This window comes from Aythya ferina, assembly GCF_964211825.1.
Source record: "Aythya ferina genome assembly, chromosome: 3".
NCBI lineage: Eukaryota > Metazoa > Chordata > Aves > Anseriformes > Anatidae > Aythya > Aythya ferina.
Window position 1 is genome coordinate 104,817,172 of NC_140298.1, and position 219,372 is coordinate 105,036,543.

Genomic DNA, 219,372 nt, shown 5'->3' on the forward strand with positions numbered 1-219,372 from the left:
TTCTTAAAGTACCTACAAGTCAACTGAGTTACATATTTTAACTGGCTGAGCTGTCTTTTACATTCAGTTTTAGTTTCACTATACATACAATGTAAGAAATCTCACATTTTCAGCTCACACAGTTGGGCTCTTTAGTATTGATGAAGTCCTGAGAAATATGCACAGGCCATAAATAGTGTGTGAAAGCTGTCTAGAAGGATATACAGGTAGAATATAGGACTGTTATAATCAAGAGACACCTGGGCTCTCAGTCTGAAAGCAGAGGTCTGTCCAAAATAAAGGTTTAAAATGTGCACATCAAAGCATTAGTTCTGCACCATGAAAATGCTATCTTCTGCATTTCACTAGACCTATTTGCAGTTGCTCTAAGATGCTGTTTCTTTCAGATAAGAGCAATGCAGTAAATGTCAAGGTCAGAGTGCTGGGGGATGCTGTGCTGTAATCTATAGAGCTCCACATTTTTTCTCCATACAGATTTCTAAACCTGTCCTACTTGAGGGAATCTATGTAATTTAGAACGAGAACCCCACAGGGCACTATTCAGTCAATACAAAATGCCATCAGATCACTTGGGGTAAAATCTTTTGTTGACTTTCCTGACATCTGGCTTTATTCAGTATTTATTTATTTATTTATTTTTGGATAAGTACAGATGAGGCAAGTTTACTTAAATATATTTTCTGGAAGTGCTGCTTTTCCCACAGAGGTAACATCATTTCATAAAGATTGGCCTTTGTGCTGTGAAGTCTGTTTATAGCTGCAGAGAGCCTGCAACCGGTATATAAACCAGATCTCCCTATGCTAGCTATTTAGTTCCAGTAAATAACAGGGAAAAGCAATACTGCTCACCAATTAAAAATTTGGTCAATAGACCAAATACAAGACCAAAATGTGTATTTTCAGTTATGTGACTGAAGTGATAATGGGTCATAGGAATTTGTGATGTGATTATCACCATCAGCCTCCCATTTGGCTTGCACCTAACTCATAGTGCCTGGGTTTACCACCACACTTTGGCAGCAGTGAGATAGGGCTTCCTGGGTTATTTATGCTGTCCCTTGGCTAAACCCTCGCCCCAGGACACTCATTTAGATTCTGGTTTTACCAGGGAACAGCCCTGTTGGTGTGGACTTAAGTGTGCTCACTGGCCACTACCCTGCAGGTCTCGCCTTGCCCTGGGTGCACAGCTCCCCTTCCCTGCAGAGCAGCTGCTCCCTGACAGCCAGAAACTGCAAAGAGAAAAATGCCACCTCCTGAAATCAATTTAGCATGCTTATTTACTGTGTGCTTCTCCTCCCTCTTCTCCTGTTCTCCTTAGATGTGCTTTTGAAGTCCATCAATCCAATAGCCACAGGCGGGTTAGTGCCTCACACTTTTTCTCCATTAAAACTGGAGAGATTTTCCTTCAAGCATAGTTAAAGTGAGTACAGGTGACACCATCCCTGGCCTTTGCAAGCCCAGGCACAGGGCTGAGCCAATTAAAATGGAAATTTGTGAAGAATGGAAATAGGTCAGACTAAACCAAAGCAGCTGCCTGCAAGGCCACAGAGCCACCATGGCAGTCTGCAGAGCAATCCAGGTAGCTTCACCTTAGTAGTGAACACCTCAAGTCTTAGGAACTAAAGGTTTTTGCTATACAGAACAATGTCTGTTTATATATTGCTCAGGAGTCATCTGGGGATTTTGAAGAAGTCTGCAGCTGCTAATGAAGCAAGTGATGATAAACAGTAATAATCCACTTATGATGATCTGATTTGAACAGACAGTATCAATTTGGCTTTTTAAAACAGAAATAAACACACATTGACATACAGTATTGGTCCTCGAAGTCTGACAACCTTTGTGGACTCTCCTATCTTTTAAGTTCTCTTCTATCTTACACTGTTTTGCAGACATCTCTTGATTTTTCCCTTTTCCCATGCATGCATTCCTCTGCATCCCATCATGACACAGCAACATGGACATAAGCTGGGGGGGGGCTTATCCTTCAGAGTTGCACCCCAAAGCCTACCTTCCAGTGGGTTCCCACTGAGGGTAGATCTCCATCCAGCTGCACGCTGCTGACCATCACACAGCTGTGTGGCATTTTCTTCATTCAGACCACAACACAGATGCTGGGGTGCAGCACTACAAACTGGCGACAGCACAAGCCAATTGTGTGAACCTCTCCCCAGCACAAGGGGCTCCATCAATCAGTGATGTGTAAATACAGAATGAGAGGACAGGCTCTCCTTTATTCATGTATTTATTTCACAAACTCTGAGCTCCTCAGGGCAGAAACCAATTTGCCACTTTTTGGATACACATCTGACTATTAGCATCACAGGAGCCTGAAGCTCCAAGCGGGACCCCTGGACCACACTGCAAACAGCAAATAATAATAAACAGCCCCCACCTGCTTATATTTGATTTCTCTGAATCATATGTAAAAAATATCTTCAAGTAAATGAAATAATGAACTGACCACAGCATTGCAATGACTGTGTACTGACTTTTAATATTACAAAGCCAAAAAAAAAAAAAGTTTACTCCTTGTCTTTTTTCACTTACAGTGGACAAAAGTGTTACTTATATCATTTGTGGGTGACGTATTTTAAAAAGGAGTAATAATTTTGCAGAGTATATTGGTGATTACGTTTATCTGTCTTTATGTTTCAGCTCATTTTGTGTTCCAACCTCTTTCCCTGCCAGCTCTGCTGTCTTCTTGCAGAACCACAGTGCTTCCAGCTGGGAAGGACTGAGATGGGCCAATGCAGGTTTTTACTCTAACGTTTACTAATAAAAGACACAAAAAGGGAGTTTTTAAACAGCCAGCTTCCTGAAGGATAAGCTAACACAGAAAGAGAATTGAAGGACTTCTGATGCATTTAATTACTTTCTGGATTACATTAGACACTGGCACCATATGGGGGACATCAGAAAATAATTAACTTCAGCCAAAAAGGCAAGTAAATTAGAGCAAACTACAGTGTTTCAAACTATAGTCTGAACAGTCGCTGAATGCTCTGAACTCACCTCAATACTGAAAAGCCACTGAATCCTTCCAATTTCTCAATAAAGACCCACAGCCCAGCAGGTCCAGCCTGCAGAATGGTTTGCAGCCTTGGAGAAACATGGGAAGCCAAGGCCACCCAGTGCAGCTCCACATCCCTTGCACAGCCAAGGCTGCACCCACAGCCTTGGTCACACAGCGAGGACCAAGATGTCAGCTCAGTGGAGGATGCTCACCCTCTGCTGCCTGCATTGCTCAAAGGGGCATGGGGATGTAGGTTTCCCCCAAGCAGCATGCAAGCCCAACCATTTGTTGACTCATAAAACTCCCCTCACCTTGGCCCACAGAGAATGACCTTTCAGGAGAAAGTACAAATCATGTGTGATAGATCTGCCAACCCCAAAAAGCACCTGGGCCAGTTGGGGTCTCTCATTCCTGCAGGGAAAACTTAAACTGCCATGACTGAGGAGTTATTAGCCTTTTTGCAGACCCTGTTTTGTCTCACAAAGCCATTTTAAGACATTGCTCTGGTTTCAGCTGCTCCCCAGGGTGGATTTGTCTGGCTCTGAAGGCTCAGCACAGAAATAAGAAGGATTTGGTGGCATTTCCAAGTTGAGATGAGTTCAGAGTATCTGGAGGCTGCTTATTCCCATAGTTTGAATTTATGATCCCTTCTCCCTTTGCCTGCTCCTTTGCTTCCTTGCTATCTGTTCTGCCTGTTCCAGGTACATCCCCTTCTGGTGAGAAATAAGAGGCACAGACTTTCATCCTGCCACCCTCCACAGCATCAGCTGCCTAATCCCTTTTCTGTTCTTCTCCCAAAAGAAAGCACTACCACTTTGTCTATGCCAGAAGCTTCCTCTTCCATCCAGAAGATAGAGGGCTGCCCAAATGAGAAAAATGGCCAGTCCAAAGCACTACAGTATGACCCAAAGTCTCGTATCAGGGAAAGACTCATTAATCTGCAGCTCCTCAAGGACCACCCCACCAGGTCTCCAGCAGCTCCTCTCCCTGGTGCCCAGTTCCCTGGCTTCACTTCACTTCTGTATTGCCTCTGGCATATAAGATTTGGATATTTTGGAAAACTTTACCTCAAGGCCTTTTCCTACACCCTTTGCCTGTTTCTTAAAAGTCTGAATAAGGAAGCAAACCTATAACAAAGCATCTTAGCTGAGCACATCCTGCAGAGAGAGTAGGAAGGTAGAGTATGGGCATCCAGGCACTCCTAGCTGATGCGCACACTTATACCACAGTCCCCATTGTGATGGCTCCTCCTTAATGCCTGCTGTGAGAGAACAAGACTGCCAGCTAATAATCAAAATGCTCCTGAAAGATAGATACCTGCAAGGCCTGGTCAGACAGTGACAACAGCCCACAAATGCTGGTGGGAGAAAGCAATCAGGTGGGCTTTGCCTTCTCAATGTTGGGAGGGGATAGATTGACCTTTTTCCCCCAAATTAAACCGCTACTTTGAAGCTTGATGTAATTGAAAATGACCTTTTTTTTCAGCAGATCTTCAAGTGCTCTGAAGGAGCCAGATGCTCCCCTTGCTGAGTGCTGCTACCTGGGGGTTTGGCTATGCAATAAATGGTGACGGAAATGTGGCTTATTAAATCCAGCCTTCATTAAAGAAGCCTGGATGAAGAGCACTGTTAATGAAACACATCCTTGTGTGGATAAATGACTAGTAAGGAAAGAGGTGAATGTGTGTTATAAAAATCCCCTCTCTAAATGCTCCTTGCCCAGCACAACTCAGTGTGGAGCTGACATTTTGACTGCCAGTGCCTAACGCTGGGTCTGGCTTAGAGCTTGTAAACAAGCCTGGTGCATAGCAAGCTGTTGGACAGTTGGCTTTCACCCCTTTCTGGAGTAATTTCAGTCAGAGCCCACAGCTGTCATCATTCGTGTCCCCATCCCCACCACCATCCCTGTCCCCCTCAAGAGGCTGCAGTGCTGGGGAGGAGGACCATCATGGGACACCACAGTCCATGAGAAGATTGTTGCTTGCTGTCCCCAAGGCCAGACACTTAGGGCTGAACAGTAAAATCCTTGAAGAAATGGAGTGTCTCCTTTTTGGTTCTCATTCCCTTCTGCTGCCCACTAAAGCCAGGATCTAGTCTAGCATCTAACACTGGGCACTTCTGTTTTACCTGGCTTCAAAACTGGAAGGATGTCTTCAGTCAGCAGGGAAGGAAACGCAGAGTGAATTTGCAGATATTAATTCCATTATTATTTGGTATTATTTCATTTTTCATTATATTTGGCTATGCATGAGTGTAACTATGTATGCATAAGACAGATAGCAATATGATAATTTTGTAATAGCCTAATCATGCATTATTTATAGCTATGAATGCACTTAATTATACCTGCCTGCTTATTTTATATCATCTAGGTTTTCTTTTCACATAAGGGCTTTTCTAATTTACAAAGTCTCATCCATATGCTTTCCATGAACTCATTGACTTCCATGAAAGAAAATGGTCTGGCATGCAGAACCCTTTGCTCGTAATACAGCTCAGTGCATGAATATTTACTGATTGTGTCATTTCCAAATCAAAAACAATTGAAGTGAAAGAAGCTTCACATCAGTTCATTGTTATTAGCAATGCTGATGTTGTTTGCCAAATGATGCAGCACATCTGTGAGCGTTAGCAGCCCAGAAGGCCAACTGCATCCTGGGCTGCATCAAAAGAAGTGACCAATAGGTGGATGGGGGTGATTGTCCCCCTCTGCTCTGCCCTAGTGAGGCCCCACCTGGAGTGCTGCATCCAGGTGTGGGGCCCCCAGCACAAGAAGGATGTGGGGCTGTTAGAGCAAGTCCAGAGGGGGACCACAAAGATGATCAAGGGGCTGGAGCACCTCTCCTATGAAGGAAGTCTGAGGGAGTTGGGGCTGTTCAGCCTGGAGAAGAGAAGGCTCTGGGGAGACCTCATTGTAACCTTTCAGTACTTGAAGGGGACATAAAAAGATGGAGAAGGACCCTTTACTCGGGTAGATTATGATAGGACAAGGGTAGATGATGATAGGAAAAGTCTTAAAGTAAAAGACAATAGATTTAAACTAGACATTAGAAGGAAATTCTTCACTGTAAGGGCGGTTAGGCACTGGACCAGATTGCCCAGAGAAGCTGTGGATGCCCCATCCGCAGAGGTGTTCAAGCTCAGGCTGTATGGGGCCTTGGCCAACCTGATCTAGTGGGTGTCTATGGTAGGGGATTGGAGTTGGATGATCTTTAAGGTCCCTTCCAACCCAAACCATTTTGTGATTCTATGATCTGCCCTGGGCAACTAGGCAGATGTGGAGGGATGCATTGCTGCTGATTTTCCCCAGCCCACTCTCTGGTTAAGTTGGGGGTGCTCTCACCACAGGCAGATGCTCTCAGCCTGCGTAACAGAGTATAGACATACTGGTTGAAGACAAGTTTTCTCTGTGTGAGTAGGCATGAGAATCTGTGGAAGCATGTAATTACATTAAAAAAAAAGTTGGCATACACCGTGAGAAACCATTCTTATGACATATTTGCAAGACTGGCAATTAGAGGACATACAGATGTCTAATTGCATTTAAATCTTGGTCTTTGGGTTATATCTTCTGAATTTTTATAATAGACCACTGCTCTATTAATTTTGAAACATCTTTTCCTTGTTGTCTGGTGAAGCAGGATATGAGTTTGATGGTTTCTAAGGTTTTAATTTCCATGTGTTTTAAAACTATTAAATTACAGTTAACCAGAACTTACTGGAAGTCTCTGATTTCAGAAGTCAGAGACTTAAGGGCAGCATTTGCAAGCCTAGACATGCTGGCTGCTAGAGTAGTTTAATTCTTAATGCAGAAGGTCTAAAAAGAAATATTTTCAACTCTGCGAGGTAAAGAACAAAAATTAATTTGTTAATATAATGAAGTTTATTGTCTTTGTATGAGATTCCTGTGGATATGAACCACATACTAAAACATAATTTATAATGGCTGGTGACAACAGGCTTAGTATATGTTAGTGTGACTGCATCTTATTAATACACCAAGCTTGTTTTATCTTTATTGAACTAACTAAAAAGTCTTCTGTTGCAAAGAGACAGTATAATGATATCTCCCTTCTGAAGCAGTGCTGCTGAGCACAAGAAGATCAGTAATGTTTGCTGGGCTTTAGGACTTATCAAGCTTTAAAGAAAGATCATTTATTTTATTTTTTTATCTGCCTGGAGAAAAACTCGTTTCTGCATTTAGCTGATCAGTGGTCACAAAGTGGAACACATGGATTATTACATTTTGGAGCAGGGCGGACACTTGTTTTAAATCTAGTCATGCAGTGATAAGCGACAAGTTAATTTGACCCTCAGTTTGCTTGCTTTTTTTAAATTAACAGCATAGATAACTCAGGAGAAGCAACTTAATGTATTATTTGTCCATTATGCTGAAGCTTCATAAAGGGAAAGCCTGTGTCTTCAACAAGTTTACTCTCTGTAGTCACTCTTTCATCTATGAAGAGAAAATAAGCAAAATATCATGGGAAAGGAAAAACATTGAATTGGTAGTTTAGTTCTTCTATTACATTTCTGATATTAGCCACATCTAAAGTAGAACAATTATTCAAGATTGCTGCCTGCTGAGATTATAGTCAAATGCATTCACATTAAATATTTAAAGTCAGTATTTCTATACAGACGTTTTGGAGAACACACATAAAAGTACACATGCTTATGATATGAAAAAATAATAATAATAATATCATACAGTTTGTGAAGGTAATATGATTTGCCTTCTGGGCAAAGTGAATGTCATATTTATAGATAAACATGGAGAAACAAGGATACAAAATACAGTCTTCTGAGCTGAGCATAACCACTGAGGAGGGAGGCCCTGTGAAATGACAGCTATTTTCTTCAAACCATCAGCACAGTATTTAGTAGAAGTCAAAAAAGCAAAGAAAATGCAAGGAAATACTAGGTAAGCAATGGTGCCATGAGGAGAATGGAGAAGTCCATAAAAGAAAGACCCCTTGGAGGTTACTAAATAGACAAATCAGGACAGGCACAGGACATCCTTCAAGCTGAAATCGGTAGCAGTGGGGTACGACAGCAGGAAGAAGTATTACACAGACTTTTCCTGTTTTATCTCTTCCCCAGGTGTCTGCTTATGAGCAGTTTGAGTATAGATGGATATTTGCTCTGAACCAGTGTGACCATTTTCATGGTTCCCAGGAAGGCTGCTTTAAATTTCAGCTCATTCACAGAGACCAAGCATGTTCTTTGCCTGGTAAATTTATCTAAACCTGGAATAAACTTTCCCAGACACCCAAGGGAATGTAAAGTTTGTGTCCTTTCACAAGGAGGTTTATGCACCTATGAAAATTATTCCCACTGACTTCCAGTGAACTTCACAGAAGTAGGAACTTCATGAGGTTTTTAAACCAGGAGTCCTGGTCCTTTCATTTAGGTTGGGCAGCAGCCAGAACACCTGTGGCTACTAGAAAACAATTATAATAGCAATTATTTGAGTTTGAGCATCAAAATTATTAGCCTTACTGTGAAAATTCAATCTAGTTTAAAATTGGTTTCTGTTCCTGCAAAGTCTGAATTGCTCTGCCTTTCCTTAAACCCTACCCAACAGGCAGCACGCTTTATAAAGGTTACTCAGCAGGGTACAATGCAGTTTGATTCCAAACGCATGTAATGAGAGGGTGCCAGGGAAATGGTTGAGTCAGACACAGCTTGCCATTTGTCACTGCCTACATGGGATTAAGCAAGTGACCTTATAATGAAAGCCCAATATTAGTGGATTACTTATGAGGACTTTTTGATATTGGAATAGCACTCAACAAAAAATGAACACTTTAACTGTTGTGATATAAAGATGTCTGAATCTGAAAAACTGAAATGTATTTGTTTTTCTTTTCTTGACTGATAAAAATCCTATTGCTCCAACACTTGACTATCTCCATTTCAGCTCTCAGTCCCTGATGGAGCAACGTTGTAGGTGCACCAGTATGGATGGCTTCAGAGCCAGCTTCTTCCCTGTCCCTATTTCCTCTCACTTTTGGCTGGAATGCTTGGATGTATCCTGGTCCTGATTCATTGCTTGCTGAGCTGGGGGTTGTTGGACCCTGATATCAGCCCCTTTGGATGAGGGTAAGGTTTGCACAGGGTCATGTTGGGCTCCCTGCTCATCCCTCCCCATGGGACAACCAGCCCTCACTATCAGTACTCCTGTAATAACGTGTGATGCTGGCATTGTCACATCAACAGCCCTGAGAGGTCTACCTGAGTGTTCCTTGAGTGAATCTTAAGCTTGAATGAGTCTTTAATTAGACAATAGCCCTCTGTGATTGTTAACTAGGCCAGAATGGTCCTAGATGATAATAGACCTTTACCCAATAATTTCTTCACTAATTCATACTTCTCATTGCTTTAGAGTATATGCGTAAGAAGGATGTTCTTCTGTATTGAAGACAAGAGTCAGGAGAAATTCACTTTCTCTTCTGATAGTTTACAGTGGGTACTTCTCAAGCTAAAAATAATCCTCATTATTAAAAGAAGTTAATGTTTTTATTACTTTTCTTCATAACATCTAAAGGCTACATACTTCTCAAATGACATGGTATTTATGACATATGAGAGCTTCTTTAGCATCTTCATACTTTTAACAATAAAGTTATGTTAGGAAAACGTGTTTGTATTGCTAGAGAGATGTATTTTATGGATTCTTAGAAAGAAAGGACGGATGGGCTTTTTGAATTGTGGCTCATGTACTGTTTTTACCTTTCTGTGATTTGGCCTTGTGCTTTAGGATTTAGTCTCATTTGGGGTATACCCTAGAGACTGGTTATCCTGGGCTACCTGTTTCAAGATTTCTTATATCTACCATTAGATATAAAGGAAAGAAACAGAGAGGGAGAAAGTAACATAGAAAGCAGTCTAAGTGTCAAATTTATAGTGTTATTACATCACACGGTATTTCTAAAAAGAGTGTATAATGGACTAGGAAATATGAGCTTGGCAAGACATATGTATAATTAATATTTTATATAGTGAACACTGCTTTCAGTACATAATTCAGGTAGTCAAGAAGACTTGCAACTGTTGTTGCACCTCCAGATAAACCAAGAATGCTTCATTTATAGCACCCAACAGGCTATTGCTTCAGACCATTAAGACTTTTTAAAAGGAGATAAGAAAATTCCAGTGCAAACAACCAGGGAGAAAGGAAGAAATCTGATTCAGAGTCTTTTAGGCATGGACAAGTGTAAATGATCACAACTGGAAAAGAGCTCTCCCTTCAGAAGAATGGCTTCTACTGGAGGAGAGTCAGGAGGGCATGGTGAGGCAATTGCAGCAGAACAGAAGCACAGACAGGTAACTAAAAACTCACTAGGGATTTGAAGCCTAGGAGTGTGAAGGTTGTCACCTGTTCCCAACTGTCTGTAACACTCAAAAAGCAAATCAAAAATACATTGTATTTTGTTATTTTTCTTTAGGAATTTTGTTTAGGGTTGTGTTCATCGGGAATAGCCCTTTGCAAATATACAATAACATTTTTTGTATCAATTAAAGCCAGCTGATTAACCTTAGTGAAATTTGATGATCTAAGAAACCATGCCAACAGCAAGTTATATGTTTGCCAGACGTATCCTTTGTGTATCTATAATTCCCCTGAAGAATTCAGAGACTGGAGTGTGTTTTTCATCAATGAACAAGGATTGTCTCAGAGGTTAGTAATACTGGCTGCCAGCACAGACAGAAATTTATCTGTGGCTTAATATATCTACGGGGTTAGAGACAATCCACAGGACAGGCTAATCCTATACTGGGGAAACATGAACCTTGCTGTGTTGGTGGAAAATGGGAAATCCTTTCCTCTAGAGAACAGAAAGAGATTATATGGACTGCAGAAGGATGTATAGTTGCAGCAGCCTTGGGAATTGAATGTTATGCTTTGAACAAAGGCCTAGGATCCCATATTACAGATTTCCAGATTAATTTAAACTCTGAATGAGAAGTATAATTACTAAAACTTATTAAAAAAAAAAAAAAAAAAAAAAAAAAAGAACCCATAAAATTACTCTTTTATATTATACATTGTAGAGATCTATAGAAAAGAAGGTCTTATGAGGAAGATAGTAATCATATTTTCCAATCACTGCACAAAATATTTCACGGTAACTGTCTATAGGCAACTCAAAACTAGTCAGAGTACACCCTTTTGAATATTTTTTTAATATGGTCAATGGCATGAGGCAGTACCAACTCGCCAGCAGGCAGGGTCTTGCAAAAGAGAACTTTCCTTGTGCCACTGATCCACTGCTAGCATCCCCACAGGCTGACTGCCTCTGGGACAATTCCATTTTGGAGGAATATTTAGTGAATATTAACAGTAAGTTCCTGCAGGATAAAGAAAATTAATAGATGACAAAGAAGGAACGTTTGTGGGTTGGGAAATTAGTGAATGTTTTGATCTTAGGAAGAAAAAGTTTAAAGAGATTTATTTCAAACACGCCTTGTACAACAGCAACAACTCCTCTTTGGCTGTCAGAGCCACCCAGCCTAGTGGAAACCAGGCAGTTGTGTGCACACAAGGAGAAGGCAGGATGAGCTGGGGCTCTGATGCTCAAATATCAGCCTCTGCCAGTTTTGCCTTCAAAATCCCTAGCACCACCCTGCAGTCTGTGCTCACTCTTGGTGACATCTGTGGCAGAACCCCATTTGATCTCAGAGTTTGCAAGAACAGCTATTTTCTTTGGTACATAAGGCTTCCAAATACTGGGAAAGAGACGTCCTCTGTAGGTCAAGTCATTACTAAATCTTTCATACCAAACAATAAAAAAATGGCTACTTTCTAATCACAGTTTTACCATATAGGCGATCCCAAAACACACCAACAAATGCATCTTCACATTTAACCACCATATTCTTTTCTGACGAAATGTATGTTCATAACATACACTGTACAAGAGAAACAGTATTTGCTGAGGGCCTGTTAAAAGTTTGTTATGTTGCCTTGTAGCACATGACAACTGTAAAGAGTAGACTGTCCTAAAAATCATTTATATTTTATTATTGCAGAACATTGAGTGTACACATTAACAGGAATGGGGACCTGGATGTAAACTAAGATGTATCACAATTTCTGCTTCCAGTCCAAACAGCTTTCAAATCGATGAAAAAGTTTGATCAAAATTTCACAAGGATCTTCAATAATTATGCTGCAGCTCAAGTACAGCATGTAAAAAATATCTGGCAATTACTTGCAATACATTTATGAGAGTCACAATCTGTTTTGACAATCTGACAACAGCGAATGGAAAAAAATCATCAAACAAGGAGCAACATTCATAAATACATGGAAGGGAAGTGAGAGAGAGAGATCATTAGTGTGCAGATAGTCTAGCAGGCACATACCTGGAAATTTGGCTTCGTTCTCCATTCAGCATTTCTCTTTGATGACTGAGGGCTATGAATTGGTGAGGACCAAGCTACAACCAGGAAAAGGAGAATCACTGGTGGGGTTTGTTCATGATCAGTGAGGCACTGGTACCCAAATCTCAAGGAAATAACCCCCAGAGACTTTCACATTGCTGCCTTTACCAAAGTTTTGGGTAAGACATAGGTGATTCAGGCATCATTTGACATCAGTGGCAGAAGGAGAAACTCCCTGATAATTCAGAGAAAGCTGATGAGGAGCCCTTAGGAAGAAACCTGCCTGCTGCAGGCAGCTGCTGGACCTGAGCCTGCCAGCACCCACAGATGCTGCATCCTCTGTGCATTCCTTCTCTACAAACAGCTTTTAAGATTCACCTGCAAGTAAAAGGTTCTTCTAGCATGCTTCTCATGCACCTAAACAGGGAATATGCTTTGGGCCACAGAAAGATTGAACATCACCCTTTTAGATGCTCTGGTATTATGCCATATAGATCTGCTTCATTTTTAGAGCTGAGTTGCAGTGAAATTGTAGTAAAACTGTCTCAGCTCCACAACACAGCTAGACCTCATGTCTGAGGTCACTTAGCATCCCCATCTACCCATCTCTGACATGTGTCCCTCTGTCGGCAAAGCAAGGCTTTGTATCCCTCCTCCTGCTTGCCTCACAGAGACAATGTGGGCCAAGGCTGTGCAATCAGCTGGGCACTGTTCCCCATTCCCCTTGCCCCTAAATTAAAATCCCTGCTTGCAAAGTCTCTTAAATGAATTCTCCATGCCCCCTCAAGCCCAGAACAAGCTAAAATGCTTCAAAACTACAGTGGGGCCACTGAAGCATTTTGCATCCTCCTGCTGCCTCCTAAGGCAGTAGCAAAGAAGTGCTGCAAATCTTTGGATATTCCATAAGTCGGTCAAAAAACAGAGGTGGAGAAGCTGGTTTTGGGGTGGGTGTACAACCCAAGGAAGGATGTGTTTGACTAAAATGTGCACCTCGGTGTACAGAGCTCAGACAAACTTTTGTTTTGTGCTCAGGTCACTGATGTACATTGCTTTGAGTTCATGAGTACAAACCTTTTGCCAGTGAAAATTCCCTTGCCATTGAAAATTCACCATCCTCCCTGGTTCCCAAAGAGGTTACAGTGCCAATATCAATCACAAAATACTGAGGTCAAACCACATAACTGGAAAGAAATGGAGAACTGCCTGCTGAAGCAATAATAACAATGAAACAAATAAAAAAGGCTTAATCCCAGATGTCATGATCAAGCAGCATCCGTTCTCCCATAGCTTCTTTCTCTGATCTTCAACAAGGACTGAAAAAGATTTCCACAGTTATTTACTCTGGATATTGTGATAGCGTGCTGGCCGTGCTGAGTGCTGTCAGCCCACGTTTCAGAAACCTGACAGCAGAAACAGTGACTCACGGATTCTGTAGCCAGACTTGTTTTACATGAATATGACTGCATGGGGACTCAAGCTGAACTTGGTGTTTTTATTGAGGCATGAGATTGTTTTATACACCAATATTTCCATCTAGCTAATGTGTTTCTTTGTCCTGATTCCTTTTTTTTTTTTTCCCCCAAGAAACATGTCTGTTAAAACAAACAAGCACACACACACACACACACAAAATAATTAATAATTTGTAAATCACGACCTACAGCATCATCTTTAAAACGTGGTGTAAGTCTATCTGACTGAAAATTGGAAGAATGAAGCCATTAATGGAATTTTTACCCCTCTGAAATCAGACTTGTATTTAAGTACCTCTTGTCCTTACTTTTACAGCTTTTCCAAGCATGAATCTCATACAGTAGAAACCTCATATGTTACTTCCCTGAATTCAGAAATAAGAAGACTTTTTTTTGACATTCAGAGAATTAGGCTTTGACTTTCATTGTTTGTGGTTTTTCCCAGAAACCCCTCTGGAGAGTTTAACCTGTTTAATTCTGGCAAGGTGAGAGCCAAATGTAGTGCTAGAGATGTTATAGCAAATTCTGCTGGAGGCAGAGATCTTCTGAGCATCCCCCCCCAAAAAAGCTTCAGGCTGACCCCTCTGCTAGGACACTAGGGGCTGCCTGAAGGTCACTTGTCCCCTGCCAGGTGTGTCCATTGTCATTTTAGAAATCTGCACCCCCAGGGATGTGAAGGGTGGAAATACACATAACCGGCTTTGCTGTGACAAACCTATGTCCCTCTAGCAGAACTTCAGAGCTATTCTTTACAGAAAAGAGTAATAAAACAAAAGGAGCCTGAGCTCCAAAATCATTCAAAGCTCCAAAATCATTGAAAGCTATAAAATACGATTTAAAATTTGAAGATCAATAATAATAATAATAATTTTAAAAGCTTTAATTCAAATAAAAACCAAACACTTAAAAATACTGTGTGTGAAAGCTTGTCCATATTTCATGAGAGTGGTTATTTTACAGTGTTTATCCCTCATACTTCTGACACTCCGGCAGTATATATTCCACCAGTTAAAGGGTAATGCTCCAAAAGGCAGCTTAACCATAGCTCCTCCTGCACTATACCTAAAAGCCACCAAGGCCAGGGAAATCCCACCTACCTTTGCTGGCTCCTGGCCCCAAAACCAGAGACTTGTCACCTTTTGTAGTCAATGGAGAGACAAAAGTATCTCTGAGGGTCTGTCCCATGCTTGTTGGCACTGCGTCTTTCAGATTTGCATTAGCAAAACCAGATGCTAACCATTTTGTTGTAGCTTTTGCTGTCAAGGAGTGTGACTGGGACAGGAGCAGGTGATGAGTGCCAGGTGCCAAGGTCTGTGGCAGCACAGCCATGGGTCCCCAGACCTGTCACACCACGCTGCAGCGCGACACAGCACAGGCCGTGACTATTTCAACGAGCTTGTTTACACAGTGAGCTGGTACGAAGGCATTTCTGAGAGGATAATTGCAGCTTTCTGGCTTTGTGTCATTCTTGCACCCATTCATGACAGTTAATTGCTGGCCCAGAACCATCAGAGGCATTTCGAGTGCTGCTGCAAAGGATTTCCCCTCCATGACACAACCTGCTCTATTGGCATCTCTCCTGCTAGTCTCTGGTGTACCAAAGGGGCAGATATTTGACATGAGCTTTATGCTGCTCAGAAAAATGATGAACTCTGTCCTTTGAGACATTTGGTCTGTTTATCAACATTCCTAGAAAATATACAAAATACAGAAAAATACAGAAAGCCATTGGCCTGACTACAAGAGTTGAAGCTGCTTTGAATCCCCCTCCACAGAAAGAAATTGTAAAGGCAGCAAATAAGTGGTTAAAGTGAGCTCTTCAAAAAGCTTTTGGAAACATTGAACAAAAAGAGAAAGCTATTCAGCAAAGAAGCTAGTTCACCCAAAGAATGCTCTTTCTTCTAGTTTACTTATTTTTTTCTTCAGACTTCACAGGATGAATTAGAGATGTTTTTTCTTCAAAAATAACATTTCTGTAAACCCACGTGCTTTGTCCCGGTAAGATAGTGCACAGACGAGATATTTTTAAATGAATATTTCAAAGGTAAACTTCACAAGGGTGACACACCTGCAGGCATTTGTATTGCATGAGTAATATTGAAAAAGACCTAGGGGTTGTTATAGCAACAAACGCCAAGCAATGACTTCACGAAGGGAACCAAGTGACATCAGAATGGCACCTTGAAAGCAGCTGCTTTTGTTGAGTTTCACTCTGCAGGACAGATTGAATGTATTTCTGTTCTCCCATCCCTTCAAAGATTGTCTGAGTGCAGGGGAAACCTGAGCTGCTGTCCCAGCCTCATGGCAGAGATGCGGACAAGCGGCTGGATGGGTAAGATGCGGGCACGGTGGGTTTATTGGATGCTCTTTTATTTATCTCAGAGCTTACTGAGCACTTTCAAGAAGGAAATTTGCCCAAAGCCCACTTGCTGCTGCTCCTCCAGATTTCTCCCCAGGTGTCAGACCAGTTTCTTGGCTCAAACTTCCCATGTCCCTCAAGCACGGTTTCACACTAAACCCCCAAGGAGGTCTGGGAAAGGCAGAAAATAGTCTTACAGGTCTCTTCTCTTGTTCATTTTAGCAGAGAGTTTCAAGAGTTACTGGAGTTTTTAGAAATTCACCGTTCTTTTTCAAACACTCTTCAATGCATTTTTTCACCCTGGAAGTGAAAATCTTTAAGGCACGGAGTTTTCTCATCCCTGTTATTTCTTGGGAATTTCTTGGGAATATAATGGCCAGTCTGGATGAAGGCTACCTTGTTTATCTCTCTTTCTCTGAATAGAATTAACATTCAAGAACTTTTTAGATGGGTACAGAAATGATGGGTCTCCAAATTTCCTCTACAGCCCCCTTAATTACCCCAGATTTCTCTCTTCAACAGTTTTAATTTCTCTGTGGTTTTAGTGCCTCTTGTTGACTACCTGCCTGCCTATAGGCAAAGGGAAGGTGAGAGTTTGTCACTCCAGATGGCAGCAAAACATAGTTGTAAAGAAAAAAAAAAAAATATATATATATATATAAAAAGCTGTATTTCTTTCCTAATACCTTTGCTAATACCAAAGAAATGGTGTTTTAGACACCCGCATGCTACTTACAAAAGCCAAAGAATATTTTTGCAATAGCAATTTCCTTCTCTGAAGAACCTGATTTGTAGAAATGAAGTAAAATGAAGTTAAAAACTCAACTGATAATATTTAGGACAGTAAACAAAATGGCCACAAACTCTCCAGATATCAAAGATACTGCATGAGTCATTAGATGAATGCTGTAAAGGAATATTTATCTGTGACAGGATCAGAAAGTTACATCCCACGACACTGTACTCAGGCTTTTTTTTCTTAATGACTCAGTCTGCTCTAACCTGGGAAACCATGGTGCTGAATCTCAATTTATGAACCAGCAATGGTTAATGAACCTCAGCAAAGGAGACTAATTGTTCACACATTTGGACACCTGAGAAAAAAATAGGAAGAATGGGAACATCTTAAAAAGAACATCTTAAAAAAAAAAAAAAAAAAAAAAAAAAAGACTTATTAGCATGCCAAGACATTTAATTTAATTGCTTGGGTGACAGAGTTCTCTTTAGAGAAAATAAATACCTAGTCTGCCTTCCTTTCTCCCCACATCTTTGATCAAAATAGCCTGAGAAGACAGAGACATGTTGCATCCTCAGTCACCTGCCCTTTACCTGTAGACATGATATATATGCCAAGAAAAATGCAAACAGTGGATCTTCAAATATGTGTTGACTTGTAAACAGCTAACGTCCGAAATCTAGCACCAATCATAAAAGTCTGAAAACAATTCAAAAGAAGATATATCAGCCCATAGGGTTTCAGATCTTGTCTAAGATGAGCACAGAAAGCAAAACTGGTCTTTGATTTCAAAGCTCACTTTAAGGCATGTACTCTTGGTAGAACGTACCAGCTCAAAAACATACTGGTATATTTCTGAACGAAGCTCCTTTCTAAATCTAAGAAGAAAAAAAAAAAAAAAATCAAGTGCTTGATTCAGCTTGATTTTCCTGAGCCTGAGAGGCTTTTTCTTCTGCCCTTGGAAGCCTTGAGTAAAACTCAAACTCTACTAGTCAGCACAGTCACAGCTTCCTTGCTTTTCCTTCCTCCTGGCCCTGAGACTGGGGGGATTTCTGATCTTTCACAATGACATATGAAAGTAGAGCATTTAATCTCACCAAGGAAAGGATGGATTTCAGCCTGATAATATAGTTGAATAGGAAAAGGAAGCAAAATCTGGGAGATGGCCAAGGAATTATTATTACATGCAATAGCATATGCATATCTATGTGTAGGTGTATACGACACATTGTCAATACAAAGGTGGACTCAAAACCAAGTGTCTATGATTTAGTAGTATGCTCTCCCTGTATAGTCACTGGAGATAAACTTGTTTTTAGGGTGTGGTTTATCCCATTCTCAAGTAAATGTCCACAACAGCGTAATTGAACTGCATCTTCAGGAAAGCTGGGGAGGGTCTCCTTATCAGGGAGTGAAGTGATAGGACAAAGAGTAATGGATTTAAACTAAAAGAAGGCCAGTATAAATTAGATATAATATAGCCAGATCTACATCTGGCACCTCAATGGGGGGAGCTGGGATGAACTCCACTTTATATTGCATGGCAGGAGGATGAGATTTCATTACAGCCTCCCTGTTGGCAGAAAGCTGGGTCTGTCCCTGGGGAAGGAATCCTGCAAAATCCCCAGAAAAGGCTGCATACAAGAAGAATGCAAAAAATTATCTGAAATTCAGCCCTTCCGCCTGGCATATGCCATGAGGAAATGCAGTGATATTGTGTCTCCACTTGGTCTGCAAAGGGAAAGAGAGGGTCCTTGCCTTTGTTGTATGCTTCCTGGCCAGCCCTAGGAGAGGTGGGCAGCCTGGCGTGTTCTCCACCGACCTGTACATCCAAATTGAGCCCAAACCCCCACCTGCTGCAGAACAAAACACTCAGGCTGTGGGCACCCAACATCCTCACGTGAGTGCAAGGACAGGCTGGATCCACGCAGAGACTGCAGTTTAGGCACCATATGTTGCTGGCCTGATACATTGTGTTTCAATGCACCTGGCCTCAGAAATGCCTTTGAATACTTCCCAGCCACAGCCAGGGATGATTAGATGCTGCAGCTGGCAGAACTTCAGCTGAGGGAAAAATAACTCACTTGATTGCAGATCTGAGTCACATTACCTGTAAATCTGTCTTCAATGAGTCACACATACACATTTGCCTTCATGAATAGGAAATCACATCTGCTTCTTATTGCATCTGCAAGACCTTCTGCTCTTCTCACTGCTTCTTTCTGTTCTTGCTAAAGGTCCTTCCCTTTTTCCATCATCATCTTCCCTGGCCTTACTCCACGCAGTTTTTCCCAGCTGTTCACTTCACTGACATCGTCTTGATCTCCCACTCTTTTCCTCATCTGGCATTTTCTAGCTCTGCCTTTGTCCTCTTTTTTTTTTTTTTTTTTCCATATCTCCCTCCCACACCTTATATTTGCATCTGAGCAGTCTTCTGTCCAATAACTTACATTTTTTTAACAAGCATTGGTGGCAGCCATTTTTATATGGACAAATGTGACCAAAATTAATTCTGTGAGAAGAAAAAGAGTGAGGGAGAGAGAGAGAGAGAAAATAAAACCAAACTAATGCCAATGGCTGTCACTCCATTTGATTCATATAGTGCTTCACCAGACCTGCTGTAGACCAGGGAAATTGCACCTGATACAGTCAGTGAATTTTCCTGCAATGGCTCTTCCAGAGCCCAAGATATAATTGTGCTGCCACAGGGCTTTGACCGTGGAAACATCCATCAATTGGCATGAAAAGGGGGCCTGATTATTAGGCAAGAGGTGTTCATGACAAATACAGGGAGATGAGGTGTTGAGAGAGAGCTGGTGATGAATCATGGAAAGGTTGAGTTAAACCCAGGACCGAAGACCTTCAAGTTCAAAGTACCACGGTGTCAGCCTACAGAAAGGGACTGACTCACTTCCCTGTCTGTAACATCTCCAGCACATGTTAGCCCTGCAAGGTAGGGACCCAGAGCTACATGGGACAACAAATAAAGGAACTTCTTGCTGAATTAATAATATAAGACAACTCAGTGCTAATTCCCATGGAGTAAATTCCAAAAGATTGAAGAGCTATTCATAAGAGAAACTGCAAACTGATATTGTACTTCACAATATTTTTTTTTTACCAGCTCTGAACACCACAAAGATTTCCTCCAGATTAGCTTTCTGTCTAAAATGCCCAGATCTGTGCCCATTAAAGTAATATCCATATAGTTATAATCTTGTTATGCTTGCTGAATAAAACTTAATTTTGCACAGACTTCCTTGCCATTGGGTATGCAGAGTTCACTTATTAAAATGTACTTTCAGCTTGGGAAAATGTTGTCAGCAATGGGTCTGTGGCTTTGTGCATTGACAAATATAATTCAGAATAGTATCCCTAAAAAATTAATTGGCTCCTAAAATGAGAAACAGAGGGATTATTTTGAAAAAAAAATCTGTAAACACATCGACCTGAGGAAAGAGGGAATCGAGTGTTTTAAAACAATCCTTAAAAATTATAAATTATATTCATTTTTTGCTTCTTTATTTTAATCTCTCCATGTATAAGCTTCTGGCTCTAATTAAAATCTTCATGTCGTTCAACTAACATCCGCTACTACAAAGTGATAACAAACTTAAACTGCAACATAGGTCTTTTGAAAAAGAGGAATTCTGGTCTTGGAGATAATCAGGTTTATAGGTTTTAATCGATTATGTGCCTTAACTGATTATAAACACAAGATCTTTCTGTAACATCTTTGTCATTATTTATTTATTTATTGTCCTAAAGCGAGACGCCAAGCACTGCTTAATCACTTTGTCCAAAATAACAACGGTATTTTAAGCAGAGTTTTAATTGGATTAAGGGCACTGTCAACCTTGGCCTTTCATAACTAAATGCTTAATTTCTGAGCCCTACTGTGAATGCCATGAAAAGTCTGCTTTTTTTTCTTTTCTTTTTTTTTTCTTACAGATAGGACTCTCACCAGTGCTTTGTCTCACAAATGGACTGCAGTCCTCAAACATAGGAACGAGCAGATGGGAAAGCGGGAGGTGTCCCATTTGGGTCTCGAAGGACCCAGGCTACATTACTTGGCATTGAAAGTAGAGTAAAAATACCCTCCTCTGAAGAGCATTAATGATTGGCAAGGTGACAGGATGCTGAGCAGTCTGAACACTGTCTTTGATTAACACTGATATATTAATGGAAGGAAAATGAACGCTGGCATGTGCCTGAGTAAAGAAAGACAGCACATCCTGTAAAATTAATTCTGATTGAATAAAGGCTAAATGCCAAACATAGGATGCTTAAATTTAACCAGCTACATGTAGCTGAGTCTCTGTCTCTGTTCTGCGCAATGAACTGGTCCTCAGCATGTCGGAAGGGCAGGTCATGCTTACTCATGCAGCCACATACAGAGCCAGCTCCTAATATTAAATGATGAAATTTAAGATTTGGGAAAAAGCTATTTGGTGGCAACAAAGAAGTCAGATCAGAGACAATAAACCATATTCTACATTTCCTACAACCTAGTATAGTTCATGCAGCTCAATGGGTGGAAATGGTAATTTAACTGTTGCCTCTTTACTGTTTTTTAAATTACCCTCCCACATCTTTCATTGTTTCTTCACATACAACTGAGAATTTCCATGTACAAATAGAAAAAATATTTTTGAATACAACACTTCACATCTTTTGTGTCTTTTCTGTATAAAACCACTGAGTGCTTACAAGGTCTTTGACATTCTCCTTATTAGTTAGCAAACAGTGCTAGAGAAAGACTCCCATACAGGATTATTACTTACATACAGGAAAATTACCTGCTTTTTTCTTTCATTCGTATTTATTTTATTTCTAAATACCTATTTTTCAAAAAGTACAATTGCTTCTAATGCTCTGCATTGAATATTTCATCTCATTTTCTTTCTGTATTTATTATTTATCATTTTCTCATCAGGTATGAAAAACACACTCTTGACACACTTTAAGATGTTTTAAAATTTTGGTAAATTAAGTTCAATCACTTTTTATAAATTGAAAATGTCAAAAACAAATACAAAAGCAAAAAACACATGGAGACCAGAAATTTCATTAGTAAAAAGAATGAAATAAACAGCTCAGCTCTCCAAAATTTTAATTTGTTCAAATGTCATTTTATGCCACTCTCCTTGGAGCAAATGTTATTAACCAGTGAAAGTAGCCAATGGACTTCCTGGGTACGGAGAGAAAGGGCTTCTCCCTGAATCACCATCAAACACAAAACTGAGGTCAAAGGGAAGAAATTTTGGTGGCTGGAAGGGTAGCGCGTAAAGGGCTCCAGCCGTCCAGGTGTGGCTGGCACAAGGATGTGGATGGGCATGGGGACAAGAAACTGAGTCAGATGCAGCCCCACTGAGGCCAGGGCAAACTCAGGCATTTAATTAACGTCTCTTAAATCCAGGCTCAACATCTTCTCTATTAGATCAGAGCAACTAATGGTCAAAAAAAAAAAAAAGTAATTTTTTTTTTATTTTCAGCATTGCAGCTGCAAATGAAAATGGAGGATACATCTGTGTCTGGCCTGGATAACAGTAAGCTAGAGGCTATTGCACATGAGATCTACACGGAGCTGGTGGAGGATGCCTGCCTGCAGCTCTGCTTTGAGGTGCACCATGGCACCAAGTGCAGCAACTTCTACCTGGATGACAAAACACATGCAGCACAGGACACACAGACCTCATGGCTGTGTGGGATGCACCACACTTGCAAAAATGAAAAGCACTCCTAAATCACAGTGGCAATGGGTGAAATGATGAATCTACTCTCATAAGGGGCTTCCAGGCTCTTTTCCTAGTAAGGTTTTGTTTAAAGTTCTTTCTAAGGTGTTTTTGTCTTTTTATGATTTTAAGGTAGATGCAGACCTGACTGGGACACAGGAGACTTACCCAATGAGAGGATATTTGCTCATGTTTTACATGGTAACACTTTTTCCTCATACATTTGGTGCAGTGTTTGGTATAGATTAATCCATGAATTGGTTCCTCTGAACAGTTCTGGAGATTTGGAGTGTCTGGACTTCAGTTTCCTTATGTCCTTTTCCACAATTTGGCTGGATAAATCTCTATCCCTCCACATACCCGCCTGCTCCTCCTCACCCTCCAGCACTGAGTTAATATGCAGTGGGTTCACTTACTGGCCCATCATTGCTGGCTAAGTCACACGTGCTAAAATTGACTGTCTGACAGCTTTTCCCCTCCACTCCACTCTCACAGACGTGCCTTCGTGCAGAAATATTAGTGACTGCAAGTGCATTAGTGACATGAGCTGATGCTTCCAACATCTTCATAACTCCTAGAGGAACAAAGTAAGGCTTTTATGAATGCAGTGGCCAAGCAAAGCCTGACAGAAGCAAAGAAAAACATACTCTTTTAATAAATTTCTTTGCTGTTCCATACAGTTCCATAGCTGAATCCTGGAGGGTTATTAAAATCTATAGGAATCTATAGACATTTTATTTTCTGTTAAATTCTATAAGCCTGACTGCAATCTCTGTTAATTCCACAGAAGAAAGTGTATTAATTGACAAATTCTTGCTCGCAGAGCAGGACCACAGTGAGTCCCCTATGGTGCTGGTTCTGCTTTGCTGCACAGAGACCCCAGGCACCAAACTGGCACCGCTGCACACCCCCATCCACTCAGCAGCCCCAAATCACCAGCAAAAGCCAAGGAAGGTGCTTGAACACTTGCAGTATCAGTACAGGCAACTGAAGCATCACACAAATAAAGTATGGATGAGAAGGAGGGAGCAGTGGTCTAATTATTTCCTGTCGTGTAATTACAGTAAAAATGGCTAATCCTGAAAAAAAAAAAAAAAAAAAAAAGAGTGATTGCCTTCTTTGTTGTATCTATGGCAACAGAAAAGGATAGTGACTGTCTGACCATCTGCAAGTTGTCAAGGCTTCCTTCTTCACCTCCTAAGGCAGCTGAGGCTGCCCAGATGCTCCAGCAGGCCCAAGAGCACAGGCTCAGCTGCTGGTGCTGGGGTGGGCTCCCAGCGCCAGAGAAACACACACCCAGGTTCAGGAGGGTCTGTAACAGCTCTTTATGCTTTCAGAGAACCCTGGGCTGCTCCCCTGGGCCTTCCCCATGGGACTCAGTCTGTGCCTCACTGCACTCAGCCCCTACTGGCTTTTCTTTGCCCATTGATCTCCAAGGCTGATAATGATGAGTAAGGGGGTAGTCAAGCATCCAAATATACAGCCAGATGTATCTGTGTATCTGGATGTTGTTTGAACATAAAGACTCAAGAGGGGCAGTGAACTAGAGAGACAGTTTATGGGGAATTGGGAATGAGGAGAGGAGCAGCCACACTGTGCATCAACCAGCAGACAAAACGCAAGAGCTGATAGGAAGTACTTGAAAGAAACACATATTTCATCTGAACATCAGGTAACACCAGGAACCCTCCTTTGTTGTGTGAGAACTGGCACTGGCCTAGGCTGCCCAGCGAGGCGGTGGGGTCTCCTCCTTGGGGACCTTCAGCAGCCGCCTGGTGCTGGGCACCCTGCTCTGGGTGGCCCTGCTGGAGCAGGGGCTGGGCCGGGGCCTCCTCAGGTCCCTGCACACCTCAAATGCTCCATGTTTCTGTCATATCACCTCAGGATCTGCCCTCCCTTTCTTCTCACTCTCTTACTGATTTTTTAAGTTTACTAAATTTGATATCTGATCTACCTATCTTTGATTAGCAGCTAAAATAATGATTCCATTTGATCCTGCAATCACTGACACTCCGCTAAACCCCTATTAGTGTAACAGAAACATAACAGAAGCTTGATTTAGCTGGATCAATCACAAACCTGTAGCTTTCTGATGGTTTAAAAATGTGAAAAACGAGCTTTTATGAAATATATATGAAATAGTTCACACTTTTTGTGTTTTCTGTGCTTAAATTTAAAATTTAGCTTCATATGTTGGGAGAAGAGGGCAGAGGGGAGAAATCATTCAGTGGCTCTTTGGGTTGGCATATACAGTGGCACTCAGGGGGTGCCACCAAGCCCACCTTTATGCTGACAGCAGTTCTGCATGATTTTTGCTGTTTGCAATTTTTTTGGCATTTTTAAGTGAATACAATTCCTCTGTGAGTCCTCATAAATATGACCAGATACCAGTGAGCAGCAGTCCAGTGCTAGTATACGCATTTCACAAACGAGTGTGTCAAAAATACATCACTGTATTGATGAGCCCATGAGATCGTCTACAAAAATAGTAATAACCACATGCATACAGAAGCATAATTTTAATTCCCAGTTGGGAAAAAATAAACCTTTCTTTCAAGTTTTGTTTTCTTGTCTAATTTTTACCTACATGTGGCTTGAATTACAAGAGATTAGGGCTGGGATACAAACTGCAGATGCTATGCCTAGGTGAAGGTATGTTGTGTCCCAATCATATCTCTGTTTACTTGATGTTTATTTTCATGTTCTCATTTCCTGCTTATAATTAATTGATAGTCATGAAATTTCTCCTGGTGAAATGGATAACAAATCTGATTATAATAATCAGTTTTCATTTTATATCAATGTTCCATAAAGTACAATGAATTGCACTGCATTTTCAATGGGAAATCATATAATACAAAAACTTATAACGTGTTCAGCTGGCAATGGAGCATCAGAAGCAGATAAAGTTCTTGCAAGTCTATGTATGAAGATGTAGCTTTTGTAATAAAAATGGTGGGGAAAAAAAAAAAAAAAAAGTAACTTAACTGTACCATGAACATTGTGACAATTGGGAACACCAATTGGGAACACTTTGCTGCTGGGAAAAATAAAAAACACTTGACCGTACTTTTTAGGTCACAAGAAAGATTGAATGAATAGTTCCAGCTTCTTTTAAAAAGCTAAGCTCATGTAGAAAATCATATAAACTCTTGAGGAATAATAAAGTGCACAAAGTAATGCTTACGTGCTACTGGTTATGGTATACAATAGTTTTCAAAGAATTTTTTTTTTATTTTTTTTCTTCTGAGGAAGGGATTTGACTGAGAAGCCGTCTCTATTGGATGACATTTCATTAGGGGATTTTTACTAATGACAAGAAATGAAGGAAATGAAGGATGAAGGGAAAAAAAAATAGGTAAGATTTTCAACAGGGTGAAAACTATAGAAAATGACCAAAAAGAACTAGTCTCATTTTTATGTTGCAGTTAAATTAGTATTTCATAGCATAGCTTATGATAGGCAGCAAAGACCCCTTCTGTAAACAGAGCTAGCCTTCCCACTGCTCTCCTGATGTACAGAAATACTAGCCAAATGTCTTTTGGCCCCAGTATACCACATGCATATTAGCAAGTCACCCATTCCACACCCAGAACATGTTGTAGTTCATGGCACGGCTTGGCTGGCCCCAGCCCTGAGCACCTGAAACCCAGGTGCCATGCCCAGGACTGTGCCAGGATGTGCCATAGGGACTGATGGGGAAGGGCTGTTGGCTGATGCCTACTCCAAAAAAAACCTGCCTCTGGGTCCCAAGGACACCTGCATGACAGACGTGCTGTTTTCCTTGTTGTCTTTCACATTTATCAACAGCAGCCTGCACCATCTCTACAGCCCCCTGCTAAACCTGTCACTGCGTTCATCTCCTGCTTCTCCAGACTCTGCCATGGCTCCACTCCCTTCTTTTTAAACACTTTTTAGCCCTACTGCTTGTCTCCTTTGCCATTTATTCTCTTTTTCCTCTGCCAAAACCAAGCACATCCTTGTTAGTACTTTGAGTAGCATCAGGTTCAAAGGCCACTTTGACAGCAGACCCTGGGTGTAGTTTTTGCTGGGCCACCTACCACCACCTGAAGGATCTCCTAGTAAGGGCTGGGGGTGATCTCCAGCAGGTGATTTCAGCACAGCCTCCCTGTTTTGAAGCCTAGGAGAGCACAGCATTACTGACACAGCTTGGCCAGGCTGTGCTGCCACACTCTGCTGCTCCAGGATCTCCCTCTCCCATAGCACAGGGCCAACCACGCCAGCTTTGCACGGGGAGTTGATCCTGGCAGCATTTAGCTTCTCGGATATGAGTTCATAAACATGTAGCCAATGTGACCTCAGCATAATGGCAGCTATGGAACAGAGACTGCATTTAACTCCTTGCTACTTATTGGGATGGAAGGAAGATGCTTTCCTTAACAGCACAGTGGGTATGACGGAGGAACACCCTGAATATGTAACCAAGATCTGAGATGGACGATGCCAGTGAAGACACCATCACCTCTACAACAGCAGCCACACCATGCCGTGATGGATTCCATGGCCCTGTAGCTCTATGTCCTCCACTGTTGTAGCTGTGCCAATGGCAATGTCTACGGCCCACCTCTCCAAAAGCAGCCCTATGCTCACTGGAGAGCCATTCTTTCTCCTAGCTCCATCAAAATGCATGTTACAGACAGCACAAAAGAAAAAGTACTGGGTTTTGCCTACAGAAAGAATGGTGACAGAAGTAAATATTTTCCCATTATCGTCAAATATTTTCTTTGACATCCTTTAATTTTTCTTTTGAAACAACAAGAAAAACAGGAAAAAAAAATGCTCAAGAACATTTTCTGAAATTTCCTCTAATGTGTTTTCGTTAATAAAAAGTTGTTTTTATCACCATTTTCCCTGGACAGCTTAAAACATATTGCTACAGGAAGAAAAAAAAAAAAAAAGTGTTAATATTCTTGTTCTTCCTGCTACAACAGCAAAGGATTGTGCTTTAGTGATATAACAAGGGATGCAGGAGAGCTTTGCATCCACAGCCTTGTGGTGGGGCTGCATGAGGTTTAGCCTTGATTTTGGAAGATGACTTGCCCCGCATGGTGCAAGTGAGAGGGGGTACAGAATTCGGATGATCCTCCTGGAAGCCACCTCAGCAGGCTGAGGGTTGGTAGCCACAGGTGGTTTGTGATGCACTCACCATTTTTACACAGCAAGGCTTTGTCAAGTCCCATTTGCAAGGACAGTTCATTTTCATGGTCTCTTTTTTTTTTTTTTTTTTTTTTTTTTTTTTTTTCAGAATGATGCCACGTGTTTCCTGGTTGAAAGCTGTCCTTCTTCTGCCTAGGCTTGCTAGTGCTAAGACCCTCTCCTCCTGGCACAGCATTTGGGGAGACAACTGGACAGGAGATGAACAACTGGACAGGAGATGAAGCAAAGCTGCTAGTGCTTTAAGAGACCTGGAGCTGGAGTCAAAATTGTAAATGAAATGAAGTGTTTCAGCATTTTGTCCTCAGGAAAGAGACTCCATTTGGGGGCCGGGGAAGCACAATAATGGGGTTGTTTATAAGACCTCACAAGCCTTCTGCATAAAATAAAATTACATCATTAATTCCTCATAGAAATGTTATTGAATACATTAAAAAAAAATGTTTTCCAGGACTACATAAAAGGGTTAGTAATGTTATACATCTGAATAAGTATTAATTTCCTTAAAAATGCTTTTGTTAGAATATGATTATTATTTTTTTTTAGTGGTTATAAGAGTAACTATCCCTGTCCACATGAACATTATTACTGTAGCTGAACAAATGACTGCAAGGCATAATTTATGTTGCATATATATTTATTTCCATTTGTGAATCATCTAGCCATAATTTTTGCTGTTTGCTTTCTGCAATTGTTTTAGCATTTTTAAGTTATTATATTTCACCTCATGGATGAATAAACAGGTGCTCGTGGTAAGAACTGAATCGTGAATTCAGTGAGTAGGCACCTAAGTCACCCAGTATCAGTTTTGCTCCCAGACTTGTAAATCTAACTTGCAATAGGTCTTGAGCTGTATGGACTCAAGGCTTGCAAGCCCAAAGCTGTGAGCCCTAACTAGCTGATGGCTAAACCAAAAAAATCTCAAATACATGAGTAGAGTCAGGGGCACTGCAGGATGAAGGGATTCAACCACAGACGCGGTGAGCTAGTAGCAGATGTAAACAGAGTCCAGGTCTCACATATGTAACCTTCATGGACCATGACATGTTGCCTTTTAGGAGCTGAAAGTAGCCAGTTGTGGCACTTCAAGTTATATTTTTTTCTGGCAGAAAGGCTGGAAAGAACTCATCTGGAAGTAATGATGTGGGCACAACAGTAATATATCTCATCACCACCACCGCCTGTAGAATTATACGCATCTCAAAGGGGTCTTCTCAGGATTAGCCCATCCACATAATTTCTGTACAATTTCTTTGTACTTCTTTGGGATGGCTGTCAAGACAGAGCTTCTCAAAAATCTCTCTCTCTACCTAGAAGTCTGATCTTTTCTTTTCAGTCTCTCCACACACACTGCTTGCATGCACTAAGCACCACTCAGGGCGAGAGCAGACCCCGTCAAAAGTGTGGGATCCTTGCAGCCTTTCCTCTCTGAAACCATTTCCTCTAATAAAAATAGAAGGGGTCCAGGCTTCAAAGGCTGCTTTCAAGCCTCCAGTTAGCTACAGATTTGATGTTGTAGTGTGGTAACTATTCAGGCAGCCCAGTGCCATGGGGAAATGTATGGGAAGAGCTTTGTACTGCCTGAGCTTGCAGACTGAGTGATGTACAGCCCTGGGAGAAGATGAATCTATTTCTACAATAGCTCTGACTGCACCACTCTCCAGAGGCTTTTTCTCCTTTTGTTTTCCTGCTTCAGACTTTTTCTCAGCCAGTGCTTGCTCCGTGTCCTTGGTCTTTTCTAGTGGTCAGGGACCACATTCTGGACAAATTGTCAAGGTTTCCTCTGGGACCCCCTCTTTGTAATCTTTCTTTTGCTCTTCCAAACCATGGCAGCCATGCCAGACCCCAGAGACTGTCCACACGATACTAAGGATTCTCCCTTTAATCACAGCTTCAAAAAAATAGGCTTTTTTTTTTTTTTACCTAATACTCTTCTGTACAGAAATGATAAACCTTCATAAATCCTTTGCCTGGCTTACAAACCCACCAACAATGCCTGTGCTGTTATTCTCTAAAGTCTCTCTGGAGCCTTTCCCTTCTGTACTTGCCACCCTCTCAGATGCACCTCTTGCTCTCTGGAAATGGCTGTGTTTGGGGAAGGGCCTGTCTCCCACCCCACACCTCTCTGGGACCCAGTGGAGATGCCAAAGGTAAAGAGACATGTGAGATGCTCCCCCAGCCCTCACAGGCAGCTCAGAAAATTTACTGCAGCCTCTGGGCAACAGCTTCAATGGGGAGTTGATTGGGAACTTGGAGCTTAGATACCTTGCTCTGTCTGTAGATACACGAGCTTACACAGAAAAGCTTCAATTCGTGTGATTTACTGAGCACTGGCCCAGGCTGCCCAGCGAGGCGGTGGGGTCTCCTCCTTGGGGACCTTCAGCAGCCACCTGGCCGTGGTACTGGGCACCCTGCTCTTTGTGGCCCTGCTGGAGCAGGGACTGAGCCGGGGCCTCCTCAGGTTCCTGCACACCTCAGCCACACTGTGATTCTGTGAAGCTTTTAAAAGCTTTTATAAGCCTTTAAAAGGTGTTGGTGAATAACACTGTACACATGAATTCTGGTTTCATAAAATATCCACTCAGCCTCGGCAGCAGCAGGAGGAGAACTGGTTCTCATTATTAGGGAAATTAGACATGAATGTATTCTTTAATGTTGCTCATAATTGTACTAGCTGTAAAGTGACAGGACTCCTGTGAGCCTGTGCTGGTGGAGGACTCTACTAATTATCACAGTGGAAGGAGGAACAATTTGCCTTTGCCACAAAAACAAACCTCTGTGCTTGTTAACTCAGCAAAAGGAAAAGTACTGAGAAGTGTTAATTTGTCGTGTTGGAATGAATCTGGAAGGTCAGAAAGATGTTTTGATTTTTAAGAAATGAGAAAGATTAGATTGTTTGTGAGATTAGATTGGCCTGACACCAAGGACTTTGATATTAATATGAGTCACTGTAGCACTAGGGAAATGTGTTAGAGACCATCCAGAATGGTCTGAATACTTTACAGAATCACTCTTTTAAAAAAATCCATGTTAATGGCACACAGAAAAATTTTAAAGGTTTATGCATTATTTTAACATTTCACATTTAGACTTGTTCTTCTTTAGGTCACAAAGCACAGAAAATAATGGGAGCCAGGACCATTTTGTGGTTGTCTCTGAGTGGCCAAGCCTGTTTCAGGATGCTTCTGGTCATCCGTGAACTGTCTACATCCCAATTCCCTCTTCTGGGCAATACAATTTGAAGGAAAATGTTTAAAAACAACAGGAGGAGCACTTGCAATCAGCCCCATCCTCTGTGTAGATTGCTGGCTTGATTATGGTATTTAAGGACTTCCCTGGGCAAAAAGTTGCAGGTACTAAAGGCTGAGCACACCTGAGTAGACCAATCTGTTCGTACACCATCACCCATCAGGACACCATGAATGTTGCTCAGAAGTGCTGCTCTGAACTGCACTGAATCATACATGAAAAAAAAATAAAATCAGAAAACACAAGAAAATGGAAAAAAAAAATGCCAGCTGAAAACAAATTAAAATTCTGAAGGGAACCTTCCTGCTCTCCCACCATCCTTCCAAATTACTCTCAATACTGCAGAATAAACAAGATAAGCAATAAAATTCGGATTGTACCTCTCCATATGCTGAACTTCAGGAAGGAAAATCCCTGTTCAACCAGCTGTGGGGGTAGGTGATTTGTGCTTGAGATTTCTGGGAGGGCTTGTTTTCTCTGCCTGTGCCTGGATTGGCAATTAACTAGAGATTTGGAGGCTGAGTTTTTATTTAACACTCCTTTGGAAATCAAGTGGTTGAGGTGTTTTGGCAAGATCTCAAATTACCTGAGGCTGAACCAGGACAAACATCACCTGAGACTTTCATCCAAATGCTGCTGTTGTCACTGGGAGCATTTGGGAGTTGTGTGGTTAGGAGACAAGCATTTTTAGCAAAGTTTTCCATTATTTCTGCAGGTTTCAAAGCTTTCATATATAGCAGAATTCACAATGAAGATAAAAACCTGTTTCTACAGACTTCTGCACGGGATGGTGGCCAGTATCATGAGGCTGGGAGCATCCAGTCATTACAAAATGAGTCCATCTACCCTCTTCCTAATGAGTAACATGTATCAATAAAGACATTTTTCTGGTTTGATGTATAGAGTTTTTGTATGATTTTTGTTAAAAAACAGCTTAATTCACTTTTTGTCAGCAAATTGCTTACAAGTCCATTCAGAGAAACTGTCACAGATAGAAACTTACGTGGGACAAAGAGCATAGGGTTGAAGTAGAGCAGAGGTCAGACAAAGACTTGGTGGGTTCATGAAACACACTAGCTCCACAATGAAAAATGTGACTCTTATACGATGGAAGAAAAATTACTATAGATAAATTCTTAGCTCCAAAACATAGCCATGTGCTGAGATCTCTGGGTTTTCAATACAGCAAAATTAAATTTGTGTAATCTTCAGTAGCTTTAGGAGGGCTGACTCCCCAAAATATAAGCAAAAGAAAATGTGATTTAAATGAAATGGGACTCATTGCAGAACGGAGTGCTTGGCGGTCTGGGGTTACATTATAAGGATGTACCAAGCTGAATCAAAATCCTATTGGACTGTTAACTTTAACTGCACCTACATGCCCAATAAAATTTTAGTGCTTCTTTAATTCGGAGAAACACTCTGAGCCCTTCATCTCATTAATTTGCACTTACTTTAAATTGCATGACTTACTTTCCATAATGAAAGAGTCTTATAAGATAGAGGTCTGTAAATATTTGAACTCCCGGCATGAAGGAAAGACATTGAATCAATAAACAGTTGTCTTTTAACCTGATATCGGTATTCAGGGGAAAGCAACTCTTTCCCATATAGCTGGTCCAGAGTGATGGAATGGGGATAATTTCAAATATTCCTGCACTAATGAGTCAGTCCAGATGCTAGAATAATATCCAAGATTATTGTTAGAAGGCTGGCAGCAGAGACATGGCCAAATATTCTTCAGAGAATGTATTACAGCTACAATACAAAAAAAAAAAAAAAAAAGCACCACATGTAAAGACGTGAAGAGCATGAGGAAGAAGCCTGGTTCATAAAGGACTTGGCTCCGGAAATGCAGTTTTACAGGGGTACTGGTGCAGATCTAGATTAGCTACAGTGGAAAATGTGCGAGAAATCTCAGTACATCTTTGCAAATCAATGGGTGTACAGCACAGGAGACTCAAGGTCAAGGCAGAAGGTATCCGACTGAGCAAAGGTATTCCTCCCCAGCAAAGGCCTGGCTCCTTTTCTGCTGCCTGTAATAAACACATCTGTGAAATTCAAAGGGTGGAGGTGGAAATTCAGGGAACACCGGGGGGTGTTTGTGTGGCTATCCACCTACTAGAACGAAAAAAAATCCTCGGTCATTTGCATGATTGTGACCAGGATGATGAAATATAAGTGAGGTTACAGCTGTGCAATGGCTTGCTCTGCATCTCAGGCTAAGCCTGGCCCTCTTTAGGTCCGTGAGCACTCAGGCCTGTTGGGCAGAGCTCATAAGAACAATTTCCTTCTGCTGTTGAAAGGTTTTTGTTTTACAGAAATCCCAGTTTGCTCTTTTCATGTTCCACAGTGGCATTCTCTCAGTCCTTGCTCAGCCACCTGCCTGCCCTGCAGGTGATGAAGCATCTCACAGAAATATCTCTGAGCAGTGAAGAGCAGCCCAAAGAAGGCTTAGAAGTGCATCCAGAGGCTCATGCCCAGTCAGGTCTACAAAATCCTGCAGAAGGCCTGAAGATTTATTTTCCCCATTGTTCCCAGTATTTCCTGGCTTTTTTTTTTTTAGCCAAAAATGCTCAGAGTGGATGAATCCATCTTGTATAATTTTAATAATCTTTAGAGATGAAAGTTCAAATGTCAAAATTTGACCTAATGCTGACTTTGGTTTAAACACTTGTAGCAGCTAAACATTCAAGTACAATTTTTTATTCTGTTAAGACTTTTTTTTTTTTTTTTTGGATCAAGTAGAGGGAGGCACTGGGGAAACCACAGCACTTTGGCTCCTAACAGCCTATAATTTAATTTTCTCAACCCAGCCAGATGATTATGCTTTTGTACTTCATTTAATTGTGGCCCACCAAAGGCACTTGCAAGGCTTATTCAACCCTCAGAGAAAGGCTTTTTAACCGGCCTTAAGGCATTTGCCCTTTACAAACCATCTGCAGTGGATGGAGAGAGGAGCTCAGATTCCTTCCCAGAAGGATGGATACGAGCAGGTAACATTTCTATATATGTTTGTGTGTGTTCAGCTGCAAATCCTGGGCAAAACTCCACCCAGGAGCAAGGAAAAGGTGTGGGAAGTGAAAGCTGATATTTGGCAGCTGAAATTCAGTATTCACTTATTTGCACCCAACAATGTGGCACTCTTGAGCAGCCCATTCAGACCCAAATCTCTGGCCTCTTTTCTCACACCTGGCTTCTGCAGGAGGACCAAGAGGAAGCCGTGATGTGGATGGCAGTGGTCACCCTGCTCCCTCTGGCTGGAGAATCACTGCTTCATCTTTCTCTTCACATCGATGACTACAGTATTTTAAGAAGAATCATACCCACTCCTTTTGATATCATTTCCTACATCCTCCAGAGAAACAGTTTCTCCATATGCTTTCTAGACAGACCTGTTTCCTTCAAAGCCCATGGATACTCCAGGACAATATTTTTATTTTTTTTTAAGCTATAAATATAGTGTTTAGTAGGAGCACCGTATCAAATCCCAGAAAGTATATGCCAGTCCTAAAAAAATTATGATAACAGTGAGAAATATAACACAAATGGAACACAGCCTTCCTGAGTCTGCTAGGTAATTCAGTGAAGTTGGTTGCTTGTTCTCATAAAGCAAGCATTGGGCTCCAGGAATTGCATTTACCTGGGTCTGAGCAGAGGCTGTGCATGCAATGCTCTTGCATGCCATAAGATACATGCTTAGTACTTCTCTCATCTCCATTACACCTGTAATGAACTTTGTAGAGAAAGAGAATCAATATACTTCAAGTAGGTAACACAGAAGCTTACTGATAGAACAGGAATTTAGGCAATGCAGACATGGATGTGACCACGTTAAGGTCAGAAGAAATGTTGCCCTTCATCTTTGTTTTAATTTTTCATTTTGCCTTGCATAGATGCTAAGACCTGGTGTGTATACAAGCCTAAGCTCTCTGTGCAATTATTATTTTTTAATTATATGTAATGTAAAAGATGTAATCATATCTACATCAAAATGTTGTGCTAACAGCATGTATAGAAAATAGAAAAACCTTAATCAGACGAGGCTGAGAGAATGAAGAGAAGAAGATAACAAAGACTGGACGACCTCAAAAGTCCTTCTCCAACCTGAATGATCTTGTGACTCCTAAAAGTCAATCCACCTTCACTTAATAGAAGTTGAGCTGAGGAATAGACATGCTGTGAAAAATCATTGCCCTCTGGTGTTGCAGCAGCACCAAAAACCTGCACTGCTTTGAGCTCATCTTTCTCCTGCTCGGCAGTCACTGCTCATCCTTCTGCCTCTTGCTTGGCCATCTGTCTCCTTCCAGCCTTCCACTCTCCACCTCCAGCACCATCAAACACCGTGCTCACCAGCTTTTGTGTACCAGCCCCTTCTCCCACATCACCTCTTTGACCTCAACAAGTTATTTTGAGAAAGTGCCACCACAAAAAGTGCACCTGCCCTTCATCCTTTGGTGTTGCACGTCGAAGTTCTCATCAGATGGAGACCTCTCCATCAATCCCACCCATACTACTGGAGCTTTTCCTCTGCTCACACTGGGTAAGGAGAGGAGGTTGTGGGCAGAGCAGGGACCTTCTGCTACCCCTCAGATCTAGTGGGTGACTTCAGGTGCTGTGCTGGCTAAATCTGCTGTTGAAACAATCCAGACACTGTGTCACCCAGCGGAAGGAACAGTGAGAGCCATCACAGAAGCAAGGGACAGAAACAGCCCACTAAATGATGTTTTCCAGTCCATTTGTGCCTGGTCCTTTGTGGCTGATGATAAAAAGAGACACTTGGAATATTCCAGCAGAATAAAATTAGCAGGGATGTGAGTATCAGACGTGCAGCTTGCTCTCAAGATCTTGTCTGCAGTGTTGGTTCGTTAACCTGCTGTTCTATTAAGGACTCATTTTAAGGCTGTGAGACAGACTTCTTGTTAACTCGCACACAATGACACTGCAGCTGGCCCCAAGTTTTCCTGTTTACACCATTCTGACATTTCAATGTCAGAAATACATTTCAGCTAGTCCTGGGCTTCAAGTATCCACAGGGAAACTGTGTGTTTTCTGTGTTTCTGTGCTCATCACTGGCCCTCAGCAAAGTGAGCACATTTGTTGCTGCAGATATTTCTCCCTATACTTTAGGACTATTTGGTCTTCAGCTGATTTGTTTCAATACATCATTTATTTTCTTCATTACTCAGGAGGTCTCAAAAATATGAAAAAGAGAGCAGGGCTATGCCCTTTGGTTTTATGTCACGTCTTCTCTAGCATTAAGTGTTTGGGGCATGAATGTGCACTGCTCAGTATTTGGGAGCATTTATGTGTATTTATGTCCTCAACAAATAACCTTTACATTTCTTAGTTTATTAGAAAGCCCACTTCCAGCATCTCCACAACATGGTAGGAAACTAAAAATGTAGGTTTCCTTCTCCTGGCTGGCACCAGGACACCGTGGGGCTCCAGCCAGGGCTATCAAAGGCCAACAATTTTGCACTGAAATGCAACAGGGACAGACTGCTCTCATAAAAATGTGGAAAGGGGTCTGAGGCACATTAACAGAAAACCTCTGGTGAGGCTATGCTGCCTGTGTTCAGGATACCTTGACCTCCTCATTAAAAATACCAAGTTTCCTGTGATTGAAAGTTGTTAAAAAGTTAATCATTATGCCTGGAATTGCCCCTGTCAGATCTCCTCTTCAGGCTTTTTAGCTTTCTACTGAAACAGCTCAGTAATTCCTGAAAATTAATTTAGGAAACAGAGGATATTTTTTTTCTCCTTCATATCATATGCTCGTTGATGTTTATTTATTTATTTCCGTCAGCAACTTGAAATTTGGCAGGCTTTGTTTTGGGACTGCTTTACAGCACTGACTGAAAAGAATACATATATGTTATAAACCTCAGGACCAAAAAACAGCTGCCTGCCCATGGACAGCAGGGGACTAGGAGTTTGGCAGCAAGCCTACACAGAGCCTGCTTGTTTTTTTAGCCCTTCTGTGAGGTTGCTCATCCACCACTCTGTCAAAATCCTGCCAAAAGGAGGTAGCAAACCCTGTCCTATCCACTAGAGCAGAGCAAAGGAACTGATGGGAGAATAACTGGCGGGCACTGAGAACAGGGCATCCCCTCCAAACCCTAGTTGCATCCTTATGCAACAACTACAAATCAAGCATGCTTTTCCTTTACATTAGCTGGTGAGGAGATTGCTTTGCTCTAATAATGGGAATTTTGCTACTGACTTAAAGGCTTTTTAATAAGGAAAGTGCTTAAAACTCACTGGGTAGGCAGGGCATTTTTTTTCTAAGCACAAGAGGTCTGGTTTGAGTCAATTCTGATACCACGGAATTGAAGAAGTCTCGTTTACCTGGCTCAATGCCAAAAGGAAAGCCGCTTACCATTATTTATATTATTGCTCTTATTTGTATTAAATTACGTATGCCCAGAATAATAGACTCTTAAAACACAGGGTGTAAGTGTCTACCAGAGACATACACATGGTCCTGGAGCCTCCTTAGGTTTTGGTCAAAAAATGGTTTGTTTCAACATTTTTTGTGTAGCGTGGGAGCATTCAGGCATAACGCATGCATCTAGATGGGTCCAGAGGACATGTATGTGTTCAATTGCACATATTGAATAAACGTGACATTAAAAATTCCTTAGGGTTTTGTCAGTAGCAATACACATATGCTGCTATCTATATATATATGCAGAGCTCTCAGGCAATAGCGGGCCTGAAATTAATATATAATTTCACCTCTCATGCAAGTTGCTCTCAGATGTTGTCTTTCTCTCTCAAGGGAGATTTAGTATATGAAAATTGGAAAGAAATTTAATATCACTGTTACACAAAATGAGCCAGCACTATGTGCAGGAAAAAAGAAAGAAAAGAAAAGTATTACAAAATGCTGGGGGGGAAGATGTTTAGGTAAAGTTTTCATTTAAATGATCATGTTTATATAAATTCATAACTAAGCTTGAAACCAAGCAGGGCCACGAAAGCACAGGGAAATGCAGCAATAAGCAGCTAGCCATTCTGCAGTCAGTGTCAGTCATGAAATTACAGAAGTGTTTCCAATTACAGGCAAAACACACGGCACGGCCGTAACTAGCAGCGCCACTGATCAGCCTGATGCTACATTTCAACAGAGGCACTTTGCATACCAATCAGAAAATAATGGGAAAATGGAGAATACACGTGGAGAATATTTTCTATACTGCAATGGTTTCCATAATGACAGATCCCGCAGTAATTTAGGATCCAATTTCACCAGCCACTGACCGCGGTCTCGGGGCAGTGATTCACTCGCCGTGTTACATTATGGTAAGTCCATTTGCAGTAAGCACGCCATGCTGTTCCCTTGCCAGCTCTCCAAAAAGGGCTGCCTTTAGGGGGGACCTAAAACAGAGAGAAATAACCCCAAACCCTCTATCCATGCAGCTACAAGAGTACAGCTCCCCTCCACACTTCCCAGGGGCTGTCTGGTTGAATTTCCAAAGACCCGAGTCACTCGATGCCCCAAATGTTGCTCTGCACACATACGCTTAAAAATAGGGCTGCAATAATTTTACTTAAGTTATATCTTGCACTCTCCCTCACTGGGAAGGAGAATAATTGAAATGATATTAGGAAAAACTCATTACAAGTTAGCTGTGGGCTGCCAGTCAGGCAGGGAGGTGTTATCTTTTCTTCTTCACATCCTGCTAAACTTACTGGAGAAAATTCTTCCAAAAATGAGGGAAAAAATCTTGCATTTTTCACTAACATTAAGAAAGGGCAGACAAACACATGCACATGACCCCAATTTTAATGTTTCTTCTTGCACCTCACAGCTGTCCCCAAAGGCCTTGCTTTGCACTCACAGAATGACAGGATTGTAGGTGTTGGAAGGGACCTCCAGAGACCATCAGGTCCAACCCCCCTGCCAAAGCAGTTCCCTAGAGCAGGCTGCCCAGGCAGGCATCCAGATGGGCCTTGAATATCTCCAGAGAAGGAGACCCCACAGCCTCCCTGGGCAGCCTGTCCCAGTGCTCCGTCACTCTCACCGTGAAGAAGTTCTTCCGCATGTTGGTGCAGAACTGCCTGGGCTCCATTTTGTGGCCATTGCCCCTTGTCCTGTCCCCACAAACCACTGAGAAGAGGTTGGTCAAGTCCCTCTGTCTCCCACACTTCAGGTATTTATAAACATTGATAAGATCCCCTCTCAGCCTTCTAAACACAGACTTCTTCACATTTCCCTCTAGCATGCACACTGCTGGCTATCAACGAGACGTCCATCACCCTCTCACTCACCTTCACATTGACAGAGCAATTTTCCTGGACTTTGCAGCTCATTTTTTTTCTAATTTCTCTCTGCATAAATAAAGCTTTTAGAGTAAATACGAAGTAAAGCATTCATATGCATGACCGCTTCAATTTAATGTGCTTGCTCTATCTCCTTAAGCTCAGATTATTTATTTATTTATTTATTTATTTATTTATTTATTTATTTATAGTTTTATGCCTGTCTTTCTGCACCAGTACTTGGCTGGTCCTGACAGCTATGTGTGTGACTTCAGACATCAGTTCAGTGAGAAGAAAATAATTATAACACCTGATGCTGTTTGCAAGAGTTTGTTAAGAAGATCAATAAGGACAGGAGCACTTTGACTTTTTTTCATATGGTTTCTCTGGCAACCAGAGCAAATAACATAGGTAAAATTATAGTCCCATCACGCTCCGTGTGCTGACAGTACATAATATATAATTGCATGCTTCCCACCAGAAAGCTTACTTAGTATAATCCTATACAATCTTTTCTCTCACACTGTTTTAGGTGTTTCATCATTTCTCCAGCTTGCAAAGCCCTGAAAAATTAAAGAAAATAAAACCCCTTGAGTTAGTCTTGCTACTGCCTGGGTTTGGGAACATATGACAGGACGAACGTAGTTCATCTACCAGCAATAATACGAGATTATTCAAAACTAAGAAAAAGTGGGTGAATAAACCTTGTAGTTCACCTGAATCCTCATCCCACCGGGGGATGGATGATTACTGAAGGATGAAATAACCAAGCCAGTCCCGCCCCGGGAGTGAATTTTGTATCTCACGCTCTCTCCCCAGGTAGCACTCGAAAGGAGATATGCTGGGGGGAGGAAGTGGGAAGCTGCAGAGGTGGGGTCCCGGTCTCTTTCCTCCCTCCTGCTGCTGCTGAGCACAGCAGTTGCCCCATGCCCTGCCTCGTCTCTGCCCCTGGCCCGCAGGATGAGGGGGATCCTCGGGGACAGCTGCTTTGGAAGCCAAAATAAGGCCAGCTCCTGCTAACAGGTATCTGTCTAAATAAGCATCCTATTTTCTTAGACTTTTTGCACATTAAACACATCAGACTAATGAAACTGCCATTTCAGGGCTGTAGAAATCAACTGCACACTCTTATTTCTAAAGGCAGGACACCAAGAGCTAAACTTCAGGTAGGTACCTCTAGGTATGAGCTTAGGACATCTGAAGAAGTGAGGAGCAAAATGAAGACCAACTTGCTGTGAGTGAAATATTATAAAAGGGAAAGGTACTCTGCATCTAAAAGTGTCTCCTTGGGATGGAAGATGGTGGCAACTGGAGCAATTAACAGCTTGGAGCACCACAGAACACTTGTAGAAACATTTAGGGACTCCCCCAACCCCTCTACCCCCAGTGCCAAAGGGTGCCCAACTAATTACTTAACCTTGAGAATGTTAAGTAATAATAATTACTTAACACTCAGTCATTACTTAACACTCAGTGATGAACTAACCCTCATAATTGAAAAGAGAGCTTTATTTTGTACCGTGTCTTTCATACAGGTTTTTGTTCTCCTCAGAGTTTTTAATTGCAAATCGGTTCCTCAGATAAATCCCTGTGAAATAATTGTCTCAGATGCAATATCCAGAATTTGGATTTTAATAATGCAGCTTCCTTCTTCATCTAGAGATCTTGAAGCCTCCAAAGAAGAAATCATATTTATTGGTTTAATCCACTTCATGAATCCAATCTCCATTTCACTTTCAGCAGACAGCACTTCGCAATGTCTTTGGGATGTTCTACATTTGTTTTTTTTCCCTTCTTGTTCTGTATGTTTTCTAGTGACAGAAATGAGAATTATAAGCATTAGCAGGATTGCTCCATTGATCCTGAGGATCAATACCAGATTGCTTTTCTCTGCTCATAGCTGACAGCTCCATTTCCCTATGGCTTCAGAAATATTCATCAGAGTTACAGTCGTTTTAGAGGCTTCTTATCCTAACGCTATCATGAATGGCTTAGTAGGCATAATGCTTTTCATATATCTCCTTTAACGCTGGCTTTTCTTTCCCACTGAAGAGAAACAGAGATGGCTGATAGTGACCTTCGGGGGGAAACTACAGCCGTAATTCAGCCCAACGGAGGCTTAACGTGGTCTGCAAGTTGTGACAGACACAAAATAGCAGATAAATCTGTATACTACAAAGCTATGGATTTATTTTCCAGCGTAAACAACCCCTCGCTGAGCCCGAGGTTTCGTTAGCCTTTTGTGATCTAAAATGCTGCAGGCTGACAGCCACGGCTATGGCAGCTCCTACCCTGGAGCTGCTGCTGGCAGCGCCTCCATCGCGGGACACGCCGTTACAGAGCCAGTGGTTTCTATAGCAGCAAGCGCTATATAAAAACCTGACTTTTCCCTCACCTAGGTAATGTTGACATGGTGTAAGGAAGTGGGGAGAGAAGAGGCACAAATCTGGATCCGTGCATGCTGCAGGCGGGATCTAAACAAGCATCACGCTGGAGCATCTGAGAGGATCAGTTCCCTCTGGATTTCACAATTCAATTTCCAGTGATAGTCTGTGGCAATTTTTTAAAAATATATGTTATTATTTTTATAGGGGGAGGAGGTACCCTCTTATGGCCACACACATCCCCCAAATCCTAACCCGCACCGAGCATGCTGCTACACTACCCCAACACCTCTGTACCTGCCTCCCCCAGGCCTCCCACAGCCTGCCCCATATCCTGCCCCATGAGCTTCCCACCTCACCAGCACAGAGAAGGATTGGGCCCAGAAACCCTACCCAAGTGATCCCCCTCTACTGAGCAGCTTTATCCCATATGTGGTGATCCCCAGTTCCTATATACATAGACCTTCATATGCTGTCCAGCATGAGTTCAAGGGTGGCTGCTACCTACAAATCTTCACCCTTCACAGAAGAGCTAAGATAATGTTCTATGAGAGACATTTCATCTGATTCATTTCAGGACCATATATGTCAGGTTTGCTACTTCAATGGTATTTTAAACTTCCCACCATGTAATGCCACGTTGCTGCATATAGCACGTTGTGTAAGAATACACTGATCGGCTTCTTACCACCCTCTCCAGTCACTCTCCATGCCAAAAACAGTGAGAGTCTCACCATACACAACAACTTCCAAATCGGTGGCTCCATCCCAGGCTGACCCATCACAGAATCTCAGGATGGTTTGGGTTGGAAGGGGCCTTTCTGCACCACTGGCCAAGTATAATGAAAAGTCAGCTGAAGGACTGACATGTATGGGGGAAATCTATCAGGAATGATTACATTTAGGAATAAAAAGCTTAGCCATTTGCACATTAAAACATTAAAAGTTTTACTTTTTAAAACATTAAAACAAGCTTTTTAGAACATTAGAAAGTAAAACTGCTAGCAATGATGTCTTAGTATCAGTTGCAGAAAGGAAAAAAAAAAAGTCATTTCCTGGCATAACCTTTAAAGGCCAAAACCTCCTGCAGCTGGGATTTTCAGAGCAGCGCATCAGTTATTCCACTAGCTTTTCTCCAGTAAAAAATGTTCAACAGTCAATATAAGTTTTGCTTAAATAAGAGCTATTTCTTTTTAACCAAAAGGTGTGAAAATTATAAACTGACAAGCTCGAGTTTTCAAAACATGCAAAGAGGTTCTCCCATTAAAGAAACAAAGTTTTAATATGGATTTTAATGGGACAACCCATATTCTGCTGAGTGCTTTCATGAATCTCCCTCAGAACTGTTGTGCACTTTCTACTATGATAAATAAGTCAAAAAATACTGTGTGGCTGTGATGTGTTATTTACTGACAGCTTTCAAATAATGAAATGATTCACCATTTAAATATTGAGGGCACATTTGTCTTCAACTTATCTGCATTAATCCTTTTGTTAATAAACCAATTAGCATACCAGCTTAGAAAATTCCTCCGAACATAAATTTCTATGGCACAGACGTTTATTTGAACTGTAAACAGAAGCCGAGGGTTGCTATGGTGTGATCTTTTGCTCGAAGTCTATTTACTTCTCCAGGCTAACAACAGCACCAATAGCAGAGTCCATAAAACAAAGTATAAAGTACACACCATGGCGCTGAGAAGTCCTTATTCTAAAGTGAACTTGAACACTCACCATAAACAAAGGTAGGTAGAAAAGCAAGTTAAACTCTTGTTTTTTTAGGTTAGAAATGGTATTTTAATCTGTCTTCTGTGAGAAAAGCTTTAGAAGGAAGAAAGACCTTGCAAAGTCTGCTTTGCTATTGTCATTTCTAGTACTCTTGCAAAGTTGTAGGTCTGTGTGGGTTGAGCTGTGCAGCCCAGGTGGACATCCACGTTCTGCCAAGCTGATCAGACTCTGGAGGAATGGAAAAAAGCAGAGACCAAAGAGATACAGCAATCTGCAGCAGTCTCCACCCTTTAACATGGCTCTGAGTACCTGATGCCAGTTACATTAAGCTTGGGATTGCAGCTCAGCTCTCCTAAACCTGGATGTGTGTCACAGCCCCAGAGTGCTTCAGCCCAGAAAGGCCCCACAACAGAACAGCTAGCAGAGACGCTTGTTGAGAAATCCCCATATTGGCCTTTTGCAACAGTATGGTACCACTGTAACTACAGAGCTAGAGCAGGATACTTCCAGAAATTATATTCTCATTAACTAGGAAAAACGTTCAGCTCACATAAACTGCTCTCCTACTGCAAGTGCAAGAGTATGGCTGCTTTTCATTTGACACTAATGGCATAGGTGTTTTGTTGTTGTTTTTTTTTTTTTTTTTTTTTTAAATAATCTGATTTAAGAAAAGGCAGTTGAGAAACAACCTTAATCCTCCGACTGATGGATTCAAGTATATGAACAAAACTCTTACGAAAGAAAAATGGCTAGGATTAAGAATATAAACTGTAGCAATTAGAGGATAAAAAGCACATACTTTCCTCCAGCATAGGATTGGAAATTTAAATGATTTCTTTTACAAAGAGCCACCCAACTTCTCCCTTTACTTATGAGTAAGTCCTCTTTTAAATGACAAATCAATAACAGAAAATAATGTGCAGTAGAATAAGATTATTTGAGCTGGCTTTACTCTGTCTCTGTCCTGGTGCTCCAGATCCTGTAAGCATTTTGGAAACCCTGCTTCTCGTTCATCCAAGATTCACTGAGCTCATTATATTTCAGATGAAATATTTCAGGTTGAACAGGTCAACAGTCTTTGAGAAATCACTGTTTTGCTGAAAGGTTTCCAGGATGTCTACCTGGAAAAGGCTGAGATGCACTTAGGTCAGTGCTGTGATCAAAGCTGGATTTTCAGAGAAGCGTACAATCCTCTTACTGCACATGTGCAGGTTATGGGGATAACTCACACAAAAAAAAGTAGTAGGAGAAGGTCTTGATGTTTTCCCATTAACTGGTCGAGTTGTAAGAAAGTAGGATTTTATCGTAACTCTGCAACTGTGTTGTCGATTGCCTAGCAGTCTGCTCCTGCTTTGGAAGCTCATTTTAAGCATTCAGGAGGCCAGTTCATTCATATCTTGTTTCAGTAATCTTAGGAAAAGGATTCCTAAACACAGGGGCCTATCCTGAAAACCAGAACACAACCCATCCTTAACAGCCAGGCTCCCATTCTTCTCCATAAAACCGTAAAAAGATCTTTAATGAGGCACCCGTTACAACAGAAGTCCCACCTGAGTAGCTGTTCCAACTCCATTTGGTTGCTCTGGCCATAAGGTCCCGAGACACAGCTTTTTTCCTTTTGGTTTTGCCTTACTGTTTAAGTATGGGCACACAAACTATTACCCAATCGAACCAAAAATATGAAGCTCCAAACACATCCTGGAAGATTTCACACTGTTTTGGCTGCCCATTTCTTTAGGGAACAAAAGTTTCCAGCATCATAACAAAACAAAGAAACTCTCTTCAGGCCTAGAAGGAATGAGGCTGAACTGAACAACAAACCAGCACAGGTGATCCAAGAAAAACAGGGCAAAACTGACTGTGCTTTCCCTGTACACTGTCACTTGCCTTTCTAGGTCCCCCAGATTGTCTTTCTTACTGGGCATGAGCAGCAAGATGTGGTCAAGTCAGGCAGGGACAGAAAAGGGAGGCTACTGAAAGGACAGAGCCAGGCTACTTACAGCAAGACATGGTGGGAGAATGAAAAACAACAGGTACAAGCTGAAACAAGAATGCTTCTGACTACACATAAGGTAAAATTTCACCATGAGGACAGTCAAACAGTAAAGCACGTTTATGCACCACAGTTGTGCAGTCTCCATCCTTGGAGGCTTTCAAGACCAACTGCATAAAGCCCTGAGCTGGTCTCATCTCGTAGTTCTGATACAGACCTCCTGAGGTCACCTGAATCCTCCTGTGATCTCAGGAAACTTGTCACCAGGTCCTAGGGAATCAAATCAAAAGATACAAAAAAAAAAAACACTATACCCAGTTATGCAAATATCCTGCCTCTAGGAAGAACCTCCTCTTAATCCCTAATGGAAAGAGTTGGCCACACATGAGCCTAACGTGTGGCTTAACATTAGCTGGTACTTGCAAGAAGGAAATCTACATTAATAGAAACCTGCTGTGAAGATGGTAAAAGCTCTGCTGAAAAACAGATAAAGTGTGTGATTGACATTTTCAGACAAGGTTTCCCAGTTTTAGGCTCTGGCACTTACCTTGAATAAACAAAAGGGAAGTAGTGCAATTTTCAGCCAACGGAACTTATAAATATTAGGAAAAATCAGGAGCCTTTCATTTAATATCTGGAGTCAAAATGCAAAACAAATTTCAGGCATCCAGATTTGAAAACTGCCTAACTTGCAGAGAATTTGTGTATTTTGTAGAAGAGAATTTTTGGTATCTTATATCAAAACAGAAAGTCAACATCCCTTTGAATGAATATGGTAAGCAGATATAAATGAAACAGTGTATTAAAGTGTAGACTAGTAAATATACTCTTAGCTACTGGAGGATACAGCCAGGGTCCAGAGAAGAATCAAAATAAGAACTGAAAAGCATCTTGAACATTATTTTAATGTCATACACATCTGGAACATTATAATTCACTATAAAATACTTCTGTAAGTCCTACAGTGCACCAGGTAACAGAGAGAGAAGACTCAGTCTCTGTAGTATTTGCAAAGCAGCTTCTCCTCACTGTTATGAACTGACCTGGAAACTGGGATTAACTGTTCCTAGATGCGTTCCACAGAGCACAGGGTTGGAGAAAAGTAGAGCTCTGCCAGACTCCTGAGGTCAAGATTGTTGCCTCAGGTTCTAAAGCAATATGAAGTGCCGGCTTTTCAGGAGTACTTAATCACTTTGTATGTATAAAATACATTTATATATATATACATGTGTATTCTATGTATATATACATTAGAACTGTTAATGAACTGTGCAAAAAAAAAAAAAAAAAAAAAAAGAATAAACAGAATAAAGCCAAGTTCTACTGCACAATTACAAGAGCTCCCTGCTGTGGTGAGAATGTGACTTGAACAATTCAAACTGAATTCTGAAGATAATTTTGGCCATCCAGGGCAATTTTGTGCTTCTTCACAAGATCTACCCTCCAAGGCTGAAATCACGTGAAATATCACCTGAAAACACTGATAAGACTCAGCCAGAGAGGAACATTCCTCCCTTTTTTGCTTCTTTCTCCTGGAACATATACTTCTAAATGTTTCTACTCACAGAGCAACCCTTCAGCACTCCCTACCTGAAATCCCATCGCTGCATACACCTGGCAGATTTAAGGAGAAGATTGTAAAGGTGCCTTCCAACTTTATATGACTATCAGTCTAGGTGGCAGAATACTGGTGAAAATGTACCAGAATATGGATTTTCCGTATTGTAAAGTTATACTACTTCCATCTTCAATTTCAACTATCATTTGCATTTGACATAACCCATACAGAAACTAACAGGCCTGCATATTGTATGGAATAGCCACTATTATTTTTTCTAGTAAATAACATTTTTAAAAATAAGTCTTTCTTTTTTTTTTTGTTTGTTTCAAATAATTGCCTATCAGTAACTAGCATATTTTGTAACATTTGAATTTATACTAAAAGAAAGAGGGAAAAAATCCAGGTTCCAGATACAGATCTCTTGCAGTCTGCATTACAGCTTTGATTTTATTTTGAAGTGTCAGACTCTGTGTCACAGGAAGCAGACGTTCCCTCTGTGGTATTTGTAAGCTGCCGACGCAACAGACTCTAAACTTGTCAGGCTCTCTCAGCAGACCTTCATTACAGGGAAGAAGTTTATACTTTTGTATAAGCTACGGTAAAATTTAACAGCATATGAGGCCTTTAACCAGGTGGCTACATAGACTTCATTTAAAAGGGGCTTTACTCTGAAGTTGTTTGTAGGATTTTTGCAAACATTACTATTCAGAGACAGGAAGCACTGTTCGTACCCAAAGACTGACACGGGGTTTCCATCACAAGGGTGAAGTGGCAATCTTTCCGAATGGTGAAGCAGTCTTCAAAGCTGGCATCCAGAGAGCCACCCTCTCCTCCAGCTGATGATCTTGCTCCTGCCTCTTGTTCACATCACTTGTGTTTCCTAGATCTCTTCAAGCATTTCCCATCAAACACAAAATGTCTTACACAAAATAAAACCACCACCACCAACAAACTTTGCTGTCCATCACATCACAAGCTAATCACACCTCTCAGAAATTTGCTCTTCACAGATAATGTGATATGGCTGTGATATTTCTTTTTTTCTAGGTAAGTTTGCTGAGAGACAGGCAGGCATGCCACATCATTTCTCCTAAACTCATCAATAGATTTGTGGACAGGAAAATCCAGACATCCTTCCAGCTCCCTCTTCCATGGTCCGACCTGTACAAAACATGGTGTGTACATTTGGCAATGCTGTCCATAAAGTTTAGAAGACAAAATTTTTGCAGGAAAGTTCACTATTAAAAAAAAAAAAAAAGGCAATTTTTAGAAAATACAGCTCAGAAATTGCCTCTGGATCTGAGTATCAAATACTGGCATAAGTAGTCTGTTTTTTAAACTATTGGTTAATTTAAATGATTGATTTTGAAAAAATTATATTTTAAAAATAAGGTAGTGCATATTAAAGTCAAACATTAGCTCAAGTCTTGCATAACTTATACTGCAATACCCTCTTGTGGTCATATGAAAATAGTTTATCTAAACACCTGAATCTTTTTTTTTTTTTTTTCATCTCAAATGTTATCAAACATTTTTTTCTTTTTTGGGGGGAACTAACATATTTTTCACAGACAAATTTGCAGTGTGTATCATCACCTGTCTGATAGCCACAAAGGAATAACCTCAGTTAGGTTCTCCCTCAGTATAATGAATGCTGACACTGCTCATCAGACAAACTGATCCCAAAATAAACTCCTAATCAAAGGCGCCATCTCCTACACTGACACTCATTAGGGACTTTTTTCAGTTTCATGCCCCCAAGCAGAAAAAAATAAAGATGCTGTAATCAATTTACATAGATTCATATGACATGAAGCCACAACAAACATTAACCTTTTCTACCACAGGATGAAAAGAAGTACACAGTAGATCAGCTTTATCAACTCAAATGAGTTCTCTCTTTAAAAGCCCCAAATTCTTCTTTATAAACAATAAAATGCTAAACCAGCAGATGACAATGTTAGGGGAAACAGTTCAATATCTGCAGAGCTGCTGAGCTGTTAATCCATGGCCTAAATGGGCTAAAGATATATCCAGTGAGGAATCTAGAGCTATCCCCAGAAATGTCCCCCTTACCCTCCCCTCGATGTACTTTCCCTTAATGCACCATTCCCTTAATGACTTTTGGTCCCAGTAGAAGATGGGATAGTTTTTAAAATATTTGGTCTTAGCAGTCTGTTTTTGGAACAGCAGCTACATTTTAAAGGCATAGTATTATAATATTAAAATAAATAAATAAATAAATAAATAAAATAAAATAAATAAATAGCTATGATCCAATTCCCATCTATCCTATCCAGAGAAACAACTGGAACAGGATGTTTGTAAACTATGTACTCGGCCTGATAGTAATTTTTAGCTTATTTTTATTTTTAATTTGCAGAAAATTACTTGAAAGGTTAGAAAAAAATAAGACAAGAACTTTGTAAACAAGAATGAAAAAGCATTTAGCCTTCCCATTCAGATCCTTTCCTGACCTGATCAGGGGCTAAAATCCCATGTGCATTGATTAATGAATTGGGTCATTCAAGTGTCCCTCAGCTTCCTTTTAAAGCAGATAGATGCTGCTAAAGTCTAATTCTTTAACTGGCTGCACATGCTCCAACTTGGAGAGGACCCTGGGACAAACATTTTGTTTTGAGGCAAACTTCTTTCTCTCTTCTTAAGTTATGTTACTGCGATTTTCAAGGGCAAGGTTTCCAAATACAGAAATAAGTCTTGCTCAAAAATGTCCACATGAAACGTTTGGATTGTTTTATAGTTATTATTATTTTAAAATAAGTTATTTGCCAAATTTGGCATGTATTTTCCAATACCCCACGTAAACATAACTGAAAAAAAATAAATAAATAACTGGTTTAAGTTCATTAGCATTTACCAGCAAGATGAAGCAAGAGGCTAGAATTCATCTGGAGCTAACCCACATTACTCAAAAACAAGTCAGTCAAGAATTTGAGAGGAAATTTATACTTAAAATACCCCGCTTTCCTGCTAGGTCACAAATACTTGAAGAAGTGACTGCATACCACAGAAGACCAGCAGGCTGACTGTAAAGGCAAACTGACATTTTGGACACAGTTTTGAAAATTCTCACTTTGTGTACTAATGACCCTTTAAAGTTACTTGAAAAGCACTTCCCACAGTTGCTTAATGTCTTCTGCAGAAATCTCTAAGTACTTTAAAAGGGTCTTTTCATGATCTGTGGCTGCTCATTTTTTATATATATAAAAAATAACAAGATTCAAAGCACAGATTCACTGAAGCATCTTATTTTAAACAAACAAACTCCGCCTCAAACAGACTGCAAGGCCCCAGCAGCTGTCCACACTGGGGCTGTGCTCCCTTTCTCGTGAATATTCACAAGGCAGGCTGTTTCCAATGGAGACAGTAAACACACCAGGGAAACCAGCAGCTTTCGGGAGATTTTGCTTCTGCTACAGAACTACAACAAAAGTGTTCCTGACAAACTTGGCTCCACAGCATGCTTTGCACTAAACCAGGCTTTATTGCTCTGCAGAGTTTGAGCATAGGGTGGTCTCAGCTGCCAGCAGCATTCATTGCCTCCTAGGCTGAGAGTTTGCTGCTTACTGATGGCTTTCAGGAGCAATTATTTCTTATCAAATTGTTGTTACCATGAAAACTTCTTCATCCTTCAGGCAATGAAGCAATGTAAAGCAGTAGGAAATGATCATTAAGTAACAGGGAAGCAAAACAATGCCAAGCACTGCCTGTCAGTGCTGGCATCTATGTTTTCTTAAAGCACTCCAGATCAGCAGCTAAAAGAAAATGCTGGGAGAGGAGGAGCTCTGAAAGCGCAAATAATAGCAGGTTTAACCTTCCTGACAGTCCCAACACACCTAATAATACTGGGGATAGAGTGAGTCTCAAAATGGACGTGTTGGGAAAGGGTTCTGGATTCAGGAGGAACAGGAGGACTAGGTCCTGGCAAGCAGCAACCACACCTCTGGGGCAAGCAGCCTCAGCTCCATACCTGTCTCGTGGCAGCACCCAGCCTAGAGGACCTGTACTTGCACAAACAGCTGCTCGGAGCAGGGCGGATGAACAGGCAGCACTGCAGCAGGACCAGGTCCAACAGGACAAGATCTGGAGGGAGTCTGTGGAGGCTGAACAGAGAGGAAGAAAAATCTGGTAAGTCACTTGTTCCAGTTCACCCCTCTCCTACTCATTCCGACAGTGGTACTGGTGCTCCCTGACAGTCCTAGGGCTTGATTCAAAGCCTAAGCTATCAAGGGAATTTTAATTCTGCAGGGACTTTGGATCAGACCCTAGAACCTTTCTTTCTAAGGATACATCATCTCTGTTATTCTTCGCTGGACAGAATCTATGCTAATACCTCCTGACACACCAGGCTTAAGCCAAAAAAGAGATGCAAAGAGCTGCATGTTTAATATCTTTTAGCTTAACAGAGATCTTCATGATGATTATATAAATGTGCCAACCTTTATAATTTATTGCAGACGTGATGATATTATCGCCACTTCTCATACTCTTGGAAGTGGCTGAAATGGAAGTTGAACAGAGTGTTCTGCCAAAACACGACTCTGTATTCCCAGCCTGGAAATCCCTGAGCATGCCCCACGAGCCATGTGCAGACAGGCAAATCCCATTATTGTAGTGTTTCAGCAGGCTGAACGGCATGCATTCATGTATACAGCAGCTACCTGGAGGAACCAGAAATTAACATCCTCCCTGCCTCTGTGCCTCTGCCACATAACTTGTCTGTTATGTTCGTGCTTCTGTACACAACATGGACACGCTTATTAGAAGAATATCCTTGGTGAAAGCACAGCCAGCTCTGGCTCTGTCTATGCAGTAGCCAAGCAGATAAAACAAAAGGGTGGAGAATGAAGCACATTGCTTCTAGGATGTTTTTAGGAAGGGAAAAGAAACCATCTGAACAGCCCTGCCCTCCTCACCCTTCTGGAGGAAATGCAGATAGTAGGGTTGGTCTCTCCAGAGATGTTTTTACACTCTTGTCCATCTCCTTTTACCTGAAGGAAAGGCTGACTCATGCACAGGCAGGGCTGTGGAGGCAATGCCACTCTCTCCCAGTTGTGCACCAGGCCCTCTCCCAGTGGGCCCAGTATGCTCCATGTCCCTTCCAGAGCACAGGCAGCAGGAGGGATGCTCTGCCTGCACCTCTGCTGGGGTTCACAGGCATGGATGTTGGTGCAAACCTACTTACATGTGTACTTCACACATCATAAACCTGAAGCATGCCCTGCTCTCCATTCTTAGCTACAAAGACAGGACTCCTGTAGAGGTGTAGGGTATGTGGACAGATGCCTAAAGCCACCTCAGCTGGCTTCATCAGACTCCACACACTACAGCCTGCAGGGAAAAGTCTTTCAGCTCCACATCCCCATCCCCAAACCAAGGCTTGCTACATGTTGGTGGTCTGACCCGAAGTGGGTATAGGTAAATGGCACAGACCCAAACATTTCTCAGTACTTAGCACCACAGTGTAGATCCCAAGCTGGGAACAGCAGTCCCAAGTGCAGCATCCAAGTCTGGCACTTTTATAGAGTGCCTGACATAGCAAGATAAATAAATCTGGGCCCCCTGTGCTGTGCTGGTATACCAAAACTTATAATAATATGCATAACAATCGTAAATTAGCTTTTATTTGCTCTTTGGGTATATCTGTACAGGACAGGGGAGCATAGCACAGAAACCGAAGGCCACTGTGTCCATGAGGTACAAGGCTGTGCTGTACACAAGAGCTCAACTCGGAATGCTGTGCAGCTTCAGCACCATGAGCTCAGATGAAGCACTGCATGGACACCAGTAACCAGCTCAGTCAGCTGAGGTGTCCCTTGAGCCCTTTATAGTCCCAAATACAGCTGTAGATTAACTGCTTCCTCTATTGACCTCACAGCACTTTTACAATAGCAGGTGAAGAACAGTTTTCTTCATTTCTGGCCGGAGAGAGCAAAGGACAAGAAAATCAGAGGACTTGACCTCTAGTCACACACCAGGTGTAGAACAAGGCTGAGGAGCAAAACTCAGGTCTTCTGGCTCCTCACTTGCTCCTAGCACAGATACCTATCTGCACAAAAATACTCCAGCAGGTATTTGCCTGCTGCAAATATAGCTCTGGAAATTCCTACCAGGGACTTCTGCCAGCAGAATATTGGTCAATTAAAAAATAAGAAGCTCTGTCTTATTTAAGGCATGAGACATAAATTTGCTAGAGTGACCCAGGACTTTGCAGATTTATCTGCATTTACACAAGGGCATGCTAGCCTTGTCTTCCTCTAGCAATAAAACCACTCCTAACATAGTGCAGGTACACTTTGTGAATAAAGAAAACCCTGGGCTTCACTACAAAAACCACGGGTTTGGGTACAAAGAGTTTGCATGTGTAAGAATTGGCTTTAAGTATGTAATTGAACAGATAAATAGGCATTCAGATATGACCAACAGAGACAGAAAATTTAAAACTGCATTTTTTACTTCTATTCCAAGGTACCAGAACTGGAGTTTCCTAAAGGACTACGACCAAATGGTAAGTTTCAAACAAACACCTACCTGTAACCAGGATCCTTCTAGCTTGCATCAATTTGAAGCAGGCTAATGCTTTAAATCAGGGAATACTTGGGCATAACTGGCAAATGCTTTAATACTAAAATCTTTAGGAAGATAAAAGACAGCTGAGATACCATTCATCTGCTAAAAAGGAATATAGCTTGTGTTTGTGTTCAGTCTGTTTCAACATTATAATATTGAATAATTGTTGAAATATTTCAGAAATATTTCTCCATACACAGAAAGTGCCAGAAGAACCAACTTCCTAGGAAAAGTTTATGAGATGATGACATCATGCCAAAACCCAAACCACTTACTAAAAATGAAACAAAAAACCTCCCACATCATAACCATTCCAGAGCAGGCTAAATTCTTTCTCTCCTGACATTTCATGCAACATATTTAAAAATGATTCATTTCCCTGTGTTATCTTACTCCCATGAAAGAGGATAGAGAAAAATAATCATTTTACTGCATTTTTGCAACACTTTCATGTACATTCAGTAAGCATTATATTTTAAGTACATCTAAATTCTGTTTTCAAAAGCAAAAGAGCTGATATTACTAATAATCTCAGTAACTTGAATTTTTTAACAAGGAAAGGATGTAACTCTGAAAACTTTAGCATTAATGGTCTTTGTTTCATTCAGGGTAATAAAAAGGAACAGAAGCCTCTGCCAGATTATATATCTGTGTTTTCAAACAAAGTTCCCAACTCCACCAACCAGAACATTGGCAGTAGAATGAATACTGAACTTGGCAAGATGCTGGTAAACATGGATTACTTCTTCAGCAGTGGAGCACGAAAGAGGAAACTTGAGAATGACCTCCAGCCTTCCTAATACCTCAAGTAAAAATACTAGTAACAAAGCAAGTCAAAGAGATCTACCTAGCAGATCTCTTTCAGACTCCACAACACAGAAATTAGCAGGTAACAAAATCCCTTTTTTTTTTTTTTTTCTCTCTCTCTGAGAGACCAAAAGTACTGTCTAGCATGGAACTTTTTCAAGAACTAAGATGGATGTCATTCAGCAGTGCCTAAGGAGACTGTCCTCTTCAGACTTGGGGTTACTCAGCCATACAGAGTGAGTCAAGACAACAGATCTCATCCTTCTTACCATGCAAGCCCACAATAACTTTGCTACTAACATCAGAAAGATTAGAGCCAAAGGGCTCTTCTGAAACTCTTCCTGAATTTTTACCTCCTGAAAAGAAACAATCAACAGAGACCAGTTCAGATGAGTCACAGCATAAACAACATACTTCAAATTCTGAAAGTCCGGGCAATAAAACACAGCAGGTTGTTACATTTAATGTATTTACCCAAGGATTCATCAGCCTGCCACTTGCATGTTTAAGCTTGCTCTAAAGAGCAAAATTTAAGGCATGTAAGACGTGTTCTGTGCTTTTTCAACTCTCCCTGCCGAGGAAGGGGGATCAATTTTTTTTTTTTTCAGACTTGTTTTCATTATTTTTTTTTCCTTTGGATTTGCTGTTTCTCCCCTATGCTCTCACATTCCCTTTTGCTACTTTTTTTTTTCCTTGTTTAGCTGATGGAAACTCAGTGACCAGGAAGCAGGCTTTTACATTTTGCTCTGAAGGCATGCTGCTCAGCAACCTGCCTTACGTGCTTTTGATCATCAGCCTTGAATTTAGCAGGTTTGTAGTTCCTAAAATCTGTGGTTGCCCAGGGAAACCACCATCTAAATCGACAAAATACCTAAAGCCTACTCACTAGAGCATCTTCATGATGTAGATGCAATGTTTTTTCAGGGAAAAAAACGCAATCAGCAGAGCATGGGGAACATACATAGAGTGCCTGCCTTCACAGGGTGCATGTAGCTTCTGTAGGACCATGCTCAGCCCTACGTAGGTGGAGACCAATGCAGAAGCCACTAGCATTACCCTGATACAACAGGCTGCAATCTCACACTTAGCTGAGGCGGAGCTGTGTTTACTTACACCTTGCAGCTGAGACTGTTTAGTTTTGAGGTTAGACTTTAGCAGCAGAAGGCAGTTGACAGGCACAAGAGGTGGCAGGGATCAGTGTTATCACTGCCAGCATGCAGGTGGTCTCTGGAATAAAACAAAAAACACTGTAGAAAGAAGATAAGGGTTGTGGCCCAAAGCAGGTCATATCCTGGCTTCCCCAGCATCTGAGAACTGGAAAATGAAGGCTTTCAGGATGACAGCTTAGCTACCTGCAGGAGAAGGAAGATGATGGCGTGAAAGTAGCCTGTGCAAGGGCTGATTCCACTCTGCAGATATGATTATCCAACCACAGTAGACAACTGTGTTCACACACAGAAAATGGAAACATACACTTCAAACCAAACCAAACCAAAAAACACCACCTTGTTCAGCTAAGATGCTTTCTTCAGTCTTGAGAGCAGATGACTGCAGCAGGAACTGTTTTAATTTCAAAAATGTCTGAAAGTGAGAGAGGGGAGAGCAGAGCAAGCCTTTCTTTGTCCTTGTGTTGTCCAGAGCTTCTTCCAAAAACTGTACAGGCTACTCAAAGGCTAAATATTTATTGGTGGTTGTGTAATATTGAAAATTATTACACTTGCATGCCTTACTCTGAGATACACTGAGCAGCTCCAACTCTTGCTGTGGGTCACCAAGTCCACACACGGTGGCACATGCCCCATCTCTGTCAGGCTCAAGCTCCTGTTCGTGTAAGAACAACTCATTCAAAAAAAGCAAAGGGATTCTGGTTTTCGTCGTGAAGGCACACAGAGCTCCGTGCTCCCTGACCTCCAGATGGCACTCACTCCCCAAGTAAGCCACTGATGGCTTACAGAAGCAGCATTGCACAATCCCTGTCTAATTTCAGAGGGCATTAAAATATTTCCAGATTCCCAACCCTGATTTGTGTGAGTCCTGAGCATCCCTCTCCCAGGGAGGCCCCTCAGGATGGATGGTACGGGAAGGAGGATGGACTAAGCACTGCACAGCACTGGCCTTGTTTCAGCTGACATTTCTCCCAGTTTTGGGCACGACATGGAAGGTCTTATCCTGAAGACACGGGCCACCAACTGGAGTCTCAAGAAGCAAAGACAGTAGCTGGAGTACTGGAAAATGTGGCTGAGGAGGAAGGATCAAATGGTCTAACATAGTTTAACCTGAAGAAAAAGGAGACTGGGAAAAGGACAGCAGTCTTTAGACACATACGTAGCTTGGGTGAGAGAAAAAGTAGTAGTTTATTTCATGTACATGGCAGACAATATTAAAAATAATAGTCTTCAATTATAGGAAGGAAAATCATGTTACTATTACGGAAGCTAGCGGTAAGGTTAACACAGTACTTGGTAGGGTTAATACAGCACTGGAACAGATTCCCTGAGGAATCTCCACCTTTGAAGGTTAAACAGCCACCCACCAAGAAGGATGTGTTTGACAGGGTTTGCCTGTTAGTGTATAAACTGCGACTGTCTGAGGGGTGTTTCACCAATTGTCTGATCTGTAACAACAGTTGGTGGGATCAGAACATTCTTTGAAAACATGGTGTGTGGTTGTTTGTTTTTCAAAACACATTCAAAAAGAAATAAAAAATAATATTTCAGTTAGTCCAGATTGGAATAGATTGCATCTCTAAAACACAGATTGACCACCTGAGTTTTTGATGAAGGCACATTTCTATTTTTCTGCCTACTCCTACAGAGAATGTTTTTCACGCAGCCCAGATGTGCCTCTTTTAATCACACAGTCCCACCAAAATCCATCCTTTATCCAAAAAGCTTCACTAGTGCTCCCCTGACTGCCACATAAGAACACCTCCGAAAGATCACATTCGTGCCTTTGTGCAGGAATGACAACAACTAATTTGCTTTCAACAATTTCAGGACACCTTTACCAATGGTGTGCAGCCCTGATTGTGCTGTCCTTACTCAGGTAGAGTGCCCGCAGTGGGTACTTGGGGTGATTACAGGTGTGCAGCACAGGAAAACCCCAACCCACCACCCACTCATGCACTCCTATCACATGTGCTCCTTTGCAGTCTTTTTCTCCAGTCTGATGGAGATCTACAACAGGAAAGTCTGTAGCTATACCTGAAGTGAAGCCAAAGTAGGCAAGGATTTCTGGCTTAATCATCAATAGAATAAAAGTTTCCCATACGGACAGACATGATAATCCACGGGGTATAGCAACATTTTGTAGAGTGGACACCTTATTTTGTTCAACTATTACGCTTTCCTTTGAAATTAAAACTATTTTTTGCTGTCTCAGTGATCCCTCCTCTGGTACCCAGCAGTTTGGATCTCTCTATCACGTACAGCACCTTCAGAAAACACAGTTTGGGAATATCCGAGGTCTAATTAAAACTGCCATAGAACTGTGAGCAGAAGGCAGCGAACAGGCATTCTCTAGACGTCAGTTTCTTCCCAAGTTCAACAGCAATTTTTCTCTTACTATAATTAACCTTGCCAACTAATCCTTATTTACATAAGCACAGTGTCTTAGGAAGAATGGATGAGATGACAGCAGCACTGAAACCTGTAAACAACCAGTGGAAATTCAATTTATTAAAGAGATTGTATAGATATTAAAAAGTGTTGTAAGCTTCTTGTAAAGAGTTCTTATGATGTATCACTGTGCTTCACAGCTTTGTAAGCTTGCTTTCCTTTTGCTGCCAGATCTCAAACAAGAGATTATACATGTTTAGGCAATTCATTTTCTGTATTTCTTTCTGTTAAAGAACACAAGTGGGTAGAAATATGAATTTAATTCTTGGGTTAGATGCACCGCTTTCTCTTTTAAGGACTGTTAATATTAATTCTAAGTGGGTGTAGAGATGTTTCCAGTACCTCCAACTTTTGCATGTTCTCATTTCAAGCTTTGGTCATAATAAAAATGTGTGAAATATATCATACTTTATAATAAAACATATGTAAGTTCATATAAATCTGTATTTCTTATACTTTTAGAATAGTCTTTGTATATAGCTGCCAGGTGGCATCTTAACTATAAGGTTTTGTTTTAAAAGATTGGATTGATGATTCTGATCATGTTCCTTAGAAACATGAAATTAAAAGCTGTTTCTTGACCTTTAAATTATCCTAAAGTAGTAGCTAAATGGGTTTTCCTACAAATAACATCTCATCGTGCTGTGAAAATTACTGCATGAACAGTAAGGTTCCTACAACAGAGAAGGGAGAGAACAGATACATACAAACAGTTGGATGGACAACAGACGCCAGGTCCAGGCATTGCATGTTGGTATGTGCTCTGAATCCATGTGAGCTATGCAAGGGGCACTTGCATGCTTCTGTAAATCACAGCCCTAACCACAGCCCTCTCCTGTCCCAGAAGGGATAAATGCCAAAGGCTGACGTCTGCTTGTAACCTCCTCAAAGCCTCTCACAGGGATTGTATGTACCCACAAAACCACCATTACTTAGAAATGGGATTTCCAAATATCTGGGATTAAAGCCTCACCTCAGCACTCCACCTCTATGCCAGGCTGGTGGAGCAAAATTACTCCAAATGGCTTTTAAATGGCTTCCCAGGCAATGCCAACAGGAAACTCTTGTTTGGCATACACTGATTGACAAACTGCATTAAAAATGATCTGCAAATATATAAGCATAATAGCTGTAAAATGCTGAGATCTGGTTTCATTCTATGACTTTGACCAGATCGCTTCAAACTTCATGTCAAGTTTCCCCATTTCCTAATGGTCAACTACCATCGCTGGATATACTATATATAACCTGTGAATTAACAAGGTCTGCTGAAATATGCTCACCTTCTCAGCTCTCACTGGGGCCTCTGCTGTTTGAGTGGCTCAGATGCAAATGTGGATCTAGAACAAGGCCGGCTCCAGATCTGAAAGCTACAGATCAACCTGCTTACTCAGGTACAAGCTTGAAGTAGGTTTTCTGTGTAGAAGGGACAACTCCAAATTTAACATGGAAATCAATCTTACAAGTCTCCATATAAACCAGTTAATGTGTTTTATTTTCTTTCTTCCAGTTCTTTGGCTTTGCTAGGTTTTGGGCTAGGTTTTGGGTTAGGTTTCTAAGTGTGTGTGGTAAGGGGCAGTTTTGGTATTCTACATTCTTTCAGTACTCCTTTTTGGTTAACCATATAACTTAAGATAACATGCCATTACCCAGAATGGCCTTTGGTTAACTGAATAAGGCATTTCACAGAGCACAGACTGAATCAACAGGGTGGTGTTTTCTGTTTTTTTGCTTATGGTATTTTCATTCAATTTGTGATGTGTCTGTCCAGCCTAACCTCAAGTAAATCCTACATAAACACTGCCACATTTTCAGCTTGCCACATATATAAAACATACTGCATTTTAAACCTATGATCTACATGCGACCTCCAATGTTTCTTTTCTACTCCTGCCCTGCACACTTGTACACCGCCACCTCAAACATGAAGTACAGAGGAATCCACTGAACTTCCTTAGCAAGAGGAGGTTCTCCAAATGACTCTTCGGTCAACCCTGCCACTGAGGAGCCTCTGCTGCAGTTTGACCACCCAGTCTGTTGAAGGCTGCCTGCAATGTGCAATCATCCACACAGCTGCTGAGAATGGCCTCTACCCCTTCGTCAGGCTGTTCATAGAAAACAACAAGACAGTATTGAACCCAGTGTCATCCCCTGAGAAACAAACACCCACAATTTGGCCACGCACAGGACATCAGTTTGCTAACCACTAAGCCTTGTTCCTTAGTTTTCCACCAGCCTTGTGGTCTTCCCATCCGTCCCCCATCTCTCCAGATTCACATGAAATGAGACCAGGCCAAAGGCCCAGTTGAAGTGAAGGTAAATGATATCCACTGCTCTTCCCTCATCCTCCAAGCCAGCTAACTCACAGAAGGCAATCAGGCCAATTCAGGCACAATTTGCTCTTGCTAAATCCAAAACAGCTGCTCCCAGCCACACTCTTGTCTATCAGAACCTGGAAATGGCCACAGGAGGCCAATATGGAGCATGTGCTCCATAATATTCCTGGGAACTGAGGTTAGGTTGACCAGCCTGTAGCTCCCTGGATCCTTTTTCTTGCCAAAAGACAGGGAATGACATTTGCCTTTTTCCAGTCATTGGGAAATGACCTCTGCTAACCATCAACCGTCCAAAGATGATAAATGTCAGTGGTCTTGCAATAACGTCAACCAGCTCCTTCTGCAAGCTCAGATTCATCCCATCTGGTCCAGCAGAGCAGTCTTTGTCCAGATCTCTTCAGCAGTCCTAATTCTTTCCCTACCACAGACAGTATTTCACTCTCTCCAACTGTGCCCCTAGGCTCATGGAACCTGAGGGGCCTGTGAGTAGACCTTGCTTGTAAAAACAGACAAAAGAAGGCAATGGCCATGTTGGCGTTTTCCCTGCCCTTCTTAAGTAGGTCTCCTACCACATGAAGGAGATGTGAGCAGTGTGCTCACATTTTCCTTCATCTTTCTCTTCTTGCATAAGTGCTTATTGGAAGCTTTTTTTCTCCTTCACATCCTTCACCGATTTCAACTAAGAAATTGAAACAGAGTACTAAGAATTTCTTATTAACAAACAAATAAAAACATTTTTCATTGGTTCATTATGTAATGCCATACACTAATCCTGGGCTGTGCAGCACCATGACACTTGTTTTTCCCCTAAGTGGCTACTTAGGTGACCACTAACACACACACACAGCAATACAATTACACAGACACGACAGGGGAAGGAGAGTAGGTCTTTGTCTAACTGATTGCTTGCAATACGAAGCAAAATTTTGAAAGCTGCAATGCCGACTAAATGTAAACATTGCATGTCTTTGTTAAAATATGAAAACAGTTGGATAAAAGTATGCTCATGGAGCTGCTTAATAGCTTGAGTTCAGTTCAGCTCCTTGATTATTTCTAGCAGGATAGAAGGCAGTGAGTATTATCAGTATTTTTGGAGCACTTTGTTGAAGCTGCACCCACACAGCAATGCAAATATACAAATTCTACCTTAACTATTTCTCTATTATTCCCAGATTATCTGAAATGCCAAACACATCTATATCACAGGCCTAATTTTAAATGAGCATGAGATAACTTCTTCTGATGGGTTACTCAACTCTTTTCCAAGTACATAATACTCCCACAAGGCTGAAAACTCAGTTTATCGAGAAAATCTTGGAACAGTAATTATTTTAAGCTATTTTCAAGTTTTGCTTTCTTTTAGAGTTTGTCTTTGAAAAGGTTGATTCATCTGAATTATATTGACAGATCGTAGTTTTTAAATTAGAATTCTGCATTTTGAGAGTCCATTTTTTGAGATTTTATGTATGCATGCATACATCCATGTTTTATGACTGATTTACACAGAGGCTGACATGATTTACAAATTAGGCATTAGTAATATTATTGTTTTGAAGTGCCACTAAATGCATGTGGAAGTAATGCAATAAATCTGTCTGTCAAAGCATATTATTGAAACCATTGAAATAAAAAAAAAAAAAAGAGTAAAATTGCAGAAGAGCAGAAACTGAATTGTATAAGGACCATCAGTCTAATATAAATACAGCTTTCATAAGAATGCTAAAAGTTTTATGCCTGCAAATAACCCTGAATGTTATTGCAATTATGCTGTAGGTAAAAACCTGAATTAATGGTATGGATTTGACACTTTGAGTAATCCCAGCCAAATGCAGGCATGAAAGAGCCAAGATCCTGTATCCGTGTGATCAGTACAAACACGCATTCCTCAGAGAATGGCCTTCACTTAGTTCTAACAATCTGGTAGGTACAAAAGCTTTAAAAACAGCACTTTCCTATTTTTGTGCGCAACTGTGTATGGTAGGTAGGTGTTATGTTCCAGGAAAGCTACTCCAGCTCTCATTATTTGACAAGAATAATGTGCAGAAACTTAAAGCTTTTTATTTATTTACTTACTTATTTATTTAATTTTTATTTCTGTACAACCAGAACTGACACTGCCAAAACCACACCGTGCCTACTGATGGAGCCGGCACCGTGATGATTGAGACAGGGTGGCCTAAAAACCTGGGGGGCTGAAGGAGACTTCAGTTTGGGGTAGCAAACCGAAATTCGCCCTCGATCTCTGTGCTTCTCAACATCTCCCAAAGCACTGCTGAGATCCACTACTCCTAGGTGAACGCAACCTGTGGCGGACCCTTTACACGAACACCCTGCGACCATGGCTGTGGGACTGTCATTTTGGGGGACAGCAAGGAGGAATTTCAGGCTCGGAGCTCCTAGCCCCGAGCATGGGGCTCCTTGTGGGGCAGTTTTAGGGGAGTATATGGTTTTAGGGGAGTATATGGTTTTAGGGGAGCCCAGCGGGGCCGGGCGGGGCCTCGCCCTTGCTGCGGCCGCCCGGGGGAGCTCGGGGCGGAGATGGCGGTGCCCGGGCGCCATCAGCTGCTCCGTGAGGGCCGCCCCATGGCGGAGGGGCCGGGCCGGGCGCTGCTCCCCGCCCCTCCGAGCCGTGGCGAGCCGAGCCGTGCCGGGCCGAGCCGGGTTCCCCATCGCCGGCATGGCCCCAACGCTGCTGGAGCTGGCTCACTGGAGCACCTGGGCGGTGTGCGCCGTGCTCAAGCTGCCGCAGCTGGCGGCCGTGCTGGCGGCCGGCTCGGCGAGGGGGGTCAGCCTCGGCAGCCTGCTGCTGGAGCTGGCCGGGTAAGGCCGGGCACGGGGAGGGGAGGCGAGGCCGGGAGGGGAGCCGGGGGGGTGGCAGCGCCGAGCCCAGGGGCTGCGGGCTCCGGAGGGGGCAGCCGAGGCGCCCCCGCAGCCAGCAGCGGTTCTCCCTGACGGCTGGCAGCGGGGTGGGGTGCTGCCTCAAGCCGGCCCTTTTCCTTTCGGTTTTATAAAAGCGGCGTTTTTTATAGAGAGGTCCGGTTCTGCAGCCTCCACAGAGCCGGCATCCTGCTTCGTGTGACGCACAGACCTTTTTTTAACCCAAACTTCCCATTTCTGAACACTGCGCTGTTCAGACACTCTTGTGAGACCAGCGCAGGCTACCCGTGTAGTTAGAGACGATACCTGCTGTGGGATTTAAGCCATACAATCGAGTTATTAGCTGGTCCATGAGCCCTGTCGTGCAGGTGATGGTACCAGTTAGGCAGGATTCTTTCACCCAAGGAAGTAAAATATAATCATTCTTTAAGAAGATTACAAGCCTTGTCTGACTCGGAAGGTTTTTTTTCAGCCTGCAGTAATCATACGTTGGTTGGGCTTATTAAATCTTGCTGGAAGAGGATTGTACGGAGTGGAAAATAAATAAGCCACGGACGTGCACGCACAGATTCGGGTATGAGTCTGTGCAAAAGAGCGCCCTGAGACATCTTGTGTGTGCCAAGCGAAGCGGTGGAGGAGACAACGGCTGGGCAGAGGCTGCCAGCGCCGAGCCGCACTAGCAAAGGGTTTTTCACTCCAAAGCATCACCTTGTGAGCATGGTTTATGCTTTGTACACTTCAGAACTGAACCAAATTCTAGTTCCAGCAGAGAAGACTTACCTAAAGTCCTGGGCAAACAGCCGTAGTAACATTTTAAAACCATTTCATGTGTGTTGGTGAATACTAAAAAGGCTTTGTGAGTGACCACACTGCCATAGGTTCTAGGCCTGCCATGTGTTGAGGACAGAACTAACTATTCAGGAAAAGTTTCAGGGAGGCTTTTTTGAAACATTTACTGGGACTATTTGCTTGTTTAGTAGGCCTGCTTATCCTTTAAAGACTTGGGGTCCAGCTGCAGAGAGTTATGGCCTACAGGCACACACTGGGATGGTTCTGCAGAGACCCAGTGCAGTGACCTGCCAAAGGAGTGACACAGATGAATGGTGCGATGCCAAGGGCTATAATTTGACAGTACAAGGAATAAGACTTGTCGGCAGTTCTGGACAGAATTCAGATATGCAAATTGTGAATATTGTAAAAGCCAGTTACCTAAAAGGCAGGCAGTTCCTCATGTATATCCTCAGAGACCTTTCTGTTTTCTTCTAGACTCTGCAGCTTTGAAGTTCCTGTCTAACTTCATGGATTTGCATGAAAGTTGAAGAAAGTAAAGAAAGCATGATAACAGCTCAGTTCCTTTTAGATACTGTATTGTGAAGTAGCAGGAAGGAGAATAATTGCCATTGTTTTGTGCAGTTAAGAGCAGACTCTCAATCTGACCAGTACAGCTACATGAGGTAATCTTGTAACAGTGTAGTCTGGATGGTTTGGAAAATATTTCTTACTCCAGTAAGGCTTATTTAATTTATAGGTGAAACTATGAACATAGATTAAAAAAAAAATCAGAACTATAACAGATGTGCCAAGGCAGATGCAAAGAGAAGGCAGTCTTTAAGGTCTGGAAACCTTTGTTTCTTTCTCACCAGTTGTAATTAATGAAATTATGCCTTTCATACTCTGACACAGAGACCTTGACAAGAAGTGTGGGCAGCTCTCTACATCTTGTTCTATTTGAAGATAACAAGAATAGACCATAGAATCATCAGGCCTGTGCTTTGTGTTCATATTTGTTTGATCAGTTTGACAGCAGGGGCTACACCTATCTGGATCCTTTTGGCACAACCAAAAGATAGTTTAAAAGACAATAAAAAAGAAGTTGTGAAGGAGCTGTCCTGTTCCTTTGTACAGTCATGCTGTTTTGTGTCTTTTGTTCAGCTTCCTCGTGTTCCTGAGGTACCAGATTTATTATGGTTACCCTCTGCAGACATACCTGGAATATCCCATCCTCATTGCACAAGGTAATCCTTTGTAAGCGTGGTTTGGGAAATGAGGCAGGGCTCCTTCTACATGCAGAGGCTCTGCATGCAGGTAGAGTATTCCACTGTAATGATGTGAATCCATCGACTGATTCCAGCAGGGGTTGGGGGAAAGAGGCAATGAACATCTCAAGTATAATTGAGCTCTTGTATGTGTTATGAAAATTGATGGTCAGGTAGAGCAGAAAGATCTAATTAATCCACTCAGTGGAGTTATAGTATAAGCTCACCCTTTATCCAGTGGCACCCTGTGGAGGAGAAGCTGTATAAACACCCCAGACTCGCAAAAAGCTTCATTTTGGAGCTTGCAGTGTTTCCGCCTTCCATTGAATTTGAGAGACAAACCTCTAAGAAACCAGTGTCCCATAGACATGGTGCCCTGTGGAGCTAATTCTTGTTGTCAAGGAGTGTTTGGGCCCTCTCTCTCCCTTCTCTGACAAGCAATCCTTTATCTGTTTCAGATGCTGTTCTCCTTTTGTTTGTTCTGCGTTTCAATGGAAACATGAAACGAGCTTTGCTCTATGCAGCCATGTATCCTTTAAAATCTGGCAATTAGTTTATGTAGCATGTTTGGTAGTTCTTCACATAGCAGTATCATGTGCTTGGTACTACTGTCAGAAATCGTATCCAGCCACCTGCCTCTCACCGTGCATTCCACATCCCCAAGTTATTTCTTGGATCACTGTAGATCTCTGCGTGAGGTAAACTTGGCATGTGGCTATGGCTAGAAGGCCCACGACTGCTAAGGAGTCTGACCTGTTCCTAATTTACATCTTTGCTAGAGATGCAGGGTACAAATCATGAATCTTCTGTCTCTGCTTCCTGTCCATGCAGGTTGTACTTGCTATGACAAAGACAGTAGTGTTCGTTTTTAAAACATACGTAGGATTTGGGCTTAAATCTCAAGCTGTGTGCATTGGAGCAGGTCTTGAGAAACCCCAGGCACTGTTCAACCAAGGACTGTGAAAAATAGGAGCACTTAGTGCTTCTACTGGTGCTTAATATGTTTTATCCAGATTTAAACTCTATTATAGACTATACAATAATATTATTTCCAGATGTTAAAAAAAATAGTAATTTCCCAGACAGTTTAGAGAGCTTTGGTATCCTGGCATTTTCAGTGCTATGAAACTTAACATGCTGTAAGGTTTTGGGGAGGCTGGTACGTGCTAACGCTGCGGAAGTGGATAATAGACCTGGCCATGGTAAGTGCTGCATGATTGTTTGAAATCATGTCCACATATGAAATCATTTTTTGTGGAAGTCTTTATCGTTGAAATCTCTCCTTACACTTGGAAGAATTCATCATTTAGTTCAGCTTTCAGAACAAACAACCAGTTTCCAAATACAGCTGTTTCTTTCACTTCTGTGTGTGGCTTGAAAACATAGCACTTACATTACAGACTGGGGGGAGGGGGCGGGGGGGAATGTTCTGAGGTATAGTTATGTAAATTGTGTTGGGTTGGGTTGAGAGTGTTAGAAATGCTGGCGTGACCTTGTCACAAAAATGCTAAAAGTAGCAAAGGTTTAAGATGTCCTCATACGTCCTACTGGCATAATCCCCATTGGTAGACCTTTAATGCGAAAGGTAAAAGAACACAGCATCAGTCGAAGCATTTGAAATGTGGAGTGTTAAATATATCACAAGATCTTTTTTCCCTCTAGCCCTAGAATTTCCAAAGAAAACTTATTATTTGATAATTCCCCTCGTAGGTTAAAGATGTCTTTGCCCTTTTTATCACAAGAGAGGAAGTTAGAGTTAATTCCAGATGAACTGGAACTGCTAATGTAAAAAGTAATGCAAATAAGGATAAAAGCTTCTGAGTCTAGTACCAATCCTTACTTACAAGGGAAATCCAAGCATTGACCAAAGACGCACACGGAGGGACTTTGCAAAATCCCCCTTAAAAAGATGACAGGTTGAATAGTCTTTTCCCTTCATTACATTTTTTTCCCCACCAATTGGACTCATTTTCCACACATTCTTGTCAGTTTTCTCATTCTTTTCTGGTTTTGTTTGCCAGACGTAATGGTAACAGATGGTATGAATCAACCTTACTGTTTAGACTACATCAGTCTCATTTTAGCTAACTTTCATAATCAGTTTTAAGGAGCAGGTTGAGAGGCTTTTTTTTTTCTCCTTGTATTATATTTGCCTCAATCAACTATTTTCCAACAGTAATAGCAGTTGTGCTCTCTGAGCTTCTTCTTGAGCAGTACCTCAGAAATCAGTCCCATGCTTCTGGCAACTTTAATTTTGTGCTTCACGGTTCCTTAGTACAAAACTGTAACGCTTAAGTTGCAAAATACTAAGAAAGCATATATTTTTTTTCTATTCTAAATGAAAAAAAAATAGTCTTATTTTATAGTAAGGTATATGCTGACAGCCATAAGCTTAACACTCAGCACAATGGCAGGGGTTCATTCTCTCTCTTTACGTGCTTTTCAGAATTTGTGCACGTTCATCAGCGCGGCAAGTAAGCTGGCTCAGCTGCGGTGTCTCTGGCAGACAAAGGATTCTGGACAAGTGAGCGCCTTGACCTGGAGCATGTCTGCATACACCTGTGCAAGTAAGCTGTGGATGGGCAGCTTGGTGCAAAGCACAGAGATCACATTTTTTGAAGCCATCTTTGCTCCTAATGCTGTCAATAGGTCTTTACTCAAATGTGTATCTTGCCTAATGCAGTTTCACTTAGTGCTGACTGCTGAGACTCAGATACCACAGTCAATCAAGTATTATTGACACTAGCTGAGTCACAGTGCCACTTGGATTTAGAAAACATGCAAAAATGGTCAAAGAATCTCGATGCAGATGAAATAATTGAGAGTGCCTTCATGAAGAAAAGATTTCAGTGTTCTAGAATTCAATAGAATTACCACTGATCCATCATGAAAAGGTGCTAAATTTTGTAGCTATGTCAACAAACAACACTAATTCTAAAAGCCATCTACAAATTATACTTAATGCTAAATACCTTTAATTATGTCTCCATGTAAATACTTTTTATCAACAAAAGAGAATTTAAGAATATATCAAGAACAGGGAGTTGTGCAGTTCATATGTTAATTACCTAGTGGCCAGCATAAACATTTCTACAGCTGTTTATCAGAAATACCTTTGTCATATTCACAAACCTTGTTTAAAATATCCTTACTGTAAAACATAGCACTGCTGAATCTATTTCCCTGTGAAACCAGTGTTTGTAAGTCAATAATTAGAAGTTGTGGTATGTCAGCTGAACAATGGTAGTAATCCTTGTAAATGGTTCCCTGTTCCGGATGTGAAATAATTAGCATTTAGATTTGTTGTGGGAAGGGAAACTGAATTCCTCATACTTGCAGAAGCCTAAAAGCATGCAGGTGAACATTTACAAAGGTTGTCACACTAACTCAATTGTGGGTGTAACCCAGTATCAACTGTGGAAGGAGGGGGGAGAACTGAAAGAGAAGCAGTAAACACTGACCACATCCTATTTAGGGACAGATTTTTTATATATCTCTATCAATTATTTTCTAATTAAAAAAGGCCCTTAGTACAGTGCCACTCAGCTGTGAGAGCTTGATCTCTGGGACGAAACCAGTCAATCCACTAAAAGTGGCAACGTGTATACAACATATATTTTCATGCCATATTATCTGCTATTGTGAAACAGAGATTTTATCAGTTTATGAAAGTATAAGCATGTTGTATCTAATCCACTAACCACAATTCCTCCAATTTACAGCAAGAATATTTACAACTGTAGTGACTACAAATGATCTCTCAGGTGAGTATGAGAACAGTTTACCTTCCAGACTAATAGCTGCCATAGTAGTTTTTAACTGCTTCGTAAAAGCAGTTAAAGTGGCTTAAAATAAATATTTTGCAGCTAATATAATTATAAAGAAAATTTATTTAACATCTTCTTATCATCCTGTGAAAAAGTGTGATCCCAAGAAAACTGAAAGAACTAAAGAGTGCAGCAGGTTTATCAAAATCAAGAGTCAGTAGATGCAAGAACAGTAACAGAATCACATTATACTTTATCTGGTGGATTCTTTTTCTTGTTCAAAGCTAGAAATTCCAGCAGAAACATCATCTGAGTGTATTTTTGTTTGAGCAGTCCTCTGCAGCACAGTAAGGCTCTAGTTTTACAAGCAGTTAAAATGGCTCTTTCACTGGAAAAGCAAGTCCCCTTTTCAATTCCTTATTTCCACCCTTGTGCGTGCTGCCTGCTGTATGCCTGGCTAAAGGTGTATGGGGCCATGCAGTTAACTGGATCGCCAAAGAACTGGCATAATGCTTATGGCAGAAGTATGATCTGAGCCCAGTTCAGCCACAGCTACACACCTCTGCAGATTACAAGTGAGAGGTATGTTGAGGAGAGGAAGGAAGGGAGAAAATGCTGTCTTGACAGTGCTAGTAAAACCAAATCACTTGAAAGTAAAGCTGGCTCTGGTTACAGCGACTTTTGAAAATATAACACAGCACACTTTGGAACATGAAAGAGATGGCAGCAAACATTGACACTATGCAGCTCTAATGGAAAATGTTTCACGTTAACTTCTAGCACTTAACAGTTCGGTGTGTTTATCTCGGTTTCATGCAGGCATATGAAACTGTCAAAGATGACTTATTTGTGAAGCAAGGTTTCACATACATTTCTGTCAATGTTCCATCTCCCACACGGGTATTAGATGTACCTGTACTTCAAACTGTGGTCTCAAAGGTAGTAATACTCTGCTTCCTTTGATTTAAAAACAATGTGAAAGTTAATCAAGATACTGGAAAACAGTTTTGTTTTGTGTTTTTTTTTTTTTTCCTCTCATTAAAGTCTGACAGATACAAGTATTTCCTGTATCCCCAAAGTGTAAACTTAACAGATGGCAGTAGAGAATCTCTATTATAAACAACACGCAACCATAAAGGACACAGAAGCTGCGGCTCCAAGTTTAAGGCTAGGTGTAAATATAAATTTTTATGAGGCTACTCAGAGTTGTGCTATTTTGCTGGTTTTATTACAAAACAATTAAAGATGTATTATTTTCAGATATTGCTTGCAAATGTGAAATGCTCTTTTCTGCTCTGTTTACTTTGAGAAGTTCTGGGTTCCGGAACATGATAATTTAAACCAATTGGCTGAAATGAGTTGCGGAATGGGAACCAGCCAATTTGTACACCAGGAGAAGTTTACAAAACAACGTGTCTTCTGAAAATGACAGCAGTTGATTTTTTTTTGGAATTACGCTTACAAGATTTTCTTTTTTTTCCCTTTTAGTTCTCATCCGTTTCATAACCATGCTCATTCTCAATATTTGGGTCACAGTCACAATTCTGCGCTACAGGAAAACTAAAAAGACTGATTAGAAGACACATCAGCACACAACATAAAAACCAAATGAGTAAACAGATATAATTAAGCTTAAACAACAAAACAAAAGTTGAGGCAGCTCTCTCTCTTAAGCTTCATTTTTATCTCTAAACATATTTAGTACATTCCTGCTTATTTTCTCTTGGAAATAATTCTTTTAAGATACTTAATTTAAGCAGCGTATTTTTATTGGTTATTTAAGAGAAGTTTTACTGATTCCACATTTTCTATGGAGTTTTTTACTAAATGGACAAGGTATTTTGTATTTAGATGTTTATATATTCTCCTACCACTGCAGTACTTTCTGGTTACACAGAACCAATTATTTTATTCAATTATACAAGAGCTATTTTTTGCCAACGTATCAACTCGTCTTTCTGCATCTGCTGCAAGTTTGAAAACAACAGATGCTTGTCTTTTTCTTGCAAGCATCCCAGTTAAGTTAGGTATTAACCATCTATATTTTAGGATAAAGAAAATCTGAATAAAAGGCCCAATTCAGAATAATGTTGTAAAGGTGTTTTACGTAGTCACAAATCCAGCTGGGCCTGCAGTGCTTGCATGCAACACTTAACCAGTACAACGTATACAGCTGATACAGGATACCCCTGGTCATTTTCTATAATGTATAGAAAAAAAGTGTAGAAATTTTCTATTTCTATACTGAGTTTTTATTATAAGAGCAAAAACTCAGTTATGTATTCTTCTTTTTCAACCTGAACATTCAGGAATAAACTGTTTTGGGAACAGAAGAAACTGGAAGGTATAGAAATGAATGGTATTTTGAGCTACAGAGTTAAAAATACTGTTCAAGCAGAAGTCCTGAACTGATGCCCAGTCTCGAAATGCAATCCATATGGGCAGTGACCCATTTACAAGGGCAGCTTGATGCATCAAGGCAAACTCATCTCCAGTGTTTTTTGATGATACTACTCCATGCTTTATTACTTTTTAACCTGTCTGTCCCGAAGAATTTGAAGACTTCAGTTGAATTTTTACTTTGGAGATTTTAATCGGTTAGTAGTAGGTATATTTAAATAGGGAAAAGTATATTCTTGAATATTGTAACAGGATTTTATTTTTGGAAGTAGTACCGTTCCAGCCAAAAGTTACAGAAGTAACCAGAGTAGTACAGTAACCATTCATCTCTCATTATGTTCTCCAAAATGAAAAAAATAGGCCTTTTCAGAAGAGATTTTATAGTATTACTTTTGATTGGCATGCTAAAACCCAGGCACCCTTGATCCTGACATGCTTGAAAACTATGGGAAGACTCGGAAGACTCCATTGACTGTGTTTGAGGCAGGCTTTCCTTGCAACATGCTAAACCTTTGGACTCTACTAGAGCAGCAAGATCTGCAAAAGCCAGTTTACACGGGGAGAAAAGCCTACCCTGCAATCTCACTGAGACCTTGACTATCAGAAAATACAGCTGCTTTGTAAGCTCTGGTTTTGGGGTGGGAAGAAGTATGTCTGTGGACATACGATTTCATGTATCTCACATTATTGAGAGCAAGTTAAAAGATTAGTTTTTTTACTGCTCCAATAAATCTGTATAAATGCTCGGAAGTTTCTATGGTGGTTGAGAGAGTAACTGTAAACATTCTGCTATTGATTTACTAAAGCTGTGTTAAATATCTGAACTGGTCTGAATAATTTGGTGGCAGGTGGCATGTTATACATTTTCCTGGTCATGTTAATAAATGGTGTTAATCATGATTGATTCATGTAATTCTTACAGTGAATTTTCACTATGCATTCAATTTTTAATTCTGTCTCTGTTTTTGGAGAGAAAATAAAATGTTCTTTATAGGTCATGAATGGGCAGCTTTCATCTTAATATTCAAAGCATCAGTCTGTGTATCAATCTGTAAAATGCTAAAGAACTCCAGCATCTTAAAGAAAAAAAAAACACATCTCATCTCCTTTTTTTTTAAAAGCCTCTTGTTAGAGAAAGATTTGCTTAGAGACAAAACCCAGTTATTGGCGTCTTTCATACTCCTGAGTGATGCTGTAGCAAAATAAAGAGCATTTTTTGGCTCGATGATCAGCATTTGTTTTTTTCACCATAAAATGTTGAAAATACATTTAAGAAAGGTTCTGTACAGGTTACTTAATATATCTAGAATAAATCATCTTGGAAAATTGTGGGAAATAAAGAAAAGAAACGGCCGGATAATCCACAAACTTAAGTAAAGTAATTCTGTGGACTTGGAAAGCTGGACCAGGAGTTGTCGCTCAAGCTGCATAGGATATAGAACAAATCAGAAGGTAGCAACAGGTAGTTTCACATACTTTTAATTTATTTCTCTCTTTCTTTCTCTTCTTTTCTAATGGAGAATAATGTCTTTAATTTTTCTAAGGTAGAAACATGGTCAAGTCCTGGGCAAGCCCCATGGAAGTGTAGCTCCCTCCAGTACGTAAAGCAGAATCTTCCCAAGTAGCTGGATTAAAGGCAATAGCTTTAGCCAAGATAGGGAGGACAAATCTTGTTAAACTTGTCATTCAGTGGTACCAGGGTGGATGCAAGCAAGTGCAGCAGCTGGCCAAAGGCACGCAGGAGAAGCATCTTGGACCTGTTTTACTGTGGTCAGCTAGTGAGTAACTTTTATCCACAGGGCTGGAAGTAACACTTCTCCAGTCAGAGCCTGTTGAAGCGCTGAATTACACACCCAGCACCTACTCGCACCAGTTCACAACCTGCTGACAGGCTAAACCAGCTTTTCTTGGCTTGGAAGGTGTGGGGTCTACTGGGGCTTTCAAAAAGTATGCATTTTCTTGCCCATGACAGTACAAAACTTGAATTCTAGTACAGCCTACTGAAATTTGAGAATAACCCCAAACCTCTCCAGCTATGAGCTATGAGCTATGCATTTGGTAATGGATAAGCTTGGTGGCATGGATCATTTGGTGACAAAGCTCAGTTTAACAGTATGAAAGAGAAGACATTTATCATGACATGCGGTATCCAAAAAAAAAAAAAAAAGAAAAAAAAGAGGACGTGATTCCAGAGATAACAGGTTTTAGTTTTAGATGTAGACAGTAGAAGACTGAATGGGTTTAACTTTTCCCAAAAGCCTACTTCTGAACAGGAGTTGTATACAAACACATACAGGCACCTCCCTTCCTTTCAGGCATCCCTAACACTTGGTGGTTTGCACAGAGTAAGACCACGTAGACATGGGTGTGTTTCATTGCATTGCTCTAATCCAGGAAAAGATTGTATTGCTTGGACGACTCAGAACTCCCTGTCCCTGAGCCTTGTCTGCTGCCTTGTGTGTGCATGTAGCTGCTTCCTAACCTGGCTCTGCTAAAGCAATCCAACAAAACAGGACAGAAAGGGGTGGGGAATGGGACTCGCACTGTAACTGCTGGAGTCCAGAAGGAGGCTTTTACAGCAGATGGACTCTGGAGAAAATCATCCACAATTAGCTAACAAGTCTCAGGCAGCCTTCATTAGGTCTTCTACATTGCTCTTCCCCCACCACTCAGAGCTCACAGGAAGAATTATCAGAATTGTGGAGATCAACATAAATGGGGTGGTTTCCCAGCCATGTATTTTTGATTATGAATAAATAAATTCCTTTATAATTCTCTTCAGGCTGATTTATTCCATTCCATATTCTTCACCGATAATCATAGATCACTGATAACTGAGATTCATATTCATGTATGTAGCAGAACATGAAGTGTTCTGAACTGTTGTCGACGGAAGGAAGACACAGACCTTCAATATGAGTGAACAGTGAACTTCAACTTTAATGGATAGCTCAGTCGCCTTTTATCTAGTTCGAACATAATCAACTCATACATATTGCAAAAACTAAGCTCAGCATTGGCTAACATTTCCCGCTCTTTTCAGTTTGTTCCTCCTTCTTTTAGCCACCGTCCCGCCTTAGGGACTTTCCCAATCGCTCAAGGGCATCGTGTCCTTGATCCTGATTGGCTCTCAGCCAGCTGCGTACGTGCCAGACTCATGTGAGTTGAGTACGGTACTTCACTAGCCCATTGCCTCCTAACTGCCCAACATCAACATGTCCTATTTCACTTAACCATTCCTCCACAATTCCCCCGTTTTTATTTTGCGCTACAAATACCTTCTCTGTGAGTTGCTCTAGTTTCTTAGTTAGGCAGTTAAGGATTATACGTGCAGCAACTAAAAAAATAATAATAATAATACAAATCAATATAATTATAAGTAGAAAGCGAAGTCCCTCTTTAACTAACAAAACCCATCCACCCATGTTCCCAAAAACAGATTTAAGCCAACCTTCAAACCAACTATCTTGTACTACAATTTTTTGTGTATGATCCCTTAACAATTTCAACTGGTCGTGAATTGACTAACCATGGTCGGAAAGATAAAAGCAACACATTCCTTCTACATCTTCACACCCATGTCCCTGAGCCAGCAACAAGAAATCAATAGCGGCCCTATTTTGCAATACAGCATGTCTTAGACTCTCCATATCTTGTGACATTTCAGAAAGAACTTGTGTTGTTACATTTGATTGTTTAACAGCCCTACAAGCAAGCTTATTAGTCAAAGCGTGTGCAGTTCCCACACCAGGCACCAAAGAAGCAAAGAATCTTTCTGCTGGACCCCACAATTCTACATCATCATTACAGTCAGAACCCAAAGTTTTTAGTTCTCGTTTAATTCTTCTGCTCCTTGTCGAGTTCTGCCATGAGTGTAAATCTGGAGCGAAAAGTGTGAGTCGCCCTAGGTAACACGGTCCTCCAAAAGCATTGGCTGGTACTCCTTGCCATGCACGGTCTCCACAGATCAAAACCATGCCAGAGAGAAGCAACACAGCCGCCGCTGCTTCCATGGTTACGTCAGACAGGCTGCAGGGTCCTGATGTCCGTCCCTCTGCTGTGTGCCGACTCGCCACACGGTGAGCTCCAAGCGCAGCGCTGCTCGTGGCGGTGACTGAGGGGGGTGGGGAGGCTCCCACTGCCCCGTAGCCCCAAGGCAGCGTTATCATTCTCTCTGAAGGCGGCAGTGGGCAATGCCCAGCTCCAGCACTTCCCGGCAATCCCAGTCGCTCTGTAGCGGCAGCAGCGACTCCCTGCTCAGCCTGATGTGTAGCTAAAGCGTTAGTGACTGTTCTCCAAGGCTTCAATAATTTTTTTAGCAGACTTAGTATCATTAATAACATCAAACAATTTGTCCCCAAATTTACGCCACTCTGCTTGTTCAAAAAACTGTATCAGGATTTGTAAAACAACCCTGCGCTACTGCACATGCTAACAACCCTGGTAATTCTTTTTTTTTACAATCTATATCTAAAATGCTCCGCTTTTCTAAAAATCATCTGAGCAAATTATACACCGCTTGTCTTTCATACCTTTATATATACAGTTGCAGCCTTTGCAAAGACCTCGGCGGCGCTTTTCCAGCGGGACCCTTTATAGGCTCATCCCGGGTGCGGGGACTCCCTTCCACCTTCCGAGCTGCGGGTGCGGGGACTCCTGTCCCTTTCACCTTTCCGACGCGGGTGCGGGGATTCTTGTCCCTTCCACCTCCTGGGCTGCGTTGCAGGACCGGTTCCTCCCTTATTCCGTCCCTCGCAGATTCAACTCCAGCGGATTCCCTGTTCCCGTTCAGACCGGTCCCTGTTCGGGCGCCAATTGTTGTCGACGGTAGGAAGACACAGACCTTCAATATGAGTGAACAGTGAACTTCAACTTTAATGGATAGCTCAGTCGCCTTTTATCTAGTTCGAACATAATCAACTCATACATATTGCAAAAACTAAGCTCAGCATTGGCTAACATTTCCCGCTCTTTTCAGTTTGTTCCTCCTTCTTTTAGCCACCGTCCCGCCTTAGGGACTTTCCCAATCGCTCAAGGGCATCGTGTCCTTGATCCTGATTGGCTCTCAGCCAGCTGCGTACGTGCCAGACTCATGTGAGTTGAGTACGGTACTTCACTAGCCCATTGCCTCCTAACTGCCCAACATCAACATGTCCTATTTCACTTAACCATTCCTCCACACTGAACAATGCCCCAGTTTGGTATATAAGGAAGCTGAAAATTGTTGAAAAAGAAAAAAATAAAACCATAGAATTGGGTGTTATTAGATCTACTAAATTCTTAGTTTTCACTGGAATTTAATTTGCTTGCTTTTGAGCTTCACTCCTCCAGGACATCTAAGATTTCTCAGATGTAATGTCTGTTAGGGTCAAATAGGTGTCCAAGAGCCATGATGAACATTACCCAAGAACCTACCAATTAATCACCTTTTTGTTGTTGTTCAACTACCAGTAATTTAAACAAGTACTTCTATATATTATGTGGTATTATTTATTCACAGGAAGAGCACTGTAAGAGGGCATACACCTTGTTTATCTGTCAAGTATTCTGGAAACCAAAGGACAGAATCTGCACTAGGCTAAATGTGACAAGAAAAGCCAGCTAATAATGATTCAAATTGAATAGTAACGTGGCTCCATGCTAAAACATAATTTTACCTACCAGCTTACTGTAATTGCAAGTCTTCTGTGTATATGCCTGCTTTGGGATGTAGATAATTTCCACTTTTGACTTTGGAGACATTAGTCAGCAGTACCAAAGTGCCGACCCGTCTCATACTATACGAAAAGCATAAATGGAAAAATTTGCTTCCTATGCCTCAGTGTCCCCCTGACACGTAAAGCACAGTCAGCACTCTACTGAAGCATAAAATTGAGCCGGTGTAAAACATATTTTTAAGTTATGCACTTACTGTAAAGAAATTGTTGCCTTTGAGGTATTGACTACATACAGATTTCACTGAGCTGACTTCCAGAATGACTCATCTTGGGAGACTTTAAATTGTTTCCCCTGAAGTGCACAATCAGCAGGACTTATCAGCAGTCCTCGTGGTCTTTCTGACCTCCAGGATATTTTCTTACCTCAGTGATGCTGATGCTTTTTTATAAGCTTGGGTGTATGCTCACCTGCCCAGTAAAAAAACTCAGGTTGCTGTAGCTCTGAATGGTACAGGGGAGCTCCAATACTGCATTTATCAAGCTCTTCCAGCACTCCAGAGTGGACATGCAGCCACACAGATCCTACCAATGTTTGTATGAATCTCGGTCATCCTCCAGTACAACAAGGCTGTAATATGCCAGACGACATCACGCAGGTTCATGGAACCATAGGACCCAGCAAATCAACATGAGTCTTGAAGTTGCAGACCTACCTGTGGCCTGCACCTAGCTCCAAGATTAGCTTCCAAAACCTGTCTTAAAGACAGAACACGGTTACAGAGACCCCACTGGGCCCAGCGAATGTAAGGGCGTTCAAGCAGCGGGCTTCCTGGCTCTGTCAGAACAGTGAAGGTGTTAAATATCTCAGAAAACTCCAAAAAAAAAGTTTCCACCAATTCACTTGTTAATGAAAAGTAGCACACACTGAGATATGTCGCTAACAGGGCAATTTAGTGCTTAAGCTCCAAGCAGCTGGCAAGCTGAGGGAACAAGGAGGATTGGCAGCGATCCCGCAGGCCTTGCGCACTCCTTGTTTGGTGGCTGTGCTCACCAAGTGGTGCAACAGCATCCTGGGGGAAAGAATTCCTGGAGAGCTGGAAAGGGTGATGACAAATGACAAGATGAACTGGATTACCTAAGAGACACACTGGGATGTGACAGTGTAAATCTACACGTACAAGCAGGCTCACATTTCTGAACATTCAAGGCCTAGACCTCAAAATGGGGGTGATACGACTGAAGTGTCACACTCAGTTGCCTTGGTTGTGAAGGCATTGCTACGTAGCTCCTCCAAGCAACCAAAAAAGGGCCAAAGGGACATAAAACTGCTGCTCTCTTCCCGTTCGTTTCAGGGGGAAGAGGTTTCTTTCCAGAGTTCTTTAGTTATGCAGGAATACATACAGTTAAGGCTTCATAACTTTGCTCCCTCGTACAGCAGTTCTTTAACTTTCATTTTGAAAGATCACTTTAATCTTGTGGCTTCTGTAAGATTAATGAAACAAGAGCAGTATTGATCAAATCTAGCTGCACACTTGCAATAGCAAGTATTAGACTAACTTGACATTCGTACCCTGCTAAAGCAATACTTCCTGCCTTCCAAGGGGCAAAGATCCAAAACCCCAATCTTTATAACAAGACCTGGTAATTAGCAGCCCTGTGCTAATAAATTACAGTTCCTCTCATTAGTATCTTGGAACTATGGTTTTACATTCATTGTAGTAATTTCTGGAGTGAACTAGACTGGATGTGTTTAGACAGTGTTCCCATACATTTCAGCAGACGTGTCCCATGTTTTAGATGAGTGTGTCTGAGTACAACATTGTCTACTTTATAGGTAACTTAACAAAAAGTATGAATTAGTCTTCGAACTGCTCTGCCAACATCTTTTACAGAGATCCAGATGAAAACTCCTTCCCACTTTGAATTATCCCCATAAAGGATAATTCAAAGCAACAAGCAAAACCCTATGATCTAATGGGACATTGATAATCTCTAAAGTAGTTTATAGTGCCATTGCAAGATTATATATACATATGCTCAAATTCCTAACAACCAGCTGAAGCTGCCTGCGACAAAGCACATTATTTCTAGCAGCAGCTTTGCTGGCCGTGGTGACTTAAGAGAGACACTGAATGCCTGTCAAAAGTTCAGCATCCCCAAGAGAGCTAGTAAGAGATTCACTTGCAGAGAAACTTCAGTGATGTTTTAAATTTGGCCACTGTTGCCGACTGCCAAGATTCTTGAGCTTCTTGCATGTTTCCTAATGCTTGGTGGAACTATGTTCCACGTCATGTTTTGGTTACAGCATCAATCATGCTAAGAAGAGCAAGAATGACAAAGTTTTCTGTCCTACACAAGCTTGATGTACCCAGCATTGCTGTGAGGGGCTGAGCTTTGGCAGCAGTCCCTGGAAATAGGAAAGTGCAGTATACAACTAGGACAGAAGTGGAAATCTTTCAGGAAGGCCCTTGTGACAGCTGACACACACTGCTCTGATGGGGTCTTCCTGTCCAGTTTCTGTGCTGGTGAGCTGTTGGATGGGAACCAAACAGCAACTTCCCCATGAATGTCTTGAGTTTCTGGCTCCCCGTCTGACCCCTGATATTTCCAGAAGGTTAATTTGCAGCTTGGCTATGCCATCTGTGCACTGTTGCGAAACAATAGGACTTGGAATAAGAGAATTTCTATAGATAGATTGAGCCAGGCCATAAAAATGTCCTGTTTGCTGCAAAAGCCCTGTTACAAAAGTGTTTAAACTTCAGTGACTTTAAAACAACTATTCCTTAGTCCGGTAATATTTTCCACACCTCAAGAATTTTAAATGGTTACTACAGGACAAAAAGGAAACAACACAATCCCCAGGAACTAATGGTAAAGAGTTCTTCGCAGTCCACAGCTCAGCAGATGGAAGCCCCATCTCACACAGAAGGACAAGTGAGAAGGACAGAGGGAACTGTTTTCCCTTTTCTGTCCTGGGTACAAAACAAGGTTTGCTCAGCTCATACCATTGGCCAAATTGTCTCCATGTTACAGCTCAGTGTGGCCCACACCATTCCTTTGAGACAGGATTGCATGAAGGAGAACTGAGAAATGCTATGGTACTTGCATCCCCAGAGGCACTCAAAACTCAAATAGACCAGGTCTTGGGAACCTGTTCCAAGTTGGCCTTGCTCTGAGGGAGAGGTCAGGCCAGAGGACCTCCAGTGTTCCCTGCGAGCCTGTATCATTCTGTGATAGCTTCTCAATACAGCCTGCTGTACAAGTAGCTAATAACTCATTTATCTAAGTATAGAATGTATAAATACTATAATACAGTACATTTCCAAAAATGTCAGGGATTCCCAGTGAACAAGGGCACGCCATGCGGAGAAGGTGCACCAGACCCATCCCCAGTACCTGACGGCCTGCCAAACCAGCTCCGCTGAGCCTGCCCTTCCTCCACACACAGCCTTTGCTTGGTTTTCTTTTGAGCAGCCTTTGCCTCTCACATATCTGCCGCAGTAGTTGCCTATGTATTTAAATATTTTAATTAATTACCAGCTTGTCAAGTTCAGGAACTATTTTACCTTACTCAAATAGTTTATTTAAAAATATATATATAATACTCTCCAATTCAGAAAAGGATAGAACTTCCCACAATGTAACATTTTTTTTTATATATATATATAAAATATTTATGCATTCAGTGAATGGAAACAGTTTTACTGTATACATTTTTAATGTTGTACTCTATGCAAATCTGCATTACCTAAAAATATACCGTACTTCTGTAAATCAAAACAAGCAGGGAAAAAACACCGTAGCTGTGCATTGGGTTATAATACCTAACAGAAATTATATGCAAGTTTTAGGTTTGGATTTAAGAACCCACAAACAACGTTTTACTTTGCGAGTGCATAAATAGAAGACTGAATACATTCTGGCTCCGTTAATATGAACTGTAGTAGAGGTTACAAAATGCAAATATATTTATTCATTTTCAGTATTTCAGTGTTTCCAAGTCCACCTTTCATGATAGTGTTAAATAAATCATGGTCCTATCCTTCCAAACATTTCAACACTCTTTTTAAAAAAAACAAAAACAAACAAACAAAACTTTAAAGTGAAATGTCCTCCTTCATTGAAGTGTTAGATCATATTTTAAATTACTGCACTCCCACACAATAGTTTATATATATATATATTTTAAATATATATATATATTTATATATATAAAGAGACCAAATAGGAGACTACATTTTTTACTGTCAATATGTTTAACATAGCATACTGTAGTTGTATAAAACATGCATTTTCTGGGATAATTATGAACACATCATGAATGAGCCCACATAAATTATATTTTTTGTACAACTCCAAGTAAAAAAAAAAAAAAAAAAAAAAAAAAAAAAAGTCAGATTAAGTGCCTCTGAGGCCCTTTATTCCCAGCTATCAGTTCTCAAAACACACTACTGGAATATTTATCTATGCCTACAGCTATGTGCTGGAGAACCAGATTTAAAATTTTAAAATACATCTACAGTATGTTTTATTTTTTCTTTAAAGTTTGTGACAGTCCTTGGATACTGTTTTGTGAAATGTAAAAAATAATCACATATTCTCTTTTTTTTTCAGAAATAAAAACACATCTAGGAGAGTATGCAAAAACAAGGCAAAATGAAGTTTTCATAGCACTTAATGAGGGTTAATATAAATTGATAACTAATATTGAGGTTTGTAAAAAGGGCTGGATGAGCAGTTACACGTATAAGTAAATGGTCTAGTAATTCCAATGTTATCAGACATTGTTTTTGTAACCAACACTTCTCCACCCTCAAAACCAGTCGATATACATTCAAAATAGGTTGACATTGATATACTTACTAGGTGTAAAAATAGTGCACTATTTTTTCTGCCACGAAGCAAAATTGCATCCTAAGAGCTGGTAAACCTTCTTTTCCTTAAATACAGAGAATGGGCAAAAAACTTGAAAAAAATTAAATTAAGGCAATTAGGCAAAAACAGGACTGCCCATGATGACAAGCTGAAACTAGTATATACTTCAAACTTAAAACTAGCTGCTTAACATTGACGTGCAGCTTCTGATAGACGTGTATGAATGATATAAACTTCAACATTATGGCTTTATACAAGTGCATAGTTGCAACTGCAATAAGTAACGGTATCTGATTAATAAGCATAAAAAAATAAAGTGGAAAGATTTTTAAAACCCTCTTGCAGTATTACAGTACAATATATATACACAGTATAATGGTCACTTCTTACAGATGCAGTCTATATCACTGTGATTGATCTTCCTCCTGTTCTTCTTGCAGACGTGCTGGTGGCATCTTTACGAAAGCTGAAAAGTCAGTTTCTTCAGTTTAAATATTCATTCCTCTCGATCCTTTTATGAAATGTAGTGTGTGTGTCTTGCCGAGAAAGCTTTTGTGGAACAGAGTTTAAAAGGTTACCTAACATATCCTTTTACTATTTACCAGCCATTCCTCATTTGATCAGTCATTCAGGGGAATACAGGAAAACCCTCAGAGATTAGTAATTTATATTGCAGCAAAAATGTAAACCTCTGATATATATAGCACAATCTCTCAGGAAAATATATATTTTTAATATATTTTGGGATATGTTTCAGTCTTGCTGTAACGGGAAGAAAATTATCACCTTGAATTGTGTCTGCATTCACGGAAAGCAGTTAGCTGAAAAAGAAGCAGGAAGTTTGGTCAGTAAAGGCAGTGAATGAAAATTGGACAAGAACATACTTCCCCAAAACCTTCATTTAAGTTGGGCTCATCAGCATACTTGGGAGAAGTCATTCCTCTGCATTCAACAGCATCACGTTACTCAAGTATAGTGCATCCTTACGCATTACAATTCCAAATCAATTAACCCCCCTTGTAATACACGAGGGTCAAGTACAATAGCATAATTTAATAGTGAGTTATGAAAGATCAGTAATTTAAAGGTTTTTTATACATAAAGATGCGTTGTATTTAATTAACTTAATGAGCTGGTATCTCAACTGAGTCCATAGCTGAGGCACAGCCCTTGCGGTGCTGTCATTGCCCATTCTTTTATAAAGCTGAGACACACCTACGGACTATTTAGAAAAATTCTTAAGAGGTCACATTTTAATATTTAGGTTTTTCTGCAGTGTAAACGCAACATGTAAAACGACTAAACATTGAGAACTATGAAATAATTTCATTAACTCTTTCCAGTACATTCACGTTGCATATTTGAGTAAGCCACAGGGCAAATTAGACCAACAGAACAGCTGTATCTTTTCTAAAGCACTCAAGGAAACCGTGTCACAGAAGCTGCAAAGCCTGCTTGTTTACATAGTTTTCAAATGCATTGTTAGGTACCCAAAAAGCACAGCACTGCAAAGAGAAGCCAAGTCAAATTCACTTCACAACACAGGTAGAAAAAGCAAAATGCAGAACTCCTGGGATTTCATGTCTGCTAGCCATGGACAAGTGAGTTCATCTTAAAAGTTTAAGAAAAGAAAAGCATTTGTAAATACTGACTCTAATTCAGGTAAATATTCAACTTTTAAAACCTCCCACTTAGGCTTCAGAAATTATTTGCAGAGGTTAGCACTTCTAAGATTACTAATACTACTAGTATTAGCACTACGGATGAACAGCTACTCTGACAACAACAGGTATTTTGTTTTGGGGGCAGGCAGACATGAATTTTGAACAAAGATCTAAAATTAGAAAAATAAGAACATTGAAAAGGCAAAACCATCATTTTAATGAAAATAAGTCCTCTAAAATTTGTCACCATCAACAGAATCTCATTTTTGCTGTAAAAAATATTAAAATGAGATCTTGTGTTTTCTCTACTTTGAGAAACAAAATCCAACATAGCATGCTGTATTCAAAGGCAAACAAATCCATTCCTCACTATTTAGATTTACCCCTTATACTTCTTCAGAAATCAAAAACATCGTCATCATCATCATCACCATCAATATCATCAACATCATCAAATGACCAATCCCAGTCTTTAAATGCCAGATCAAGTAATCTGCAACAGGAGGGTTTGATATTTAATGTGTGTCACGCTTCTTACAGAAGAGACTTCAAAATTCCATTTGTTATCACTAAACCTTTCTATATAAGACTGTCTTAAAATAGGTGTGCTCCTTCCTTTGTGTACCATGGAATATGAAGATTCAGTTACCGTTCATGTACGCCACGAATGCTGTATTCAAAGGAAATTTATCTCACAAATCATTAAATTCTACCAAAGATTTCCCAGATTGATTTTTTCCCCAAATTTTCAGTAGGAAAGACCAACATTTACATTTCATAAAATTAGCTGCTGTTTTGCTGCAGCTGTTGTTGACCCAGGTGCAGTTTTATGCTCAGCTGCCGCCCCTTTCCAGACAACAATGCAAGACTAAATTTTTCCAGCAAAACTCAGTAATTTGGTTGTTGAACAGAACATCAAACAGAACAGCGTCATCTGAATTCACAAACAAATACAGTGAGATTATACTTCACAGCTGTCCTGCAGCTCATTATTTCACGTTGGGCAATGCCAAAAAAAGAGGATGTATCACCGTGTTCTCTATGCATCACTGCTGATGCTCCTTCTATGGTCACCACAGAATGGAGGAGAGAGAGGCAGGCTTTTTCAGCAAATGAGTCATTTCACCTATTTTAGGCATTCATTTTGGGATGGGATGAATCATTGTCTAAAGGCATTCATCTTTCTGCTATTATAGAAGGATTTTAGACAAACATCTCAAGTACTAACTTCTCAACTTACAAGAAATGAAATCCAGTCTAGTCATTTCTCCTCTGAGCTCAGTGGATTTGAAATCAGGGTTATATGCCAACCATATGTGGCAGAGATGGAAACTTTATTCTAAAGAAAGCCTTCAGGATATTTTAACTAAAACATGTTACAATGTTTATTATAGTTAATTGCTTACTTTAAACAAAGCATGTTTTGGTTTTTATTGGGATTTCAGCTCTTAGAAGTTTTTACGCTTAAATGATATATCCCTAAAAAGGCTCAATATTAATCTATTATATGAATTGTGGTTATCATCTTCCTAAAACACAGAAGTCATTAGGCATTATATTAGAGTTGATTTTTCTATTTTGGAACGATCCTTTTAGCACAATCTAGTTGAATGCAGAAATTATACAGTCTGTATGACAAAGTTCCTAGGACAGATGGCATTTATAGGACCATGTGGCTTCCAATGCTCTTCAGGAGGTCTCTCGGCTGACCTTCTGCTCAAAGCAGGGCCAGCTGTGAGGTACAGCCATCGGTTCTTGAAAGCCTCCAAGGATGGAGCCTGCCCAGCCTCTACAGCCCTTCTCCCTGCTGACTGTGCTCATAGGGAAGAGGCCTGGTGGCCTCTGCTTGATTTTCACCAGTTGGTCAAAGTCTTTCTTGAATTTGGGGGTTCTAAACTGGACGCAGTGTCTCGCCATAGAATAATGAGTGATATCTCCTCCCTTAATCTGCCAGCTGAACTCCTTTAGTGCAGTCCCAGAGCCTACCTCGCTGCCAGGACATGCTGCTGGCTCATCTCCAGCTTGTCCCCAGCCACTGAGCTCCCACATTTATCTGGCAACTGGATCTTCATTCTCAGTGAAGTTTGTAACAGAAAATTAACTATTCCACACTGTAAGTGCTTGCACAAAAACATCACGGAAGCACTGGTGAGATATTAACTGGCTATAGCAGTAACAGAGATTTTTAAGTGTGTGGTTTCTAATTTAAAGTGTTTACATCCATACAGATTTCCACAGAACTTTGACAAACCTGCATTAAGATGAGATGACCTCACAGAACTACATCGGTAGTTCTTTCCCATCTGTAACTCCTGAGGTGACAGGTACATTTGAAAAGTAAAAAAAAAAAAAAGTTTCCAAGTAAACTTGGAAAGTTTAACTGCAAGCATAAAACTGCTTATATGCAAAAATATTCATTCTCCTTTTTTTCCCACCATTACTAAATATAAAGATAGAAAAAAACACTGTTAGGGAAAAATCATTAAAGACTGATTTGGAGTGGAGGAGAACCACAATAGAAAGAAGGGCAAGCTAGATACAGTGCTGAAAGCATTCTGTAAATAAACATCATGAAGATTGAAAGAAGGGTGCTACAACAAGAAAAATTTCTTTTTGAGAACTCAAGCACAGCTGTGGAAAAAGAATCAGACTATAAAATATACCCTTTATATGTCACCAATAAGAAACAGAATAATGCTGATGAATTAGAATGTAAAAATGCAGAAGAAAAGCATTTTACTTGTCTCCCAGCTTGTCATGAATAATGTTGCCTTGCTTCAATCCAATAGTTAATATTTTCATTGATTTTGCACAAAGAATCCCTTCAATAATTAATCTCTAAAATGTGGAATTGAATTTTTCACCTCCACGGCTATAATCAAAAAATCTAATAATTTAAAATTCAAATTATTAGGTCAGACTTTCTTTTAAAGTATGGAAAATAAATCATCAAAAATTAGTTTGTACGGAAATTAGGAGGGAAGTGAAGTTATTTTGAGTCCTTTCACTATGTATTTCCACATATTAAATATATATATATATATATATTTTTTTTTATTACTATCTAACTCTTCCTACCATAAGGCTGTTTTGTGATTGAAACAACATCACAACACTGAGCATTCTTGCACTACATTCCCCACTGTAAATCTGGTGACTCTTCCAACCCAATTTTCAACCAGCCATCTTAGACACTGGTGGCAGTCTGGTCAGAGGGATAAGGAAACCAGCACTAACAAGCCACTCCCAAATTGCTTCTTGAAGGAACAATTTTAAACCTTTGTTGGATTGTCCATTGCTGCTGGAACACTGCAACAAAGCATGTCAGACAGACCAAACCTTTCACAGGCTGTCAACAACTAGGAACTATTATGTTTAAGTATTATTAAGTATTAAATATTTATCACCTTAACTGTTCCTTCCTTCTTAACTAACTGTGCAGTACTCGAGGTGATAGAAAAATGCAAACTGGAAAAATCCAGAAATTCTGTACTATGCAATCACTTAACTGTAATCTGTAGAATGTTATCACTTCTATGGCTGCAACATAGGATTTTGCTCTTTAAAACTGATCCAATAGAAGATTACTGGGGTTTATGTGCATATTTCTTTCCCAAATTAGAGGAACTTGATGATAAGACTACTCTTTTAGGAAACATGAGACATAAGCATGAGTACTTCTAGGCTAAATAAGGAATTGAAACCAATTCTCCCTCCCGTTGGCAAGTGCTCCAACTACTTGTCCAAATGGTGACCACCACTTCCCATCTACCAGCTCTTTCCAAAAGCATGAGTGATGCTCACACAGATGCCTCCTGCTGCAGAAAATGGCACCACACTGTGGAACCTGCATGGGCAGAGATGCAAAAGTGAGATCCATCTGAACTAATTTTTTGCTGTGGATGTCCAAGAGTGCTTTATGCTCCCTTTCTTCATTAGGATGTTGTGAATTCAATTCTAAAACTAACTCTTCCTACATACCAACTGTAAGCAGAGTTAGACATACATTTGGTCAGATGAATCACACTTGAACACACAAATTCTCAGTCACAGTTCTAACCTCAGAATGGGGCAGGAATTCAACACATTCTTCAAAACCACCCAGTATGAAAGAAAAGACATGCAGTCGTTAGGTATGTGGAAGACCTTCTGGATTGCTTTTTAAAGGCACCAAGTTCTCTCCTAGGTTCATTAGAACCACAAATACCTAATCATTATTCAACCTCAAATCATGTACAGTAGTGGCCATGTTGAAAGTCACTAAACCTTTTTTTTTTTTTCCTTAATATCTTCACAACCCTCTCACTGACTCCTTGCCTAGTTAAACCCCACTTTCCCTACCAACTGCCAGTTCAGGGGAACAGTAAGATACATTATCAATGCATTAGGTTAACTATCATAATGGGTCTTATAACTTAAATTAGGTTTATAGAATATGACATATTATATCAAACATCAGTAGTCAACAACACTAGTGGTCAGTTGACCATATTGACAAGTATCACTGTAATTGCAGAATGTTTAAAATAAAGTAAATAGCAGCTCTTGTGTCACCTTGGTTTGTTTGGAGGAAGCTGTCGACTTGGTCGTCTGATGGACTGGTTTGGCTGTACCTTCATGGAAGTTCTGGGAGAAGATCGAGCAAAGGGGTCTGGTGCTGGAGGCTTCTTGGGTATTTTTTTCACCAGTCGGCTCACCCATTTTTGCTGTTCTTCCGTAGAATTAGCTAACAGTAGTAGATTCTTTGCCGTTGAAATATCATAATACACTGTAATAATAGTTTTTCAAATAAAAATTAATATTGTTGTTTTTCTAAACATCTACCCACATCAAAAATTAGTGGTCAGATTACCATACTCTCAGAATCAACACAAAGAGAAATCTGCAGAGAAATCAAAAGCAAAGTGAGGCAGATTTTGCCAAACTTAAAGTTTCCTTGCTGCTGAGATTGCCTCCTTATGTTTGTTTACTGGATAACAGTTTAGTACTACGGAAGACACATATTCATATGTTAAAAAACAAGAAAAGGTAACACAAAGGCATGCCTGATCACCAGAAACCACAACCTAAGTCACAAGGAGCGACTTCACTGAATATCATCCATTTCCTAACTCCCACTAACATTATCATGTCACATAGCAATGCTGCACAACACACAGCAGTGTGAGCAGTCTTACAGCTACTATGCTTTGCTGCATGAAGCTGACAACACAGCACGCATGTACCTAATTAGCTAAAAGCCATTCACTCACAGCAGGGAGACAATCCTCTTGTAGATACCTTTAGGAAGCTTGACAGCTACGTACCCATAAAAGAAAAACCTACCTGTTCAAGTTTAGTTGGTGTCACACCACTACTAACATTAGAATGTTTTGTCATTCCTTGACTGTACACACAATCAAATACTTGCTAATTACCTTTGCAAGGTGCTATAATCTCTTCTTTTTTATCCATGTGGTCTTTGTGACACTTGATATGGCAACGACGACATTCTAGAGCAGGAGGAGGTTTAAACATATGCCACAACGGCTTCATACAAGCTTCACAATTGGTTGGAAAGTGATAAAGAGTAGGTATGAACTCATGTCCTTTGTGACAAATGTAATTTGACTTCTCTCCCATAGGCTCCACAGGAAATTCCTGTTCCTTTTTGCTCTCTCCTTCATTAGCATATAGAATCTAGAATCAAGGCAAAATAACCTCAGTACTCCTATATGACAAACATATATTCAGAGTAATTATCTAATTAGAAAGATTGAGGAATTACACCAGAATGGATCTTTTCAACAATTTTGTAGTAATTACTTCATTTGATAAAGTTATGGAAATATTTTTGACAATGTGATATACCATGTGTGTTACATTAGAGATATTTATTTATTATTAAGTACCTGGAATATCCTTGGAATTTCCTTGGCATCTGCTCTGTACACATCAGTCTGAGTGACTGGCCGGACGTGGAATAGTTTGCTATAGGAAATTATTTCAATAAATACAAAAATTAATGTTACCAAAATGATAGGCCAATCTTTGAATCCTGCACATGAATTTCCAAACCCTAAATAAAAACAAGTCACAAGTATCCAGCTATACTTACAAAAAAAAATTACAACACTGAAAAACTGACTTCATGTGACTTTAGTGATTGCTGGTAGATTTCTAATACAATCCGCTGCCCACGCTCCAACCTCTGAACAGCCACAATCTGTATTTGTTAAGGAAATAAATTAACTGCACCACCTGCTTATAAGCGCATAAGTGAAAATGTACAAACACTGAAAATTACAGTCCCTCAGCTACAGATTTCTTAACGTTTCTTGCTACAGTGTGTGAGGTAAGCCTAGCTCAGCTAGTGGAAGCAGTTCAGTGAGGTCAGTTCAGTGGTCTGTGTGGGTTAACACATGTCAACAGAGCTTATTGCAAAAGTATGTCCCATTTGACATTGTGGTCTAAGAAGGTCTTTCTAAAAGGCCTTTTGTCAAAACCTTTCTAACAAAGTCCACCTGCAAATCAGAGGAAGCAATTTTACAGCATACTTACTCTATATCTAATACCATATAGGGATTAGATTGTTCCTTATCTTGTTCGCTGTCATAGAACAGGATCTTCTTACTGCTTACAATTACATACTGTTCAGGGGCAGAAAAGCATACAATACACATTTTACTCCAACTCATCACATCAAAGATATCACATCAATTATCACAGATGTCAAAGCAATATTTCTCTACCTATTGTTTTGTTAAATGGTAACTAAAAGGACAGTAGTAGTACTGTATTCTGAGTCCATGATTTGCCAATAAATTCACTGGATTACAGATAAGATTTTTATTACTTCATGTATCAGTTTATGTTATCAGATTAATTGGTATTTAAACAGATTTAGTATATATGAGGAGACAAAAATAGAAGTTGGGGGGAGAGTAACATAAAAGCTTTTCCTTTCTATTTTACAGACTTACTTTTCACTTGGACTAATAGTTATCATCTTATAATGCCTGTTTTACATGTGCAGTTCACAACTAATAGGCATCCTGCTCACAAAGATCACTTATCAGTAATAATAGCAATTTTCATAAAACAGCTAGTTATCTCTAAGACCTCGAATTTCTAGAATTTTGTCCAGAATGAACACCACGATGGAGCAGTAAGCGAATTAGTATAAAACTGTGCAGGCTATTCTTTGGGTAAAGACCCACTGAAGAGGCTACTGAAAAGCAGTTACCAAGTGAGGGCTGCACACAGTAGAGGTGCAGCCACTAGCTTTTATCTCCTAAATAAAGTATTTTTCAAGGGCATCTGCTCCCAGACTATGTTAAGTTCCAGATACATTATGCTATTCAGAATGCTTATCGCTGATTGTACAAATGTCCAACCTGTTACTTTCAGACACAGCTATATTACCTAACATATTACATATATATTTACATATATACACATTTAAGTAATGAGTGAAGATGTATCAAAGATAAATGAAAGTGCTGAAAATCTGTGGTGAGTGTACAATCCAGACTACACATGAAAAAATATCATATATATATATATATAAATATACATATATTTACCTTTTTAACCCATCCAAATTTTTTAGTGTTATTTCGAACAGGTAGTGATAACCAGCCTTCTAATCGTGATTCTGAAAAGAAGAGAAATATTAAAGAACATAATTATTCACAAAACAATATTTTTGAGATTACTGTTCACTTAAAAATAGTTATTGAAGATCAATAATAAAGCAACAGAGTAAACGTTCTCATGAACTAATTAAAAATATAATGTCTTGAAAGGTTTATCACAGTAAATCTTTGGGAATAAATTAAATTGTGTATTCCTGAATACAGCAATAACAAACAACAGGATTACAAAAAACTAGTAGGTAAGAGGACGAAGGGGGGAAGAGCAAACTTGCTTATAGCACACACATTCCCTTAAGTTTTTGCTGCTGGCTTTTTTTTTTTAAAGACTTTAAGGTCTACCTTTTCCACTTAGAACAACATCCAAAGATATTAGTACAGAACACATGACATCCAGTTCTGCACAAAAGACAAAATAATGCAAACTACCATCAGTTAACATATATCCTCTGTGTTCCCGGTAAAATTTCAGAAGTTTTATATTCTTACTCATATTTTCTATTATACATTTTTTCTATTTTTCTAGTTCTGCCTACATCTCCTACACTTTCTAATCCAAAATAAGTAATTTTTGGGCAAACCCTAGGCCTTGCCTAAATTCAACTATGCTTTCACACACTTGTGATATTTTATATTTCACCATTGCATTAGTCAAATGAGTTTTATCAACAGTATTAATAGCTCAACTGTTTTTTGACATACACATTTCAGCAGCAACTAAAAAAAAACTAAAAGCTCAACAGGATCAGACTTTCCTTGTGCTTGGTAACACGTAGTAAATACCTCATAGACTTTGACACTATTCTTATAGTTCCACTTAATACAAGATTTTTTTTCTCCTATGATTTATTAAGAAAAACTCAGTTGTAAACATGATTGGTTTCCCACCCTAGCAGTTAACCTCTCCTGCTACAGACACCAAGGCTAAAATTACAAAGCCTTTAGTATAAACAAACACAAATCCATGAAAGGAGCACAGAAATGCCCCCAAAGTGCAAATGTTATTTTCTTTCCCATCAGATGGCATTTGCAATCCCATGCCCATATTTAGTATAGTGTAATAAATATTATTCATTGATTTTTTGTTACATCTAGAGAGACTTGAAGAGTGGTTATTGAGAAATATTCTGTCTTCAAATTTCATTTCCCTTTAACAATAGCTGCTGATGACACAGTTTAATGCCAAGTATGTGAAGCAGTTCTCTAACACATATTTTACTTCACACGTCACTTCAAATTATTCCTCTCAACTACACCTGATATAAGCAGTAGCAAGCATAATGCTGATGCAAAACCCACATGCAGGAAGCATTATGGATTTCTTAATGTTGAGATTTTTTTTTTCTAATCTTTCTCTGTAATCTAACTATAGTATGAAAGTGAAAAAAATGAGTTCCTTATTATATTTTGTCATTTCTGGCATTCATTCTATATTAACAGACCAGAGAAAAGCCAAAATGTTCCCAAATTTTCACAGCACGTGTTTGTAAGAACTAGGAGGAAAAAAAAATCAAACCTCAAATCTGCTGCAAATATCTTAGTGAACAGTCCTAGCTTAGGTATGATTTTTACTTTAGAACAAAATAAAACCATGCACATAACACAAGAGCAGCTAACAAGAAAAAAATATGTAAGTACTCAGTAATTCTTTCACCAGAAGCCTCACACACACATACACAAAAAAAAAAAAAAGAGAATGAAGAAAATATAGGAAATGCCATATGGTTTACTCTAGTCTGAAGAAGTAATGTCTGTATTAAAAAAAATAAAAAAAAAAGCCTTTGATTGAAAGGTATTCTTAGAAAAGCCTCAAGTAAAATATAGAAAATTGAACGCAATTAAAAAGCTCCGCTTCTGACATTAACACTAAGTACAACTTTTATTCAAGACAGTGTTCATGTAGTCAAGTAGAATGAGTATATAATTAATAACACAAAGCTCTGCTTTACCAGAGCTCTTTAATTATATTCTTTATGCATCTAGAAAAACAAATAGAAGTAATTTTTTCTTGCTTTATCATACAAGAATCAAATTTAAGATTCAAACTAAGGCAAAAAGAAAAATGAAAGGTACACTCAGAAGACTGAATTTCTATGAACAAGTAATGAACACATTCAGATTGTGAGAAGAGATATCTTGACATTTCACTGAAACACAAATAATTTGACGTTTTGGTATCCAGTACCTTAAGGTCATATAACTTATATAACACATAAGATACTGCATAGAGGCTACCCATCTGAACAAGACAATAAGGAATAAGAATTTATTCAATGCTTTAATAAAAATGGTGTTTTATAAATGGCAGCAACCATCTGAAAACATTTAGATGAAACAGGTGAATTATTTCTTCATGCAAAATTTATCATGCCTTTAATTACAATGTTTGCTGCCAATTTTTTTTTTTTTTTTTGGTTTGTTTAAATATATAATGTATTAATAGTGTTAGTTTGAAATTGAGAAAAGAACACAATAAAAACAACACCAAGCAGTTCTCAGGAATGTCACCTGTACTATCAACTTCTGTAGGGCTGTGGGAACAAGACAAAGGTTCTTCCTCTGAGTCAGAATCAGAATCAGAATCAAGAAGCATGCGAGAACTGGAAGGCTTAGTGGCAATACTGACAGAGGTGGAAGAGTGCTGGTAGGTAAAAGACATGGATTCCACAGTGTGGGATTGAGTGATATGGACTAAACATAAAGAATAAAGGAGGAAAAAGGTAGAAAAGAAGTCAAAACAAAATCCCTAAGAAGAGAGTATTAGTTTTACATTTCATCACATAACAAAATGATTGCAAATTAACTACTGTCATACAGATGAAAAAAAAAATTAGTTCCAATGTGAGACAATACATTTTTTTCAAGATTTTTTTTTCAAATAAATTTAAGAATGAAGTTTGATTACATGATTACAGATAGATGTAGTTAGTATGTGGATAGTGAACACTATCAAAGCATTGATAAGATGACAGAAACACAAAGATAAAAAGCCCCAGAAACATCAGAGGAGTATTTCAATATTTCTGGTAAAACACAGATATACAAACAATTAACACAGAAATATTAATAAAAATAACATACCAGGGAATCCATCATCTGTCTCAGTATCTCCAGGTCCACTGCCTATGCTACTGTTATCTAGACCAATGTGCAATGACTGTAGCTGTGAACGAAGCTGTTCAATGTCGCTATCTTTGCTGTCCAGAGTCATCTGGAGTTCAATGCGTATCTGACTCTCTTCTGCTATTTGCTGTAAAGATAGATGAAAAGATTTCCTATTGTTACTATATTCAGTTACTCAGAGAAAACTTGAGTAGATACTTATGGAGACTTTGCAGCCAGTCTCAATAATATATTCTGCATGTTTCTTTCAGACATGCAAATTCAGGAATAGACACTTTATACGCTACCTTAAAAACACGAATCAATTCAACACATATTACAGCAAATGCTATCAATGTTTATATTTGCAAAGAGAATCTTACTGCCTGCATTTCATTGATTTCTTTCTGATATTTGATCATCATTTGCGTTAACTTCTCTCGTTCAGATTTCAGTTCCATATGCAGTTTCCTATTTTCCTTTTCCTTCCGCCGTACATCAGTGTCAGCTCCACGTTTGACTGGACCCTTCCGATTCATGATCTCAGCCAATTTATTCACAGCCTTCCCATGAAGAAAAAGAAGAAGAAAAAAAAACAAACATCAATAAGTACATACTGCTATACTGTGAAGAAGAGCATTCTCTCCTAACCATGACCAGGCACTAGTAACCTAATAGTTCTCTTCAGTTTCTGTTAGCTAGCCCCAAAATACATCTTTTGATTAAAATGACAATAACTCTAAAAAGCAACTGAGATTGACATCAGAAATTTCACATTTTATAGAAATTACAGAGGAATATAAATGAAAAAGAAAAACATATGAATTTGACTGAAGTCTAGATTTATGCTGGTGGACTGCATCCACGAGGAATTAGAATTAGGACGATTAGGAATTCCTCTATGATGAAACATGCAGTTGAAGTTTCACCACACAGTAAGTCTACTTAGTAGACTAAGTAAGTTTTCTACTAAAAATTGTTTCATGAACACTAGCTCTTCATTCATTTACATACATTTGCTTACCTGGGTTTTCAATGTTCTTTCATTCAATAACTGTTTCTCATATTGTGCTTTAATATTTCCTATATTTGCTTCTTCTTCTTTTAGCTTTGTAATTTCTGTAGCAATGTAATTAAAAAAAAAAGAAAACAATTAAAGTTCATTACAAAAGAAACAGTACTATTAAAAATGATACTGTTTTTATTTAACTGCATTTGGTTCAAAGAATACATACGTTCTTGTACTTCCTTCAGTTTATTGTTCAGTTCTTCTTTCTCATTAGCCAGATTAGCCACATCACTAGTTAGTGTTCTATTTGCTTCCTCCAACTGCAAACAAAAAGTATATGTGACTATGTAACTAAAAACATTTGACATATGAAAGCATTACACTACGGAAGGAAATGCCTGAGAGCGAAAAACAGGCAATGTAAGAGGACTAACTATAGAGAGGTAGGAGCACAGAAAACAGTGATCCAAGAGATTCATGGAGGAAACAGGGTATGAGATTTTGTTTTTAGTTAAGTCATAATAAAGAAATATTTTTAAATATCATTTTTACCTTTAAGTATGCTAAACAGTGTTGGATAAATCCAACTGCAAATGAAACTATCGCCCACATAAACCTTTACCAAAATTAGGATGCGTATTACTCACAGAGGCTATGGTGGCATCTTTCTCAGTAAGTTCCTGTTTATGCCGAGCCATCATCTCCTTAATCTCCAGTTCTTTCATAATCTTCTCTTTTTCCAAATCAGAATACTGTTCTTCAGCAATGGAACGTGCAAGTTGTTCTGAATCTGCTTTTGTCAAAGTAATCTCTAGCTGAGCTGCCAAGGAATCCCTGCAAATTATTGGTACATACTATTAACTCAAAAAATAGAAAGTTACTTAAAAAACAAACAAACAAACAAAAAACCAAAAAAACATATGTAAACAAAAGCAGTAAAAAGCCATCCTGCTCTATGCATTAATAGCAGTAGTAAAATCTACCTCTCATCCTGTAACTCTTGTATCTTTTGCTGTATTTCTTTACAAAGTTTGGTCTTTTCTTCACATTCTTCTTTAAGTTCTCGAACTTGTGTCTTATACAGAGTCTAGAATTTAAAGTAGGAAAAAAGAACGTGACTTGCATATTCTAGCTTGAAGGTACACAAAAATGATGTGATGATACAAGATGATGTAGTGTACAGCTCTATAATCACACACTCAGTTCAAGTACAACAGTGCAATGCTTTCTCTAAATTTAACTAAAAGTCTTCATCATTTCCAAATATGTCTTCATTTAAGGTTTTTTGTTTTGTTTTGTATTAAACTTGTGTTGTTTGTGGATGGATCTATGAGATACATTTTATATGTTTGCAAGCATACTGTGCATAGGACTCACAATATGAATTTTATTTTCTCTACTAATTTAAATCTCTGTCAGAGGTAGATTAGGTAGAGCTTGGACTCTAACCATAAAAATGTATGAAAGCAACATGACAGCCCAAAAGATAAAAGACATAAAGGAGTAAGAGAAAAATAGATTAGGAAAGTATTTGAAATTTAGATTTTTCTGAAAGGGATACAAACCTAGAGATATAGAGGAAATGAAAGAAAAATTATGTTCTCTGTGCACTAAGAATGACTGAAAACAGATAAAGTGCAAGTGGATTTAGTGCAGGACTTAAAAGACAACTCTCAAAATTCTCTCTCTGGTCCATCCACAGCAGTCAACTGACCTCAACTTTCCCGTTCTGTCTCCTTTCAGATGTACGGCTTTTTGATCAGTTAGTCCTTTTACTCACTGACATAAAGACCACAGTGGAAGCATAAGTTTCCTTTAATTCTCAAGCAAGCTCTCTGGCCTTTCCATTGTGGCTGGCTGTGCACTATTAATATAAGTTAACCTTCATATGATAGCAATGATTTCTACCAGCAATACCTATTTACTCTATTGTACCTATCACACTGAAGCAAAAACTCTCAACGGGTCTTTGCCAAGTGTAACTACAATGCAGAAATTTCCTTCAAAGCCTTATATGAATGTTTCATAATGCCACATGATTCTGATAATAGAGTTTTTTTCTCCCATGCAGCATACATGTAGAACAGATGCTGAATGCAAAATGCTTGAAACATGCACAAAATCATTTACATTGTAGAAAAGAAGGAAAGAGCTGCTTGACTACTTCTCCCTAAACTGTGCTTGGGACTCCCTTCCAAAGCTGTTAGATTTCTTAACACAACCTCTTTTACACTGCTCAGTGATCAAGAGCAAAGAGTGGTAACAGGGCTGCAGACAAGACTGAAGACAGACAGAAGTAAAAGAACTAGCCTAATATTTGAGCGGTGAAATGCCTCATGACTGAGGAGGAAGAAGAAAAGCTAACATTACACCCAATAAACATATTAGTATATAAATAAAGAAACATAAAACATACCGAGAAATACTGTTCAGCTTCAAGTTGGTCTTGAAGCTCTTTCATTTGTCCATCTGCATCTTGACGTTCCCTAGAAAGGAATATACTACGTTTAAAGAAAAGATAGGGAGATATTCCAAACAAGTAAACAGAAAGGAGTTCATTTACACTCTTAACATCCTCAGTCTGTCTAGATCAAAGTATGATCTGCAGTTAAACTTGACACCTCCTTTGGGTACCAGACTTTCTCTCATTTTCACCCGTGCAACTCAGAACGCTACACTAATGAGACACCAGTTTAATACCACTCACATACTAACTACAACAGTCTGACAGTTGAACCACTAAGATACACTGATAAAACAAACAGCCACTGACAGAATCTTATTTCCATGTAAAACATCACTGATCTGACAGACTGTTTTGTTTCTTGTTTGCTAGAGCTCAGACTCTGAGAATGCCTTTATTCTTTGTCAGGCATCATTTCTTGAATTCATCTTGTAAAACAACTCAAAGTCACTTAGTCACATAACGAAGAACAGTAATGTAGTAGAAAAGACTTCCACTGTTATTTTATGCTATAGAAATCATCATACTTAGTCTTCCAAGTGAGTAACTTCATCTTACTCACAGAAAAGACAAAGCACAAGGTACATCATCAGAAGTCTAAAAGAGCAAGGAATAAAACACACCTGATATACATATTAAACTTGTCTTTTCAGTCACAAGTACATTCTTTGTGTAAGAAAACCTTAATATTTATTTTCAGTTGCAATAATTGCTTGTAAGAACTTGAAGAAGAATTGCTAGGATTTAACACAACTCCAATTTGAAGGTCTAATGTGTGATTAAACTCCCTTAGCACAGGTTATTTCCAATGGTTACACTTCACAGCTCTGTATTAGCATTACTGTCCAACTCTAATAACCTCTCCTAGACTAGTAATGACCGCATCTTTCCTCTTCACTGAAGCACTCAGTTGTTTAGAAGAAAAGTTCCTAAGCGTTCTCCTAAATAAATGTTTCTCAACTCCTCACACTCTTGTGTTTAAGGTTTTTCTTTTCTTTTACTCTTTTTGTTTCTGATTTTAGGTCTTCAGGGAAGCAAACACTTTCTACTGTAAATCCATCCATACATTGCTCAATCACTGAGGCTAGAGTCGCTGTAAATTATATTAAACAACAATTAAATTTTGCATTATGGAATAGCATATTCTGTGTAAAAATCTTTAAAATTAATGTGGCTCTCAGCTTTTGCAAAAAGAAAATTACAAATCAGCGTTACTTTAAAAAAATAAAAAATAGACTGAGCAACTCTGCTTACTTGCGAAGTTCATTATTTTGTTTTTCCAGACTTAATTTGATTTCCTGAAGATGGTTATTCTCCTGTTTTAGCTGCTTCTCTGACATTTTTAAGGTATTGACCTGTTGTGTTTGCATCTTGAGGTCATTTTGAGTGAGACAACGCTTTTGTGTTTCTTGCTCTATTTTTAATGTCAGGTTTTTTACCTAAAAACATAAACAGAAAGGTAAGTTTTACAAATCTACACAAGGAAGTAACAGTGTTTCTTATTAACTCTTTCTACATCTTTTTACAACTTGCACACATCTTTTGATAGACAAATCTATTTCTTGAATAAAGTTATTAGTATAGAATAAATAAGCTAGTTTTTCCATGTCCATCTCTTAGCATTTTACATTCCAGAAGAAAAACTTTTTAAGATCAAAAATGCCAAAATACTTCAGAGAAGTGAAAATACAGAAAGCAAATTTAAATCCAAATACAAAGGAGAAGTAAAAATTGCTGCCATTTACTTTCATATACATCCCTTAATACAGATATAACAGGGAAAATACAAAGACATTTAAAACAATGTTCCAGAGAATTCTTTTGTCATTGTTACATACATCTTCATTTAGTATATCCTTTTGCCTAAGGAGTTCATTTATTTTCTGTTGTGATTGTTTGAGATCACAGTCCAACATGGAGCGTTGTTTTTCAGCTTCTAACAATCGATTTTCTACTTTCTGCTTTAAAGCTCTCTCTTCCAAAAGTTTCTTCTCCATTTCTGTGAAGAAGGAGATTTAGTATCAATGTAAATCAGTCCATGTTTCAGAGGGTTTCAAGAGTGAGAAGGAGGTGGGAGGAAGGAGGAGGTCTAGCCCTTCTTAAGAACAAATAAAATGTTTGTTCTTTTAGCACTGAAGAGAAAGATTGCTGAAGAGTAATTCATTAAAATTTTCACAGTAAACCATGAAAAAGCATCCAAGAGGATGCTTTGCAAATATTTCTGCCTGAGACCTATTTCCTACTTCTGAGTTCCAAGATAACTTCTAGCTTATCTGCAACACATCTGGAATGGATAAAAGGGCGGTTACTTTTTAAAGAAATATTTTGTATCAATCCATGAAGCGTTGCTTTGACGATGATAATCTGAAATCAATTAAAGAATTGAAGCTGTTCAGGAAACTGACAGACGAAGTGACTCATACATTACCACTGAATTGTTTGTGCTTTTCTGAAACATCTGCAAGCTCAAAATTTTTGTGAATGCTCTGCAATTGGAATGATAAGGTATATAGGTTGCTTTTTAATCAGTCGCAATAGACATAAGCAATTCAATTAAAAAATAAGAGCCATCTTCTGAAGTTGTTTGCTAATTATTCTTCTCTCTGAGAGATTTCAATTGTTAGGCGACACCAGAATACGCATGGTGACAATTGAAGCCTAGCAAAGGCTTTACTATTTTTAACACTATCCACTAACCTCAGGTGTTACGTTGCTGACATATTCTATTTAGGAAGACAATAAGAAATTTGACTACATAGATAAGCTCTTGAAAGTTTGTATTATTAAAACTGTTTGAAAGATTTAAGAAAAATTAGTTCAGAATACCCTAGCACAGAAAATGAATTAGTGATGTCAGCAAGAGAGAGCCTGCTTTACTCAGCAACTAACTGTCTTTAGCCTAGCAAAGCAGAGGGATTACAACTGATTTTTAAAACTGCTTTACAATGCTAATCATATTTAAAAAAGAACAGAGGAACTGAAAGAAAGAAAAAAAAACACACTACATTTAAATTCCCAGTAACATTAAAAGATTATATTATCTACATTCTATAATTTATACTTAAGTCAACCTGTAATGTCAAATAAATACCTTTCATGGCTTCAGATTTTGCTTCCTCTATAGATTCATAAATCTTATTTTTGTCTGCTAGTCGTGCTTTTGTGGCTTTATGCTCAGCTTCCTCTTGTTCAAGATTCTGCTGCATAACTTTGAATTTGTATGTCATATCTATTTCCATGTTGCTCTTTTCCTGTTAAAGAAAAAAAAATATATTAAAATTTAAATACATCAGGTTAAATACAAAATTTTGGACAACAGTAATATCCTGCTTGGAAGTAAGCTAACAGCAGAAGAAACAATATACAGACCCTAAGGTACTAAGAATTCTTTCATCATATGCTTTTCCAAGGATAACAACGTGCTCTAGAAGTTCACAGCAACATTACCACTTACAAAACCATACAGAATTATAGACTTAAAAAACAGTGTTTTGTGAAAAGAGTTCAAAAATTACATTTATTGAAGAATTGTTTGAATACTTTTGCTTCAATAAAAAAAATCCTAAAATATTAGCAAAAAACTTTTTTTTTTTGGCAATACTTATAGTTCAAAAAAGGTCAGATTTTACACCAGAAACGATGTGCTATTTCTGCACTTCTAAGCTATACATTGGAGTACATTATTATGTACTTTAGAAGTACAATATATTGTAGTCATAAGGAAAATGGTGTTTTTTTTTTCCCCACTTTTCAAATTGCAAGAACAACAACAAAAGTGACACTGAAAACAAGTTGTTTTTTTTCACAAACTTTGTCCCATGTCTCAATTAACGAATGCACAAATTTTAAAACTAAATAAGAATGTAATACCAAAGTTTACTTAGAAGTGCTGTTACCTTCTCTAAATCTGTAAGCTTTTCCTGCAATTGTCTCTTTTCCATTTCCAGTTTGGCTAATGCACTCTTTCCATTTTTCACTTCTTCCTCCAGGCTAGATATTCGACCTAAAAATGAACAAAACATCTATGAGGCCAGGCAGTGTTTGAAAAAAGAATGTACTGGATCTACTTAAACAAACATTTCAAACATAACAGCAGCTTCCAGTTCTGACTATTAAGAAGAGCTCCCTTAAGGATGATTTTAGAAATTATCAGTAATACGCATTCTTATATATATCCTTACTCATGTTCACTTTACTGTGTCCTCACTTAAATAACACTGTATAAAACAGCAAACTAATCTAGTCACAGCAAACTAACCTAGTCACAGTTTGAAGCTCAAATAACATCACCAAAACCTATTTTTACTTCTGAAACTAGAAGAAAGCTTAACATTTGCTGTAATACCTTGTAAATCGCTGATGATCTCTGATCCATGACTTCGATCTCTCCTTTCTGATTCTAGAGCTGACTGAAGATTGAGAAAGTCTTTCTCTAGTTTGAGTTTAGCATTCTCCAGCAGACAGTTCTTATCTTGCAGTTCTCGATTATTAGCTTCCAGCTGCTGGATTTGCTTTGTACTTTCTGTCTGGTTCTTCCTTAACCTGGTTGCAGTATCAGACTCTGATCGCAGCAAAGAATTGGCTTCATCCAACTAAGGATTGATAAAAACATACTTCAGAAACAATTAAAATGTAACATCTACCAGTGCTATTACAGATAATTACACTTAACAGATTAAAGAAATAAAAAGGTTTATTTTTTAAGATTATTTTTGAACACTGGAACATGAAAAAAAAAGAATGGCTTTTAAAACTTCACTACACATTTTAACTCCCACCACTACTAACACAATCTGAACTTCAAAAAGCTACTATTTTAAAATAAACATATAAAAAGTTGACATGCCTGTCTTTGTAGTTGATTGATTTTCTCATTGGATATTTGAGAGTTCTGATTCCTCTTTTTTAAATCTTCAAGCTGGTCTTTCAAACTGTTAACTAAAACAAAAACAAATCAAAATTAATCAGTGCAGTGAAAAAGCTTTAAAGTCAACTATAACTCATTTATTTTATCTTTTAAAACCCACATCAAAATAGAACCCTTCAAACATCGTTCAACATACCCTCATTTTCTAAATTGCGTTTCTTATCTGCTTCATGTTCTGCTTTTCTCTGGTATTCTGTATTCTTATGCTGAAGAAGAGCCTTCTCTCTTTCTAGCTGTCTGACTGCAGACTCTACGTTCTTCCTTGAAGTTATCTGGGCATATTAAAAAAAAAAAAAACACAACACTAATTACATACAGAATCCTGACATTTTTTAAGTGATAAAGAACAGCTCACGCATTCAGTTTCGTTCACAGTGGAGAAAGACATGTTCCATTTGCTTACTGCAAACACAGCATATCAGAGCACATGTTCAAATACAGCCCAGAATAACTACAGCCAGGAGCTTTTACCATTTAAGACTGTATGATGGTTTGACTTCAGTGAATGTTGTAATCTGTTAGCATCATGAAGCATAGAAACATACATGTACTGAAAGATCTCAACATGCACCTGAACGAACAGTACATTAAGTTGTACATGCACTCTGCAGAAATGATAAATTTGCAGTAGCATTAAGGTGCAAAGCTGGGCAAAATAGGGTTCTTTCACTGACACAGTTTGGGCAGGTATAAAAAATGCTGCAAAGAATGGGCTTCCTTTTCTATCAACATCACTCTCATCTTCAAATATAATTACTAGAATTGTATATGGGGTATTTATGTTATCCTCCAAATTGAAAATTTGGAGATTCCGAAGATAATGATATTAGGGAAATCATAACGAAAATCTTTCAGCAGAGGCAGCAATTTAGTGTGTGTGAATATCAGGAAATCAGCTGGTGTTACTTGCCATAAATATACAGCTACTCAAAAGTAATTTTCTGGTCCCTAAGGAAAAAAAGACACACATAAAAATGTTCAAGTTCTAATTCCAATGAGAAATAACTTACCTCTTCATCTAGCTCTTTCACTATCTTCTCTAACCGAGTATTAGTAGACCTGAAGGAATTTGAAAAATATTTTTAAACCTTACTGATTACACAAAAATTAGACTCTTTGGATATGTCTCATTGATTTTATGTAAGCTACCCTATTTTCAGCAATCACATGAAACTTTGATGGCTGGGGAAATTATTCAAACAATAGAGAGATTCTTATGGAGAGATAACGAAGAAAAAAACGTAGCCATGGGAGTAGCAAGAACTTTTAAGCTTTTAATCATTCAGAAACAAAAGGTGTAATAACACTTCTATATGAACATATCAAATATTTCAAAATATTCTCACCTGTACTTCTGTTCTAGTTCATCTTTGGCTTGTAATTCATTACTGAGCTGTTCTTCTAACTTGCTTATTTTTTTCTGAAACTGAGCAAAATGTGAAGATAAGCATGGCCATCATATAAGATTGTAATCACAGTGTAAAACAGTTTAATAACAAAAAATGGAGAGCAAAGAAAATGAATTCAATCTACATTATGGTTTGTTGTTTGTTTGTTTGTTTTTAAAACTATCACCAGAAGATTATTGCATTTCTATTTCTCATCTGTACAAGTTATTAATCTTGATAATTTTTAAAATACCGATGTGTAGTAACAGAATTTCCTACATGCTATGTTAAAGCTAACTATCACAGAATGACTGAGAGTCATAAAATTTCTATGGGCAAAGAATGTTGCTGCTGGCCATTTGCTCTCATTTTCTCTGTCTAGAGTCCTGCTGGAGCAGAATTTTTGGGATAGTCTTTTCTAAGTAAAATATAAACAATAAAATAAAAGGTGGGCACATAACCACATGGGACAATATTCAGAGAATATCAGACATTATTCAGAAAAGACTAAACATGCTCATTGATCTCACATATTCAGAATATTTTTTCCATCTAGCACATACAGAAGCAACACTTGAAATTTGGGAATGTTTTGTTTCCCTCACTAAAATATTAAAAAGATATTGTGAGTCAAGTACCCCAAAATTAAAAAAAAAAAAAAAAGATTATAACAAGTCTTTTAAATTGACTCATGTCTTCAGGCTATCGAATTAATTTCTTTTCCTCCCTTTCCCTTCCTCCTCCAACCCCTAAACATAAAATGCAAAAATGTGGTTTTCTAAAATACTTTGTAATTGTTACAATTATAAGATTACCATAACAGGGACACTTAAAAAGACATCAAAGCCCAAGACTCACTGCTTGAAAAAATAAAAATTAAAAAAGTTGTCAGAATGAAATGCAACATTTTACCAACATTTACTCTCACAATATAAAGCAAGTATCATGAATGTGGCACTCTGTATTTTAAACAGTTGCATTTCTCATTAAACAGGAAACTAAAACTATTATTCTGTTCACTAATTACAGGAAGGAAAGAAGTAGAGTCCAATAAACATTTGCGCTTAAATTTACACTGCCCAATACATAATGCATTTCCTTTACAACTCCTTTTCAAAGTTTAACAATTAAGTAAGCTTTAACAAATGTTAACCATAAACTACCTACACTTGAATAACATAAATGTTTAAGTAGTATAATGAAGTAAGTTTGTTACATGAAAAAATCTGTAGCATTCTCCTGTCATCTGCATATTTAAATTCAGTTGGCAATCTTCAAAAACTGGATGAACATGCTTCAGACACTCACTACAGCTGAGAGAAAGATTTATGCTCATAAACATTCCTTTATCAACATAGGTGACAATTTACTTTTCCAAACTCTGGATAAATCTGTCATGAATCACAGACAGTGTGCAGCCGTGATTCACAACCTTTCCAAGAGTAATTCTGTTTGGAGCAAACAGAGTCTCATGCATTTGTTTTCAAAACAAGTTCTGGATTCCAAAAGAAGTCAGGAAAAATCTGTATTCATTCATCTATACACAGGAGTACCTTAACACTTACACAATTGGTTTACTGTTAGAAAACTGTCAAATAAACATTTACGGTATTTCATGATAAATCATGTCAACACAAATTATGTGGGAATGATTTGCTTCCTTTCATAATTCAAATAATATACTCACCTCCTTGCTGTACTGTAGATGGAAAACATATTTTTATTAATGAACATTAAAAAACTAAAAGCCTCTCCCTCCCTCCCCCCCCCAAAAAAAATTTCTTGACATCAGTTTTGACTTTGCTTTTTCGTAACAGACTCAACCAAATTAGTTAACCATCCATTAATACTTAGAAAAAAGGCACTAACCTCATTTTTACTAGATTGCACTGATTCATTTTCTCTGCAAGATTGAGAGGAGTCACTTAGCAACCTGTCAAAAACAAAAACAAATCCCTCCTGCTCTTATTCAAGTTTTCAACAACTTTGGCAACCTCACCAATCAAGGCATTTTAATCACTTCTCGCAAATCTTAATTTGACCTAGACTATTCTCAGAATGAAACTTGTTTTACCTTGGTAAGAGCTTTCTAATTTGAATCTTTTCTAATTTGAATGTCTCTAATTTGAATCTTTTCTTCTTAAGTGAAGTATAACGTTGAAGACACTTCTACTGTGTAATAAGCTGTAACAGCTTATTTTTAATTAATACTTGCAATTATTTCATGACTATTCAAACACACTGAATACGACTAACAATGCTAAATAAAGGCAAGGGGTAGGCAAGTGATGCCTTAGCAAGCTATTATTTTGCATAAACTTTTTTCTAACTCTACTAATACCAAATTATTTTAGAGCTAAACTACAAATCTAGTATTTTAAAATCTAGTATTTTAAAGCCAAAACCAGATTTACAAAGACAATATATTTTTACATATATAAAAATACTATTTATTTAAACAGAATTATCAAGGTAGCCACAATATACTTATATTCTACTTAAATTCTGCATTTTGTATCTTCACAGTTGGACACAAATTAATATAAAGCAATGAATAAATTATGTATCTAGGGTAAAAATAAAGGGGGAGAGGGGTAGGATATAAGAAAAATATGCAGGTGTACTTCTAAAAATGCATATTAAATTCTCACATACAAATTGTCTCTATAGTAGGTAAATCCTATAAAAGGCAGCTGGTTTCCCACGAAGGCTTTGGGGATTGGAAAGGTTTCCACGTCTCCTTTGTCATCCTCAATGTCATCAAAATTACTGCTGTCTATATCACTGCTAAGCTCAGGAACAACAGGAGCAGCAGCTATAGAAGGGGGAGAAAAGATCAACTTCACTCCAGCCACTTGGCACATACTGGTACCTCTAATATTAAGAAGCATACTATGTAAGTTGTCATGCTAGTTAAATATGTATTAAACATGCAGTAGAGCTGTACATACTACTGTGATATATTACTGTGATATAATATATAATATTATTTCCCTAAGGAAAAGTATTTTTTCATTATTTGCTTAGTATATGGAATATTGAATGCTCAAAATGTATTTGCTAAAGTAAGCACATTTTGGAATGGCACACTAAATGCAATCACCATTTTAAGAAACTTCAGTAAATACTTCAGAAGTTATGATCAAGCACAGGAACAGAAATACTTGTTTTTCTGCCTAAAGCTATCAAGTTCTCAATACTTTAAACAAAAAGCAGTAAAACCAACAAGACCATTCTTAAAGCTAGTCTTAATTACAGATTTTAAAAAAGGTTAAAAGGTTAAAAAATGAATAAATAAAACAGAAATCCATCAGAACAACAATAACAAAAGCCACAAAAAATAGAACCTATTAAAAATTTATTCTGCCAAGATTTCTAAAACATCCAGTTCTGCTGTTCAAATCTATAGAAATCTACAATTCAAGCATGATAAATGTGAGAATAATTTCAGTGGGAAAAACATCTATTATCTCTTACTGATACAGCTTTTATAATACAAATGATAAATAAGAAAGCTTAAGAGAGATTCCTGATAACAGAAAACATTTGCTTAATTTATAGAGCCTTAAGCGTTTTTCATATATGCTATTACTGAACAGTAGTCTTATGCAAATATTGAATAAAAATCTACTTTTAAACCAATTTACTTACTCTCTCGAATGTTGTCCCAGTTCCACTGATCACTCTTAAAGAAAGGGTGATGCTTTATTTCTTCTACCCCATTTCTCCCAAGTCGCACATCCCTAAACATAGCAAAGAAGCCAAATTCACATTAGGAAAAACAGCACTTTGTTTTGCTTTGTTTTTAAATTCTGACTTGCTCATAAGCAGCAGAGCAACTTTCTGTAAAGGCTGTCCCTGTAAACCGCATTAATAGTCAAATAAAAGAAAAAAAGAAAACCAAAAAACCACCAACCACAGGTCTGTAGTTTCTTATATAAAATGTACTTGGTTTCTTAATATCCACTGCCTGCGACTGCTAAAACGTCCAGAAGTTGGAGTCTGCCACGTGGGGAGTAATGCAAGAGAGAGAGCAGTGAGGCAAAAAATAAGAAACTAAAAACAAAAACAAAACCCAACACCCTGGGGGAAGAAAAAATTGCTGAAGTCCGGTGTCTGCCAAACCACATGACAAACCTTAAGGCTCAAGTGAAGGAAGGTCTAACTTACTGCACAGAACAGTTATTCAAAGCTGAACTGAAATAAATATTTGAAGAATTCCATCCTCTGCCCCATAATTAACCCTGACACATCTTTTGCTGATATTTACAATGAAGCAAACCTAAAGTTCAACAAGAAACTTCCAGTTCGACCAAGAGAAGCTTCCCTTAAAATGATCTGCAGGAACAGAGCATAAAACCGAGGCGAGTAACATAACTAATAAATCACGGGGTAGATGCTTATTTCTTCTTGTCCCTTTAAGTGCCTCAGCAGTTATCACGCATACAGCAAGAAGGCATCTGTTTCAAATAAGTCGCCCAAGCACTGCACTAAATATAAACAGGAAGACGGACACACGTAGTGGAAGTACACCTCGCCGCATTCCCATTATTAAATTCTACCCCTCTTTTCTCTCCACCCTGCAGCTACTGGTTAGAAACGCTTAACGCCTATCTTTCCTGAGTGTGATCCTGCACAGTAGAACAAACGATTCTCTTTGAATGCAAAAAACATTATAAGACAACGTATTTATGCATTTATTTTTACTAATCCCTCATTCTCTACAAGCTAGATTCTCTACAAGTCAAATTTGGGTGATCACCGGAAAGCATAAAAAGGCATTATCAATCCACAGTTAACTTTGGACCTACAGTGTTCTTTTAAGTCAAACAAATTCAACTTAATCTGTGCTTTTTGACACTAAAAATTTAAATATTCAGGTCAAGAACAAGTTTACACGGCTAATATCAATAAACAGCTCAGCTTCACCAAGGGAGACCTCTATGATTAATTTACAGCCAGAACATCCTCTTTGTTTGCTAGCTATACTTATCAATTAGTACCATAAGGTAAATGAAAAAAAGTTCAAACCTTCTATGAAAATTTAAACAAACTAGGTAAATGTATGCTTAACTTCATGAAAGTATGTTTTAATTTTTTATAAGCAATACCCACTGAGCACAACAATTTTGTCCCTGCCTTTAGGGGCTTAAAAATTACTTCCAACCTTACAGGTTTGTTGCTCTGTTTTACACCACACAACAGCTGGGAGGATTTGTTCAGCACAAATTATGTTGTAGCATGAGCCATCAGAACTAGTCACAGAAATAAAATGGAGCACCTGGAAAACACCCCAAAAGACAAACTAGAGCGCAGATGATTTTGCAAAAGAGATTTGAATATAAGTTAGCAAAAGCAATGGAAGGAATTCATTTTTACAATGTACATGTGCTAATACCATCTAAAATAGAGACAGGACCAAAATAATACATACACCTACCTGTCAGTTAAAAAGGCACAGATGAGGTTCTTTGCGTGCTTAGAGATTTCCACGTCATCTGGGAAATGTAATGAGTTCTTATGATCCATAATTTTACTGTATGTTCCTACTAACGAGTCTGCATAAAAAGGAGTATCGCCTGAAAATAAAATAGTAAAATGATTGATTTCCAGGCGTGTTCAAGTCATGTAAATTGAAGAAGACAAAAAAGAGAAGAGATGTAAAGTCTACAAGCAGTTTAGCCTGAAATTGTCTTTACATTTAAGAGAGAGAAAATGAGTGCAAGGTACAAAATAGCATATCCTACTAGAATATTCCTTTGTCAAAATGCCTGTGTTACACATTAAACCATTCTCTGTATGACATATTGCTACCAAACTTTTGCCCAGTGAATTGCATCTTTTGTTCTACCTGAATAGTGTCGCTGTGCTTTCTAATTTACATGATGGACGACACCCACATGTAACCCCCTCTTCAAGCACTTCCAAGGGTGTAGGAGAGGAAAACTCAGTAAGGATTTGCTGAGGTACATTCCTTGAAGAGACTCCACCACTGCTCTCCCAGGCCCCTATCCAGGGGCAGGCAAGCCTGGGGCAAGGCAGCTCTGAGCAGGAGCCTTCAGAGTGCATTACAGCACCACCAAACCCACATTCTCACATCTTGTTGACTGACAAATTATATTGGCTTGGGTGCCCATAGTAACGTGGGCAGGCAGCTTTTAAAACTCAGCCCATTCTCACCCAGAAGCTTGCAGTGTAAGGTTTAATTAATTTTAGTTTCTTTGCACACGTAAACTTAGAAAGGTAAAACTGGGACAACTGAAGAAGAATCAGGATCAAGAAAGGTATTTGACATTGAAGTTCACTGACAACATGCTGGATATATAAATGGTACGGGTCAGTAACCAAGAGGCTGCAACTTATACAAAAATCCCTTTTCACAACCAATCCATAGGCTTAACGGACAAGGTGAATAATTAATTGCTTATTAATTAATATTAATTAACAGTAAATAGTTAAGCAAGTGTGAAAGCCCACAAAGGCTTTTAAAAACAATTGTTAACTGTCTCTTGACAAGGTTACTTCAGAACTGAAATGATAACGCTAAAATTCTTTTATGTTAGGTACTGGTACTAGGGTGACAAAAAAGAACTTTTAAACGGTCAAAACCCTGGGGACTCAGCAAAGGACAGGAAAGGATGGCTCAAACAACACTTGAAAGTTCACAGGTCTTTTATTGGTGGTAAGTGAAAGGCAAGCAGGGGCCAGCTGAGCTAATGTACGCCCGCTTCCCACTGGTGGTAAATACAGAGTCATTCCCCCAGTCCGTCCCTGGCTGAACATCGTCCTCCTCAGGCTGTGCCTTGATGGTCGGCCCCCATTTTCTTCATGGGTGCTTGGTCCTGGGCTGGACGTCGGCCTTATGTGTCACCATGGTGGTCTGCACCAGCTTTGTTGGTGGGTGTCTGTCTGTGGCCTAGACATTAGTCTTCGCATTGTGCATTGTGATGGTTCCTCACTGACTTTGTTGGTGGGTGTGTCTGTGGCCTGGACATTGCTCCTCTCAGGCTGCACCATGATGGTCTGTGCCAAGTCTGTTGGCGGGCATCTGTCTGTGGCCTGGGTGTTGCTCTTCTCAGGCTGAGCTCTGATGCTTTGTGCCAACACTGGTGGTGGCTATCTGCACCAAATTGCCATCATTTTGTTAATGTCAACCCACGCTCTGATGGTCCGCAAAATCTTTGTCAGTGGGTCCACTTCCATTTCTGCATCATCCACCTTTTGACGCTTATGGGGGGGTTGGCCACTGAGGTCATCCAGTTCTTGGGTGTATTTCCTCTTCCTCCCCAGCCGTACCATTTCATCCAGCCTTGGACGCTTACAGTGGGGTTGGCCACTGAGGTGGCCAAATCTCACTTCTTGAGATTTCCTCTTCCGTCTGAGATGGAACACGACATCCATCCTTTGGCTTTTGCAGTGCACCGCTCAAAGGCTGGAAATTCCTGCCTGATTTCTCTGCACCCTGGCAACTCCAAGTCTCCTTGAACTGCAGGAGCGAGAAGCTTGGCAACATGTTGCCAGACACAGGGCAGCCCTTTTTATAGGGTGGGTGCCAGCGGACACGGAGGTGGCAGCTGGCACCTCAGGAGGCCTCTTTGTGGCAAAGGAGGCAGATACTGAGTACACCCAGCATCATTTGGCTCATCCTTACCACAGATCAAGAACCAGTCATCTCCATTTCATCTCCAATTCATCCATCTTACATGGCTCAACAAATTGTCTACCTTGCTGTGGGAGATGGTGCCGATTAGGAGAAACTTCTTAGAAAAAGTGGTTAAAATTGGGAGGGGTTGCTCAGGGAGGTGGTGGAGTCACTGTCCCTGGGGGTGTTCAAGGAAAGGTTGGACGTGGTGCTTAGGGACATGGTTTAGTGGGTGATGTTGGTGGTAGGGTGATGGTTGGACCAGATGATCTTGGAAGTATTTTCCAACCTTAATGATTCAGATTCTATGATAATAGAAGTGATAAGGGTTTCAAAAGTCAGCTAGCCACTATCAAACACTCCAAGCCATCTTATAGGTGTCTGTTTCATAACAATATGCACGTGGGAGTAGAAGATCTGTCTTGAATAGTTCAAATACAAGAACCAAGAAAATTAAAAGGTTATCTGAGAGAAGCAGCATCTCGATTCAAACACTATCAAATGGATGTCACATGAGCCTCAAATACTGTGTTTGTAAACAAAGCCATTGAAGGAAATCATGTTGGTGCTGGTAGACAGGAAATACAACTGAGATTGGAATAAGATGATGACTGTAGAACAACAAATAAACAAACAAATTACAGGGCATAACCAGGCTCTGTAATTTTCAGTATGAAGGTGAAGCAGGTTTTAACATTTCAAAAAGACTGCATGGATAGTAAATCACATATCCTCTTCAGAGGCAGAGAGGCTCAGAATGAAGGAAAAAAAAGGGGGGGGGGGGGGGGGGGGGGCATGAGAAGCTCAAAGAATGAAGACAGAGAGTTCAGCAGAAAGGGTACAGTGTTAATCACATGTAGTAGTATGACATGGCTAAAACCAAAACAGAAACAAAGCCATGATTTAACTCCCGTCAGAAAAAGTGTCTAAAAATCATAGCCTTAACAAAAGCACAGATTGCAGTCTAGCATATACACAATAAAAAATGATGTTGAATACTAAAGAAAAAAAAAAGTAGTAAAAATAGTGTAGGTTCAAATATTATAACAAGATAGCCTTTGGTAGGAAAAATGCATGAGACCTCTGAAATGTTAGGAATTTTTCAACAGACAACTCCAGACTTAATGAAAAAGTACACCAAATAAAAGTACACCACTTAAACTTAAATTACCCAAAGCCTGGAATAAAGCCACAGTGATGCAGTGAAATGAAGATGGATTTTTGTCCTAAGCATGTATAGGATCCCTTATATAACCAAGCTTCTGTAAAAACTGTACCTCTTCACTTCCACATCAAAAAATGTTTTTGTTAGAGGGATGAAAAAGTGAGCATCCTCTTAAGATACAGGAAAAAATGAAGTTCTGAGAAAACATTTCTGAGCAGCTATGTCCAGTATTTTAATACAGAAGAATTCTATTTATTGCTAAAATTGTTTTTGAGATTAATAATTAAAAAATATACTTTTTGTACATCAAAATGCCTTAATTCCCAAAGGCATGGAGATTTCAATAGCAGCATACATTGAAGTGTCTTTCCTGGCTCAGTGTGCCAGAAACATCAGATCTGCAACATTCCCAGAACATGCTGATTTGAATTTTGAGTAATTATATGCTCAATTCCATCCTTCTATAATCAGACTATAATACTGATCTTCAGTGTATTTTAAATCACAGATGACTCATCTCTTTAACAGATTATATTCTATGTTAGTTGCCATAGCAGTCCAGTTTGCTTTATTGGAAAATCCTGACCCAAGCACAAAACAAAGAATTAAGCTATACTTCCATAGTCATTTTGACATAACAGAAGCAATTGCTGGGAGAAGAGGGAAAAAACAAACCAAACCAAATACAAACAAAACAAAATAAAACAACCATGAAAACAATCAAACAAACCAAACAGTCTTGCCCTTCCCACTCTTTTCCCATCTCTGCATCCCTGACATCTCAATGCTGCCCCAAAGATGGGACAAGCATTTATTGAGGTTGTGAGGTAGCTGATCCAAGTCAAAAGCTATCCTAAGAATTAGTTTTAAGCTGAACCAAGTCAGGGAACTAATCGCTGTGCAAGCACCCAAACAGCTGTCGCAGTAGAAGAGTGACAGAAAGCCCAGGGCACAGGAATGAAACCACCACACCAGGCAGAAGCCAGAAGCTGTGAGATAATGACGCACAACCAGCCCCCTGGCAACAAAGCACATCTGAAGGCACAGTAAAGACTAAATGCCAATGTTATTAGCAGAAAGAAATTGCTACTTACCAACTAGCATCTCAAAAAGGAAAACTCCTACAGACCACCAGTCGCATTCCCGTCCATAATAGCCATCGCCCCCTTGAGATTTCAAGACTTCGGGGGATATGTAATCAGGGGTTCCAACAGCCGTGTCACAGCGCACCATGCCTGTCTGTGCAAGAGCAGCAAGTCAAACAGCTCTATTAGAAATACTGCTGAGTCTTCACACAAAACTGCAGCTAGCTTATTAGTTAACCAGGAAAACATAATAAAAAAAAAACATATAACCCAAAACACTTGGTTTGAGGTACACATTTGAAAGCTTCTGTTTTTTACTTCAAAAGCAATATGGACTGGAATGAGAAATCCTGATAACCTGCTCTCCTCTCCTTAATAAATACATCTCAAAATTTGAAAAGTTTTGTGATTTTACTCTTGTTTTCAAAATGAACAAGTACATGCTCTATTGGACTGGTCCTTATCTCACTAAATTCACAGACAAGTTTCCGAATACTTTTGATTAGATGAGTTAGGCCCATCAAAGCAGGTACATAACATTTTTGTGTAATTCAAACAATTCAGCAACTTATTGGTAAATTATTACAGTAATGCCTTTTTTTTTTTTTTACTTAGAAAAAAGTTAAAACTATGTTTAAAGAACAGCAAAAAGTTTTACAAAAAATAAAGTAAAATATAACTAAGTGATTTTTATTAACATATCCACATAGTTGTACTAATGGAGTGATTCTTTATCCTCTTTGCTTCACACTGACAGACTACAAAGGCAGGGGCTAAGTGATGCAGAAATAACACCAGATCTGCCAGCATGCTGGTTCAAACTTACAAGCCTTATTTCCTTTAATGAAATTCATTGCATTCATTCCAGAGAGACCAGATGGGTGAATGAAATAAAATCCTGGATGAAGCTAAAGAAGTACCAAAAATACATTCGTCTTTTACTATGTCACTCAGCCTCAAGTCTTTTCCAAGTTAGCTTACAAAGTTCTCTGTGCATTTTGCCATCACCTTTGGCTGACTGTTAATACAGAGTATCAGTAGGAACAACTGAAGCCAAAATCCGTATCTATAGAAATTAAAAGAATCAATTTTGCTTTTGGAACTATCTATACATGGAAAAATTAGATACCAAATTACAGTATTTCTTTTCACATGCAATACAAACTGCCAGGAAATTTTATTTATGTACGAAAACAGGATCCTGGAAAGTCATGAACCAGTAGGCCAAAACACTAATGTGGTAATTAAATACTGCAGAGACTTAGGGAGTACTGAAGATCTCTTCCCTATAAATGCTTATCTTCCTCTACAACTCCATGCTGAAGCTCAAATGTAAAGGAAGTTTAATTTCTCGGTTCCAGAATGAAGAGCAGGCTAACTTCTGTTTCCTGAACTATAAGCCAGATAAAAGCACTCCACTTGATCATCCTGGGCTAAGAAAACGAAGCAACTCATTTTAGAGAAGCTAATGCATTCTTTGGACAAAGAAAAATATAGCATTCTACATTAAATGACATTATGGAAATAACATTGGAAAATAAGCTAACGCCCAAAGGCTCCAAAAATCTAAAGCCAAGAACACTCAAAAACGGATCTGGCACAAGAGAAGAACAATTACTTTGTCGTCCTGCTTCTAACAGCATTGAGGCAAGTAGGGCTGCGGCATCTTAATGAGGCAACAGCCTCCAGCACTGGTGCACATCTACGCCTTCCTTACCCAAATGCAAAATTACAACAAGGGAATGTCTCTGCCTTCCCTCGGTGAAGCCTGGCTGAAGCCACCTGAATTCGTCTCCAGGTAGGAAGCTTCGTTAAATACAGTGTCACCACAACAGCGCTGAGAGGTTTCTCTGAGGACTGCAGCTTCAGTCACAAGATCAGCTGCATCACCTTGACACCTAAGCACTTAATGACACCCCATTTCCCATTCGTCTGTAATTAATACAGCAAAACAAGAACACTTTTTAATATTTTATACATGTTAATGTTTTATGAGGAACAGGCGGCCCTACCCAAGTCTGATGGCTGGTAGGCGGCGACAAGAAAGCTTCTTGTCAATGACGTTATAGATACTAAAGAATTCCACTTTGCTAGGCCTGAAGTTTTCAGACAAGATGTCAAAGAACAAAACAAACAAACAAAAATATTTCTCCAGGCAAAACAAAAGGGCTCTGTGTGCTAACATCAGCTTTCAGAGGGCTGTATTTCTCTTAACCATGTGGTGTTGGTTACGCTTTCTCCCCACAGAACTCGCTACTGTCTGTCTCAGGAGCCAATCTAAAAATGCATTATCACTTGACTAGAAACTTGGGTGTTGTCCTGTATGTATTTTTAAGTACTGGGTACTCTTACTACCACGGTCGGACCAGCTTCTGTGATCTCTGGCATCTAAGCCAAGTAAACAGGGAAGTCCTCTCTGTGCGCTCCATGACATCTTGACATTCTGTACATTCTGTGAGATGGCTTCTGCCTTCTGTATTTCATCAGCTGAGGAGAGATCTGAAGGGGGCCGTTTTCTCTGGACAAAGTGCTACTCCCGTGTTTCAAATCCTAAACTGCTGCTTTATGCCGAACACCACACTTATTTATAGCAGTTCTGATACTGAACTTCCTCTCAGTAGTCTCAGGCTGGCGTTTTTCCTGCGACTTTTCTCACCACCTCCAAAGATCAGGGTGGATCTTGGAAGCCCATTTGAGGGAAGCTCCTGCAGCTATGTGACAGATGTGCAGTGAAGGGCTTAAAAAAAAAAAAAAAAAAAAAAAAACACACCACAAAACCAAACAACCAAAAAAAGAAGTTGCCAACAAGACAGTATGTTCTCACAGCTTGTGAAGATTTGGCTGTGAGGCTGCTGTGTTTCCTAGGACCGATCGTACAAAACCATTACACTGCTGAAGGCAAAGCAGTTCTGGTTTCATCCTCAGCCAGACCCGAATGAGTTGCTGACTTGGACCAAGGCTAAGAATTAGACTTTCATTCCCTCATGAATTTCTTATCAGCAAACAAGAGCTGGAGCGTGCTGGTGCGGACATGTTAGGACAGTGCAGATCAGGTGTTAATACTACCCTCAGGCTGCAGACAACAAACTGAAGGAAGAAGGATCCAGCAGAGTCTTGGAGGAGCATCAAGGAGAAATTGGTGTCCTGCTTAGCAGGGAGGCTGGACCAGATGACCTCCAGAGGTCCCCTCCAACCTCAGCCATTGTACTGTTATTCTGTGAAATACGCCAGGTTCTAAGACGAGCATTTCTTCTTTCAGCTAAGCTATCTGAGCTGAGGCAATAATCCCAACTGATAAATGGTTCCTCTTTCAGTCACATCTCTTTTCTAAGCCTGTGCTGTCCTGAAAGCACAGTTAGCACAAGCCAGAGCTACGTACTGAGCCAGGCAGCACTAGCAGTTTCTGGCTCTGCAACACCTACAGTAGTCAACTGTGCTACTGCCTAGTTTAGTAATTACAGCAAGCCCGAAGAATAGCATCTGGTGAAACCTGCACTGGGCTTCTTTCCAATACCTACGTACCTAAAGGAACTACAATTCCTACTAAACCTCTGAGGCTAACTCCATCTTTTATTCAATTACAGATATTCACCTTGTTGCAGATTAAAAAAAAAACAATACAACACGACCACCAAGAAAACATCACAACCAAGATACATAAAGAGACCGGTTCCTTTCATGTTGGAAAACATCACTAAGAGACTTAGCAATTCTTTCCACATTCTGGTAAGGAGGAATTCTGCTTCAAGTGTCCAGAGTGGCCTGCACAACTTAACACTCATTTCAATTCCACAGCAACTATCAAAAAAGTCTCCCTTCCAAACTGTGTCTCCCACAAAAATTGAAGCAGAATTTTCCTCAGTTCTCAACAGTGTGAGGAAGATGCTAATATGTACAACTGCTAAAAGAACTCCAAGTCAGAGAAAATAAATAAGTGTTGGGTAAGCATATATTGTCTAGAAATCATCCTGCCAACATCAATATTATATTTACACAGCTGGGATGTGTTCATGTTTTGTAAGAAGTAGCATGAGATTTGGAGACAGTCCAGAGCCTCTCAACTTCTAAAGCTTCCTGTATAAAATATTTTTGCCATTCCACTGAGTCTGAGAAACATGAGGAACTTAAAATGTAGCCCGTTAAAAATTAACTTCTTTAAGAGATCACCAGTTCACTGATGATGCCCAGTCCAAACTGGAGCTTGCTATAGCTCTTTATGAGTTGTGCATGCAATTCTCACTTTTATAGCATGATCACCCACATTTTAGTATTCCATGCTTTTAGACAAAACAAACAAAACAAAGAAGAAGAAAAAAAAAAAAGTTGGTTCACAATTTCTGGGCTCCCTAACATAGCAGAAGCGATTACCTTTTTTTATACATAAGTGTTTTGAACTTTTTGAAGCTTTTTTATTGGCTCAAAATGAAGGATAATCTAAAGACTGTATTAAGAGATCAAATACCACTTTTGACTTTTCCAGTTAAAATAAAGGCTGTCCCCTACAGGCAGCTAAGTAACGAAAGTGGAGGTAAACAATCTGTACGTCTTTGGAATAACAACTACAGTATCAGCCAAACTAAACAGACTTGAATCTCAATAAACAGATGTGTTTGTTCAAGAGTAATATATTGTCACTTGAAGGGGAAAAAAAAATGACAGCATTTCTAGATACAGCTGGATAGATACTAAATTAACAATGCAAATGCAAATTAAGTAGATTTCAGAAACTATACCAAGCACTACCTAAATAATACAGAATCTAACACATTAAAGCAAATAAGCTGAAAAAGAATCATCCTTGCCAACATTAACACAGAAATCTTTCAAGCAAATGATAACATACTTTCATACAAGTTTTTGAGTATCTGTTATAATTTCATAGGAAGAATGTATCATGTAAATTGCCTGACACTGTTTGTCAGGGAAGATTTGTGCAAACTATTAAAGATAGTTTTATTTCTATGTCTCCTTTAATAATACAAGGTAGTACATCTTGTTAAAAATACAATAGCTATTCTTACGCAACTTCATTAGAAAACTGTATTTGGCTGTACATGATACAATCTAGACAGCTAAAATATGACATTTTGACTAATAGCAAACATAAATTTTAATCAGTAGATCACATTCCACTCCTGCCTTACTGTGACCTCATTTTAATGACCACTAGAGGATGCTATGAGAACAATTAGACCTAGTAAAAAAAATAATATATATATATATATATATATATAAAAGAATGTTACCTTGCCTATAAAATCATTTCATTTATAGAAAACTGTCAGCTTATGAACTGTTCCAAGGTTACTAATGTTGAAACTAGGAGTTGTCTCATAAGCTTTTCAGACATTTGGCAAAAAGATGAACCTCAGAAATTCATAAACACGCATGCTTTCAAAAATAACAAAAAGTAAGTTTATTTCCTTATTCCATGTGCCAAAACAGTTTGTTATAGACAATGTTACACTATTTAAAGTATCCTGGTATTTAAAACTAGGAGACAAGGAACAGCTTTCCAACCAAGTGGACCATTTGGTAAGTATTCCTTTGAGTGTTATAACTCATAAGAAAATATCCCTAGAATTACAGTTTATAGATTATATATTATTCAGTTGCATACTTACTTCATCCATTTTCATGCAAGTGCCAAAGTCTGCCAGCTTCAGATGCCCATATTTATCTAAAAGCATGTTGTCAGGCTTCACATCTCTGTGTATCAAGCCCATGGAGTGAATTGCATCAAGAGCAAGAACAACTTCAGCCGTATAGAACTTGGCCCATTTCTCAGGCACATCGTAATTGCTCATAAGGTTTACAAGATCTCCTCCTGGCATGTATTCCATTACCATATACAAGTATTTGTCATCTTGAAAGGCACAAAAAAGCTGCAACATAGAAAAACAACAAAAAAAAGGAACAATTACTTTTCAGAGACAGCTGGGAAAAATAATAAAGTACTTGAATACTTCAAGTTGCATTAAGCTTGAGCATACATTTTCAAGGATGTAAAATAACTTTATTTTATATATTCAAACCATCTCTATTTCCTATTAATTATTGCAGTAGCTTGAAATTTAGTGAGCTTTGAAAACTCTCACTTTCATTTTTAAGGAAATAAAAAAATTTCCCTGTTACTTCAGTGGCATGACTATGTAAATCTCCATGTTTCTTGGCATTAAGAAGCATCGCTATGAATCAATATGCCAAATATTAAATCTGAGAAAGGGGGTACCTTGTAAGGATTTGAAAATAGCTCAACAGTGAAGAGTATTTTACACACTTTCTGAATTTCATGTACTATAAACATATATATGTGTAACATTTCTATGCATATTTATAAAAACAAAACAAAACAAAAACAAAAACTGTCAATACTGATTTTGTCCTAAAACAACATGTATACTGAAATGAGAACAAAAATGAGAACAGAAATAACATGACAATAATAAAATGTAAAGAAATTATCCTTAACAATGAAATTAACTGTTTGGCATGCATTACAGCTACTGTGTTTCAAACTGGCATGATAGTTAAGATAAGTTTAGTCTTTTTAAAAGACCTAGAGCACTGAAGTTTTATAGAATTTCACTCAGCAATCACCAGGTCTGAAAATGACCCAAAACAGCAAAAAGAATCACTATGTATCTGAAAGTCACTTTCTCAGAGAATATTGCTCATTAAAAACTAAAATTATTCACATCTTCCAAGTTACACGTACTCACACAAAGTTCAAAGGCAATAAAAAAAAGGATGAATGGAAAGGAAGAAATCAGAACTAGGAAGTCTGTGGAGGACAAGGAACCCAGAAAGATAGGAAATTTATTACAGAGATTTGACCTTCATAGTAAAATTTACTGTGTATTACTTTTCACTCATACATGTAGATAGTATACACAATACACAATGTGATCATGTATTTAATCATTAAAGTCTAAATTAAAATCCAAAATAGGGCCTATATTCCCATACCTAAAGGCATTAATTTAACACAACAATAAATAACACTATACCTTTATACAGCACTTTCACTATTGATCTCTAGAGATTTCATAAATCAACAGTATCTAGGGCTCTGCTTTCACCTTTTTTTTTTTTTTTTTTTCCCCACACACAAAGAAGAAGACACAGAAAAACAGTGTGAGCTGTCCCAGTTTCTAGCTCAGAGAGCAGGACCTACATTTTCTTAAAACCAGCTCCAACCCCCCTGGACCACAATAGCTAAATATATCACTCTATACACTTCATCACAGAAAGCACAATTGCAACTATAACACAGTTGACATTTTCCATTTATAAATATACATACACATGTAAGTATCATGCAATACCCTTTCCTGTGATAATAGTCAGACATTTTCTTTCAACTGCATGATCATTCAGTTCAACTGTAAAAAAATAAAAATACTTCTAGACAACTTTTGTCACTAGAACAAAACCAAAGTAATAAATAAATCATCTGTCCTGTTAAGTATTTCGCTTGAATACAGACAAGAACACAGAATATGCTCAGAAGAGCAAAGCATCTAAATGCAAAAAAAAAGTGAAACATTGCTTGAAGGCATGATGTAAAATATTATGAAAAATACATGGAAAGCTTAAGGCCTGTTTTTACTTTCTAAAAATACAGAAGCATAGCAATGTAACTGAGAAGACTTAAGTGTATTAATTATTTAACAAAATATATTAGTAATACTTTTCCCTAAACATATACTTTCACTATGCATTTTATTAATCTGTGTAGTCTACCAATTATAACAAATTGCAGTATTTAGCACTAATTCTTCCCAAAAGGATAATCCATTTTACAAACATGATAATGAATACCATGAGACAGTTGCAAGCAACAGACAGCTGAAGAAGTCAACGCTCCATCAGCTGGAGGATATTACTTCTGAGCTGAGAAGTGGCAACTGACCACCAAAGAGATGATGGTTTCAAGCAAACCACTGTTACAATCTCCCATCTTGCAGGACACCAGGAGTGTGAACTCATCCACCTAGCATATCTCAACTTAAAAGCCAGAAATTTCTTCAGGAACTCATAATGCCAATTTCTTGTGATCAACTGACCGTATCATCAAGAAAGCCTGGAAATCATGCTGGCATTTGTTACTATATGCCTATACAGATTTTTTTCTAGCTGGAACCATAACTTCTCTTATGTCCCTGTTATTCCCGATAATTATGTGGATGCTTAATTCTGTTATTTCTGGATACTTAAAATTCTGTTTAATTCAATTTTATGATGCATTTTAGCGACCAAAATACAAGTTAGTCTATGTCCTAACATAACCACACGCACAAAACTCACTGAAACACGCATCTTTAAAAAGTACGATCTGAATCTAAAACATTCAATTTGGTAAAGTCAAAGGCAGCTCAAGACTAGGAATGATTTATGGCTTTAATATTATTATTTTACTCTTATATTTCTGCCTTACCTGAACCACCCATGGACTGTTGGCGAAGGCCATGATATCTCTTTCTTCCCAGAAAAAGGCTGAATCTGATCTCTTGATCATTTCAAATTTACTAAGTAGCTTCATTGCGTAAACCTTCTGTGTCATTTTATGGCGAACCTGTTAGTTGGGAAGAAGCAAACCAACTTTTTCAGTATGTCTCCTAAAAATAAAATGATAATAATAAAAAAATTGAGTACCAACATAGCAAATTTCTCCTAGCTGCAAACTGTTTGTTGGGATGTGATGCCTCCAGATCTTCATATATCCAACTTACACAGTAAGAACTTGAGTACTTCTAAACCTGGAAAGAAAAACCTGACAGCTGCTCCAAAAAACATAGTACGGAAGAAACACGGATGCCAAGCAAAGGAAGATATGCCAGAGCCTGGCCAACTGCTGCAGCTGCTGCTGCAACCCCAGAGGAAGAGTTGTGGGACCACAGGAAGGACGTACCTCAGGGCTGCAGACTCTGGGATGTCTGCTTTTTACTGAAGATGCACTGATGCACAAACATATGTTCTTTGTTAATATGGCTATGACCATAAAAATGAGGGCTGTCTTCAGTAGCCTGCTTAATCCAATTGAACCTGCTAAAAGATTTTCTTAGAATCCGAAATGTGCCACCTTCCCATAAAGAGCAAGACTGGTCCTAACATTTTCTGAGTGAATACGCCTACTTCAAATCACCAGAGTACTAGAAAAAAAAAAAATAAATAAAATAAAATAATTATTTTTACAGAAGAAAAAGAAAATGCTTTTCTATGCTCCCTTTAAAAGTTTCATCACGTAAGAAGAAAAAAAGGCAACTCTGTTTACAACTTCTTATTCTGAACACAATCTCTGTTTCATTAATCTGTTACAAATTCTGCAAGCAGTCCACTTCAGATTCTTCCATCTATTATGTTTTCATGAAAACACTGTTATTTCTTTTCTTGTTTTTAAATTCATTTCAAATGGTGTGAAATTAGTAATACGGATCTTGTTAGAAAACTGAAATTAAAACTTTTATCACCAAATCTGAAAATATTTTGGAAAATTTCATCTGAATATGGACATGAAAGAAAATCCTTACGACAGACTGTAAAGTCATTATCCTGTTAGTGAAATATTTGATTTATGTTACTAATGAAACAACTACTAAAGGGTCACTGTTGTAACATTTACAAGTGTTTCTTGCAGAAATCAAGGTGAGGACTATTCATCTATGAGATGTCTGAGTCAGCAGAAATCATGAATCTTAAGTTTTGGCATATTTTATGCATTAAAAAAAAAAAAAAAAAAAATTAAGTTGGCCTAATTTGTGACATCAGAACCAAATGGTAAAGCCTTTGTGGTTCATTTTAAAACCTAATGTGTAGTAAAATAAATCATATTACCCAACCTGTTAGTTTGATGCAATGTCCAAATTTAATCATGATTCCTGAAATAATGTTCAATAAGCTCTTTTCCTGTACAAATCGAACGACTTCAGGTTCATTATAACTGCAGTGCAAAGCTTCAGAGAAGCGCTTATGTGGTCTACAAACACGGGAGCATCAGCCTCCTGCTCCTGAGGAGCCATGAGCTTGAGCTTGTTGCTCAAGCTAAAAGGAATGATTTGTAGAAACAGGTAAAATATTAGGTTAAAAATTAATTAAGAAAGTAAAATCTTAGAAGAAATGAAAACATGTATAGAAACTGGATTACCTATCAATTTACAGTTCTTGAAATTGGGTCTTTTTGCTTTCAAGAAACATGTACAAAAATTTTAATGTCAACACACTGCACAGTTTAACACTGACCAACAACTTTCTGCATAACTAAGTCAAAAAACCTCCAGCCAAACCCTAAGACAGAAACACGTCACCTGCATGCTACGAACATTAACAATTAACCAGCGAGTGAACATGTCTTATAAGAAAATACTGAAAACTACCTTCCTCCCATTTTCTAATCCCTGATGGAAGTATTTACAAAGAATTGGTGGTACACCACAAACTACACTCCATAACGTGAGCTGTTGTAATCCTGCTCAAAAACAGAACAAACTCAGCAACAAGAAACCTCAAAGAAAATCTTGGTTAATTGCAGAAGCATTTTCTGTGAACCTGCATATACATCTCTGTAAGGCATTTTAGTAGTTTATGGTTCCTAAATTCATCATGTAGTTTAGTACAGCTGCCTTCATTTACAGAAACAATTATCTCCAATTACTTAGAGAAAAAGACTCCAGTAGTCAGTACACACCCCAAAGAAGGGTCATGCATAGGAGGAGCAAAAGAAACTCTTGCACCTCTCTAAAGTAATGACATTGGATTATTATTTGACTAAATTATTTCTTGAGAAAATTCAAGATAGGTTTCTTCTGGCACATCCAAAGGCTGTCTGTGTTGGCTTGCTTCGCAGGTGAACAGACCTACCAATTATATTACTTCTTATATCACAACCATGGCTGCTGAAGACAGCCTGTTTAGATGTTCGCCACTGGGCTCTTCACTCAAGAGCTATATTTGTACATACATATATTGGCTCGTATAGCAGATTGTTTGTGTATTAAACTGTCATGATGTTTCATTTTCTTCCAACTGGTTAAATGAACTGCCAAATTTAAACTGCAGCTCACCAGCGTAACACTCAAAATAGGTAGGAAAATCCCTTCATGCCATCAGCATAAAGTAACATGGCCTCATTAACTCCTAGAACACAGTAAGGAATGAGAATTTCCCTCTACTCTGCCTCGTCATTGACAGACAAAAAATCACATCAATGTAGGACTTTCAGAAAATGCACAAAATGCATCCATAATTTCTACAGCATTCACATCAGATCATAATCTGTAGGCAAATAAAACAACAGAAGTATGTAGAAGTGTGTGGACTTATAATGGTACCAACTCTTCTACTGTTAAAGAAATGAAAATCCTAGAGTGAAGTTGTGAATTTAACCCTCACGTTTTGAATATTCTAAATTACTTAATAGAGCCATAGGAAATTTCTGCAGATAGGGTCCTGAAGTTCACATCCTGATAAACTTTTGGTTAAGAGACCATGACTGCTTTATATGCGCTTCAACATCAGCAGCGTTTGGGGAACAAAGCCTCATAGAGAAAGCATTTCCTGGAAAATACTAAACCAGCACCTGGTTACACATGCTATGACAACCACTGGTTTGCAACACTAAATCACACCGCGTAGACTGTCACCCAGAGCATCCTTTACCACCCCAGCACAAGAAGGATTTAGCTGTTAGTTTCTGTTCCAGCATACGACCACGTCAGCCTGCTGCGTCATTGCAGTGTTACAGTACTGTGTAATCAGACCTGGGCAAAGGAACTGAGAAGTTTTGATTTCAAATCAAGAGGATTTTTCCTAAAGTAAAAACAAAAGAGGTACTCAGGATGTGCTTTCATTAATTGCTGTTTCTGTATGAACCACAAGCAACAAATTAAGCACCATAATTTGATTTTTATGTCTGGCCTAGACACCAGTCACTTTTATTCGCGCCACTACGTATGAGAAGAGATCTGGCTGCAGACAGGGATTTCTTAGTTTTCTTCACCACTACAGACCCACTACAGACCCAGCAAAGAAGGACAGAGGACAAGAGTCGAGTTTAATACTTCTCAAGTCCTCGGAAATTGCTTTTCCACCAAAATCTCTTTACCAGACTGAATTTGTGTGTGTTGGGGGGAAATCAAGGCTTTTGTTTTTTCTTTTTTAAAATCTAGCTATAAGATACAACAGCAAAAAATGTTTTTCTTTCTTTATAATCTGCGAAGTTGATCTCTATGCTCTGCTTGTTTCACAAGAAAATGCCATTGTGAAGCAGAAAGCTTGGGGGAAGAAAAAAATTACATGAAGGCAGTCACAGCTGGTTATTCTATGCTATATGTTAACATGCTCATTTTTTGTCTTGTTATATTTAAATAGGACAAATATTTAAAAAATATTTGTTCTACATAACTTTATGCACAAATGGCAGGCACTGATAACATGACAACCATGAATTTAACTCATACTCAAGCACATTTTATTTATGGTTCTTTCTGTAGCCCCCAGTGAAACAAATTTCTATTTTGATCACAGAATGTGTTGCAAAATATTTTGATTACTGCAAATCCATCATCTGCAACTGTGGTGTTAACATTAAGAATGGAGTAGAAATAGATAAAGCTTAGCTCAATAGTTTAAACTTGTATCATACCTTATGAGGCAAAACATCTAGGTATGTATGCCCTCATCACTAGCTAATATTAGTTCAGATCTACAGTTGTATTTATTAACCCATTGCTTTTTAGCTGTAAGACAATACAACATCATGGTTTCTACTTCTGTGTTTACATTCCAGAAAAACAATGCTCTTTCAAGTTGTCATGAAGTACAAAAGAGCTCTATAAGAACATAAAGAGATTTCCTTCCAGTACCAACCATTTTTTAGCTTTTTTATTTTGGGGCTTCAAGCACCTGCTTAAAAAATAGCAACTATTTTGGTCATATATGACCAATTTACTGTGTGTTTCAACATTACATTATAAACATTAAGCAAATGAGAACTAAAGTTTGTCTTCAGACCACTCAAACTACCTAGCTGAAGTATGTGCTCTGTCAACAATTTGTACTTTAAAATTTTACAAAGGTACGCATGATACAGTACGTTAAGAGGAAAAAAAAAAAAAAAAAGGTTTTCCTTCTAAGCCAGAACAAATTAAGAACATGAAAATTAAATGACAAAAAGCAAATGAAAAAAAAAAAAAATAAAAAACAAAACAAAACAATTTAATGATTTCAAAAACAAACAAACAAACAAACATGAAGTGCTTAGAAATGTATATAAGAAAACAATGTATTTTCATTTTTGAAGCACATTAAAAATTTAATTTTCTTGCATGCTTCCGGCAAATATGTCAGCGTGACATCCAAAAAACGCCAACAATTTCTGTTACTGGCATCTTCCCCTTTTCATCTCCTCCCAACAATAAATGGAGGAGGAACTCCAGTTGTTACAACGTGATTGTTCTTCGATTCCCACTCGAGCACATGGAAAAAGAGCATCTCAAAAGCATCTCGAGTAGATGCTCTAAGTGCAAATATACAATGAAAAAATGTCTAATAAAAGACTTTAATATGAAACAATTGACTATCACTGAAAAGACAGAATAGACCATTTTCTTACAAAGCTCTCTGCAGCAGTAGCTTCTCAAATACATGGAGTTCTGCTGATGGTTTTGTTTTTGATCTCTTGCCAGCAAAGATATAAAAGCAATACACCCATTAATTCTTTAAAGTTTTGATTGAAAATGGCATCTTTGGAAATATCCCTCTCTGTATTTCACAAATTCTTCTTGATAGAAACAGAGCACAACTGACTGAGAAAGAAATAAGGAAGAGGGAGCTACATTCCCATGTTGCCACACTTGGATGAAACTGCCTTAAAAAAATAAAACAAAATAAATAAATAAAACTTGCTGATTCAGTGCTGTTAACTGCCCCATGGATTACATCTAATCTTGCAAATTACCCATAAGGCACAGAAGTAGTGTTAAGCTAGCCATCGTTTTCCCCTACTCCATTTTTCATTTTACCTTGAAAAGCACGTTATACAATTAGCCAGAAAGAGTATGCAAGCAAAAGCTTCACCTTATTTACATTGTATTACACCACAACATGCAATCCACTATTCAACTTATCTAATTTGTTAATTTGATAACCAACACTTGCTGTAACTATTTTGAGATGATAAATATTGACTTATAGGTAATGAAGGCTCAAAACTGCATCTGCTTAAGACAACACAACTTTGATCAAGTCACTGCTGCAAAGTAAACAAGGAATAAACATTAAATAAACAGTTGTAAAAGCTTGTATTTCCTCCATGTTTCCAACCAATTTCACCAATACTAGTATGGAATATACAAGTAATTTGTTAAACAGGTAATAGATTTATTACCATTATACATTGTGTGCCTCCTATGAGCATTGCAGATATAACAACTTGCAACATTTCTCAAGAATTCTCCAAAATACTGTGTTTTATAAAAATACCTTGTATTACCATTGATATGACTTTTCCTTCTTTTTAGTACAAAATTAGCACAGAACAGTAAAATGCCAGTTCCATGTCAAAAGCCCTAAGCAAAATAGAGTTTCTGTTACCTTCTGGTAATGAGTAAACTAGCTTTAATTGCTGCAAATTAGTTGTTCCCCTTTCCATTGACTTACTTCACATCTCTCACATCCTCTAAAAATGCTTACACAGAAAATTAGCATGGATCAGGTGATACACAGCTACCTGTTAGCTCACGGAAACTTGTTTGTGGTATTCTCAGATTCCATTAGCTGCTTACACCTATAGCATGTTTCAAAACAGACATATCAATCTGTCTCATGTGCTCAAATGTTTCTGCTGTTTATCTCACAAAATGACATGGAAATCCAGGACAAATCGAAATTAAATGCAAACTGTGCATGATATATTAAGTCAGACAGTGAAAACTTTTTTTGTTTTGTTATTTGACATAGAATTTCTTTGCAATATAAATTTTAAAAGTAATCCATCTCTGACATTAGATATTATATAGGATCGGCTATTGGGTAGAAAATGTCAAGAGAAGAGTCTTAATGGAAAGAAAATACACAAATCATATCAGTTAAATACAATGCAAAGATCAAAATTACAAGACAAAAAGAAGTTTGTTGTTGGTGTTGTTGTTGTTGCACTATTAGCTTCTTCTTTAATTGGAGGGTTTCAAACATTATTACATGGTGATAACTGTGGCCAAAAAAATAAAATTGCCATGAACTGCCTGTTTCATTCTGATGACAGCATGGCAAACTGTTTCCCAAGTTTCCCTTCCAATCCATCACATTCTAAACTTAGACTGTATTGGTTTACTATCCATAGAAATGACCTCAGGATACAATGAAATTTCTGCTTTAACATTTATTCTTTGTAAGAACACATTTTTAGATATAAAGCATGCAAGACTGGGTAGGGTTTTGACTACAGCCATAAATCTGTTTAATCAATAAATCATCAATCTTACCAGCTGTACTTCTCCAAAGGCCCCTCTTCCAATCACCTTAACAACATCATAGTCTTCAGCTTTCATTTGTAAAGCTCGTATTTTTTCCACAATCTTCTCATCTAAAGCAAATTAAATAAAATGTGTTGTAATGCATGTGTTAACCAAATACAGTAATTTTCTTTAACATTTGCCATTTAGAGTCAAAATAAGACATTTGTATGCAAATGTTTAGAGCCTTATTGCTAATTCTTGAAATCTGTAGTCACCATAGAATCACCATAGAAAAGCTCTGTTGGAAAAACAACGAATGTTGTTTAGATGTAACAATTGAAATTTCTTTTAGATTTTGCCAGTTCTCATTCTACACCTCTGATAATCATAAACAAGCTTCCAGGAAGGCTCTGATAAGGACAAGAACCAGAGATGCCCATCTCGAATTTTCACACGTTTACTCCTGGCCATATGCTGTGTCACCACAATCGATGGACACTGTACGGAGAACACAGGAGTAAACCAAGTGAACCAAGTCCCTGTTACACACAAAAGCACTGCGGGTACAGCCAGCTTTTACACAACAGTCAGGCGGTGAGGAATACAGCTCAGTAACCTTCAGGCACAACTTCAGGCTAGATCACACTAGGATATGATTTCAGATCAATTTGTTCATGATATTGTAATTCATTGAGTATATTTATGTAACTACTGGTCATCACAAAGATCTTCCTTAGTGTTCACCACTTCTGTAGTATACGCCAACACCTCTAAAAGTTAGATCTACAATATCACGTTCTAGTATTCTCTGGTACAATATTCTGCAGCTAAGTTATTTTTAAAAAAAAATATATAAAAAAAAAAATTGTTTGCAGTTGGGGGAATCTCAATGAAAGTCAATGAAAGGAAAGTCAATGAAATTCTGACCTTGGACAAATTCTAAGGAACTGCAAGGTCCAAGCCACTGTAATTTTGCAAATGCAGCATGCTAGTGAATGCACTCCTGGCTAAATGCATTTTAAAAAAAATAAAAAATCTATTTACAATGATAAAAGCTAATGGAAGCAATGAGTGCAATCCAAAATACTGGAGGTGATCTTTCTTAAAAGTGACAAGTCTCAATATTGCCCTCACACATACTTATAGGAAGAGCAGAACTGTGCCAAAAAGGGCTGGCTCGAGCAAGATCTCTGCCAGGAAATATCATGAGATTGCATGAAGAGCTGTGGATGCTCACATCCAGAGAGGACTAGAGGTGTATATTGTGATATCCCTGTTTACAGTCAAAGACTGTGGAATTCGATCCCAAGAAAGGAATTAAAAGGGACTTCAGACTTAATGGGGGAAACAAAGGATTAGAGATGCAGTTAATTCAGTATGACATTAAAGATGGCATTGTCAGCGGGAAGTTAATGATAACAAATACCTGGTAAATAGTTTAACCATTCCTACATATTCCTGAAGGGCAACCTGGCAGGCTACAAGCAATCTATGAGATTCCTGACCATCGAGAGCATTTCTTTTAACCCCAGTGACCAGCAAGCCCAGTCAGGGAGACACCCTGATGTGTTACTCACAAACCAGAAAGAACTGACCAGGGATGACAAAGTTAATGGCAGCCTTGACTGAAGCAAGTGTGAGTTGGTGAAATTTAAGCTCCGGAGAAAACTGAGGAGGGCAAACAGCAGACCCTGGACTTCAGGAGAACAGACTACAGCTTGTTCAGGGGATTTACAGGCAGGATCCTGTGGGAAGCTAGAGTGGAGGGCAGAGGAGTGGGTTGATCTTTGAAGATGACGTGTTCATAGCACAAGAACAGTCTGTTCTAGTTAGCTAGAAATCAAGCAGGCATGGCAGAGAGCCACGCTAGCTGAATGGATAACCTCTGCCTCAACTCAAGCACAAAAAGCAAAGGTTTGGAACACGGAAGCTGAGCTGGGCTACCCCATACCCAGCAGCAATATCCCAGGCACATGAGGATGGAATTGGGAAAGCCAAGCTCAGCTGGAGCTGAAAACTAACCAGGGTTATGAAGGGCAACGAGCTTTTATAAAGCCGTAAAACTATCAATAAATGAAAGAATGATGCAAATGTTGGCCCACTGCTCCCAGTGGCGTAGGGCTTCAGTGGCAAAGGACATGGAGAAGATCAAGGTACTCTTGTGCCTTTTTTTGGCTCAGGCTTTACTGGCCTGTTCACAGGCCTCCCAGCTCCCTGAAGCTGACAGCAGAATGTCGGGCAGTCACAGTAGAAGAAATCAGAATTAAGGACTTAATCACCTTCCCTGATAAGATGGAAGACAAAGGAAGAACAGTGTACTTGTCCTTTCCTTGACTGTAGCATGGCTTTCAACATAGCATCTCAGTGCATCTTTGCAGTCAAACTGGGAGGACACCAACTGCAAGGAGAAATTACACGGCTAGTGGAAAACTTGCTGAAGCAGTGGTCAGAGGTTCACCTGTCCAACTGGCTGCTAATTCCAAACAAGGTGAATTAGGGATTGATACTGCCCCATATTGTTTAGTGTTTTTATTAATGGTCCAGAAGATAATATCAGTCTCCTCATTGAAGGTTCACTGATAACATGGCAAGGAGCACAGTGGAGGGCAGGGCTGCTCTTACAAGAATCACAGAACCACCAAGGTTGGAAGGGACCTTCAAGATCATCTGGTCCAACCGTCTCCCTACCACCAATGTCACCCACTAAACCATGTCCCTAAGCACCACACCCAACCTTTCCTTGAACACCCCCAGGGACGGTGTACACCACCTCCCTGTGTAACTCATTCCAATGTCTAACCACTCTTTCTGAGAAGAAATTTCTCCTCATTTCCAACCTGAACCTCCCCTGGTACAACTTGAGGCCATTCCCTCTAGTCCTATCACTAGTTACCTGTGAGCAGAGGCTGATCCCCAGCTCCCCACACCTTCCTTTCAGGCAGTTGCAGAGAGCAATAAGGTCTGCCCTGAGCCTCCTCTTCTCCAGACTAACCAACCTCAGTTCCCTCAGCCGCTCCTCACAGGACTTGTGCTCCAGGCCCTTCACCAGCTCCGTAGCCCTTCTCTGGACATGCTCCAGGGCCTCAATGTCCTTGTTGTAGTGAGGGGCCCAAAGCTGAACACAGTACTCCAGGTGCAGCCCCACCAACCAGAACATATAATGTGAGAAATGGGATCTGAGAGCCCTAGTGAACAACAGGATGAATGAACACGAACGAGCATTAAGCCTTTGCACTGACTGGACACCACCAGGTTGTTCTGGTTAATACACAGCCCGTAGGTTGAGGGAAGTAGGGAAGTGATTCTTCCCCTGGTTGTTACTTGTGAGACTGCATCTGGAATGGTGTATCTAGATTTGGGCTCCTCAGTGCAATAAAAAATATTTAAACACTCCCTAGCCTACTGGAAGACCACCAAGAAAGGTTGGACCACACAATGTACACTGAGAAGATGAAAGAGCTGGAGTTATTCAGCTTGGGAAGTCCAAATGGCTGGCCTAAACAGAAGCTGAGGGTTACAGAGCCCAGCTCTTCGCAGAGGTGCAGACTGAAAGAACAACAGGCAACAGATGAGTTGGCACATCAGAAATCCCACAGACTAGGAAAAAAATCCACACCAAGAAAGTGATCAGCACAGTACAGATTGTCCAAGGGAACTGCATCTTTGCAAATGTTAAAAATTTAACTGCACAAGGCCCTGAATAACCTGATGTAATGTCAAAACTGTTTTGCCTTCAAGCAGAGCTGGACCAGCTGATCTCCAAAGGTTCTTTCCAATCTGCTCCATTTTACAGTCCAATGATTCTGCGGGCTTTCAATGCTCACAGTACTGTGGCACACAAAATTCAGTGTACCAACAAGATTTGTGAAAGAATCCAGAGTGTGAACAGGAAAAGAAGTTGAGAGAATGCAGAGACCATTTTCTAGAGCTTAGGCAGCAAGTATACAACAGCAACAGTGGCTCTCCCATGCAAAATTTATTATTTTGTTCATGCTGTGAGCTGATTTTGCAGTCTGAGAAGGAAATGCACTTATTCAAGTGCAAATCAGAAGCTTTGGCACAAGACAGGGAGGACCAATGCAAACTTAAGGGAAGCAGCAGTAGAGAAGGAGTATCAGCAGATTTCATGTCAGAGAGAATATGCTGTTCTCTGACTTGTTTGAGCCCACAATGTTACATGTCACAAGGGAGAGGAATCACATCAATTTTATTTCCAAATGTTTCTGAGATGTTTCAAATGTTTTGAGATGTGCGAGATGAGATGGCATGGATTTAAATGTGTAATAGTAGGGTGTAGATCTACATAGCTTCATTATTGGTCAGAAACTCACAGGAATACTTCTGCTCTCAGAATATAACAGAAACATTATGAACAATTTTAATACAGTTCCAGTGAAACCCTTTAAAAATCAGTATTGCAGTTAATACATTATATATATAATGATATATGTATTTTTATATCTATAAATATATATATTGTATATATTTTATGTGTGTAATCAAATGAGGTACCAGCTAAGGAATTACCAGTTTTATCAACCCTGTTAAGTGTTAAAGGTAGAATACTACTTACTCTTCCAAGATTTAATGATCTTTGAAAAAAAATCTACAGAGACAGATGTTGTGGGTGTTATATAGATGTCACTTATACAGATGGAGTTTCTGTTTTCTCATAAAGTTTAACAGATAGGGAATAGATAATCAAAGCATGGAACTAACTTGAAGCAAAACACAGGCTGCAGGAAGGCAAGCTCAGAGAAACCCTGAAGCAATGTCATATCTGCAGCATGCTGAATCATATGATTTGGTTCATGTATCACATAACATGACCTAACTCAAGGTGCAGGAGACCTTTCCAACACTATCCTTTTACTACAGAAAAACATTTCAGAAGGTTTCATGCAGCTCAGTTTGTATGCACAGATACCAGAGATTATATCTTACACATCAATTTGCAAAAACAGGAAGTCCAGCAGAAGAAGAATATCAACTTAAAATGTAGACACTAGATGGACTGCCCAGTACCAGAATAAGATGGCACTCTGACATTTGAGTTAAAATTCCTAAAATGTGAAAATATCATCACCTATGATTCAGGTTTCTTCATTAGGAAGGACAAGGAATGCTAGATAGCAAGAGTGTTTAAAGACAGCTTTTGATTTACTACTTGAAAATAGCACTATAACCTTTAAACAAACGAAGCTTCACTTTCTGAAAGGGCAGAGTGTTTGGATCAGTCACTGACAGCTGGCAGCAAGAATGTAGCTGAAGGTTACAAGTGCTGGTGAAAATGGAATAAATACCTAACTAGAAGTACAAAACTGAGGGTGGTGAGGCTGGCGAGGCAAGCTTTTCTTCTTTAAAAAAAAAAAAAAAAAGTGTCATATCCAAGTTATTTCCTTGAAAGTTAAAAAGAACATGTATCAGGCAGATCTGGGGTGTGCATATACGAGGAATAGAGGACTAAGAATGCAATGGAGTGAAATTTGACTATGTCTGATCTGTAAGAATAAATCACAGAGTGCTGCTATGAAGTATAGTAAGTCGAAAGTTGCTGCTGTGGGCAAAAGTCTAGCCAGAACTGAAGCTGAAGTACAGCCAGGAAGTGCTGCAATCTCACACCCTCCCTAAACAAAACAAAAAGCACAACAGAAATACTGAGGTAGGTATGCATTAAGTAAAGGTGTCTGGGGAACGCAAGCTGCTGGGCAACTTGTGGAAGGCGCAAAAACTAGGACTCAGCTTCAGACAGACTAACATCTCCTCCAGAGAAAAGAAAGACAGATACATCTTGTTTTCCACAGATAAAATGAATAGAATATACAGAAAGAGCAAGTAGCTTTCCTCACAGAGGAGACATCCCTGATCTAATGAAAGTAAGCCTGAACGTACCCAAATGGAAAAATTTTAATTTTCCATTTAATAACAATAACATATATTTCACAGCTCAGAGGAGGGCCACAAAAATGATCGAAGTGCTGGAACATTTCTCCCAAGAAAACAGGCTGAGAGATTTGGGATTATTCAGCCTGGAGAAGAGAAGGCTCCAGGGAGACCTTAGCACAGCCATTTAATGCAAAAAAGGGGCTTAAAAAAAAAGAGAGAGAAAGACCAGGGCCCTTAGTGACAGGACAAGATATAAGGGTTTTAAACTAAAAGAGGGTAGATATAGGCTGAATATAAGGAACAAATGTGTTATGATGAGGGTGGTGAGGTACTGGAATATGTCGCCCAGAGAAGTTGTGGATGCCCCATCACAGGAAGTGTTCAAAATCACGTTGGATAAAGCAACCTGATGTAGATGTCCCTGCCCAAGGAAGGGCACTGGGTTAGCTGATATGTAAAGGTCCCTTCCAACCCAAACCATTCTATGATTCTGTGTAACTTGTTTATACATGCAAGACATTCTGTCTTAAATGTTGTGGGCCTAACTCATGCTCCTCTTGGAAAACATTGATTTGATACCTCCCCATCACTACGCTTAACAGAATGACAGCATTAAAAATGAAAATGAAGCCAAACCTGCTCTGGTGGCTGCAGTGACCTGGCAAGTAGTAGTCTTAAAGAAGCCAAGAGAAAATAAAAGGGGAAATTAACTCATTAACTCAACATAAAAACTAAATTTCTAAGATTTCTCTTGGCATGCAACATTTTGCCTGTGTCACTGACATGAAGCACGGAACACAGAGTTACAATCATGATAAGCATTAATGCCATAATGAATTTCTGTTGGTAACTGTATAGCACCTTCAGTGACATAACAAAACGTAAGGGAAGGAATTAGAAATGTCAATTTTGCAAAAAGTTCATCTTGCAATAGGAATCAATGCATAGAATGTTGTTGATCAGTTTATGGAGTTAAACTGACCTTCTGGATTGTACCAGGAGTGTTGATGGAAACACTCCCTTTGCAGCTTGGTCTTCCTTAAAAACCATTCTTCGTTCCCTTCTATTCTTGACAATAGATTATCAACAATTAAATATATTTTGTCCATAAAATTGTTGCTTAATTATTTAATTTTCCTTCTCCCAGAAGTTAAAGCAGCTAACAGGCTGTGGTAGTACCTGTGTGGAAGACAACCTGAAAAAGGCATGAGCCACCAAGACATGATTCAACACTTAGCAAATCTCAGATGGCAGAAAAAGAGACTTGGAAGAATTTACTCAATCTGTTGTTATAGCCTAGATGACAGGCAAGGAAAAGAAAAGGAAAGATTTATTACACCAAGACCATCCTGGAAAACTCAAGCTTCTCCTCTAAAATTAGCAAGCTAATTTTTGTTCTCAGAGGACTATGAAATTCCTCTCATTGTTTTTGGAATGAGATATTACGTTATGCTTTCCTGTCCCATGAATACTCAGAGAAAAAAAAGCAGTTTAAACAGAATCCTAACAGCAGAATAAAGCAATTTAGAAGACTGAAAAGGAGTGGTAATACTTATGTGCCCCATGTGATAAATACATGCTCTACTTTGGTTCCATGTTTTGGAAAAAATGGCAAGAAAACAGAATAATACGGCATGGTGGCTTTTACCCATTTGGGCATCTGAACTCCACCACAACTGCTCTCTCACTCACCCTCCTCAAAGAGAAAGGGGGAGAAAATAGGATGGAAAGGGCTTAAGGGCTAAAATAAGGACAAGGAGACCACTCAACAATTAGAGTTATGGACAAAACAGACTCGGCACAGGGAGATTAATATAATTTATTGCCTACCACTTTCAGACTACAACAGTGAGAAACAAAAAAGCAAACTAAAACCACCTCCCCCCCCCAACAAGCAGCATTGGGGAACAGGGAATGGGGGCTGTGGTCAGTCCCTGAAGCTTCGTCTTGGCTGCTCCTTCACAGTCACTCTCTGCCCCTGCTCCCACATGGCTCCGTACCACAGGGTCCATCCCCCAGAAGCAAACTGCTCCAGCACGGGTCCCCCACGGGCTGCAGCTCCCCCCAGACCCCCTGCTCCTGCGTGGGCTCTCCATGGGCCTCAGCCTCCTCCAGGCCACATCCACCTGCTCCACCAGGGGCTCCTCCACGGGCTGCAGCGTGGAGATCTGCTCCATGTGAGACCCATGGGCTGCAGGGGGACAGCCTGCTCCACCAGGGGCCTCTCCACAGGCCACAGGGGAACTGCTGCTGCCTGCCTGGAGCACCTCCTGCCCTCCTGCTGCACTGACCTTGGGGGCTGCGGGGCTGCTTTGCTCTCATTTCTCACTCCTCTCCCAGCTGCTGTTGTGCAACAGGTTATATTTTTTGTTGCTATTATTATTATTATTATTATTATTATTATTATTATTATTATTATTATTATTTCTTAAATCTTTCAATCTGCTCTCCCAGAGGCCCACTCACCATTACCCACTGGCTCAGATGTGGCCAGCAGCAGGTCCCTTTTGGAGCTGGCTCTGATCTGACATGGGGCAGCTGCTGGGCTCTGCTCACAGAGGCTGCCCCTGCAGCCCCCCTGCTTCCAAATCTTTGCCACATGAACCCCATACATAAGGGAAAGCAGGTGATAAAAAAGTTTCTTGCTATCATACACATGAAGAGGCTTCTTCTGCAAAATGGTAACAGAAGCAGAATATACCAAACTCTTACAGTACAAGCAATTAATAAATTTTAACTTTGTGAAATGAGCTAACACTTGAATTTCAGCTTGAAAATACGTGTTGAGCTGAGTATCAATTAATGTCTCATCTGAGACGTAAACATTTCAAATTAAAATAAGCCATCAATAAAACATTAAACCTTCTACTAATGACTTGCAGTAAATTTGAATTAGGGTATATTCAAATCCCTGGGAATATAGTAAAAAATAAACGCCCTTCTCAAAGCAGTATTGTGAAAGAACTGATTAAATTGACTAAAATTGTCATGATTATTGCACCATTTTGCACAAATTTTAAAGATTCATATGATGTGGATAAAAATACTTCCTTTACTTTGCATTATAGAGTGTTTAACTCACAAAATGGCCATGACACCTCTCTGCAGCTGCCTCAGGCCGCCCTTCTGCCTGGAGGAGGGATGCAGGCTCCAGATTCCCCGAACAGACCACTCAGCAGAGGTCTGTCAGAACCTTTTGACAATAAAACTCATCCAGGCATTTGCTACAGCTCTTCAGATGTTGAGAAAAATGAGAAGAGACAAGAACTCGTTGTTCCCTAACCTAAGAGAAGAACTTACTGTTCCATAAAATTTAATACTACTCCCAACTCCTCTTCCAACACCACAACAGCAAGAGGCTTCAGCAAGCATGGGTATACTCTTCCCTTCAACTGATACTTAGAATGGTTTCCAAAAAGACTTAAAATATTGGTTCAACTTGAAATTGCATAAAACAGTAAGGACAGTAAGAATCTGATTTTGTTTTTTTTTTTTTCCTGTACCTGATCAGATCCTTTTATGCTGGTACATGTAATGGAGAAGTGATATGAAAATCTGAAACTGGTCTTTTTTTTTTTTTTTGCCTGACTTGTTCTAACAGAAATAAACCAACAAAACTACCAACCCACCATCTGCATTAATTCGGATCAGTTCCCCAGCCTGGTTCAAACAAACCACACACACCTGAATTGGACAAGACTGAAACAAATCGCAGGTTTCTGATTCTTTCAGTTGCAATGCCAATGCATTACCAGCTTCAAAGGTCTAGAAAATTCTCACTTCAAAACACTTTTTTAAAAAGGTGTAAGTCACAGAAGATATGCAGCACTACTTTTCTTTCTTTCCCAGGCAGTACCAAAACACAAGTTACATCGGTAAATTCTTTAAAGAGATGAATGACTTCACAACGTGTGAACCAAAATAGTCACCTCTTACACATTTTTGGTTTCTTCTCCCCCTCACCCTCCAAAGTACAACAGGTAAGGATAAAGTGAAAACTCTTTATTAACTACTGTGAATTTAAAGACTTGTCTAACTGTAAGTGACAGATTTTTAAAGACACATCTGAGGTCTGAGGTCTCTTTATCTATTATTCATCTATTTCAACCAAAAACTGTCAGTTGACTTCAAAAACAAAAGCAGTAATAAAACTGTGAACCACAGAAGATGATTGTGTTTCTGCCACTGCTGGTAGCATGGCTGCCACATCAGATACTGAGTAATATTTAACACAGCAACAAGAGAGAAGCTGAGATAGAAGAAGGAATCATAGAATCATAGAATCATAGAATCATAGAATCAGTAAGGTTGGAAAAGACCTCCAAGATCATCTTGTCCAACCATCAGCCTACTGCCAATGTCACCCACTAAACCATGTCCCTGAGCACCAGGTCATTCATACTGAAGATAAATTAAGCATGATTTTATGTGAAAATAGTATTAAAAAATAAAAGTTTAAAGGCAAGAAGAAAATATTTCTGTGGGAAATTACAGTGTCAATTTAGAAAGCAGACTCTGTGCAGTGAAATAAATGCTTGAGGTTTTAAATGCAATTGTTAGCTCATCATTTGGCAAAATACAGGATCTATAAGATCTGACCTGCATTTTCCCATATTAGAGCATGCCACGTTAGGCAACAGCGTGCAAATGAATCCAATTAACCCTTAGTGAGTTGGTGCCAGAAATCTCTGGTGTGTGGCAGAGAAGTGGGAGGGAACAAGACAGCTGCTGGCCATCCCCAGCATCTCTCCCCAACCTGATGGCACTTTGGAAGCAGAGGAGAGGAAATATTCATGCGCCAGCAGGATGCACAGATCAGAGCAGGATGCAACCAGCTCCATCCAACACATTACAGGCCAAAAGCACATGCTGGTGTGTGCAAGAGCCTGTGGTATGCTTTAGATCTCAGATAGAAGAAGGAGCAGCAGTCTTCAGAAAAGGGAACAGACAGCAAGAATATTCAGGGAATATTCACTTACAATACACAGTTGCAGGTAACAAAATTACCTAAAATCCTGTTCCTGACCTTTCTTCTTTTAAAAATATCTACTTGCATTCATTTTAACTTAGGACTATGAAAAATCCCAAGGTATGCCTCCACTTCTAACCTGCCGCTTCTTATTTATTCTGTATTCAAGCTATAGAGCTCTGCAAAACTTCACAGAGAAGCACTGAACTCCAAACATGAGAACTCACTACAAAGGACTACGCCAGCAACCACTTATTTGAGAGGCATGGAAATTCAAAGAAGTCCTAGAGCAATGGAGAGCAGCCTCATAATTCTTACTGGAAATGAATCAAGAGGAGTGGCTGATAGACTGCATTCACAGTAACCTTGACACATGCAAATTTTTTTAGTGTAAACAACAAAGAGTTATCCCAAAAAGCCTTACTCACTGCAACATGTATTTTAAATCAAATAACCCACTATTTGTACAATATTTTGTTTATGTACATACATACATGGCTGAAAAACATTTTAAAAAGATAAAGTACAGTTACTCTTAAAATCAAAATAAAGTTAACTCTTACTGTAACAGTCTTACATTTTCACATGCTCAATAAATGTTTAGATCCTGTCTACAATTAATTTGCACAGAATCAAGCATTTACACGAAGGTCCAAAAATGCACCCATAGATTTTAAGGTACAATAATTAAGTTTTAAAATCAACAGAAGACGTCTGGTTAAATAAGACTTTATATACAGTGTTTACATTTTGCATAATTCTTACTTGCATAATTTATAATAACTGGGATATGTTTTGCAAATTACTTCACAGCACATAATCAAAATAAATATTTAACACAGAAGGATTTTTCTAACTGTAGTTGTAAAAATTACACTCTACAGTCAGTATTTTCCAATACATTTTCACCAATATAACAACTCCTTAAAATGAAACATCTCTGTAACAAGTGGTCCTTCAAAGCTTTCTTTAACATCTTTCTTAATAAAGTCAGAGGTACAATAATTAGTAAAAAAAAAAATCAGCAATGCATTTGTGACCACTCAGTTTCTACAACTACAATCACAACAATGTCGTTAAAAGGCCGCTTGCAACTTACATCTATTTAGGAAATTATCAATATTCTTGTTCTTCCTCAGCGCTGGGTAATCCAGATCAAGGACCAAAGAATTCAAGCCATCCTGAAAAGAAATAAAAATATGTTAACTGAGTACTAAAATAATAATTACTACACCACTTTTCTTAAGAGATACTGCACTGAGACTGGTTGTATGTTATTTAAACATGTGTTATATTCCTAGCAGGAAAATAAAACAAGCTCTCAAGTGTGCTTATACACCACTCACCCCAAAGCAGCACACAAAACACAATGACAGGTTCCAGACTGGTCTAGAAACAGTGCAGATACACTACCACTAATTAGCGGCACTGGGACTTAAACTGAAGGAGTAGTTTTAATCTTAACCAGTAAGCAATCCTAATGCTTAAAGACGGATTTAATTACCCACACTATTATTTTGATCACGTTGTCTCTACCTTCTTATTCTGGCTGTTCAAAATCTGACAGCATATTTTTGCTCTTGGAAGGAAGGCATGAAGGTTCACCACATAATTCAAGCTCACAAAACGATACTGCTTAATTTTGAGGTGAGTCAAAAAAATAAAGCAGAAGCCTGTGAACCATTCTGCTAATCAATGCTTTCATCAGCTATCAACGCTGCCATCTCCACACCCGAGACCTCTCAGAACAGCAAAGAACAACATCACCAAAGTCTGACCTAAAAATAGTCTTTTAAATGCCTGCTCCAAGGCTTAAACTCAATTCCACCTTTCAGCAACCTAGAAGAATTTCACAGATTATGCTCCATAACACACAGCCTTTTCCAGTAACATAAAGACAAATAAAAATAAAAATTAGTTTCAGCCACTAGGAGCCAGAGACTGCATTCATACTCAGCATCTTCAGCATTTTACCTGAACTGCCAGTTTTGTTCACTGCTTTAAGAACAAAACCCTGAGATTGCTTCTTAAGATTTCTGAGCATGAGCAGGGCACAGAGATTTTAGCCAGAGACCTCATCATGTGTATTAATAAGCAACCAACAGAACTGCACAGCCTTTCAATACCCGACACTCATAAATGAGGCTACAGAATCATAGCTATAGCTACCAACCCACTTGTTTATTTTTAAAAATGCCCGGTAAGGGATTGTTTCTGTTGCAAATCTCACTAAAATTATTATCATCTCTAATAATATACCTACTTGGATAGGTATATTTAAAGGCAGGGCCCAAGATTATTAGATACCCACCAAATGCCAGCCTGTGCTACATATGTATATATACAAATAAGACAGCCTCATCCCTAGAGATGTCACTTTTCAGTTTCACCGCATAAAACATTAATGATTAAGCACATTTTCAAAACTGAGAGACTCAATTGCACTGTTTTTATATTTTATCTTATTTGTTTTGCCTCCTAGCAAATGAAAGTGTCTTGGGAAACATCGCTAGCAGCCACGAGACCGTTTATGGAAAACAGGAGTTGCTGAAGGAATTACAGATGTATTTGTGTGATTTCCTATACAGATGACTAAAGGTCAGAGACTACAAGCTTGCCTTTCCTCTTTGTTTAATTGGTGTGAAAACATAATTAGCATCTCATTAGGATCATCTGTGGGGTTCCTAACTGGACTACAATTATTGTATTTGACGTAATCATAAAACATCAGACTCACAGATGCATTAAAACATTGCATGAAGCATAAAACTTCATCAAAGGCAAAAACTCTTGAAAGGTCATCCCAACAAGTAGGAAATCAAGAAAAGGAAGCAGGAGGCCTGCCTGGATGAGGAAAGAGCTGCACTCAGACATGAAAAGCAGTGAGGGCAGGTGACCCAGGAGGACGGAGCTGATGTCCCATCGTGCAGGCACAGTGTCAGGAAACCCAAGGCTGACCTGGAGGTGAGGGAAGGGGATGGAGAAAATGCTCCTGAAAACCAGTTCCAAACACATGAACAGCAAGGTGATCAGTAACAGTCAGCATGGATTTATGAACAGGCAATCACGCTTTACCAAGCTGATAGCCTTCTGTAATGAGGCAACTAATTTGGTGGATAAGGGGAAAACAGTTGATGTTGTTTACCTCAACTCTAAAGATTTTGGCACTGTCTTCCACTGCATGCTCAGAAACAAGCTGACAAAGCATGGGTTACACAAGTGGGAGGTGAGAGGATTGAAGACTGGCTGGAAGACTGGGCCTGGAAGACTTTGATCACTGGCAGAAAGTCCAGTGGAAGGCCAGTCGCTAGTGGTACACCCCAAGGCTCGATACTGGGGCCAGTAATGTTTAACGTCTTTATTAATGACTTGCTGCACACTGCAAACAAACAAAAATAAACTAGGGCACGCGGCTGACACACCAGAGGGCTGGGCTGCTATCCAAATGGACCTCAACTGCACAGCGAGAACATCAAGGGGAAATGCAGCAGGGGAGGAATAACCCCAGGCACAGGCTTCACTTTTTAGACCTTTTTTATTTTTCTTTTAGACATAACTTTTTAGAACCTCTTTATTAAAGCAAACATAAAAGCGTCAGTAAGCCCAAAGGGAAGGCAATGAATAATGCACAGTATCACTTGTTAATTACTTTAAGAACAATGGTTATAGCCAGTACTTAAGTCTTGATCGTAACTGCCCCTGCAAGACCCATTAAGGAGAAAGGAGTGATGCATTGGACATCGTACCCATCTTTCAGAGGGACAGAAGACATAGTACCTATTCTTAAGTTTGATTAAATTTTTATGAAAGATACAAAAAATCTAAAACAAAGTAACAAAGCTGTTAAGTGCTCATGAATTAGTCACTGCATGGATTGTACAGGAGTTGTGTCCGATGACCTGGACATAACCAACTGAAAGTGTTCTGAGCACAGACGACTTCCTGCAAAATAACGTAACAGAGTATGTCATTCCAAACTCTTTATTTAGCAAGTACTGGCTTCCAAAAAAGGACAACTCATTCTACCAGACAGAGTATGTCTGCATGTCAGCAGAAATACACATCTTTACCTTGCACCATGTAGAAAAGGACCCCAGTGGATGATACGATGGAGAACAGATGGGCCATCTTTTAAAATTTAACCTAGCAGAATGAAGTCCCAATTCCAATGAGCTGGTAGTCAAGCTCTAACAACACCTAACTACGTAAATGTAAAAGCACTCTGTGTCAACACAAATCAGTGAGGCACATTTCTGTTCTTCATATTTTTGAGGGAGAAGAGAGGGGAGCTCACTTCCTATTTTAATGTTTTTTAGGCAAAGGTATTTTAGAGGCTGCCCAAGTAAAACATTGTTAGTGTGCTCTATTTATATCTTATTCATGAAGGTAAAATAACAAAGTTAGCAACCCCAACAAACATTTTAGTGAAGCTGGATGACAAGGTTCAAAAGAACCATAACTTCTAACTTAAACTGAGCTGTACATTATTTATTTATTGGGTGGGGGAAGGAGGTGCAGAAATATAAAAATACTGAGAACAATATTTGCAGATAATTTTTGATTAGCTGTCTCCTTTTCATGGACTGCGGGTAACAATTTTCACAAGCAGCTATTAACAAACAGAAATTTGAGAAGGGCACAACTGCCTGGTAACTATTTGGAAGTCTCCTAGCTCTTGTGGATATTGCGATGCAGTTGGCATCAGAGAGGTGATTAGTATCAGCATCATAACAAACAGTGTCAATTTGTTTGTATCCCCATGAACAAACCTTATTAGCACATTTCAAAGACAGGATTCTATGCTCTTAAACATAATTTTAAGTTAACGGATTGCAAATTCTTATCAACGTACTTTATGAAAGACTTGTGTCTTGCACGTTAGCATTTTGTTAAAAAGCCTTTCCTTAAAGCTTTACATTTTCATTAAAAGGCCTTGTTTACATTACTTAACACTAAAATTGCACTACAGTTAGGTTGGGTCAAAAGACTACACAGTAAAAGAGAACACTCAAACCAAAGATAAGCAATCCAGGAAATGACATCTCCTCTGTCTAGGCCTCAGAGATAAGTCACTTGAACCAGGAAATATGTTATTAAAGTGATTTCACTGTTCGCTTCCTCTTTCTGCCATTACAAAAGGTTCAGAAGCTAAACAGGACAAAAATAGCAGCTTCCAAACAAACATGCTGTTGGCAAAGACAGCTCTCTCTGCCCACACCATTCCATTAAAAGCCTTTTGCTCTTGGCAAACAGGCTGAAACACTCTCCCTAGATTGTCTTCCAACAGTAAAGTCCAAAGTAGATATTTTTGCACCACCATCCTACATCAGGAGAGAAGAGCTCTAGGCCACTGCGGTAGCAGAAATCGCCTCTGGGGACAACGTGGAGTTTTACCTTCTCAGAGAGCAACTTGCACTGTTACAGACCTGAACAAAATCAAGAAAAAATAGGCAAGAAAAAATCAGGAGATATGAGAACTAGTAAATGTTTGATTTCTCTCTCTGGCAAAAGGGACTGTTACAGGGAAAAATAATGGTAGCTTCCAAGTAACCAGTTCAATGTTAACTCCCAGCAATGTCACTGAAGCCCTTACAGAATTAAACCATGCCATGCCAATTCTGATTTTTAAAACTAAAACAGCTATTTTAACATGTCCAAAGTTGACACACACATATATTTTCCACAGGATGTCAAAACAGCTTTGGCTACTTCAATTTACTTCTCATTTTCATGACAAGAAAAAATAATAAAATAAATCAAAACCAAAAAGTAAGAACACTCAATAGCAGCAGTATCAAATGCTTCCTTAGTATTCACAGGAAACAATTCATAACCCTGAAATATTTGGAAAAAAATCACTAAACCATTACATGTAAGAAACCCAAAACACTTTTCCTTTCCCCTTTGCCAGCTTCCCAAATCCTCAAATAATATTTAATAAACTATGCTGCAGTAAGAAATAAGGACAGAAAAGTCTGTAACTTCAAACTACATTTTTCTAACTTGGCCTACGTGCTTTTTAAAGCAGAACTTCCTAAATCTATGCACATGTGAACTGACCATCTAATGATGCTTCACACCATGATTAAATCCCCACTATATTCTTCTATATGCCAAATCGACCCTTAAATGATTTTGGTCTTTACTGACTAATTACTTCTTTCCATAATATAGAAGTTACCTTTGAATATAAGGCTAACAGCTCAATAAGAGCGTACAATAGGAAAAAGAACTGATAGATATATGCAAGGCAAACATACTGTTTTCCCAAGTTTATCCTACTCCAATGATCATTAGGATACCTCATAATTTGTTTTTATCTTACTAAAATTTAATTAGTATGTGAAGGAATAAGTCACATCACGATAATGCAGCCAACATGTATTGTCAGAAGGTCTTATTTTTCTGGAAGTTCTTTAACATTAAGTAACAGGTTTAAGGTCAGACATGTACCAAGCATATATATATATATATTTTAGAAACCTAAAAGGAGTTGTTGCCACAAACTTTGTCTGTAAATACTTCACGGGTTGTACTTGCCATCTGATTTCTGTATCATATGGAGATAAGCAAGTATTGACGCATGATTTAAATACTGTCTACAATTGAACAGATGTAGATTTTTCTTCATTGTACAAGAAATACCTCCCAGTGTCTGTCATCATGTGCTACATCCTACATGCACATTTTAATGGTTTTACAGTATTATGTTAAACTCTTCAATTATAAAGACAGGATGACAACAGACTGAAAACAGCTTCATCCTTAAGGCCCAGCAGAAGAATAACCACAAAGCAATCTTTCAAGATGCAACATGCACAACAGAAAAGCAAAGGTGTATAATTGCTTAGAGCTTACAAGTAGAAATGACAGAAGATATTTTACTTAAGGATGATTAAAATAGAATCACAGAATATCCTGAGTTGGAAAGGATCCATCAGGGTCATCAAGTCCAGCTCCTGGTTCCACACAGGACTACCCCAAAATCAGACCCTATGTCTGAGAGCACTGTCCAAACACTTATTGAACTCTGTCAGGCTCGGTACCATGACCACTGCCCTGGGGAGCCTGTCCCAGTGCCCAACCACCTTCTTGGTGAAGAACTTTTTTCTGACACCCAGCCTGACCCTCCCCGGTCCCAGCTCCATGCCATTCCCTCTGGTCCTGTCTCTGTCCCCAGAGAGCAGAGCTCAGCGCCTGCCCCTCTGCTCCCCTCTGAGGGAGCTGCAGGCCGCCATAAGGCCTCCCTTCAGCCTGCCCTGCTCTGGGCTGAACAAATCGAGTGATTTCAGCCACTCCTCATATGTCTTCATTTTTAGACCCTTTGCCATCTTTGTCACCCTCATTTGAATACTCTCTAATAGTTTTATGTCCTTGTAATGTCGTGGCACTCAAAAATGCACACAGTGCTGGAGGTGAGGCTGCACAGTGCAGAGCAGAGCAGGACAATTCCCTTCCCATGCCCAGCTGGCAGTGCTGTGGTTGATGCACCCCAGGGTATGGCTGGCCAGGACACACTGCTGGCTCATATTCAATTTGCCATCAAGCAAAACCTCCAGATCCCTTTCTGTGGGGCTGATCTCCAGCCTGTTGTCCCCCACTCTGTATGTGCAGCCAGGGTCGTCCCTTCCCAGGTGCAGATTCCAGCACTTGATTTTTTAAACTTCATATTGTTGGTGATTGCCCAGCTCTCTAATTTGTCCAGATCTCTCTGCAAGGCCTCCCCATCCTCAATGGAGTCAACAGCTCCTCCCAATACAGTATCATCTGCAAACTTACTCAAAACACCTTTTGCTCTTACCTCCAAGTAATTTGGGAAAACGTTAAAAAAGAGAACTGGAAAATAAAAGTCCATCATAGGTTAAGAAAAACAAACCAAACACAGAAAGCTCAGGCTTTCCATGCTTTCTTCAAACTTTTTTTCCTTAATGTTATACATCTGGACATACTTACAAGGAAAAAGAACAAAAGAAAACATCATAGTGATGTTCACTACAGATGAGAAAATGTCCTGAGAGCATCAACTGAAATTCATTCTAGAATACTTAAGGGGGCTGTCCTAGTCAGTCAATATTTTTCTGAGTAGTCAGGAGAACAGAAGAGATCAACAGGACTAAAAAGAGCCATCCAAAGCATTACCTTCAGGGTATCACGGTATCAAAGCATTACCTATCGGGGGAGACAACCTTCCAAACTATAGATCTGAGTGCTCAGGGAGAGGGAGCGAGAAAAAGATTTTAATCTGTAAACACCCAAAAGAGGTAAGATCCACATTGCAAGTTTTTTGTATCTCTCTCTCAAAGAAAACATAGAATAGTATTATGTAACTGATTTCTGGTAGAACACAGAAAGCAGAGCATCTTACTATAGGAATCAAAGAGAAGATTCACCATTCTCTTAGAAAAATAAAGAATTATACTGTCCAGGGAATCATGGAGAAAATGTCTGAAAGGTAATTATCAGGAGTTTGGTATAAGACTTCAAAAAGTGTGTCAAATAAATTAACCTGGGTTTGTCCTGTTCCAGTTCAACGCGGTATTTTCATTACCACAATAAAGCAAAAAAACGAGTAATTTATCTGTTACAAGCAAACAAAAATCAGCAAGTGATACCAAGGCACGGAATTCTGATAAAATAAAATTCTATATTATTGTAATAATATAATATATATTATAAATAAAATTCTATTTTATTGTAATTTAAATGATCTTGAAGAAATATTAATTTAAATAACATCAACTCAAGGGGTGAGCACAAAAAAAAAGAACCCACCAACATACGCTTTTGAGAGAACTTTAATTTAAATAACATGAAAATGGGAATAATTAGTAAACAGTAAGATAACAATAAAAGACACAGAGTTATAGCAGACCAGAAGTCAAATCTAGGCTGTATAAACAGGAGGTTCACTGTGTAAAACCTCACAGAGGACTCATGTTGTTTATGTACTGTTATAGTCTAAACCAGATTATTGTGTCCAACTCTGTGAATCCCTATAAGGATTGCAAAAGAGCAGCAGCTGGAAGACAACTGAGGGGAGGCTAACAAGAGCAGTAAGTGATAAGCAACATGTACAAGGGAACACTGTTGAAACCAGAGTCTTCAGTCTTAAAAAAGATCAGCTTAACAGGAGACATGACATCTCTTTTCAGAATGTAAAAAGCTGTTATGAGTGGTGATGGATGGATGTTTCCCCACATTACCAGAAACACGGTAAGAAATTAGCTGAGTTTGGAGTAAAGATTTAGGTTACAGATTAGGAAAAAAAAATAAAATCTAAGTAGCAATTGTGACAAACTGACATAATATGACATAATGAAGCAGAGAAATCTGCCTTACAAGGGTTAGACAAATAGCTGCAACAGCAGATCTATACAACCATGTATCCTACCTCTCAGATGACGACTGTGCTAGTGATCCCTAAAATCCCTTCCAAGACTACTTGGAAACTCTTCATAAATGAGTTGAAGAAATGCATAAAAGCAGGAACTTAAGCCAGAGAGAGAGGACTGAGAAAAAGAGTATATCGGGAGCTGTGGGCAAAGGTACAGCAATTTAATCTTTAAAATATTATTCATTTCAATAAGAACAATGATTAAACAGTTAACCATTGCAAAAATGCATGTTTTCTTCCCAAATACATTAATTAGTTGTTTCTCTGCCAAACCAGTTGCTGCTATTTTCTCCTTAAACCTTAGTAGAATAAAACAGGTCTGCATGTTTTGCTAGTTAGCACTGTAGCCATGGAAAATTCAGCAGTTCAGCATAATCTGTTTTTATCTGAAGTCACTGTACATTTCCATGTTCTTTAGTTAACTTTGATTTTAGAATTCTTTTTGCTTTCAAAAATTACTATGTACTGAAGCCCAGAATTGCAACCCTGTTAAAGTAACACTGGGGATAATTTCCTATTAATTTGAATTCTCCAAGGCCTTTAATAGTAAGCTTAGCTTCTTAACAAGAGAACAAAAGCAGTATGGTCATTTCCACTGTTAACTCTCCTGCAGCAAGCCATTTATGCATCGATTCAGAAGTTCTCCCAAGCAATCAAGCAGAACAGCACGAATACTAGAACTGCAAGCAAACTATCTAAAAATGCACAGAAAACAAACACAAACCTAAAACTGCTTCTCTGACACCCTGAAAAAGTGAAATTACCTACTGTTCCATAAAAATCCAAATGGAAAATGCCACATCTTATTCATCTCTGTTTTCCTAAGCAGGACTTTCAAAGCCTACAGCTGCAGGAATCAGTGGTAATACAAAAAACCCAGATAAAAGGTCAGGGAGCTCATCTGCGGTTGAGGTAGGAGACAGATGTACAGTCTATTCTTAAAGTCCTGTTTTCACCACAAGGCCATCCTTGTTTCATATTAATTAAGGGCTCTGCTTCTCCATCATTAAAAATGTTTCTATTTATCTTTTCTTACCCTCAAGCAGCTCAATCTGTGAAGCGAGTTTCAGCAACAAGACACTGCACCTTGCACCACCTGAGACATTTATCCCTCAATTTCACAATGAGCTTATTTTTAGATAAATATATTTCATATCTATTTCTTCATATATATGTTTTACTAATCTATTTAGCAGTCTTGGATAATAAGATGTAACAACCAATCTGGCAACTAAAAAGAACGCTTATTAGAGTATATAATGAAAATGGCAACAAGCTGCTTCATAGTAACTAGAATAGTCAAAAAAACAGACCTGAAAGAAAAAAAAATCAAGATGCCATTTAGAATCATCCTCCTCTAAAAGTGAGATTAACTAAAGTAACAAAAGGACTTTTATTTTTTTTTCCGCCAGTCACTGATTCAGAACAAATGATTACAAAACCTCCCAGTACTAAAAATATCAGCAACTGTTTAGAATATTTCTGACCCCAATAAATAATAGTTTGCTTATCATGGTATCTCCTGCCTAACCTCAAAGTTGATGTCAGCATACTGATCAGCAGCACCACATATATCTTAAAATATAATTCCATGAACCCTGATTTCCAGTTAAAGTGATAAATAAAACTGAAGCAATCAAAACCACATCTAACTTTGGAGTAAACAATTTTCATGCCACATGGAGAAATGTAGAAGACTCACTGTCACAGATTGATTTTTTATTTTTATTTTTTAAAAGGTCAAGATAACCAGACTAATCCAGCAAGCATCAGAATGCTTTGACCCATAAACTAGCAAAAACAGCCCTGTTTCCACACCAGGGGAGAAACAATTCATGTCAAATAGAAATAGACAAAAGAGAGTTTTACCATTTACTGCTGCATTACATACTAACACATGGATATGTTTTATGAAAAACAATCGGAAAAGGAAATAATTGTAAAAATGACTGCCAGGAGAAAGGGAGTCTGCAGGTAAAAGAGAGTATTACATACAAGACAATTAGCTTAAGATTTGCTTTGAATGAGTACCTACCTAATAACAGTGGAAGAAAATTAATGGAATTTAAACAAAATGACTACGCACAATAATTTATACCAACCACCAATATCTCAAATAATTGAAGCAAAAGTTTATCAACATAAAGAAAACCAGTTTTTATTTTTGCAATAATATATATGCATTATATATTGGTAAGGAGATGATTATTTTAATCCAAAGAAGCTAAGCAGCCCTAAAAAATGTCTCACAGAAATAAATTTGACAAAGGAAAATTACAAATCATTTTAGCCTATTTAATTAAAAGCATATTTCAAGAAAATATTGTATGAACGCCTTATTTTTTAAGGCAAACTGACAGTATTTGTACCCATTCAAAATCTTAGCTAACACAGGATTTATCTTTTCTATTACGAATTTTAAAAAGGGCATCTAATTCTATGGAATCAGTTTGAGGAAAGGTTAGTGACTTTCTTTAGTAGAACCATGTGTTCCTAAAGCATAACTCCCACTTCATACATAAGGTTAACTTCATTTGGAGTTGCAAATAAGCACATTGCAATATCCTGCTCCACCATCCAATATGCACCCTCCCCTAGAAACAACCTTCACTGATGACTTGCCTGCAATCAAATTTACTAATAATTTTGTCTCTCAAATAGATAATGAACTCTTCGATAAAATAAACTTACATAATGAAAATATGTTTAAATACCTAATAATACAGAAATACCAATTAAATTCCAATTCCCGTGTCAGGACTACTACTAATGAGATATTCTAGGATTTATAAAGCGTAAGAGGAACTTTTGTAGATGAATTATGCTGAAAACTCAAAACATATGCTTTTAGGGCCTGATTAGACTAATCTTCCATCCTATGTAAAATTCATGAGGACTATTTTTCATCAATGAACTGAAATTTTCTCACCAACTTCAACAATAAAAAGGTATTTAAGAGGTCACTAGCCTCCGCTTCTTGCAGTGGAAAGAAACACCAACTAGATTTAATGGTAAGTTCAACTAGCAGTGTTTGATCTTCCATGTTTGTCTCTGGAATAAAAAGAATATGTCATGAAATCATTTGAAGAAATTTCCTATTACTGAAATAGTGACAAAAATAAAAAGAGAAGAAAACCACATAACTGGCTGTCCTGTAAAAAAAAAAAAAAAACAACAGACCAGAATCACACTTGGCATAGACATTAAGTAGCTGCTTTGAGCAGGGGCTGAACCCAGATGACCTCCCGAGGTCTTCAAAGCTGAATTATTCTGTGATTCTACAATTACATTTGAACTGAGCATATGCAAGTCGGCACCATTGGTCCAAAAATGTCTGGTTCAGCAGAAGATAGTCCTTAAATAAGGATTTTCTTTATTGTTAAAAAAAAAAAAAAAAAAAAGTTGAACAGGCTTTGGTTAACAGGAACCTCTTCTCTACAAATTTTGACAGACTTAATTCAGAAAGCCTGATGAAGTGAGGGTCTACTGTAATCGTCCGCTGTTATTGCTAATTTTTCAAGTCCCTAAGCAAAAAGTTTATTATGTACATAAGTAGATATTGATTAGGTATTTCATTTAGAAGATCAGTCAGGACTTTGACATTGCAAACAACTAACCCATAATGCTGGGAACAGATTTTGGTAATAAAGAGGTGGTCCAAAGGGGCATGGAAGAGATCAGGTAATTTCTTCTGAAGAATTTTTCAACTACTTCATCAATAAAAGAATTCAGTCATGGAAGAAAAAATGGTTGCTTAGTCACTAAAATCTGAGGATTTTAAAATAAGACTTTAATGTCAAGATACGTGCAGAACCTTGCTTTAGAAGTAAGAAAAATTCATTATAAAATACAAATTTCCATCACAGTCAATCACAAACTGGGAAAAACAACAGCTCTTGACTTCTGATCACTTTATCTAGCCATAACTTCCAGCCAGTGCATCTTGTTATACTCTGTGTTATCAATCAATTTGCAGATTCCTCTTCCAGCAACTAAATATTGGAATGGCTGTGATTAAACCTACTTCTCTCGAACTTAAAGTTACGCTGCCCTTGCAAAACCACAATACATATGCAGACATGTATATCCTTGCACACAGACATTCATATCCTGGCAATGAAAGGATATGAAGGGCAGTAAGAAAGGCTGCTACTAGCGAATCATCAGCAAAAGTAAGTACACGTGGGCAGGCTTTCTCACTGGGGTAGGAGAGCTAGTGACAGAAGGCACAGAAAAGACTGGGTAAGCTTTTTTGCTGCTGTCTCCTGGGACACACACTGCTCTCCTGCAGGGACTCTGATGGGATGCAACTGAGGGAGCTAAGGAGAAAGTCAGATTCATTACCAGGCTGCTCTCTACCACCTTAGAAAGGTCACAGCAACTTGGGAGGCTGCTGATAACCGGAAAAAGGCAAGTGTCACGCTTGTCTCCAAGAAGGGCATGAAAAAGGATCTGATGAACTACAGGCCTGAATTACAGTTAACCTCAGGTCCCAGGACAATTATGAAGCTAATCCCTCTGGAAGCTATTTGCAGATAGATGAAGAAACAGATAACTGAATAAGCATCACAAGCAAATTGCATCCAATCAATCCGACCACATTCTAACACAAGAGGCAACAGACACAAGCTACCACATGGGAAACTGCAATCGCCTATATGGAAATGATTTTTTCACCAATGGGAGCAGTCAAACATTGGAACAGGTTGCCTAAAGATAACATGGAGTCTGCATTTGGAGATTTTTAAAACATAACTCACCATAAAACCATCATCATTTAATGGGACCTGCTTAAGAGCATATCAGTGACTTGGGCCAGAAGAGGCCTCCAAAGGCCTCTTGCTTCCTAGACTACGCTATGATGGGTGCCTTTATTCAATTCTGTAAAAAAGTTTCAATCAAACAGAGCTCAATTACTGTCAGGATGCCATGTAAACCTTCAGAGATGCCACAAATTATTTGGCTAGACAGTGCTGTTAGAAGAGCTGACAGGAAATTTTGGAAAACAATGCTTCTTCGTGAGCTGTATTGTCACAGCGTCATTGATCAGGGATGATGGCTTGTCTGCGGAAGATCGTGACTTCGTTTTGTTTTGTACTGCTGTCAAATCTAAGATAAGAGATGGATAAACACAAACTGGAATACACAGAGCATCAAAGGCAATCACCTTAGATCTGCTCTCCTACATATGTGGTGACTCATTAAAATAAATTTGCTCTTTGGATCCCAGTTAACAATAGGATGGAAGGCAAATGAAGCTAGCATGCAAGAGACTCATCGTGGAAGATTTTTTTCACATCACAGAGTAAAGCTGGAACTTATTGTCATGGAATGTTTCTGCTGCCAAGAAACTTGCATTGGTCTGAAGGCTATTTGATTCAACAGAGATGGAGCTGTCAAAAGCTACGAGACAGAAAAACACTCCAACTACCTCAGGAAGCTCCTGAACTGTGTTGCCTCCACAGGCTGAGAGATTTTAACAGTATAGGAAGTTTCCTTCTCTTACACTCTCTCCTAGGCATTTATAGCAATTGGCTACTGATGATAACAGGGTATTAGCCTAGACAGATTCTTGGTTCAATCTAGTTTCCATTCTAGTCATTCATTTTCATGTTATTACTCTGGGCAAGCTGTTAAGAAGCTGCTACGATCCCAACAAGTAATTACAAGGAAATGAAACAGAGGCTGTTCTTCAGTTCCAGTGTTATATCCTCTGTACAAAAAAAGGACATTAAAAGGTCAAACTCAAAAATACCCAAGGAAAAGGAGAAGAGCTTATCAATAAAGACCAGCACTCTGAAACTAGTAGTGCACTGCATCTTACCTCAAATGTAAAAAATGAAGGCTGGGTTCAAAAGTCACTTCTGGCAACAGCCAAATCAAGTGTCATTGCTATAAAGCAGGTTATGAGCTTAACGAAAATATTTGAAAGTACCTAGTATTGGCTCCAGATGGAATAAAATGGGTTTTCTCATCTGAGTGATACACAGAAGAAGAAAACTATTTATCATTTAGTGATGTTTCTAAGTAATAACTCATCTATTTTAAGCTAACATATGTATCTGAGAAATAGTATTACCAATATATACACGTACAATTTTATATTAAAAGTTTTCCAACATTTAGATATAATAGACTGAAGGCTGAGCATCCAACATTATTTCACTTCTCCTTTCACATGATGATAATCCTTCCAGCATGGAATGGGTGGATATGCAATCCGGCTTTGTATCCTCTTCCCGAGATGCAACTTCATCTCTCATTCAGTGAAAACAAAACCAACAGTACCAAGTGTATAAAATTTCTCTTTGGTTGTTTAAAAACAACATTCCAGGTACATTCAATGCTTTTAGGACTTTATTTTCATTACTGCACAGACAACGCAAAAAACACTCACACTGCAGTTTCTGAAATAGCATGACTGATTATCAATTTTACAGCTGGTTAAACCTCATTCTAGTTAGAAAAGGCTATTTGTTGTGGTAATACTCTAGATGGTAATTGTGAAATAAAGTGGGACACTTGGTCTGTCATTTGCATAACAAGTTCCCAGAACATTTTTCTTCCCCAGTATCCCAGCTGTAGGTGCAATCAAACAGTTGGGTGCACTTATGTATACACCAGATCATTTTGTTTGCATTTCTGAAAATGAATCACATCAAATTAGCAAAGGAAACCGCAGCCTTCTAAAAATACCCCAAATCATACTGCAATTCCCTAGACTTTTACTGCTAAAAGTGAAAACACTTATAAGTTGTAGCAGAATGTTAAATGTATTATTCACCTTCAGGAGAACACCAGTGTCTTATCTTTTAAGAAAGAATGCCTATTTCGATCTTCAATTTTCTGTTTAGTTGCACAATTTCACCAACTTTGGAAATCAGACTTCTCAAATACCAATTCCAAATAAGGCTGATCTCCAATAACAAGTAGTATTGTGAAATTGTTCTGAAATCAGCAGTACTGGAGTAAAAACAATTTATTTTTTTTTTTCACAAAGAGTTATGTTCCTGAGTCATTGTACAATCTCTCTTCTGTTCATTACATATAAAACTTTTGTACATATGCACATTCATCCTCCTAGCCATGAAAACTGTAATGTGGTTTTCAGATGGCCATACAAGTGATACATTCTTGAGAAACAATCACTTCCAAAGATACTACATTTTGAAGTCAACATTTACCTTCTTTTACTCTTTAAGAGAATTCCTGCTCTCTAACTTCCTCAACACAAATCATGAATATTTATATATCACTGCATATCTTCATAACATTCCCTTCTCACTTGCAACTCGCATGAAAACATTTCAAAGCTAATACATAAACACGGCATTATAAAAATTTAGTGTGTTGACACAATGCAGCTTACTTTCTAATACTTATTTCTACATTTTAATATCACCTTGTTCTACATACTATGCAATTCTATATTTAAGCCATCTCTTCACTCAGAATGCCATCACTCTCAGTGGAAATACTTGAGTTAGATACCAAAATAGAACTCCTAGAAGCATTAATCCCTTATGCTGACTCATTTACCTGAAAATATAACTTCAGTTCTTCGAAAGTACAAACCTAACTTCATTAAGCATTCAAATCACAGATGTTAAACTATACTTTTCAGAAACATTTATTACAGTTACTACTTTCATCATAGTAACAGCTATTTATGATATTTGGCTAGTATGCAAACCATGCTATTTTGTCTGATCCTACTTTAAATCATCCTGAACAATAAACTGACCATGAAGTGCCTGTCTAAAAAGTATAAACCAACTGCATTTGCTATGCATCAGCAAGTAAAACCATTTCCCTGAAGGACAGATAAAGAAGATTTCAAGAACCTAGGAAATATTGCAGTAATCAAATTTGGAGATATTAAGGTCTCAAACATTAATCATCACAAATACCAATGCAAATTTAGCTTCAAAACTAGACCCCACTTGTTCATGAAAAGGACCGGGAGAACGAAAATCCACAGACGAGTTTCTACAATAAATCACAGTACTGAAAATGAAGGTTTATAGTAAAATGACCAGAAGAAAAAAAAAAAAAGGCCATTTTTTTTGTAGACAAGACATAGACAAGAAAGGAGGTCAACAGCTGAAAAGATGTAAGGATAGAAAAGGATTGCACACGGAAATGCCTAGCATCATTCCAAAGACATTTTGAAAGGAATTCTAAATATTGTTATCACTCACAGTTGGGCAGAAGGAGGAGAGGACCAGATAAAATTGTTACGGCCTTTTCAATCTGAACAGCTATTTCAAATTATACAATAATGCTTCCACATTCACTTTAAATCCTATTAATCACTGAAGTTTGTGACAAGCTGCAGCTAGAAATCAAAACTTTAAAGAATGTCAGCAAATGATAGATGGATATTCATCTCTCTATCTACCATTGACCAATATTGTGGGGGAAACTGAAGATGCTTATTTTAAAAGAAAGCTTTCCTGTGAAATTATAAAATGCTACTAATACATACTATTTTTTATAGATTCACTTAAATTTTTTGCTGATAAATTTATTTAGCAAAAGGACAGTGCATTTTTTTGCAGATATTCCTATATACAGATATAAAAAACAGTGTATCAATAAAGCATAAAAAATGACTGTAAGATGACCTCTTTTCTGAGGCCTTCCCAGTTTCAAATAAGGAAAAAATAGGAGTCTTAGAGTTTCTTGTTGAGTTTATAAAACGGATTCCTTTCAGATCCATGAGCAACCCAGCATCTACAAAGTGAGAGTTTGGAAGGCAGCAGCTCAGACATGAAGGCACAGAACATCCTCCTGGTGGATGTGGGGTACAGGTCAACTGAAAAAACAAAACCTTAAGCAGTCCTACTATCTTTCAAGAAGGCAGCCCTGATTTAAGAATGACACGTTCCAAATTCCCAGAGAAAGGTATTATGGAACAAACAAGTCAGTGCAATCTTCTGCAGCAAAAATACCCAAAGCAATGACTTAGACCCCGTGTAGACCGTGGAGCTGTATTTTATGCTACTGTCTGTTTTACAGGAGTATAAGCAGCAGGATTACACCCCACAGAATCCAGTACAGCTCTTTCTTGCTCTTCCCATCATAAACTGAAATGCAGACTGAGACTATGGCTTGGAGTAGGTGCACAATCATGCTGGGTTGATGACACGCTTCCCTTCTCCTCCCCCTTACTAATCTTCAGTGTCAAAGATTATTTCCCATTCATGACTCAAACTCACAATGCTGGTAATCAACTGATTTCCTTCACTGGAATCTGTACAGGATCTGCTTTAATGCAAAAAAAAAAATAAAAATAAAAAATAGCAAGCTATATATTTTTTAAAATGCCCTTTATTAGACAAAACTGGAGGACGTTGTACATTGGGAACATGACGGGTAAAAGGACAGCTAAAAGACCTCAAGATCAAAGATAGGTTTGCCAGGTACCATAAATTAAAACAAACATCCACCAGTATCACTCATTAGTGAGAAACCATTCACCTTTGCTACTAAAGCAACCAAAGCAGTATACTAGCATCATTTTCTGTTATGTCACCTCCTTATCCCTATTTTTACAGCAGTTTCTACAGTTCAGGAACATAAAAAAGAAGCCTTTAATCAATACTTAGAAACCTTGCCCTTATTTGAAGTGTATTTATAATATGGACAACGGACATTTGTTCAAAGTTTAAAGTGCTGTATATAGTAAGAGCACTCCAAAACATGAAAGCAGGGCCTCTTTTTATGAAGTATCTTCTAAAGTAACAAACCCCATAATTTATTTAAGACTTCGAAAGAATCTTCACAGGCCATCGTTGGAAATATTCATCATTGCCCCATCAAAGCGTCCAACAACCATTGGAAGTGCTCAAAGTCTGCTGGACAGGGCTTTGGCCAACCCGATCTAGTGAGAGACATCCCTGTCTGCTGCAGATGGGTGATCTTTGTGATCTATGTGATCTTAAAAGGTGCCTTCCAACCCGAAGTCTTCTATGGCTCAGTGATCACTCAATTTTCACATGCATGGAAGTTGACCCTCTTCCTACACTGTTCATCTGCTGACTGAAATTTTACATATTCTTACTTGGCTTTTAAAAACTCGATTTTAAACAAATATGCCAATTTTACTATATCCAAATACACGTGTTCAAGTATTCTGTTGCTTCACCAGTACCAAATACGTTTGGTAAAACCAACAGCCGTTCACACGTCTGCCAGCTGAGGTCATGCAGAATCGCATCCCACCGCAGCAGCAAGGAAGACGCTTGGCAGAGAGGTGAAGCTGTGCCACCAAGGCACGGTGCTGGCAGTGGAGCAGAAGCGTGGCCACGGCCGGGGATGACCAGTGCTCTCCTGCAGCTCCACCTTTCTGTTTCAGGCAGGAGTGTGCCTTCCAGCACGAAAAACACAGGGATCTCCTAGAAAGAGTCCAGCGGAGGGCCACAAAGATGATACGGGGCCTGGAGCATCTTCCCTATGAGGAGAGGCTGAGAGACCTGGGTCTGTTCAGCCTGGAGAAGAGAAGAGTGAGAGGGGATCTCCTCAATGTGTATAAATACCTGAGGTGTGGGAGACAGAGGGATTTGGCCAACCTCTTCTCAGTGGTTTGTGGGGACAGGACAAGGGGCAATGGCCACAAAATGGAGCCCAGGCGGTTCCGCACCAACATGCGGAAGAACTTCTTCACGGTGAGGGTGGCGGAGCACTGGGACAGGCTGCCCAGGGAGGCTGTGGGGTCTCCTTCTCTGGAGATATTCAAAGCCCGTCAGGACGCCTGCCTGGGCAGCCTGCTCTAGGGAACCTGCTTTGGCAGGGGGGTTGGATCCAATGATCTCTGGAGGTCCCTTCCAACACCTACAGTTCTGTGATTCTCAGCTCTCCTCTCATTCACCAAGTGGGGTGGCCAGACTGCAGTCTGCCAGTGCTGGGAGGATGAGGTGCCAAAATCTACCATCCCCTCCCTGTGCCCAAAACCCTTCATAGCCACTTCCCCCTCCAGTATGTGCCAGCTCTTCCCTTCTAACCCACACCAACATATGTGTTTGAAAACTGCAATGAGGAGGAGAAAAAATCCCCACACTGCAAGCATTTTCCAAACTTGGAGACCATCCTTCAGTTACATCTCAAAGCAAATTCTGCCTTCAGAGTGCAGGCCCTACCTTCCTTTCTGACACACACTTCCATTCAAGTTGAAAAAACACACAACCATAAATAAAAGCCAATATTTTTTGCCAAAATGCAGTTTACCAGGAATTAGGGTTGGTTGCAAGGACGTGTGTATCACTTTTGCATATCAACTTGACACGTACTGTTAACAAGAATGCTAATAAAGATACAAACTCATCCACTTTGGCATGCAGAGATATTTTAATTGTGAAACTTCTTATTAACACAATTTTAGGTATTTTCTAAATATAAATACATAAATTCACAAGAAGTCTCCCAAGTTCTGAAGATATTTATAAATACGTGATCTAATCTTACTTTGTTACATACATGCAAACTCACAAAAATGCTTGGCTGTATGTTGATTTCTACCCTTTCAAACACTGCAATTGAGATTGTTTGTGCAAAGTCAACAGAATCAAGTCTTCACCTTCTAAAAATGTTTAGAAAAGTATCATCATACTTCATTTTGGAAACGTCTTCCACTCATACAGAAAGCAACTGAACAAAGAACAGATCAGTGCACCTGTCCACCCCTAAGAACAGCTGCTCAAACAGGATCCTGTAGTAGGTAGATGATTAGTTGGGAAAATCATTTAATGTCCTCATCTGTCCCAAATTTCAGATGATACGTAAGGTCCATCTGCATGAGCTACTATGCAAACGTTTGTGTGAAAAGCAGGAATTTTTAACAATACTACAGTGAACTGCAACTTATCCAAAGTATGCCTATGTAAACTTTAAACTCAAAGTGTGACAGCATACACATGTGAAACTCTGACATTCCCGATGGAAGAAAGTGAAGTTACACTCTATGATACAGAAAAATGCAGTGCTCTATTCAAAATTACTTCAACTACATAATTATGTTACACTGTAATTAAGTGTATTCTTCCAACTAGCCATCACCTCCACAAACCAACTCGCTCCTTTTGAATGTTCCTACTAAGCCAAAACCAAGGAAGCATCCAGAGACCTTCAAGGAGCTCTTCAGAAGCCCCATGACACAGCTGCATCCTGCTGGCACCTCATATTACACTAAAAGAGCTAAATCCTTCCCTGGACAGAAAGGGGTTGAATGAAAATGTTCAAGTAATAAGCACAAAGGGCAACTGAGATGTATGCTGTGACTTTTCGGGCAACTTTGAGGAACGTGAAGCACTGTAGCTGTAAATGCAGAGGCAAGCTATGCTCTCCATGGGACTTGAAAGTGAGACAAATGCTTTTCCAAGTTCCACTTGGAAACTAAGCTGCATCACTTCTGCTACTGAAATAAGGATGAAAAAGTGAAAGTTAATCACTACTTTGTACTGCAATAAGATACTTCAGTAAAGCTTCACCTCATTTATACTGAAGTCAGTGGAACTCTAATATTCAAGGCTTTTTGAAAATGTGTTGTTTGGTTTTTTTTTTGTTTTTTTTTTTTTTTAATGTCAAAAATAGTTATTTAACTAAGATGTGTTACTGTATACCTAGTCCTTTGCATTTTTTTTCCTTGCTGGGGCTCCACCTCAGCTTGATTTCCAGTGAAATGTCATTTTCTCAAAGCCAATTTTGCATTATTTCCATAATTTGCCATTAATTGATCTTGTGATTAATACAAACACAGTCACGTGCCTTCTTCAAAGCTGCCATGGATTATTCAGCCAGCACATTTTCAGCTTTTTTTTTTAAACTCATCTTATTTACACAGTCCAGCTTGCCATGTCATTTTTTCCTACAACCATTTTTGTCTTTGTTACATGTGAACAGGTCTGCTGTATTAACAATGTGTGTTGGCCTTCTCAGCAGACCACACAGCAAAAGACCTTTTCAAAGCTTCAGATTGAAAAGACCACAAACTTTTGAAGACTGGGGACCTTTTTGACAAAGAAAGTCAATCTTTTAAACAATAATTTTAGGAAATCTATACTTCAACAGTTAAGCTGTGCTTCTCCCCCCCACATGCACATACAAACCTGCAGAGGACTTTGGATTTTTTTTTCCCTGAAGTTAGTGACTCCTTTAGAGTTTAAACTGCTCTCTGAAAATTTTTTTCTCTTTTCAACCTACTCAAAATAACAGTGAAGTCTATTTCATGGCTAAACAATAACACTAAGAATTTGGCAAAAGCAAAGAAATTCTAAAACACTACTATTAATAACCATTTAGAAAGAGGTTCTGAAGGTCGGTCACTTTGAATGATACTGCTATCACAGCATTTTTTTTTTAAAGTATTAAATCTACCATACAGTTTTCGTTAAGTTGTAGCTTTATTATAAGTATTTTACTTCCATGTGCCCAAAGAATTGCACTACACAGTGAAATTCAACAGAAGTACCCAACTTAACTGAAAAATTCTGTCAGCTAATTAGCAAATGTTTGATAGAACTGTTATTTAAGCGCACTTCAGAAACTTGACTAGGGAGCAAAAGAGGTTCTGTCTGGCACCATCTCCCAATGAGAGGCACATCTCTGAATAAACCATTCAGGTTTTGGAACACCAACATTGACAGAACGCCTGGGTGGCCATATAAAGTTGCAGCTTTGTATTCTTAGTATTTATTTTCCATAATTTCTTGGAATGCAGTTCATGTTTTGTAATAGAAGTCTTTCCAATCTTCACGTTTTAGCCGTGTGATGTCATTTCACCCCTTTAACAAGAGACGTTCTTCAGCCAATTAAGCCATTTTATTAAAAAGGTATTAATGTTCTCATTTACATAACAAGCTCTCCATTGCTATGTATTCCTTCCCTAACATGACAGCCTCACATTAGGAACAATGCACCTAAGAGATTTAATTATAAAATCTATGCAGTGCATCCCTCCTAAACCACCTACCTCCAGGTCTCATCTCCAAGCAGCTGGCTTAGACAAATCGTAACAGATACTATATACATTACCTATACAGAATGTATGATTTTTTCAAAAGAACTTGGATTTTAAAATAAAGTGAATAAATTTGCAACACATGATAACGTATTAGAGTTTATTAAAATCATTTAAACGTGATTGTGTTAGTGTTAAAATGAGTAAAAGCCCAGAAGTTGTAGTAAGTCTCACTCTTGCAATACATGATGAAGCACTTATTTGCTACACCTTCTAGCAAAGTCTGAAGGTCTTCCACAAATACCAGACCTGAAACTGTTGAAATTGTAAAAATGTTGGTAAGTGTTTTGTTTTAGCTCACTGAAGGAAAATAACCAAAACCATTTTTTCTGAGAGTGGTTCTGAGATAGAATTTAGTGAACAACTTGCACTTTTCCTTAAAAAAAAAAAAAAAAACACAATTCTGGGAACTTTCATAGAAGGTAATAATCAGCATATGCCATTCTAATATACATGCTCTATCAAGGACAAGTAAAGAAATACACTTCAAAAGGGTCTTCTATGTTAACCCCAAACTGTAAAAAAACAGCCACTATATTCTTGGCACTGTCCAGAAGCATTTGAATAAGAACTGCAGAGACATCAGCAGCTCAAGCCTGTGCTATGGTTAAGTGGTATGTGATATCCACAGCAGTTAAGATGGATGTCTCAAGCACTTACTCCATCTGACACTTCTCAAAACAAACTACGAAAGCAGGTTAACATTACCCTCTGCTTCCAAAGCTATGTATGTTGAAGGCGTCTAACAATGAATAAATCAATTACAGCAACTGGCAGTAATTTTTCAGGGCTGCAGATTAACCAGTCAAGCAGCATGTATTTGCATATAGCAATAATCTATTCAAAGTCTGAGGATGAAGTTCCAGGACAGTCTAAACCAGCCTCCCTGTCCCCTAAACAAAAATCCCCACCCCTCCTTTGACTCAGCAGCAGCGTGTTTCTCATCCTGAGCAAGCCAGTTCAGGGAGCTAAACTGGACAGGTCTTTTGCACTTTTCATTTTTGGTCATTTATCTCCTTAAAGCTACTCACTGCAGCAACAGTTAAGCAAAGACAACAGGAAAAAAAATAATACAGCAACCAAGACAAATCAGATTAGATGCACAAGTAATCATCCCTGGTACAGGATCCATTCATTCAATCTTGAAGGGGAAAAAAAAAAAAAAAAAAAAAAATTGTTTCTTTTAAACATTGTTTCTTTTATTAATACAATTTCAGTTGAAAAAAGATGTTATGGAGTCTCTAGAACTAATTGTTTCTGGTTGTACTGATCAGTCTATTTTAAGTACAGAAAATACTTTTGTAACTGTGTAAGTAAACTATGCTAAGCATACTATCAATAGCCATTAGTTTACCCATAAAAAATGTTTTGCATTTCATTGAGTTATATTTCACACTGAAGAGGACTGATACATTTCTTTGAAACAAAACACCCCCTTCATATATTTTTTTTAAAGTTATTTAGTAAGTTCACTCTTAATTTCCTGACTTAAAACTGTATAGTGTCACAACAGGGAATGTTTCTATACTTAAATATGGAACTGTTCCAACATAAGTACAGTACTTTCTTTTGCTTAGAGGATAAGAAATTTAGTGAGTAAATAAAAAAGGTAATTCTTAAGAAACCCATATTTAGATATTAGGCAAGGGCCACTTTCAGCTGTAACATACACAGCTGTATCAGTAAATAGGTATTTTGGGAAGAGAGTCATCATAAAGTACCATGATTTAAAAGCTTCCATTCCAAATTGATTCATCCTCTATCTAGAAACGGTAACATTACTTCACTTCTTCAAATAGATTTTTCCCCATCTTATTTAAGACTGTGGTCATGATCTCCTGAATAAAAGTGCTGTTTGGATTTATATTAAGTAGTTTGAGTTATTTATCCTGGGTTTTGTGTAAATATACCTTGCAAAAAACTGAACACTCTTCCTCTTCAACTTCCTACCCCCCTCTGCAGATAAGCCTTATTCACTTATCTCAAATCTTGGATGGGGTACTGCCATACAATTTCGTTGACACGAAGACTTCTGGAGCCCAGTTGTGCTGTACAAAGCAGTGCAGTATTCCTTGGCAGGCAGACGAGCTGTCTCAGGCTTGCCTTTGGCTCCTGTGGTTGATTTACACTTTGAAGACTCTGACCTTAGCATTCCTTGGGAAACAATGTGTGCATGAACCGTACCTTATAATATCACACCAATGGAATCTCCCACCTCAAGATCATGGTTTATAACCACATTCCTCCTGAGCAAAGAGGCTTTCTACAATTTGAGGGACTGGTCCAAAACCTGGGGATGAAATTCCACGGAAATGAAGGATCACAGAAAAGCTCGACAACTTCCCAAGTGCAAGATGCCTTTTCCTCATCTGATGCTACTTATTTGCTACAAGCATTACGGTGAGGAAGCAAGCGTAACAGCGTAGAGAAAAAGAGAATATAATTCCTTACATTCTAAAGATAAAGAGAGCTGACAGTAGCTATGAAGGCAGTCAGCCCTGCCTGTCAAAAACAAATTGCACCTCTTCTGACTTATTTTTAATTAAAAATTTCGTTCTTCCAACAATATTTGAAGTTTGTTGAAGAAACCTTCTCCCACATACACCAAAAAGGTTAGCAGTTACCACAATTACTTATAAAATAAACAGTAAGGAAAAACTTCCAGAATTTAAAATAAATACTTATTCTTTAAAGATGGCCTGTGCACATACTAAGAAAAGGTAGGAGGAAAGAAAGAAACTGGTTATTATTTGACATTTTGGGTTGAAATTCCTCTTCAAAGACTAGGCTAATGAAGGTAGGATGGGTCACACTAAGATGACCAAACTATATAAAATTGAAGTACCTAAATGCTTGACAAGATGAGATGAACGTGACAGAACATCTGTCAATCAGCATCACCTGATTAAACTTACTGAATAGTTCAGAGGAAAGAAAAGACAGGTAACGTATGCGTTTTTCTCACTAAAAATATTGAACGTATCCATATTTATTTTTATCACCTGTATTATTCACTTAATTACTTAATAACAGCGTATATGAAAAGTTGCACATTTTTGTAATAATTCGAGTCATGCATGTGAAACAAACCTCAGGCCGAAGTTCACTTTCTACAGTAGAAAAAAACAATAACATGAAGAAATATTAACTTCGAAGAATGCATGTGCATGCATAACCATATACACTGCAGCTACTACTGGGAACCTCAAAGAAAAGCAGACAGTACCATAGAAAGCATACATTATCTTTAAAAGATAATCCTTCAAGATGGGTAATGAAAAGGTTGTAGCAACTTTTCTATAATCAGAGAGGTGATAAATTCATAATTTGAGTTCTGTAATTTTCATCCCAGTGGCACCACTGTAAATATGCTTGTTATGCTCCAATTTAAGTTTCACACGGCTATTCTAGAAACAGAACAAAACATCTGGAGTCTGAGAAGAAAAATTAAATCACTGGATCCAGGACATATGCCTTTTCCTCTTCCTAGAATTATTCCTCCATGAGGCGCACTCAGAAATACAATGACATACCTGAGAAACAAGGGGTGGAATTCCACAGAAATAAACTGAATGTATCACTAAATTTCATGTAAACTGTTTTATTTCAAAGCAGCAATGACTAAGCTTACAGAACTATGTGCTAACACAACACACATTCAAACATTAAGACTAAGATGTCAGGAATTTGTTTAAGCAAAACATATTTTTATTAGGAAATAGATTTCATTCGTTAGTCTCAACAGAAACGGCTCCCTGTTGCTCTAAGATGACAAGAAAGATTAAAATGAAGTGGATACAAGTATCATACATATCAAAGAGATGACAAAAAAAAAAAAAAAAAAAAAAAGGCAACTGCAGACTGTCACTGACAACCACCACCAAATCCACAGCCCTCTGGACAAAACCACAGTCCTGTGCCTTATTATGGGCACATGAGTAATCCTATCTACTTAATTGCATTTGCTAAAACATTTCCAGCTAAACATGAATGTAAGATGTAAGTGCCTGTAAAAATGGACTCTAACAATATTTCTGAGACATCTATAAAAAAAAAAAAAAAAGTGCCTTTCAAAAGGCATTTAGGATCCAGTTCACTTTTATGATTTGTTAGGTAATAAAAAAATTACCTAGTCTAGCTATCTAATCTGTTTATCTTGGGAATTATAATAAGAGAGAGATAAGAGAACATATAAATACAGAAAGAAAGACTCCCCATTATGACAGAGAAATGCATTTTGTATTTTATTTATTCAAGCTCTCTAATACAGATCAAAAATTAAAATTTTGAGAACATGTGAGCAGGAAAACAACACTGATTTCAAAAGTGTTTTTTTTTTTAAAACATTGTCAGAAATGTATCTTCCATGAAAATAACTGAAAAATAGCATCCCCTGGAGTATATACATCTCTGAATAAAAATTTACTCTAGGATGCCAGACCAGGAGATTCTGTATCTATAGAAAGGGATCCTGCTGCAGCTCCTGCATTCTTATGTTGAAAGGTACTTTTTGGTACCACGCCTAATTTGTTTTGTTTCCAAACCAGGGCTCTGAACTGCTTAGTATCAAGCTACAAATAGGAAATAAATTCAATATAAAGTAGACTGAGATGCTGCTGCTACTGTCTATTCCCTCAATTCAGCATATTTGATGTAGTTTTATAAGATTTTAAGACAAATAATCAAGAAAACCAGTTCCAGTTTAACTCAGCAATTTATGGGCCTAGCCTGAAAGACTTCAGCAGAATGTAAAAAGGCAGCCTACATCAATACCAATCACTTTCTTAACAATTTAGAGATAGTGCCAATCATTAAAAATACACTCTTTTTTTTAAAAAAAAAAAAAAACAACTGTGCAATTAAAGCATGCTTTCTGCAAAACATGAAAATACTTTTATCTGTAATAAACATATCCACCTCTGCATTAACAACCTGGAAGTAACTCCTTTTTTTCCTTTAAACCCAATTAAGCCTCACTCAGCATTAACACCACTGATGTAGCTGATGTTGTAGCCCTGGTGTAAGACTATTCCATCAGAAAACCCTAAGTATAACATCCAAGCAGCATTTGTACAATTTAATCCAGTCAGCTATCAAACTGAGCTGCACGGCCTGCTTTGTGCCAGTGTAACATGCTGTCTGTATCCGAGGTTTACACTAGTGGAGCAATGGTAACATGGCACGAGGAATAATTTCCAAATAAGCACTGGCAGATAAGACCTCAAATTAGTCAGTCTGGCATTTCGCATGTTGATGCATTCTACTATTTACAGCTATTTTCAGAAGAAAACAAGAGCCAGTATGCGTCTTTAAAACGAGCTTGTTTACACCCACAATTATGTTGTTTCCTAAAACGGGAAGAAACAACAGATTAAAGCAATGGGCGACAACACAAAAAGCAAATTTAAGTTACTCTAATTTAAACACAAGCAAGCACTGATAGGAATCAGCCTTTTTCTCCCATGCAAGGATTGCTTAAAACGAGTTTCTTCAAAATAAGCCTTTCCATTTTCAACTATTTTCTCTGTATATAGGCTAGGAAGACAGCATCCTATCACCCCATTTCTTTCTTGCATAGGCCTGAATGTGATAACTCATCTCACTTTTAATCTAATTCGCTTATCTTTGGAATTTATATTATCTCAGTTAACTTTCAAAAAAGTAGCTTTGGGAGGAAACATCTCGAAACATTGCTTTTTCTAGGGCTGCAACTGTCACATAACAGTTAAAAAGCTGATTCTATCTGAATTGTTAAGCTTCTCTGTAACTTTGAAAGCAGGTAGAATATTTGCACCCCCGTGCAGAGCTTTGTTCTTGTCACCAAGCTCCCTCCATACTTGTGGGTGCACCCCACCACGGCCCATGGACTTGCCACTTTGCTCAAATTTTCCTTGACTTGATGCTCTCCCACCAAAGGTACATCTTCCTTGCTCCAGCCTTTCAGCCCGGTCTCTGGGATTCCTGAAGGCCAGTCTTGCCGGTAAAGACTGAAGCAAAGCTGGCATTCAATCCCTTGACCATTTCACTGTCCCGGGTAGCCAGGTCTGCTGTTTCCTTCAGGAGAGGGCCCATATTTTACCTTGTCTTCCTTTTGTCACTGAGGTACTCGTAGAAGGCTCTTCTTCTTGCCCTCAATGTCCTTGACAAGATTCAATTTTCTCCAGGCTTTGGCTTTCCTAACCTACAATCCCTGCCTGCTTGGACAATGTCTCTGTATTCCTCTCAGGCTACCTGTCCTTGCTTCCAGCCTCTGTAGGCCTCCTTTCTCTGCTTGAGTTTGGCCAGGAGCTCCTTGTTCACCCATGTGGACCTCCTGTCATTTTTGACTGACTTCCTCTTTCTTGGGACGTCATGCCTGAGCTTGGAGAAGGTGACCCCTGATTATTAACCAGCTTTCCTGGGTCCCTTTTTGCTCCAGGGTTTTATCCCATGGGGCTCTACTAAGCTGATCACTGAGGAGGCCAAAATCCCTCTCCTAAAGTCCAGGGTTTGTGAGCTTGCTGCCCTCAGGATCTCCAGTGGTGCCCAGTGCCAGGAGAAGAGGCAATGGGCACAAACTGGAACCCAAGAGGTTCTGCATGAATATCACAGAGCACTTTCTTAGCATGAGGGTGCTGGGGCCCTGGCCCAGGCTGCCCAGCGAGGCGGTGGGGTCTCCTCCTTGGGGACCTTCAGCAGCCGCCTGGCCATGGTGCTGGGTACCCTGCTCTGGGTGGCCCTGCTGGAGCAGGGGCTGGGCCCTGGAGGTCCCTTCCAACCATAACCATCCTGTGATTCATTACCAGCATCGGTGTAGGACACCCAGATGACAGTCTACATTCAGAAGCAGCATGCTTTGATTAATAAGCAGACCATTCAACTGAAGCCTAGGTCTTTGAGGAAAGGAGGCAGTATAGATTTTCCTGTTTGTTTTTGACAAATTTAGGATTCTTATTTAAGTGACATAGTTTTAGTTACAGCCAAATTCTGCCAGGATTAAATAGGAAATTTATTTGGTTTAATTTTAATCAAGATTAGTTACTCAGGTCAGTTTACAACACACTAGCACAAGCATTTGCATCACTCTAAAGGTGGTGCCCCATGGAAGGAGGTGGAGCTATTTCTTTAGCTGATAGTGAAAGTATTTGTGGAACTTGACTAAGCACCTGTGTGTGTTTGTTTTTGTTGTTGTTTGTTTGTTTTTAAATCAATATAACTAGGAAGGTCAATATAACTAAGGGAGAAAGGTGAAAAAAAAATCTGAGATTGCTTGGCTGCAGTTTCCCATACTTATCTTCTACTTCCTCAGATTTTAACATTTCTTTTTCCAATATTAAATGCTGTTTCATTTCTTCCTCAAACGATGTCTAATTATATTGGTTTATCTGCATTTTCAAAGGTTAAATTATTTTTATTAGGTATATATAAAGTTGATTGTGACTATCCTTAATCACTGAAGCCCTTAAATAAATATAACAATATACACACCTTTAAAAAATTAACATCTAGATTAGAGAATAACCCTGAAAAAAAAAATATTAATTATTTCAAACATAAAGGCCATAACATCTATTCCTCTTCTAAACACGCTGCTACTGAGTCAGAAAAGCCACACTAGTTCCATCAGTGGCATTTTTTACATATAAACACCATTGAGAACGCACGTCTGTGCTCTGTCGCGCACGTGTCTGACCTAATTCCCAAGGGATGTTTTGGTGCTGCGCACCCAGCCAGCTCGCTGGGCCACGTAGGGCCCATTTAGTGTAGTCACAGTTTCTGCCTTAGACCAAGGAATCTTGTGTCCAGCTTTCTAAAAACAAAGGGATTGCATTGTCATACCTTCTTTCAGAGTGCCAGAATTACCACTGTAGACTACCTGAAAGCAGGTAGGCTATTATTAATTACTGCTGTATTTACCTCCACCACACTGCAGGCCAGTTGTCTGGCCCAAGGACCATACTCATCCCATTTAATAAGCTTTTGTCTGCACTGTGTCATCTCTTCCTGCTTCTGAAGTCATTCAGAACAGGTACTGTATCCTAGAATATCCTAAGGTTTTCCCAGTCCCCTGACTACCCATGGATCTTAAAAGGATGATGACAGAGATAATCTGAAAAGACAGAAAGGCATTCAAAAGGACTTCGCTTACGGTCGATATAAATCTTCACAAAGGAACCGACGTCCTTGGAAACTTTGCTCAGTCAGATAATTAAGCACCTTGTGTCTTCGTAGCACCTTGTGTCTTCGTACTTGTAGGTGTATTTCACAGTCTTCCTCAGGAGCTTTGCTCTCAGCCAGACAGCTAAGTATCTTGTGTATTACAGTGAACAACCCCTAGGTACTACAAGTCTTAAACCAAGTAGGAAGTTTTACTTTCGATACATAATGGCCTTCAAGTTTATGGTACTATCTCCACACACCTGGGCAACAAGATTTTGTCTTAATCACCATATCACTGAAGATAAGATAAGCATATCTGCTTTTAATGAGACAGTTAAATGGCAATTCTACCAGGATTTATTTACATACAGATATCAAAATATCAGCAGAGATTACAGTAGCTAAAAGAAATTTTATAATGGAAGAATATTTTAATTCATTTAGCTTGCATTTACTGCAATGTGATTAGTTTCTCCCTTCTGTGAAAATTGAACTTTGGAATACAAAGAATTTAAAAAAAAAAAACAAACATGAATGTTAAAAAAAAAAAATACAGCACAAAGTTCAGGACTAAGTGAATATCCCAAGGTACTTGGAAAAGCAAAGCAAAATGAATAAAATAGATTTCACGTTCACTGCGGTTCTGTAAGTGGAAATAGTTTTTCCATGGGTGATGTTTCCTAAAATTTCCTTAAGATTTGGCAGTAGGCATTTCCACCTCTGAGGAGAGGCTGAAAGAGCTGGAGGAGGCCTGGGGGGATCCCATCAGGGTCTGTCAGTGCCTGAAGGGAGGTGCTGAGAGGACAGGGCCAAGAGGCAACGGGCACAAAGTGGCACACAGGAGGTTCTGCCTGAACATCACAAAGTGCTTTGTTAACATGGGGGTGCCGGAGCCCTGGCCCAGGCTGCCCAGAGAGGCAGATTTACCTGTGTCTCTTGGAAAAGTGCTGTGGCACACATCCTATATGGCACATGGCAAGTACAGAGCACAGACCCATGAGCTAACTAGAAGCAGTAGAGCCCCATTCAGTGCAGTGCCATCCTACAGCATGAGGCGGCTTGTACTAAAGCCACATTTAGATCTGGTGAAATAAAATCCTAACATCAACAAAAGCAGCTTGTCAGCTTCACCACACATCATTGAAACAAGAGCATGACCTGATCATTTCGAGCCATTCCAGACCAAGTAATGTCCTCTGACTGACTCTGGTTTCTTCTCATTCCTTGCTACCCTTCACGGAAAATCCATGTACAACCACTGTATGCATCCTATTGTCAAAGGGAGTTCAAGCATAAAAAAAAAAAGTCCAGTATTTTCAGAAGGTGAACATTGGAATATGGCTAGATAATTGGAGTAGCATTACTTTAATGACCTCCTACTTTACTGCCTCCTGCTCTGCTGGAAGAGTGGTGGTACCCAATTTTACCAGAATACTACTTAGCCTGCTCTGTCACACCGTATCCAAGCCAGTAAGTCAAACCAGTAAAATAATCATCAATTCATGCTTAAAATAAACCCTAAGAGTACTCTGGCTGGGTGATGCACTTCAAGGCTTGGCCTGCAGCAGCAGGTTAAAGAAGAGCAGCAGCTGGGCTCACCTGAAAGAGCCCAGTCCCACACCCAGATGCCCGTCCCCGCAGTGCACTTTGGACAGCTGCAGGCTGTGGCTTTAAGCCCACGGCTGAGGGGAAACCACACCGGCTGGAGCATGGCAGGACCTGACCAGGGTCTGGGTCACTGCTATAGATGCAGACTTACAGACAACAGAAATATTTTTTAGTGATTATTTTACACACAATGAAACTTTAAAAAAAGAAAAATCATGATCTTCCCGTGATCTGTATGTACCTTCAGCATCACTGGCCCTACTATTACAGTGCCAAGCATGTTTTTTTTCTCCTTTCCTCTCATCTTTTCAATTCTGGAGAACATCCATCCAAACACTGATAAGATTTCATGCAATAAGAAATAAACCAAGCCATTATGACAGTAAAAGCAATACCAATTCTATAACACAGAAAATGATTTGATATATAAAACCAACAACAATTCCTATGTGCCAAGAAAGGAGTTGAATCACATGGCAGTGTACACTGGTATTTATGCATTAGAAATTAAGATTGGAATAAAAACACAACTAAAAAGTTCTAAAACTTAAACATAACACCTTTCCTCTACCCCCTCAATTCACCATCTGTGTGATGTACACTGTTGATAAATAGAAATGACTTTATTATACATTGATTGCTTATGATTTAATAAAAAAAAATATTTGGATTGTAAGTATACTGAAACTTCAACAACTTACATCTAAGTCTGAAAGGCACACTGTGCATATTCCCTCCTACACTCAGTGTGATTTCAAAAAAAAATTAAAAAATTACAAAACGTACTTTCAGCAACACAGTCTAAACCAAATGTACTGTACAGAAAATTTAAACTCTACAGTAAGGCTCAACACTGCCTGAGGCATTCTGATTCACTGAAATATATCCTGCAGGGTAGTCATACAGAATCTAGGATATTTTTTTAATAATGATCAATGTCACATTTTACATAACTGCTTTTAAAGTTTCATTCTCAGTATTTAATAACCTAAGTTTTGATAAAGATGTTTTGGCAGGTAGGAAGGGGACAGTTGCGACCTCTGGCACTTGAGAAACACCACGAGGCATACATGCAGAAGAAAACTGGTATTCCTTCTGGAAATGAAGAGCAATTAAATAGTTTATTTTGACACCTGAATTGCCTTTCTTCAGAAACAGCCAATCATGAAAATAGATGAAATGAGTCATGCCTCATACTGCTACTGTTTCAGCCTTCCACATAGGAAGGGTTCTTCATCATACTGTCCATATTTAATGTTTGCTTCAGCATTCTAACAGTTAGAAATTATTTTCAGAGCAGAAAACTAGCTGGATGTCTACACTTAAAAATATTATGGTGGCAAATCCTTTTAAGGAGAGCCAGCTTACATTAGTGTATTGTTAGATATTTGTCTTTTCCTCATTCAAGCTGAAATTATTCCTGACATAGAACAAACATCACACGCACATAAACAGTAGTTCTGCTCCTTTATTTGCTGCTACATTCATATTTTGCACCAGAACTCTGAGAACTGGGGTTCTGCTATTCCCTACCACAACAATGTTGGCAGAGTCAAGGCGAGACCTTCAACTCTGCAGATATGAACTCCGGGGAAACCCACAGAGATAGGGATTAAGGAAAATAACTGAAAAATATAATTAAATTAAAAGTACATTTCATGTAAGAGAAATTATTTATTTACAGTAGTACTGACCATTGAACTCGACAGAAGCAGTGAAAAAACAAGACTTTACAAAAACTTTAGCAATCACCTTGATAATGTAGTTCTTTCTAGCTTATCCTACAAGATCCATAGCTTAGTTCAGGTGCTTATAATACCAGCATGGATATCTCTTAATTTTAACAAAATTACTAAGTATTTTGTACCCCCAGAGAAAATACTGAACGTAGAATAATGTTCAAATTAACTGCAGGAGCTGCAATACAAGAATAAACTGTCAGGATCTCCCTACCACAGGAGTAATTCAAGTAGTTGTCTTCAGTTACCTTTCATACGGAAGAATTAAAAACAAAAAGGGGGGGGAGGGAGGAGTTATAGTTTACAATCCAGGATTATACAACTTAAAGAGGTCATTAAGTTAAATAGGCCAAGAATTAAAAGTTATGGCTTAATGCCTAAATGGGCTGACTTTTACTGTTGGAGGAAGAGGCCTGAAACGTTCACTAACAGAAACAGGCTGCGTGTACACAGCTGGCACTAGAAAGGTTTTTCGTTACTCACTAAGCCCTCAGCTTCCAACGCGGTATTTTTACCTGCTCTTCTCCATTTTCCTGCACTGTTAGAGGGAATAGATCTACTCCTAAGGGGGGACTTCATGGTCATTCTATCACAAAGGTTTAAAAAAACTGCAAAAGAAGCATTTAGAAGTCAAGGATAATCACACAGTTGCGTATAAAAAGGGGCAGAAACAGCATTAAGTAACTCAGCAGTATCTTATACCTACTTACTACAGCTTGTTCCACGTGTCTTCAGCTGCACATATCAGAAGTCTACCACAAAATACGCTCCCCTGTACACCAGCTGGTGATAAAAGATTTAAAAATGGAAACCTGTGTCCTAACAAATGACAACGCTCGTCTCCTTGATCTTGCGCTCAGCTTAATCAGTGCTAAACTGAAAATGGCAACCAGAACAAACCAGTCACAGAAACCACAGGGAAAACCAGTTTAAAACTAGTTTCTGCATGGAATGGAATATTTTCATAGCATAGGCAAGCCAAACTGAATGCATACCCCTCTACCGAAAACTTTGCTACTGCGAATTTTTTTTTTTAGAGAACAATCTCCTTCAAGATATGCACACGCACACACTACAGTGAACTTACTGATGGAGCCCTTTACTTTGCACAAAAGAAAATGATGGAGGATCAATCAAGTTGTACAGCAGCAACAAACATGAGTAGACTAAGTTGTCCAAATTCACAACTCGTTCAATCAAAATTAATTTCCAAGAAACACCCAAAGGTATTTCTCTCCTACATCACTTCAGAGTAAACCTACACTGTTGAGACAGCAATATTTGATTTTTAATCAACAGCTAAGCTACAAACTTTGGATGATTACATGTAACAGCAGTGACAGCTGTGGACAAAAAAAGATGAATTACAACCTCAGAATAGTAATTGCAATTTTAGTTAAACTTTAAATACCATTCAGAAGAAGTGTAGAACTTCACCGTTTTCTCTTTCAATTTACTTATTTATTCAATAACAGTAACAGTCAACGCTGTTTGTTTAGAGATTGAAAAGAATAGAAGGCATATTTAGTAAAGATTAGCTTGTCTTCCTTCCTCATGGTTACAAGCCTTATTTCATGTTTGTATCTGACCTCCACTTCATTTCCTCCTGAAGAAAAGCATAAAAAAAAAAAAAAAAGCTATGTTTGGATCAGTCACCCAAACTTTATCCTGCTTAATGCAGGATCCTGTTATTCTCCACTTTAAATGCAGACTAAAAGTCACTACCCATGACTTAGAGCGGTCAAGACAGAAGGCAACCACTTAGTTATCCAAGTCCTCAAGCTTCAGAATTAAATACTTTGTCATAAAGTTTGCTCACAATCACCCTCTTTATATCACGTTAAGTCCATTCTAAATATTAAATTCTTCTCCAGCACAGGAGAAAAAAAAAAAAAAAAAAAAAAGCTTTTCATGAAGCTGGAAACCAAGAAAGATTTGCCTGATGACATGCAGTGCCAACACAGGAACAGAGCACAGAGCTTCCTGCACCGCGAGCTGGTTGCTGATCCCTGTCTGCAACATCTGACCACCACCGCCCTGCTAACAATATGACCACAGCAGTAACGGGGCAGGGCTGCACATTACCATCAAAGCCCTACCGTTTAGTCTGGGTGCACAGAAAACACAAGATATGCAACTGGTGACCATTTGCAAATGATTTGACTTCAGCAAGTTGTTCTACATAAAATAAAATTAATGGCAGATAGAAATAATGAAAAAAACATTTGCACACAGATTTTCTTCTCGCATTTACCACCTTCCAGATCCTACAACAACTGAGGCAGAGACTGAACAGAAGGGCAAGTGGGTGATGAAAGCTACCCCTGTCCCTTGATGGGAAAGAAAAGCTCAACACCAGGATATTTCACATAAGAAAAACAAACCCACTCTCTTAGTAGCAGTAACCATAGCAGAGGAACATGGAAAAGAAGATGAAGCTAAGTCCACACCACATAAGCAGCTGCTACTGATCGATACCATCCAACCTAATAAAATTTTGCCCAAATTCATACCACCGCCATCTTCCAAGCACAGTTGGACCCCCTGCACATGTGGTTGTGGCCAAATGACCCCTTTAAGCACAGCATCTTACAACTCTGTTAGCAAATAATTAATACGATGCTCTAAAGTAAGGCCACAGGTGGCACTTCACCTGCGCTAAGGAAGCGGAGACTTTGCTGGCTTGGAAGATGAACTCCTTCTGGCTGTACAGCGAGCGTTTCTGCAGTTCCAGTGCTGCAGCAAAAGAGTCACACACAGTAGGTACAGATTTGGAACCAAGCACCACGTTCAGCGTGCTGTTTACATAGCAAAAGACTCATTAAAATAAGTTTATTGCTACCAAAGGCTGCCAAAATAAACACAGTATTCTTGTTCTTAACCAGCATGATGTATCAGGAAAAAAGTATTTTGGGTAAATTTTTCACTGGAATCATTTGGTGCTTTTAGGAGTAGCAGTTTCAAACAACCTCTGAGTTCACACAGCATCTCCCTCCCCACACCTATACTTATAAGTTATTAAAAAAAATACCTATATATAAATAATAAAAAAAAAGCACACATCAATTCTTCTATTCTTTCATTACATAAAACTCTATTACCAAGTTTCAACCCCTCTCATCCCTATAATCCACAGATAATTCCTCCGCAGTAGCAATGCAATACCAGTTATTTTTATAGATCAAACATTGGCAAGAAAGCATCAGTTGAGAGCTGCAGAGATTGTTTACTGTGGTAGCATTTTTTTTCTTCAAATTAGGCAGCTTTTGGCATGGAGAGCATCACTAGACAAAGAGCCAAGTGCTTTGGCATTGCTCTGCCATTAGCTGAAACCTGAAATTTTATTTAACAAAATGGTTTTTAATCAATATTTGCTGGTTTGCAGAATCCCCAGTGGACACTGAGGCTACTAATATTTGGAAAAAGAGATATTTTTTTTTTTGAAGAAAATCAGAAAAGAATGGTGCTAGCTGTTACAAAGGCTGAACAGCTAAAGGATACTAATGACCCACTCTGCAATCTGATCAATACAGGCAAAAATATTGGGAGCACGTATCGTTCTAGTGAATGCACATGAAATCTGGCTGCATCATACGTGTGGCATTAAAGGCAGAGAAAAATGTTTTTTCCCCCCCTTTCTTAAACTAAGTGAAATGCTTTAATTCTGGTGTGTAATAATACAGAATATAAGAAGTGTCAGAAAATAGAACTGTCCTTTTCCAGCTAAACTATATTGCTATATATAAATCCACCACCCAGGAACAAAGAACAAAAGGCAATTCTGTTTCTTTAAAGCTCCTCTCTTCAGGAGACGTTCTGAAATTACAAATTAAAAATAGAAAGTTTCTAGAAAGAGTTAGGAGCTAAGGAAGAAATAACAGCACTAGAACTATAACAAACAAGGAAAAAAAAAATATTCAGGAGCAGAGAAACATTTGGCTTGTCCACTTACTGGGCAATGAGTTTCAGATCAGATCCTGATAGCTGCTACATGTTCAGCTTTTCGTTGTGCTAGATGGTTGAAATTAACACAATAGATTGTTCTTACTCATCCAAGATTACGTGACAATAAGCTCAGGAAAGTGAGTGACTTTAAAATTAATTCTGAAATCCTCTGAAAGCTCCTAAGACCAAAATCTTGTGACAGGATAGATGCATGTCAGCCATGAAGACCTGGAGACCCTGTACAAAGAGAGCTCAGCTGAGCAATCTGCTAAGTTAACACTGCTGGTGTCACGTTGGTACCCACCCAGGTGATGAGACAGCTGCAGAGACATCTACTGAAAGGGTGACAGTCACAGCTGCACCAGTAATGCATTTTTCATCAGGAGCAATGCTCTAGGGTCTTGATGGGAAGGCTAAATTTCGCTGAACTTCTATTCCTGTCCAAACTGGCATAAATACAGCATTTACCCATCAATTTTATCTTAACAGAGAAACAAAAAGCCATTTTTCCCCAGTTTCAAGGCATGTATATTCCAAGACACTGAAGCACGCCACTGCCAACCGCCTCCCTGCTCTGCAGCGTGCCACAAACATGCCCACAGCCAGCACCGTGATCACTGCCTGACAGCGAGAACTGCTCCTCCTGACAGCTCACGCCACCACGGCAAGGCTGAAGTGTAATGCTAAAACACCAGGGCTCACACTGCACAAAGCAAAAGGCAGCTGCAAACTCCTTTCTCTCCCCAACTGCCCTCGATCACAGCCTGCAGCGCGTGCACCCAGCAGGGAGGAGGCCGGTAAGATTTATGGGAGCTGCTCGTCACCACCCCGAAATTCTGTGCTGGAGTCCAGCACGTGCTGAAGTCACACAGTGACACAGGGCAAGGAAAGGGAAGTCTGGGTTAGTTGTGCACAGCGCACATTGACCTGTCTGCTCTCCTTCTGGAGAACATTCAGTCTTCAGATAACACTTATCAGCGCGCCCTTAAATAACACATATTCGATACCATATAAAACAGTTCCATTTGCATATATGCTCTACCTACAGCACAGATAAATAAAGAAGCACATGTAGTTGAGGACTGTTAAGCTCTTCTTCAACGTAGCTGGCAGCTCAGAATCATTCAGTAGGGCTGTATTTATAGTAGGGTTTCTTATAGATCACCCAAGGTCAAATGCCATTGAACACGATCATCAATGTGTACATGCAGCACACATAAAGGTGTCACCTCACAGAATTAGCAGATGACACAAACTGGCAGAGGAGCCAGTCACACCAATACAGTAGTTTTACGACCAGACCGGCACAATCTGATCGTGATACACCAAAAAGGTTTTCCTAACTGCTGCTACAGGACCAAAAAGAGTAAGACTGTATCACAGAGGTGTAACAAAAAGCTTATTTATCTTTGGACAGGCAACACAGGCTTTCAGCACATTACAATGGGTGAAGGAACAGTCACCAGATGTCTAAATAAGGCTGCAGAAACCACTTTCCTTTGTAGAGGTTCTCGCCTGAGCCTACAATGGCATCGTGTACACAGCTCTAGTGCTGCCATTTTCATTTTCAACTCTTTATCAGACCAAAACCAGAAGAATCCACCAAGTGCAGCACAGGCTGTGCATCTGCATTTTTTTTTTTTTTTTAAATTTAGCAGGAAAAGGATGGCGATAAGCACGCCACATATTTCAATAATTCTGCCCTCACAAGTTAGCTACCATGACAAACTAAATGGTGAGCTCTGAATTAAGGCTATGTGTCTTCTCCAAATATAAATCTTATTCAATCACAAATGATTATGCTTAATACAGGCAAAATAGCGAAGTATTAAGTCATATAATATAGCAGTGGCCATATTAGAAAAATCTAATGGTCTCTGAGCCATACAGGGGTGGAGGGAAATAATCAGCTATCTGGCCTCATCGATGCTGCTGTTGAAGCAGACGATGTGGTGAGGAAGATACACAAAGAAAACCTCCTCGTTTGCAGCCACCGCATAAATTAGCTCCTGATAGGCAACGGAACTGATATCTAGAGACAGACAGCTTATTACCTCTGCTGTTCACTTTGTTCAAATTTGCAGCATGTGTTGTAGATTAACAGTTACTTTTTTGCTTTTTACAGCTTCCCAAAAATAAAACACGCACACAAAACGCAGAATAGCAGCTGTTTATGACTTTTTACAGCGTAAGGAAATGAATTCCATTTTGAATTCCATTCCACATTTTTAGTTTTGGTTATGTTATTTTTGGAGGATGAAATAGTAGCATTCCAGCCAGTCTTTTTAAGACCTTTTCCCTGACTCTTAGTTTCTGTTGCTGTATTTCTACTTCTAAATGAAAACACATTTCCACTTATGATAATTTACACTGAAAGTGAGCTGTTTACCAAACAAGTCAGTGTTGCAATTTGAATATGATTTTTTCATATTTGGATTGCAATAGTCAGCCTAACAAAACACCAATACAAAATTAATGTCAAATAGCATAAAGCAACAATACCAAAGCCCCAAAGGCTTTTACAGGAAATCCACTGCAAATTTCATAAGGTCAATAAAAAAGCCTAACCAATTCATTATTTCACACACAGGCATGCAGAATGCAAAACTAGGAAACTTGATTCATTAATGTTATATTTTCCTTGCTGTTAATTATTTAAACAATACTTACAGAGACCCTCTCTGCACCCTCTCTGCAGAGAATAAATTGATGGCCTTTGCTACAAAAATATGCATTTACAATCCAGTTAGGATACCTCCACGGTTTACTGATTTGTCTAATGTATGACATGAACCGGTCTATACTATAAAATTACAAAACGTATCTTTAAAAAAAAAATGTGCAAAGCAGCCTAGCTTTTGCAATTAGAATTTCTTTTCAGAAACATATACAGTTTTTAGCGTATCTAATCCATGTCCACACCATGGGAGGCAAGAGAATAAAAGTAACACTCCATTGAGTATAAAAGCAGAGTGTGAAAAAGTCTGCTGGGGTTAAACGTTAACCTGATGCATTTTTCAGAACGACTGTACTATTTTTAAACTGGTCTTTTTTGGCCACAGGTCAAAGTTTTCCTAGCAAAATACCAATGTGAAAACGCTGGGAGCGAAGCCCAGAGGCAGCTCTCTTTGCTTTGGCCTAGGCCAGAACTTATCTGAATCTAGCTAGATATGTTGCACTGCTTCCCACTCCCCTTCATTGACTGCTATGGGTAATATGCCTCGTTACGCCTCTGAACGTCTCCGAGAGGAATAATGCAGCACTGAAGCCTTGAGAACGACATTTTTCAGATGTTATAGGAAATTCCTATACTCTCCACACAGCACAGGCATACATACTGTTCAGTCAGTTCCTGTCTTTTTGGCCAAACAGAACTGAGTCATTTGAAAGAGGGGGAAAAAAAAAAAAAAAAGAGAGAGGCTCAGTGTAAGTGCCTTGAGCAACTCTTGGAAAGGCTGCGATTCTTTCCCCCTTTTCTGTTCCTCTTCACTGGGACACACTGGAAATCTTGGGAAAGAGTGGAAATATCAGGCCTGAAGACCCAGAGCTTCGGTTTAAAAAAAATATATTGACGAAAATAAAGCGGGGCGGCTCTCACGGCCTTTTTCCAGGGTTGAGATGTTTTCAATGGGGAAGCCTAGCTCCCTTCCCACTCCTTCCTGAGGGCACGGATTTCTTGCGAGGGGAAAGTCAGCTTCACGGACTTACTCTGCCAAACGCGGCTGGCCACGGGAGACGGGGCCAAGGGCTGGAAAGCGAAGGGGACCCCAGGGGCCCGCTGAGGGCTGCGTAAGGCGAGCCCCCTGCCCCAGGGGCTGCTTTGGGCGGCGGGCGGCCGAGCCCGGCGCGGTGCGGCGGCTCGCACAAAGCCGGGTCCTGGCTCCCTGTGCTCGGCAGGCGCGAAAGGGAAGGGTGGGAGCGATGCTGGAAGCGGAGCCGCCTCCCTCCGCCGCTCCGGGCTTCCCACAGCCGGCTCCGGGCTTCCCTCACCCGCCTCCCCCCGCCTTTAGCTCGGTGTTGAAGCCCAGCGCGCTGCCCACATCCCCCTTCGAGCCGGGAAGGAGCCTTCCCCGGCCCCGCTCAGCCTCCTGCGGGATGCCGGAGCTCTTCCCTTCCTTCCTCCCCGCCTGCCGAGGCGCTGCCTTTGTTCCCCCCCCCCCCTCCTCCTTCCCCGCCGCCATCCCCTCACCAGCAGGCTCTCCACGTTGACCGGCGAGCGCGGGTCGCGGATCATGGACTCCAGCTTCCTCTGGCGGCCCTCGAGCATCCCCGCCGCCGGGTCGGGGAGGGGGGCCGCCGACATCTTCGCCGCCTGCTGCTGCTGCTGCTGCTGCTGGGGCTGGGGCTGAAGCTGCGGCTGCTGCTGGCTCATCCTGCCGGGGCTCGCCCAGCGGCGGCGGGACGCCTCCCCTCGCGCTGCCGGGGAGGAGGAAGAGGAGGAGGAGGAGACGCCGCGGGGTCGCTCCGGGGCCTAGCGCGGCGCGGTTGGGCCGCCCCGCGGCCGCCCGGCCATGAAGGAAGCCGGGAGGGGAAGGGAAGGGAAGGGAACGGAATAAAGCAGGGCGAAGCGGGGCGCAGCGGCTCCCTTCCTCCCGCCGCTCAGCGCCGGGGCTGCCTCCCCCCGAGCCGCTCCCGCTCCCTCCGAGCCTCCCTCTCCCGCTCAGTCCATGCTGAGGCGGCCGCCGCTGCCCCTTCCTCGCCTTCTTCCCCTGCCGCCGCGCCCGCCCCCGGCCCGGCCCCGTGAGGCGGCCTCCATTACCCACAAGGCTGCGCTGCCGGCGGCCGCCGCGCTCGGGGCTCGCTCCCCGGCCCGGCGGGGAACGGGGCTCCTCGCCGCTGCCCCTTGTCCCTTGGGGGGGGGGGGGGATCCCAACGAGGGGACCCCCGGGCCTGGAGGCTGTGGGGATGTGGAGTGGGGTGGGTGGGGGTCAGAGCTTTTGGTGGGTGTGAAGAGAAAAATGGGGGGGACACGGGTTGGGATGAGGAGGAGGTGGGCTGCGGGGTGTGGTGGGGAAGGGGGGTGTAGTCCCGAAACGGAGGAAACAATAAAAAAAAAAAAGAAAAACTTTGAGAATTAAAAACTTTTCGTGTGGATTCCGTCTCTGTGTGCTTACTGGCGCAGTGCACGAACATCCAACAGGCAGAGCTCGTGTCGTGCAGAGGGGGAAAGGGCCGCGCTGCCCTGTGGGCTTGCTGATAGCTGGATGGCAGCGGGCTGATGTCAGGAAAACGGGCAAATGCTTTGGCTTGAAAGGAAGAGTTCAAAGAGAAAAAAATACGTGACTCACTCGCATGGTTCGGAGTGAGATCACCCCGCTGTGTTCTGAGTCAGGACCCTGGAGCCCAGCAGCCCCCGGTGCCAGGGGGATTCAGGTCTGGGTGCCTGGTAGCCCCCAGCCTTAGTGCCAGGCTGCCTTGGGTAAAAATCGCATCTGTGCGTGTCAAACTCACATTTCTTTCACTGAAATTCCTTCAGGAGTTTGGGTTTTCTGATGGAATCAGTGACAATATGCTTGGGAGATGCTCTTTTATTTGTATTGTAAGGCTACCTCACTCCCAAAACTGATTAGGACCCACTTCGCTGTAACGTGCACCCAAAAAAAATCACATCATTTGCTCAAGCATGTTACACAGAAACAACATAAAAGATGTAGGTCCAAGGGTTTCCACCAGGATTAGGATGTAGATGCTGGTAGCATTGTGAAGTTACATGAGCTAGCACTTCAGCCGTTAGAAGCTCTAAATTACTTAAACATAATTTCTTCCCATATGGCCTACTTGCAAGTGAGTAGGCTAATTTCTTGTAAGCAGCAGAGCAGAAAATGTGTATCTTTTTTATTTTATTTTTTTTTTTTTTAATGAGATTTAAATAGGTTGGGACAAAAGACCAAATGCACAGAACATGTTTCCAGTGATCAACACACTGGGTTTTGTTAATGTCAACAGGAATCTTTGGGGTGATTTCAGTGAGCTTTGAGTCAAGCACCAGATGATTTGAAGATATCGGTTTCCCGTTGACTGTAGGCAAGCTGTGTATCTCTCCTCATTTTTTTAATCTATAAGGTTTGTCAAAACTAATCTGTACTTTATCTAGCTCATATGATTTATAGACATTGTTTAGGGCAGTGTTTAAATGACCGTAGCAAAGAAATTCTTAAATAAGCATAACAGCCCTTTTTGCATACAAAAAAAAAAAAAAAAAAAAAAAGCGATTGCAACTTCAAAAGTGAGTGTGTAGAAACAGTCCCTTCTTGAAATTCTTGCCCAATAGATCTATTCCTCCAGCCTTCAGGACATAGTTGCTTACTGACGAAACAAGTTTTACTCTGTTAATGTTAGAGAGACAAATTTACAATGGCAGCATCAGCTGAATTCCTTTGTACGACACAAATCCTCAACAAAATCATCAGCTCAGTTCTAACAGCAAGATCTTTATTACTGGTTATAAATGATTAAGTGACAGAAAGAGCACTTTGAAAGTCAGATACTGCTCTCAGTTTGTAGGCTTGGTATTTGGGAAAACACTGTTTTAACATGCTGAACAAATTGATACGGGTGTCCTAAAAGAAAAATAACACCACCTTGAGTGGTGTTTTTGCAATGCTACCTTTTCTGTCTATAGTACCATATATCTCATAGGATAACACCTATCCCTGATAGCATTTAAGGAAGAACTAGCTTTATTTATTCCATGCACAATGGTTCTGAAGTCTGCTGCAGTGAATTGTCAACTGTTACTTAACCATGTTTTGCAAGGCAAAGCCCAGGACTCCCTGGGTGCTCTGAAAGCAGGCTGCAGCTGTAAGCATGTGAATCCACAGCTGGAACCTTCTCTCTCTCTCTCCTCCCTGGGGTGCCATTTAACTCTTTAGGTGTCTAAATCCAAATATCTCTTACGTGTCCTGAAGCACTCATGAGTTTGTTGTTGACCATTTTCGGAACAGTCTGAAAGTTTATAAGAAAATTTGTAAGAAGCTGGTAAGCCGGACATTCATCAGCTTCAGAGCCTCATGCAAAGCAATTTTTAATCCCCCAGCACAGCCCTTGTAGGAGCGTCACACACTTTTAATCCACAGGGCTGGGGATTAGGAGTCACCATCTCTGAAGTGGTCAGGCAGTTGGACTCGATGACCTTTGAAAGTCCCTTCCAATTGAACTATTCCATTCCATTCCATTCCATTCCATTCCATTCCAGATTGCTCCTTCAGGGTACTTCCAGAGGGATCACGGCCTCTCAGGAAGACAAGGAATTTGAATCTGGACCTCAGACATGCTTTACCTACTAGCTATTGCAAAAGAGGAGAAAGGAGACAAGCCACTCACCTGTGCATCAGCTTTAGGAGAAGGGGCTGCTCTGTTCTTAGCACTTTCAGCTGGCTTCTTTTGTGAGTGTTCTTCCTAGGCTCCCGCTCTCTACCATCCATGCAGAGAAAATTAGATGTAATACCTCCTGTGGCCCTGTTCTGTGTCTGGGTTTTACATATGAGTTGTCAATGATATCACGTAATACCTCTGTGTAGAGGCATCAGTTGACTCTAATCACAAAATCGAAGAATGATCTGGGTTGAAAGGGACTTAAAGATCATCTGGTGCATCTGCATGGGCAGAGAGATCTTCACTGGATCAGGTTGCCTAAAGCCCCATCCAGCACAACCTTGAACACTTCCAGGGATGGGACATCCACAGCTTCTCTGGGCAGCCTGTTCCAGTGCCTCACCACCCTCATCATTGTGACAGCAAAGTAGGAAGGACAGTAAAAAAAATAGTCCAAGCATGTACACAGTCTTTGAAATCTGCCAAGTGTAAGCTATGTCAAACTGCCAGAGGCAAAGGTGTGCAGCTGTCAGCCCTCCCCTTTTGGAAGCCCAGGACACTGCTCTGACAGCTTGAACATTGCAGTCAGTTGTCGTGATGGAAACAAGGCGAGAGGCCGTGTTTTAGGTAATAAGGTCTTGGAACATTAGAGGTTACAGCTAAAGATTGTCATCCCGCCTTCAGAAAATGATCTACATTGATTTCACAAGCATAACAGGTGCTTTATTTTTAGATTCATAGATACGAAATAGGGAAGGAAAGGAATATACATTTTGTTTGTTTTTATTTTTCCTTTTTTTCAGATGGTAGTGTTTAATCAGTCAAAGGATTAAAAATTTATTTCTTCTGGATTAAAAATTAAGCCTTTTTTCTTGATTTCGGGTTAATGAAGACAGTAAGAAAGGTACATGACTTTGTATCTGGGAAATGTACATGTAAGAGGACTTGTTTTAAGGGAGCTGTAAAGTTAAATAGCCACAATCATCATTGTTGTTGATTTTCTGATTACACTGTTGTCTTGGTGCAAATATTTTAGTTATGCAAAGTACATACACAGAAAAAGCATTTTTTTTAATGTTCTTTCATTTATTTTGTGATACAGCCTCTGTTGAATTGCAACTAGCAGCTTTAAATACAAGCAGCTTTTCAAAACCGACGCATTTCCAAACCAGCCCTCAGTAAGAATGACACCACCACATCAATCCCTGGCACAGGCCAGCTATAAAATTACAAAACCACTCAGCCATCTGTATAATTAAATGCAAACCAAAGTAATCAAGCAAATGTTAAAGAAAATATCTTCATTTTGTAAACTTTGTAGGTGAAGGCCTACATCTGCTGATTCTGATTGGGAAGAAATGTATGTCTCCGACAAATATGCCTTATTATAGCTTCCCACTCTTTCAAACAGCATAGGCTGCTAGCAGATAAATGCAGAAATATTATTTGGTGCCTTCTGCTCTCTAGAAGTCAGTAATCTAAATCACAAATACCAACAGATCAGGTAAAGGAGGTGTGAAATAAAAGTAAAGTGGCTGTGCAAGGACTGGGTGTGTCCTGTTAATGCAGGACATTGCCTCTGCCTCTCTGATTTCATGAGTTACATAATTTTCCCCAGCTAACTACGGTGGCTTTCGTTAATAAGGTAGTTTTGTAGTCTCTTGGATGCATCAGGAAGACCGAAGTGAAACTGTGAATCTAGGTTAATTGAAATGCTTACGTGATGTTGATGTGCTAGATCCTGTGCTGTAGATCTCCGGAGGAAACATGTAGTAAGCATAATTTGGAAAGTAAGGACAAAGTGACCTAAAGATTTCTTTTGCTGCTTTCTACGTTTAGCCTGAAGTTTGGAGCTCTACATCCCATAGACATGAGTCACAGCAGTTCAAGGGGCTGATTTATGAAATCCTCCCTGTTGTGCTGTCAGTAGGCTGCTCACAGTACACTAGAGCTGAGGAGCATCTCTGCTACTTTTATTTCTGCTGCATGCATCATCTCTGGTGCGTCCCTTGTGTGATACACTGTAAAGGCTGCAAAACTGGAAGTGTGCACATTGCAAAGCTGCTGGTCCCTCAGAAGTGCTGGCCATGGCTTCTCAAAGCTGCTTCAGCTCACTTTTAATTCTGATGAGGAGACAAAGAGGATCAATTCACTCCTGCCACTTGCATGCCTGCAATACTTGCCTCTCTAGTGAACACATACCAATACAAATATAAGCATTTCTGATCATTTATCCTGGATTTCAGATCAAACATTTAAATATCTACCCCCCAAAGTGGAACCCAAAGTCCAGAGTTGGGCAAAGAGGCTGCTTATATAAAACAAGAGGAGAATCAGCCAGTTAGTAAGCAAACTTATCTAGACAATAATTGAGAAGACTATATGTGGATTACACTCTTGGGTTTTGGTGTAAAATCCATTGTAGTCATGTAAATCCTTCCTCTGATCTGGCTTTTAGCCATAAGTATGCAGCAACTGTCTTGGAGAGACAGTAAAACCCTGGGCAACAAACACTCCCGGCAATTAGGGTGAAATGCCAGTGGAAGATGACTCGTATATAAGAGGCTAAATAAAGATGAGTATTGCTGCAGTTCTGTGTGCATCTCTGAATGCCCACATTATGTATCTCCATATTAGCACTGTCATTCCTATGATCTGTTTTTCATCAGGACTTAGCTACTGTGAATTGTGGGGAAAACAAGCCAGTCTAGCTGATGCTGGGGGGTAAACAACTATGGTTGCTGTGCCTGCTCTTGGGGAGCTTGCAGAGGTCGTAAAATAAGAATAAAAACAGTCATGAGCGTGCTAGTGAAGACATAGCTTTGCAGATAGGAGTTTACATGCTTGGAGAGATTGTGTCATTTTGTATTTAAACAACAGCAAAGTCAAGCAGCAAAGTCACAACAGCATTGGGAAGGAGGGAAAGAAAAAAAAAAAGAATAACCAGACACTAATATTTTCTTCTTAAAAATGTAGTTTTCTTATTTTCTCATTTTGTCCAACAAGAAGGACAGTCTTGTTTAAGAACTGGAATGCTGCAACTGAGGGCTACAAGGGGAGGGGGAGGTTGCAAAGAGCTGCCTTTGAGAAACAGCCACAAACAGGTTGAGAGCTGGTGGGTAAAAATTAAAGACTGGACCAGTAAAGGACACCTTGTGGTTGGGGCCTACTACAGGTTGCCCAGTCAAGGGGAGTCTGTTGACAAGGCCTTGGAGGTGTCATGCTCGCACTCTCTCATCCTGATGGGGGACTTCAACCACCTGGATGTCTGCTGGAAAAGCCACACAGCTTTCTAGTAGGGAAAGCGAGAAACTGGGGTGGCTGAGCAAGGACCTGCCGGTCAAACTGAGGTGCAAGAGGGAAATGCACAGGCAGTGGCAGGAGGGACACGTGTCCTGGGCAGAGAACAGGGAGGCTGTCTGGATGTGCAGGGATGGGATCAGGAAAGTGAAGGCACGGATGGAACTGAGCTTGGCAAGGGATGCAAAGAATAACAAGAAGGGATTCTCTAGGTAAATTGGACAGAAAGGATAGGAAAAGGAGACCATACCCCCTCTGATAAGTGAGAAGAACTGGTAACGACAGGCATGGAGAAGGCTGAGGTACTCAACAACTTTTTTGCCTCAGCCTTCACTGCCAGTCGGGCATCCCAAATCTCTTGTTTCCCTGAACCTGTAGACAATGGCTGGGGGAGCAAAGACCCTTCCACTGTAAGCAAAGAGCAGGTTCGAGACCACATGATGAAACCAAACATATAAAAAAATGGGGGGAGTGCAGCTCATTTACCTTCAATAAAATAACTTGATATGGTAAAGCTGGAGATTATATGAGTTGATAAGGGAATCCATAAAATGTTCCTGAAGGTAGCATGCTATTCTAGAACTACAAAGAACTGACTGTAGACAGAAACGCCTTATGGGGGGAAATAGGAAGGTTTTTGTGGAATCATTGAAAGTTCACATTGGTTGGAATTACAAGGACCAATCTTGGTCAGTCTCGTTAAACATTTTTGAGTTAACCTTTTTGTTTAACAGCATGAAATCAAGGAGTGTGCTGATGATCTTGGCTGTTTGCACAAAGTCAGAAGACAGAATCAAGCAATCAAGAGTCAAGGACTAGGATATAGCTTGGGAGAACTGGATCATCTCAGTGACAGGAATGACAGAAATGGGATGTAACTAAACAGGACAGTCTGTAGTGGGATGCGGGTTTTGGGATTAATAAGAAATTCTGATATAAGGTGGGAACTTATCATTTGGAAACAGCTGAGGAGAAAGACCTCAGGCTGTTTTAGTTGGTAGAAGTGTGGAATTAAAATGCATAAATGGTGCTCTAAAAATTAACAGATACTGTAGTAAGATAGGGTAAGGCCAAGATCAAGTAAAATTACTGCTGGGACATAAATAGTTCTAGTCATCTGTGTCGAATGAGAGGAGCTGAAATGGGAAATTGGGCAGAGGTACAGCACCAAGGGAGCCTGTTTTATATGAGTCTACTATGAAGTGCAGCATGCGGGTGACTGAGAGTATGGTGGTCTCTGTAGGTACACCAACGAAGTCAACACCAAGGAGCCTAAGAGCTGTTTAAGTTACAGAGCAATGCTGACAGACTAACGTATGCATGGAAACTGGCCACAAATAGATTTAGATTCGAAATACGAAGCTCCTAGCTATGAGCAATGAGTTTTTAGTACCACCTTCATCTGAGTGAAGCCGCAGGAGAACAGTTGCATTCAGCAGGAGCAGCACGTTTCTGAAGGGCTGTGTGACTGGAAGGGCAGGGGCTGGGGTCGGGAGCCCTACAAGTCTCTCTCAGCTATTTGTTCCTGTAGCTGCAGTCCTAACAGCTGGTAAAGAGAGTAGTAAGGCCTGGATGAAAGCGAAACCAAATGATTTCACGACTGGTCAAAGACTTTGTGAAGACGGCATTTTTGTTCAAAAGCCACAATGAATATGACAAAACCATCATGGTTTGGATGGAACCAAACTGACTGTTTTCTTTGCTGAAGGAAAATAACCTGGGGGGATTTCTCTGCACAGACCAAAGTTCTGCTTGAGCAATGCAGGCCATTTGCTCTGGATGCTTGAAAGAAGAGTGACAATTGCTTTTTATCTCACAGCACAGAGATACTCGGAATAAGGAAATCCTACTTGTGGCCAAGGGAATTTGAAGCAGAACCCTACTCTTTAGGAACTTGCCCAAAGACTGAGGATCCCTGGAGTGGAAGAACAGGGAAATTTTTCATGCTGGAGCTGTTCCCCTGCACAAAGGCATCAAGTTGGTGGTGTTGGTGAGGAGAAGCACAAGAATGGTGGCTTCCCACCCTGTGCAACATCCAGGAAGGAGCAGGAAGGATTGGGTTTTACCTGCCTCAGGACAGCATGTGCGAAGGGGGCTTTTCTACCTATGGAAATGCTCTGATCAGTGAACTGGTGGTAACTGGGGACTTTCCTCCAACAGAGGTCACCTCCTCTTTTTTTTTTTTTTTTTTTTTCCTCTCAGCCAAAACCATTCAGCAAACTCAAAGCAAATAGTTTAGGCACGACTGAAACCACATTTTCCAGGGAATTAACTATTAAAATAAATAAATAAATCATCCAAATTCTTAACTATTACCACTTTTAAGCTTTATGCTGCTTCTTTTGCACCTAAATTAAAATGCATTTTAAATTTTTTTTAAGTATAAAAATTTGATCTTTCTACCCAGCCAGGGCAATAAATTAGGGTTTATTAATAATGCTGTTCTACTGGGGCACAACGCCTATTAAATCACTTACACCTAATGCTTAATTCTTCATCTTACCATTTTTTTTCCTTTCTTTGCAGCCCCTTTTAACTGGTCCAGTCCAACAGCCTGTCTCTGGAGGAGGGAAACTGGTATTGAATTCAGTAGTAAATTGCCATCCTTTCTGGATCAACTAATTTAAAACTAATAAAAGGAAGTGTCTTTGTCACTGCTACCTGTTCAGTAGTTTAAGTAGTTTGTGCTATGCCACAACACACAAGTAAAAACCTAGGAAACAAATAAATAAATAAGGAAATATCTAGCAGGAGTCGATGGAAGTGCAGGAGACGTTACAGTACGACAGAGTTCCAGCTCAGAAGCAAATGCTGGAAGTGCAACACTTCCAGAATAGGAATATGAAGAGATTTCACTTAGAAAATTATGAAATTTGGGCTTTTCAGAATTTTCCAGGCAGCCGCTCAGGACTTTCCCGCAACAGGTATTGCAGGCAGCCGGGCTGCTGGAGACATGGATGCCCTGGAACCTGGGCTGGCAGAAAGTCTTGGGTGCCCGATGTGCTGAGAGGAAAACAGCAGCTGGGCATCGGGGGGAAGCTGTTCCTTTCCACCAAATTAGAATTTCACAGTGGAAAATTTTTCAGCTGGAAAATTTGTGATCTGCTGCCTTGGATCTGTGCAGCACAGCAGCATTGTAGCATCTTCTCAGGTCAGCAGTTTCCGAACATTTTCCCTAGGCTGTGGTGTATATGGGATATATTCCTTATGGTGTTTTCAACTGAAATGCTTCATGCTGAGGATTTTGCAGCTCACAAGAAATGTTGAGCAAGGTGGTGGAGTCAGAGTGGGCTTGGACAGCCCCCTGGTGGCCTGGGGCTGGGGACGGGGCTGGCAGAGCTGGTAAAGGTGTAAGAAATAGGGATAATTCCTCTCTTCCTTTTCCTTTTCTCCAAAATTTCCCTCAAAACTCTGCAGCAGTCCAAGCTACTTACAGGATTTATCTCTCACCAGCTGTGATGATGAAAGGAAGTATTTCAGTTCCTATCTGGCCACTGTAAAAAGGACATACTGGGAGATGACAGAGGGAGGAGAAAAGGGTTAAGGTTATCTCCCAGCTTTTTTAAGTGTCTGATTATTTAACCTAGAGAGGGAACAATTCTGTCATTGTGCAGGTTACTGAAGAATAATCAGATGTTTCATATTTTCCTGTATCATAATACAAGAAAGATAGGACACCAAAGGAAAAATAAAAAATAAATGCCTACATAAAATTAAAATAAGGAAGATTTATTTGTGCATTTGTACATTTTTGCTTCTCAATTGCAATTGTCAGTAAAATGCTAATTTTGATCATGTGCTTGGAACATTGAATTATTTTGCAATTTAATTTCTTAGTGGTTGCGCAGTGAAGTCTGAGAGCATCAGTAAGCCCTGGGAAAGGATCCATGAAGACAGCAGAAGCATTTCCAGAGCTGTCTTTGAGAGGCTGCTCTCCTAGGGCATCCTCAGAGATGGTCCTGGCACTCCTACGGCTGCTTCAGGCTGCAGAGCCTGAAGTCCTTGTTCTAGGATCAGCAGTCTGTGGAAGCTGATGAGGACAGGATTCATTGCAGAGAACAGCTGACAGTAATTTGCAAAGCAGATCTAGGTAGTCACCCCTATTCCGTAAATGGGCACAGAACAGAGAAATTATTTGCCTGGTGGCAGGGTGATGTGGTGGCAGTGGGATGTGTGGATGTGGTCGGATGTATGGGTGCATAAGTGAAACTGCCCCTAGAGGACCCAACAGTGAGGTTCTCTCTGCCTGGAAACAGAATACCCAAATCTCATCCACTTGACAATTACAGTAATTCTTCTACTACCATTACTACCATTGTGAATCCATTATTACTTTTAAAATGTGAATTACCCATACAAAATATAGAAGTGTAACAATTCAGTTCCACGTATAATCTATGCAGCTTACTCATACCCATTTAAAGCCACCATTTGGTGTCAATGAAGCACACTGCTGAATATTCCTATCAGAAATGATTAATTGAATGAACAGACTTAATTCTGATCAGTATTTGATTTCAGAGATGGTAAAAACTTTTCAGGTATTGTTCAGATGTACTTTTTTTTTTTTTTTTTTCCTTTACCACTATACCAGTTTTTCTTCAAAACACCACTACAATTTAGCAGATTTCCCTCCTTATCCCACGATAGCTCCCACTTGTCACTTTTAGCAAGAGTCCAGTGAAGGTGGGTATGGAGCCAGCTGAGGGAGCATAAATGCATGAGAAGCTTGCAGGCAACCTCTGTGTAAACAGTTTTTGTTTTCTTGTTTTCATTTCCAGGCAACAGATTCTCAGCGAGACATCCATAGCACACAGACTATCTGGACAGCTGTCTGACCCCTTCTATCCAGATTGTAACCGTCTGTATCTTCTCTGGGTATAAAAGAACAGTATTTTCAGATTGGCAATAAAAGATATTTTCATTTGGAAGATGCTTCCTTTTAAGATTCTATAAAACAATCATTAAACATCACAAGTTTAATTCCTTCTTAAAAAGAAGTCTGATTCCTGAGCTTAAATCTGCAGTAGATTTTTAATAGTGTATAGAGTTTTTCAGATTGGAAAACAAACAAACAACAACAACAAAAAAGTAGTCACTAAATGTACAGTAATCCATCATTTTCTTTTGTGCTACTCACTGGCCAAGGGCTGTCAGCGCTTATGACACTTTCCAAACAACTCAAATCCACTGATCTGTGCATTGGGACTGCCGACATGTGCCAGATTTGGTAATTAAAACACTATATTTGTATTTATCTCTTTAGTCAGTTCTTTAAGAAAAAATCTGCAGTTAAGACTTGTTTAAGCTCAGGAGAGGCAATGCTAATGTTTTCACAGTATGTTCTTTTACTTTGAACCTCCAGCCACAGGAAGAATTCATCCCACAGGCCTAGAGGCTGATCTCTGCATTTCCCTCATGAATACTTACCCAGGATGGAATCATTTTATATGATTCACAGGTGTTTAATATGAATCACAGGTGTTTGTTTTACCTTCAGCTGGATAAGGACAGAAATCATCAGCTCAGAAAGCCTCTCCCCATCTTGCTTACCTTGCTCATGTTGCTGGGCAGTTGAGGTCAAATCTGGCTCCAAGGGGAGTTTTGCCACAAGACTTTGTCTCTTACACAAAGCAAAATAAAGCATTAACAATTTATGGAGAGCAGCATTACAAAGGAAATCACAGTTCTTTGTTTCAGACTACGGATTCTGTGCAACCTGCTTTAGTGTGAAGGGTAGAGGCAGCACATGAACATCATCCCCTTTTCTGAGATGTCAGGGAAGAGGAAGTTCTGCTTCCATGAATAACCACTGGGAAGTTTGCTCTGATCCCTGCACACCCAGAAAATAGTAGTGCCTGGTGTTACTCAGAGTACTTTCATACAGTCAGGAAAATATTTTCTGAATGCTCCTGATTCTTGCCAGGGAAAACAGGAATTCATTTTTTCATTCATTCACATTCATTCTACATGCAATTTATTTTCTGGACCCTTCCAAACAACAACACAGACAGAATACAACCTAGCAGATGAGAACTTCAGAAGATCATTTCATCCCAGCTTGCAAAAAGAGTGATCTTATCAGTAACACCGTTAGAGATATTTATTGTGTTCCCATTTTCAAAATTGCATTCATGCCTTCCACAGTTCCAGACAAAAGGCTAGAATTTTACTTTTCCTCTATTAGCAATACTTAGTAGGATGCTTTTCATAAAGGTACCATTCAAGAACTCCTTTGTGAGTGCTTGTAAGGAAAACAAAGGAGTAGTTAGGTGCCTACAAGCAGCTACTGCTGCAAATAATGAAGGGAAATTATCCCTTTGCTGATGTTTTCTTCTGAGTCCCAGCTGTCTCACAGTTATTTTGGTCATGCTAAGTCTCAGTCAGATATCTTGATCTTAAGAAAAGTCTGCATCTAGCTTCAACTTTTACTGTTAATGACTGGTATAATAAATATGGGGCCTATTGACCTCGTTTTATTCTGAGTTGGCAGGTATTTGCTTCTTAGCTTGCGCTGAAAGGTTTGGGGCCATCTCTAATTCACAATCCCCTTTAAAACTTTATTATCCCAATAAATTCTGAGATGTTTTTTTACTGGACTTTGAACTTTTCTCCTGATGCATAACTTTTATTTTCACGCTTGGAAATGAACTCTTTTAATGCTGAGGTCACAGTTTGTGCACACAAATGTTATCCTAGATTTAGGAGCCAGCAAGCCTCTCAAGAATGTGTGCCTTCTAATTAAAATCCATATAAAAAAAGATTTTCCCTTTACCAGCTTGCTGAAACTTTATATCTGATCTGATACCTTTCTACTTAGTAAGACAAATATGTTGTTTCATTTTTTCCATGACATTCACTTTGGCAGCATGATAGAGAATCAACTAGTGCTGTAACCTGCCTGTGACATTTTTGTGGTCATTGAGAATAAATAAATAAATAAATCCTTAGAAAACAACAGCCACACAACCAAAATGTCTTGTCTGGCTGGAAAAGAACATTGCATTATCTAAAATCAGTTCTGTATGGGATTTGCATGAGAATCTGTAAAAGACTGAAAGCAAAGCTGTTCCAGGAATTCTAACAGCTTCTTGCAGATTTTTAGATTCCTGCAGTTTTCATTTGAAGTGCTAATGCCAAGTCTTCCTTTTGAAGAAGGATGCCATAAAATATGAGAGGCCTAAAAAAGTCAATAAAAGGTTAACAATGTCCTGAGCTTTCATCTTTTGGATTTGCTGTTACAACTTTGAGGATTTAATTATTGTCTCCTACAGCCTCATCCCTTACTCGAGGGGTGGCTACAAACACCACCTCATTCATGGGGTGTGCTGTGGGAAGCTGCCGCACATCCCCATGTGCTGGGAGACACAGCCACAGGCCCACAGGCCCTCAGACTTCATCAGAAGGCCCTCAGGCCATCATCAGAGGAACTTAAAGGTTGGATGTGGTGCTTAGGGACATGGTTTAGTGGGTGACATTGGTAGTAGGGGGATGGTTGGATCAGATGATCTTGGAGGTCTTCTCCAACCTTGGTGGTTCTATGAACTAGGTGTGACTTACATGATACACATGGGTATTACAGTCCTTTAGGAAACATCTGTCAGAGAAGCCTTTTGGAGAGTTATATAAACCATACACAACCGTGTTGACTTTATTCAATGAACTTCTCACAAAATACTGTTGGGAACCCAAACCAGCAGGTTACTGCTCTGGATAAACACTTGAGTGGTTCCATTGTGTCCAGGCCCAACACTGAGGTGATGGAACAGAATCACCTAGGTTGGAAGAGACCTCCAAGATCATCTAGTCCAACCTCTGACCTAACACTAATAAGTCCTCCGCTAAACCATATCTCTAAGCTCTAAATCTAAATGTCTTTTAAAGACCTCCAGGGATGGTGACTCAAAGCTCACCATGAGCTCCAGCTACCCAGGACCAGCCAGGGCCTAGCAAGCAGGCCGCCCTCAGCACTGAAGATGACACGAGCTGAAGTAACTTTTGAAATCATTGTGATTTAATTATGCCTATACATGAAACTCTTTGCACACACAAAAGATTATTCAATATAAGGAATTCGCTGTCTTTTAAGTACTTTCCTGAAGATACTAATAATTTAAAGTAATCCTTTCTCTTCTTTGCAAATTGCATTATTTAAAAACTGCAGTTCACATCTGAAAATCCCAGGGAGTAATTTCCCATCCCAAATAAGGCCTGAACTGGCAGCTTATGGAGTTTGTTCCAATTACAGAGTCAGCAAAATCAGGACATTTTATAATTATAGATTTTGGCTGTTGTTCTTGCTGATTAATGCATTTAGATCCTCAGATGTTCTTACTGAAGGAAAGGCAAAAATGTTATTAGAGCTTTCTAATTTATTGCAGGCAGAGTTTTCAAATAATGAGGGAAATGCTTAGACATAAATATGCTGAAAATAGACACATTGGGGACTCAACAAAAATATTTTATCTTAATAACCTGACAGAAAAAATCAAGCATTATTATACAAACCCAGAGTAAGATTTTATCACGTTTACTTTTTAGGCAAGCTTGTAACTTGCATTTAGCTTCAGCATTGCTCAACAACTTTTCCTACAGACCAACTCTAATCTTTCCAGCAAGTTAGATGACTTTTCGAGCCCATGCAGTACATTGCTTTCCAGTACAGCAAGTGGATAATGCTGCAAGTATTCAAATAACAAAGATATCTTCCAAAGTCCATTTGTTCCACTCTAGGCACATTTACTAAAACAATCCAAAGTATTTAAGAAAATTATTCAAGCAGAACTGTCATCCTAGAGCTTCTCCCATTTGAGTGATAATCATGCAGCTTGAGGTTAAAAAATAATTCTGCTGCTCAAAAACCTGCACAAAGGGGGAACAACAGAATCATTAGAGGTTTGTTCCAAACAAAACTCCCTAATGTTCTAATTAAATGATGCACATTCTGCTTTTTAAAACAGCCTTAACATTTGCAAAATGCTTACCTTGTAAAAGTTGCTTTCTACATAGTTCAAAATGCCGCATCATCAGCTAACAAAATCCCACCCTAACTCATGGTATTCAGGGTGCCTCATTTGGTGCTGGAAATTGTTACAGATTTCATGGCAAACGTTTTCCCAAGTTATTGAACAAGTCTAGGTGAATCAATACTTACAGAGCCCTCTCCCTCCCCCCAAGAAAAAAAAAAAAACAGAGCAGCAGTGCAAAAATCAAATAGCTACTTTGCCATTTGGGGAGAAGACAAACACTGAAGGAACAGGACGATCTGGTTGTGCAAAATGATTTCTTAATTTTAACCCCCACCCTCAGCTTCTGGAGGAGCATATTCCTCTGTCTTACTCTCCCTGATCAATGTACGTAAGGTCCTTTCAGTTTGCTTTTATTATTGCAATAACTCAGTCTGTTGTTTGTGCTTAAAAGACATACAGAAAAAAGGGATCCACCACTGAATCCCTGCCTCCCAGAGCTGGAAGCTGATTGAACGTACACAAAATGCCAAGGTTACTTTCTAACACAAAATTTGTGTTAGAAAGTATTTCGTAGTCTGCATAATACAATATTTTGCAGAACTAGTGAACCTTGTAGAAGACAGATTAACTCTCAATCTGTATTAGGTTTATTTAAGCTCTTCAGCGTCAACTGCCCTACTTTATATGCATTTATTCAGTAGAACAAGGTAGACATTTAATTTCACAGCATGTCTAAAATTGGTGCAGAGATGCTGGTTAGCGCTTTCAGGGCTTTATCTGATGGATAGTTGATACGGTGCGATCACATAATCCATGAGTTTTTTTATTTTTTAGATATCACACACAGGAAACTTTGAAACACACTTTAAACCTAAAAAGAAATAAGCATATGCATGGCATTTGTACAGTTACAAGTTAATTCACTCAGAAGACTATTGGGTTGATCTTGGCTGGTCACCCTGTGCCCAACAAGCTGCACCCTCACTCCCCCTCCAAAGCAGGGCAGGGAGAAAGAAAAAACAAAAACAAAACAAAACCAAAAAAATTAACAAAACTTGTGGGTTAAGATAAGGACAGAGAAATCACTCACCAGTTACCATCATAAGCGAAACAGACCCAGCTTGGAAAATACTGATTTATTACAATTAATAGGCCAGAACACTGAGAACTAAAAGCAAACTAATCCCACCTTCCCTTCAGCCCTTTTCTTTCCAGGCTCAAGTTCAATCTCAATAATTCTACTTCCATCCCAAGTGGTGCAGGCAAATGGGGGCTGCGGTCAGTCCCTGACACTTATCACTGCTGCTCCTTCACGGTCCCTCTCTGCCCCTGCTCCACGTGGGGTTTCTCCCACAGGATGCCATCCTTCCTGAACTGAGCCTGCGTGGGCTGCCCACAGGCAGCAGCTCTTCAAGCACTGCTCCCACACAGCTCCATACTATGGGGTCCATCCCCCAGGAGCAAACTGCTCCAGCACAGGTCCCCCACAGGCAGCAGCTCATCCCAGATCCCATTCCTGCATGGGCTCCATGGACTCCTTTCCATGGACTGCAGCTCTGGCCAGGAGTTGCTTCTATGTGTACTCTTCCCAAGCTGCAGTTTCCTTCAGAGCACACCCACCTGCTCCAGCACAGGGTCCTCTGCAGGCTGCAGTGCGGAGAATGGCCCCAACATGGGCCTCCACAGGCTATGGGAGGAAAGCCTGCTTCACCATGACCCTCCCCACCAGCTGCAGGGTAATCTGCCCTGGCACTTGGAGCACCTCCTCCCCCTCCTTCTCTACTGACCTTGATTTCTGGTGGGTTGTTTCAAGCTTTTCCTCACTCCTCTCTCACAGCTGCTGTGCAACACTTTTTATCCTTGCTTGAATGTTATCACAGAGCCACCACCAGTATCACACACACATTTACTTTAGCCAGCAGCAGGTCCCTTTTGGAACACTGTCCCCTAAACCTAATACAAAGACCCGGCCCTGACACTCTGAAGTCTCATTTTACACATACTGAAGGTAGATAAATACAGAAGTTGGATGCATTCTAAACTCTCAAGTATTTCTTTAAGTTCAGAAGTATTTGACAATACTTGCAAGCTGAAGCTACAATGAGAGTATGGTACCAGGCTAGGGCTACACTATAGGGTCTAGAATTTCTATGTAGTGACCAGTTTAAATATTTACTATTAATTGTGTTACAGGAGTGTAGTGATCTTCAGAAGTATCATAACAAGAGCAGCCAGCACTACATTTAACAATTACGTTTTTTTTTTTCACAGCAGTTTAAAAATGTTATAATTCACCAGGTGAACAAACATTAATAACAAACCACCACATTTAGACTGGCCACTTTATGTTTTATAAGCTTATTTTATTTCTTTGCTGTACAAAGGCAGAAATGCAAACCACCTCAATAAATCTACATCAGTAACTACCTAGACATTATACAGATATACAAAAAGCCCATTTATTTTTCAGTGTTGATACCATAGTTAATGCAGAGCTGGATGCAACAATGCAAACAGCATCTACACAGTGTAAGGTGTAACTCTCGTAGTATTTACATCTTGTTCCTTATAGCGAAGGCTTCTGATGCATCAAGCTCTTTCTTCATCTGTATTTGACGATCCTGCTTAGCAGTAGTGCAGCCTCAGAACTGAAAAGTGCATTTCTTTATTACATACATTCTCAGAAGGATTGTGGATTGTTCCAGAAACAGTTTCCAACAGTTTCATTTTAGGAGTCATTCATTAAGTATGTTTTCCATCAATTAAAGTCATTTCATAAGCTAAAAATACTTTCCCAAAAGCTCTGTAGATCACATGCAATTACGAAAACAAAGCTCCTAAAAGCAAATCTAGGAACTATCGTCTTCTGACTTGGAAAGATAAAACAGTCCCGTGAAACCATTCAATCCACTGCTGTTTTAAATTAAAAACACTCCAGAGCATTTCAGGTCGGTAAGTTCGCAGTTCCAAGCAGCTTTGGAAAAACTCTATAACAGATATTTACATTCTGTATTTGATTTTGAGTTGTAATTCATCTATCTCAGTGTATATACATATATATATTACTTTATTTTTTGGAGATCTCACTCTGAAAGGGAAGTGAAAGAGGAATCTAGTTACTGTAGGAAATATAATTGAGTCATTTCACAATGACTAGTGTTAAATGAAAGTCCAAGATTAAAAAGTCAACTCTTCCTCTCTACTATGAAGTAGAATTGCTAAAAATAAACTCTTACGTCTTCTGAGCTACCACAGTTCCCGCCACATTTATTTTTAAACCGCAATGTCCTGCAGCACCAGAGCTCTTGACAGACTGAATTCCAGCCGGTCTTGTTCTAGGAGATTAAAATACTACATCCCATCTCCTGGCTGTCCTGCTTTAAACAGGGCAATAATGAGTAAGAGCCGTTAACATTTTGTTTGAAGCTCATCTGAGCTCCCACAACAATTGCTATTTCAGCAGAGCTGCTGGCCTGGACATTGAAACAGCTGAGAACTCGCACACAGTCCCATCAACAGAGCACAGAATGGTCTGCTCTGACAGGAAACCAGTAACGAGCAAAGGAAGGAAGAGGGTCAGAGAACCAGAGCAGCTTGCTATGTGTGCACATGCCTAACCCTTTGGCCTTCTGCTGCTGTGAGGTAATGCGCCACCATAAGCTGAGCTTTCAGGCACTTCCTGTCCTCCCACGCATCTTAGCCCACTTAAACTATGCCCAGTTAACACTCTCATACCATTCTGGTAAAGTTGAGAACAGGTTTTCTTTAAAGAAATAAAAATCAGATGAGGATAAAAATGTAAGTGGGAGACGCTACCTTCACCAGGAGGAACCGATGTCTCTGTTTCAGATTTGACTGCATTCATATTTTCAAAAGTTTTGTCACCTGGCTTATCTTGTTCCACCTCACACAGATACACATCAATGGGTCCTTTTGTGCTCTTTACATGTACTTCTATGCAGTCCTAGAAAACAATGACTTACATATTAACCAGAAGACCAATCTTATACATCAGTTATCTATTTTTACACATATTTTAAAGCCAACAGGTTAAGAGGAGAACAGATACAGAAGTGACATAACTACTTAAAATTGTGTTAGTAGTTCCACGTAAGTTAGAGTACTTAATAAATTTTTAGGCCAATTATTAAGTACCATTAAGCTAACTAGGTTTCATTTTTGACATGCAATGCACCTCATGAGTCTTTGTTTAGTCTTTTCAATGATCTCTTGATATATTAGCCAAGATTTACCATATGCTTAATATGAATAACAAATAAGAACTTTACCACCAATGCCACAGATCAGCAAACAAATCAGAGCACATAGCAACTTTAGTAGTATGGCAACACAAATAAACCGTACTACCGCTTTCCTTTAGCAGACATCACATTGCAAGGCACAGAGTAAGCCAAATCTATGGGAAACAGCTAGAAGAGTGTTTTCTCTAAAGTACAGCCTTTCAAATCTTGACTTCTTTTGCTTCAAGGAACCTCTAGGATCTTCACAGGATTAGACCCAGCTACTTTTACCAGTGACACCACTGGAGATACATATAATGGATCTAAGTCTTCTGTATTGATTCCTTTTCCTAAGATATCCTCTCCCTTCCTGTGCGCCCAAGTAAGGCAAATTTGAAGAAAACATAACTAAGAACATTATAAAATTGCATATGCAAAAAAAAAAAACAACAATTAAATCTCCATTATTCATCTCAAGCTTACGTCCAGTATTTCTTCTTTCACAGCACTACTTTAAGCAGTGGGTTCACAGTATATGGGAGAAGATGCAGTGTAACTGGGTGCAGAGGGCAAAACTATGGCTCTTCTGTGTGACCTGAATGGGGTGTGCATGTTGTACCATGAGGCAAGGACAGGCTACATTCCCCGCCTCCATCAAAAATCCATCTTGACATGGTCTACTAGAACGCAAGAACAGTTTTGATCATACCGTACATCTCATACTTCAATATTATAGTGACAGCAGCTGTTGACTCATAAGACAACATTTACTTGATGTTAGGATGATTATTAAATTAGGCATAATATTTTGTTTAGTTAGATTTCCAGCTTTTATAGACTTTACTGAAAATATTAACAGCTGTTTGTTAGTTTCATTATCACAGTAATTATCGGACACCAATATTACATCCGTTCCATCATTTACTACAGCTGTTCCATCATCTCTAGCAAAACTAACATTTAGATATGTTTATACTATAATTTAGGTAAGCAAAACAAAATTCCTAAGACTAACTTTCTTAGACTACATATACCTACATATTATTATATGTATATCTACATTATATAGATATCTATTATATGTATACCTACAGAATTATTTAGTGGAGCACAAGAACAACAAACTACCTGTACTTGCTATATATGACCAAGAAATTGGAAGTCAGTTGCTAATAACTGTTGCAAAACCAAACCAAAACAAAAAAAAACAGAACAAACAAAAATTTAAGAACTTTTCTTCCCTTAAGAGGGGAAGGTATAAAACTTACTTCCTTAGGAATTGGTATTTCCAGTTTGGTTTCTTCTGGAGCTTTGATTGCAATCACAATCTGTTTCTGAAACGCCTGAATGCTACGGATGTCTTGATATGTCACATAAGCTAGTGTATACATTGGTCAAGGATTCTGTATAGCAATTTGCTAATGGGCAGAAGCAAAGAGAACATTAAGACATGCTGAAGCAAAATATCAATTTTGAGAAAAACAGTAAATATTTCAGCTGAGGTTATTTCAATATTAGCTTTGTAAAATCAATTATTAGCTGACAATTGGAAAAACTTTTTTGCTGTTAGGAAGGGGAAAAAATTAAAAGTCAACACACTCAGTATTTAAAAACACACATTTGACAAACAGTCTTCACAGATGCTATCATAAATCTATGTAGCAGATGGAATACTGCTTTTGAGAAACCTTTTCTTTCCTTTTGTATTAATAATACATGGAAATCATATCCTGGAAAACAAGAAAATTACTTTCTTAACCAAACAGGTAAGGTATAATGATTTTTTTTCCCTAGATATCATACATAAAATGAACACATTTCTCTTCATTTCAGCACCAATCTTTAGCACTGCTTTTGGCTGAATGCTAAGTTTTATTTTATTGTACCCACAGCCAAAATACAATATTTCTATCATATTAGAACAAGTAAAAAGGAACCCCCTTTCTATTACCAAATCACACCTGAAAGATAAGACTGCATTGGAGCCTCTCCCCAGAGACAGAACACTATTAGGACATGATCAACGTACCATGGTATCTTCATGGCAAAAGGCCACTGGGACTCTGTATTGGGTCCTCTTTCTTATCTCAGTAAGCAACTCAATCTCACTGGTTGGTCAAGACCTGTCCCTGAGACAACTTTACTCTATAGTGGAGAGAACAAGGTAATGGTCAGGGTACTAAGACTACTGCCCCACTTCCATTTTTCTTTTCCTCATTACCACCCCCACCAGTTCCTTATTTCAATAATATCCTGTTCCTTACTCTCACTGCCACTGGGATACTCTGCTTTTCTTTCCATGGCAGAGAAAGAAAGGAATGAAGGACTTACAGTCCAACTCCAGTTCCTCCCACTCTACATTCTCTCAATCTTCTGCAGTGGCAATGTCACACGAGTAGCCCTCCCCTGAGAATGGGCTAGACCATGTATAACACTACATAGCACAAGTCTACTATATACTAATACAAAATAAACAATGAGTTCCTTGTTGTTTCATTATCAAGTATTACGGCATACCTGTGGTATCAGCCTACACCTAATGCTAGAATGCCTGAGCATTGGCAACCAAAACCATGAGTTAAAGTAATGCATGAGTTAAAAGGATATTTTGCATTTTCTTTGTCATCTGTTAGATCAAATAACTGATGAGCACAATCCTTGATTAATTCATCCAGAGCTTCTTCCATGGCTGACAAGTCAGAGAGTTCATCTTTAAGGTTTTGCTGCTCTGCTGCCTTTCCAACAACTTGGTCAAGATTAGAACCTCTAGAAGAATATGAAAGTTGTCTAGTATGTTTATAAAAGTAAAAGCCTGTTTACTGAATATAAAAAACATGCTAATATAGAAAGCAACCAGAAATTCTGGTATTCTTTACTCAGCTGAAACATGCTTCAATGTGCTTTTTTTTTTTTTTAAAACATTTGATACTTTTTAATATAGCATGTAATTCAGACAACTTAAGGATGAAGAAAAACTTAAGATCTTTCTATCTATTAAAAATAATTCAATATGTTTAAAAATACTCTCAAAGTTATAAATACTAATCAACATTGCTGGGTTTCATTGCTTAGAAATTAAGGGTTTCAAAGCCCACTTACACCCACTGGATATGATTCTTAGATCTCTTCTGAATTAAGTGAATTCCATCCAATACATTGGTGATGTCATATACTCTTCGTTTTCGTACTCCAAGAGTTGTTGCTACTTCATTTAAATCAAGGACACCATCTGGAGCTCTTTTGACAAGATCCATGAATTTTCGGGTCAAGTAAACCAAGGATGCATCAAATCGAGGCCTTCTAACCTTCAGAGTTCCTGTAATATTTTGATACAATATTCAGGGTAAGTTACTATGACAATATGAAGTGTTTCTTAAAAAACACTAGTCATGAAGTTGCAATGAATGTAAAAGTATAAAACACTGCAATTTCAACACCTGTGGTTAACTATCAGCAGTGTCAGGGCACAACCAGAGAACCACAGCTGTGTCATCTGCTCAGTGACACCAGTAAAGTGGTTGTTCTTTTGGCCCAGAACAAACCAGAACATCCCCCAGATAACTCTCAGGCATGGCTCAGGGACTATTTCAGGCCAGTCAGTTCCAGAGTCTGAGAGCTTAATGTATGAACAAAATGCAGCTTGTACTAGCTGTCCTCAGGGCCTAAGAATTGGTGATGTAATTCTTCAATTTAATAAATACAACAAAGATCTACAGTTACCAGGACACCACAGGTTTAAGATAGACACCTGTACTATATAGATCTAGTACCAGCATAGTCTCATAAACAGCAGAAGAGTTACAGATGGACAGCTTTATTAATTTCAGATTGTTATTTATGTGTGCCTGACTACTCATGTACTTTAAAGCATAAAAAAGTAGTAGCACATTTAAAAGTTCTGCTGGCCAATATGACTGTCAAATCCTGCTGTTATTTGTGCCTTGTCCTGCAAAGCAAGCCAGGTAATTCCTACGTAATCAAACTCTTACACTGAATAAAACTCCAGTCTAATGTTTCAAGAGAATGTGGGTACATACGGAAGGAAACTTCCTTAGCAAATGCTACTTCAAACTTCATATTTTTCCCCAGATGAAGAATGTACACTTCTCTTCATAACTTACAGCCCTCATTCTACGGCTACAGGATTGTCTGCTCTTTAACCTGAGGTGACAAGTTCAACAACTCACTACCTAGTTTTGAATAGCACTACCACTGGAGTTGGACTTGACAATCCTTATGGGTCCCTTCCAACTTAGGATATTCTACAATTTTACCATGAGATATGGAAGACTATTCAATTGGCGAGAAAAAGAAAGGAAAATAACCAACTCAATTTCACTCAAGTTTGTATTTACATTTGTTAACACCAGCTGAAAAATGTTTGCCAGCATAATGTCCCAGTTGTCTCTAAGTCACTTTTTCTGTAAGTTCATTTTCTTGATAGCAGCAGGGATTTATACTTGCAACAAACGGAAAGAGAAGAGGGAAAACCATGAAAAATGTATTGGTTTATGTTTGCTAGTTCATTTAGCATGCAGCATTCCTCTTGTTCTGCCTATATTAGACACACAATGATTTCTCATTTGTTTACAGCATGCATCACTGTAAAAAAAAAAAAAAAAAAGCATTAAATACTTCAAGGATAACCTTTACACATGGAATGCAGCAACTTACTTCTTACTAACTGCACGTCATCGTCCAGATTCAAGTTGAGCATTGGTGGCTGGAGAAAAAAGTTAAAATGTAACTGACATAAAATACCATGGAAATGCAGGAAGCTTTTCAGGGAAAAACCCCAACCCAACTCTGGATGCTACAGCAACGGGAGTGCCAGCAACTCAACAGATATTACAGTGAAGGAATCTCCTTGGACAGAAGAGAAACATGCTCATTAACACCCATTTCAGCTCAACCACAGACCTCACTTTCTCATAAAGCTGGAAACACCACCAAACCCTCTAATTCTCAGGCAATAGTCACAACACAGCCATTTGTATAAACTCTATAAATTCCGAGTTTGGGGCATTCCACATAACAGCTCACATACAGAAGATATGCTGCTATTACACAGCATTACAATTACTTTGTAGTAAACTTTCAAGCTAGCAGCAGTCTGCTCTGCTCACATAGCTGACATGGCAAGTGCAAGTATTCACATTATTCTATCTCCCCACTGCAATTTGACAGAATATTTGCTCTAAATTCTCACTCATTCAAATTGGAAGAACCGCAGAAGCTATCTGGTCCAACTTCACACTCAAAACAAGAACAGCTATTAGATAGACCAGCTTAGGTCTTATCCAACCACGTGTCCAAAATTTCCAATGAAGGTGGCTGTACCTCTCTGGCCATCTTATTATACTGCTTGCCTATCCTTGTGGTGAAGAAGTTTACATCAATTTGCAACCTCTCCTGCATGTTCTGCACAGATTTATGGCTCTTTTTTTTCAGCCTGTCATCACACACCACTGTGAAGTGTCTGGCTCCAGTTTCTTGATAACTTCCTTGCAAGTGCTAGTGGGCAGCTACAGCTTAAAAAGCTCCCTCAGCTTCTCCTCACAAATGTATTCCCATACCCACTGACCACTTTTGACCCATCTCTGCTGGTTGCAGCATTCCAGGAGCAGTTTAAAACTTACCAAATAAAGGAGAATTACTTTATTTGATTTATTGGCTGTACTCTTGCTAATAACCCTCATATGCCATGAGCCAACAACGTGCCCTGGCATCAAGTTTATCCCACCCTCCCTAAGGACCCTCAGATCCTTTTGGGGAGGGAGGGGGGTACTTCCCCAGCATCTCAGCTCCCAGTCTGTATGACGGCAAGCTATCCAGATGCAGAATTTCAAATTTGAATTTTCAGTCACCTTGTCTGTCAGGTTCCTGATGATCCATTCCTCCTGCCTATACCTTCATGCTCATAATACCCTCCCCTCCCCATTTGCTGTTATACACTCCCATGATGTTTATCTTATGTCCTCTTCCAGCTCACTGGTATTTAACAGGACAGGAACCTGTACAAAACCAGTCCTGGAGGCTGTCCAGACAGGTCCCAGTTCCCTGAGGAGCTCTGCCTGTAATCCACTTTCAGGTAAAACATAAGCCGTTGACCACTCCTCTTTGAGCCTAAGGATCCAGTCAGTTTTGCACTCAACTACTACCTGTAAAATTCCAATTTAAATAGAAAGATGCTGCTGGAGACTGTTTCAAACATCCTGCTAACATTAATGCAGGTGACATCTGTGCCTTTGGATCTACAATCCAGTCAGTTCATCACTGAAGTGAATCTGTTTGCAAGAACAGCCCATCAGCTATCCCCAACCACCTCCACTTTTTTCCACGACCTCTCAAAGATCGGACAGCAATCTCACAATGCCAGCTCTCTCAGACCCCTTCTGGATGTATCCCCATTAGGTCCTATGGTCTCAGGTTGAGATTTCTCAAGAAATTCCCAACTTGTTACTTTTGCATCACTGGTTGCTCCTCTCCTCCTTGAGCCCTACCTCTCAGGCACAAGCCTAAGAAACAGCAGCTCTGAAGATACAAGTGAGCAAGCAGATCACTTCATCCCCATCTATGTCTGCTTTCACTAAGCCACTTCTCCCTTTTAGCAGGGAGTTCTCGTTTTTCTTCCCTCCTTCAGCATCAACCAAAGATGTTAAAATAAAAGTTCTTATCACCCGTGACACACCGTGGGATGTCCTTGCAGACCTCCACCCCTCCAGCTCCCCCACCTCTCATTTGGATTTTGTGGCCAACACAACTTAACTCCAACCACCACCAGTTCCTCTAATAAGCAAAAATTTCAAACCGTCGGGAGTAAAATGGGTATCAACATCTTCACAGCTTTAAGCTAATACTACCAAACAACACTTAGCTCAAGGTTAATAAAAATGAACGTTTTAAAAACACGTTTCAGAGAATTAAGAGATTTATTTTTAATTAGGAACACGTTTCTCAGCATTAAGAGATTTGTTTTTAATTAGCAACACCCCAGCAGCGCTGAAAGCGGTAGAGGAAGGTGCATACGCAATTAACCGAACCCCACAGGCGCTCAGCGAGGAACAAACCACGTATTTACGGTCCGATTGCTGATCCCCAAAACACCTACAGCCCCCTCAGGTGTGCTGGCAGGTCGCAGGTGGCCCCGCTGCGAAGCCGCCCCAAGCCCGGCTGGGCTCCCCCCGGCTCTGCTGCCCGCCGCCCTCCTGCCGGAGCCGGAGCCCTCCCCGCTGTCCCCTCAGGCTCTCCGGCGGGGGAAGCCATGCGCTGCGTCCCCGTCCCGCCCTCGGGCAGCGCCTCCCTGTCCCGCCCGCCGTGTACCTCACTCACACCCAGCGTGTCCGGCCGCAGCGGCCTCAAGCGCTCCCACTGGGCAGGGGCGGCCATTTTGTGACCCCCGCCCTCCATTACCCAGCGGCCCCTGCCGGCGCCATGCCCCGCCCCGCCCGGCTGGGCAGAGGGGTGGAGCCGTGCCCTGAGGGGCGGCCATGGCGGGGGGCGCTGAGGGGTTTAATTGACGGTGGTGTATGGGTCAGGGGCCAGGTTCGGCTCATCTAGGGGTAGAGAGGAGCCTACGAATGTTGTTTGCTCGAAACAAGGCTGTTTACATCCCAGCCAGACGTCACAAATCCTTAGTCCACTCCTCCTGCCCATTCTCCCACCCTTCTGATAACATTTATCAAGCTTCCTTGTTTGTCAGCATCAGTAGTGATTACAAACATTCTGATTTAGTAGCTAACTTCCGCTTGTCAGACAAAGGCATTTCGACAAAAACATTTCGACATAACTCCTCGTTAAATTATTGATCTGATTGTAGCCGATGCCATTTAACTGCCCTCTACCATACACTACAACAAATAGTCACGAAACTCCTTTCATAAAAGCTTTCTGAACCGTTGTGCTTCCTTGACTACCCAGTAGGTGACACTTCAAGGCACTCCCCCTTCACTGTGCTCAGGGAAGGTGCTGTGTAAATGATAAATGTAAATTTAATTGAACGTTGTGTAAAATCACTAGTCTGGTATGAGGAAGTCAAAGCCATGAAGGTCTAAATTCATCTGCTAATGTGCCAGCCTGGGCAGGTCAAGAAAAACTCTCTTATCTTGAAAAGATACTGAATGCCTTTTCATTTACTAGTGGTTTCATATCTCTTCAGGTTAGACATTCCTCTGGAGAAGCTTGTGTCACCACTGATAAAGCTGTTGCCTTGACTTCTGTGGTAATAATTGTCTTTGTAAATGTGTGTAGAACCAAGGTGGGTTGTTCTCATGCTCCAATCAATTTATAAGAAAAAAGTGGTGAAAAATGTATACACTGGCAAGTATAGCTCCTCAAACGCGGAATAGGATGTCTATTTAACAGAAGATATAAGTTGTGCAGTTAAAGATGTGCAAACACTTCTTGTAAGTATTGCAAGGAGAGCTTAGACCGGTACAAAGGCAAAAGGTTTTCCTGTCATGGAAGCAACAACACATCACTGAAATGTAAAAACACTCATTTTTACATGAGCAACATAATGCTTCCTAACTCCTTGATGGTGACAGGTGTAGTCTAATGAGGAATAAACATTTTTTCCTCCTTTGTTGTATTGTTAACTGGACACATACCTTACCATTGTAATCCCACTGTTATGAGGCGATTTTCAGATGGAACGGAAAAATGGTTTGGAGCAGATGTCTTGTGCCATTTCAGTTTAGGGTGATGCAAGGAATATACCATGCAGTATAAAAACCATTGACTAGGATTTTGATAATTGTTGGGTGTTCAGATATTAGCAGGGAGGCTAACTGCTCAGAATTTGAGCATTTAGGTATATGAATTTCTGTATTAACCCACACAGAAAACACAGCATCAACATTTAACAATGCTGTTGTTCTAGCCAGTCATAAGATGAAATTCTGTTGTTGCTATGCTCCTCAATCCCTGGCTGGTGGAAATAGAGCAAATAAAAGCCCCATGTGGCTTCAGATTCAGGAAGGTTTTTCTGCATTTACATTAAAAGTATATTGCTTAATCCTTTTTTTAAAGCGAAAATGAGATTTTGAAGAAAATCCAGTACACTGACTTAGGAATTTAGGCAGTGGCTTTCAATTGATCAGATTTTGATTCTACTGTGTTTCTATTTACATTTTGTAAAACTGACTTAAAATGTTTCCCACATTAATTCTTTATGCTCTTGCAAGTGAAAATGTAAATTTTACCCCATTTACTGTTATCTTATTCTATGTAAAAATGACTGTGCAGTTTGTTTTTTAATATCTCTAAGCATTAATCACACTAGTAATGATGCTTAAAATGAAAGATTTATTTATTTATCTGAAATCGTGTTTTCATTGATTGAATTGATTTTCGATCTGCCACCAGAGGGCAATAATTCCATTTACTAAATCGGAACTTTTAAAATGAATACATCCTACAACAGTAGTTTCATTACATTTCTTGAGGGACTGTATTTGAATGTGAAAATAAAATTTGCTTAAAAGCACTTAATTTGTGTAATTTAATGCCAATTATATTCATAAAATAAATCTCATATTTTACTTTGTGCTACTTAGGTGTGTAGGTTGTGCTTTTATTTTGAGCAGCTGAAATTAGTCTACTTGGTAAAATTTTTACTGGTGATCCTCATGCAGGGCTGTAAGGCTGCAAGTTTTAGATCTCATGCAAAACAGGATTTTTCTATTACCACTGTAATATTTTAAAATTTGTTTTGAATGCCACTATGTTCACTTTCTTCATTTTGTTGTTGTTGTTGTTGTTGTTGTTGCACTAATGTTCAATTGATATTTAATAGCCTATATATGTAATCATAAATTTGGGAATTATGTCATCTGATGGATACCTTTATATACATATTTGATATGTATTTATTTATGTATATAGTAGTTCCAACAATTAAAGCGAAGGCCTTATTCTGCTATACAATTTGCTATACAAAAAGCTATACAATTTTGTCTCAAATGCCATCTTCCCTTTAATGACAATAATCTTGCAACTGGATCTTCCAGAAGGTGAATATGTACTGTTAAAAAGATGAGCCAGAGCTAATATCTTCCTGAAAAGGTGAAAAAGTGCAACATCATGAAAGACAGATGATAGATGTATCTGTTTAAGCTGAATGTTTTTGTATATCTTTATGTCCATTTGTATAAACCTCCTAGTCTCCCTCAAATCCTATTAAGATCCTCATCACTACATAACAACTACGCATATAGAGTAAAGAGGTGGAACACTACCGAGTAATTTTTGATGCTGTAAAATTTAATGATTTAAATGTGTTTCTGGTGATAGTACAGTCTTTCTTGATGTGCTCAGCTTAATCTGACTGAAAAAAAAAATTGTTGCTGGATACATAGTGAATACTCATCCATTAATTTAGAAAGCAAATCTTTTCTTTCTTTACTTTGTCACATGAGTACGAGGAAGATTGAGTCAGTTAATCAGATCTTAACAGAACTTAAGCAGATTTTTTTTTTTTTTTTTTTTTTTTTTTTTGTGAGGTACTGAATTGCACACTTGAAATAAAATTAAAAGTCATGGATATGGTATCATGGTAGAAACACAGGTTTCAGCTCATGATATAAACTGAAGCCTTACTTTTTTAACCTGTTGCCTAGAGAAGAATTACACGGAAGGAAAAAGTAACTTGAGGGGTACATTTGGATACCCATTTACATTAGGGTTATGTAAACAGCAAGCACTTGCCACATATGAACACTGGTGGATTTTATTGAAAAAGTGCAGTGGCTATTGTCTTCTTGGTAAGGTTTTGAAACTTGGAAGAAATCCATCTCCCATCTAAAAGAACCTGAGGATGTCTTGGCAGAGGTATTACAAGAGCTTGCTGGAAATGTTCTTCCCTGTTAAACAGTTTATGAACAGAATATTCTGTGGCAAAAAGGCATTATTACATTTGTTTGTATCTTTTGAGTTGCAGAGAAGATTGTTGAAGGAGCACCTTAAAACTGTGGGATAGGACATGAGAGAGGGCTTAATTTATGTTAAACTTAGATGAGGAGCTCTATGATACCAAAAAGGGGTGAAGATTCTCAGTTCCTTTGCTCACTAGCAACTAAACTGCTTAATTTCCCCATTTGCTTTAATGCTAATGACCAAATCTTTTATGCTTCCTCATGATGTTTATATTTAGTTTGAAAGGTAATATCCCAACCTTATTTGTGACTGTGATGTTACTGTTACAGTAACATTTAAAATGACCATCAAATAAGACCCCCCCCCCCCCCCCCCAATATATCACCTTAAAATAAAAGTTTTGCATTTTCTAAAAGGAATAGAGGAATTAAATTAGACTAATTCTTCTCTCCACTCAGCAATGGTGAGGCCACATCACCTGTGTCCAGTTCTGGGTTCCTCAATAAAAGAAAAATAGGGATATACTGGAACAAGCCAGCTCAGGGCCAGAAAGGCCCTGGAACGTCTCCCAAGAGGACAGGCTGAGCACTGGGACTCATCAGCCTGGAGAAGAGGAGGCTCACAGGCATGGACTTAGCAATGAGTGTAAGTACCTGATAAGAGGGAGCCTGATTCTTCTCCGTAGAGCCCACTGACAGCATAAGAGGTAGAAGGCACAAGCTAAAACACATGCAATTTCATCTGAACACGAAAAAACACTTTTTTTTTTTTTTTTTTTTTCCTATGAGAGCGTTGAGACACGGGAACAGGTTGCCCAGAAAGATTGTGGAGTCACCATCAGTGGAGATATCCAAAACTCAGCTGGTCATGGTCCTGGGCAGCCTGTTCTACCTGACTGTGCATTGAGCGTGGGTGTTGGACTAGATGGTCTCAAGTGGTCCTTGCCAACCTCAGTTATCCTGTGATTCCATGAATCTGTCAAGGCAGCAATACTTGCTCACAAGCTCATGGAATTTTATGCAGAAGACCTTTTTATTTATTTATTTTTTTCCCATGGGGCACTATCTTGTAGCATTTAAATAATTCTAGTATATTGAAGCTGATGGAGCAGATATGATGCAAATGACAGAAGCATTCTAAAGAATGTTCCATTCTAATTAATGTAGAAAACTTTACAGAAATTTTAAAAATGATTCATATAGCCTCACTTTCCAAAATTCCTCCATATGAAAATGATACCTCGAGAGAGAAAAAAAAAATGGGATTGGCCAGTATTATGATTGCTTTTCTGTTACATGCAAAACTGGTTAAAGGCTTGTTTGAAAAAGCAGGTTGTAAATTCTGCTGACTAAAAATGTGGAAATATCAAGAAGTTTCTGAGAGTGACTTGCAGGTTGAGGGGGAAACAATATCTTTTCTGCTTGATTCTTTCCAATAAATAGTTAAGCTCTATTTGAAATTATGACAAGTGTCTGAATTTTGACAAGAAGTTATATGCAATTCATAATGTTAACTTTGGGAGACACCTCTGTTTACGAATTAATAAAAAGTAATATTGAATGTTTGCTTTCCACCTAGCTATTCAACTAATAATTTTTATAATGCAGCAGAAAGCTATAATTAGTCATAATGTGATTTTGAAAGATGAATAATAAAAAGTTCTAATTATTTTTATTGATTAGTGAAAATAGTTCCAAAATCGCCTGATGTATTTCATTTTGTCAGTTTGAAAATGAAGCATGTCCTTATAAGATGGTTGCCTTTATATCTTGAATGTCAAATTATGGTAATTTTTATTTTATCTGTTTGAAATTATTATTATTATTATTTTTTAACTTTAGATGAGGATTGTCCCGTTGTGGTTAAAACGTGATGAGAAAAAGGTTGATGAAGGCGTAACTCCAGTTAATGTCTTTATTAATTTTATTTAATAATATTGAAAATATATTTTATAGCACCTACTTGAAATTATAGTAATTAGAGATCTTAGGTGTGCAAGGAAGCTTATGATACAGCACATTCACTGACAGCACAGTTTTCTCTAGGTGGATAAAATTAATTCTAGCCTAACAGAGGGAAGTGTTTCAGTTGGCTGCTGCCATCCTTTCTTCCCGTTTCTCTCACTGCTGTTAGCAGCGAGAACATGAAATGAAAGAGAAATGTTGGGGGACCTGTTCTGTGCTGAGGGAAGGATAGAGGAGAAAGAGAGTCTGGGGAAGTGGTTTCATGCCACTGGGAGGCATACTGCAGGAGGTGGATGGAAAAGCTGGGAAAACTCAGGGAGTCGTTTCCATCTTGGAGGTGTCTCTTTTCCAGCCATCCATGTTGTGCTTGGCCAGACCCAGTGCTGCCGTATTCAGCCATCGTGGAGTAAAACTCCTCAGGAATAGGTCCCAGCACTCCAGCAAGGTTGGATCACCTTCATTCTTAAAGCTAAGTAGACTTTTTTTACTCATCTTCTTATCCTTCCCTCCCCTCCCTTTGCCACCCTTTGCAAAACAGAAAGCAGCCATCACCACTGATAGAACAAAATAATTGCTGCCAGTGGAATGATGAAATTCAATTTTACCTACAATGCTGAGGAACCTGAGGTGCTTTTGATTGAAAATCTAATAAATAATTTGTATGTGAATATCACATTTATCTAAACATAGATTCTAGCAAAGCCAAAAAAGAAGTGGAGATGTATTTTCCTGATTGCACCAAATCAAATTACCATAATCCTATTCCTCTCATTTTTCCAGAACAATCTTTCTGTTTTTCCAACTACATTTCTTGACATAACAAAGATGGTATCTCTCTTTACAAGTTTGCATTGACTTTTGTAGTATGACACCATGTATTTGAACTGGGCTCTGGAACAACTAGAGCACTTTTTGTCAGTTGTTGCCATCATTCCGCCTGAGATGAGACACCCATTATCTTAGACACATTTATTTATAACCATATTTTAATGACCTTTTGCCAGGAAAAATCAGACCGGCATGTTACCTAGCTAAAGTGCAGTCATGTGCTTTGTTTTGGTTACCTTCAGTCACATGCATGGAGATTTCTGTATTTTGGTCATGTAATAAGCATACCATATAATAGTTAATTTTTGTAGTGTCACACTGAAATATTCTGGTGACTGTTGCTGTTTTGTTTTGTTTTTAAACAATCAATTGGATGTGTATCCATCCAGCACTAGGATGTAACTTATTTTTGGTTATGAGTACTATTCCAGATGCATAGCAGGGAAAACTCTATCCTAGCAAAAGGGGAAAAAACTATCAGCCAAATTAATCATTCTGTAGGGTGGATTTACTCTGTAGACTATACACTGAACACCTAGAATTCATATGATTAAAAGCATTGATTTTGAAGTGACAAGTTAAGAATTTCATTCAACACCTAGAAATAAAAAATGGAAAAAAATGGTTTCTGTTCTCTGATAATGGCTAGAATGTTTTAAATAAACAGTTGTGAAGTGTCATATGTGGTTTTTGTAGAGGTGTCAAAGATGGCTTAATTCGTAGGTTTTCAACAGATTTCAACAGATGTCAACAGAGTTTTGTTATAATTAAGAAGGTGGTGATTAAATGAGGGTTAACTTCATTCATTACTAAGAATCTGATGATTAGTGTCATTTATAGTTTGGGAATATGTCCAGTGCTACAATCAGAATACACATTATTATTATTATTTCCAATAGACAATTAAATTATGTGTGATTTGATTATTTCCTCATTCTTGCAGCTACCTAAATATCTCACTATTGACAAAAACATATCCTCAGCTATTCTTGCTTTGTCTGTCAAGAATATATTGAATATTTAGCATTTTTCCTTTTAAATGATAGTGCTTATTTAAGTATTACTTCGGATCATGCTTGTAACATAAGTGATAGAGAATTTTCCTGCTATTTTATTGAGAGGCTTAAGAAGACTGAAGACCCAAATTAAAAAATAGTTAACGGGCAGCTAAAATGATGTCTTACGATCAATAATGCAAAATACATATTGCCTTCTATCAGAAAGTGGATTTTTGAAGGCAGACTTCCCTTTTGTTTGAACATTTTAATGATAATGTTTCTGTAAACTTTTAGAAAAAAACTTCTGTATGTTTTCCATAAAACAGGAGAACATAGAGGCCTAGTGGTTACAGCTGAATTGAAATACTCTTCTGGAATCCTCTATTGATGCCTTAGGTGGAGCGATCCAGGTCCTGGTTGGTTTTGGATGTGTAATGCAGGCAGTAACTCTGATCATACAGAGAATGAGACTTCTGGACTAGCTCGGGATTTCATGGCTGCCATGACAACCCCTGGGCTTTTCCACAGGTCTGTAGGCTTTGCTCAGAAACCTGCATTTCTGCCAAAAACATGATTCTGCTGTTTAAGTTGGACAGGCAGTCACTGCCTTTTGCTTCTGGAGTTCATAACCTAGCTGTTCTAATGAAGCTAAGAACTTGTTTTGGTGGCCTGTCACTGGAAGTTGAAAGAAACAAGCAGACTTGAGGGAAAACACTGTTTATTTGCTAATTTAACTCCACAGAGAACTAGAATACTTTTGATCTGGGATCACACCAATGCCTTTTATTATGTCTTTGCAATGGCATATAATTTTAAAATGTTCTGTGAAGAAGCAATGGAGATTGTTAAGAGTGTCTTTAGTACAAGACTTGTGCTAAACGTGGTCGATGAAAAGGACAGATATTTAAAGACTTCATATTATGGCTATATCAAGGTGTATAATAAAAAAATACTGTGATTGTGTCTTTGAATGTTATACAGTGTATTGCTTTAAAACATTTAGCGTCTTTGCAAAACTAATCTGCTTCTTTTTAGATATAACATTGATGTACATATGTGAAGATTTTTCATCTCACCAGACAAATAAATTGCTAGAATTGTGGTTTATTAAAAAGACACAGGAAATTTCCCAGAAATCTTTGCTTTCTAAGAAAATGTGGTACCGAAGTATGTTGTTTATATTCTGTCCATGACAATGGTCAGTAAGAACATCCAGTTTCAGAAAGAGTTTAAGAAACAGAAGCATAGCATTGTTCCTTGTAATGAACAATTTGAAGAATTCATGTACTGCAGATTTCCTTCATCAGAACTTGTGGACGGGTCTTCATGTGTTTATCAAATTCATTTCTGAACCCGCCGATAGTTTTGACTGCTCTTAGATTCAATCTTCTACATTGCTTTTCTGTTCTGTCATAGACTTTCTCAAATGGCATGACATTTGAAAGGAAGAGAAGTGCCATTTGAAAGGAAAAAAAAAAAGAAGGTAAAAATGGATTTTTTTTTTCTTTCCCCCTAACACGAGGACAGTAAAGCAGTGAAACAGGCTGCCCAAAGGGGTTGTGTAGTCTCTCTCCTTGGAGGTTTCCAGGACAACTGGATAAAGCTCAGAGCAACCTCGTCTCA

At 39.4% G+C, this 219,372-nt stretch overlaps 4 protein-coding genes and 1 long non-coding RNA gene across 11 annotated transcripts; 2 read left to right on the forward strand and 3 right to left on the reverse strand.

The window, feature by feature from the left end:
• Positions 1–42,847: 42,847 nt before the first annotated feature.
• Positions 42,848–56,321, forward strand: CIMIP5 (ciliary microtubule inner protein 5). 2 transcript variants are annotated; one of them, XM_084513909.1, is made up of 4 exons: positions 42,848–43,528; positions 51,071–51,214; positions 53,555–53,594; positions 54,265–56,321. In XM_084513909.1, the coding sequence occupies exons 1-4, from the start codon at positions 43,473–43,475 to the stop codon at positions 54,454–54,456; spliced, it is 432 nt and encodes a 143-aa protein (XP_084370035.1). In that variant the 5' UTR covers positions 42,848–43,472; the 3' UTR covers positions 54,457–56,321. The 2 variants fall into 2 exon arrangements, with proteins under 2 accessions (XP_084370035.1, XP_084370034.1); XM_084513908.1 differs by lacking the exon at positions 42,848–43,528 and having other exon boundaries at positions 50,430–51,214.
• On the reverse strand, positions 47,421–55,671 carry LOC311434059. Of its 2 annotated transcripts, none has more exons than XR_014691240.1 (3): positions 55,577–55,671; positions 51,057–51,189; positions 47,421–48,226 (listed from the first exon to the last, which is right to left on the reverse strand). It is a non-coding gene; the product is annotated as an uncharacterized lncRNA (long non-coding RNA). The 2 variants fall into 2 exon arrangements; XR_014691241.1 differs by having other exon boundaries at positions 47,421–48,303.
• A 6,293-nt stretch (positions 56,322–62,614) lies between the features above and the next one.
• On the forward strand, positions 62,615–72,396 carry SLC66A3 (solute carrier family 66 member 3). The gene is made up of 7 exons (XM_084513907.1): positions 62,615–63,236; positions 65,226–65,308; positions 65,788–65,857; positions 66,474–66,531; positions 67,776–67,896; positions 69,052–69,093; positions 70,585–72,396. Exons 1-7 carry the CDS (start codon positions 62,755–62,757, stop codon positions 70,671–70,673), a joined length of 945 nt encoding a protein of 314 aa, XP_084370033.1. The 5' UTR covers positions 62,615–62,754; the 3' UTR covers positions 70,674–72,396.
• Positions 72,397–80,711: 8,315 nt separating this feature from the next.
• Positions 80,712–183,963, reverse strand: ROCK2 (Rho associated coiled-coil containing protein kinase 2). Of its 3 annotated transcripts, none has more exons than XM_084516020.1 (32): positions 183,450–183,961; positions 141,518–141,599; positions 129,591–129,691; positions 122,549–122,686; positions 119,733–119,993; positions 114,118–114,262; positions 109,657–109,795; positions 107,868–107,959; positions 106,872–107,031; positions 106,086–106,149; positions 104,175–104,254; positions 103,839–103,887; positions 102,965–103,100; positions 102,748–102,839; positions 102,247–102,493; positions 101,798–101,904; positions 100,993–101,152; positions 99,740–99,900; positions 99,156–99,340; positions 97,854–97,923; positions 96,421–96,524; positions 96,085–96,271; positions 95,664–95,757; positions 95,453–95,547; positions 94,812–94,991; positions 94,408–94,576; positions 91,258–91,328; positions 90,233–90,321; positions 89,584–89,662; positions 89,110–89,371; positions 88,247–88,460; positions 80,712–82,849 (listed from the first exon to the last, which is right to left on the reverse strand). In XM_084516020.1, exons 1-32 carry the CDS (start codon positions 183,630–183,632, stop codon positions 82,846–82,848), a joined length of 4,200 nt encoding a protein of 1,399 aa, XP_084372146.1. In that variant the 5' UTR covers positions 183,633–183,961; the 3' UTR covers positions 80,712–82,845. The 3 variants fall into 3 exon arrangements, with proteins under 3 accessions (XP_084372146.1, XP_084372145.1, XP_084372147.1); XM_084516019.1 differs by lacking the exon at positions 80,712–82,849 and adding an exon at positions 82,856–84,185 and having other exon boundaries at positions 183,450–183,962; XM_084516021.1 differs by lacking the exons at positions 80,712–82,849; positions 88,247–88,460; positions 89,110–89,371; ... (1 more) ...; positions 90,233–90,321; positions 91,258–91,328 and adding an exon at positions 93,689–94,017 and having other exon boundaries at positions 183,450–183,963.
• A 17,222-nt stretch (positions 183,964–201,185) lies between these two features.
• Positions 201,186–210,522, reverse strand: E2F6 (E2F transcription factor 6). Of its 3 annotated transcripts, none has more exons than XM_084514740.1 (7): positions 210,417–210,522; positions 207,759–207,807; positions 206,184–206,400; positions 205,691–205,850; positions 204,353–204,466; positions 202,660–202,807; positions 201,186–201,931 (listed from the first exon to the last, which is right to left on the reverse strand). In XM_084514740.1, exons 1-7 carry the CDS (start codon positions 210,492–210,494, stop codon positions 201,927–201,929), a joined length of 771 nt encoding a protein of 256 aa, XP_084370866.1. In that variant the 5' UTR covers positions 210,495–210,522; the 3' UTR covers positions 201,186–201,926. The 3 variants fall into 3 exon arrangements, with proteins under 3 accessions (XP_084370866.1, XP_084370865.1, XP_084370867.1); XM_084514739.1 differs by having other exon boundaries at positions 210,408–210,518; XM_084514741.1 differs by lacking the exon at positions 210,417–210,522 and adding an exon at positions 210,196–210,215.
• Positions 210,523–219,372: the final 8,850 nt, after the last annotated feature.

Coding starts and splice junctions, on each gene's coding strand:
- CIMIP5 (XM_084513908.1), top strand. CDS start 50,955: ATGGACGTGTTGGGAAAGGGTTCTGGATTCAGGAGGAACAGGAGGACT. Junction 51,215..53,554: donor CAGAGAGGAAGAAAAATCTG/GTAAGTCACTTG, acceptor TTCTATTCCAAG/GTACCAGAACTGGAGTTTCC. Junction 53,595..54,264: donor TAAAGGACTACGACCAAATG/GTAAGTTTCAAA, acceptor TGTTTCATTCAG/GGTAATAAAAAGGAACAGAA.
- E2F6 (XM_084514739.1), bottom strand. CDS start 210,494: ATGGAGGGCGGGGGTCACAAAATGGCCGCCCCTGCCCAGTGGGAGCGC. Junction 206,401..207,758: donor TGACGTGCAGTTAGTAAGAA/GTAAGTTGCTGC, acceptor AAAATATTACAG/GAACTCTGAAGGTTAGAAGG. Junction 202,808..204,352: donor AAATACCAATTCCTAAGGAA/GTAAGTTTTATA, acceptor ATTGTTTTCTAG/GACTGCATAGAAGTACATGT.
- SLC66A3 (XM_084513907.1), top strand. CDS start 62,755: ATGGCTGTGGGACTGTCATTTTGGGGGACAGCAAGGAGGAATTTCAGG. Junction 63,237..65,225: donor CTGCTGCTGGAGCTGGCCGG/GTAAGGCCGGGC, acceptor TCTTTTGTTCAG/CTTCCTCGTGTTCCTGAGGT. Junction 66,532..67,775: donor GGATAATAGACCTGGCCATG/GTAAGTGCTGCA, acceptor CGTGCTTTTCAG/AATTTGTGCACGTTCATCAG.
- ROCK2 (XM_084516019.1), bottom strand. CDS start 183,632: ATGAGCCAGCAGCAGCCGCAGCTTCAGCCCCAGCCCCAGCAGCAGCAG. Junction 107,032..107,867: donor CTGGGACAACATTCGAGAGA/GTAAGTAAATTG, acceptor CCCCTTCTATAG/CTGCTGCTCCTGTTGTTCCT. Junction 101,905..102,246: donor GATCATCAGCGATTTACAAG/GTATTACAGCAA, acceptor GTTCATTTTTAG/GTCGAATATCTAGCCTGGAG.